At 43.1% G+C, this 288358-nt stretch overlaps 3 protein-coding genes and 1 non-coding gene across 8 annotated transcripts; 2 read left to right on the top strand and 2 right to left on the bottom strand.

Annotated features, from left to right (window-relative positions):
• Positions 1-22921: 22921 nt before the first annotated feature.
• On the bottom strand, positions 22922-22994 carry TRNAC-ACA. Its single transcript has one exon. It is a non-coding gene; the product is annotated as a tRNA-Cys (tRNA).
• Positions 22995-101598: 78604 nt separating this feature from the next.
• On the bottom strand, positions 101599-102261 carry LOC122700986 (60S ribosomal protein L17-like). The gene has a single exon (XM_043914010.1). The coding sequence runs from the start codon at positions 102201-102203 to the stop codon at positions 101649-101651; it is 555 nt and encodes a 184-aa protein (XP_043769945.1). The 5' UTR covers positions 102204-102261; the 3' UTR covers positions 101599-101648.
• Positions 102262-121010: 18749 nt separating this feature from the next.
• TRPC7 (transient receptor potential cation channel subfamily C member 7) lies at positions 121011-260942 on the top strand. 5 transcript variants are annotated; one of them, XM_043914005.1, is made up of 12 exons: positions 121011-121302; positions 129563-130340; positions 164475-164657; positions 197987-198151; positions 206666-206882; positions 219441-219674; positions 228423-228687; positions 244710-244905; positions 250200-250421; positions 251059-251139; positions 258039-258114; positions 260076-260942. In XM_043914005.1, coding segments are annotated over exons 1-12 (2589 nt in total). In that variant the 5' UTR covers positions 121011-121300; the 3' UTR covers positions 260246-260942. The 5 variants fall into 5 exon arrangements, with proteins under 5 accessions (XP_043769940.1, XP_043769943.1, XP_043769942.1 ...); XM_043914006.1 differs by having other exon boundaries at positions 121225-121302; positions 251062-251139; positions 260076-260909; XM_043914008.1 differs by lacking the exon at positions 164475-164657.
• Positions 260943-280972: 20030 nt separating this feature from the next.
• On the top strand, positions 280973-282557 carry SMIM32 (small integral membrane protein 32). Its single transcript, XM_043914003.1, has one exon. It carries the CDS (start codon positions 281536-281538, stop codon positions 281845-281847), a length of 312 nt encoding a protein of 103 aa, XP_043769938.1. The 5' UTR covers positions 280973-281535; the 3' UTR covers positions 281848-282557.
• The last annotated feature ends 5801 nt before the right edge of the window (positions 282558-288358 follow it).

Below are 288358 nucleotides of genomic sequence, written 5' to 3'. Positions count from 1 at the left end.
TTGGGACAAGTGGTCACTGCAGTTCTTGCTTTCAAGGAACTTAGATCACTGGGAAGACAGACATTAATTATACTATGACATAAGTCAATGTGTTTGCACAAAAGGAGGCGAGGAGTTTGAAGGAAATGAAGAGTGCTGCAGAAATCTTTAGGGAAGACGTCCCTGAAGAAATGATGCCTTAGCTGAGAAGACTGATCAGAAGGAGGTGAGAAGATGAAGAAGGATAAAGGTTGTTCCAGAGAAAGAGAAATGCGTGTTTTTGCAAAGGCTCTACAGTAAGAGAGTGCATCCTGAAAGAACATCTTAAGACTAGAACACAGAAAGGTAGGGAGGAGGTGGTATGAAATGAGGCCAATTAAATGAGTAAGGGCCATAGAATTTCCAGTCTTGCAGAATTCAAGTCCAGCTCTGCCACTTTCTACCAACATGACCAGGGCCTAACTAGTAAACCACTATTAAGTTCACTTTCCTTATCTATAAAACAGGAATAACAATACCTCAATGATGTTATGAGGAAGTCTAAATGAGATTATTACACATAAATATACATGAATACTCAATAATAATGACTCAGTAATTAACAGAATTACTAGAGGTTCTTTGTAACTGGTTTTCCTACTTCTTCTCTCTCCTCTACAATCAATCATGTGGTCATTGATCCTCCTAAAGCATTGCTAATCATATACCCACAGTGCTTAAAAAATAATAATCTTATCTCACTGTTTACAACAGGAATGGCAAGTAGGCTTAACCTCAAGAACCATTCCTAAGTAAATTACAGCATATTTCTGGGCTGAAGTTTCTGGACTCAGCAGTAAATATAACTAGAATTGACTGGCCATCTCTGCATGGGCACTGAACACAACATGCAGCAGCTATGCCTCTCCTCAGCACAGAACTCAAGCACTTCCTCGATCTACTTCTTTTCCATTTTTCAGTCTCCTCTCAACCACCTTCTGTCCTTTTTCCCAACTAAAAGTGTACCTCAAAAGATGTACAAACTTATCCAAGAACTATGTACCCCAAAATAACGTGTTACTCCTTGCACATACTGTAAGTACCCTTCATTCCACTGCACACTGGTTCACGTTTTCCTTTGCCTGGAATATTCTGTCCAACTCAGGGATCTCAATTATCACAAAATCCTTGTGTATCCTACTTGAGAAGTCTATGTCCCTGTTGTTCTAGGTCAGGCCCCTTGGATGTATGCTGTCAGAGAAACACACCCCTTCCCTTCAGAGACTATCTTAGTTTGAAGTCACAGAGTTGGCAATGTGTTTTAGTGGTCACCATCACTGTCCTTCTTCACACTCCTAGCTCACAAGAGGGAACCACGCCTGTATATGCCTTCTCACCCACTCCTGTGTCTCCAGCACTAAGCACCTAGTCTGCCATACGGGCCCAGTGCAATCTTGTTAAATGGGTAGATGGCCCCAAGGTACTTCCTTTCTCACACACCCTGTCGAAAGTTTCTTGCCAACCAATTCAGTATCAATGTCAAATCGGAGGTAAGAAAGGAAGGAAAAAGACGAGTGAAGTATGTATTTTAAATGCCAAGGATCTTTTAGTGGTTCTCACATTTCAGTGAGTAGCAATTGCTGTATATGGACCCTCCATGGCCCAAAGTCTTCCATTATCCTTGAAGAAAACATCTGTCTAAATTCCCCAAATCATCACTGGAATGCATGTGTTGAAATAATCCAGAGATGTAAAGAAAAAATTGAGATGTCTCTCCTTTTATCCTATTAGGCTTGTTTGATGTGCTCATTGGTTATATGCCAAAGACAGAGGTTTTGTCTTATTGTGACTGCTAAAGATCAAAATGATAATTCTAGTCTGTAGCCATTACTAATTCAGGATTTACATTGAGCTAATTTTAGGTAGTGTATGGAGTCTATTGGTATCACTAATACCTAGAGGTTTGATAAATTAAAATCTAGGAGAGAAGAGATATAGAACATACTCTCCTCAGGAGAATTCTAGTTCAGTTCCTGTGTCAGCTAATGAAAGAATCCGCCTGCCAATGCAGGAGAAGCAGGAGAGGCGGTTTCGATCTCTGAGTCGGGAAGATCCCCTGGAGAAGGAAATAGCAATCCACTCCAGTTTCCTGTCTGGAAAAGTCCATGGACAGAAGAGCCTGGCGGGCTACAGTCCGTGGGGTTTCAAACAGTTGGACACGACTAAGTGCACACATGGCATGGTAATGGCAAAATCCCTCTACCAATAAATCTTAGATTTTATTGACAATAGAGTTCTAGTTCTTAGCAGAGAAAAAGCAATTGAAATATTGGTGAGACTTTACTGGAAAGTGTACACTGAGAATTTTGCTATTTTATACACTTAGGGTCACCTTGATAATGACTTCTTCCAGTACTACATTTTGCATTATATGCAGGTTATTTTGAAACTGACAAGGAAATCAGAAAAGTTCCAGTCTAATAACATTTTTGTCTACAGATGAGAAAACCTGGAAGTAGTTAAATCAATGTGTGAGACACTGTAAAACAGCATTTTTGAAAGAGTGTTCCTTGGAGTCTAAGTTTTGCCAGGTGTTAATATTTGTTTTACAAAAGAGGGAGAAAAGAAAGTCACTGAATTTGTCTAGGAAATGCTGATTTAAGCAAAGTTCATCCAGTACCTACTACAGGAATTCTCAGAGTCTTTAATTTGTAGATGATGAAAAATCTCCAAAAGAGATAATACCCCAGTGTCACAATTAAAACCATTTTTTATAACTGTTTCTCAGAACGGTGGTTGTTGAAAAATGTTGGACAAGAAACGCTGCTCTATCCCAAGTGTAAGGGGACTATACCAGGAGAAAGCTGAGGACTGGAAAAGGGAAAGACAGCCAAATTAGTTGGGCCTCTGAACCGACTGACTAGCAAATCAAGACAAAAACAAAGAGTAAAATCATTGGCTAACCCAGCAGTCTGGGACCAGGAGTCAAATAAATACCTTTCCACATAGGGACTTGCACCACTTGCACTGGTTCCCCAAAAAGGACTCAGGATGGAACCCAGAGATCTGTGTAATAACAGGACTCCTTAATGTCCTTTTACATGGGATGTAAAATGGAGATCAGGAGCATTTGAGGTAAATTGCATTCTTGACTTAAATCAATTCTGCCTTCGGTTACAATTGGATAATCCTGCCGTAAACTGTTGTCTAATGTATCCGTGGGCTGTTAAACAGCAAGTGCCTTTCATTTCATAGGAAATGGCTTTTGACTGTATAAAGCAATCTTTGTGAAAGTTTGTACTTCTCTTAATGCTTGTGAAGTGCTTTGGGACAGAGGTCAGTACAAAATCTGAATTTATTACCACTATTAGCAACAGTGAAAGTATTATGAGGCCATTTATTCTGTGTTTGATACTGATAGCTGAAAAAAGCCAATTCTCCAATGTGGAATGAGAGCTCAGCCTCAAATTATAAACATTCATCTTCTCCATGTGTTCTAGCTTCCAGCTGCAGGTAGAAAGAGAGGACGGAGGCTTTTGTCAACTGAGCTCTAGAGCCTGGGCTTCCTACAGTTGAGAGCCACACCTCCCTAAGTGGGTGAAGCTATGGGATACAGAAATGGAGTTGCAGAACATATCCAAATCCAATGCTCATTCCAAACCATCAGAAGCAATTTTACTTTGGTACTCAGATTTTGTTTCTCTCCATATTTATTTTATTTGTCTTCACTAGAACAATTTTAACAAAGTTAGCTATAGGCTTTTACCAGAGTTCAGAGTAGAAAGACAAAATGTTATTCTACTGGCTCACTGGAAATTAGATTTTAAAAGTTCTATTCTTCAGATCTTTTGAGTCCAGGCTGGCCATGAACCATGCACCCTGACACTGCCTTTTCTTATGCATTCTTCAGCTTAAATTCTTCCTTTTTCTCCATGATGAAATGAATAATTTCCATTCAAATATTAGGTTGACCAAAAGTTCCTTTGGCTTCAAAGTGACAATAAAAGACATTTTTCATCCTCTTTCATTTTCACCAGAACTTTATCAAACAAGGTATTCATTTTGTTCCACTACGTTCTGTGATTTTTCAGGCAACTTCATATTTTATCTTCCCAAAATTTATCTTTTTGAGCAAAGAACTGTTCTAGGTACCTTTTACAGTCTTCCAGGGAATTGAAATTTTTTCCACTATAAGAATTTTTAAAGACTGAAATACATGGAAATCTGAAGGTGCAATGTATGGTGAATATGGTGGATGAATCAGAACTTCCCAGTCAAGCTATAACAGTTTTTGCCTGGTCATCAAAGAACATGTAGTCTTGTGTTATCCTCGTGGAAGATTATGTGTTTTCTGTTGACAAATTCTGGCTGTTTTTTTGTCAAGTGCTGCTTTTAATTGGTCTAATTGGGGGCAGTAGTAGTTGGAATTCTTTGATTTTCCAAAAGGAGCTCATAATAGAGGACTCCCTTTTGATCTCACCATATACACAAAATCAGCCTCTTTGGATGAAGACTGGACTTTGCTGTGGTTGGTGGTAGTTCATTTTGCTTATTCCATGAACTGTTTCATTCCTCATTATTGTACAGTATTCACTTTTCATCGCCCAACACAATATGTTTTAAAAGCAGAATGTTTTCATTATATTTCAGCATGCAGAAATAGTCAAGAAGGGTTTTTTTCTTCTAACTTCTGTGGAACCCAAACATCAAAGTGATTAACATAATCAAGCTGGTACAAATAATTTTCAGCACTTGATTTGGATATTTTGAGTATGTCAGCTATCTCCTGCATGGTTTAACATTGATTGTTCTCATTTAATGTCTCAATCTGATCATTATCAACTTTAACTGGTCTACTTGACCATTGAGCACTGTCCAGTTGGGAAATTTCTAGTACAGAACTTCTCAAACCACTTTTGACAGGTTTGAGCAGTCCCAGCACCATCTCCAGACACTGCACAATTCTTATTTTGTATTTCACTTGTATTTTTACCTTTCTTGAAATAATACATGATAATATGCCAAAAATGTTGCTTTTTATCTTCCATCTTCAATATGAAAATGGCTACACAAAAATTCACCAATTTTGATGTTTTTTAAAATGCACACTGATAAAACAGTTGTCACAATACAATCTAATAAAATTGTTTCAAATGAAATTAAGGACAACTAAGTACCACTAGATCTATCTTACAGAAAAAGCCAAACTAACTTTTCAGCCAATCCAATATGTGCCATTGAGGAGAAACAAAGAAAGACATGTCTTGCATAAAGGTTGACTTCTAGGTGTTGATGAAGAACCTGCCTGCCAAAGCAGGAGACACAAAGGGTGTGGGTTCGATCCCTGGGTTAGAAGATTCCCTGGAGTAGAAATGGCAAGCTACTCCAGTATTCTTGCCTGGAAAATTCCCTGGGCAGAGGAGCCTGGTGGGCTACCGTCCATGGGGTCACAAAGAGTTGGACATGACTGAGCATGCAGCCAATGTCTTGCATGAAAGTTGACTTCTAGCAGGCTTTAATAACTTATTTTGTTGAGCTTGTTAATTTTGTTGATAGGAATGGAAGTGTCATTTCAGAATATATTAGCAAACATTTTAATTCAAGTCTCAGTCCATGAAGTCTTATAGTTCTTCCCAGGTGTTATAAAGGGTTAAAGACGCATGCTTTCCTCAAAGTCCAGCTTGTATTAGCTATCTCAACAAAGTCACCATCGCTTACATGGCATTACAGTAAATTAGAGGAAGTAGAGTGAGGCTGGAGGGCTGTTCAGGAAGAGATGTTCTTAATTTGGGAGAAAACAGAACACATTAAAGTACTGCCAAGAAGATCAAGATATATCACATCGATGATACAGGGAAGAGCAGGAATAATTAACAGCAGATGGTTCCTGAGAAGATGGAAGAGAGGGAATGAAGAGTATAAGTAGAGTTGAGAGGAGGAGAGCAAAGAGGCTTGCAGATAAGGAGCCAGGAACTGCTCATCCATGCCTTCTGCTTTCTTTTTAAGATAACATCATCTGCTAAGAGTGTGAAGGGCACAGAAGGAAATTTAGACATCTTCTGCAAATGCAAGAACTGGATGAGCCAAGACAAGTCCACATTAAAGGCCTAGTTGAAACTATAACCATGAATTTATAATGGAACTAACTTGCCAGATGGTATGATTTCATGATTATTCAGATACCAATCTAGAGAAGACAAATGGATAAGTTAACGATCTCCAGCAGTATTCAGGATCAGGAAAGTTCAGATGAGGAATGTCAACTTGTGGATGTATGAGAAGTGAACCTAAGTGAAATGGAAAAGAGAGGAACAATCTCCTTTCTTGATCTTGAGAATCTGTCTCTGACTCCCCTCAGCAAGAGAGGTCTTGGTTCAGGAGTGCCAAAGCCAGAGTTCCACAATGAAGAATCCCAGACTCTACCTCCCTCTAGGTGTGGATACGAGGGGCAAAATGCCTATAGCTAACCACGCAGTAGGAGCTCAAAAAACAGCAACTGAATGAGTAACAAGTCTGTGATATTCTTTTTGAAAAAGCAACAGTAGACACTCAGAATCCTGTACATTATTTAGTGTGAGCAAGGGACTCTTTGTATTAGCATCATTTTACCTTTGCTGTAGTACTTCTCAAAGGAATCATGCTTTTCCCCCTTTGCTGGTAAAAATAAAAGGAAGGAAGAATAAAAGAAAGAATGGAAGTAGGAAAGGATGGAAGGAAGAAAAGAAGGAAGGGTGGGACAGAGGGGTAGGTGAGAAGGAAAGAGGAAGGAAAAGTGAGAAGGGGAAGGGAAAAGGAGAGAAAAAGAAAAGAAAAACAATTTCTGCATGTTTTGAAATACGTCTGAGAAAATGACTAATAAAATGGTTAAATCAATTCTTAAGTAATTCTAAGAACTCAAACTGTCCAGTCATTATAAGTTTGGATTCATGTTAAAGTCCTGTAAAGCTCTTGCTTGGCCTCATTACTTTTCTTTATGTACTCTATTTCTTGACAATATAGCTTTTCCCACATGGTAGCCTGTATTGTGCATTAGCTTTATTTTATGTGAATTTTAAAGATTTAGAGTCACAGGAGTTTGGAGGATAGAGAATGGTCCAAAAATGAAGGTGCATTAGATCATGTAAAGGATATTCATATTTTATTAATTATGGTTTGATATATTAGCACGTGATTTTTTTTTTACTGCCAGAGCAACTCCTTTGCCCTGGCCCTGTATTAGGTATAGAATATAATAGATAACCAGACATTTAAGTACTTAACTATAATTCCGAATGTTGCCATTTTAAAATACAAATGTGAGTATTTTTATTCTCCTGATTAAAAGGGCATTTTGTTTTCTTTGGCATGCCTTCCTTAGGAATTATTTTGAGTTATAGTGATGAGCAAATCAAGGGAAGCATTTTAAGAAGACACAGGATGCTCATTTTAAATGGGTTATAATTGCAGTAAAAAGACTTGGCTCCACTGGATGCGTTTTTCGTTTCCTTCATCATTAGAGCTGAGTTGAGATTCCGATGACATTAAAAAACCTTGAAGGATACATTGATTTTTTATTTCTTCAACTCAAATCTAAAGGCAGTTACACAACAGCCATGCATTTCTGCACTTACTATATTTTATTGATCTACAGTTGATTTACTAAGTTGATTTACAGGTATACTGTATACAGTATTTTATTTACAGGTTTACAGGTATACTAATAGTGATTCAGTTTATATATATATATATATATATATATAATATATACACACACACACCTGTACATATACAGTTGTATCTATACACACACATATTCTTTTTCATTATAGGTTACTACAAGATATTAAATATAATTCCCTGTGTTACAAGTGGGTCTTTGTTTTCTATTTTATATATAGTGAAGTCACTCAGTCATGTATGACTCTTTGTGATCCCATGGACTGCAGCCTACCACGCTCCTCCGTCCATGGGATTTTCCAGGCAAGAATACTGGAGTGGGTTGCCATTTCCTTCTCCAGAGGATCTTCCCGACCCAGGGATCAAACCCTGGTCTCCCGCATTGTAGGCAAATGCTTTACCAGTTGAGCCACCAGGGAAGCCTATTTTATATGCAGTAGTATGTATATGCTAATCCCAAACTTTGTTTATCCTTCCTCACCCTTTTCCTGTTGGTAACCCTAAGTTTGCTTTCTATGTGTGTGAATCTACTTCTATTTTGCAAATAAGTTCACTTGTATCACTTTTTTCTAGATTCCAAACATAAGTAACATCATATGATAATTGTCTTTGTCTGACTTTACTTAATATGATAATTTCTAGGTCCATCATGTTGCTACAAATGGCATCATTTCATTCTTCTTTACAGCTGAGTGAGAAAGCAAAGGAATTCCAGAAAAATATCTATTTCTATTTCATTGACTACGCTAAAGCCTTTGACTGTGTGGAAAATTCTCACAGAGATGGGAATATCAGACCACATGACCTGCCTCCTGAGAAATCTGTATGCATGTCAAGAAGCAACAGTGAGAACTGGACATGGAAAAACTACTTAACTGATGTACAGAGTATATCATGTGAAATGCCAGACTGGATGAATCACAAGCTTGAATCAAGATTGCAGGGAGAAATATTAATGACTGCAGATATGCAATTGATACCACTCTAATAGGGGAAAGTGAAGAGGAACTAAAGAGCCTCTTGATGAGGGTGAAAAAGAAGAGTGAAAAAGTTGGCTTAAAAGTCAACATGCCAAAAACTAAGGTCATGGCATCCAATCCCATCACTTCATAGCAAACAGATGGGGAGAAAGTAGAAACAATGACTTTTCTTGGGCTCCAAAATCACTGCAGATGGTGACAGCAGCCATGAAATTAAAAGATACTTGCTCCTTGGAAGGAAAGCTATGACAACCCTAGAAAGTGAAAGTTACTCAGTTGTGTCTGACTCTTTTGTGACCCCATGGACTACACAGTCCTGGAATTCTCCAGGCAAGAATACTGGAGTGGGTAGTCTTTCCCTTCTCCAGGGGTTGTGAAGATCAAACCCAGGTCTCCTACACTGCAGGCAGATTCTTTACCAGCTGAGCCACAAGATAAGTCCAAGCATACTGGAGTGGGTAGCCTATCCCTTCTCCAGTGAATCTTCCTGACCCAGGAATCGAACCAGAGTCTCCTGCATTGCAGGCAGATTCTTTACCAACTGGGCTATCAGGGAAGACCATGACAAACCTTGGCAGCATATTAAAAAGCAGAGATATCACTTTGTCGACAAAGGTCTGTTTGGTCAAAGCTATGGTTTTTCCAGTAGTCATGTACAGATGTGAGAGCTAGACCATAAAGAAGGTTGAATGCTAAAGAACTGATCTGCTGGAGTAGACTCTTGAGAGTCCCTTGGATAGCAAGGAGAACAAACCAGTCAATCCTAAAAGAAATCAACCCTGAATATTCATTGGAAGGACTGCTGCTGAAGCTCAAGCTCAAGCTTCAATACTTTGGCCACCTGATGCAAAGAGCCAACTCATTGGAAAAGATCCTGATGCTGGGGAAGATTGAAGGCAAAAGGAGAAGAGGGTGAAAGAGGATGAGATGGTTAGACAGCATCACTGACTCATTGGATATGAATTTGAGCAAACTTCAGGAGACAGTAAAGTACAGGGAAGCTTGGTGTACTGCAATCCATGGTGGTCACAAAAAGTCGGACACAACTTAGTGACTGAACAACAACAAATATTCATTATGGGCTTCCCAGATGGCTCAGTGGTAAAGAATCCACCTGCCAATGCAGGAGACACAGGAGATGTGGGTTATATCCCTGCATCAGGAAGATCCCCTGGAAGAGAAAATGGCAAACCCAGTCCAGTATTCTTGCCTGGAGAATCCCATGAACAGAGCAGCCTGGTGGGCTGCAGTCCATGGAGTTGCAAAGAGTCGGACATAACTGAACAGCTGAGCACAATGGTGCAATATTCCATTACATATATATATATACATATATACATATATATGTACATATATATACATATATATGTGTGTGTGTGCACATGTGTGTGTGTATGTATAATACTTATAGCTGAATAATATTACAGTAGGGCTTTCCCAGTGGCTCAGTGGTAAAGAATCTGCCTGCCAATGCAGCAGATGAGTGTTTGATCCCCAGGTCAGGAAGATCTCCTGGAGAAGGAAATGGCAACGCACTCCAGTACTGTTGCCTGACAAATCCCATGGACAGAGGAGCCTGGTGGGCTACAGTTCATGGGGTCGTAAGAGTGGGACACAACTTAGCAACTAAACAACATTCCATTCCATATATATGTATATATATGCATTGTCACATATTCTTTATTCATCTCTTGATGGACATTTAGGTTCCTTCTATGTCTTGGTTATTGTAAATATGGCTTCCATGAACACTGGGGTTCAAGTATCTTTTCAAGTTAGAGTTTTCTCCACATATATGCCTAGGAGTGGGATTGCTAATGATATGGTAGTTCTATTTTTACTTTTAAAGGACCTTCATACTGTTCTCTATGGTGGCTGTACCAATTCACATTTCCACCAACAGTGTAGGAAAGTTCCCCTTACTCCACACCCACTCCGGCATTTATTATTTGTAGACTTTGATGATGGTCATTCTGACAGGTGTGAGGTGATATTTCATGGCACTTTTGTTTGGCATTTGTCTGATAATTAGCAATATTGAGTACCTTTTCATATGCTTGTTGGCCATCTGCGTGTCTTCTTTAGAGAAATGTCTATTTAGCTTTTTTGCTCATTTTTTAATTAGATTGTTGTTGTTTTTTTATAGTAAGTTTTATGAGTTGTTCATATATTTGGAAATTGAATACCTTGTTGGTCACATCATTTGTAAATATTTTTTCCCATTCTGTAGGGTGTCTTTGTGTTTTACATATATGATAATATAAGGTAAGATGTTGGTTTTATGAGAGTTACTGGACTTTTACAATTTATTGTACTATAGTTTTTGTTTATTCTAGTGAGGTAGAATGTCCTGGTATTTGAGTGCTGAGTTTCATTGGTCCCAAATGTCACTTTTATTTTTTTCTGATTATAAAAGTTATACATGCCTGTGTATTCATCTTTTCACCAACAATAACTGTATATGTTTCGTAGAGAGGAACTAAACATAGTGATTGAGAGCAAAATTCAGGAGTCAGGCAAAAATGTGGCTACAATCATGCCCCTGTCATTTATTGGGGGAGTTATTTTAGACAAACAAGTAACTTTATCCTGCCAAGCTTCAGTTTCTTTATCTGAAAAAGTGGGCCAAAATACTTATCTCTTGGAATTATTGTGAAGCCTCAATTAAAGTGCTCAGCACATGCTGAGCACTGATGAGTACTCAATAAATGCCCTATCTTAGCAGGGGTGGGGAGGAGCTTAGAGGAGCTTTTCCCTTCCTTTACTAAGCTGTCTAAGAACAACTTGGCAGGTTCTCCTTTCTTGGCTTCCCCAAGTATCTGGGATTCTCAGCTGAAATAGCAGAGATGCATCTGTCTTCTCAGTTCTGCAGCTTAAACCTGATGAACTCTAGACATTAAGCCACCTTTTAGACATGAATAATCCCTAATTCATTTTCCTACTTGTTATTAAAAGAGCAAAATAAAATTAGCATTGACTAGACTGTGCCTGCTCTCCAATGTTACGCTGCTGATTTCAATCTTGATTCAATATATGGTCTCAGAAGTTCCCAATGTCACTAGAGCAAAGCTACTCCCTCCCCCATGCAAATAATATCTTGACAAGAACACAGTATCTTGATATGCAAAGTGTTTTTCAGTTTACAAAGCATTTTCACACTATTGTATCACAGCACCATGGAAAGCCATGTGAAACCCAAGTACTAGAACTAAACTGACTAGCTCAGGATCCCAGAGCTAATGAGTGGCAGAACCGGGCCCAATCTCAAGGCTTCCGAAAATAAGTTTTCTAATTTCTTATTCACTACATCTCTACTCTAGCCATTCAGACTCAGGTCGACATCTTGGCTAGCAGTTCTCAGATTGGGGTTTATATAGGGATCATCTAAGTAGTCTGGGAAAATGCAGTTACACAGGTCTAAGCTTCAGAGATTCAGGTTTACTAATTCGGGCATGAGGTCTGGGAATATGCAGGTTTCATCAGTTCCCAGTTAATTCTGATACGGTGGCACACCAGAAGAAACCTTGAATTCTTAGAACTCTGTTCTCTGTCTAAGCCATGACACCACTCCTCTGAGAATGCTCTCAGAGAAAACCAGACTATTCAATACCCTTCACAGATATAGAGACAACGTCAGTCAGCTTAGGCTAAGTTGTGCAACAATAACAAGATTCCCAGCATCACTGGCTTACAAAGTGAAGGCTGACTCACAATTATATCTCTGTGGACTGGCTGTGAATATACCACATTCCCCTTTCATTTGGGGACCAAGACTGACGAACAGTCCCTGTGGGATCATGATGTCACAGTGGAGGGAAAAGAGAGATGGCAGAATCTCATGATGGCTCTTTAAGTTTTTGCTGGGGAAGAATGTCGTATGTCATTTCTGCTTACATTTCACTGACCAAAGAAAATCAGATCCCCAAGCTTGCTGATAAGGACTCAGAAAGTAAACTCCTCCTTTAGAAACAGGCTGGGAGCTAATAGCTCTCGTGCTTATTTTCACAATAATATAATGAATGGGTCACAGGGACCTCATGTGAAGTGTTGAATAGGTCTAACTGCCCATTTTTCCTGGGCTAACTAAGATTCCTTCTTCAAACTAATTATCTGCTGACTAATCTTAATATTTTGCCACCCATAATGCCCTCCCACTTTTAATTTAACTATCCTCTTCAGGTATTATGTTCTACTTTATACTGTCTTATGGCTGAATACTTTTGATTATTTAAACATCTAAGGGTCTAAATTTCAAATTCTAAAGAAATTTATAGCATTGTTAATATTCTCCCATGTTAAGAAATGTGCTTCAATATATTTAAAGATAACTCCGGGTCAGACAGTGATCCTCTGTATCTGACAATGTCTATTTCTGCTTTTACAGCATACCAGTGGCTGCTGGCCACATGCTTCAATCAAAGGCAATTTTCCTCTCTCTGTTTAGCTCTGGTTCCCAGCCAGCAGAAAGAATAACTTTGAAGCTTTCCCATTTTTGTAATAAACAGGCACTTCAAATGCTAGTGTCCTGTTCACCATTATAATTCATCTTACATTTTTCCCTTTCCCAGCACCCTCCCAGGCAGATGATGGTTGGTTCACGATAAAGCTGAAGTGTCTGTTTTGTCCCTGGGTCTACAAAGAATGAACTTTGCCAGAGTAATCTTTCTTATTTTCTCTGCTGAGTAAATAGGTGTTGGATTATATATGACTCTAATACGTCTATAGAGAATATGATCACTAAAGCTAAGACTTACAAGGCATACCATTACATGCACTTCACTTCAAACCAACTGACACATTTTTTAAAAAGGCAGCTGACAAGGACTGTGTAAGAGTTTTCATGATAGGCTATATTTATTCACAATGTGATTTTCTGTCATGGGGGAACTGCAAATTTTTTACATGAAACTGTGGCTCTAACCTAATAAGATACATATAATCTTTGTAAAAACCACTGTAAAATGAAAGTGAGCTCTGAAATACAAATACATATTCCTTCTATCTCTTGTTTTTTCTTCTTTTCATCTCTCCTTTAAAAACTTAATAATATTTCCAATCATTTTATTAATGAGCTCTGATCCATCCAATCCATAAAGGTATACTGAATGTCTATTAGGTATCAGGCCCACTTCAGGACACCAGGAAGCATGTGACAAGCAAAACTCAGGTCCTAACCTCGTGGAAACTGCATTCTAATGAGTACACACATCATGTTTCATCCTGGTTTTTCTACCCATAATACACATTTATCTATAATATATTAAACAAACCTTTACTGCACACTTACTATGTGCCAGGCTCACTAGTTTGAAATGCTGGAGATAGAGCAGTGAATAAAACCAACAAAAATCTCTACATTCTTTGAGCCTGCATTTAGTGAGAGGAAATTGATAATGAAAATATGTCAGAGGTATGTAAGCACTATGGAGAAAAGTAAGAAAGGAGAGGAGAAATAAGGATTGCTAGGGAGTGCAATTTAAACAGCATGCCTGAAGTTGATGAGGAAGAGAATGATGCAAGTATCTTAGCTAAGAACAGTCCAGGGCAACATAACGGCAGGTGCAAGAGCCCTGAGGCAGGAGAAGAGCATTTTCAAAGGGCAGCAAGAAAGTTCTAATAAAGGTGAGAATATACATACATATAGCACAAACAGGTCTAGGCTGGCTTCTATTTGTGGAATAATAAACACTGAATCATCAACTGGAATAATGCAGCAATGGGCAGACAGCACAGGATCGAAGCTGAAAGGATCTTGCAATTATTCTTATCACCTAAAATAGATACATGATGATGATAAGAAGGTTAATAGAAATGACTGTGTGAAAGGTCTTCATAACCTGTCTCTGCATGAATAGCACCCTTCTAAAAAAACACATTGTATCCAGATGTTGACTACAAGATGAGTAAAAACATTTATCCATTTTAATCCAGATGTTTAAAGTATTTAGATAAAGAAAAACAAGCACTCTCTGGAGCCAATCTTATGTAGTCAGTATTGAATATAGTACAACGACTCCTCTCCCTTTTTTATTTCCTTTTTACAAAGGCTATAATTCTCAGGGAGCTCTATAATTTCCTAGGTGTCTTATCCTCAATTTATTCCTGTTTTTCTACATCTTTTGTAAAATAAAATAAACAGTTCTCTGGACCAACATCCTGAAAGAGAGTTGGTGGTATAGCAAATGTCAAAAAAAAACACCTAAATTTATATATTATAAAATCCTAAGTAAAATTTATGACCATGATAATTACTATGCATGATTATTTCAGTGCTGCAATTCTGCATCAGTATTGTGTGTTGGTTTATAATAAACAAAACAGTCGTTGTGATGCTGTCATTATTGTTAGTAGAGGTGGTGGTAAGAAGTCAAATTTTTTATTAAATAAACTCCTTCATACTTTCCTTTTAAAAAGCTCACCACTGGAAGGATGAGGGGAAGGCATGATTGGGAAGTTTGGGATGGACAGGTACACATTACTATATTTAAACTGGAAAACCAACAGGGACCTACCGTATAGCACAGGAAACTCTGCTAAATGTTATGTGGCAGCCTGGGTGGGAGGGGAGGTTGGGGGAGAATGGATACACGTATAGGTATGGCTGAGTCCCCCTGCTGCTCACCTGAAACCATCACAACTTTGTTAATTGGCTACGAAAAGTACAAGTGTCAGTCGTGTCTGAATCTTTGTGACTCCATAGACTGTAGCCCGCCAGGTTCTTCTGTCCATGGAATTCTCCAGATAAGCATACTCGAGTGAGTAGCCATTTCCTTCACCAGGGGATCTTCCTGACCCAGGGATCAAACCCAGGTATCTAGCATTGTAGGCAGATTCTTCACCATCTGAGCCATCAGGGAAGCCCCTCCCTAATACCAAATAAAAGTTTTAAAAAATAAAAAGTCCACAACTATTAAGCATTTTAGGACTGATGATTAGAGGTATACTGATAGTTCCTACAGTTTTATCAAAGTAACTAATAAAAATATTAGGAGACCACAAAGCATTGCTTGGAAAAAAAAGAAAAAAAAACTTGTGCCTTGAAAATGGACCAGAATTTGGATGTCAACACAGATACTTAGAAGCTGTTTAATGTTGGCAATTACTCAACTCCTCTGACCCTCTGTAAAAATGAGGAAAAACATTATACCTGTCCCACAGAGCTCTACAGAAGAAAAGGGAGTCTTACCTGTAAGATGCCCTACACAGTTCCTGTGCTCAATGGATGTGAGCTAATATTGTGAATAAATAACTTGGAGATATTTGCTCATTTACACAAGGGTCTGGTCAAAAGTCATATATGAGGGATATTACTTTTACATATATCTTTTTCTGGGTCATCTTGGATTTTTTTCTTTTGAGGGAGGAAAGGGGTCAGAGGGCAAGGAAATCCTTCTGGGTTTCATGAATAGGACATTGAGTACTGTATTAATTTCAACTTGGGCTGTTGATCATCAGAGGGAGCCACACTTTCCCAGACTTGGTTTTATCCTCCCAGTAGGAACACATATCCACTTTGTGAAAATGAGATTTGCCCTTTGTTAATAAAATTCCACTTTATCTCAAATCAGAATTCTAAAGTGTATTAGTTTTAAAATGGTTAAATCATTTCTTCAATAGTTTAAGTTCTTTTATACAGACAGCATGCGAGAGGAGAACCATTATTAAACACTCAAAAGGGGGAAAAAAAAAGTCTCTCAAAGCAGGACTGGCTGTTTAATAAATAATCCATTGAATTCTTGCAGCCCTTTCTTTCAGATAAAAAGCAGCAGCAAGGCCTGTTAAAGAAACCCATCATGGCAAAATCCACACCCGACAGAAAGTGTCTAACAGAGTGAGAGGCCAGCACACAGGGCTGGGAGCAGCTCATCTTCGCGGAGAGAACAAAGGTGTCTCTGGCAGTTAGAAGCGTGTTTGTCTGTTTAACTGTGCTTGAGGGGAAGTCTGGGGAAGCCGCAGTTTTTGGGGGTGCTATTGAGGTGCCCTTGCCCTAAGGCAGATGGCAGGAGCATATTAGTGAAGGGAAAAAATAATGATCAAATGAGCCAAGTTGGTATGGGATGATTTTAAATACATGATGGCACAATGGTGGCCTCATGATTTTTATTACCCAGCTGTTTTAATGTTTTACTTTTATCTGTTATATAGATATATTCCTGTATGCTGATATTGAGATAAGCCGCAATGGAAGTTAAGTTCTAAAACAAATTCCTCTCCTGGGGACCTTTGTTCATCTGGCAGCCAAGACTCTTACAAAGTAGGACAGTTCTCCCATTACAGAGTCTCTTGTCTCTACTTTCACATCTGCATCCTATGTTCTGGCCAGACTGACAAGTTTGTGGTCTCCAAATAAGACGTGTCCTCTGAGAGTTTAAGCAGCTGCTTCCCCCTCCTGGCTGGCCTCCTCCCCACCCACAAGCATCTTCTCTTGCCAGGTACATGTCTACATCAAGAGGCCTTCCTCACCTCCCCACAAAGAGTTCCTTGTTCCCTGCTTTCTCCCCTGGGTACCCAGTGCCACACTTTCCTCAGCGTGCAGAACCCTGTCAGCGCAATAACCGTAGCTATTTACTTATGTCTACCCACGAGACTGGAGATAGTCAACTCCCCGTGCCAAGATCCAGCATAACCTTGACACAGAGAGAGCCTCAGTCAATATGTAAATGAATTAATCAATCAATGAATACAAATTAATGTATAAAATCTATCTTCATAAAATAATATGAAGATTTGGGTTTGTCTTTATCCTTCCTTAAATTAGCATTAGCACCAGTGTTTTGTAGAGGTAAAGCTGTTGTAGGCAGTTTGGTCTGGGCAGTTAAGGATTTGTGATACCACTATCTTTTCCCATTCTCCCAAAAAATAGTCAGACAAAGTTAGAAGTTGCTATCAGGCAGGGGTCTATGGCAGTGAGGTCAAAGCCGACCCTCTCTTTTCTGAGTAGGTTTGAAAAAACTTATGAAATGGAACAGAATTCAATCTGGGGTAATTAAGTTGTCCCATTTTGTTCACTGGGGAAAAAATATGTATCCAAATCTTCAATAGATTGGCGTGAAAGTATTAGTTGCCCAGTCATGCCCAACTCTTTGTGACCCCATGGACTGTAGCCCCTCAGGCTCCTCTGTCCATGGAATTCTCCAGGCAAGAATACCTGAGTGGGTAATCATGCCATTCCCTTCTCCAGGGTATTTTTTCAACCCAAGGATCAAACCCAGGTCTCCTGCATCTCAGGCAGATTCTTAACCATCTGAGTCGCCCCCCCCACACACACACACACAGACATAGAATTTCAGATGTAGGACTGTTAATATAAATAACTTCAGGCCAAGAGTGAGAGTCTTGAAAAATGAAGGCTAAAGACATTCACATGGAGTTTGATATAATCCATCTGTAGTTCTCAAGCCACAGTCCCTGAGAGCACATGGAAGCTGGTGAGAAGACATGGGACACAGAGATGAGAGGCCAGCTCAGAAACACCCCAACAAGGTGTCCTGAAACTGGGAAAGCACCAACTGCTCTGGTGAAGTAGAGAGACTTCCTCAACACAGTCCTTCCTCACTCAGAGAAAAGTATTAGATAAGGGGCCAAGGTTAAAATGGCTGTAGGACCACCCTGTTTTTCAGCTTACCCCAAAAAACATGGTGGTCTTGGTATTTCACATAAAAATATCTATTCAATATCTGCCCCCAAATGCAAGCCCTGTGATGCCACCACCACGTGTTGCTCTCTGCCCAGGAGGGGCTGTCAGTCTAGTAAGGGGAAACCGACATGTGAACAAATTAATACAGTAATGTGTCCTGGAAAACAGAGAGGGTTCAGGTTGCCATGGGCCATTAAGGAAAACTCAGATACTTCATCAAGGTATCTTAGAGGGTCAGGAAAGAGTCCAAAGAGGAGACAGCTCCAGAATGAAGGTTTGAGAAGTGATGATGGTTGCTATGATACAGGGCTCGGGTAGGAGCAGAGTATGTTTAGGGGACTTCCTACAGTCAATGAGAATAGAGTACTGAGTGTGTGGGAAGAGCACTGTTGAGCTGGAGTAGGTAGGAGGCTGGGTGGGTAGGTGAGCCTGATATTTAAGGCTTCCATGTGCTGGATTGTGTGGTCTGGCCTCTAGCCTATAGGTGATGGCAGTCCCTTAAAGGATCAGAAAAGTGACAGGGCTCCGAAATGAAGGAATTTCTTTACTTTTTAACTCACATGTTATTCCTTGGCCCTCAGGCCCTTTTATAATAAGAATTTGAGTTAAGCAAGCACTCATGCTAAGCATCAGAAGCTTTCAACATCTATAACTCATTTCCATTCACCTGCTCCTGTCCTATCTAATCTGCTTGACACATGCTTTTAATTGAGATACTTGATTAGCTCAGCACCAAACCTGTCCCTTCCTCCACGATGGTATGGTCTCCCAATTGGTCATGGAACACTAGAGATTTATCTCCCTCCTTTTGCCTCAACACCTCATCACACAACTTAAAGACAACGTGGATTAAAACCTTGGCCTGATTTTCAAACCCTCACATTTCACTAACCCTGAGTCCCTCTTGCTCTATAATATACCATGCACCAGGCATTTTATCCTAAGTTGCACCTGCATCAGGGTTACCTGGCTCCGGCCCAGACCTCCTGGATAAAATGAACAGGAAGTAGGTCCTGGGACTCTGCATCACAGCAAGGCCCCTCGGACCTCTAATCTCACTCATGTATGTCACCAACTGACCTAGAGTTAGGCAAACTTACGGGAAAACTCGCCTCCTGAGTATTTTGAAAGCGACTGGCTCCACATGAAGGAAAAATGATTTAGGCACTTTCCGGAACTAGATGTTTACAGTTCTCTGAAATATGAAGTTCCTAAGCTGAAAACATAGTAACAGCTACAAAGGCCTGTGTTGTTTTGCCAAATTAAATGATCCTTTGGTGTCTCACATCTCCCTCCCTCACTACCCTCACTTCTGATGTTGAGGTTACTGACTTTACACCTCTTCTTGCCAATGTCAGTTTCTTTCACCTGAAGCCTTGCTTGAAAGTGTCAGGAAAACACGCTGGTCTCTATTTGCTCACTGCAAAAGTCACCTATTCAAGAGGCTGCTGTTAACTCAATCAGGTACCCTTAGCTCAGCTAGACAATAAATAACCCAGGTGGGCATTAAGGGGGTGCTTAGGAGCTAAGAAAGACGGGGAGAATAAAGAACCTGAATCTTGGGGAGATGGGCTGGAGTTCACTGAGAATGAGGAATGTGGGCAGATCCTGGGAGTTCACACAAAGAAGACACCCTGGCCAAGGGAGGATTGAGAGTATTGACCTTAAGACAGAATGTGGCATAATGGGAGTTAACAGCAAATTTAATATTGTGCAGTGTTCAAAGAAGCCTTTTTCTTTGTGGAATGAAAATGAAGCTATTTCACTGGATATAAAAAAAATGGCAATATTTCTGACTGTCCTTGTGTATTTTTAGCTGTCGAGATGAGATGACTATCTTATAACCATAGTTAATGCATGATTTTCAATGGTTCAGATTTTCCATGTTGCAGATTTGGGTGTGACATTTTGGGATCTCTTTGTGTTGAGGGAAGATAGATGTCTTTCTTTGTTAATGATTTAGAATAAATTTCATCTGAGTTCTAACAGATTTTGTTCTTTTCTAAAATGACAAAGGAGGAGGAAAAAAATAGGGTTAGATGGCATTTCAAAGCCATCTTGTCCAGTCCCCTTTCCCAAGTGGAGAAGGAAGTCGTTTGAGCCATTTCGGACACTAATTCGTTTGGACATAAATGCCATGACATTCAAACAGAACACCCACGTCTGGGCTGCTTCAGACACCCAAATACAAGAGGTGCTAAAATGAGGGACACATGGGGCTTTGGGCATAAAACATATGTCAAGTCAAGGCATAAATTTACTGGTTTATTGATTTTAAAGAGTTCATGCTCACTTCCAAGAACTGTGGTAAAAGGACACCGTTTTGTGATTCCAGCAGACTGATACAGTTTGGTACTGCATCTCCATACAGCACAATGTTGGAACACTGGGAATAATTTTGTTTTGCAATTCAAAAAAATGTATATGACAGATTTTTAAAGGCATTTTGGAAGGAGCAGATTTGTGTTAGATAAAAGGCACTCTCATAGTTTGCTTGTGGGAGGATAAATTGTACAAATTCATGACATTATACACTTTATGAGGATAGAAACTGCCTTGTTCACATGATTTTTCTCCAGTGTCTATTACTGCCTGAAAATTACAGGTGCTTAGAAATATTTGCTAAATACATACATAAATCAACGGGAGTTCGGCTGTAACTTTGGATCCACCATTTAGCCTTTAGAAAGCTAGCCTAAAGAAATAAACATGAATTAATAACATGAAATAAACATCAAAGATTCAGCTATGCAGAGTCTCACTGTGATGCTGTTAGTGATGTCCAAAAATGTGTGAGGGATAAATGTAAAAACTGGGGTGGGGGTGGAAGTAATGGTCCATCTGTGTAATACGATGCTAGCAAGGTTATTATAATGGTATTATATGAAAGTATCTAATGACAAAAAAGATGAAGTAGGTTGATAAAAGTAGATTACCAACTTTTAACAACTATATGATTTATCAACAATGACTATAGCATTTATCACAGGATCCTAGAATAGTTCCTCATTTTTGTTTATTCTCTACTTTCTATAAACATCATGAATATGTATATTTATAGCAATAAAATATTATTAAATGTATAATATAATTTAAAATCTTCCGCCTCTACTTCTCACCTCAAAACTGCACCATGATTCCTGAAATTAATACCTCCACTTATATATATCAGAGGTCATTAATCAGTTTCTTAGTATTGTTAATTTGTTTAGTTAAGAAAAAAATTCAGAGAAAGACTAAGCGTTTAAAAGGTACAAACGGACACATGTTTTAATATTTATTAAGAAATGGCACTTCTGAAGTCAAGTAAAAATTTTGGTGCCATTGGGAAACATAGTAATAAGCCAAAATTTAATCAAACAAAAGATCTGACTGTAATTCAGAGAGCTGAAGAAGGGAAGACTCTACTTTGTGTGGCATGTTCTAAGGGCATCTGCTGTGGTCAGCCAGGATCTGAAGTTCCTGCCTACAGGGGCATGATGCTTCTGGTGCGGAGATGTGGCTGCGAAGACCACCGTTAAGATGCCTGGTGACTATGTGGGAGGATCACTGTGCTCAGACCAATGAAACAGGTGGATCAGCACAGTGGCCTTGCTTTCTTATCAGATGGCATCAAGCTCACTGTCTTAGCGTGGAGCTACCCTGGTGGCTCAGACAGTGAAGAATCTGCCTGCAGTGAGGAAGACATGGGTTTGATCCCTGGCTCAGAAAGATCCCCTGGAAAAGGGAATGGCAACCTATTCCAATATTCTGGCCTGGGAAATCCCATTGACAGAGGAGCCTGGTGGGCTACAGTCCATGGGATCACGAAGAATTAGACATGACTGAATGACTAACACTCACTCACTGTAACAAAATGCCCACAGACTGGGTGCCTTAAATAACAAACACTTCTTTCTCACATTCTAGAGGCTTAAAAGCCCAAGGTTAAGGAACCGGCAGTTTCCATTGGTGGAGGCACCCTTCCTAAATTGTAGACAGTCACTTTCTCTCTGTGTGCTCACAGCTTTTGCTCATTGCATATAAAAGAAAAAGTTTTGGTGCCTCCTCTTCTTACTGTTGTTGTTCTTCAATTGTTAAGTCATGTCTGACTCTTTGAGACCCCTTGGACTACAGCACGCCAGGTTTCCCTGTCCTTCACTATCTCCCAGAGTTTGCTCAAACTCCTCTTGCTATTAGAGTACAAATCCCACCATGAAGGCTCCATCCTCATGACCTCATCCAATTCTATTTACCTTTCAAGGCCCAACCATCTAACACTGTCACACTAGGAGTCAGGACTTCAACTCATTCATTTGAGGGGGCACAAATATTCAGATCATAGCACTCACCCTTCCTTTTGCTACTTTCTAGTCAGTTGTAGTTGAAAATACAATGTTGAAGAAGGGATAATTTTGCACAATGGGCACAGAACAAAGTCTAGGGTATGGAGCACAGCAGAGAGCAGGGAAGGAAGGAAGGCACTGTCCGGGAAAAGTAGCAGGAGGTAGCTATACTGAGACCCTTGTCAGTGCCAAGCATGGCTTCTTGTATCATGTGTTCCAAATCTCACATTCTTTCTGAAGCGAAACTGCTCAGTCATTTCCGACTCTTTGCGACCCCATGGACTATAGCCTATCAGGCTGCTCCATCCATGGGATTTTCCAGGCTTGAGTACTGGAGTGGGTTGCCATCTCCTTCTCCAGGGATCTTCCCCACCCAGGGATCGAACCTGGGTCTCCCGCATTGTAGGCAGACGCTTTTACCATCTGAGCCACCAGGGAAGCCACATTCTCTCTAGGAGCTGTAATTACGGTTTATATGGTCCACATTTCCCCCACGAGGAAAACAGGGCTCAAACAGGCTACGTCCCACAGCTAAGATATAGGTGGAACTGACTGCAGAAACTAGAGCTGGCTGACTCTGAAGCTAGTGCTCTTTCCACTTAATGTAAATCGCTGGAACTGAATTTCTATGAGAGTGGGGATCTTTGTCTGACTTGCTACCAATGTATATCAAGCATTTAGCGCTATCCACATAGTGAGTGTTCAGAAAGTGTTTGCTGAATGAATGAGTAAATGAACTAATCAAGACAAAACTACAACTGGCATGCAAACATCAACAGTCTTACATCTTTCTTCTTGAGCTGAGTCTCCATAGAAGTTGCAGATTGAACCCATCAAAATTGGGTGACTGTGTCTTGGCTTGCCAAGAGTTCAGAAATGACAAAACATGCACATTATCAACACTGTTCACCAAAGTAATTAATGGCTAAAAGATGACCTGGCCAGGGGCTTCCCTGGTAGCTCAGCTGGTAAAGAATCCGCCTGCAATGTGGGAGATCTAGGTTCGATCCCTAGGTTGGGAAGATCCCCTGGAGAAGGGACCTGGCTAGGGAAGGATTCATTCTGGTTGGAGGGATGATTCCCACATGGCAGTCCTGACTCTGCAGGCTCTTTTGTTCTCCGGAGGCTGCCCATTCAGTCTCTCACTTGCCTTCCCTACAGCTGCCCACTGGGACAGGACTGCTGCCAAGCAGAGCAAAGTCCAGGGCAAGCTGCCATCACTGATGCAGCTGACCTTATGTCTTACTCCTTTGCAGCTGGCTTCCCACTTTTTATTTCAGCCTTGTCCTTGAATATGGTTCAAGTGAAAGTGGTTTAACATTTTAGTCAGTCCCTAATTCAGCACATTCTCAATTCAATTTAAACAATGCCAAACAGTATTTATAGTCATCTCACATAAGCAGCTCCTTGGAGCAACTTCATTGGAAATACTCCTCCATGCAATTTCTGTTAGAGACTTTAGGACTGTAGAAAAGACCAGAATTGACTGCATTCTCATAGATCGATGCTTCCATGTGTGTTGAGGACAAGGCTGGACCTCTGCCCCTGCATACGTTTGCATTGGGCACCTAGAATCAATACCCAGAGCAAATTTTCTTTATGTTGTTTGAATGCCAAAATACAACTCAACTGTGAACAAAGCATTTGAACCCTATAAGCTTCAATTTCTTATGCTGTCAATTAGGGCCAACATAACCTTATAAAATTCTTGAGAGTATTAAATGAAATAATGCAGTGCCTGGAGTTCTCTCATTACCGGATCCTGAGAGGACATGTGGCTTCCTCTGTTACACAGCATGAGGTGGCCCCTCAGGAATTAGTACCCAAGTCTTCCAACTCTGTGTTCATATGTTATCCTGGTGTGCTGTGTTAAATCACTTCATTCATGTCTGACTCCGTGTGACCCTATGAACTGTAGCCCACCAGGTTCCTCTGTCTATGGGATTTTCCAGGCAAGAATACTTGAGTGGGCTGCCATGCCCTCCTCCAGGGAATCTCCCCAACCTAGGGATCAAACCCGCAACACCCACATCTCCTGCATTGACAAGTGTATTCTTTACCACTCATGCCACCTGGGAAGCCCCTGTTATCCTGTTGCTCCTTCCCAATTTATGACAGGAAGTAGAGCACATTTTGTATCTTATCCTGGCAATTTTCAATCTAAAAAGCCAATCTAGTGTTTGGTTTTTTTTTTAAGAAAGAATAATATATAGATTATATTTAAAATAATTTTGTTCTTTGTTTTCAGAATGTTGAAACAGAGTTGGCCCTCTATAACCAGTTCAACCAACTGCAGATCCCAAAATATTTTAAAAAATATTCTAGGAAGCTCAAAAAATCAAAATCTGAATTTGCCATGCTCTGATAACTATTTACATAGTATTTACATTGTATTTACAACTATTTACATAGTATTTACATTGTATTAGCTAGATTGATTTGAAGTAAATGGAAGAATGTGCTTAAGTTATATGCAAATACTATGTCATTTTAATATGAGACTTGAGCATCCACAGATTTAGGCATCCTCAGGAGGTCCTAGAAACAACCCGTTGCAGATACAAAGGGACAACTGTACTTCAGTCTCCCCCCACTCCCATTTGTTAATCATGAGCCTGGAGTATAATTATTTTTGTGTTTTTCATGGAATAGTAACTTGTCCTTAAATCAGAAAGCAGCTGTATAGAACTTTTTATTTTTCTATAGGAAAAAAAAAGCTGTGATTTTTTTAAATTCAAAAAACTGATTCCTAAGCCTGATACTGAATTAGGGAAAATTTGCGCTGCCAGATATTTTAGCAATCCCTTTCATTTAGTCAAATTATTACTCTAATAGGCTCACAAGAAATGCCTAATAGGTAATAATAAAAAGAGTCCACTGTGGGCTATTCAGTTTTATTGGTGGTCAATTTCATTGCAGAATACCCAAATGAAGTGTCAAGTTACTTGACATTAGAAATCATCTTGGAAATTCAAGGAACAGAGGAACAGGGTAAGGATGAAAGGGACTGCTAAGGATGAACATCTGTGGAGCTCTCAACATTGCTCCGGGCTTTGCAACTGGGAAAGGTGTCCCCATTTCTAAAGGGTAATGTGTTACATAGTCAGCAAGCAGATAGTACTCTGAGGTTGGACAGGCCTGGCTGTGCTTCTAACTAGCCCTGTGACCTTGAGCCAATGAACATTTAAATGCCAGTTTTCACACTTCTGATGGGTATTATATTGGTAGTCTTACAGGGTTACTCTGATAATTAGATGAGATAATACATGATAAAACTTAGGGAATCTGTTAGCATATGTGCTCAGTTGCCCAGTCCTGTCCGACTGTTTGCAACCCCATGAATTATAGCCCACCAGGCTCCTCTGTCCATGGGATTTTCCAGGCAAGAACACTGGAGTGGGTTACCATTTCTTTCTCCAGTTAGCACGTGGCAAGTGCTTAAGAAATGCCATATATTTACTTATTTGCTGTCTGCTTGTTTGTTTGTTTAAATATCTGCTAAATACCAGGCTGATTACAAATCTAGCAGGCATATTCATGAAACACCTCCAATCATCCTGTCCATCCTTCCTGTTCCAGAGTCTGATCAAGGCAGACAGACTCTATGGAGTGCCACCTCTAGCATTTGAGAGATGTGGCACCAACTAGTTTCAATTCACTTTTTGCTGGTAACTTATTAGTTTCAGGCCTGGGGAAAGTCATTAAAAATCTGAATTTTGGGTTTCCTCATATGTGAAAATGAGGAAAGTCTCTGAGAGATATCATGAAGACCGATCAAAATAATACACATAAAGAACCAAGAACAGTGATAACAAAGTTTTGTCAAGCCCTCTTGTAACCTTTTGTTAGCATTATAATAAGAGTCACACCTGCATTATTTCTTTAATGTTTTAAACTACCAAATATCATACCCAGTTTACAGGAGAGGAAATGAATGCTCAGAAAAGTTAACTTCCATATCTGAGGTCACACAGCTCATAGGCACCAGAACTAGAAACTGAACCCACTCTCTTACCCCAAAGGCCAATGCACATTACCCCCTCCTTACACCACCTCTCCTGACCCCCTAAATAATATGGGTCACAGTATGATTCAGTGTCTAAAACAACAGATTCATGAGGCATTTGACTGATTCTCCGAATGGCATCCTCTATGAAATTTCTTCAGTCTGAAAGCAATATCAATCTTTGGACCAGGGGAGTGTGCATACCAGGACTTTCTCACCGAATCTTATCATAGTATTAAGTATAAAAGATGTGTCTGTCCCTTGTTCTGGGTATGTGAAGTGTATCATTATCATATTATATCTAACAACTAGTCTATTCTATACATGCTGGGAAAGGGTCTTCGGAACCTCTGGAACTGATTTCAAAATCAATGTAGCATCAGGATGCAACATACATCCCCCACCCCCAACACACACACACACACACACACACACACACAACAAGGAGTAGGGACTGGTTGAACTCATCAAAAATGGTATTTGTAGGAAACAAATACAATATACTGGAGTTCTGGAAATCAGCTAAATTTCCTGTAAAAATCCTTCAGCCTTTAGGATAAATAGTAAGTTGTAGGAAAATATAAAAGTAACATCCTTCTGCTGTGGAAAAATGTCATTACCTATTGCTAATGGTGAATGGGAAGAGCTTACATTACTTAAAAGATGTTCCCGTGTTCTTAACTTGCTTCAGTTTGGAGCCCAGCAGTGTCTATTTTAACCACAGGAGTTTCCCCCCCTCCCTTTTGTGCCCACTGGCAGGAAAAAGATGGAGTTCTTTGGAGAAATACTGTGCTGAAATCTTCTCAATACATTAAGCTGGATTGCTTTACTGAATCTTATAGCTCCATAAAACCTGAATTAAAAGTATGAGTACTACTTGCTCACTTCCTGATCCATCTTCCTGGAGAAGGGCAACATTCTTCCTGGTCGTTTCAAAACTCTCTTGTTTTGACAGCAACCTGATTTGGAAGCAGTGACTGCAAACAATCAGGAAGAACTGAACCTTGGTAGTTTTGGTCCAGCACCACAGCCATAACTTACTCAGGCAGCTGAGAATCCATCAAATGGAAGATTGCAGAAGGGTGGCCATTAATCCCCACAGGGTTTCCTTTTCCAAAATATTTTAGTCCTGGCATTAACATCTTGGTTCAGGATACTGTATGTGGCCAACTGGAATAACCAGACAAATCCCTGCAGGGTGGGTACACATTACCTACATTGATAACATACTGCTCCCGATAAAGATGGAGTGAAACCTTTACAAGTTTCTAAAGGTTACCAAGTAGAGGCCAGAAGCTGTATGTAATTTAACAAATATCTGATGAATATCTACTAGCTCTCATACACACCAGGGTCCTTGGCCTTCCCTAATCAATAGAAATTGACTAGAGGCCAGACGAGAAATTCAAGCAAGGCTTTATTGGGACCCCTGCTGTAGCAGGGGGCAGTGAGAACAAGCAGCAGGCTCCCATGCTCCCTCCCTGAGTCGGGGTGAGCTGGGGTGAGGCTAAGGGTATGTCCAGGGATGGCTTAGGTTATTCAGTGGTGTTACGTGTAGGAGGCACGTACAGTATCCTGCTTTTGCTCCCGGCTTTTCAGAAGTGGCAGTTGGGTTTTTTGACCTTTTTGTATCTTTTTCTCCAGAATCTGCCCTAACTGCACATGCATGCGACTATTTCTAGTCCCATATAGTAGGGGTCCCCAACCTCTGAGACCTAAAGCCTGATGATCTGAGGTGGAGTTGATGCAATAATAATAGAAATAAAGTGTACAGTAAATGTAATGTGCTTGAGTCATCCTGAAACCACCTCACACAACTCCAGTCTGTGGAAAAATTGTCTTCCATGAAACTGCTCCCTGATGCCAAAAAGGTTGAGGACCACTGACATAGAGTTTCTTTGCAGTTTGTAGCTCAAGGAGACATTTGTCCAGGTGCAAGCTTTACAACCCTGCCTGTCTCAGCTCCACATTACCTATTAGATATGTGAGCACTTGAGAAAGTTACCCAAACTTCCCAGTACTCAATTTTCTCATCTATAAGATGGAGAAAATAGAGTTCCTCATAAAGTTCTTCCACTTACGGCTTAAATGAGATAATCTACGTACATAAATTAATATTTGTAGGTGCTTAGAATAATGCTTGGCACATGGAAAATGCCACACAAATGACTGTTCATTAAATAAAATGCCTTGTCTAGTGACGTAGCAACTGAACAACAGTGCCTGACAGATAAAAAGCATTCAATAAATGCTTGATGCTATTCTTTTTTTTTTAATTGGAGCCTAATTACTTTACAATATTGTGGTGGTTTTTGCCAAACATTCACATGAATCAGCCATGGGTGTACATGTGTTCCCCATCTTGACACTCCCTCCCACCTCCCTCCCCATCCCATCTCTCAGGGTCATCCCAGTGCACCAGCCCAGAGCACCCTGTCTCACGCATCAAAACTGGACTGGCAATCTATTTCACATATGAAAACATACATGTTTCAATGCTATTCTCTCAAATCATCCCACCCTCGCCTTCTCCCAGAGTCAAAAAGTCTGCTATTCACATCTGTGTCTCTTTTGCTGTCTCGCATATAGGGTAATTGTTACCATCTTTCTAAATTCAATATATATGTGTTAATATACCGTATTGGTATTTTTCTTTCTGACTTACTTCTCTGTGTATAATAGGCTCCAGTTTCATCCACCTTATTAGAACTGATTGAAATGCATTTTTTTTAATAACCGAGTAATATTCCATTGTGTATGTGTACCACAGCTTTCTTATCCATTTGTCTGCCGATGGACATCTAGGTTGATTCCATGTTCTGGCTATTGTAAACAGCGCTGTGATGAACATTGGTGTACACATGTCTCTTTCAATTCTGGTTTCCTCAGTGTGTATGCCCAGCAGTGGAATTGCTGGGTCATATGGCAGTTCTATTTCCAGTTTTTTAAGGAATCTCCACACTGTTCTCCATAGTGGCTGTACTAGTTTGCATTCCCATCAACAGTGTAAGAGGGTTCATTTTTCTCTGCACCCTCTCCAGCATTTATTTTTTGTAGACTTTTTGATAGTAGCCATTCTGACCGGTGTGAGATGGTACCTCATTGTGGTTTTGATTTGCATTTCTCTGATAATGAATGATGTTCAGCATTTTTTCATGTGTTTGTTAGCCATCTATATGTCTTCTTTGGGGAAATGTCTGTTTAGTTCTTTGGCCCATTTTTTGATTGGGTCATTTGTTTTTCTGGAATTGAGCTGCAGGAGTTGCTTGTATATTTTTGAGATTAATTCTTTGTCAGTTGCTTCATTTACTATTATTTTCTCCCATTCTGAAGGCTGTCTTTTCACCTTGCTTATAGTTTCCTTTGTTGTGCAAAAGCTTTTAAGTTTCATTAGGTCCCATTTGTTTAGTTTTGCTTTTATTTCCAATATTCTGGGAGGTGGGTCATAGAGGATCCTGATATAATTTATGTCAGAGAGTGTTTTGCCTATGTTTTTCTCTAGGAGTTTTATAGTTTCTGGTCTTATATTTAGATCTTTAATCCATTTTGAGTTTATTTTTGTGTATGGTGTTAGAAAGTGTCCTAGTTTCATTCTTTCACAAGTGGTTGACCAGTTTTCCCAGCATCACTTGATAAAGAGATTGTCTTTTCTCCATTGTATATTCTTGCAAGAATATATATAAGGTATATATAAGAATATATATACTTTATATATAAGGTATACATAAGAATGTACCTTATCGTTTGTCAAAGATAAGGTGTCCATAGGTGCGTGGATTTATCTCTGGGCTTTCTATTTTGTTCCATTGATCTATGTTTCTGTCTTCGTATATCATTGTCATCATCATTGTCTCAGGCACTATGTTAGGCATAATGAGAAGAAACAAAAATGAAAAACATAGTGCTTCCACTTACAGAGCTTCCCGTTAGTGAGGGAGTAAAACATGCAACATATGAGAGTGCCTCCTGCTGGTCACTGACCTTGAAAGTAGAACCAGACCACGACAGTCCCTCCCCAATCCTGTCAGCCCCCAAAGAGAGTAAGCAGCTGTGACACAGTGACAGCACACCTCAAAGAACTAGACGCAGGAGCTGCTGTAACTTCCAGATTTATGGTGAAAGTGAAAGTCGCTCAGTCTGTCCAACTTTTTGCAAACCCATGGACTATACAGTCATGGAATTCTCTAGGCCAGAATACTGGTGTGTGTAGTCTTTCCCTTCTCCAGGGGATCTTCCCAATCCAGGGATCGAGTCCAAGTGTCCCGCATTGCAGGCATATTCTTTACCAGCTGAGCCACAAGGGAAGTGATAAAACAATGGTGATATGGTGATAACGGAAGTGCAAAACAATGGACGAGTAAGGGAAGAAAAGATTAATTCTGACTGTATCAGGAGATTCTTCAAGGAAGAGGTGGCATTTAAGAGAGTCTTTGAAAGATGACAAGAATCAAAACACATTGTCATGCTGCAATTTCTTTCTCTTGCTATGATGAAGTTATTGGCCCTGAATTTCAGTGGACCCCCTCCCCACTGAAAACAACTATAAAACTGGACAAAATCTATGAGGCAACTGTTTACAGACACTGACTGACAAGTAGCGAAATTCTGTGATCCATAAGGGAAGGAGAACTTAGGAGATGAGTTACATGACAGCCCTAATCATTTGCTTAGGAACAATATCCTGACTACGGCACAACTCCACTGAGCTGATGAGAAAGAGATCACAGTTTGGGCATACACAGATACTGAAATATGAAGAGCAGAGTCCACATACATGGGAATCGTGCAGAAGGGCCCCTAGGAACCCTTTCTGAGAGTCTTCCATAGGCTTCACCTGAAGACAACTCTGTGATTATATAAGGTAGACAAAATGAGGCTTACTGGTTGCTACAGAGTCAAAATCAGAGAAAAAGATAATAGCAGTCAAGCATGCTAGAGAACATTGGTCAAATCTAGCCTAAGAGGACAAAATTCATTAGCATCCCAGATATTCAGCTGAGACACGAGAAACACTGGGCCTAATAAGTAAAGACTGTATCCTAACATACAGTGTATTCTAAAGCTATCCTAACAAAGCCTGACACCAGGACCCAACGAGATCTATAAGGAAAAATAAAGTTTGGAGGCTTAGTCTCGTCAAGTGAGAGCAGCTAAGCAAACGTCTCAGGATTTTCACAGATCCATACTGAATAAATCATAAAATCAAGTCTACCACGTTGAAGGTGATCAACCAGTAAGAGAACTACCTAATGGAACAAAATTAACACTCCTCAAAGGAAGATAACACCCCAGAGTGGTTAAATGTATCATTACCCAAATTCAGCATGCCACCAAAATTTACACACCCAAGGCAGGCAGGTGGGTGAGGAAAAACAGGAATGTGCAACCCATACTAAATAAGAATCCATCAATAAAAAGCAGCTTGAGATGTTAGATTCCGCACACAAGGATATTAAAACACACATGATTGATATGCTTAGAGAATTAAATAAAAATGTTTAAATAATTAAAGAAATACTGTCTGAATAATATCAACTCCTGTTAGAAAACAAAATTCTTTCTTATCAGTTGGCATCAAGCACTGTTAAGAGAATCAAAAGATAAGCCACAAATTAGGAGAAAATATTTTCTTTTTCTTTTTTTTTTTTTCACAAATTAGGAGAAAATATTTTCAAAATATGTATCTGGCAAAGGACTTGTATTTCAAATATACCAAAGACTCTGAAAACTCAACAGTAAGAAAATACATAACCAAACTAATGGAATTCCCTGGCAGTCCAATGGTTAGGGATCTGCACTTTCACTGCCCAGGACATGGCAAGGGTATGGATTTGATCCATGGTAGGGGAATTAAGATTCCACAAGCCATGCATGTGGCATGGCCAAAAAAAAGAAAAGAAACAACCAAATGAAAAAGTAGGCAAAAATTAGAACACCAAAGATACACAAATAACAAATAAGCATAAGAAATTGCTAATATATTTAACATCATATGTCATTAGGGAACTGAATATTAAAACAGCAGTAAGATACCACTATACACTTACTAGAGTGGCAAAAATAAAATAAGAGTGGCACTTATTAGAGTGACAGAAATAAAATAAAAACTAAAATTTTTAAAACCTGACGATACTGATGGCTACTGAGGATACGGAGTAAAAAGAACTCTCATTCACTACCGGTGAGAAATGAAAGTGGCATAACACTTTAGAAAACAGCTTGGCAGTTACTTACAAAACTAACCATAATTACCACACAATCCAGCAATTATACTTCTAAGTATTTATGAAACTGATTTGGAAATTTACATCCACACAAAAGCTGCATATGAATGTTTTTAGTATCTTTATTTATAATCACTCCAAACTAGAAGCAACCAAAATGTCCTTCAATAGGTAGGGACATTTTCTTGTGAACAGGTAAACAAACTGACATATCCATACAATGGAATATTATTCAACAGTAAAAAGAAATGAGGGTAGCTCCCAGGTTCTCACAACTGGAGAGACTGTTTGGGAAACTAACAGTTGCCTGGAACAACTATTCTCTGTCCCACCCAAGCAAGGAAACTGAGACAGAATCTCACTATTGTGGCTTTTGGGCTCCCCTATGACAAGAAAGGCTGGTGAGAACTGGAAGTTGTGCAGCCCAGTGGCACTGAAGCAGAGGGACGCCAGCCTACAGGCTGTAGAGTAAAGCCAGTGGACTACAGGTCCATTGAGCAGGAAACCTGGGACATGAGTCCACTTAAGATAAGCAAAGAGCTATATCGGCTTTAGAGCTACTTCTCCCACTGAGCCCAGGAAGGGAAGCTAATTTCTAGTCCCACTCATTGCTGAAAATATCCTCCAGCCTGCCTGACCAAGGAACCAAACCAGAGCACACGGGAAGCTGCACAGCCCATGCAACAGCCCTGCTTACAGCGGCGTTTGAATGGAGAGCACAGCCCACGGCTTCCTTGAACTGCAGAGCAAAACCAGTGACCTCACCTGATCAGAGAATTCAGTGCACACTCTTGTCTGATTCAGATCCCCAAATGACAAGCTGTAGAAACCCTGGGTTCTGTTCCAATGGGGTGCCAAGGCAAGAAATCTAACTCATAGTCCTACCTACCAATGAATACAGTTTTCAGTTCTAACCATGTATTAAGTCTGACCAGAGAATCCACACAACCAAAAAATCCATCCTACAGCCTCACTTGGGAAGGGAATCATGCCAGAAATCCCATCCAATTGTTACCAGCCATGGCACACTCCCTACTATGCCCAATCTCAGAGCTGTTTCCTTGACCAAATATATACCATGACAGCAGGTCCTACCTGCACAAGGACTTACAGGAGACATGTCTGGAAACCCGAACTGAGTAGACTGATGAAGCTCTGTCTCTGCTAAAGCAAATCTGTAAAGCCTGAAAGAGGAAGAGAAAGCCAATTAGTCAAAGGTGCAGATACAAGAAACCATGGATCACAGGAAAACAGGTAAACATGACATAAAAAGAAAAAAAAAAAACCAATAAAGCTCTAAAGACTGATCACAAAAAAATGGAGACATATGAACTGTCATGGGTTTCCCTGGTAGCTCAGTTGGTAAAAAATCCAACTATAATGCAGGAGACCCAGGTTCAATCCCTGGATCAGGAATATCCCCCGGAGAAGGAAATGGCAACCAACACCAGTATTCTTGCCTCAGAAATCCCATGGACAGAGGCGCCTGGTGGGCTATAGTCCATGGGGCCACAAGAGTCAGACGTGACTTACCAGCTAAACCACCACCACCACATGAACTGCAGACAGCAAATTAAAAATAATCCTCTTAAAGAATTTAATGAATTACAAGAACACACAAACAACTAAACAAACTTTGGAAAATAATGCATAAACAACACCCAACATAGGAGCACCACAATATGTACGGCAAACACTAACGAATATGAAAGAGGAAATTAATAGTAACACAATAATAGTGGGAGACTTTAATACCCCACTCACAACTATGGATAGATCAACTAAACAGAAAATTAACAAGGAAACACAAACCTTAAATGACACAATGGACCAGCTAGACCTAATTGATATCTATAGGACATTTCACCCCAAAACAATCAACTTCACCTTTTTCTCAAGTGCACACGGAACCTTCTCCAGAATAGATCACATCCTGGGCCATAAATCTGGTCTTGGAAAATTCAAAAAAATTGAAATCATTCCAGTCATCTTTTCTGACCACAGTTCAGTAAGATTAGATCTCAATTACAGGGAAAAAATTGTTAAAAATTCAAACATATGGAGGCTAAATAACACGCTTCTGAATAACCAACAAATCATAGAAGAAATCAAAAAAGAAATCAAAATATGTATAGAAATGAATGAAAATGAAAACACAACAACCCAAAACCTATGGGACACTGTAAAAGCAGTGCTAAGGGGAAGGTTCATAGCATTACAGGCTTACATCAAGAAACAAGAAAAAAGCCAAATAAATAACCTAACTCTACACCTAAAGCAACTAGAGAAGGAAGAAATGAAGAACCCCAGGGTTAGCAGAAGGAAAGAAATCTCAAAAATCAGGGCAGAAATAAATGCAAAAGAAACTAAAGAGACCATAGCAAAAATCAACAAAGCTAAAAGCTGGTTTTTTGAAAAAATAAACAAAATTGACAAGCCATTAGCAAGACTCATTAAGAAACAAAGAGAGAAGAACCAAATTAACAAAATTAGAAATGAAAATGGAGAGATCACAACAGACAACACTGAAATACAAAGGATCATAAGAGACTACTACCAGCAGCTCTATGCCAATAAAATGGACAACTTGGATGAAATGGACAAATTCTTAGAAAAGTATAACTTTCCAAAACTGAACCAGGAAGAAATAGAAGATCTTAACAGACCCATCACAAGCAAGGAAATCGAAACTGTCATCAAAAATCTTCCAGCAAACAAAAGCCCAGGACCAGATGGCTTCACAGCTGAATTCTACCAAAAATTTAGAGAAGAGCTAACACCTACCTTACTCAAACTCTTCCAGAAAATTGCAGATGAAGGTAAGCTTCCAAACTCATTCTATGAGGCCACCATCACCCTAATTCCAAAACCAGACAAAGATGCCACAAAAAAAGAAAACTACAGGCCAATATCACTGATGAACATAGATGCAAAAATCCTTAACAAAATTCTAGCAAACAGAATCCAACAACATATTAAAAAAATCATACACCATGACCAAGTGGGCTTTATCCCAGGAATGCAAGGATTCTTTAATATCCGCAAATCAATCAATGTAATACACCACATTAACAAATTGAAAGATAAAAACCATATGATTATCTCAATAGATGCAGAGAAAGCCTTTGACAAAATTCAACACTCATTTATGATTAAAACTCTCCAAAAAGCAGGAATAGAAGGAACATACCTCAACATAATAAAAGCTATATATGACAAACCTACAGCAAGCATCACCCTCAATGGTGAAAAATTGAAAGCATTTCCCCTGAAATCAGGAACAAGACAAGGGTGCCCACTCTCACCACTGCTATTCAACATAGTGTTGGAAGTTTTGGCCACAGCAATCAGAGCAGAAAAAGAAGTAAAAGGAATCCAGATAGGAAAAGAAGAAGTGAAACTCTCGCTGTTTGCAGATGACATGATCCTCTACATAGAAAACCCTAAAGACTCTTCCAGAAAATTACTAGAGCTAATCAATGAATATAGTAAAGTTGCAGGATATAAAATTAACACACAGAAATCCCTTGCATTCCTATATACTAACAATGAAAAAACAGAAAGAGAAATTAAAGAAACAATACCATTCACCATTGCAACAAAAAGAATAAAATACTTAGGAGTATATCTACCTAAAGAAACAAAAGACCTATACATAGAAAACTATAAAACACTGATGAAAGAAATCAAAGAGGACACAAACAGATGGAGAAACATACCGTGTTCATGGATTGGAAGAATCAATATTGTCAAAATGGCTATTCTACCTAAAGCAATCTATAGATTCAATGCAATCCCTATCAAGCTACCAACGGTATTTTTCACAGAACTAGACCAAAGAATTTCACAATTTGTATGGAAATACAAAAAACCTCGAATAGCCAAAGTAATCTTGAGAAAGAGGAATGGAACTGGAGTAATCAACCTGCCTGACTTCAGACTCTACTACAAAGCCACAGTCATCAAGACAGTATGGTACTGGCACAAAGACAGAAATATAGATCAATGGAACAGAATAGAAAGCCCAGAGATAAATCCACGAACCTATGGACACCTTATCTTTGACAAAGGAGGCAAGGATATACAATGGAAAAAAGACAACCTCTTTAACAAGTGGTGCTGGGATAACTGGTCAACCACTTGTAAAAGAATGAAACTAGAACACTTTCTAACACCATACACAAAAATAAACTCAAAATGGATTAAAGATCTAAATGTAAGACCAGAAACTATAAAACTCCTAGAGGATAACATAGGCAAAACACTCTCCGACATAAATCACAGCAAGATCCTCTATGACCCACCTCCCAGAATATTGGAAATAAAAGCAAAAATAAACAAATGGGACCTAATGAAACTTAAAAGCTTTTGCACTACAAAGGAAACTATAAGTAAGGTGAAAAGACAGCCCTCAGATTGGGAGAAAATAATAGCAAGTGAAGAAACAGACAAAGGATTAATCTCAAAAATATACAAGCAACTCCTGCAGCTCAATTCCAGAAAAATAAATGACCCAATCAAAAAATGGGCCAAAGAACTAAACAGACATTTCTCCAAAGAAGACATACAGATGGCTAACAAACACATGAAAAGATGCTCAACATCACTCATTATCAGAGAAATGCAAATCAAAACCACAATGAGGTACCATTACACGCCAGTCAGGATGGCTGCTATCCAAAAGTCTACAAGCAATAAATGCTGGAGAGGGTGTGGAGAAAAGGGAACCCTCTTACACTGTTGGTGGGAATGCAAACTAGTACAGCCGCTATGGAAAACAGTGTGGAGATTTCTTAAAAAACTGGAAATAGAACTGCCATATGACCCAGCAATCCCACTTCTGGGCATACACACTGAGGAAACCAGATCTGAAAGAGACACATGCACCCCAGTGTTCATCGCAGCACTGTTTATAATAGCCAGGACATGGAAGCAACCTAGATGCCCATCAGCAGATGAATGGATAAGGAAGCTGTGGTACATATACACCATGGAATATTACTCAGCCGTTAAAAAGAATTCATTTGAACCAGTCCTAATGAGATGGATGAAACTGGAGCCCCTTATACAGAGTGAAGTAAGCCAGAAAGATAAAGAACATTACAGCATACTAACACATATATATGGAATTTAGAAAGATGGTAACGACAACCCTATATGCAAAACAGAAAAAGAGACACAGAAATACAGAACAGACTTTTGAACTCTGTGGGAGAAGGTGAGGGTGGGATGTTTCAAAAGAACAGCATCTATACTATCTATGGTGAAACAGATCACCAGCCCAGGTGGGATGCATGAGACAAGTGCTCTGGCCTGGTGCACTGGGAAGACCCAGAGGAATCGGGTGGAGAGGGAGGTGGGAGGGGGGATCGGGATGGGGAATACGTGTAAATCTATGGCTGATTCATATCAATGTATGACAAAAATAAATAAATAAATAAATTTTTTTAAAAAATGAAAATAATGCATAAACAAAACAAAATGTTCAACAATACAATAGAAACCATTAAAAAAAAAAAAAAAAACCGTAAGAGAAATCCTAGAGTTTAAAAATACAATAAATGAACTGAAGAATTCACTGAACTTTCAAAAGCAGACTCAACCACATAGAAGAAAGAATCAGTGACCTAGAAGATAGGACATTAGAAAGTACCCAGTCAGAAGAAAGAAGAGAATGAAAAAGAGTGAAGAAAGCCTACCAGATGCATGCAACACAATGAAAAGAAACAGTATCTACATTATGGGAATTACAGAAGAAGGAAAGAAAGAGAAAGGGACAAAAAGTATACGTAAAACAATAATGCCTGAAAACTTCCCAACCTGGAAAAAGACGTGAACATCCAGATCCATGAATAGAATATAAATAAAGAAGCTTAAATAAGTTAAACTTGACTAGGGCTACACCTATTATAAGGCATATTATAATAAAATAGTCAAAAGTGAAAGACAAAGAAAGATTTTTAAAGCAGCAAGAAAAAAACACAATTTTCATACATGGGAATACCTTGGGTTCCTCAAGAAAAACATTTCAAGCCAGGAGAGAATGGGATGACATATTCAAAAGCTTGAAAGAAAACAAGTGTCAACCAAGAATACTACACATGACAAAGCTGATCTTTAGAAATGAATGCAAAATACAGACTTCCCCAAACAAAAAATCTCAGGGAGTTCATAACCTCTAGACCTGCTTTATAAGATATACTTAAGAGATCTTTGAATAGAAGTAGAAAGACATTAATTAACGTCATACAAGCATAAAAAGGTAGTGTAAAACTTATGGTAATAGTAAATATGCAGCCAAAGTTAGATACTATAATTTAGTAATTGTGATACATAATTTGCCTACATCTCTAGTTTAAAAGATTTTTTTAAAAATGAACATAGGAAAAATAACCCTAACTACAATAATCTGTTATTAGTTACACAACATAAAAATATATAAAATTTAACAACAATTCCCTAAGATGTGAGGGGGAAGAGAAGTAAAAGTGTGAGATTTAGGAATTCTATTAAAATTTAAGTTGCTAACAGCTTAAAATAGGATGTTGTAATTTTTAGATATTTTATGTAAGCCTCATGGTAATCACAAGGGAAAAACCTATAGCAACTAAACAAAAGAACATGATAAAGAAGTTAGAACATAATGACACCAGAAGACATCAAAACAAGAAAAAACAGTGGGATAAAAATAAGGGAAAATGGATCTAAAAACAACCAGAAAATAATTTTTAAATGTCAATAGTAAGTCCTTAAAGAAAGAAAGAACGTGAAGTCACTCAGTCGTGTCCGACTCTTTGTCGATCCCATGGACTGTAGCCTACCAGGTTCCTCCCTCCATGGGATTCTCCAGGCAAGAGTACTGGAGTGGGTTGCCATTTCCTTCTCCAGGGGATCTTCCCAACTCAGGGATCGAACCAGGGTCTCCCACATTCCAGGCAGACACTTTAACCTCTGAGCCACCAGGAAAGCCCTTACCTATCAATAATACTTCAAATGTAAACAGATTAAATTCTCCAACCAAAAGGCAGGGAACAGCCAAATAAATTAAAAAAAAAAAATCAAGCTCTAACAATACATGGCCTACAAGAGACACACTTTAGCCTTAAAGACATACATTGATTGAAAGTGAAGGGATGGATAAAGTCATTTCAAGCAAATGGTAACAAGAACAATAAAAATGCAAGATATTTTGTCAATCTATCAGACAAAACAGACTTAAAAAATGGCAAAAAGAGACAAAGTAGATCATTATATAATGATGAAATGGTCAATCCATCAGAAGAGATTAACAACTATAAACATTTGTATGATCAATATCAAGCACCTAAATATAAAAGCAAAGTCTAATAGAACTAAAAGCACAAACAGTAATATAAAAATAATTGGGGACTTTAGTATCCTACTGTCAATAATGGATAGATCATCTAGACAGAGAATCAATAAGGAAATAGAAGACTGGACACCACTATAGCTCACAGGCACCGAAAAGACTCAGAGAATATTCCATCCACAACAGCAGTACACATATTCTTCTCAAGTGCACAAAGAACATATTCTATGACAGACAATATGTTAGGTCACAAAACTAGTCTTAGCAAATTAAAGACCGAAATAATACCAATTATCTTCTCTAACTACAGTGGCAGGAAATTAGAAATCAATAACAAGAGAAAAACTGGAAAAGTCCTGAACACATGGAAATCAAATAACAAACACAGTTCTGAACAACCAATGAATCAGAAAAGGGGTAGCGGCGGGGGGGGCGGGGGTGGGGGGGCGGGGTTAAAGTTTCCTGAGATAAATGTGAACAAAAACACAAGCCAGAACTTATAGGATGTAGTAAAAGCAGTTCTGAGAGAGAAATTCATAGCACTAAATGCCTACATTAAGAAGCAAGAAAGGCCCCAAACAAACAACACTACACATTAAGGAACTAGAAAAAGAAGAATAAACTGAGCCCAAAGCTAGCAGAAGAAAGGAAATAACAAAGATCAGAGCAGAAATGACTGAAATGGCGAACAAGGAAAAATAATAGAAAGGATTAATCAAACTGATAAGTTGGTTCTTTGACAAGATAAATAAAACTGATAAATCCATAGCTAACTAACCAAGAAAAAAAGAGAGAATCCAAATCAATAAAATTATAAATGAAATGTAGACATTACAGCTTATTCTACAGAAATACAAAGGATCATGAGACTACTACGAACACTACGTGTCAACAAACTGAAGAACTTGGGAAAAAAATTAGAAACGTACAACTTTCCACTACTGAAACACAAAAAAAAGAAAAGAAAAATCTGAATAGAATCATTACTAGTAAAGAGACTGAATTAGTAATCAAAAATTTCCCAACAAAGAAAAGCCCAGGACTTGAATGGTTTCACTGGTGAATTTTATCAAAGTTTAAAGAAAAATTAACTTTGCTTCTCAAACTCTTCCAAAAAATTGAAAAGAATGGAACATTACCAGTTCATTTTACAAGGCCAGTATCACCCAGATACCGAAATAAGAAAATGACACTACTAGAAAAGAAAACTAGACTAATATCCCTGAAGACTATAGATGTAAAAATTCTCAATAAAATACTACCAAACTCAATTCAGCAGCACATTAAAAGGATCATTCATAATGATCAGGTGTGATTTATGCCTGGTATGTAAGGATGGTTCAACATACATAAATCAATTCATATGAAACATTAAATTAATATATTAAAAGAAAAATCATATTATCATCTCAATAGATGCAGAAAAAGCATTCAACAGAATTCAACATACATTCATGATAAAAATTCTTAACATATTAAGGACAGAAGGAACACATGTCTACATAATAAAGGCCAGTGTATGATAAGCCCACAGCTAACATCATACTCAATAGTAAAAGGTTAAAAGATTTTCCTCTAATATAAGGAACAAGATCAGGGTGGCCCACTCTGCCACTCCTATTCAATGAAGAACTGGAGGTAATAGCTACAGCAATTAGACAAGAAAAATTATAAATTATCAGAATCAAAACAGAAGGAGAAAAATTGTCTCTATTTGCAGATGACATAATTTTATACATAGACAATCAAAGACTCAACCAAAAAAGCTGTTAGATACAAACAATCAATTCAGTAAGGTTGCAGGAAACAAAATTACCATACAAAAATCAACAGTGTTTCTATATACTAAGAATGTATTTTCTGAAAAATAAAGAAATTGATTCCAGTTAAAACAGCATCAAAAATAATAAAATGCTTAGAAACAAATTTAGCAAAGCACATAGTTAATGCTACTGTATGATATACATAAAAGTTGTTAAGAGTAAATTCTAGGAATTCTCTTCATAAGGAAAATTTTTTTTTCCTTTTTTCTTTCCTCATTCCTTTTCTTTTTATGGTATCTATATGAGATGACAGATGTTAACTAAAGTTATTTGGGCAATCATTTCATGATATATAAAAATCAAACCATCATGTTTTATGCCTTAAAATTATACTGTGATGTATGTCAATTGTCTCTCAATAAAACTGGAATAAAAGGAAATGAGTTATCAAGTTATGAGACGACATGGATGAATCGCTAAGGGAAAAGAGCCAGTTTTTAAAGAATTCCAATTATCTGACATTCTAGATCAGACAAAACTATAGAGATGGTAAACACATCAATGGTTACATCCAAGAGGAGGAAATAGGGTTAAATAGGTAAAGAAAAGAGATTACTTATGGTGGTGAAACTATTCTCTATGATACTGTTACACTGAATGCATGACATTTAACGTATTTGTCAAAACCCATAAAACATTTCAGCACAAAGTATGAACTTTAATACTCTAATTTCAAAAACTCATGTAGGAAACTGGCAGATTCCCAAGATGAAATGTTAGGAATGGATGAAATGTAGAATATGACAAAATAATTACATGTTTTACAAATGTATGTAACAACTTCACTGAATGGGTTAGGAGTGAATGGCACAGACCTCATTTAAGTAACCCTTAAATGAGTGAAATCTTTAAGCCTAAAGGCAAAAGAAAACTATACCTAAGTACTGTGTTCCAGTTGATAAAGTTGTTCCCCAGGGAGTTCAGGTTAGTAGTTATGAAACTGCTACACAACTGTCAGTCTCTCCCATCAGGAAGCTTCCATAAGCCTCTTATCCTTTTCCATCAGAGGGCAGAAAGAATGAAAACACCACCACAGAAAACTGATCAAACTGATCACATGAACCACAGCCTTGTCTAACTCAATGAAACTATGAGCCATGCCATCCATGTAGGGCCACCCATGATGGACATGGTGGAGAGTTCTGACAAAACGTGGTCCACTGGAGAAAGGAATGGCAAACCACTTCAGTATTCTTGCCTTGAGAACCCCATGAACAGTATAAAAAGGCAAAAAGATAGGACGTTGAAACATGAACTCCCCAGGTCAGTAGGTGCCCAATATGCTACTGGAGATCAGTGGAGAAACAACTTCAGAAAGAATGAAGAGATGGAGCCAAAGTGAAAACAATGCCTAGTTGTGGATGTGACTGGTGATGGAAGTAAAGACATTACTTTGCTGACAAAGGTCCATCTAGTCAAAGGTATGGTTTCTCCAATAGTCATGTATGGATGTGAGAGTTGGACTACAAAGAAAGCTGAGCACCAAAGAATTGATGCTTTTGAACTATGGTGTTGGAGAAGACTCTTGAGAGTCCCTTGGACTGCAAGGAGATCCAACCAGTCCATCCTAAAGGAAATCAGTCCGGAATATTCATTGGAAGGACTGATGCTGAAGATGAAACTCCAATACTTTGGCACCTGATGCAAAGAACTGACTCATTGGAAAAGACTCTGATGCTGGGGAAGATTGAAGGCAGGAGGAGAAGGGGACGACAGAGGATGAGATGGTTGGAGGGCATCACCAACTTGATGGACATGAGTTTGAGCAAGCTCCAGAAGTTGGTGATGGACAGGGAAGACTGGCGTGCTGCAGTCCATGGGGCCGCAAAGAGTCAGACACAACTGTGCAACTGAACTGACTGACTGACTGCTACACACGTATATTGGAACTGAAAATTAAGTAAATGGTTGGTGGAGTATGGGATAGAAGTTTCTGACTATTGGAAGTTACAGATACACAAGAAGAGTCTAGAACATTCCATGAAGTAATGAGTCAGAGTTGGAGGCATCAGCATGAACTCATGTTTGCCTTAAAGATGAGGCAAATCATGTAGAGATGGCTACATACAGAAATATTTATAGATATGTGTATATGCACGTTACTGTCCACACATATATTTTCTTGTTCTATTAGCTGAGAGGCCCTATGAACAACAGCATCTAGCAGCAATGAACACATCAAGCACCCAGATATCAGAATTTAATATTCTCCTTTTAAGAAACCAGTATTCCTTGAGGAAATGTTTGATTTTAGGTCTGAGGCAAGAAATACACAAAATGAGCCTTGATCATTTTGTAGCACCAGAACATAAGGAAGTACTTTAAAAAAAAAAAAAAAGTACACAATGAGAGAGGTATGTCAAAGGGATATGGGGGCCAAATGAAAGAGATCCCAAAGTCCAAGGCAGAATGAATCTGAGCAGCAAAATAAGTAAAATAGTATTGGATTATAACCTGAAGTTAAAATAGTATCTGTAAGTTCATACTGAAAAAAAGGGGTTAAAGAAATAAACATAATGAGACACAGATCTCTTGTGCAGTACAATTCCAAATAATTCACGTGGATACTTTATCCTGAAGAAGAGGGAGCAAAGATACCTACTCCTTAAGTATCAGCTACAATAGTGACTTCATTTCAAAGAGTACAATATGGAGATAGGAAAAAGTAATGACTTTACAGTAGAGAAATTTGACACACACCACACACACTACCCCAGCCAGTGAGCAAAGTCAACATCAACAGTGACAAATATGTTGATCATTGGTACACTTGGCAAAATGTGGTTTTCATGGCCATTTACCTCTGTGGTCTTTCTTCCAAGAACACACTACCCTAAACTAATCATGATAAAACATCAGAAAAATGTCCATTGAGGGACATTCTATAAACTACTTAACCAATACTCATCTAAACTGTCAAAGTCATTAAAAACAAAGCAAGTCTGAAAATTGTCACAGGCAAGATTAGTTAATGAGCTATGACTACTAAATATACTATGGTATCCCAGTTGGATCCTGGAACTAAGGAAAAATCAGGTAAACTAAGAAAATCTATTTATTAAGTAAACAGGCTTTACTCAATGATAATGAATCAAACTTATTTGTTAACTGTAACAAATTCATCCTACTAAGGTAAGATATTAATAAAAGAATAAATTGGGTGAGAGGTATATGGGAATTCTTTGTACTATCTTTGCTATACTTCTATTAATCTAAAATTATTCTAAAATAAGGTATTTTTTATAAATACAATATAATTTACAACAGCATCAAAACCATAATATTTTTTGGAGTTCAAGAAAAGATATATTAAGACTTTTAACCTAAAATTTAAAACTCGCTTCTGACAGAAACTGACCTATGCAATCAATATACTCCTAATAAAAATCTTGGAAGCCTTTTTAAAAATAGAAATTGCCAAGCTGATTCTAAAGTTTATATGCAAACTTAAAGAAACTAGGATTTCAAAAAACGGCAGAGAGGTCAGACTGAAACAATGCAGGTGGCTGACCTATTTCCTACAACCTCCCCAACATGCACCCCTACCTCAACAGGGTGAATGTTCCAGCATAACATGCTTCACATTACAAATCCATTTTAGAACAAAGGCTGCCATGACCAAGGGAAAAATATGGCCATGAAATGCTGAGGTAGCTCAAACCCTAAGCAGCATCTGAGCAGGAAAGAGATAGCCATTATTGCCTACTGCACAGGTGACGCATCAGAGGCACTCTGGATCTTTGACTTTGGTCAGCCAAAACAATCCATGCCCCAGCCCTTCCTAACCAGCCCCTCTGGGGTGAGGGTGCTGGTGCTGGGAGCAGGAACAACATATACTTAAAACTGAATCAGCTCAAATCCAACCCTAAGAACTTCTCCTCCAGTGACTTAGGACATAACCCCACCCCAAGGATGGCAGTGATAGCCAGTGAGCAGAGGGCAAGCCCCTGATAGTACATCCTATGGAAGATGTGACTTGTGTTCACATCAAATCCAGTTCTCCCGCCAAAGCCACCGGGCACACGCAGGCTGCAGAGAGATGCTCGCACATACCCTTCAAGACTTCCACAGGTAATTGTTTCATCTAATTTCATAGAAATAGAGAAAGATAAGCAAACTGAGAAGACAGAAGAATTCCTCTCAAATGAAGCAGCAAGAGAAAACCACCAAAAGTGAATAAAACAGAAGTAAGCAATTTATCAAAGAATTCAAGCCATTAGTAATAAGAATGCTAACTGAATTAAGAAAAAAATAGATAAACAACCTGAGAATTCTAACAATGAACTAGAAAATGTTAAAAAAAAAAAACCAGTCAGTTATGAAAAATACAATCACTGAAATTTGAATAAAACACACACTAGAAGGATAAGCAGCAGACTAGGCATAAGAAGGCAGCGTGAGTGATCTGGAAGATACTATACAGAAAATACCCAAAGAGAATAGCAAAAAAGAGAAACAAATTAAAAAGTAAGAAGAGTTTAAGATATCTTTGGAATAACATCAAGTATATGAACATTCACATAGGGCTTCCAGAAGGAGAAGGGGGAGAGGAAGGGGGCCAAAAAATGTATTTAATTAAATGACAGCTGAAAACTTCCCAAGCCTGAAGAAGAAAACAGGACATAGGAAGCACACAGGCTCCCAAACAAGATGAACCCAAACACAATCACACCAAGAGATGGTGTGATTATGATGATCTAATTACGATTAAAACAGCAGAAGTTGATGACAAAGATAGAATTCGAAAGTGTCATGTACGAGGGAACTCCCATAAGGCTATGAATTGATTATTCTGCATAAGCTTCACAGGCTAGAAGAGTCAAATGATATATTTAAAGTGCTAAAAGGGAAAAATCCTGAAACTTAGCATACTCAAAAAGATTATCATTTAGAATTGAAGGAAAGAGAAAAAAATTCTCAGAGAAGCCAAAAAAAAGTGTTCATCAATACTAAGCCAACCCAAAAAGACATGTTAGATGGACTTCTTTAAGTTGGAAAGAAAAGCCTATAAAAAGAAGTAAATATCTTTAAGAAACAAAATTCCACTAGTAAAGGCAAATATACAGTAAAGGCTGAGGACCAACCACTTGAATAAGCTAATATGATGATGATGATGATTAAAAAAAAAAAAAACAAAAAAAAACCCGTAATATCAAGAATAACTAAAATAATCAGTAAGGGTATAAGTATGAATATTTACCATCAAAAACAAAACATGTGGAACCATAAAAGACCCAAAACTGCCAAAGAAATCCTGAGGAAGAAGAACAAAGCAGGAGATATAATCCTCCCAGACTTTCCAGTTCAGTTCAGTTCAGTTGCTCAGGTGTGTCCGACTCTTTGCAACCCCATGAACTGCAGCACACCAGGCCTCCCTGTCCATCATCAACTCCTGGACTTCACCCAAATCCATGTCCATCAAGTTGGTGATGCCATCCAACCATCATCTCACCCTCTGTCATCCCCTTCTCCTCCTGCCCTCAATCTTTCCCAGCATCAGGGTCTTTTCAAATGAGTCAGTTCTTTGCATCAGGTGGCCAAAGTACTGGAGTCTCAGCTTCAACATCAGTCTTTCCAATGAACACCCAGGACTGATATCCTTTAGGATGGACTTGTTGGATCTCCTTGCAGTCCAAGGGACTCTCAAGAGTCTGCTTCAACACCACAGTTCAAAAGCATCAATTCTTCTGCGCTCAGCTTTCTTTACAGTCCAACTTTCACATCCATACATGACCACTGGAAAAACCATAGCCTTGACTAGACGGACCTTTGTGGGCAAAGTAATGTCTCTGCTTTTTAATATGCTGTCTAGGTTGGTCATTAACTTTCCTTCCAAGGAGTAAACGTCTTTTAATTTCATGGCTGCAATCACCATCTGTGGTGATTTTGGAGTCCAGAAAAATAAAGTCAGCCACTGTTTCCACTGTTTCCCCATCTATTTGCCATGAAGTGATGGGACCGGATGCCATGATCTTAGTTTTCCGAATGTTGAGCTTTAAGCCAACTTTTCTACTCTCCTCTTTCACTTTCATCAAGAGGCTCTTCAGTTCTTCTTCACTTTCTGCCATAAGGGTGGTGTCATCTGCATATCTGAGGTTATTGATATTTCTCCCAGCAAACTTGATTCCAGCTTGTGCTTCATCCAGGCCAGCATTTCTCATGATGTACTCTGCATATAAATTAAATAAGTAGGGTGACAATATACAGTCTTGACATACCCCTTTTCCTATTTGGAACCAGTCTGTTGTTCCATGTCCAGTTCTAACTGTTGCTTTCTAACCTGCATACAGGTTTCTCAAGAGGCAGGTCAGGTGGTCTGGAATTCCCATCTCTTTAAGAATTTTCCACAGTTTATTGTGATCCACACAGTCAAAGGCTTTGGCATAGTCAATAAAGCAGAAAGAGATGTTTTTCTGGAACTCCCTTGCTTTTTCGATGATCCAGCGGATGTTGGCAATTTGATCTCTGGTTCCTCTGCCTTTTCTAAAATCAGCTTGAACATCTGAAAGTTCACGGTTCACATATTGCTGAAGCCTGGCTTGGAGAATTTTGAGCATTACTTTACTAGCGTGTGAGATGAGTGCAACTGTGCGGTAGTTTGAGCATTCTTTGGGATTGCCTTTCTTTGGGATTGGAAGGAAAACTGACCTTTTCCAGTCCTGTGGCCACCGCTGAGTTTTCCAAATTTGCTGACATATTGAGTACAACACTTTCACAGCATCATCTTTCAGGATTTGAAACAGCTCAACTGGTATTCCATCACCTCCACTAGCTTTGTTCATAGTGATGCTTCCTAAGGCCCACTTGACTTCACATTCCAGTATGTCTAGCTCTCGGTGAGTGATTACACTATCGTGATTATCTGGGTCGTGAAGATCTTTTTTGTACAGTTCGTCTGTGTATTCTTGCCACCTCTTCTTAATATTTTCTGCTTCTGTTAGGTCCCTACCATTTCTGTCCTTTATTGATCCCATCTTTGCATGAAATGTTCCCTTGGTATCTCTAATTTTCTTGGAGAGATCTCTAATCTTTCCCATTCTATTGTTTTCTTCTATTTCTTTGCATTGATCGATGAGGAAGGCTTTCTTATCTCTCCTTGCTATTCTTTGGAACTCTGCATTCAAATGGGTATATCTTTCCTTTTCTCCTTTGCTTTTCACTTCCCTTCTTTTCACAGCTATTTGTAAGGCCTCCTCAGACAGCCATTTTGCTTTTTTGCAATTCTTTTTCTTGGGGATGGTCTTGTTTAATGTAACTCCCAGACTTTAGATAATACTATAAAGTTACAGTAAACAAAACAATGTGGTGCTGGCACAAAAACAAACACAAAGGTCAATGATACAGAATAGAGAGCCCAGAAATGAACCCACACACGTATGGTCAATTAATCTTCAACAATGGAGGCAAGAATATGCTGTGGAAAAACGACAGTCTCTTCAGCAAGTGGTGTTCAGAAAGTTGGACAGCCACATGTAAGCCAATGAAGTCAGAACACACCCTCACACCAACACAAAATAAACTCAAAACAGCTTGTGTGTGCGTTAGTCTCTTGGTCATGTCTGACTCTTTGTGGCCCCAAGGACTGTAGCCTGCCAGGCTCCTCTGTCCATGGAATTCTCCAGACAAGAATACTGGAGTGGGTTGCCATTTCTTTCTCCAGGGAATCTTCCCAACCCAGGGATCAAACTCAGGTCTCCTGCACTGCAGGCAGATGCTTTACTGTCTGAGCTACTAGGGAAGCTGGCTTAAAGACTTAAACATAAGACACACCACCACAAACTCCTAGAAGAGAATATAGGCAAAACATTTTCTGATATAAATTGTACCAACGTTTTCTTAGGTCAGCCTCCCAAGATAATAGAAATAAAAGCAAAAATAAACAAATATAAACTAACAAAACTTACAAACTTTTGTGCAGCAAAGGAAACCATAAACAAAATGAAAAGGCAATCTATGGATTGAGAGAAAAGATTTTCAAATGATGTGACTGAAAAGGGCTTAATTTCCAAAATGTACAAACGGCTTATACAACTCAACAGCAACAACAGAAGAGACATTCACCTCTCTACAAAGGACCCAACGTTGCTCCTTTTTAAGGCTGAGTAGTATTCCATTCTATATGTACCACATCTTCTTTGTCCATTCATCTGTCGATGGACATCTAGGTTGCTTCAATATCCTGGTTATTGTAAATAATGGTGCAATGAACTTTGGGGGTGCATGTGTCTTTTTGGATTATGGTTTTTCTCAAGGTACGTGCCCAGTAGTGAGATTGATGTTATATGGTAGTTCTATTGTTAGTTTTTTGAAGAACCTCTACTGAAAATTTGGCAGAAGACTTAAATATACATTTCTCCAAAGAAGACATACAGATGGCCAAGAAGCACATGAAAAGATGTTCAACATTACTAATTATTAGAGAAATGCAGATCAAAACTACAATGAGGTATCACCTCACACTGGTTAGAATGGCCATCATCAAAAAATGCACCAACAATAAATGCTGGAGAGGGTGTGGAGAAAAGGAAATGCTCTTGCGCTCTTGGTGGGAATGTAAGGCGATACAGCCACTATGGAGGACAGTATGGAGGTTCCTCAAAAAACTAAAAATAGAACTACCGTATAACACAAAAGTCCCACTACTGGGCTTACACTCTGAGAAAACCAAAATCCAAAAAGACATATGTACCCCAGTGTTCATTGCAGCACTATTTACAATAGCCAGGACGTAGAAGCAACTTAAATGTCCATCGGCAGATGAATGGACCAAGAGGATGTGGCACATACAAAGAATGGAATATTACTCAGCCATCAAAAGGAGCGATGCTGGGTCATTTGTAGAGATGTGGATGTCTGTCATACAGAGTGAAGTAAGTCAGAAGGAGAAAAACATATTGTATATTAACACATATACAGTGAGGTAGAAAAATGGTACAGATGAACCTATCTGCAGGGTAGGATTAGAGACAGAGACATAGAGGAGAGAGGGGAAGGGAGGTGGTGTAACTGGGAGATTGGGGTTGACACATACACACTACACATGTGAAATAGATAACTAGTAGGAAACTGCTGTATAGCTTAGCGAGTTCAGTTTGGTGCTCTGTGGTGACCTAGATAGGTTGGAGGGAGATTCAACAGGGAGGGGATATATGTATACATATAGCTGATTCACTTCATACAGCAGAAACTAATGCAACATTGTAAAGCAACAATATCCGACCCCCCCCACGGAAAAAAAAAAAAATTCAATGTATCAGAGTATAAAACTGTAAGTAGTGCCAGAGCTTTGTGATTGGTAGGAAGAAATATGCCTCTGAATGTTAGCTCACTCAAGTTTCCTATTACTACAGCACACCTGGCACGAGTTTCAAAACAATTCTTGTCCTCAAGTTCTTGGGAGTGACTGCCTTTCTGCAACATGTTGGTTAGGACGCTTTTGTTCATGACCATGCTGCTTCATCTTTTTTTTGAGTTAATTATAATTCGTGTGCACTTAACCTTGCGATTCATCTGTCTCCTACATCTCCAGGGCCAGATCTTTATCCTAATGAGATCCAATTGCAGAGCAAGCCACTCTATTTAGTGTCTATTGGCAGGCTGGACAAAAAGCTAAACCCTCATGTAGGGCATGTTTAACTACTCATAGGAAAATGAGAAGGACAGATTGGGCACTCACTGTCTGAATATTTAGTGAGGATGGAAATGTTGCAAGTTATCCCCCCACTGAGAGTTCAGAGAATGAAGACACAATCCAGGATTATTTTAGATGGGGAATGTGGTAATGACCTCACCTCCAAAATTCGAGTATTCATCCATCTAAGAAATAGTTACTGAGCCCAACAATATGCCAGGACCTATCCTGGTTGCTGTGGGGGCCTCTAGAGGAGGGGCCCTGAGGGATGATGAAGGGCCAGGAGAAGGCAGTTTGCATGCTCGCATCACAGCTCTCTGAGGGCACACCAAGTGCCACTTGTAGCTCTTGTGGAATGTAGCTCCAGCTGGGACTGCTGGGCAGATTAGAGTAGAGACCTGATGGGTGCTCCTGGCTCTCCGGGTGGGGGAAATTCTCAGCTCAGGGTTTCTGATGCATGTAGGAGTAGAGAGACCCTTCTGTTTTCAAAGGCCTTCAAGGGGGATGACCATTGATCTCCAAGGCTCCGATCTCCTGGACTCTCTGAAGAAACCCTTCCCCTGACCCTCTTTACCTGCAACAGCTCCCCTCCTTCCTCCCAGAGAGCCTTCTCTCTCTTCACTGCCTCTTAATCCATCCAGACCCAACTCAAACAGCACTTCCTCCATGAAGCATTTCTGATGCTTCATGAGCATAGGGATGGAGCATCCTCTATGCTCAGGAGTCTTGTATGTCATGGAGATGGTGGCACTATAGCTCAAAGAATGGGTAGTATTCTGAATTATGTCCACCAAATATATACAAGGATCAGTCAGTGTGAATTCTGGGAGGAGTGAACACGGTCACTCAGTTATTCATTCACTCAACATATATTATTGAACTCTATCTAGGTTCTCAGGGCTGAGACTTCAGTCGGGGGCCTTATTGACATGGTCCTGACCTACACATGACTACACAGGCAGACAAGGGAATAAGCACTGGTTCTTCTCACATGAACACACTTGCTTTCAGAAAACAGTGTTCTGCTGCATTGGCAACTGCAGCATCTGTGTCATCTTGACCTGCTTGTTCAATCTCAGGCAAAGAAGTGGGATTTAATAGTAGATTAATAGCAAGACACAACAGGATTTGCGTATGACAGAGAGAACCACAATTTCTATCCTATTTTTATATATTGATACAAAAAAAAAAAAGGCTTTTTCTTTTCTATTCTTGCTATAGGCTAGATAAGCGTCTTCTTAGAGATTGCAATATATCTCTGGAGCTAACAGCAGGATGTATATTTTTTTCTGGATTTCTTTCCATTTATTTCTCCACAGAAAAGAAATGTTTGTTTCCAAACAAAATGTTTGTTTACTGATCAGTTAGATAGCCCCTGGAAATACTGATGAGCTAGATTATTTTGACCAAGTTGATGATACAGCATTTATCACAAAGGAAAAAGAAGATTATTTGGATGTGGCTTCTCTTTAAGAAAATACAGAGAAAATCAAGAAAATACAGTGAAGGGATTTTCAGATTTTCATATCATTTTCCAGGGCTGTCGTCCCCCAAATTTGAGATGGTCTGACCTCAGCTTGATTTTGTTATAGCTGTTCTCAGCCTCCTGTTCAATGAGTTATGAGACTGCTTAATCTTCAATAAGTGAAGTAAATTTATTTTCTTGTTAGGAATGTGAGATGCTTTCTGGAATAATGAGTGGTTCCCTGGAGAGACAGAAAACGGCCAGAGATTCAGAGACTGTGAGTCCAAGAACATAGAAGCCAACCTTGCCAGCACTATGGAAGGAGAGAACAGGTTGGAGGTGGGAGGGTGAATTAGAGGTCACCAACCACAGTCCAGTGAAGGACAGGGCTCATATTGGAGAGGGACCCATCTGGAGACTCTCATCCTTTATTCATCAGACAAACACATTCTGAGAGGTTCTGGGGGCCATTGGCCCCAGTGGGGAATAAGAAAGACAAATAAGGATCTAGAGGATCGATAATGGGCCACGATCACAAGAGAAATGAGCTCTGAGGGGCGGGAGGAGTGCAGTGAATGACAGAAGGAATAGAGAATACTTGGATAAACCTCAAAGGGCAAGTGGAACAGAGCTAGGTGAGCAGGGTTAAAGGCATTGCACAGAGACAGGAAGCAGCATCCATGTGCAAAAACATGGGATAGGAATGGTTTATATTGCAAACTGCTGGTCACTCTGCCTGGCAGGGTGAGTGAGAACCGAAGGAGTATAGAGGATAAAGGAACCTAGGGGTACTTTTTAAACACTGTACTATGACCTTATTAGGAAAAAACCAACGTGCTCAGTCGTTATGTCTGACTCTTTGTGACTCCATTGACTGCCACCTGCCAAGTTCCTCTGTCCATGGAATTTTTCAGGCAAGAATACTGGACGAGGTTGCCATTTCCTACTCCAGGGAATCTTCCTGACTCAGGGATCAAACCTGTGTCTCCAGCATTGGCAGGCAGAGTCTTTATCACTGAACCACCTGGAAAAACCAACAACCCATTCTAGCCTTTCTGGATGAACCTGGAAAAGTTACTGTATCTCTCTGAACCTCAGTTCCCTCACCTGTAATGTGGGGATAACTGCAGCAGCCACTTCATAGGGTTGTAAATGCAAAGTCGTGAGCACCATGCTCACAGTCCTGCCCTCAGAGACCGTACATCCCAGTAAATGGCACATGGGGGCTCTCCTGGTGGCTCAGTGGTAAAGAATCTGCCTGCCAATGCAGGAGTCATGGGTTCGATCCCTGGGTCAGGAAGATCCCCTGGAGAAGGAAGTGGCAATCCACTCCAGTATTTTTGCCTGGAGAATACCATGGACAGAGGAGCTACAGTCCATAGGGTTGCATAGTCAGACACAACAACAACAACAAATTATACATCTCATCAATCAAGTGACTAGCACAGCTTACATTCTGAAAATATGGTAACTGTTCTCCCTCTTCAAAAAACTAAGCTAAATTAAAAACAAACAAAAACAACTTTTTTTCATATTCATCATCATTATCACATTTCAGCTTTCTGAACAATGTTCTTTCTACCAACTTGTATTTTCTGAGGGTTCAAAAGACAACTTTGTGCAAAAGCCAACCAGATTATTCCAGCATTCCCAAATCATGCCCCAGTGTAAAGATAGTGACTTATGTGACAATTCAGTGACAATTAGAAAGCACATTTACTTCTCTTTCAATTGGCAAATAAAAGACATCCCATGGGGAGAGACATGAATGACATAGAGACAAAACTAATTTTTACAAGGAAACTAACCTCAATAAATTAACAAGGAAATTAAATGGACTTGAAAGATCTTCCTGTGCTCCTGAGTTTTAAGGAAATAGCATGTCCATCTGATACTAACCGAAGTTGTAAATGAAACGTTAGCAAACCAAATCCAGCACTGAGTTTAAAGAGTGAAAACTGATGTCAGTGCCAGAATGACACCATATTAGGAAATGTATTAATATAACTAATCACATCAACATATGGAGCAATAAGAGGAAATGACTGTTTGGATGATACGGAGACAGTTTCCAAGGAGCGGTTAAGAGACAAGCTCTGACTGGAGTGGGTCCAAGAGTGAATTAGATGATGAAGTGGAGACACCAGTTCCAGAAGAGTGTTTCAAGGCATGCTAAGAACAAACACAGGAAAAAGAGAGATGGGATGGTAGCTTAAGACAAGGCCACAGAACAAAGGCTAATTATGTGTCCAGGAGTGGGGTGGGGTGTTGTCTTTTTAGGTGTCAAATATCAGAACACACTGGCAGCCTGCAAGAAAGGAGATAATGTAAAGGGAACATGTAAATATTAAGAAAGGAACAAAAAGAGGTCAACTATTTGACTATTGATGAGTTAGTTAGTTGCGTAAGTGGTTAAGAACTCATACTCTGGAGCCAGACTTACGGGTGTGAATCCTGTCCCCATCATTGACTAGCTATGTGATCTTGCACAAGTTACCTAACCTCTCTGTATCTCACCTATAAAACAATAATGGTGCCTTCAGCATAGAGTTACTATAAGAACTAACTGAATTAATATTTATAAAATGTTAGGGACTATGCCTGACGGTGTGTTAAATAAGATAAATAAAATCAACGTCTTCTACTTAGTATAGAATACTTAGTATATAAGTTTGGTAATAATAAACATAGAATAGATATTAAACATCTATATTATATTACATGCATTATTTATTTTTGACTGGGTATGTAAAAAAGCATGGAAACAAGGAATTCAGAGGATATTAGGCTATTAGTGGACCAGATGAGATCAAGAGTTGCTGATGTCATCTACATGCACCATTAACAAAATGATGCATCAGCCAGAAATCCCCAAATTCAATGTCGTGCCAGGATGACCTTGACCATTTTAACACAATGAGGAAGAAGTACAGGGGAGGAAGGAGGTACAGCAAAGGGCCCAGACAAGGAAAGAGACCAGGAGAACAGGGTTCAAAACAGAACTTCAGGCTTTGCTCTCTGTACTTCAGTATTACTTGAACCTAACACAACAAAGAGTGTGAATGTAATATTTGGGAATGTCAAAAAAAAATTTAAAGCATGAGATGCTACCATCAGAGGAAACTGAGTAAAAGGTACATGTAACCTATATGTATCTCAACCGAAATCTCAATCTAAAAAGAGAATAATAAGAAAGAATGTGGTTTAAATCTAATGCTACATTATTTTTTTCACTCTGAATCTAGTCACTACTGCAAAGGGGGCAGATTAGCATGTATTTTACATACAGAAATTAAAATTATGACAAAAGACGCATTTCTTTCTGCACATGTGGTGATGCACAAAGGGAAAGGCTGGCAGACTGGCCCTTTCCTCTCACAGTATCCTTCGCTTTGGGCTTTTCTTCATGGTCCCTGGTCTTTCCTAGTTTTACAGCTCAGAATCCTGGCATTTCCAGTGCACCAAGAAGAGGCCCAGCACATCTGCAAAAGAACCCATGAGGCCAGGACAGCCTTGGAACCAAGAACATGGGTTTTGTCAAAAGGCAGCCTTGGGTTCAAATCTCTGCTGTCACTGTGTGGCTTTGGCTGTTTCCTTAACTTCTTGCTTAACTTTCTTTCCTCCTCAGTAAGAGTTAGATCTTAATAGTACCACCTTATTTGGAAGATTAACTGTCATGGATAACACAGTGGATTGAACAAGGATAATAAACTGATGGCTACCTTCACCAAAACTAAAAATAATAGTTAAGAAACAAAAGAAGAATAATATGCAAGGCTTAAGAGAATAGAGCGTAGACAGAGAGGGAGTTATTAATAATATTTTTATTAAGTCAAATGCTGTGGAAGGAAACTAACAAACTGGACTAGACAGAGAGGAAAGTGGAACATAAAAGCATCTAGCCAGCCTTCCTTGTGAAATCAAAGTATCAAACAACTAGAAGAAATTTTAGCAATTCAGAGGTCTTTTTTTTTTTTTTTTTAATGTGGAACTAAGGCCTAAGAAGGGCAGTAATTTGTGCATGGAGACACAGCAGTTAGTGTCAGAGTCGGGACTAGATCTACTTTCTGACGCAAATCCTAATGCTTGGCCATTAGGTGTTTCCTCTTCCTTAATTTGATACCTAAGAGGGATTTTCCAATGTGCTGACCAAAGTCAGGATTTTCTCTTTTTCTGTTTGTGGTTTTAGGGATTTGAAGGAGGAAATGAGGAAGGAAAGTTATGACCAACCTAGATAGCATATTAAAAAGCAGAGACATAACTTTGCCAACAAAGGTCCGTCTAGTCAAGGCTATAGTTTTTCCAGTAGTCATGTATGGATGTGAGAGTTGGACCATAAAGAAAGCTGAGCACCGAAGAATTGATGCTTTTGAACTGTGGTGTTGGAGAAGACTCTTGAGAGTCCCTTGGACTGCAAGGAGATCCAACCAGTCCATCCTAAAGGAGATCAGTCCTGGATGTTCATTTGAAGGACTGATGTTGAAGCTGAAACTCCAGTACTTTGGCCACCTGATGTGAAGAGCTGACTCATTTGAAAAGACCCTGATTCTGGGAAAGATTGAGGGCAAGAGGAGAAGGGGACGACAGAGGATGAGATGGTTGGATGGCATCACCGACTCAATGGACATGGGTTTGGGTGGATTCCGGGAGTTGGTAATGGACAAGGAGGCCTGGCGTGCTGTGGTTCATGGGGTCGCAAAGAGTCGGACATGACTGAGCTTCTGAACTGAACTGAACTGAGATGGGAAGGAAGGAAGAAGTCATGGGAACCAGGAGAGGCATCAGGGTACCCTCTGTCTAAACAGAATTTTGCATTCTAGCTGTTTTGATTTTTCCAGAAAGTATCTGCAAAGACAGAGAAGCACTGCAGAAGACGTCTACACAAAGGAGGCTGCTCTTGATGTTCTGAAACTAGCAGAGGTTCAGAATTAATTTTTGCTGCTTCTCTGGTCCCAGGTGACAGCACTGCTGGAAGCCTGAATGAAGTTCAGCAAATTAATCTTGCATATTTTATGGGCTCTGAGTGCTGTATACACAGCATTCCTGATGTTGATTTCTGTCTCAGTCAGCTCAGGTTGTGGGGGGTGGGGGGGTTGTTTTATAATGATTTCAATTACAGATAACTGTTATACCGAGAATCATACATCAGCTACTGGTAAACCAGAATGTGATACTACACTAGCAGATGAAGGCCAAGGGCTGAACAGAACACACTTTTAACTTAAAGCTGATGATAAAACAGCTGTTTCCAGAGAAAGTTCTGTTCCTCCTGTGCTTTCCTGTTGGTCCCGTCCCCGCTCTGGATTTGGAATCATGCAGAAATGACAGCATTGCTGCCTTATGCCCCTTTCCAGCTTCCTTTTTGGGAACAAGCAGCATCTGAATACATCTCTTTGATGTGAAAAGATGAGTGGAGGGAAATGACCCAGCAATCCTGACACCCTCAAAATGAATCCCGTTTTGTATAGCATCCTGGGAAGATGCCTAAGTACCAACCCCAGAAACAACAGGGGGCGCTGTAGAGAGACAAAGGGTCATCAGGCATCCATCCAGGCTGCCTGAGTAATGAAGGCCTTTCACTGTCACACTGGGGCACCTGGAAGCCAGTCCTTGCCTGCTCAAGCCAGCAGTGTGTGTGTCGCCGAGGGCAGTGCTCTAAGCATACCAATTGGTGAGAGACCAGCATGCCCAGCGGACTGTGGTGCCACAGTGCTGCCGGGAGCACCACAGCTGCAGAGGATCAGGTGCGGGCCAAGCCTGACCTCTTATTGACCTATTCTCAACAGGTCTAGAGAAGACCGAGCCCTCCTCCAGGTCTCAGAGCCCTGGAGCCTCATCTTAGACAAGCAGCAGACATCAGCGCTCTCAGTTCAGTGATTAAATTTAGAAACCCATTATTTCTATTTCCTTACTCGTTCCTCACATTCGACTCTGAAAAGGCAAAATGTTTATGAACTTGTTCTTACAGTCACACCTTCCAGCTCTTACATTTCCCACAAAATCCTATCTTGAATAACACCATATGGTTGGGTTCTGTGTTACAAACTCACCCCACTAATGATGGTTTCCAGGAACGCAGAGAAGCACAGAGGCAGCCTCACGACACTCACGGATGTGTACATCTACACAGCACACATGCGCCCGCCTCCTGTCCACTTGCTTAGGTTTGACTCGGCACATCTCCGCCTAACAACTGTCAGTCTTCGTGGGTCTGGTCCTGCCCAGAGTTCAGGATTTGGGGGTCTTGGCATGAATCCCTCACACTAACGTGATTTTTAATTTTATGAAGAGAAGCACTGTGTTGTGGATATTTGTGGGGACCCCCACAGAAACCACCAAGCTTACATTCTCCACTGGCTTATGACTATAAAGCAAAGTTACCTAAAAAAAAACAAAACAAACAAACAAAAAACTCCAATTATTGCAACGTAAACTCCACTTAATGTAAGTCCCTCTGGCAAACTCCCAGCTATTTCTCCAACTCTTCCCTCTTCCTCTGAAACCTGCTGATCTGGTCAGACACAGCTGCCTCTTCCCCCTGGTCTGGGCCAGTGATCACCCCACCCTCCCAACTTCAGAGGCAGAGCACTGTGTTTTCTAGCTTCCCAAAGCACTGCTGTGATGTTAACAAGACAGGACAGGTTCACAGAAGCATAACTTCTTCCTGAAAGGCAACTCTGTTCTCCCTGAGCTGCTCACTGTAAGATGCATGGACTATGCCTATCCCAGCTGGTCCTTGCCTATCTCCAGCCTGTCCCAGGCGGCAGAGCCCAACTCATCGCCTTCAGTGGGAAGCTCCAAGCATCTTCACACCCATAACCTCCCCAACACTGTCTTCTCTCCTGACACCAAATTAAAGAAGTCCTTCCATGCTCTCACCTAACACCAGTGTCTTTCCTCCTCCAGAATTAATCTCTCAGGTTGACAATTTCTTCAGGAGGAAACCCGCAAGTATACCCTGGAAAAGAAAGTCAGAATAGTCATAGCCGGTATATTTGGCAACATACAGACTTTTACTGGGCTTCCCTGGTGACTCAGATGGTAAAGAATCTGCCTGCATTGCAGGAGACCCAGATTCAACCCCTGGGTCAGGAAGATTCCCCCAGAGAAGGGAACGGCAACCCACTCTAGTACTCCTGCCTGGAGAATACCATGGACAGAGAGGCCTGGCAGGCTACAGCCCATGGGGTCAGAAAGAGTCGGACATGACTGACTAAGCACGCACTTTACTAGATTAAATGACAGCGTGAGATGCACCAAGGGTCCCATGTGCCCTGTCCAAGCCTGATCCCAGACCTCTTCACCACTTTTCCTCACCAGAAGGAGAGGCATTGATGCCTGTGTCCCTGCCCCTGGTCTGGCTGGAGCTGTCCTTCCTCTGTGAGCAGATGTTGGAGTGAGAAGACTGTGTTTTCTAAGAAGAGGCATGAGCAGGCCACATCAAGAGCTAAGAGCAAAGTAAAATGAAATAAAATAGGTCTCTACCTCTTTGGGGACAAGACACACTGCCGGCTGCCTTCTGAGAACAAAGCACTTCCAATCTCAGTCTGCAGCCCTTCCGTTGAGCTCTCTGCTGCATGTGGGGCTTCCCCCAGGAAAATGAGGGGTTATTATTGCCCTACATCTGCATGACTGAAAGGGGCTCACCAAAGAGACAGTCCTCCAAGAAGGTCAGAGGTTCAGTTCCAAAACCAAACTGCAGCATTCATCCAGAAATGTTCAAACTGCCTTCAACTTCACAAATGGTAGAATTTCTAGCTTCCAAAAAAAGTTTAGTGACTGTCAGACTTCCTGCTGCCTTCAGATGACACTGTCAATGCTGTCACATAGAGATCCCAACATGGTTGTTTCTAGGTTCTTTAATTCAAATGGGTTGCTGGAAATGCAGCTAGGTGTTTAAAAAAAAAATGAGGTCACAAGATGGCAGGAACAGGTATTAAAGTGTAGTTTTTGGTAAATTGAAGTCTTTAAGTAAAAACAGTATAATAACTCTGATGGCCCAATTTGGTAATCATGTCATGACGTATGTAAGTCAAACATTATGCTGCATACTTGAAATTTACACAGTGCTATATGTCAATCATATCTCGATAAAACTAGGATAATAAAGAGAGAACAAACAGGATTCAGTGATGTTACAAATATTAGGAAGATGCTCGCTTAAAGACAGGGGAGAGTCAAATCTCATTATCAGGACCACACAACTCTGTGATTTGGGCCAAGAAGCAGCCTGTGACCTCCACTTCTCCCTCCCCTGGGTACCACCACACCCCCTGGGCAGTGCCACGTTACTACACATAGTTGTGGCCTCTGAGAATCCCCATGCCTTGCCCAGACCCGCCTGCCATTTCTAAGTGGCTGCCACCCTCTGAGTATTTCCTGGGGTGCTCAAAATGGCACAAGGGTTTATGGAGTCAGCAGGGCTCTCACAGGGGTCCAGAACAATGCCCCTTGGTCGCCTCCTTTAGACACATTTCTGGCTCACCACAGAACTTAGTCATTCATCAAACAGAGACCCGAACCCAGAGATGAACAAGGGAAAAAGCCTTTGACTTCTAAAGTCTGCCCTGCCTGGTTCCTTCTGCCTTCAGGGTGTGTTCTCTCTGTGAGGCTCCTCAGCCCCTCAGGAAGAGGGAATTTTAGCCAATTCACCTACCAATCTAGCAGCCATGTTGACGTGAGACTGACAGTCAGGGGACATTAAGCTCTCATGCTCCATGGACACATCTCATAAACAACACACCAGCATGGAGGATGGGGCTGCTGTGTTGGCCCCATGTGGTAATCTAAAATGTGTCAAGCTCAGTGATCCCCCCACTTGCTGTTAGTGACCATTTCTATATCTTCCCAACCCAGGGATCAAGTCTGCATCTCCTGCACTGCAGGCAAATTCCTTATTATCTGAGCCACCAGGGAAGCCCACTTCTATCTCAGAACATAACACATTGACACATGCTGGCTGAATGGGCTGTTTTTTTAATAGAGAAGTCCAGAACACTTGCAAGAGAGAGAGCTGACTGCTGGGTGTCCCTTCTGCCAAGAGTTAGCATGGCTTTCCTCAGGATCCTTTGGCCCAGAGATGGCGCCAGGAATCAAGTCTTTCTTCCCTTCTACTGACTCTCCGGGGGACTCTCACTTACTTGGTGGCTGCCTCAGGAAGAGATAAGTGAGACCCTACTCAGAGTGACCTCAGGACAATGAGCTCACAAACCCTGACCAAACTGGAACATGTCCATTCATTCAGAGATCTCTTGCATTTCTTAAGCCTCAGTGGTACCATATCACATGAAGTCCCAGCCTAAGGGAAATGGGAAAATAAGAAACACCACAGACAAATCCTCACAAACATATTTAAACATCAGAAAGACACCTTCAAGAGAAGCAAGCAACTTCCAGCACAGCCAGAATGTTCTCCTTCACACTAGAAGTAGCCACTGTCCTGGGCGTGTGGTTCCAGGCCCAGCTTCATCCAGTTCTTTGGTAAACCAAATCAATTTGAGTTTGAATTTAATTTGACCCCTTTCATTTATGGATTGAGGTGCCCTTCAACACCTCCCTGGGTTGACAAGGAAATGAGCTGATGAGGTATAATCTTTCAATTAAAAAAAGTACATATGGGAACATATGTTAGCTCTTTTAAATCAACAATCTCCATTGTGACGATGAAATGATCATTTCCTAGTTTTCCTTCAAACGCTCCATGAGGAAGCTACCAACAGGAGTGATAGGCTGTGAGGTTGGAAATCAGACCTGACACACAGCAAACACCCTCTTCTTTGCCTTTCTTGCCAATGTCACTACATTTATTGATGGCATAATTGGAAAGTTTGGCTTGGAGCCAAGTGTTGCCTTCTGAATGAAGGGCAGGGGGTGGAGGAGTCATAAAATGTTAATTGCAGCATGCAAGCTCAGGGCCACCTGCCCCCTGCTCCTGTGTTGTATCAATCACTGCAGCCTCCAGTCCAACCAACAGATGAGGCTTCCCTAGTAGACGTCCAGAAAAGGAATAATAAATGTTGACCTCCCCTGGTGCCAGCAGCTCCTGACTACATAATTAACATTTATAATATGGGCATGAAGTTATTTCCAAGCTCTGGAAACTCCATTTTCCAGACTGAGAAAATGAGTGCAGAATGAAGCAGTGGCCAGGATCCCCCAGCCAACAGTTCCACAAGGCAGACGCCCTGTCTGTCACTGAGGAATCCCCAGCCCGCTGCCCTGGCGCTGAGCAGAAGCACAGCGATTGTCTGGAGAGACTCCTTTCTGACCACAGACTCCACATCCCCCTCTCCTACACCCACTGACATGTGCAGGTGAACACAGAGACTCAGAAACACACATTTACACACACATGCATGCACACTCCCATACGTGCACATAGACATATTTCTGTTCATAACAAGGTTTGGAGCTAGAATTACCATTACTTCTTTTGTCGGTTTGATATTCCCTTTTGCTGGAAAATAAAGCTGTTTATACCAGTAGGGCCCTGCCCTGTTTCATTAAATTTCTCAGTTGCATCTCAAAAGTCATTGAGAGCTTTTCTAGGCCAATGTCTTCATTTTAAAGGTGGTGAAACTGAGGCCCAGATGGGGAGGGGGCTGCTTAAGTGAACGAGTGATGATCAGGAATGAATCTGGCCCTTTGTCTTCTAAGCTAAATGGTCCTGAGCTCCTCCTGGCTGTTACTTTACAGCCACCCCCAACCAAGACTAACTCTACAATGAAAGCGGCTGCCATTGAGTGTCCCCTTCCTGCCAGGCATGGGACTTCATGGGCCTTCGGCACACGTGAGCTCTAATCTCACTGTTGATACTTCAAGGTACATGATGATTATCATCTGCATCTTAGAACTGAAGGAATCAAAGTTCAGGGAGACAGAATATTCAATGCGACCACTGAAAGGAACAATATTCAATTATATTTGTCGGGTAGAATGGCAAGTTGATCATTTCCCCAGGCCTCCAAGCAGGTGAGTGGCCAAGCCAAGCTGTGCCCCTTGAGCCCTTTCCCCGGATGGTGGCTCCTCACCTGGCCTGAGAGCTGGCCATGCCTCCACCACCCACCTGCTGCTCCCGCTGGCCTTCATCGATGCTGCCCTCCACTCTACACACCGAGCCTCCATCACAGCTGCCCTCTGCCTCCTCTGATCTCAACTCTTTCTGCCTCGGGACTCTTCCTCTCTCATCAGACTTCTGACTATCCCTCTGATTCTTTTAACCCTTGGGCCCACGCTGGTCAGGACAGCTTCTCTCCTGGCTAAGTCTGTCCTGTTCCTCATTCGGAGCCTACTAAGCATTCATACCTCACATTTTTGCAGTTTGCTCGGAACACGGGCAGTGTCTTGGGCTTAAAAATATGCCCATGAGTGTTCTACTGCTGCTGCTTTCAAGAAGGAAAGCTTACCTTCCTTCCTCCTGAGCGTGGGCTGGACTTAGTGATTGGCTCCTCACAAAGAGAAGAGAAACGATGTGACGGCGTGCCACTTCGGAGATTAGATAGTGAGGGAAGACGTGCTGTGCGGAGTCGGAAGGAGATGGTGCCAGGGCAGTTTCTGGCCAACAGCTGTGTGAGCGAGCCTGGAAGAGGAACCTCCAGCCCCAGTCAAATTTCAGTGACTTCCGCCCTGGCCCACAGCATGATTCGAAAGATACCAAGCCAGAAGCACCCAGCTACATCGCTCCTGAATTCCTAACCCACAAAACCTGTGAGATAAACATTCATTGCTTTAAACCGCTAGTTTGAATAACTACAGAGGCCCTAAATGGGCTTTCTGATGGCTCAGATGGTAAAGAATCTGCCTGCAATGTGGGAGACCTGAGTTCAATCCCTGGGTTGGGAAGATCCCCTGGAGGAGGGCATGGCAACCCACTGCAGTATTCTTGCCTGGAGAATCCTCATGGACACAGCTGCCTGGAGGGCTACAGTCCATGGGGTCGCAAGAGTCAGACATGACTGAGTGACTAAGCACAGCACATAGGCCTTACCCAGCAGGAAGAGGCTCTTCCCACAATGACAATCAGATACAGCAGGTGGGCTACCTTATTTGTTTTCCTTAATTATTCTCCATGCTGCCTCCTTAACTGAAAACTGGCCTACATTTCTCCCTTCCCAGCGTCCTTCCTTGCCAGGTGCCCATTGATTCCAAGGTTTAAGTTAATGGGTATTTTCAGACTTACCATTGCTGTTAGTTCCATTTGCCTAAAAAGCAAACAAACTAATGAGAAGTAAAAGAAAAATAACAAAATCTCCATAGATTTGATGTACTTGTCTGACGTGAACATATGCTGTATGTTCATGCATATGAACATATGATGTATGCAGCTATTGTGTGCATGCTAAATCGCTTCAGTTGTGTCCAACTCTTTGTGACCCCATGGACTGAAGCTCACCAGGCTCCTCTATCCATGGTGCTCTCCAGGAAAGAATACTAGAGGGGGTTGCCATTTCCTTCTCCAGAGGATCTTCCTGACCCAGAGATCAAACCTGCATCTCCTGTGGCTCCTGAATTGTAGCGGATTCTTTACCACTAAGCCACCAGGGAAGTCCTATGCAGCTACAGAACCAAAGAAAACGTTCCATTGCTTTGTTCTTGGTCTCTAACTTTGAGCTACAAGAGGAGATTTTCCAGGCCAATGAAATGCAAACTGACAGTAAAAACATGTCAGAGAGGTGACAGAGACAAAAGACTTGAATGTCTGAAAATTGAGTCCAATCCTCAGGAGTTGTGCCCCTTGCCCCATGTGGACAATTTATTTGAAACATCTATACAGGGATAAAATCCTACAACAATAGACACAGAAAGCCTCTTTGGGTTATTTGGTGGCCATGGAATTTTACTGAATAGAAGTTGCTTTAATAAAGTGGACTTAGAAACTCTGTTGGGAATTCCAAGGCTTTTATCATGGGACTACTACTATGATAAGACAGAGTGAGTGCTCTTTAGGCCATGTACATGGTAGGAAGATGGACATGGTATTTTCTCTCTCATCCCCTTTGCTCCTCTTGTTTCATCCCCATGTCACATTCCCTTGTCTTGCTGTTAAGCCACTCCAGTCTTCTCAGAAGAATGAGGGACAGGTTTCATTACTCATGACAGGTCTATCACTGTGCAACCAAAGTGTTATCCTTTGCTTATTTGTGGCATGCTTAACAAGTCTTAAAATTGCCTAGGAACAATATCATTTCTAACCTTTGGAAATGGACAAGAAAATTAAGTTGAGCTTTCTAGCTATTTTACAAATAGCCCATAGCAAATAGCTTTGGTTATAGGCACCATCATTCCTCATCCATGCTCCATTAAATTCCCCACTCTGCCTGCCCCTGAGTGAACAGCCAATAATTATGTGCATCTTCAGGAAACCAGGACACCAGGTAGAAGCTGATCTGTTCACCTTCAGAATCACCAGGCTTAAGCCCCTTCTCATAATAGGGCTCCATTGAGAACACTGTCTGGATAGAAAGCTAAGCCTCTGCAGCGTGACAGAAACCAGGTCCTGGGCTACCTAGATGGAAGGCTGTCCCATAAAAGAGGTGACATCATCTAAATAAGACATGGCTAGAGGAGGTCATGTGGAGTGGATAAAAGCAAGCCTTAATTAGAGACAAAAATAAGCCTGCTGGGTTTGCTTTAGAAATTACAGATAAGGGAATTTCAAAATATAGGCTGTATGGACTTCCACTCACCAATTCCACTGACTAAATGGATTTCAGAAGCAGCCAACTGGAAACATAATCTATATTTCAAGAAAGCAAAATCAGGTTTCATCCGTCAAATTTGGTGATTTACTGTTTCCACACATGCTAAAGCATGAAAAAGAATAAAATAATTTGAGATCAAAACCTGAAAACAAACAGGTGGATGAAAACAAAAACAACTGGAACACTTCTCCTTGTCCCAAGCTCCAACAAACTCTAGGATCTAGTGGTGCAACTTCCATTTTGTTTCATCATCTATAAAACAAAGATATTAATAAAATATTAATAAAATCTTCTTCCTTATCAGATTATTGTGAAGATATTGTTTAATATAAAATCATATATTAGAACAATTCCTTGCACATAGGAAGCACTCAAAAAATATCAGCTATTGTTGTTGATGTTACTTATATCATCCCATTCTGTCTCTGCAAGCAAAGACACCGGGGAAAGCCATGCCATAGCATAGTGTTGCTTGGTGAGCAGGGGGTCTGCACACTCTGGAATGAATCCAATGCTTACTGTCATCAGCCAAGATGCATTGGCTGTATGTACCTATCCGCTTCTTCATTATATGGACGTTACAGCCTAACTGCCCAAGGGGTCACACTGGAGATTAGCAAAATCAACTGAACAACAGCAGAGATAAGTTTTCATTATTTCTTCTAATGATACTTTTTATTAATTTTTAACATTGTCCTTTTAAACAAACACATGATCCTACTTAATTATGTTTAAGGGCTACTTCAATGTAGATATGATTTCCATATCAATTACAGGCAGTGAACCTACTTTTTCTGAAATATCCTAACATATATACTGCAGATCAGGTCAAAGGTTCCTGGCTAGTGGTGGTTTAGTCGCTAAGTTGTGCCTGACTCTTTGCAACCCCATGGACTGTAGCCCACTAGGCTCCTCTGTCCATGGGATTCTCCAGGCAAGAATACTGGAGTGGGTTGCCATTTCCTTCTCCAGGCTAGTACTGTCAGAGATCTTTCCACGTGCACCATTAGGTATTCACAACAAAGCTTTGAGATAGGTACTAGGCTGACGAGGCCCAGCTAGATCCATTAACTTACCAGAGGACCAGAACTGGTAAGACAGAGAGTTGGGATGTATTTTTTGTTGTTGTTTTTTGAGTCGTAATTCAATCTAAATGCAGAAGCCCCTCTAGACATTTTAAGTAGAGGAATTAAATATAATGAGTTAAATTACAACATTGCTGGGAGAGCTGGAGGAGCAAAGAAGGGTTCGTGCTATGATCCAAAGATAAACTATAGGGAGTAACTGCCCCTCCACCCCCACACCCCCCCAGAGCACACCCTTTTTGGATCCATGGCCCTTAAACCTTGAGCTGCCAGTACAGCTAACTCAGCAGCTCACGACCTCCTCAGCCACTGGCTGACGCCACTGCTACCAGTTCTCGATAAAGAAGTCCATTTCTCCCTGCACGCACCTAAGTACTCAAGCATTCTCCCATTGGAAGAAAATAAAGGAGATCTTCACTGGAAAATGTCGCTTACTGACTTTTCGCCCCTATGGAACAGAAAAACAGGTTCCTATGAATAGAATTCAGGGGGCCCACAAACCTGGATGAGAGAAAATAAGTACCTTAACAGTTTCACTAATTTCTTACTGAAACGTAACATATCTTTCAACTGTGAGCACAGGTAACTATCCACAGAAAGAAACTGATAGTATGGTAATATATTTACCTATAGAACACACAGGCATATTTATATAACATTATGGTTGATGGAATTCCAGTTGAGCTATTTCAAATCCTAAAAGATGATGCTGTGAAAGTGCTGCACTCAATATGCCAGCAAATTTGGAAAACTCAGCAGTGGCCACGGGACTGGAAAAGGTCAGTTTTCATTCCAGTCCCAAAGAAGGCAATGCCAAAGAATGCTCAAACTACCACACAATTGCACTCATCTCACACGCTAGTAAAGTAATGCTCAAAATTCTCCAAGCCAGGCTTCAGCAATACATGAACCGTGAACTGTGAACTTTCAGATGTTCAAGCTAGTTTTAGAAAAGGCAGAGAAACAAGAGATCAAATTGCCAACATCTGCTGGATTATCAAAAAAGCAGGAGAGTTCCAGAAAAACATCCATTTCTGCTTTATTGACTATGCCAAAGGTTTTGACTGTGTGGATCACAATACACTGTGGGAAATTCTTAAAGAGATGGGAATACCAGACCATCTGACCTGCCTCTTGAGAAACCTGTATGCAGGTCAGGAAGCAACAGTTAGAACTGGACATGGAACAACAGACTGGTTCCAAATAGGAAAAGGGGTATGTCAAGGCTGTATATTGTTACCCTGTTTATTCAACTTATATGCAAAGTACATGAGGAAAAACGCTGGGCTGGATGAAGCACAAGCTGGAATCAAGGTTGCTGGGAGAAATATCAATAACCTCAGATATGCAGATGACACCACCCTTATGGTAGAAAGTGAAGAAGAACTAAAGAGCCTCTTAATAAAAGTGAAAGAGGAGAGTGAAAAAGTTGGCTTAAAGCTCAACATTCAGAAAACTAAGATCATGGCATCTGGTCCTATCACCTCATGGCAAATAGATGGAGAAACAGGGGAAACAGTGGAAACAGTGGCTGATTTTAGTTTTTTGGGCTCCAAACTCACTGTAGATGGTGACTGCAGCCATGAAATTAAAAGACACTTACTCCTTGGAAGGAAAGTTAATGACCAACCTAGACAGCATATTAAAAAGCAGAGACATAACTTTGCCAACAAAGGTCCATCTAGTCGAGGCTATGGTTTTTCCAGTGGTCATGTATGGATGTGAGAGTTGGACTATAAAGAAAGCTGAGCGCAGAAGAATTGATGCTTTTGAACTGTGGTGTTGGAGAAGACTCTTGAGAGTCCCTTGGACTGCAAGGAGATCCAACCAGTCCAACTTAAAGGAAATCAGTCCTGAGTGTTCATTGGAAGGACTGATGTTGAAGCTGAAACTCCAGTACTTTGGCCACCTGATGCAAAGAACTGACTCATTTGAAAAGACCCTGATGCTGGGAAAGATTGAAGGCAGGAGAAGGGGACGGCAGAGGATGAGATTGATGGATGGCATCACCAACTCAATGGACATGAGTTTGGGTAAACTCTGGGTGTTGGTGATGGACAGGGAGGCCTAGTGTGCTGCAGTCCATGGGGTCATAAAGAGTCAGACACGATTGAGTGACTGACATGAACTGATGAGCTGATATATTTCAATAGTGAATCCCATGTAGAAGTTAGTGGCTATTCAATTCATCCCTAGATCTCACTACTTAAAGCATTAATAAAGAAGTATATTATTACTATACCACAATTTATTATTTTATAGTTTTGCAGCCAATATAATTGGTTTACTATGAAATCTTATGTTTTTTTTATTTTAATCATTTAAAAATCAATGTTTGAAAAGAAGTTCATGGGCTTCACCAGATGATGAAGGGTTTGGAGTGCAGCAACATTATTTACCCATGGCCTAGAAGGACATAGCTGATTCCCAGCAGCACAGAGAATCTGAAATCTGAACCCCTATCTATCAGATTCCATCAACCCTGACTTAATCATCACACACTACTGGGCTTTGAGAGTAACAGTAATCCTTTTCTGTATGTGGAATACCATCAACAACCTGAAGGTTCCTGGGAATATTCTTGGCATTGATACAGCCTTGAGAATCCCCAGCAAACACTGGAGGAGTAGTTTTTTCATCCAAAAGACCAGTCTTTTCAGGGAGGGGAGTCATCTTTCATCATCTTTAAAGAATTTCACTCTATTTTCCCACACACATTGCCTTTTCAATTGCAAAAGGCATTTTCTGTTGACTTCATTAAGACATCTCAGAAATACAGAACTGACTCCTGTTTTCATCAGGCAGAGTACATGTACAAAAATTAAATGTTTGGTGTGCTTAGAGGGAGAGATAAAGATGCTATCTTAAGACTTTTTCCATGAAACATCCAAGTCAAAAGGCACCTGTGTGGTATTTTCTTTTCTGACAGGGCTTCCATCTGTGAGTATGGCTAAAAATATGAATGGCCTGTTTGTCCTCATGTATCTGATGACATAAATAGAAGAGACCTCATTTAACAGATAAACAGGCCAAAAGAAACACTGTGTCATGGTGAAGGGCTCAACTGTACAGTCAAAAGGACTTGGTTTGAACCCAATTTCTCATCCTATTTGTATAATAAACCCTGGTTAGAGTCACTTAATCACAGGTTCATCAACTATAAAGTGACAAGGGCCAGGTGTGGGGATTTACTTCTCAAGACATTTTCTTTTTTTTTAATAACAAATGAGATAAAGTATGAGCTGACTAGCATCCACAATGATTATTAACACAAAAGAGACAAGATTACTCAAGGTTGTAACATGAGATGGTACAGAGACAGGTCCAAGACCCAGGCTACTGGCTTTTTCCGCAGTGTTCCTTTATGCATGAAGACTTTTCTATCCTCGAGGACTTGGCTGTGCAGCTGGTGAACTGCATGGCATGTTTTTAGCTTATCCCTAGAGAAGAAAAGATGTAAAATCACCTTTTATGTTTATGGAACAAGCAGAGACCTCATAAGCAACCACTTGCTTCTTCCATCGCCAGAAAGCGGGAGAATAACAGCAGACCAGCTGAAGACAGACACGAGGGGAGTTTTAATCTCCTGTGTGTGTGTGTTCCATCACTTCAGTCCTGTCCGACTCTTTGTGAACCTATGGACTGTAGCCCACCAGGCTCCTCTATCCATAGGATTCTCCCAGGCAAGAATATTGGAGTGGGTTGCCATTTCCTTCTCCAGGGGATCTTCCTGACCTGGGGACCGAATTTGCACCTGCCTGCGTTTCCTGTATTGCAGGCAGATTCTTTACCCACTCAGCCACCTGCAAAGCCCCAAGTATTGGTTATTTGTATTAAAAAATAATAATAAAACATCTCTATGCACCTGACCTTAGTAATCAGATTTCTGGACTCTAGGCTCCCTCTGACAAACTGGCCCTTCTCTTTTCATATCTCCGGGATCCATTTGCAGCACCTGCTCAGCCAAGGCTTGTGCTCAAATCATAATCATCTTGGCAAACTCATTTCCAGGTGATTCAACAGAGATGTGAGAGGTGACGTGTTCACAAGTTGTCCTGTCACTCACCTGGGCTCCCTTTACCACGCCCTTGGCTGGTCCAGCTTAGAGAAGAGTACCTCCAACATAGTCCAGGGCCTCGGGGACTCACAGGACAGGGACAGACAGCACAGGCCGCAAACTGACAAACCCAGGCTTCTGGGGAGCATCGGGCAGGAGAGCTGATCTTCATGGAAGAGGGAGTTAGGGAGAGCTGCCTGGAGGGAGTCATGCTGAGGAGCGGCTCAGCAGGTGCAGAAAAGGATAAAAGCCAGACAAGGGAGACAGCCTACAGCAAAGCCCAGAGAGGCAGAGTGGGTTCGAGAAAAGAACGATTCTGTGAGATTCTGTGATTGGTGGACAGTCAGTAATCTTTTTTCTTAATACCCTGATACCAAGTAAAGAATTTGTTTATTCTACACTGAGATGGATCCAGTCTTTTTCAGAGTAGAAGAATTGCTTTTGCAGACTTCTAGCAGTGATGAGCACTCCACAGCTGCTGGGGTTTGTGTGAAACAGCAAGGGCCTTAAAAGAGACCCACCAGGCTGGGCCGGGCAGCAGGGTAGACTCTCTGTACACTTACCACCCAGTAAGAATGAATCAGGCAGGAAAAAGACAATATTCTCTCTGATATAGCCACCAAGATACTCCCCAGTAGAGGGTCTGACCAGAGGTGGGACTGAATTGCCCCCAGGCATTCCACTTACTCTCTGAAGTTCTTGATAGCCAAGGTCAAGAGAACAAGTCAGTATTAGGATCCAGTTTTTATTGATTCAGCCTAGTGTGTCAATCATTCCAGTTTTCCTGGGACTCAGGACTTCAGAACATGGGAAGAAAGATGATAGGAGGGTGCCAGATAAACCAGGAGGAGATGGTTACCCTAGTTCAACCTACGACAAGTGCACCTATTCTGTGCTGGGCTCCTAAGGGCTAAAAGTATGGAGATGGATAAAACACAGTTCCTGCCCTAATGAATTTCACAGCATAAGGGAAAAACAAATGGGCAACCAAAACAAGTCCTGGGCCCAAAGTGTAACCCTGTTTCATTAAGTGGCGAATTCAAAGAAATGAGTTTGATTAAAATTAAAACACAGTTCTAATTTCTACTCATGTCTCTCATCATATCACAGGAGATCCAGTTTACTATCCACACTCCTCTGTTTTGTTAATCCCCCTTTCATCTCATCTCATCTCCAAATTCCTCTAAACCTCAATGTAGCTGAGCCTCTGGGGCCATCCTTGTACCTAGCTCCCTCCCCAAGGTTTCCTGGCATCCCAAATGCAGGTGTCTTCTGCCTTCTCCCTTCCCTAAACATGTACACCATTTCCCAACTAGAAGTGGCTACTGGAACAAAGCTTTCTCCTGGGTCATTTCAGAAAGGCCAGAGACCCAATAACTCCATAACTGCAGTCTTCTTGGCCCAGAGAAGAGCAGAGAGATTGTTTTCTCATGTGACTGCTTTTCTTGCAAAAAATTCTCCACCTCATTTCACTCACATAAGCAGATCATTTCCAACTGCTCTGAAAAGGGCCGTGCGGAGGGCAATGTGTGTACAGGGAGGTGTGCATCCACAGAGGTGGGCATTACGCTCAAGAACAAAGCAGAAACTTGGTCGCTGGAACCAAATCAGGCTTGTCCTGCATATTGGGGCTTTCTTACTGTTTTGGACCCAGAGGAACTATGTGGGGGGGTGGGTGCAAGTATGGCAGGAGGTCAAGGCCGGGGGCAGGGCAGGGGGGTGGCAGTTGGAATGAGGCTTTAAGGCTGCATCCATCCAACTCACAAGCATATGAGGTTGAAAACAAAGTGAAATGCACAAACCAATCCCTTGGTCCTCTATTCTCTGATACACTTAAGAACAACAGCTTCTTAGAGGGGAATCAGGGGAATCAGGTCTGCACAGGGCCATCCATTTGGTCACTAGAAATGTGGGTTAATTCTGTCCCTGAAGGAACAGAACCTCACTATAGTGAGTGCTAGCAATATATTGTTTGGGTGGGGAAAGGGCATCATTATATTAATAGTTCATTAATAAATAGTTCAAGACTCTTTGTCATTGACCTTTATGGAACATCATAACTGTGAGGCTTCACAGACTGATATGGAGCCAAACTACCTGAGTTGGAATCCACAATTTGTGGGATTTTGAAAAAACTATTTCACCTCTCAATGCCTCAGTTTCTACCTCTGGAAAACAAAAACAATACTATTACCTACCTCATAAGAATACTCAATAAGATAATATCTGCAAAGTACTTAGAACAGTGCCTGGTACATAAGAAGCATCACATAAGAATTTGTTAAATTACTATCAATTTTAGTATTAATACCATTTAATTGGTACTTACTGTGTGCCAAGCGCTATTCTCACAATGATTCTCTCCAAAAGGCAGGCAGTTTAAAACGATCTCTTGTTTACAGCTAAGGAAACTGAAGCTCCAAAAGGAAAGTAACTCACCTAGATCACATGGTTGATAAGTGACAAAATCAGAAGCCAACTCCAGGTCTGCCTGGCTTTGAAGCCCATGCCCTGGGCTCTTTTGCCATCCTGATTCCCCAAACCAAGTTCTGGAGAACTATCCCTCCAAGAGGTTGTCTAAGATCTGTCTCCCCATCAAAGTCCCCCCAAAATCTGAGGCCGGGCCGGTGGAGTGTCAGGCAGGACTCTGCAGCCCTAACAATTAGCACATGCTCCTGGGATGGTGGGAGCTGCACCCCATTTCTGCTGGAACAGTCTGCTCCGCTCCAGCCTCTGGCTCAGAAGAGTGCCTCCCCAGGAAGCACTCCTGTCTTCAGTGCCAAGTGACTCAAAGAAAACCTGAGCTCCTGGAGCCTGCTCTCCTCTGGCCAGGCCTCCTTCCCTGGGAGAAGAACACCACCTTTGACTCTGAGGACAACTCAGAGAGGCTCAGGCAGGGCAGAGGACAAGGTGATCCCTCGACCTAATACCACAGCTGTGTCCACAGATCAGCAGTAAGAACAGTAACTATAAAAACATAACAACAAATGTAGCGGTTATCACACATGGAAATGTGAGCTAACTGAAGGGGTTATTGTGTGCAGGGAGCTATTTTGAACAACTGACCAACTGACACCCATCATCTCGTATACGTCTCACAATAACCCTAAAACATTATTAATACACCCTTCTTACAAATATGAAACTCAGACCCAGAAACAGAAAGTTATAATATTTGTCAAGGCCCTAGAGCTAGTGAGTAGCAAAGCAGGGGAGAGGACTCAGGTCATCTGATTCTAGAATCTATAAGTCTCCCTTCTCCTGCTCCAAAAGACCTGGCCAAGTTGAGGTGCTACAAGGCCATTTTCTCATTTAGTCTGTGGCTCTAACTTCTAAACAATATGTTTCGTTTCTTTGACCCACCACTGCCCCTGCCCCATGTCTTCTTGGCTGGTTTGAAACTGCCAAAGAATGCTTCAGAGCTCATCAGACTGAACTGTAGAGTGTCCAAGCAAATAATGTTTCGGACAGAATTGAGTTGAATGAATGAATCTGTTCCAAGGTGAGAAACGGTATCAAAGCTCCCCCTGGGGAACATCAGGCCAGTTGTGCAAGCTCAGCAGTCAGCTGGAATCCTTCTGTTCTGTGCCATGTCTGCCTTTCTTCCTCAGTGTCTGTGCATGTGTGTGTGCTCAGCTGTGTCTGACTCTGCAACCCCATAGACTGTAGCCCGCCAGGCTCCTCTTTCATGGGGCTCTCCAGGCAAGAATACAGGCGTGAGTTGCCATTTCCTCCTCCAGGGGACCTTCCTGACCCAGGGATCGAACCTGCATCTCTTGCGCCTCCTGCATTGGCAGGCGGATTCTTTACCACTGCGCCACCTGGAATCTGGCTATCGCCCACAAGGGCCTCATCAGGGCACTTGCCCCTGCCAGTGGTCCTGGGCTGAGAGGGATGATTCTAGCTTGCAACCTCTGTTTTCTCCCACACTACCATGGCCTATGTGGTAGACACCTTTGCTCTTCTGCTGGTCCACACTGACAGGGTTCTGCCCAGAGCTTTCCTGGCAGTACTGGACCACTCTGTAGCATGAGCATCTGACATTGGCCCCCTCAGCCTGGTATGTTTAGAAATGGACAGTTCGGCCCCGGGGTGATGGCCACAAACTGCTGTCAATGATAAGTCAAATCATTCTCCAAAACAAGGAGGAGCCTGCCAGGCATAGGAGCAGTCTTCACAAGCAGCTTCTCTTAAGACACAATCACTGAGGGACCTCCTTCTCTCCCCCCAGAGCCGGGACTCCAACTCCTTGCTTACTCTCCTGGAATGCCCCAAGGTTGGATGGCTTATGGTTAAGAACAAGAGATTTGAAACCAGATAAAACAAGTTCCAATTCCAGCGAGGCCATGTGCTGATCACATGACCTCAAACAAGTTGCTTTGCTTCTTGTTGCTCCTCTGAACCTTCATTTCTTCCCTTAGAAAATGGAGAAAATAGTATACCCTACTTCAAAGAGTTGCTGCAATGGTTGAGTGATTTAATGACCACAAAGAAACTAGCACAAGGCTGGAACAGAGTTAGCACTCAGAACTGACATCTGTCCACTTCATGCTGGTTGATAACTTCTTAAGGCACCCAGCTCCTCACGTGGGTTGGGAACTGGTAACTCTATATTTTCATTACTCACTGCCCCCTGGGCCTCCATGTGTGGGGCTACAGATCCTCAAGCTTCAAAACATCTACAAAAGACTCCTCCTCTTCTCTTCCCAAATTAGTGTAACCCATAAGACCTTCACCATTCCTGTCCCTGACACACAACGCTTTAACTCTCACTCCACAGGACAAATTACATTTTTCCAGAAAGAACATGGTTATGTTTCATGCTTCTCTACCTTTGTGTGGCTTTCTCCTTGGCCTGGAATACCTTTGCCTAGCTTCTTGGGCTAACTTATTCCTACTGCTTTTCATTCGAGCACCACTCTGTCTCTCTCTCTCTCTGAAAGTCTCCCCTGACTCTCCCTCCTTCCCATCCCAACCTGGGTTGGGTGAATTCTTATGAGCTTCCTTAGACCTTGTCCTTCTCCCATCATTGCCAGTATCACACTGAATCAGAATGGCCTGTGTGGCAGGTAAGTACCTCAATCTACAATCTAAATTGTGCGCGCACACACACACACACACACACACAAAACCCACCTTTCCTCTGTTGCCTGATAATTGAACTTAATTTCCTTTCAAGCTCCCAAATCTTAATCTCAGTCACATTGGGTAATATTGGCTAATTTTAGATTTTCTCAGGCAGTTTGGCCCCACTCCCAATCCCCACACTTCCCCAGCTTGAGTTTGGGCTCTGAGTGTCTCATATAGTGCTGAGGCACCCGTGGGATAGGGAGAGAGATGGGTGAGACATCTGCTCCTCAATTGCCATCATTACCTCGGCTGACATTAGTAACTCATGTTGGCATCTGCTGACGTGAAGCCCAAACCATCTCTGATCCTCTGTTATCATTCTATAGGGGTCTCAGCTCTGGCCCATGATCTGCCTCTCCAAATCCAGCATTACCGGATTGCTTCTGTGTCCCTCTGGGCACCAGGGAATCATTTTCCTGTTCTACATGCAATGCTGGGCCCTAAGAGGCTGTCTCAAGGCCACAGGCCCCATTTCCACTGCCCCTGTGCCCTTGAGTGTCAAGGAACAATGCAAGGAGTCCTGTCCTCTTCCCAGTCTCCACCAAGAAAATTAAGTGCAGATACCTTCCTTCCAGGTTGTCCCCAAACCCACCTGGATATATTGGCAGTTTTCTTACCCATCCTCCCTAGAACTCAACCCTCAGAGTCATGGACCCCATCTAAGGGAACGGTTTCCCATAGGTACCAGTATCCATTTCTACTGCATTCCTTTCCATTCTCTTTTAGACCAGAAAATATGGATCTTTAATAGAGCAGGGGGGAAAAAGTCCCAAACTGATTGGTTTTATATCTTCTAGCCTCTAAGTCTTTTCAAGGTGAAGGTTTTTGGAACCCCAAATTCCTAAGCTTTTGGAAGCCCCAAATCTTCCCTTTGAAACTACTGTCTATGCCTTGACGTTTCAAACAAATTTTGACACTCAAAAGCGACTTGATTGCTATCTTTCTGTGTTCTGATGTAAAAACCCTTCCTCGAGGCAAAGAATGCCTCAAGGTCTAATTTGAATAGGGAAGTGCCATAGGATCAAAAGAAAAAAAAAAAAATCCTTTCCGGAGGCAAAGAATGCCTCAAAGTCTAGTCTGAATAGGAAATGTGCCACAGGACTACCCCCCCCACCCCTCCCCCCGCAAAAAACTTACCAGACACAGTAGTAAATACATCAAAACAGCATCTCACTCCTCTTAATTTGTTCTATTGTACAGAAAATTGAGTGCTCTTTCTGAAAGCAATTATTCCATTTATTTCACTAATACTTAGCATGTGCTCAATAAATTTTAGTTGACTAAATAATATATCTATTTCTGTTCACAGTGTTTGGAATTTCAGAAAATAAACAACATACTGGACTATCAACTAAAGTGTGGGAAAGTGATGCAGAAGTAACAAAGCTCTTTTTAGCTGAATGGTAAAGCCAACTGAACAAATCATCTCGACTCTTCTGAGAGACACTTTTCCCCCAGCATTTCCTAAGCAGTTATATGATCAGACACTGTTAGATATTTTACATATATTATCTCATTTAACTCTATCTTGGGGCTTCCCCTGGAGAAGGGAATGGCAATCCACTCCAGTACTTTTGCCTGGAAAATCCCATGGACAGAGGAGCCTGGCAGTCTACAGTTTGTGTGGTCGCAAAGAGTCGGACACGACTAAGCGACTAAGACCGGGGCTTCCCAGATGACGCAGTGGTGAAGAATCGGCCTGTAATGCAGGAGACCCAAGAGACACAGGTTCATTCCCTGGGATTGGGAAGTTCCCCTTGAGTAGGAAATGGCAACCCACTCCAGTATTCTTGCCTGAGAAATCCCATGGACAGAGAAGCCTGGTGGGTTACAGTCCATGGGGCCACAAAGAATAGGCCACAACTGAGCATGCATGTGAGAGGAGGCACTCTTATCTTAGAAGTGAGAATGCGGGATCTTCTAGGCAGTAACACCTAGTGCTTGAGGCATAGTTTTTTTACAAAAATAGAAGGGCTCTTCTTCCCCACAGAATAGCCATCAAGCTCAAAGGCTTATCAGTCCAGGTATAGTGAGAGGGAGAACATAGGAAGTTACAGGAAATGAGTATCTTTCCTAGCATCTGTGGCTCTGACCTCATTAGATCTGCAAGTGAAAAATCAGGGAACATATTTATCATCTCATGTTTTGTATTACCACCCTCGTACGGAGATAAATTCATGGAAGTTAATACAGGGAAACTGCCAATAATTTCAGGAAGGCTCTTGGAAACCTCATATTGCCTTTGCCCTGAGGCTCATAATTTGACTTTCAATCAACGTAGCTGAAATACATGGCATGAAAATTTTATGGCGAAAGGAAAATGTGTGTGCCAGGAGGTAACCTCCTTTATGAGTTAATTATTTACTTTTAAAGGGAAAATATTGCAATGTAAATCACAGGTGCACTGTTGCTCAGAATCTGGCTGGAGTGTGGAGATGATTGTGCTCTCTGAAATCAAATGGGGTCATTTATTCAGATTCATCCTAAAGCGCCTGCTGTCCAGGGGTCCTGCCCAAGTGGAAACTAAGAAGGAGGCAATGTGGTGCAGGGAGATCACCACTCAACACAGACAAAAGGCTTGAGCTCAAGCTAGGACCCTCTTGCCTCACTTGCTAAGTCACTTATGACCTTGACCCTATTTCCTCCTCTTCTGGGGATAACAATATTGACTCTATAGCAAATGGTTTCAGGGAGGACCAAATTAGTTGATACAAGTGAAAGAACTTTGTAAAGCATCATGCCCTTGTGAAACAACAGAAGGTAACCTGGCTAACAGGTTTATGCTTCTCATCCCTCTTATAGAAATAAAGAGAATACAGAGAATAACACTGGCTGGCACTCCTACAGTGCTCACCATGTACAAGTGCCATTCTTTGTGATAGCTGATACTAACTTACTTAGCCCTCAAACAACTCACTGTGGTAGGTGCTACTATTGTTCCCATTTATAGATAAGGAAACAGAGTCAAGGAGAGGCTCAGTCACTGGTCTAGGAAAGTAAACTGTAACGCTGGGCTTCTGAGGAAGACCTACCTGGCTCTAGAATCTCTGCTATTAATACCCTTGGCAAGGATGTCCTCCAGGATTCCCAGGTGTCTCAGTGGTAAAGAATCTGCCTGCCAATGCAGAAGACAGAGATTCGATCCTTGGGTCAGAAAGATCCCCTGGAGGAGGACACGGCAACCCACTCCAGTATCCTTGCCTGGGAAATTCCATGGACCCAGGAGCCTGCCCATGGGGTCTACAGTCCATGGGGTCACGAAGACTCGGATGCGACTTAGTGACTGAGCATGAGCAAGCAAGTCTTCAGTCCACCTTCAAGCGTCCCCTCAGACATCTTTATCCTTTGATCCTACTGCAAAGCCATACTTCTCTGGGCCATAAAACAGCTAAAAGAAGTACATCTCTCCAGAACAGAGTCTGCCTTGGGATCTGGCGCTTCTTCCCCACTCAGTATTAATATTATATTATGTATCTTACAAAGATTAATTCCTGCTTTCTGGTCCTCCCTCTGCCCTCTAAGCTCACGCAGAGCGAGGTGAGCCCCTTCCGCATGGAAGCAGTTCAAATACTAAAGATAATCCTCGACTCTACCATAAATCTCTTCTAAAAGCTAAATGACTCTTCAATTCTTTATCCCTTTATGGAATAGTCATAGGAATTTTCCAGATGCTCACTGCCCACTTCTATATTCCTCTGATATTCTCCCCTAGAAACGGGCTATGACTGGACTTACAATCACAAGGGCAGTCTGTCCAGGACAGAGGTTAGGACTGCCATTTCCTATAGCCACAATCTTAGCCACTAAATCACCGTTAAAAATCATGCTTTATTTCTACATGCTGCTATATCCATCTGAACTCAGCTTCCCTCCAGCCTGGCATTTGAAAATATTAAGGTATGACAACTCTTTCTGCAGAGCACAACTTTCCTGACTGAGGAAGGCTCAGCCAACTCCCATCACCCAGAGACAGATTATTATGCCCTTAGATTACTCTGCTCCTGGATTATTCTTCTCATTCTCCTTCATAAATTCTTTTTTTCAACTTCTCTAGACATTCATTCATCCAACAAATATTTATGGAGAGTCAACCAAATAGCCAGTACTCCAGAAGCTGGGTCAGAACATATTAGGACTGTTTAGTAGTTCTGAACGAGGTAGAGACTCAGTACATCGTTTGGAAACCTTTAGGAAATCTGCATCGATCTGATTCATTCAGACTCTCTCTCTCTCTGCTGATACAAATATGATTCTACCTTGACTTAGAGTAAGTGTTCAATAAGCCCTTGGTAAATTGAATTAAAGGTTATAGAGGTGTGATGTACATATGTATGATGGTCCATGATGTGTCCAAGTGCCTGTTTCAAGGAAGACAAGATAGCAGTGTATCCACCTTACTTTGTAGGTTCTAACATTTACCTTAGGGCTTAGAGTCTTAGGGCTCTGCCGTGCTGAGCATTAACCCTTCAGTTTCTGGATTGGGAGAGATTTAGGAGATACCGGGTGACACACCAGGGCAAGCAGGGTGGCAGGGAAGCCCATGAAGGGCTTGGAGCAGTGGCTACATACTGGTAAATACAGAAGGAGTTCAATGTTATAACCCCAAGGATGGCAACACAAGTGTGGACCAGCTAAAACAAAAGCCTTACGTAGGCCAAGAAGTGCCAAGGCCCCTCTTCTGCAGGTAGTTTGGTTAATACAGCCCTCCTGGAAAAGAGGAGCCAAAATTGTATCCCTCCTGCCTGAAGGACTGGGGTCTAAAAAGCAATTGATACCCAGCAATGATTCCAACCAGGGAACAAAAGTACAGTTCTGCAAATTACATCCAATGGTCTGGCAGCCAGTGCTGGAAGATAAACAGCAGTCAAGAAATAGCAAGAGAAGCTGAGCATCAGAGGGAGCAGGAAAAGAGTACGTGAAGGTTCTGATACACATGGACACTCGTAAGGCAGGAACACAAAGTTTGCAGCTGTAAGTACCATAAGCCAGACCAACCGAAGAGGTGGTACTCTTTAAACTGAGAAAATGGAAAGAGAAGGGGGTTCCTCAAAAAATATCTACACAACTGCTGTTAGTCCAAAGGTCTGTGCCTGGTGCTGTGGGAGCTGAAACAGTGGCATTACCCATGTCTTTGTGGGGCTCCTGTGCATAGGGACCAAAGAGCCCTCTGCCCCAGCCTGAGGTGGGGGCACCCAGTGAGGCCAGGGACTGAGACAATGAGAAGCAGGAAGCTGAAGGGTGGGCTCCAGAGAGAACGGGCAGGAGAGACGACATGGGTGGACAGGCTCTCAGCAAGAATACAGTAAGTGGGGGAGGGAGCCTGTCCTGGCTAGGCCTCGGAGGTCCAGGCAAAGGAACAACCTTACAAGGAATTCACCAAGTAACGGGGGTAAAAGCCTCCTAAGCCAACCAAATAAGTCCCTACTTCCCAAACCTAGAGTTAAGACCCTTCATAATTGGCTCCAACTTACTGTACCGGCATCAACCCCCACAAAGTGGAATTGCCTGGAATGGGGAAATGAATAGCACATACTTCATGGGTGGTTATGAGGGGTAAGAAAGTTACTGTGTATGTGAAGCACTCAGCACGACGCGTGTTCCTGGTTACTGGCAAACATGATGATTCTTTCTACCACCACGTACAGTGCTGTCCAGTCACTCCAAGTCACGTTCCCATGAGATGTCTGCCATTTTCTCATTCCTCAAAACTACTGCATTGGCTAGGAGAGTCCTGATTTCCTCACCAAGTTTTGTAGGAATGAACTGAGATTAGAATCATTGTGTTTAGCTCAGTGTTGAATAAGAACTATACGTTCAATAAATGTTCACTGACATTATGTTATTGTTGTTGTTAATGATGTTTAATGTCCAGTTTAAAAAAATAAAGATTTCCTTTTCTGTTTGTTTCCAAACTAGCTTGCCCATTGCCGATTGAATAGGGAGTGTGCAATGCCTTTCCAAGTTCCTCATCAGCCTGTCTCGTGCACCACCAGTGGTTAAAACTTTCCCAGGCCCCACACTCCTCTTCAGTTCCTGCATGTTCTGTAAATTCCCTGTCAACTTCTGCCTTCCTCTTCTGAAGCCTCAGAGCATCTATTGTCAGGATAATTCACTTGGCAATTAGTCATTCTGCACCTTGTCACAGCTCCCTACTGCAGTTAAACCAATGATGCTGATCTGTCTTATCCCTTTCTGTTGGCTGTGTCCCCACCACGCCACCACCGTTTGGATGTTCCTGAAGCACCGAGTTCAGTATCTGGCACCTAAGAAGGAGTTCAGTGTATTCATTTGGAGAATGAGATGAGATATGGTAGTGACTTGAAGACTTGAGAGCAAAGTGCCTGTGAAACGTTCTGGGATGATTATAAAGAAATATGCAAAAAAGAGAATCAGCACTTGGGTTGATCAAAATGTCCACTTCAGGGGGTCCGTATGGACAGAGTCTAAGCAGCTGGTTCATGCCTATGTGTTGCTCATTTTCCAGGCTGCTCCCAAATGAAACTGAGTCCCAGTGAGCCCCTGTGAATTCACAGCACAGCTCCAAGAAACTGTTTGCTGGCCAAGGGAAGATGGCACCCTTGGGCCTGACTTACTCATCCTTTTGAAACTGGGGAGAAATGAACTCTTGCTTCATGCGTTGTGACCATCTCCCTTATCTGGAAGCCTATTCGTTAAGTAAGAACACTGAGCACCTAACGAAGTACAGACACTAACACAGGACCAAGAAGAATGAGTCACAGACCCTGGCCTGAAGGGGCTAAGGGACTGCAGGGAGGAAGTTCACACACGAACAACAGACTCTTGCTCAACCAGTACCAACTGCCAGAACCCACCTACGTCAGGTCCCAGAGTACAAGAGGGCAGAGAAAAGGCAGACAGTCCATGTGGACCTCCAGTCCACACTCCAACCAACAATCCCTTCCCCACCTCCAAGGCTCATTCCAGTACCAACTCCTGCTGTGGGTGTTTTCTGTATTTTCCAGTCACAGAAAACTGCTCCCCTCTCAGGATCATTCAACCCTTTTGGTCAAAACCTGTCACTTCCAAACTATCGCACGACATTCTGCATTGATGTTGTCAAAAATCCCAAGGTTTGCTTCCAGGTTCATAAGAGGCTGAAGTAAATGTGAGTCTGGGAGCACAACCAAAATACCCAATTTCAAATATTTATGTTCATCAAAGTGGCCACATTGATTGAATGTTGTGTTGTTGTTATTCAGTCACTATGTCATGTCCAACGCTCGGTAACTCTGTGGACTATGGTCCACCAGGCTCCTTTATCTTTGGGATCCCCCAGGCAACTGGAGTGGGTTGCTATCTTCTCCTTCAGAGGACCTTCCCAACCCAGGGATTGAACCCTCGTCTCCTGCATCTCCTGCACTAGCAGGCAGATTCTTCATCACTGAGCCACATGGGAAGCCTTTGATTGACTGTATAAATATATAAACATAAAATCAATCTGTATTAATAAAAAGATTTTATCCATTTTAAAATGTGTGTGATCCTGTTTCAAAATGAGTCCCACCACTGAAAACAAAACATAAGTTTGAAAAAGACAGCTTCCTATCATACATCTGGTAATTAACTCTTAATGCTCTAAAAAAATTTTTCTGGCATGGTTTTATTATACTTTCATTATGTGTTGACTGCATATTAATTATTAATTGTAGTGGGGTTTTTTTTCTAATGTTCTAGAAGTTGAGTTCAGTTCCAGAAGCAGCAGGGAGCTGAGGCTGGGCATTCTGTCATTCTGACAGAGGCAATCCAGCTCTCCTTGCCTTTTTCCAATTTGAAGACCTAGATTGTTCACTTTGAAGGAGTTTACACACAGAGGACAAGAAAGATGCTGATATCCTTCTCCAAGCTTTTACAGAGATGATGTCCATTTGCTCTGCTCCCCGAATCCATCCCAACAACTGATTCCAAAGGGGTCACTGATGTTCCACCTCTCCTGGCTAGTTAGGTCTTCTTAAGAAAACTGATGCTCCAGACCTCCTCCCCCTAAGGAGACTGCAGTATGTTGCCAGGTGTGTGGAGTCCCATTTGAGGACTGTTGGGATTTGTGGGCCATCTAGAGTTCTTTCAATGACAGACATCAAATGACCTGGGTTGCCATGATCTACTGTCATGAATATTTCAGATCACTTAGGGGAAATAGTCTAAGCAAGAGTTAAAATACTAGAGGGCAGTTTGGCATAGATGATAAGCACATTGTGGAATTCAACTATCATCCCAGGTTTCTCCACTGATCTTCTGTATGACCCTGGCAAAGTGACTTAACCTCCTTGAGCTTCAGTTTCTTCATTTTTTCTTTAAAAAGATAATATTAATACCTGCCTTTTACACATCTTGAGGAGAAGTAGGACAATAGGATTATATATATACACACATACATACATACATATATATAAAAGTGCTGAGAGTATCTGGCATTCAACAAATGTTAGCTGTTACTTTAATTAGTGAAGTTTATACATGATTTGCTTTTAAAAAGTTAAATGAACAAGGCCTCACTCTCACTGACCCACTTCTAAAATGCATTTTTGAATGACAAAGAAAGGCTGGAGGTGTAGTGAGGCTGTGGGAAACTGCGCACCATCTCAGGAATACCAAATACAGTGCCTTGCCCACATAAACATTCATCATGTGTTGGGGAGGATTCAGACATGCCTCTTTGCCTAAAGCCTAAGGCATCTTTTCTTAGGAATGAAATTCTCAAGGTTTAGTGGTGATTTTTCTTTCTTTTTAAAATGTAATAACTTGGGGATCATGTCTAGAGCCCAAAGATGTCAAGAAGACACAGGCATTGGAAGATCAGGGATATGGGTTCAGAGCCTAGTTTAACTGCAAATCATGTGACCATGGGCAAGTTACTTACACTCTATCTTTCTCTCTCTCTCTCTCTTTTGTAAAATGGAACAAAGAAAACATCCTCATGAGTTGACATAAGGATTGAGTTAAAATATGCAAAGCATGTGAGCTAGATATTTTCCCCTATGTGACAATAAGCAACATAACCCCTAAACATCAATTTCTTCATGAGTATATTGAGGATGAAAATAATCTCTCCAGATTGTTTTTTTACACTGTTATTGAGTCATAATTGACATACAGTAAAAACTGCATTTATTTCAAGTGTAATTATTTCAAGAGTCACAATAGTGTGTATCCATTGTTTGTTATTTTCATTGCTGAGTAATATTCCATTGGAGAGATAGAGCATAGTACCCTTATCCTTTTGCCTATTGATAGACATTTGGGTGGTTTCCATTTCTAGACTATTCCAAATAAAGTTATAAAGTTGTGACTTTCTCTAACAAGAGAACTTGCTTTGCTAACCAGTTAACGCTAGCCTCAGAGACTAGCTGAGAAGTGTTTCCTCCTCATCAATTTTCTCAAAAGAGTTCATGAAAAATTAGTACAACTTTTTTCCTTAAATGTTTGGTAGAATTCACCAGAAAGCCACCCAAGCACTAACTTTTCTTTATGAGAAAGTTTTTTAGTAAAAATTTAGTATCTTTTGTAGAATTATATAAGTTTATTGTTTCTTATTGAGTGAGTGGTGATATTTTGAGTCTTTTGAGAAATTTGTCCATTTCATTTAAGCTGTCAGGTTTAAAGGCATAAATTTGTTGATAACATTCCCATATTATCCTTTTAATAGCTGTAGAATCTGTAGTAATGTCATTTCTCTCATTCCAGATACCATTAATACATACCTTCTTTTCCTCTGATTAATCTGGCTACAGGCTTAATTCTATTGATTATTTCAAATACATGTATTTTATTTCATTTTGACTTCTCTTTCTTTTTTGTTTTCTATCAGTGATTTCTGCTTTGAACTTTATTACTTCCTTTCTTCTTCTTACTTTAATTTGCTCTTCTTTTTAGGTTTTAGTTTTTAAGAAGGTAGCTAAGATCACTGGTTTGAGTTTTCTTTTTTCTTATACAGATGTTTAGTGCTATAAATAGCACTAAACAAAATATTGTTTAGCAGCATCCCACGAATTCTCAGTGTGTTTTTTTTAATTAATTTCAAAACATTTTCAAATTTCTCTTTAAATTTCTTCTTTGATTCATGTTATTTGGAAGTATGTTATTCAGCATTCAACTATTTGATGATTTCCCATAGATCTTTATGTTACTGATTTATCATTTAATTTTATTATTATCAGAGATCATGTTGTAATCCTTCTAAATTTATTGAGACTTATTTTATGGCCCAGTAGTCTATCTCGGTAAATGTTATTTATGCATTTGAAAATAATGTGTATGCTATCAGTATTGAAAGAGCTATATAAATACCAATCAAATTAAGTTGGTTGATAGTGCTGTTCAAGATGACTGTCACTGAGGAATTTTCGCCTGTGTGTTCAAGTGGGAGTACTAAAATCTCTGTCAATAATTATGCTTTTATTCATTCTTCCTGCTGTTTTATCAGTTTTTGCCATGTGTTTTGAAGCTGTGTTGTTAGGCATAACATAAACATTTAGGATTATTGTGTCTTCTTGATGTATTGACCTACTTATCATTATGAAATTACCTTCTTTATCCTTTATCCATGGTAATATTCATTGCTTTGAAATACATTTTCCCTGATATTAATATTGCCATTCCAGCTTCCTTTGGACTACTAACATACATATTTTCCCATTCATTTAATCTATTTGTGTCTTTACATTTCTTGTAAGCAGTACATTACTGGACCCTGCTTTTTATTCAGTCTTACAGTCTTTGCTTTATTGCACTAGCTACATTTAATATGATAATTAATCCATTGGGTTTTAGTTAGTTATCTTGCTTTTTGATTTCTATTTGTCCTCTTTGTTCTTTATTTGCTTTTCTTCTTTTTCTGAATTTTTTGGATTATTTTTTCATAATATAGTCTTATTTCCTTTGTTGGCTTATTAGCTGTTAACTCTTGCTTTGCTGTTTTAGTGGTTTCTTTGGGGTTTACAGTACACATTTTTAACTTATCTCAGTTTATCTTCAAGTGATATTATACCACAAAAAAGTAACAGTGGAGAAAAAATTAGAGACTGGGTATAAGCAAATGAGGGGCTTTCCAGGTGGTGCTAGTGGTAAAGAATCCGCCTGCCAATGCAGGAGACTTAAGAGACACAGATTCGATTCCTGGGTCGGGAAGATCCCATGGAGGAGGGCATCGCAACCCACTCCAGTATTCTTTCCTGGAGAATTCCATGGACAGAGGAGCCTGGTGGGCTATGGTCCATAGGGTCGCAAAGATTGGGGCACAACTAAAGTGACCTAGCATGCACGCATGCATAGCGAAAGGAGGGAGTTTCAGCATTTGACACGCCAAATTTGGAATGAAATTTCAAATGAAAAGGAGTTTATTATGTCAATGATGTCTCAAAAATGCTTCCCTAAGAAAGACTAAACTTACATATTTCTCAAGTTAATGTGTTCTGTGATCTAGCCTTTTCCAAGAGTTTTAGATTTTAGACTGTATTTAAAAAATCTTAATGCAAATAGAAGAAGGGGGAGGAGGTGAAGGAAAAGTATAAAGGGGAGGAGAGGGCAGGGCAAATGTTCAAGCTTATGACTGCATTCTAACATCTTGATTTTACAGACTGTAAATTAAGAATATCTCTGCTGTCATTCCTGGTCTCCTTTCACAAGTCTACATTCAGCCATCTAGAAGAGCTGAAAATGGTTCTTCAAATGCACCAAGATACCTGATATAAGTAAAGGCTTTTGAAAAATGCCTTTATTGTGGTAAGTCATCATACAGGCTGGTGTGGAAATAACAGAGCTAAGTCTAAAAGAAATGGGAAATAATAATATTTCTAAATTGCAGGCTTTTTATGTACTTTTTGAGTAAGAGAAACAACCTTATAAATTAAAAAAAAAGAAAGAACTCTAAAAGGATTTCATGAAGAACATATTCCTGTCTGCTAGCAGACAAAACCGCTCAGCTTAGGCAAAGCAACACAATTTAGCAAGGCACTGAGTCCTTGGACAGGCAGAGTCAGTACAGATGGGTGATAGTGGCTTCTTGTGAAACTGTTAAGGCAGAGTAACCTCCTTCTAGGAAATCATAGAAATGTTTGAAATTCTTCACAAAATGTAAAATTCTTTCACAAAGTTCAGTGTCAAAGAAACCAAAGGAAATACCCAATGGTCAAAAATGAACAGTCAAAGCAGTAAGGGGAAGGTACTGTCATGGTGGATTAAGGGAGTGTGGGACCATACATAGGCTCCAGGGACTGGGAGCTGGGGTTTTAAGATCCCTTTAGGAATCTAGGGTCACATAGGACATAACCCCCTATTATAGGGTTACAGTATTCCATGGGACAGAGCTGTCACAGATTTAAAGAATTCCCGCTATCTAGTATTCTACTATATCATTACACCAAAATTTATTTGCTCATTCTCAATGACAGACATTTGGATAATTTCTGATTTTTATGAATACAGACATTGCTGCTATGAAAAGCCTTATGCAAGTTGCATGATGCACAAAAACAAGTCTTTTTAGGGTATATGCCAGGAGTGGAATTGTTGGATTATAAGATATGCTAAGTTCTTTACAAAATGTGATGTTTTCAATTGTTTTAATTTTTTACTAACTGATGGGTATAAAATGGTATTTATTGTGCCAGTAATTTGCAATTGTTTGATTACTAATAAGGTTGATCATCATTTTGTTTATTTATTTTTTTGGATGCTCTGGGTCTTGGTTGCTGCAAGTGGGCTTTCTCTAGATGCAGAGTGGGGGCTACTCTAGCTGCTGTGCACGGGTTCCTCTTTTGCAGCTCTTGGACTCAGTAGTTGGGATGTTTGGGTTTAACTGCCCCATGACATGTGGGATCTTCCTGGGTCAGGGATTGAACCCGTGTCCCCTACATTGGCAGGCTGACTTTAACCACTGGAACGCCAGGGAAGTCTGATCATCATTCCATATGTTTATTGGCCAGTTTAAGGCTCCTCTTCTGTGATATATCAGTTTATCTTTTGTCCATTTTCCTTCTGAGTTCTTGAGAAGAGTTATTCATATATTCTAGATATCAATTCTTTGTCAAGTACATATATGTAAATACTCTCTAATTTTGTTTATACTAGGTTTTGATGAACAAAAACATTAATTTTGCTTTTGCAAAGTGTAGTAATTTTACTTTTATAAACTATAGTAAAATGTAACAGTTTTTCCATTTAGTTTGGAAATGCTGCCACCTTTTAAGTCATTTTCTATTCTAAAGGCATAACACATTCTGCAATATTGTCTCCTAAAGTTATATGGTTTAAACTTTTATCTGTATTTGTTGTCATATTTTAGAAAGGAAATTGATTATATATTTTAGTATGTAAATGAGCCCAGTATCATTTATTGAAAACGTTATCCTTTCACCCACTGATTTGCAACTGCAGTTTATCTGAAAACAAAGATCTATTTCTGGATTTTCTATTCAGATTCATTGGCCTATTTTTATATCCATATACCAATAACTCACTAAATTACATTTATAGCTTTAAGATAAATCTCGATATCTGCTACGCCAATCCCCTCCACCATATTTTTTCCTTTGGGATGTTTCAGCTATTATTGCCTTTTTGCTGCTCTGTATAAACTTCAGAAATAACTGAAGCAAGCAAACACCCCACCACACACACAGACACACAAAGTCCTGTTATTATTTCTTAAAGTTTGTAAGGAAAGGTAAAGTAAGAAAATATTAACAGAAACATGCTATGACAGTAGTGATATCAAATTATACCAAGGCAAAATGCATCTTTAGGTATAAAACAGGATCTTACTTAATGGTGAAATTTAAAATTCACCAGGAAGAGGACAATCCAGATCCAGTATAAATGAACTACACGGCCTCAAAATGTAAAAGAAAACTAAACAGATTTAAGATGAGATATTGATCAAAGAATCACCATGGGTATTTCAACTCATCTCTCTTGGAAGCTGATAGATCAAGCAGGCAGACTTGAACAGCAAAATAAACAATATTGATCCAGCAGATGTACCCTACAAATAGAGTAGATGCTTTATTTTCAATTACATATGGATAATTCACAAAAATTGACCATGTTCTGAACCACAAAGGAAGTTTCTACCAAGCAATTGATACGGAATGGCAAATTCTCTAACTACAAGGCAACAACATTAAAAATCAATAGCAAAAGGACAACTTTGCAAAGTCCATACCTACAGCTCTCATAGGTTTTTCAGTTAGCCAAGCTCTTGGAAAGAGAGCCAGAAAGGAATGGTCTCTCCCATGAGATTAAAGAAAATGAGTTAACAATATAGACTATGAAATCAACCAGACCCCAGTGGGGATTCTAGCTCATCACCAGCACTGCAACCTCGAGCAAGTGATACAGCCTTACTGTCCTCCTATTTCCTGACAGTTAAAAGGGAAAGTGCCTTTCTCATAGGGTTGTATGAGGATTAAATGAGATAATACACAGCAATATGCATAAAGACTACAAAGAAATATCTCATGTTTGCAATGTTTTTAGGCTTTATTTTATATTGTTTAGTTATTATTGTTGGTATTATTAATTTATGAACATTCGCCTCTCAGCATCACAAAGTGAATTTCTCTTAGGTTTTCTGTCCTGGCACAGGTGCCCTTTTCCAAATCTGAACCACTGATTAAAGCTCAAGCACAGCATTACAGTAGAAGAGCCAACCAAAATAATTAGCTTCCAGTTTCTCACACTTGGTTTCTCTGGATGTTCATGGCTCCCAAGGAAACTTTTTCTAATTTCCCTATTTAAAACATCTGTAGCAATCATTCAGATTTGATACCTTTTACCCAACATACGGACTGATGATTTTTTCTCTCTATTGCCCTTGTTATTTCTTCGTTTAAACCCTTCAGGAGTCCTTTATGGATGAGTATGGAGCTGTGGAACACCCAAAATGCTGATGAACTACCAGCAAAGTGACTGGGATTAGAAATCCTGCTATGTCTCGTTTGGTCTCTTGGTGACCCTAAAGAAGTCTGTCTAACAGGGAAAGTTTTCCTTTGCCAGTGAGATGGTGAGCACTTCTGGAGAGCAAATGAATGACATTTTTAGCCACTGGTTGAGGTCATCAGCTCCTTCTGCCTGCCTCTGGCCCTCACAGCTGTACCCAGCTCCCAGTGGGCACTTGTGCTCCTTTCATATCATGCAATTAAAATAGAAAGAAAGAGAGGAAAGGAAGTGATTTACTGGAAAAAAGCTCAAGAAGATGTGGGAAGTGTCACAAATCAAGTCAGTAGAAGCATGGGGAAGAGAAAGGGCTCAGGGAACCTGAAAGGTGGGCACAGATCACTGGATCTGTTGCAGGACTTTTCCAGACATCTCTGACAATAATGACAAAGAAACATGGGTGATGATGAGAACAAAAACCCCAAAACAGATGTTATATGAGAGAACAGTTAAAACATAATGTACATGGTCATGGAATAAAATAATTTTCCTAGTGAAAAATCATTTCTGCAAAAATTTGGTGATATGGGAGAAAACTTATGATAAAATGATAAATAAGTAAATAATTGTGAGTGTACTAGAGTGTGATCATTATTTCCTTCTTTATTTTGTTCTGTACCTATCATATTTTATGTCATAAATATGTGCTACTTCTGTTGTCACAGGCTGAAGCCAACCTACGGAGGGTCGTGAATGCCAAAGTTAACGTTGGAATTGCCTCCAGTTCAGTCTCCTCCATGGGGCAATGGACTCAACGGGGAGAAAGAGTGGGCCTAATTTATCTTTTTATCCCAAGTACCTATTCATAGAAAAAGATCTGGGCTTGGAGGGTGCTCAGAGAATGTCTGTTCAAGAGAATGAATAAGAATATATGAGGAGCGAAGAGGAATTTGACATGGTGAACAATAAGGTTCATAGGTAAGAACATACTGAGAAGAGTAAACAATACATTAGAAAAGTACTACTAGTAGGATGTGACCAAAATGCACTTATTTTTTTCTCCCACTGTCCCTCTGATTTTCTCCTTATTGAAGTATAAGTGACATACAATAAACCACACATATTTTTTTTTTAATTTTTTTATTAGTTGGAGGCTAATTACTTCACAACATTTCAGTGGGTTTTGTCATACATTGATATGAATCAGCCATAGATTTACACTTATTCCCCATCCCGATCCCCCCTCCCATCTCCCTCTCCACCCGATTCCTCTGGGTCTTCCCAGTGCACCAGGCCCGAGCACTTGTCTCATGCATCCCACCTGGGCTGGTGATCTGTTTCACCATAGATAGTATACATGCTATTCTTTTGAAACATCCCACCCTCACCTTCTCCCACAGAGTTCAAAAGTCTGTTCTGTATTTCTGTGTCTCTTTTTCTGTTTTGCATATAGGGTTATCGTTACCATCTTTCTAAATTCCATCTATATGTGTTAGTATGCTGTAATGTTCTTTATCTTTCTGGCTTACTTCACTCTGTATAAGGGGCTCCAGTTTCATCCATCTCATTAGGACTGTAAACCACACATATTTAAATTGAACAATTTGACAAATTTTGATGTCTCTTCTCCCCCTTCTCCCTGCATTTAACCATCAGCAAAAGCAATATAATGAACACTTCAATTACTCCTAGTGGCTTCCCTGGGGCTCAGTCAGTAAAGAATCTGCCTGCAGGATTTGCAGGAGATGCAGGAAAAGCCGTTAGATCCCTGGGTCAGGAGGATCCCCTGGAGAAGGAAATGGCAACCCACTCCAGTATTCTTGCTTGGGAAATCCCACGGACAGAGGAGCCAGGCAAGTTACAGTCCATGGGGCTGCAAGAGCTGGAGATGACTTAGTGACTAAACCACCACCACCATCAATTACCCCTAAAAGTTTTCTCCGTATACCCCCTTTAAACAGGCTTTGAGATGAAAGGCTGTGTGTAGGATTATCCAAGAGTGCTCTTGGGAACAACACCTGTGCAGGAAGTGAGAATAGCAGGACTGGAGAGAGGAAAGAGCAGTGTTGAACTGAGATGTAGACACAAGAGAGGCTCCAACTCAGCCGACCCTAGTGGAGCATTTCAGGGTTGCCTCACAAGGGAGCCTGTCCTTTGTACCCCACTCCCACCAGTCATTGGATATGGACTTCTCCCCAAGGAGGAGCTTAATCTTGCCATCTCCCTTTGACCCAAGGCAATTCCTAGGGACAGACTCAGTCATGGGCCTCAGGAGGTGACATCCCAGGAGTCACAAGAGTAAGTACCTGCATCCTGAAGAGGGATCTGGGCGGAGCACCACAATACACACCTTCAATGGGTCAAGTAAGGGACACAAGGGTAGCCAGATGTGGACCCTGCCCTCATGGAATGGGAAAACGAATAGTTTCTTCTTCATAAGAGAGAATCAGTCCCGCCAAACCAAAGCTTCTGCCTGCACTGTGCCATGCACTACTCCAAGAACTGCACATTTATCAGAACCACTCCCATCATACCCTGGGACAGTAGATGAGGCAATTGAAGCACAGGCTAAGTAATCACCCAACATCACATAATTAGCAAGCTCAGAGCTAATAAGCAACACTCCAAATTGTGTGGTACTGTTTTACATTCTAAACTACTATATCCAACTGTCTCTCTGAGCTTGTATTTCCACTCAGGTTTTTTTAAATTATTATTATTATATTTTATATTGCATATCTTATCTTATAAAAGGTACTATTTTTACATGTTATGTTCAAAATGTGAAAATTGGCAGTTTGACATACACTGATTTCTACAAATCATTCAATGCCTGTATTAGAAATTTCCAAAGTAAGCAACATCTGCAAAATTATGTGATATTTTGTCACCGCATTAGGAAAGGCTATCATTATAGCTTGTAATCATTGAAGGAGTTGAAAACACCATCTTAGAATTAGTTTGATTCAAAGGAGTTATAACTATAAATAGATATATTTCCACACACTCCATAAGCAAGGAGAACTTGAAGGTCTGAGCACAGAGCCTCATGTCTTACGCCCCGGAAAATGGTAGTCTTTTACTGAACTGCCCTAATAGCTGAGAGGTATCAAGCTTGATCTATGTAGGTCTTTGATGAAACTCACTGCCTGTTACATCTGACAAGTTTCTATTAGAGAAGCAGAAGCAAAAGCAAAATGACAGATTAGATACATTAGAAGATGAATTGGGGATTTGACTTTATGTCAAATTTGGGAGAGCAAGTTAAAGAGCTGACATGAAACTATTCCACCCATTTCTTTGTGGTACTAGAGCCTAAATCTGCAGACACGACAATTAGAAAGAGAAGACAGATGGGAAATCTGGAAGCATGGAAAAGTTGGAAGCTATGAGGATGAGCAGAAAGGACTAGTGTCCCGTGTAGTCTCTCACTGCCTCCACGCTCCTACTGTGATGGTGGAGATGTCCTACAGGGGAACCTGGCATCCTTCATCAAAGAACCAATCATGTCTGGATCCAGGAGTTAGAGAAACATGAAGGCGGAAATGCAACAGGAGCTGGAGGTGAATCGGTAGATCAGCTGCAGCATACAACACGCAGCAGGCCGCACTCATGCCCTGCACTCACCTTCCAGGTACGAAGAACATGTCTGTTGTTTCACTTCCACCCACCAGGGCTCCTGTGGAATGCCTCACAGCGCCCAAATGATACAGAATTACTCAGGGATGGGAACTCTGGGGACTTTATTTATATCTAAATTGATGTAACAAATCTACCACACCTAATTTAGGGGGCAGATCTATCACACATTCCACCTGAGAAAATGTTACCATGGCTCTTCTCAACACAGTTATTAATATTACCATTATATAGGCAAAGAGTTTTTTTTTTCAAAGAAGTAGTGATAAGTTACTAAATATTCAATACTTGATGCTGTGGACTTATATCCGCTACCTTAGTTAACTCTTATGGTCAATTATTATATTCATTAGTCCTATTTTGCAAAGAAATGCAGTGAAGTTCAGAGAAATTATTAGGCTTACTCAAAGCTACACAGAATGTCACAAATTCTGTAACCCCTGACCATCTGCAATTCACTCTGCTACTCCTGTGGCACTAGTTGGAGAAAATCTTTTCAAATGCTGCCTTTTATGAACATCTGAGAAGAGTTAGACTCTTTAATGCACTGGTACACCCTACTTACTTCTTCCGAGTGGACTCTGAGAGACAGCCAGGGATATATAGAGAATCAGAACTGGAAGGGAGCCAAGAGATGACCCACGCCTGGGAAAAAGGAAGGGGAAGAGGAAAAAAGAGGATTAAAAGTTCAGGAAGAAAGCAAGAGAAGAGGATCACTGACTTCTAAAGGGAATCAGTTCAGTTCAGTTCAGTTGCTCAGTTGTGTTCGACTCTTTGCGACCCCATGAATCGCAGCATGCCACGCTTCCCTGTCCAACACCAACTCCTGGAGTTTACTCACACTCATGTCCATCGAGTCAGTGATGCCATCCAGCCATCTCATCCTCTGTTGTCCCCTTCTCCTCCTTCCCCCAATCCCTCCAAGCATCAGGGTCCTTTCCAATGAGTCAACTCTTCACATGAGGTGCCAAAGTATTGGAGTTTCAGCTTCAACATCAGTCCTTCCAAAGAACACCCAGGACAGATCTCCCCTAGGATGGACTGGTTGGATTTCCTTTCAGTCCAAGGGACTCTCAAGAGTCTTCTCCAACATCACAATTCAAAAGCATCAATTTTTTGGCGCTCAGCTTCCTTCATAGTCCAACTCTCACATCCATACACGACCACTGGAAAAACCACAGCCTTGACTAAACGGACCTTTGTTGGCAAAGTAATGTGTCTCTGCTTTTTAATATGCTATCTAGGTTGGTCATAACTTTCCTTCCAAGGAGTAAGCATCTTGTAATTTCATGGCTGCAATCACCATCTGCAGTGATTTTGGAGCCCAGAAAAATAAAGTCTGATGCTGTTTACACTGTTTCCCCATCTATTTCCCATGAAGTGATGGGACCAGATGCCATGATCTTAGTTTTCTGAATGTTGAGCTTTAAGCCAACTTTTTCACTCTCCTCTTTCACTTTCATCAAGAGGCGTTTTAGTTCCTCTTCACTTTCTGCCATAAGGGTGGTGTCATCTGCATATCTGAGGTTATTGATATTTCTCCCGGCAATCTTGATTCCAGCTTGTGCTTCTTCCAGACCAGCATTTCTCATGATGTACTCTGCATATAAATTAAATAAGCAGGGTGACAATATACAGCCTTGACGTACTCCTTTTCCTATTTGGAAGCAGTCTGTTGTTCCATGTCCAGGTCTAACTGTTGCTTCCTGACCTGCATATAGGTTTCTCAGGAGGCAGGTCAGGTGGTCTGGTATGCCCATCTCTTTCAGAATTTTCCACAGTTTATTGTGATCCACAGAGTCAAAGGCTCCTTATTGCCAAATTCAGACTTAAATTGAAGAAAGTAGGAAAAACCATTCAGGTATGACCTAAATCAAATCCCTTATGATTATACAGTGGAAGTGAGAAATATATTTAAGGGACTAGATCTGATAGACAGAGTGCCTGATAAACTATGGACGGAGGTTCGTGACATTGTACAGGAGACAGGGATCAAGACCATCCCCATGGAAAAGAAATGCAAAAAAGCAAAATGGCTGTCTGAGGAGGCCTTACAAATAGCTGTGAAAAGAAGAGAAGGGAAAAGCAAAGGAGAAAAGGAAAGATATTCCCATTTGAATGCAGAGTTCCAGAGAATAGCAAGGAGAGATAAGAAAGCCTTCCTCATTGATCAGTGCAAAGAAATAGAGGAAAACAATAGAATGGGAAAGAGTAGAGATCTCTTCAAGAAAATCAGAGAAACCAAGGGAACATTTCATGCAAAGATGGGTTCGATAAAGGACAGAAATGGTGGGGACCTAACAGAAGCAGAAGATATTAAGAAGAGGTGGCAGGAATACACAGAAGAACTGTACAAAAAAGATCTTCATGACCCAGATAATCACAATGGTGTGATCACTCACCTAGAGCCAGACATTCTCAAATGTGAGGTCAAGTGGTCCTTAGAAAGCATGACTACGAACAAAGCTAGTAGAGGTGATGGAATTTCAGTTGAGCTATTTCAAATCCTGAAAGATGATGCTGTGAAAGTGCTGCACTCAATATGTCAGCAAATTTGGAAAACTCAGCAGTGGCCACAGGACTGGAAAAGGTCAGTTTTCATTCCAATCCCAAAGAAAGGCAATCCCAAAGAATGCTCAAACTACCGCACAATTGTATTCATCTCACACGCTAGTAAAGTAATGCTCAAAATTCTCCAAGCCAGGCTTCAGCAATATGTGAACCGTGAACTTCCAGATGTTCAAGCTGGTTTTAGAAAAGGCAGAGGAACCAGAGACTAAATTGCCAACATCTGCTGGATCATCGAAAAAGCAATAGAGTTCCAGAAAAACATCTATTTCTGCTTTATTGACTATGCCAAAGCCTTTGACTGTGTGGATCACAATAAACGGTAAAGGGAATATCCTCCAGCAAACTAAGGTGGGAAGAAGCAAGAGAGCAGAGGAAGGAGAAGTACTCGTGCATTTTCAAAGGAAAAGCAGGACTTCTGTAGTGTCATGAGCAGGCCAAGGGAAAGTCAGCAATCTGAATACCAACTTGGGTAAGGATGGCCTTGCACTGCTCTCAGTCAGAACTCTGTAAATGTGCACTGTGTGTCTGACTGTGTAAATGTGCTCAGTCGTGTCCGACTCTTTGGGACCCCATGGACTGTAGCCTGCTGGGTTCCTCTCTCCATGGAGATTCTCCAGGCAAGAATACTGGAGTGGGTTGTCCTGCCCTTCTCCAGGGGATCTTCCCAACCCAGGAATGTAACCCAACTCTCCGGCATTGCAGGATTCTTTACTGAATGTGCACTTTCAGGACTCAAATGCCTTATTCCTTCAGCTTAACTAAACTTCAGACAGGCTTCCCTTTTCTTAGAGCATTTACTTTTGAAAATTTGTAATTGCAACCCTTTCTCTGCTTCTTTGAGATGTAAATCTTTTAAAAAGCCTCTTAACCAATTTTTACAACCCCGTACTAATTTTCCCAAGGACCTAGGAGCTATCCCTTTGAAATATAAACATCAAGGGAGACAGTTCTCTTATCTCCTAGTTTCTGGGGGAGGATGGGAATCTAACTTTCCATGGACATCCTGTTCCAAAGTGTAAAACTACTTCCTGCCATGAAGATACAAAAAGTTTACTTTTCCTTTCCATAAGGTCAGTTAACAAACAAGGGTGCCCTATGATCCTCTCCACCCACCATCCCAGTTCTTAAAAAACATTCCAACCCTTTGTTTCAGTGGAATATAACTCATTCGGTTTCAGCCTGTCTGTCTTACTGCAGTAACCTTGAATAAAGTCTCTTTTAACCTGCCTAATTTTTGCTTTGACAGTCATAAGCAAAGGATGGAATGGGCAGAATTTTAACTTTGATCTACCTAATGGTAGACCTGATTGCTCAGTTGGTAAAGAATCTGCCTGCAATGCAGGAGACCCAGGTTCGATTCCTGGGTTGGGAAGATCCGCTGGAGACGGGATAGGCTACCCACTCCAGTATTCTTGGGTTTCCCTTGTGGCTCAGATGGTAAAGAATCTGCCTTCAACGTGGAAGGCTTGGGTTCGATCCCTGGGTTGGGAAGATCCCCTGGAGAAGGGAGAGGCTGCCCACTCCAGTATTCTGGCCTGGAGAATTCCATGGGCTGTATAGTCCATGGGGTTGCAAAGAGTCAGACACAACTGAGCAACTTTCACTTTTACTTTCAGTGAGGAAAACACTTACTATGCTAAGGAAGATAATAGCATCAACCAAATACATAAAATGAGGAATTTAAGCACTTTGGATGTCAAAGTGAGAGAAAGACAGGGTAGAGCTTTAGAGCACAGGCTTTGGAGTTCATCAGACTCAAGCTTCAGCCCTTGAGCCACCTCTTACTGCTTTTATTATTCCTGCAACACTTGAAATATTATTTAATCTCATTTTTCTCTTTGGCACAGCAAAACAATGATGATAACAATAGGGCTGTTTGTGCTGAGAGCTAAATCAATGTACCTGAAGCTTTTTTGAATAGGATCTAACTAGAAATAAAGAAAAATTATCCTAATTATTTACACAGAGGGAGATTTTTTCCCCAAAGTTTTATTCAAATGAATAACCACAACCTCTACCTAGATTCACTATTTATACTTTGTGTGTGTGTGTGTGCATGTGTGTGAATGTGTGCACACACATACTCTATTTGAAAATAAGTTGCAGACATCATGCTTAAATACTTCACCCCTAAATACTTCAGCATCCAACTCTAGAGAATAAAAACATTCTCTTACATAACTGAAATGCATTATCACACCTAGAAAATTCAATAATAGCATGTTATTCAGTTCATATTTAAGTTTTTTCAACTATTTTCAAAATGTCTTTTTTTTGTTAAATTTTTGATCCAGGATCCATTCAAATTTATATACTACTCTATATTGTTTCAGAATTACAGGAAAACTATTGATTAGGCCAAAGCCTTTGGCTGTGTAGATCACAACAAACTGTGGAAATTCTTAAAGAGATGGGAATATCAGACTATCTTATCTGCCTCCTGAGAAATCTGTATTCAGGTCAAGAAGCAACAGTTAGAACTGGACATGAACAACAGACCTGTTCCAAATTGGGAAAGGAGTACGTCAAGGCTGTATATTGTCACTCTGCTTATTTAACTTATGTGCAGGGTACATCTTGTGAAATACAGGGCTGGATGAAGCGCAAGCTGAAATCAAGATTTCCAGGAGAAATAGCAATAACCTCAAATATGCATATGACACCACCCTTATAGCAGAAAGTGAAGAGGAACTAACGAGCCTCTTGATGAAAGTGAAAGAGGAGAGTGAAAAAGTTGGCTTAAAATTCAACATTCAAAATACGAAGATCATGGCATCCGGTCCCAACACTTCATGGCAAATAGATGGGGAAATAATGGAAACAGCAAGAGACTTTATTTTCTTAGGCTTCAAAATCACTGCAGATAGTGACTGTGACTGAAGCCATGAAATTAAAAGACGCTTGCTCCTTGGAAGAAAAGCTATGACCAGCCTAGACAGCATATTAAAAAGCAGAGACATTACTTTGCCAACAAAGGTCCATCTAGTCAAAGCTATGGTTTCTCCAGTAGTCATGTATGGATGTGAGAGTTGGCCATAAAGAAAGCTGAGAGCCGAAGAACTGATGCTTTTGAACTGTGGTGTTGGAGAAGACTCTTGAGAATCCCTTGGACTGCAAGGAGATCAAACCAGTCAATCCTAAAGGAAATCAGTCCTGAATATTCACTGGAAAGACTGATGCTGAAGCTGAAACTAGCCATCTGATGCAATGAACTTACTCATCTGAAAAGATCCTGATGCTGGGAAAGATTGAAGGCAGGAGGAGAAGGGGACGACAAAGGATGAGATGGTTGGATGGCATCACCGACTCAATGGACACGAGTTTGAACAAGCTCCGGGTGTTGGTGATGGAACAGAGAAGCCTAGCGTGCTGCAGTCCTTGGTGTCGCAAAAAGTCAGACACAACTGAGCAACTGAACTGATACTGTTTTGGTCTTTTATTTTATTTTATTTTATTTTTTGTGGTTAACACTTGAAATACATTTACTAATTAAGACAACCAACACTTTTACTTTTATTTGCATTCATTTTCTGCAGCACTTATTCCCGGGCCATACGTTTTTGTTTCTTCAGTTTCTTCTGGGATATCTTTTTCTTCTGTGCAACCTCCTCTTCTGGTTTAGGAACAATCTGTTCTTTTTCAGTAAGGATCATCTCAAAGTGGCAGGGAGAGCTCATGTAGGGGTTGGTCTGACCGTGAGCTCTGTAAGTCCTGCGCCGCATCTTGGGGGCTTTGTTGACTTGGATGTGCTCAATGACCAGAGAATCTACATCTAAGCCCTTAAGTTCAGCATTACTCTCTGCATTTTTGAGTATGTGTAGTAAAAATTCAGCACTCTTTTTGGGCCACCGACCCTGTGTCCAGCCCCCCTGTTTGGCCTGTGCACACCTACCAACTCCACCATTGTAATGACGGAACGGCACACATTGCTTCTTTAAAGTGACATCCTTCAGATACTTGGTGGCTTTTCGGATATGCATACCCTTTATGGCCTGGACAGTCTCACGAGTGTTCTTAAAGTGAACACGAAGATTTGAACCTCTTGATTTGCATGATTTTGTGGGGTTTTCTGGGTCGAGTGAATAGCACACCATTTTTAGGGGTCAGCTCAGGCCGCTTACTGGAAAAGGAAGAGCGGTGGCTCCTGGGAGAATTCATGAGAGCTCCGTTTTGGTCTTTTAAAATCTAGACAAGTCTGGATTTTTTTGTGTGTGAATTAGCTGCTTATTATAACATTAACTTTTGAAAAGACTCCAGGCAAGTTATTGGTAGAATAAACCAGATTCTAAATATGTCTATTATCTTCCTCATTTTAGATTCAAGTTTCTCAATAGCTGCAGAATATACATTCTTTTCAAGTACACATGGAACATTTGCCAAAGTCAAGTCATACGTGGGGGCCATAAAACAAGTCTCAAAAACGCCACAGGACTGAAATCTTATACAGGATGTCCTTTAACCACACTGGAATTAAATTAGAAATTAACAGCAAAAAGACCTATTTCAAAAGGTCTCTAATATCTTAAAATTAAGCAATACATCTAAATAATCCATAGGTCAAAATCAAAATTCTAAGAAAAAATGGAAAATATGCTGAATAACATTGAGTATACAACATCTCAAAATTTGTGGGATGCAGATAAGCACTGTGAAAGGGAAATCTGTAACTTTGAATACTTATGTCAGAAAATGAGAAAGGTCTCAGATCAGTAAGCTAAGGTACAAGTCAAACCTAGAGTCAATAGAAAGGATGAAATAATAAATATGAATAGACATTGATAAAATTAAAAGAGAAAATTAATAATCAAAAATTACTTGAGAAAATAAAATAAAATTGATAAGCATTTCCTAAGAGTGATAAAGAAAAAAGAGGGACTTTACAAATTACCAATATTATTAATAAGAAGTACATCACAGGAAAATCTACTAATGTTAACAGGATGAAAAGAGAATATTATAAAAAATTTTTCATCACTTAGATGAAATGGACAAACCTCAAAAAACACAACTTACCAAAACTGACCTCAGATTTAGATTAAATGTTTTTAGCAAATATACTACCTAAATGTTTTATATGTCTCAGTTCATTAGTTGAAGAGGCACATGATGTAAGTTTATTCCATTTTTAGAGATGCCAAGTTTGATTATTTGGTTAAGGTGTGAAACATCAGGTATGTCTATTATAAAATTATACTTTTCCTTTTACCCCAAATAATCTCTGTGCATATACTTTGAGACCACATAAATATCCTATTCCTCAAGCTCTCTAACCCAAGTTTCAGCATTCACTTATCATCTTAGTTTGAGTAATCAATAATTAATTGATACCAAATAACTGATTACACGGGAGTGAAAATGCTTATTTCCTAATAGTGTTAGCCCACCTACATTTATTCACTAGCATTCCTTTATTTAAATAAAAAAGCTTTTCTTTTCTCTTAGTTTCTCTCTTTATATTTCTCTCATTCTCTCTCTTGTCTCAACATGAGAAACTCAAGAATTCAGTGTACTCAACACAATATAATCACTTACCATGGCTCTTTTTAATGTGTAATTTGTCCCAAGCCAACTTTTGTACTTTTCTTTTTAGTGGATCTGTTAGTCTTTGTACACTTGTTTTTTGATACGAGATTTTTCAGGTTTACCTTTGAATTCCCTGCTCTGGGCCTGGAAATAGCCATTTCCCTAGGAAACACTTTAGTGGTGATTGATATTTAGAAATCCAGATCTAGGTGCCAACTGTACTCATTGCTACTAACACTGATTTGCTTAAATTCCTTTCAGCAAACAGAGCCAGGAACTGTACATACATGTCCATGTTATCTATCAAAATACATAATATATCATATAATGAGCTCAGATTGAGACTTCTCACTGAAATCCAACACTACATTATTTGTCCTCACTTATGAAAGTAAAAACTCTTCTTCCGCAAAACATCAATACATTTACTCAATTGCTCTATCCTATTATACACACAATACAATATCAGAATTATACCACCAAATACCACCACCAAGAACAAAGCTACTAAGCAAATGTCACCAGTTCTTGGTAGTCTTCGTTATATTTTATCTAGGGTATACAGTCAAAGCTCTGTGTTGAAGATACTTAATTCTTTCTCTGTATGATTATTATCAATCTGACATACAGTAGGTTATTTCATGCTTATATTCAAATGTAAGGTCTGCCTTTTCATATTTCATTTTTGAATATTTACAATTTTCACATGTTCAAAGTTGAAACCACATAAAAATGGTCTACTAAGAGAAATCGTACATTTATCCTTATACCCTCTGCACCATCCCAACACACTCTGCAACAACATACCATTTTCATTGATACCTGGTTGATATTTCATTTTGGAAGAATGAGGAATTTCCCCTTCTTTTTTATGTGACAGGTAGCCTATTATATGTACTCCATTATATGCTGGATTAATAGACAGCGTCTTTATTCCTCCTCTTTAGCTACATCATATACCATTGTCTGGAGCACTATGTTTAATTCAATCACTCTCCTTTGAGTGGTCATTTAGATTGACTTTTGCTACTACAACTTGTTCCTGAATGAAAACCTTACACATATGCATATTTGTGGAGGTGCTTCTTCAGGACAAATTTCCAAAACTGGAATTTCTGGTTCAAGAGGTAAATGCACATATAATTTTCTTAGATATCATCAAATCCCCTTGAGAAGGGTTGCTATTATTTTACATTCCCACCAGAAATGTATGAAAGTATCTGAGTTTCCATAGCCTTGACAAACATGTTATCTAGATTTTGAAATATCCTACCATTCTGATAAATGAGAAGTTGCATTTCAATAAAGATCTAATTTACATTTTATTTTGAGTAAAGTTGAATATATTTTCTCATATTTAAGGGCCATTTTATATTCTTGTGAACTGTTGAGGATTTTGTCCACTTTATATCACATTTTGTGGGGTTTTTTCCTTGATTTTTAAGAATTATTTGTTAGAGGAATGAGCCCTTTGACCATAGTCTTTTGATTTTTTTATTGGTCTTTTGGCTTTGCATGTGGTGTTTTACCATGCAAAAATTCTTTCATTGTTTATTATTAATTAATGGATATTATCAATCTTTTCTTTTATTGTTTCTAGATTTGGGACTTTAGTTTGAAAGTTTCTTCATGTCCAGATCAAGAGATAAATCATCTTTGTTTTCCTCTATTTTTATATGGATTCATTTTTCACATTTAGATCTGTGATCCATTTGAAATTTTTTCCGGCAATTGGTATGAGATAGAAGCAAATTTTTTTTCCAAATGACTGTTCAGTTGTCGCCAAACCATTTATTTTAGAAGTCCATATTTTTTAAAACAGAGGGAATCCAAGAATTATTTTATGAGTGATGGATGAGCTGAGAAGTCGAACAGGGGCAATGAAACAGCTCACAGATTGGTAACCACAGGAAACCACCATCAGCCCTGTGCTAAAATATCAAAGGGAAAAGGAAAGATTCCTGAAACCCAGGGTGTACAGCCTCCAAGCAAATAACAGAAATCACAGCAGTCTGTCCAGTGAGATCTGAGGCCCTCTGAGAGCTGCCCTTGCTGCCTAAGCATGAAGACAAGCGTAAAACACCCCTTTACTCCTGCCCTGCCATCTCCGACCAGTGGTTCTGATTGGCCAAACCCAGATGGACTTCAGTTAAATGGAGACTGGGAAATGCACCCTGCAGGTTTGGACCCCTCGTAAAATAAAACAGAGAGGCAAGAACTGCTCTGTGCAGTTCTCTGTGCAGTACAGTGCTGGCAAAGGGCCAGCACTATACTCAGTGAAAAATGTAAGAGTTCTTTATCTTTTCATTAAAGTAAATTCCCAGAAGATACCATATAATTTATTACCATTTCAGCAGTAAGAACAGCAAATAAATGTAAAGGCATTATGAGTCTAAAGGCAGACAGTAATATAGTCTTATTAGTTCAAACCATCTCTCCTAAAATTAATCTGAGTCCCGAGATTTTTATTACATATAATTGGCCCTTCATATCCTCTGGCACCACAATCACAGATTCAAACAACCAAGAATAGAAATACTCCAAAAGAAAATTCCAGAAAGATCCAAAAAGCAAAATTTGAATTTGTGGCATTCGGGTAACTATTTACAAGGACTCATATTGTACTTACAACTATTTACCCAGCATTTACATTGTATAAGTAATCTGGAGATGATTTAAAGTACATGGGAAGATATACATAGATCATATGCAAATACTTCAACATTTTATCTAAGGGACTTGAACATATGTGGATTTTGGTAACCATGGGTGACCTGGAACAAATTTCTTACAGATACCAAGGGAAAACTGCATGTGTTTTGAACAAAAAAAGATTGAGGAAATCAAGAGTGTGGGCATGGAACTAGAAAGACTTAAAAAATAGAAATAGTTCTATAGAAATAAGGAGCATCCAAGAAATAGAAAATGTGATAAATAAAGTAATAGCTGGAAGCAACTGAATAAAAAAGATTTAAATTTCATTTTAAAAGAATTAAAATTGAATTTAAAAAGAAAAATTATAAGCCAGATACAATGAACACAGGAGTTTAGATACTCAAAGGAGGCACAAATATATTTTTAATCATTTAAAATTTCTCTAGGGGCTATATTTTAATGTAATACTTTTAGAAATGTGAACTTTAATGAGTCTAACAATCTATTTTATACCTCAACAAACCCATTATACTATTTATACATCCTAATCTAGCAAAATCCAAATAGAACCCCAGTTTGGAAAGTCTGTTAGTTGCTGTAGAAAGAAATAGTCTGATTTTTTGAAGGAATGATTTATTCTCAGAATTAGTCCAATGAGACAAGATCACTTTCTTGTAAGAAAATCAGTAATGTATCTCTGTTCAATATCCCAGAAAAATCAAGGGCTCAAAATCAAACAGTTTGCTGATTTGCAATTCAGTTACTCAGGAAAGAATTCTCCAGCTGTAAGATTCTCTGTGTCCCTCACTGTGCAACTTATTTCTTCTCCTTTCTCTTCTCTTCTTTCCTCTCATCTCCTATTTGCCAGTGTCCTCCACTGCACTGAGGAACATCACCACTTTGGGGAAGGAGAATCAAAAGGGTAAACAAGTCAGCTCAAGCAAAAACACTCTGGGGCACAGGAGGATGAAATAAATAACAATAGTGTGTGAGGCAACATCAGTCATTGTGGTTCTGCACACTCCATCTCCAATGAAACTATCTTAATCCAACACCCTTATATAATTGGTTCCAATGACTAATACATGCTCACTGATTCAGAGCCTGAGGAGTATGAGTGACAAACAATAAACCTGCTTAGGATAATGTGATTGATTGTAATTCCATTTAAAATAAATTAACAAATGGTGATGCGCTATCAAGTTAACCATGCAGCACAATTATAATTGTTAAGGTTGTTCATTTCATTACATGGTGCCCTTTCTCAGGAAAAAAAAAAAAATGTTTTCTGCTCTTTGGATGAAGAATTGTTGCCCTTCACCTGATCTCATGGTTTCCCCTGGTTACTTGGCTTTTTATTTCACTCTGGCTTCTAGAAAACGTGGAATCTGTCTATAACCTATGGATAGGACTCAGGGAGATATCTGCATGTTAGCTTAAATCAAGCAGTTTATGTCCCTATTTTTATTATTGTCCTATTCTTTTTCAACTGTCCCTAATTTTGTTTCGTGGTTTATTTATCCCTGTAAGTCATCTGTTGTAGGTTCTCTAGAAACAGATCAGAGATAGTTATTTGGGGTCCAAGATGTTTCTTTGTAATCAATACTGGTGACAAGAAAAAGGAAGTAGGATTGGGCAGAGGGAAAAGACAGGCCTGATCAAATTTTGGCCAGCCTGGAAGGTTTCTGTGAAATCAGTACAGTCCTGGGCCATCCCACAATGGCTGGTATATTCCCCCCTCAATTAGTCAGAAATAGGGCCCGCTGCCCTCCACACGGATGGGGGCTCAGGCAAGGTGGGCTTCCAAGCCAAGGCAGACTCTGATGGAGCTGAGATTAAATGCTGATTCTAATCGTTTCAGCTGGCAGCAAGTCTTTCCTCAGTAGGGAAGCTGGTTTCCACCCTGACCTTTTTTCTACTCCAAAATCCTACTGCACACAGGTTCGAAGAGAAGCCCCTCCAGGGGTCTGGTGTACCTCTCTTCTTAAAAGAATCTTAGAAGAGAGATATTAGTGAGATAACTACAGTGCCGAAAGTAGAAGTGGTTCTCAGGGTCCCAACAGATACTCATTATTTTCCTCTTCCACTTAATTTTTTAGATTCTATTAAGCAGGGGGAGAAGGGGACGACAGAGGATGGATGGCATCACCAACTTAACGGACATGAATTTGAGCAAACCCTGAGAGATAGTGAAGGACAGGGAAGCCTGGCGTGCTGCAGTCCAGAGGGTGGCAAAGGGTTGGATACGACTTAGTGATTGAACAACAATAGCCGTTTGCCTAGGTGCTGACCTGTTAATATGCTTCAGACCTTCAGCCATAAAGACCCCACGCTCTTTGGCTGGGGTCACCGTACCAGCCTATTTACAGTCACAACTAGGCAAGGGAATACTAATACAGGCCCATGAGGACCAGTTCTGTTCCACCCATACTCCTCCCTACCTCCATTGTGCAAGAGCAGCCCTATCTCCTCCAAATGATCAACTACCCTACCAAGATTAGGAGTCTTCTTCTTGCTTTTGATGCCTAACACAAGAAACTCAAAGTGCCTAAGTGAAAACTAAAATTTATGATTCATTGGTGCTCTTCCTGTGTGCCTTAAGAAAGTATGCTCCTTGTGGAAAGCAAGACTTCTAACCCAGCAGAACCCAAAAGTGTAGGGAAAAGAAACACAATGACTCTCAGCAGGTCATTGAGAGTGGTGATACGTGAAGTCACGACTGTTTCAAACCCTGATTCCTGTGTTCGTGGAGTCTTCCTACTGGGGACATAACACCATATAAGGGTCATTGGTTCAAAGCATTGTAAAAGATGGCATCTACTCCTGTAGGGCATTCCCTCTGAGCTTCCGGTGATGTTTCGGGCTAGCAGTTTATGAGTAATGACATGGCCCGTGAATTTCATGGTCACAGACCCAATCATGAACCTTCTTTGCTAAAAAGGGAGTCCCTTGGTCTGAGGTTACACTACACAGGATTCCCATGCCAGTGAACCAGTTCAGTTCAGTTGCTCAGTCATGTCCGACTCTTTGCAACCCCGTGGACTGCAGCACGCCAGGCCTCCCTGTCCATCACCAACTCCCGGAGGTTACTCAAACTCAGTCAAACCCTCTATAAGCCCTTGGACAATAGTGCTGGCTGAGGCCCAATGAATAAGAAAGGCAAACTCATACCTAAATATATGTCCATTCCTGTGAGATGTGGAAATGAACCATTAATCCTACCAGAATAAAATGAGTTCAATGAAGACAATCTGCCAGCGATAGTATAGTTAGTCTTCTTGATTAATGGCTGTTCTCTGTTGCTGGCTTTCCCCAGTGACTCAGTGGGTAAAGAATCTGCCTGTCAATGCAGGAGATGCAAGAACATGGGTTCAATCCCTGTGTGAGGAAGAACCCCTGGAGAAGAAAATGGCAACCCGTTCCAGTATTCTTGACTGGAAAATTCCATGGGCAGAGGAGCCTGGTGGGCTACAGTCCACAGAATCACAGAGAGTCAGACACAGCTGAGTATATGAGCTAAGGATCACTGGTGTCATGGGGATCTGAGCTACATCATGCTCATGTATTTTGCTTGTATCTTCTGGTCCTGATATTACTCAACCCTAGATACACCACTTTCAGTTTTCAATGAATTGTTCCAGGACTCATCTGACTTTCTGACTTATGGATATGGTAGGGTCCAACACTAGAAGAGATGACTCATTGTAAAAGATCCTGATGCTGGGAAAGATTGAAGACAAAAGGAGAAGAGGGTGGCAGAGGATGAGATGGTTCGACAGCACCACCAATGCAATGGACCTGAGTTTAAGCAAACTCCAAGAGATAGTGAAGGACAGGGAAGCCTTGCATGCTTCAGTTCATGGGGTCTCAAAGAGCCAGACTCAACTTAGTGACTGAACAACAACATGATGGGCAGTTCGAGACATATAGTCAATTAGTTTGGTCAAATGACCCATCTCTGCCAGGACCCAGTAGCAAGCCAGAAGTTGTTTTTCAAATGGTACAAAAATTTCCACTGGAAATGGCAAGGCCATGCTCCAGAACCCCAAAGGCTTACATTATGATTGTCTCACTGGGGTTTAACACAAACCTATATATGACATCCTTCCCCATCAACTATAATCCCTAATCATATCTGGACTGCTAGAGTGTGTGCCCCAAGAGCAGGGCGACTTGCGCTGCAACCTGGTCCTACTGTAGAGTTTTTTTTCCTGCTCTGGGATGTACTCAAAGCTGTCAATATTTTATCCATCCTGGAGTACAGGTTATAGCAGAATCCTCTGAAACAGAATTTGCTGCCTCCAGAATCCAAAGAGGTTTAGAAGTCAATGTGCTTCTTTCTTTGGATAGAAGATTATAAGGCATAGTAACTTGTTTTACTTGAGAAGGGATGTATAAGATGTATCAGATGCTCTTGATTCCTGGACCCCTAAACATATTATAAACAAGGAAAACCCATAAATCTTCAAGTTTTCATCTTCAACTTTCTGGAGTAGATGTGTCTTACCAGGACCTCCAATGTGCTGACCACCTGTGGCTCATCTAGCCCAGTAAATATAATATCACCAACCCAATAAATCAATATAATGGTCTTCAGTATGCTTAGGCAGTCCAGATTACTTTGTTCTATGTTGTTATAAAGAGCAGGAAAGTTAATATAAATCCTTAAGCAAAACCTGACATATACTGTTGTCTCATCCAATGTAAATATCTGATCCTCTCTCATGATTTGGAATAGAAAACAATATATTTTCCAAAACACTGACAATGTATTTGAGGCCTATTAATCTACACCAATAAAGACACCATATCTAGTACAGTGGCTATGATTGGGATTATTATATGCTTGAACCTGCAGTAATCTACAGGTTATCACCCTCAGACCGTGGGTTTCTGCAGGTGCTAGGCTGACCAATTAAATGCAAGTATCTTGGGAGATATACCTCTGTATTTTTTAAATCCTAAGGAGTGCTATTAATCCCCACTACTTTTCTTCTCCAGGATGCCCTATTGCTTTTTTACGTTACTGTGTAGGAGGTATGAGGGATAGCCTCAACAGCCTTTCACTTGATCTTCCCCACCGTGACAGTTCTTACCCCACATAACTAGAACCCAATGAAGAGGTTACATCTGCCAAGTATGCCAAACTCACTTAATATTCCAGGACCAGAGAACTGGCCATCAGGTAGATTCATGGACACACTGGATCTCCTTTAAGCTCTATGCTGGCCAGCACTCCACTTATCAGCTAGTCATTGCACACCACCATTCTAACAAGTGGGCCACAACGAGGCTTTGGAGCCCTGGGTTCTAAAGTCAACTCAGACTCTGCATCTCAAAATGCCTGGACATTCCCCTTTCTCTTTTTCCTAGTGCAAAGCTGTTCAAGTAAATGACCATAGGATCCTTTGGGGAAGGACTAGAGAAATTATTATCATAAAGATCCTAGGTGTTCTTTCCCACTTTTTTAATCGGTGGTTTCCAGGTTTAAAAATGGGATCAGGTGCAGGAACTAGGCAAGATCATGACTTAAAAAAAAAAAAAGATTATATTTTTCAAAGCAGTTTTAGCAGTTCATAGTAAAACTGAGCAGTAAGTACAGAGTGTTCCCATATATCCCCTGTCCCTTCACATGTACCACGTTCCCAACAATCATCATGCCCAAAATGAGTGGTATATTTATTACAACTGATGAACCTACACTGGCACATCATTATCACTCAAAGTCTACAGCTTACATTAGGGTTCACTTTTAGTGTCGTATATTCTACGGGTTTTGACAAATGTATAATGACAAGTATCCATCATTATAGTATTATGAAGAATAGTTTTACTGCCCTAAAAATCTTCTGTACTCTGGCTATTCATCTCTCCCTCCCTGCTAACCCCTGGCAACCACTGATTTTTTTACTGTCAAAATAGCTTTGCCTTTCCAAGAACATCGTATCATTAGAATTATATGATATATAGACTTTCCAGATTGGCTTCTTTCATTAAGTACTATACTTTTAGGATCATGACTTTTTATTAAAGTAACAGACTCTCAGCCTACCAGTCATCCTTTCTTGATTTTTCTATAGGCACAAACTGAATAGTATCTCAGTTAGCTACCCATTTATTTTGTTCTTTATAGATACTGTTTCCTATTAAAATTTCTAAAATTCTATAGGTTATACTCTTGACTGACAATCCAGTTTTGCTGGTCATTACAATATTACAACAGTCTGGCTTAGGATGTTTAAGTAAACCTAACTCTTGTTTCAGGGATCTATTAAGACCACTGCTACTGAGCCAAGTTCTATAGTAACTATCCTACTGCTTTTGAACTGTGGTGCTAGGGAAGACTCTTGAGAGTTTCTTGGATAGCAAGGAGATCAAACCAGTCAAACCTAAAGGAAATCAACTCTGAATATTCACTAGAAGGACTGATGCTGAAGCTCCAATACTCTGATTACCTGATGCAATAAGCTGACTCATTGGCAAAGACCCTGAAGCTGGAAAAGATTGAAGGCAGAGGAGAAGGGTATGACAGAGGATGAGATGGATAGATGCCATCACTGACTCAATGGATATGAGTTTGAGGGAACTCCAGGAAATGGTGAAAGAGAGGGAAGCCTGGCACACTGTAGTCCATGGGCTCGCAAAGAGTCAGACATGACTTGGTGACTAAACAACAACTATTAACCCTGACCTACAGAGAAGAACCACGCTGAAAATTTTAGTAATACTGGAGCTCTCCTTAAAAAAGCATTTCTTATGCTCTTAGTATAAGATGTGTGCCCTAGGTCAGTTCAGTTCAGTTCAGTCGCTCAGTCATATCTGACTCTCTGTGACCCCATGGACTACAGCACGCCAGGCCTCCCTGTCCATTGTCAACTCCCAGAGTTTACTCAAATTCATGTCCATCCAGTTAGTGATGCCATCCAACCATCTCATCCTCTGTCGTCCCCTTCTCCTCCTGCCCTCAATCTTTCCCAGCATCAGGGTCTTTTCAGATGAGTCAGTTCTTTGCATCAGGTGGCCAAAGTACTGGAGTTTCAGCTTCAACATCAGTCCTTCCAATGAATATTCAGGACTGATTTCCTTTAGGATGGACTGGTTGGATCTCCTTGCAGTCCAAGGGACTCTCAAGAGTTTCTCCAACACCACAGTTCAAAAGCATCAATTCTTTGGCACTCGGCTTTCTTTATAGTCCAATTCTCACATCCATATATGAATATTGGAAAAAAAATAGCTTTGACTAGACGGACCTTTGTTGGCAAAGTAATGTCTCTGCTTTTTAATATGCTGTGTAGGTTGGTCATAGCTTTTCTTCCAAGGAGTAAGCATCTTTTAATTTCACAGCTACAGTCATCATCTGCAGTGATTTTGGAGTCCAAAAAAACAAAGTTTGTCACTGTTTCCATGGTTTCCCCATCTATTTGCCATGAAGTGATAGGACTGGATGCCATGATCTTAGCTTTCTGAATGTTGAGTTTTAGGCCAACTTTTTCACTCTCCTCTTTCATTTTCATCAAGAGGCTCTTTAGTTCTTCTTCGCTTTCTGCCATAAGGGTGGTGTCATCTGCATATCTGAGGTTATTGATATTTCTCCCTAACCCTAACCTAACCTAAGGTCCCATGAACTTAATCATCATGAGCCTTCTATGGAAACAGTAATTCCAGCATTGCCACATCTACAAGCTGTTTATCTCCCTTCTCCATCCTCTGCCCTGGAAATTCTCATTTCACCTTTGGGTATTGTGAGCCACTGCTTTTTCCATGTTTCCAGGGACCGGCCTGGCAGGTACTTCATACCATCTCCTGGATCCTCGCCAGAATGTTAAATTCTATAATTAAAGAGTCAATAAACTCTCTACTACCCAATTTTTATTTCAGTTCCCCTTGATCAAGCACCCTAACAAGGAAGTCCCACATTGTATCAGTTCATCACCACTAAACCAGCATTACAAGAAATGCTAAAAGGTCTTCTTCGAGTGGAAAATAAAAGGCCACAATTAGAAATAAGAATATATATAAGAGAAAACCTCACTGGTAAAAGCAAATATATAGAAAAGGCATGGATCCACCACTTAAAAAGTTAGATTAAAGGTAAAAACACAAAAGTAGAAAAATCAATTCTAGCTACAACAAGCAATTAAAGGATATTCAAAATAAAAAGATGTAAAATATTACATCAAAAACATAAAGAGAAGGAAGTAAAAATGTACTGCTTTTACAATGCCTTAAAATTTAAGTTACTATCAGTTTAAAATAGCAATATATACAAGTCTATAGATATGAAACACAAACCAAAAATTTATAACGGGTACACAAAAAATAAAGAGAAAGGCATCCAAACACAGCACTAAAGAATCCATCAGACAACAAAGGAAAAAATCAGGAGAAGATAGGAACAAAGAAGAATGACAAAATCAACCAGAAAACAGTTAACAAAATTGCAGTAAGAGCTTACCTATCAATAACTCCAAATGTTATTTAATTATCATAATAAATGGTTAACTCCTCCAATAAAAGACAGAGAGTAGCTGAATGAACAAAAAAGTAAGACCCATCTACATACCACCTACAAGAGACACTTCAGATATAAAAACAAAGAGACTAAAAGTAGAGGAACAAAAAAAGATACCCTATGTAAATAGAAAAGAAAACTAGAAATACTCATATCAGACAAAATAGACTTTAAAACAAAGACTGTAACAAAAGACAAAGAAGGGCATTACATAATGATATAGAGGTCAATCCAACAAGAGGATATAACATCTGTAAACACTTATGAACCCAGAGGAAAAGCATCTAAATATATAAAACAAATATTAATTGAAATACAAGGAGAAAGATAGCAATATAATAATTGTAGGGAACTTTAATATCCCTCTTACATCACTGAACAGATCATTCAGACAGAAAATCAACAAGGAAACACTGGCTTTAGATGACACATTAGATCAGATGAACTTAATAGACACATGTAGAACATTCATCATAAAGCAGCAGGACACACATTTTTTTCAAGTGCACATGGAAGTTTCATCATGAAACATCACATGATAAGCCACAAAATGATTCTCAATAAATTTAAGAAGAGTGAGATTACATCAAGCATATTTTTAGTCTATAGCAGCATGAAACTAGAAATCAACTACAAGAAGAAAACTAGAAAAAACACAAATGTGGAGACTGAACAACACATTATTGAACAGTCAATGGATCAATGAAGAAATCAAAGAGGAAATCAAGAAAATACTTTGAGACAAATGAAAATACAATTTTCCAAAATCTATAGTATGCAGGGAAAGCAGTTCTATGAGGGAAGTTCACAGTGGTAAAAGTTTACCTTAAGAAATAAGAAAACACTCACATAAACAATATAACTGTATGTTTTTTAAAAAAAATTAGAAAAGAACAAGCAAAAATGAAAGTTAGTACAAGGAAAGAAATAATAAAGATCAAAGCAGAAATAAATGGCATTGAGACTAAAAAACAACAGAAAAGATTAATGAAAGTAAGAGTTGATTCTTTGAAAAGATAAACAAAATCGACAAATCATAAGCCAGACTTACTAAGAATTAAGAGACAGAATTGGGACTCAGGTAGCCTTCAAGCCATGGTCAGGGAACTAGATCCCACAAGGTGCAATTAAGACCCAGTTCAGCCAAATCATTGAATTAATTAATCCTTTTTAAAAATAATTAAGAGAGACTAAATAAATTATATCAGAAATGAAAGAAGAGAAATTACAACTGACATCACAAAAATACAAAAAAAAAAAAAATCACATGAGGACATTATGAATGATTATATGCCAACAAATTATACAACCTAGATGAAACATATAAATTTCTAGAAATACATAATTTTCCATGAAGAAATGGAAATTCTGAATAGATGAATTACTAGCAACAAAATTGAATCAGTAATAAAAAAAAACTCACAAAAAATCCCTCCAGACAGCTCCACAGGTGAATATACCAATCATTTATACCAGAGTTAATACCTCTCTTTCTCAAGTTATTCCCCCAAAAAAAACTGGAGAAGGAGGAAGACCTCCAAATTCATCTCAAGAGATCAACATTACCCCAATAACAAAACCAGATAAAGACAACAACAACAACAAAAAAGAAAATTATAGGCCTATATACCTGATGAACATAAATGCAACAACTGTCAAAAATATTAGCATACCAAATTCAAAACTACATAAAAATAATTATAAACTATGACTAAGTGGAATTCATTCTAGGGCTTTAAGGATGGCTTAACATCCATAAACCAATCAACATAACATACCACATTAACAAAGAATAAAAATTATATGCTCATCTCAACAAATGCAGAAAAAGCACTTGACAAAATTCAACATTTGTGTATGATAAAAACCCAACAAAGTGGGTATAGAGGGAAATACCTCAACATAACAAAGGCAATATATGGCAAACTCACAACTAACATCATATTCAATGGTGAAAAGCTGAAAACTTTTCCCCTAAGTTCAGGAACAAAATAAGGATGCCCACTTTTACTACTTCTATTTAACAAAGTTTTGGAAGTCCTAGCCACAGCAGTTAGGCAAAACAAAAGAGATAAAAGTCATCCAAATTGGAAAGGAAGAAGTAAAATTGTCATTTCAGATAACACAATACTGTATATAGAAACCTCCAAAGACTCTAGGAAAACACTATAAGAACTAATAAATAAATTCAGTAAAGTTGCAGGATACAAAATATATAAAAATTTGTTGCATTTCTACAAACTAATAATGAACTATCAGAAAGAGAAATGAAGAAAACAATCCCATTTACAATTATATCAAAAAGAATAAAGTTCCTAGGAATAAAGTTAACCAAGGAGGCGAAAGACCTTTTCTCTGAAAACTATAAGACACTGAGGAAGGAAACTGAAACTAACACAAATAAATTGAAAAATATACCATATTCATGCATTGGAAGAATCAATATCATTAAAATGCCCATACTACCCAAAGCAAGCTACAGATAACAATGCAATCTCTATCAAAATAGCAATGGTGTTTTTCACAGAACTAGAACAAATAATCCCAAAATTTGTATGGAACCACAAAAGACTCCAAATAGCCACAGCAATCTGAGAAAGTATTACACTCCTAGACTTGAAATTATACTACAAAGTCACAGTAACCAAAAGAGTATAACATAGCACAAAAACAGATACAAAGATCAATGGAATAGAATAGAGACTCCAGAAATAAACTCATGCTCAAATGTTCAATTAGTCTACAACAGAGGCAATAATATGCAATGGGGAAAAGACAGTCTTTCCAATAAACGGTGTTGGAAAACTGGGCAGTAATTTCCAAATTAATGAAACTACCACTTTCTTACACCATATACAAAAGTGAACTCAAAATAGATTAATAACTTGAAAATAACGCCTGAAACCATAAAACTGCTAGAATAAAACACAGGCAATAACCTCTTTGGCATCAATCTTAGTAATATTTTTTGGATATGTCTCCTCAGACAAGGGCAGCAAAACTAAAAATAAACAGATAGAAGTACATCAAACCGAAAAACTTCTACAGAGTGAAAGAAACCACCAACAAAATGAAAAGGCAACCTACTAAATGGAAAGGATGCTCAACATCACTAGTCATCAGGGAAATGCAAATAAAAATCACCTCATACCTTCTAGGATAGATACTATCGAAAAGATAAGAAACATCAAATTTTAGTGAGGATGTCATGCACTGTTGGTCACAATGTAAGCTAGTGCAGTCATTATGGAAAGCAGTAGAGAGTTTCCTTAAAAAAAAAAAAACAACTAAAAATGAACTACCATATGGTTCAGCAAGTCCACTTCTGAGAATTTATCCAAAGAAAAACACTACTCCTATGTTCACTGTAGCACTATTTACAATAGTCAAGAATATGAAAGTATTCTGTCATCAATAAATGAAGATGACATATATGTGTGTGTGTGTCTATATATATATATATGTTGAGTATTTACTCAGCCATAAAAAAGAATGCAAACTTACCATTTGCAACAACATGAAGAGACCAACAAGTTATTAGGTGAAGTAAGTCAGAAAGAAAGACAAATACCATATGATTTCCCTTATGTGGAATTCAAAACAAAACAAAACAGACAAAACAGAAACAGACTCATAGATACAAACTGCTGATTGTCAAGAGAGGATGGGGATAGAGGAATGGGTGGAATGGGTGAAGAGGATTGAGAGATACAAACTTCTAGCTATAAAGTAAGTCACAGGGATATAATGCACAGCACAAGGAAAACAGTCAAGAACAATTTATCAGGTTTGTATGGTGATGAATGGTAACTGGACTTACTGTGGTGACCTTTTATATAAAAATACCAAATCACTATGTTGTACAGCTGAAACTACTATAATATTGTATGTTAATTATAACTCAAAAAAAAATTTTTTTTAAATAATGAAAGGTGACATAGGCTGAGCTCTGACTCTCTGCCAGGCAATGCTATAAGCACTTTATGTGAGATCTCTCATTTTATCTTCATTGTAACTCAGTGAGGGGCTGTTATTACTTCATTTTATAGGTGATAAAACTAAGTGACACATTGGGGAATAGAATACCTGGAACTGAAACACAAGTTTGACAAGAAGTGCTATGTAGTCTAATATGAGCCTAAGAAAAATCAAAGTTCAAGATGTTGTTCAGAAATCTATCATCTTCTGAACTTTTGCTGTGGATAGTAAGAATCTAATTATTTCTGCATTTTACATATTGGAATACTCTGGTATGTATGTAACTTTTTTCAGATTACAAGTATTTACCCATTGAACCAAATGTTGTGTATAATATCCTCCAGAAGTGATAAAAACTCCCAAATAATGTGGATACTGAAGGCTGAATTCTTCATACAACATCACCTGATCCTATCACTTTTGAAGAGCTGATTCTGACCTATCTTCAATTTATTTATCTATAAAATAATTAGCTCATTTCCTCCATATATATGGCTGTTGTATTGTTATTGGCACATTTCTTAAAATACAGTTTGTTCTTTTATGAACTCATCATGAGTGGAAACAACACAGTTCCTGTCAGAATTTCTCTTGGTTATTTATTAAAAACAGAATATAATAAGAATTCATCTCTATCATTATCTACTAAAAGCCAAAAACTAGTAGTCTTGAAAAAATATTCTAAAATTAAGACTATTTCATTCTGTATTGCTTCACTAATCATGATGATGAGGAGCCCAATCAAAGAGATATTATCAGTGTCACAGCTAATCTAACTCTGGGGTTGTGTAAGACACTTTTGTTGGCTTCACATATTTTTTCCCTACACTTCAGTGTAATACTAAATAGCTCTTAATTCATTAACACTTTATTCAAAATGAATTAAATGTATTTGTTGCTGATTTTAATTAAAAATAAAATTCCCTTGTCCTTCAAGACCGTAAAATTTTTAAAGATAAAATCTTAATGTTGAGGAAATTTCTTTTTAAAATAGTATTTCATTCAATAAACCACAATCATTAACAAGGAAGAGTTTGTGAAGAGGCTTATAGGAATCAAATTAGTTTCTTGTCAAGCTTTTTAGAGTTTTAACTAGATCATTACTTTAACTTCTCTGGAACAAGGAGGGAGGAAGAACATTCAAACTTACTATGCATCTCTTAAATGCACACATTTGGAAAAAAAAAGCATTGTTACCCATTTTCACCCACCATTTACAAATGAGAAGACTGAGATTCAGTGAGGTTAAATATTATGCTGAAAGTCACACAGTTAATAAGTGAATCAAAATTCCAGGGTCTTTTCCCACATACCATGTTATATGCAGAGAAAAAGCTAGTAGCACATTAATGAACCAATGTAACTGATTTGCATATAAACCTAGAATGACATTGTGCAAAATATATTAAAGCCAACACTTTAATCCTAAGTATTTAGACTGTTAGTTGTCAACCATGAGTTGGTTTCAAAGAATAAGTACTCTGATTTATTGTTCAGTGACCCAGGTAGATCCTGGGACTAATCCTGGTATTTCTTTTACACAGGTAATATTTCAGTTAAGGAGGTTTCTCCCCAATGAGGCCATCAAAATACCTTAGTGTTTAAGAATCATAGATCATTTGTTAACACAGCAACTGGTGACAGTGGGGACTGTGGGGAAATGGGTTTTGCATTAGGAATTTCCCTTCAAAAAGTGGAAAGCTACAAATGAAAGCTAACCCTTTTTAAGCATTTTTACTAGCATCAGACTTGATCTACATCACTGACCTCTTTCTGATACTAGACAATGCTGAAAGATCATGAAGCAAAAGGTTAAAGTTAGAGAATGCACTGCTCACAGAAGACAAAGTGGAGTGTGACCTTAAAGCTTATTCAACTAATTCTGTTATTCTTAAGGTTCCTCTAGTTTTAGTTTTCTTTTCAACTCCTTCCCTCTGTAAACACACATAGACACAACAGGTAGAAAACCAGTTCATTCCTCATTTTTCATTTAACAGATGAATATTCTGCTTCAGGAGCCAGAATCTGCTACCTTATATAATTGAGAGGGGTGTGTGTGTGCGTGTGTGTGTGTGTGTGTGTGAGTGTGTTATGCACTGCTCTGGAGCTTGAGTGGGGGCACGCAGAAATCCTAAGGAGCTGTGGTAGGAAGGCAGAGTTGCTACCTCCCTTTCAAAGCTATTGGGAGAGGGGGTGGGGACTGTAACAACCCATCACCACACCGCATGCCTGTCTCACACACGGATCCTTCTCCGTCATGTTCCCTGGGAAATTTCCCCCAGACTAGAAAAAGAACAGTAAAGCGGGTCTGCCACGGAAGGCGAGTTTTTACTATTGCAACACAAAGGACAGAGGAGTGCGCTTTCACATCCTCACAACTTCACTCACTCGACCAGCTTCATACTTCAGCACCACGGAGAGCGGCATCTATTCGGCTACCACCCATGGGGAGCCAGATTCCCGCGACTCAACACCGGATTCCGGTCATCTAGAGAAGGGACAAGCCTGCGTATTTCACCCTCAATGTAAGCAGCTATGATGATTCTTTCATAATGATTTTTCCAGTAGAGGTTGTTTTCTCGCTGAAATATGGAATTAAACTTTTATTTATTAGCCCGCTCCCTCTTGTGCATTGCTTGTGGTTTTAGATGTAAATCTGGATTTACAGTCTTTATTATTTGCTAGGTTAGTAGAGTTGTTGTTGTTTTTTTTTACTTTTCATTGAAAGTCTAAGTTTACAAAGCCTTTTAGAAATAGGCAACTCATCCTGGCATCCCAGTCTCTTTATGCTAGAGTACAGTTTTATTCCCAGAAGAGAGTATGTGTGTTGTCTCATCTCCTCCTACTTCACTACTGACAGTGTTTTAATTTGATATTTTTTGGTGGTTGTGGTTATCTTAATATAAATACAGGGGTAAGAGGAGAAAGAAGATACATTCTAATAAGCTGCCACTATTAAAGAACTATAGGTGAGAAGAAGGAGATTAGTATTATTCCCTTTTTTTGTTGAAAATGTGTGCTTTTGACATCCATCTAAATATAACAAATATGCTTTTAATAAAAGAGATGTAATCTGGCAGGGCTTTGACACAAGCTTTGAAACTGTGGAACTCAGCATCTCCCTCTTTAAGTCTGAAGTCGCATAATAAATTCACTTAAGTATGATTGAGTAGACATAACCAGGATGCTACTGCCATTAATTGTGATTTAAAGGCTTAATGGATTTAGGGTAGATTTGAAAGAGGCAATAATGATTGACCCTGTCTGGTGGCACTCAGTGAATTTTTGCCTCAGAATGCCACCTGCTGGTGGGTCCTATTTCCGAAGCACACATCAGATTTATGAATGAATTCACATTAAATCCAGAATATTCACTATGGATATGATTCAAACCCTCTATGATCTTTTAAACAATGCACTGATTCAATTATTTAACAATTTACCAAGGTTCTATGCCATGATTAGAAGTTTAAAAAAAATTATTTCTAAATACTCTTGCTCCTATGCTTAGGGGCATATAAACTAACTAACTCCTTTAAGCAGTAATTAACCCAGAAAAAATTCAAAACTATGTGAAGCCTCATTGAGACTAATTACACATGCATGGTATCCTGGATGAGAGGATTTCTTGCTTAGGAAAAGCAATCAACACTGCCCACTCCAAGATGAATATTCAGCATGTTACTTTTCTCAGCTTTGCATTTCATGATTTAAGGGCTTCTTCTTAATTTTGTGGTACTAGATGTTTATTTTAGACTCTTTCGTCACAGAGGTCAATAAACAATTAAAAGGTTATATACATATCTATTTTATTCCAAGACAAATCTTTGGAAGAAAAAAAGTACATAACTATTAGAACCTATTGTTTCAGCTCTACTTGGTGCGATACACAATGAGATAGCTATTTCACAACTCCCTAATTCCTAGTAGACCAATAAGGAAATAAAAAGAAAAATCAAAGAAGCATACACAAAGCACTAGTTATACTTGCACGGCTAATGTATAAGGTAGTTTGAAAATATTGAGAATAACTGCTTTTCTAAATGACGTCATTTGGTGAAAACTGCTGATAAAATCATTTACTAACATTCAAGAACACTGGATAATGTTTTCACTCCAAGATGCAATGGGAGAAAAAAAAATCCCACATTAGCTTAAGTGTTTAAAAAGTATATCTCAATATAATGTATTGTAATGATAGTTCAGCTGGTAAAGAATCCACCTGCAATGTGGGAGACCTGGGTTCGATCCCTGGGTTGAGAAGATCCCCTGGAGGAGGGAAAGCTTACCCACCCAGTATTCTGGCCTGGAGAATTCTATGGACTGTATAGTCCATGAGGTCGCAAAGAGTTGGACACAACTGAGCGACTTTCACTTTGTACTTTGTACACTACTGAGTAGTATAAGGATACTTTGCTTTTTTCCTATAGGACCTGAATTGCAAGGTATATGAATTCATTCTTTTGTGAATAAAAAAGATATTCATTATTTATTCATTCATGAATATACATTCATGGAGTAAATAGTGAATATCTTTTTTATTCAAAATATATGTGTTTTACAAATTATTTTCACTAGCTTAGGTAGGAATTTGCATGTTTTGGATCCAAAATTATTATAACTGTATTAAACTAAAATGTTAATATTATGCAATTATTACTAAGCACTGTAATTTATATATACTACCTCACTTCAACTTTAATAAAATAAAGAAGATGATACTTATAAACAAACTGCATGCTTTTGGAAATAAATTAAAAGTTTTAGGACTATTTTGAAGATGTGGGAATGCCTCAGTTACCCACAAGACTTAATATACCCTCTGATACTAGCAGTCTCACCTTTCAACTTCTGGGTCATTATTTATAGTGGAGCTAACTGGAAACCAGTTTTCCTTTGGAACTTATACTTTATTTTAAAAGCTGTCAGTTACAAATGAGAAATAGTAGTTAAAGGATTATGTAGCTCCTGTATTTACAAGGAAGAGGATACTAGTAAACATTAACACCTCTGTTTTATTGATCTTCCTTAATAACCAACCCAAATTCAAGAATTTAAGAATTAAGGTATTTGACCATGCATCATATATCAAGCATGAGGGGTACTGGGTGCCAGGTACATATACCATATAAACAAGTAATTCCCCTGCCCTCATGGGTCCTGCACTCTAGTGGGAAATTCTACAGTCTAAGGAAACAGGATAAAAAAAAAGCAGGAGTAAGACGGATGGCAGTGACATATCAGCTAAAAGCACATGCTTTGAAATCAGACAGATTAGACTCTTAACAAGAGTCTACACTCACAAGTTACATAGCCTCATGTCACAAGTTGTGTAGGCAAAAGTGGTTATTTTACCTGAGCTTCACTTTATCTTCTGTTAAATGGGAAGGACAATAGCAAGTATATCAGATAGTTTATGAGGATTTAAAGCAATAATTCATGTGAAGTTCTCAACATGGTGCCTGCAATGTCATTAATGTGTAATAGGTGTTAATCATTACAATTAGTCATTAAGGAAAATAGTCAACCTTATCATATGATTGGTGTGAATTTAAAGTTAGCACCATGTCTGGCACACAGCAAATGTATAATGTATGTTAAGTCGAGCTATTTTATAGTCATTTAGAAAAATAGTTAAGCTTTACATATTAGTGTAGAGTAAAACGTAAGCCAATATAATCATTTACTTAAGCGTACTGATATATAAAGTGCTCATCATTATTTTGATGGACATTTGTATAAGGCTTTATAGTATCCAGGGCATCTGAATCACATTTTTCATCATGACTTTCATCTTGAGGCCCATATAAGTTAAGATTTTAATACTTCTTTTCTATTGGTAAGAGAACTGAGGTTTAGGAGAAAACTTGAAATCACTTGACTATTTCATCACTGTTGCTTTGAAGTAAAACTCACAATATGTACACTTGAGAGGATGCACAGACCAGAGCCAGGTTTTCCTGGATGAATGACCTGACTCCAGGATATTGTTTGGTGCTACGTTTAATTGTGTAATGTTACAGACTGAATTGTTTTCAGGCTTGGATAATTTTTATAAAGACCTATGGTGCATGTAGCAATCTACAAAAATCTCTAAAAAGACATTTTGATTAAGTATGGCCTTTGCTTCATCAGTAATTAACCACAGTCCTTGTCTCCAAAAGGCTCTGTGGTCATGCTCTTTTGCAGTGGGACTTAGGGTGTGGAATTCATACTTTTTATGGATCACTGACATCTGGCTTCCTTCAGATTGGCTGAGGCATCTGTAAGAGTAGCTTGATAAAAATAGCAACCAAGGGATCAAGAGGGAGTTTAATAATCAGTCCTCTTTTCAAATATGGTTTTGTTTCCACTGAAATCCTCCTTCTCAATGACATCAAATGTCAAAGTATGCATTTATGGAAAATGAAAAAGATACACAGTATCTTAATTGAGGTGTTTGATGAATTTGATCACTTGTTATCTCAATAATATATGCAAATAAAAAGACATTTGCTTTCAAAGTTCATTTTTAAGAAAAATATTAAAGAAAGGGCAATCAAATGCTAACTGCATTTTAAAGAGAATCATTTTGCTCAGTTGACAAGATTCTGAGTCCAGCAGAGCAACACATCTGATTCATGAGTGTGAGCTTTGGCCACAAGCTATTGTGGATCAAATGACTTTATCTTTCTGACATACCATCTTTTGTGGATTCTTTCCAACCCATGTGAAAAATATGGCCAAAGCTTGATTATCTATAAGGTCAAGATTAAATGGCAAGGATCCAGTGGCTAAATATTTTCAGAGTTATATAAATGCTTAAATGGGGGAAATGAGGTTGGTAAAAGGGCTTCCCTGATGGCTCAGTGGGTAAAGAATTTGCCTATATAGGAGCCACAGCAGATGCAGGTTCAGTCCCTAGGTTGGGAAGATCCTCTGGAGAAGAAAATAGCAATCTACTCCAGTATTCTTGCCTGAAAAATCCCATGGACAGAGGATGTTCGTGGGCTACAATCCAAAGGGTCACAAATAGTCAGACATGACTGAACACGCAGGCACACACACACACAAATGGTTACAAACTTCAGTTACAAGATGAAAAAGGTCTGAATATCTAATATAAAAACATGGTAACTATAGCTGATAACACTGTATTATATAATCGAAATTTGCTGAGAATAGAATGTAAATGTTCTAACCAAAACATGTATACCAAATCACCTCAAAGTATACTTTAAATACCTTACAGTTTTATCAATTATACCTTAATAAAGCTGGAAAAAAAATAAAACAAATATTTTAAAAGACCATAAGTTGGAGCTAATAAGGACTCCCAATGAGGTTAAAAGGCCTCCATCAATATGAGAATCAATTCACGGAGCTCCAGGGTCTGCTATGAAAACCTTATGTTAAGAGCAATCTTATGGAGTAGCCTGTCCCACTATATGCCTGTCTGCAAACATGATTTGAAGGGCCATAACGTTTCATCAATGTCAGATTCTGTAAGAAGAGGAGCATAACTGACAATTCTTTGAGCATCCAAATGTATCTCAAAGCTGAGGGATTTAAGGATGGGAGAGGCTTGTTTATTTCTTACTACATCTGAGTGTCTGCTTTCAAGGTCATTCAGAAAAATGCATGTCAAATGAAGAGGACATTTTAACTTCTGATAAATTCTAGCCACACTTATTTTTTTTCCTTTGATAAAACATGATTATTATAGAAGCATTAGGGTTTATATAATGCACTACTCTTGTGCAGAAATTATGTGCCCTACAGTTTAGTCTTTTTGCTTCATCTACCTCAGGTTCTCCACCTAAAAATGAAAATGTTAATACCTTGATTTTTATGTTTGTTTGTTTAATGAGGGGGATTAACAAATGATGCTTTAACATTCTTTAGGTTTGTAGGCATCCACATGGATTCTGAATTTAGATTGGGTACTTCTGTTTTCCTTGTGAGATGTTTCTCTGCTCTGACCTGGTTCAGTACCATTATATTTCCTTTGAATTAATCTCTCTGTGGCTTGTTGCTGTGTAACAGTTGTGTATTCCTGGTACTCATGACTTTGGTGCCTGACCTATTCTCCCACCTGAGCAGACTTCTAACATAAAAGTGATGTGGAATCAAGCTCTAGCTCTGGTTCCTTCTAAGACAGTTACTGTCACATCTCTGACACACTGCTCAGGTGCTCCTGGGTGCGTTCTCGGGTTGAGTTGGGATGGCACATCCAGAGAGGTGCTCCGGAGAGGGGAGAAGCCTCCTCAGAGGACAGGCTGAGAAATCCCACAAGAAAGAGGTTTAGTCTTTTGTGGGCTTAACTCCCACCTGCGTGTGTGTCCCCAGATAACAGACCTTGAAACTGAATTCATATCATCTGAAATAAGGCCCTTTGGGGACACAACTGAAGTGACTGCTTAGCTTTCAACTCAGTTATTGCCTCTCCTTCTGAAAAACTTATAATAATAAATGCCTGTGCCTAATTTGTGAGTCCTTCTCTCTTATCTGAAGATCTCTTTTGTACTCCCAATATACAGTTAGCTTTGGCATCAATAAGCACCCTTTCTCCCTGGGATGATGGCACTGTTGAGAGAAATGAGCTAAGAAGGAGCTCATAAAGTTGAATTTTGAGAAACTTCTCCCCAGAAATCTTTTATCAATGTGCACTTTACAAGAGTGGATGGCAATTCAGAAAGATCTTCCTAAAGAAGCAAGGAGCACTCCATCAGGATTTATCATCCACAGTTGCCTTCTGAGGGAGCTGCCCATCACTATTCCTTTTACTTTTTTGCAGATAAAGAAGCTGTTCCACTGAACAGTTTAGCAGATTCTCCCAAGAAGTGTGACTCAGGCCTAAGCACGATCAGAGTACAGTCTGACCTCAAGTCTCTGCTTACCACCAGATTTGGGGCCCCCAAAAGAGCTAAAACTAGAGCATGTCAAAAGGTAAAATTAGCAGAAAACTAAATAGAGCCCAAATTTTTAAAAATCACAAGACTGAATGGCACTACATTTTTTTTTATCTCAAAACACTAAGTATAATTTAAAAGCCATCCTCTGTGATTATTTTTATCTTTTACAGATGACTTAAATGAAATACTGAGTACTCTTAATGCATCGAGACATGACCAATAACAAAAAGACAATTGGGAACATGGGAAATAGTTCAAAACCAATCCCCAAGTACGTCCTCTTTAGAACAGAAACTTTCTTATTGAAATGCAAACCATGCTAATATTATTTGAATAATATGAGTGGGAGAAGATGAAAAAATATGGGTAGGGCCAACTGGAGAATAGTTTGAGAGGTTCAGGTTTGTAGAGAGTTAGGGAACACCTGGTCTAGGCTCTCTATTTTACAGTTAAAGCATCTTGAACTGGGGACCTGCTCAAGCAGCCAAGGTGAACTAGAGATGGGATATCCAGCTATTATTTTCTCCAGTCTGCCATTTTAAAACCCTGACAAACTAAAGAGTAGGTAACTTGTTCAGAGTCATAAGGCTGGCAAAAGGTGGAGCCAGGATGCCTATTCATAACTTGAAAGCCTATCTCTCAGCCTCACTTGTCTCCAGATCATCATCCAAGTTAAGGATAATAATAGTACCTACATCATAGGGTTTATACAAAAATTCCACAGGCAGTATATATGAAGTATATAAACCTCTTAGTACAGTTCTTGGAGAAGGAAATGGCAACCCACTCCAGTGTTCTTGCCTGGAGAATCCCAGGGACGGAGGAGCCTGGTGGGCTGACATCTATGGGGTTGCACAGAGTCGGACACGACTGAAGTGACTTAGCAGCAGCAGCAGCAGCAGTACAGTTCCTGGCACATCAGAAGGGCTTAATAAATGTTGACTACTACTAATAGTATTGCATTAACGTCTACACTATGCCACCATGGGAAAGAACAACACGTTAGAAATAAACCCAGCATATAAATTGAGCTGCTTCTCCATCCATATAAAAACCCAGAAACTATAGCTGAATTTCCTCAGGCAGGCTGCATCAGTGGCATCAGTAAGCAGCAATGAGTCTAGGCCCACTCCATGCAACACCATGACCTTTGGTAGGTGCTCAGGCTTCATGGGGATGAGAAGAAGGCACATCCCAATATAGTACTGGGCTGAAACAGAGGTGTGGCCACGCCTGTGTGTTGCTGCAGTTTTGTCATGGCGCAGGAGCTCAGCTGGGGTAACACACCTGAAGCAAAGGCCTTAGTATCCATGGTGGCCATTGCTATGGCAGAACCCCTGAAGAAGTGGGCACACCAATAGGTGGAAGGGGACCAACATGGACTGAGTACTTTCTACAAGCATGCTACCGCACTTAATCCTGCTGTCGACTTTTTGGCACACACACAGTCATCCATGTTACATTGGTAAAAGCACAGAAATGCACTGCACTAAAGCACAGAGAAGTGAAGTGACATTCTCAATTTTGCTCAGATGGAAATAAAACCGTTGTTAGCCTGTTTCAGCCACATCATGACCCCACCCTCTCCACCTCCACCCTTAGCTTGCCCTGAACCCACATTTCAGCTCTTTAGACACTTCTCCACCGAAGGAGGATAGACTTCCGGGTGACTAAGCCAATACTCTTACATTAGTATAAGAACAGTTCAGGTTATTCAGTTTGTGTTCATCTCTGTGCTAAGACAATACTTTCTAATAACATTTCATAACTTCTCAAAATATTCCAATTATGACATTCTTTTTTCATCTCCAAGATGTTTGTTTGCTCTGCTCCCTGGGGAACCGTAGGATCCTAGGAGAGTAACTAGCATCTCTGCCTTGTCACCCCACAGGTTGGGGAGCAGCACCTTCAAAAACATGCAGCGCCGGCACACAACACTGAGGGAAAAGGGCCGCCGCCAGGCCATCAGGGGTCCTGCCTACATGTTTAACGAGAAGGGCACCAGCCTGACGCCGGAGGAGGAGCGCTTCCTGGACTCAGCCGAGTATGGCAACATCCCGGTGGTCAGGAAAATGCTGGAGGAGTCCAAGACCCTCAACTTCAACTGCGTGGACTACATGGGGCAGAACGCGCTGCAGCTGGCCGTGGGCAACGAGCACCTGGAGGTCACGGAGCTGCTGCTCAAGAAGGAGAACCTGGCGCGGGTGGGGGACGCGCTGCTGCTGGCCATCAGCAAGGGCTACGTGCGCATCGTGGAGGCCATCCTCAACCACCCAGCCTTCGCGCAGGGCCAGCGCCTGACGCTCAGCCCGCTGGAGCAGGAGCTGCGCGACGACGACTTCTACGCTTACGATGAGGACGGCACGCGCTTCTCCCACGACATCACACCCATCATCCTGGCAGCCCACTGCCAGGAGTACGAGATCGTGCACATCCTCCTGCTCAAGGGCGCCCGCATCGAGCGGCCCCACGACTACTTCTGCAAGTGCAACGAGTGCACCGAGAAGCAGCGGAAGGACTCCTTCAGCCACTCGCGCTCTCGCATGAACGCCTACAAGGGACTGGCAAGCGCTGCGTACTTGTCCCTGTCCAGCGAAGACCCAGTCCTCACCGCCCTGGAGCTCAGCAACGAGCTAGCCAGACTAGCCAACATTGAGACTGAATTCAAGGTAACTCTCCCACGTCCTACCCTGCCAGCAGATGGCCCGGTGGGCTCTTCCGGGTGTGTCCAGGAGCCACGTGGGCTGTCTTCCGATCTAACTCAGGGTCTTGCCTGTTCAGGCCCCTGGGAAGGAAGGGAACGTCCTCAACCTGTGGCAGATATAGGCCCAATGGAAAAGCAGCCCCATTAGGTGACATATTGACAAACACAAATCCATACAGTGAAGAGACATGCAGGGTGCAGGGAGGGTTACACTGTGGTTCTTGTGTAAATGCCCCAGCTTGGTCCCAGGCAGCTCGGAAAGGGAATGTCCACAATACTTTTCGTTGTTTCCTAGTCCAGGTCTTGGACTTCTCGATTGTCTCACCAAGTTTACATTTGTCAGTTTTCATTTGTCTTGTTCATATCTCTAACCCATCCTGGACTGTGTTGATCCTAGAGTCAATAGCAATAGCTTGCTGAATTGAAAAAGGCTTACAGTTATCTCAAAGGGCTGAGGAGGCAGTACACCAAAATGAAAGTGAAACTCTCTCTGTAAAGTTGGACTTGTCATCTCAGTAGGTGGGCCCTTGACAAGCCCCCTGAGAATACTTAGAACTACCAGGTCAGCCCAAGGGATGGAGACCCATCTCCAAAGTTCATTATTCAATAGTTGTCCTGCACTTTTACTGTCAATGGACACTCCTCCTGAAAGAGAAAACTGGGACCTAATTCTTTTAACAGTTTAGTAATAAATTAAGAGTGAATATTTAGTGGACACATACTATGTGCGAAGCACTAACTTCCTTACCTATATGATGTTGTTTAATCCCCTCAATGACCATTGGTATGGGTACCATTATTGTGCCCATTTTATATGAGGGCACAGAGGTAGAGACATATCATAAAGCAGATAAATGGTAAAACCATTGTTCTAATCTAGGTACTTAGACCCCAGAGCCAGCTTTTAGCCATTCTGGGAAGTTATGAGTCAAAGCCCTTGTTCATACATTGTGTTTCTCAGAGTTTCATTTGTTTCTACCTGAAAGATACCTTCCAATGCAGAGGTGTGACTGAAAGAGATTTCTCATCCTGTCATTCAGTCAGAGCCTATGGTGCCATGGAGCAAGCAGAAAAGTGCCACATGTGGGGCGGACGATGAAGCTGGCACAAGATGGCACTGGCAGGAAAAAAGTTCATTGTCCATACAGGATGTCAGTGCAAGAGCTGCCCCTGCCTGGGACGCAATTAGGTGGCCAAGGGTGGGTAACCTACTCACAGCAAAGGAGGCCCTATGGACCATGTTGTTAAGAGAGATCTCAAAAGAAACAGAACTGAGCTGGGCTTTAATGAACAGGAAGAACTGAGTCAGTGCTAAGAGACATACAGGCATTCAGAGGAGGAAAGTGGAGGTAAGGTCCAGAATGGCCCATAGCAGGCAGGGGACCGATGAGAAGCTCCATGTAATGACAATAAAGACTTCCTCTAGGGGCACACAGAGGGAAGGCTGAAGAGATGAGTGGGCATATCTCAGAGGGCTCTGTGTGTCAAGCTGAGCAGTTTGGATATTATCCTCTTAGAAATGGTGAGCCGCTGAAAGTTTGTGATTGGGAGACTGAAATGAAAGCTAGGGTTTTGGACGTTTACTTGACTGGTAGGTAACGTGAGTTAGAGGATCTGGGGTATGAGACACGGAGACTGAAGAGAAGGACAATTTAGTTGTGCATGCATGAGGCCAGTGAAGCCTTCTGTAGGAACGGGATCACTCACAGTCAGGCACAGAAGAACCAGGCCTACAGGAAGCTGCGGGGCACTGCAAATTATGAATAGATGAAAAATCCTGTAATTAAACTAATTTTACTCCATCTGTCCCATTATCTTGGATCCATCTACTGAACTGGAGCCACTTCCATAAATCCTGTAACATACATACCCTCATCTAGAGAGACTTGGTAGATGTAGATGTGGAAATTAACTGAAGAAGCTCCCAAGGAATGCAGTTATTGCCTCTCAAATCCTTGTTCCTGTACAATAAACCATCTACCAGCAATAAGGTCAGTGATGTCCCAAGGAAGCTTAGTGGAGTTTTGCTTGTTCCCTAGGCTTCAGACTAAGTTCACACAAGCATTTAAAAGAAATGGCTAAGACAATTAACTTAGATTTTTCTGCCCAAGAAAAAAAACAACTCAATTTTTGGGGTCAGATTATATGGATAATACCATAATTCTCTGCTTATCTGGAATCTGGGAGCATGCCAGCTTTACTAAATAAAATGATGCTAGACTAACACTTGGAAGTACATCTGAGCCATTTGTTTTCTTTACTAAAACCCAAAGTCTGGCATATTTTAGTATATTCAATATCTAAAACTGGAAGTTTGTTGAAAGCATCTACTATGATATTTTGATTTAACAAGTAAATTGTGAAAATCATGTACAATTAAGAACATGACTAACATGATGACAAATTTTCTCTACAATGCAATGAATAAGAGCAATCATAAATACATTTGATGGCTATTAACATCCCCCAAGTTACCTTTGTTTGAAATAATGTCTTTCAGATTGTCAACAAATGGTGCCTTATAAATTAACATAAGCGTTCCTTTAGAACTTTATTACTTATTCAGCTATCCTTGTATATGCATTCCTGACATCATGAATCCTCTCAGAGAAAAGAGCAGCTTATTAGTAAGAGGGAAATCAAATCACAAAAAAAGAAAAAAGAGCAACTGATGTGTTCTAAAATGCACTCTTCAGGAGTCTCTTCCGTTTTAGACGGACCATACACTGATGACTGAGGCCATGTGTTATGGAGATGACCCAAAGCCATCAACGGTTTGAAAAAGCTCTCAGGTTCTCACTGGAGATGTCATAAGTCATCCTCCAGATCCTCTAAAACACTCAGGAAGAGTCACTCTTCCTGACTAGAAAATAGCATGCATGAAAACCTGGATCTGGTTGCCCAAGCTATTGTTTCTAGAGTCTTTTTAATTTATCACCAGAAGAAAGTTTAGTCATTAGCAAGAAGTATAGCCAATGTCAAGGTCTCCAGTAAATTCTGGCTGGAGTCAGATGTCTGCCTGCAAGCCAATATTTTTAGTGTAGGAATTATGCACATATTTTCTTATATCTTTCTAATCTTCTTGGGTCTAGAAAGATACCAAAACTTGACATGGCCAGTGAGGCATTCCTAATGCCATGAATGGTGCCTAGTAATCTAGTAAGTTCAGTTCAGTCGCTCAGTCGTGTCCAACTCTTTGCGACCCCATGAATCGCAGCACGCCAGGCCTCCCTGTCCATCACCAACTCCCAGAGTTTACTCAAACTCATGCCCATCGAGTCAGTGATGCCATCCAACCATCTAATCCTCTGTCGTCCCCTTCTCCTCCTGCCCCCAATCCCTCCCAGCATCAGGGTCTAGTAAAGCACTCCATAAATATTTGAATAAAGGAAACCCTAAAAGGATAATCGTTTCACCAATGAAGCAAGTGATTACTTTTGTCAATGATTTAAACTCTTCCAACACCTATAGATTTCACAGAGGTATCTGATGGACCTGGAGAAATGGGGATGCTCTCAAGGCTCCAAGGTGGCTGAAAGGATAAAACTCAACACATTAAATAACCGAAGACCAATCCTAGGCTGTACCATCTGGTGTCAGTGACCACGAAACTCCTGGAGGGCAGAGAGTGTTTTCCTGGTTTTATCCACACAGTACAGAACATGTGGCATCTGGGAGGCACAACCCACAAATGACATTTTGGTTCACTGATTTATCTACATGGTAGGAGACAAACGAAGGGGAAATCTATCGCATGGGCTTTTCAGAGGTATTTCATCCTGATGGAAGTGCCTCTGTGTAGAGGTACCTGGATTAGCATGGAGTAGTAAGAGATTTGCCTATCTCAGCTGAGCTACAGCTTCTGCCACCAAGGTCTTTACACTGCTCTTGACTTAGCCTTGTTGGTTTTTTCCTGCTTGGATTATCACCCTAACAAAAATGCTCAGGGTCTCCTATATTATGCTGGTGTCTTTTCAGTCAAATTCATGGGCATTGTCTATATGAGTTGTTTATACACAGAGATGTTGTTTCAAACAGATTATAGATGTTCCCCTTTCTTCCAATTTAAGAGTCATGCCCACAGCAACATCTAGTGGGGATAGGAAGGGGATGAGGAAGCAAAATGCTACAAAGTGCTACAAGTAAAGAGCTATAAAGTGCTACAAATTTTATAGACCAACATCCTAGGTAATAGTGTAGAGGGATGTTTAGGGCTTTGGAAGGAAAGAGAAAGCAGAATGGGGACTAGAGATATTCCTCTTGTTTTCTCACCTTTTGCTTAAATTGGAAAAGTACTCAATGTTCACAAGTCAAGAAACTGTGGAAGCCCAACAAACACTTTACCCTAGGTATTTAAGATTTGGTCATCCTTCTCCAACTGAGAAGGCTTTTCAAGGCTGTAAACTTTGCTTCAGTGACAAGCAGTTTATTCTCAGAGACCACAGAGGAGAAGAGTAGGGGGACAAAAAAGCTAAAGCTGTAATTTCATCTTGCTTAAAGCATTGATGATTTTTCTGTTTGTTGATGGGTTGTTAACGACATGTATTATGAGAAATAGATAATGAATTATGTATCAATGTTTGTGTTGCCATTTTAAGACCCATAAAAAAAACTCTTCAGGCCTAAAATACCACAGATTAAAAATGCAAATAATGATAAATCAGACCAATTTGCTACCTGCTACGATCTCTAGTGAGATCCATTGTGGAAGGTAAAGATGTTGAGATGACAGTTTGCAATCTGCTTGCAAACCTATCGAAATGGAAGAGGGAAGAGGAGGGGAAGGAGTGAATTGATACTGTGGAACACATTTGGACCCTGGAGTCTGGAGCCAGGGAGCTGGAGTAAAGACCTACCCTAGATCTGAGGCAGTACCAAAAGGTGAACAAATCCACTGTCCCCAGCCTACGGTAGAACCTGTTTCTCATGTGCTTTGAATGTTTCTAATATTTTTAAATTTTATAGACCAACATCCTAGGGAAATACATTTCCTTGAAGCCTGAAAGCTTGGCTGGTAGTATAAACAAATTCCTGCTTAACAGGCAGAAAATGACTTGAAAATTGTTTCCTTTTCCTTTGGGAAAATATTTTTAAGCTGTGAAAGCTACAGGTCTTAAAAGCAAGTGGTTGTCATTGTTGTTGAAGAGCATCAGGCAGAAACCCCTCAAAGTGGTCACTTACATATCATCCAAAAGACCCTCAGGGATGTGACTGTGCCACCCCAGCCCTCTGCTTGAGCAGCTGAGGATGCGGAATGTAAGCAGAGAAGAGACAGATCACAGATGTCAGGTGGGGAACATCTATGGAACAGCCCCTCATACACACATGGAGGTAAAATGCGGTCTGAGCACATGTTGTTGGTCTCCATACCTGAGAGAAAGATCCAGGGATTGACTTATTTCAGGAGGAGAGGCAGATGATTCTGCCCATGTCATCTTTGTCTTTGTCTATTTTTTCTATCTAAGTGTTTGGAGGAGCACTTTCACCAGAGCATTCATTAATGAGTCATCACAGGAAAACGAACTAATTAATGTGTCCTTTAATGACAAGTTTCCATTGATCACAACTTTCCTCTTCTACTCATTATGCCAAGAGTATTAGCCTCTAAAATACAGGGAGACAGAGTCAGCAGGGTGACTGGTATTCATATGGGATACAGGAGGCCACTCTGCTAGATGAAGACAGGACAAGGACAGGGGACAGGCTTTGGGTGAACACCCAACACAGTCATGCTTCATTTACTTAAGGCTATGGAAGAAGAGCACAGAGCATGGCTCTGGAATCAGAATGCCCTGGGTTCCAGGTCAGAGTCGCCTCCTAGCAACCATACAATCTTGGGCATTTATTAGAAGTTAGTTAGTATTCATAATTTGAAAATGAGGGCGGGGGGAGGGAACAGGTATTAGGGAAGAATTACAACATATCCGAAATGAAATGTCTTCCCGATCCCAACACTTGTCCTTACCCTAATCTCTGTAAATGACATCTTGACTCATCCCATTATTAAGAGCTTTCAATGCCTCATCCCACTCAGCCTCCAGGAGTTCCTGGCATGTATCAGGTACTCAGTAAATATTAGTTCAGTAAACAAATAAATAGAGTCAGTGAGTGAACTAATGACTAATGACCTCCAACGGAGCTGGTGAAGATTAAATGAGATGAAGAATATAAAACTCTTTGCAGAGGACCTGACCCATAGTAAGTACATAATTTTCCCCACAGATGGCAGTGGGCAATCCCTCATTGTTCCTCAAAGCCCACTGGATTTTCAGCACTGCAACTTTTCTTCCCAATAAACACAACTTAAGCTTCAACACCTCCTCTATTCAGAGGGTCTTCCTGATTTCTGCTAAGCCTCCCTCCCCAAGCCCAGAGTACAAGCTGTCTGTGTGAGCTCTATGATTAAAAATAGGGAAAGAGAGTATCATCCAATTGGAAAAATGCAGACCACTGAAATTGAAGACGCCCGGCACGCTGCTAAAGTAATGCTGTGAAAAGAAGCAATGTGGGCAGAAAAGACAGAGGCTGCAAAGGAGGGGAAGAGAGGAAATGGGCAGGCAGAGCTCCTGCCAAGTACAGAAGACAGAGATTGTTTTTTGAAAAATATCTCTGTGGAAAAGATTCATCATTACACACACACGAAGAAAAAAAAAAACTGGGAAAAAATCATTTCCTATACAAGTGCAACTATCAGTCTGAAATATCAGAGATACAGAAAAAATGAAGGCAGTTCTTGGAGGATATCAGTCAATGAGCAGTAGCACAAATTGCATCAAAAGGAAATGATGAAAATGTAGGGCTTTTCTCTGAAAAAAAAAAAGTTAAATTCTGTATATAAATTAAACACGCTAGGGCAAAACCAATCAAGGGTGCTGCACACACCATCAACAGGGAGGCATGTGTTTTTCTACCAGCAAATTCACATGCAGATTAAATGTGAAAACTCTTATGTCAGGAGGGTGGATGAAAATAAGGCCTGTAGACCCACAGAATGGCAGAACTGGATAGACCCGAGTGACAGAGCTATCTGAAAATTCAGCATTCATGCAGCAAATACTTAATTAAGCCTCTAGTATGAGCCAGGCTCTGGGTTGGGTGCTGGGATGCAATGATGAAAAGATGAAGTTCCTGCCCTCAGGACCTCATAGTCTAGCAGAGGAGACAGGCATTCTTCATGTACTCACACAAACAGAGCTTTACAAATCATGCTGAGTGCTAAGCAGTAAAAGAGCAATTTGCAAAGCGTTGGCTTAGTGGGACAGCTGACTCTGTGTGCGGGTGTGCTCGTGCTTAAAGATTTCTCAGAGATGACAATATTTAAATGAAAATGGAGGGTACGGGAGAGATAAACAGACAGCAGGGAAGGGGGGAGATGGTTCCAGGCACAGCAACTGTACATGAAAAAGCCCAGAGCAGACAGGGAAAAGAGAGGCCTGTGGAGAGAACTCTGAGTAGCTGCCTATCACAGGGAGGAAACACAAGAGGTGGCAAGTGTACAGAGGTGCCAAAGAAACCCTTGGCCATGGCCTTCGCATTTGGCAGCCTTGGTAAGAAGCTGGACTTCAATTCACTGTAGGGTGAGTGGGGAGCTATGTGAACATTTCCACAGGTGAGTGAGTAACTCAGCTTGGGAAGAGCCATTTCGTACACTCTGCCTGGTGCACCAGTACGCCAAATGGCTTGGAGGGGACAAGACTGGAAGGGGTTGGACAACTGTGGCAGGAAGGGGCAGTCCTCCCAGGGAGGGGGTGAGGGGGGAGTGGCGGAGGGACCAGCACATCTCAGCCTGCAGGTGACTCACCGGAGCTGGACTGACAGCACGGTCGGAGAAGGTGATGGCTCCTGGCTGTTTCCAGGACTGTTTTCTTGCCTAGGAGCTCCCAGGAACTTCTTCTGTCCCTGGGACCTTTCTGCTCTCTGGAGAGACATGGGGAGGGGAGGAGAACACAGCCTGCTCTCCATTTCTCCTCCAAGGAGGCCTCCCCCGTCGTCTTCCACGGCTCTGGATGTTGGAATTACCAGGCCAGGAGGATGCCAGGCAGAGATGAGACCTCCCTGCAGATGAGAAACCTTCCCTGGCAAACTCCCAGTTCAGTCTAGGTGGATATATTAGTCTTTCAGGGCTGCAGAAACAAAGCACCACAAATGTGGTAACTTAAAAACAATGGAAATTTATTTTCTCACAGTGCTGGAGGCTAGAAGTCCAAAATCAAGGTGTTGGCAGGGTCCCTGCTCACTCTGAAAGCTCCAGGGTAGAACAGGTGCTTCCTTGGCAAACCTTGGCTGACAGACACGTCACTCCAACCTCTGTCTACGTGGTCACAGAGTGATTTCCCTGTGTGTTTCTGTGCCTCTTACCCTCTTCTTCTAAGGACATTTTTGTTGTTCAGTTGCTCAGTCGTGTCTGACTCTTTGCGACCCCATGGCCTTCAGCAAACCAGGCTTTCCTGTCCTTCATTATCTCCAATTTGCTCAAATTTATGTCCATTGAGTAAGTGATGCCATTCAACCATCTCATCCTCTGTTGCCCCCTTCTCTTCCCTTCAATCTTTCCCAGCATCAGGGTCTTTTCCAATGAGTTGGCTCTTCATGTTAAGGTGGCCAAAGTATCAGAGCTTCAGCTTCAGCATAAGTCCCTCCAATGAATATTCAGGATTGACTTCCCTTAGGATTTTCTAATAAAGACCAGTCATTTTATATTAAGAGCCCGTTCTATTCCAGTAGGACTTTAATTATAACTGCAAAATCTATTTCCAAATAAGATACCATTCTGAAGTTCTAGGAAGGACATGAACTTGGTGGATACACTACTCCACCCTATACCATGGGGCAGCACCAGGTTGAGAAACTGAGGAAGGCTGATACCAGGAACCCAGGCAGACCCACAGAGCAGGGCAAGATAAAAGGGCAGGGGTTAGTTATTCAGGAAAGCCAAAGACAGCCCTAAAACTAGAAGGTCATTCTGGAAGAAAGAAGAGAGACAACTGATGCTTTCTACTGACCCAGGCACAAGCTGAGATACAGATAGGAATTCTGTAACAGCGCGCGCGCGCATGTGTGTGTGTGTGTGTGTGTGTGTGTGTGTGTGTGTGTGTGTGTGTGTGTGTGTGTGTGTGTGTGTGTGTGTGTGTGTGTGTGTGTGTCCAGGAGAGACAGGGGGGTAAGAAGTGGGAGGCAGCTGACAGAAGTGTGTGTGTGTGTGTGTGTGTGTCCAGGAGAGACAGGGGGGTAAGAAGTGGGAGGTAGCTGACAGAAGTGTGTGTGTGTGTGTGTCCAGGAGAGACAGGGGGGTAAGAAGTGGGAGGCAACTGACAGAAGCAATTGGGGAAACAGTACTGGGGCATGACCTCTATCAAGTAGTAGAAAAACATTTTCAAGTGTTGCATTTGGGGATAATGAAAATAAAACAAATTGATTATAAATGTTCAGAAAATACAGAAAATTAGAGTGAACAAATAGGTCGAAATTCATTCTACCATCTAAGAGTAACTAATATTTTGGTATGTTTCCTCTCAGTACCTCTTCTATCCCCAAATAGAAAAACTGAATTAATGCTATGACTTAGTTGATGGATCCTAACCATCTTATTTTTGTCTCCCTTCATACTTTATCTTCATTTCTATCCTCCCCCATCCCCCCCAAAAAAATCACAGACTTCAATAATATTTAATGTACTTACAGCATTTCCCCATGTGATATCAACTGTTCCTAGAAAATGTTAGTGTCATGTGTTGGAAGGAAAACTTTTCCATTACCATCTTAGGTTGCAAATGGTTGGGTGGCCTGTGACTTGACTAACAAAAGACAGATTAACAGGAGAAAAGACGGGGTTTATTCATATGCACACAGAAGTGCAGGAAAGAAGTGGCTGGCTCCCTCAAGAGGTAAAGACAGGGGTTTATATACTAACCTAGCAAGAAAAGGAAGAGGAAGAAAGAGTTTTAAGGAAAAAGAGGACATTTAGGAAACACAAGGGTTTTAGGGAAACAAATGGAAGGCTTGAGAGTCTGTGATGTTTGTTCTCATGGGGAGGGGGGGGTCAGTCTCCTTTCTAGCTGTAATCCGTGCCCCCAAGTCCCCACTGAGGGAATTTATAGCAAGTGTATTTTGGGGAGGCTCTGCTTGTGTCAGCAAAAGAAGTTTAACTGCTGCTTGTTTGGATGTTTTTAACTTAAAATAATCTTCATGCCACTTTGATGATTTTGACAGTTGCTACACATAATCATGAAAACTAAATCTCTAAGCCCCACCACAGAATTCCTGTGAACCATTATATGGTAAGAATGAGCACCAGAAATTAAGGGCGGGCAGGGTGACTGAGCCCTGTCACAGGAGAGACAGACAGGCTTATGTAGGGGAGGAATTTTCTCTCCACCCTTCTGAGTTCATAGCTGAGACCCCTGTAAAAAAGATTAACAAAAGAAAAACAAACAGAAGTATAGAAGCATGTAATACTTCTTGTATATATGAGAATACCCAGGGGAAAAATGAGTAACTCTCTGAGGTGGCTTAATATTCAGGATTAAATACCATCTTAATAGGGAAAGGTACGAAGGATGGAGGGTGGAGGCCTTTTAGGAGACAGTAACTGATTTTCAGGAAACATGAATGGGCACTTACAACAGAGGAGAGGCATGATAGCTTGTGACAAAGCCTATCTGGATATATATAGTACCCCTTCTCCTGTGATAAGAGCCCATCTTCCTGGTTCAAGAAGCTCCAAGGGAAGGGATTTATGGCCATCAAGTTCCTTTTGGAGGATCTGTCTTGAGGCAGATAAGGGGCATTCAGACAAAGTCTCTTTCTACGTTTGCTTTCTTTTTTTTTTTTTTTTAAAGTGTATCATGCAAACACATGAGAGAACCCAGAGGTGAATAACGGGTGGTTAGGACTTGGACTTATATAACATCTTAACAAAAGAATAAATTTTTAGACACATGAAAAGACAACAAAAAAGAACTTTGATCTTCCAGGGAACTAAATTGTAGAAGGTAAATATATGGGGAACCGAACAGTAGCTTAGAGCTGGTTTGAACAAGGCTGTTGTGTGATTTTGCTGGTGCTGTCTCTGATGATTAACTTCTGTTTCCCTTGGTAAAGAGCAGAGGAGGGACATCTTTTACAAATTTATGTTCTGCTTTTGGCCAAATGGAGGAGGACAGAGGGTTTTTCTTGTACCTGTTTCTTCTTAATTGCCTTTAACTTGAAGATTTCTTGTGACAAAGTGGCATATTTCAGGGTGGCAGATTCTGTGACCTTTCAAGCCCATGAACTGTAGGAGCTGGCAAATATCACTGCAGCTCTGGATTCCAGGTAGAGTAGAAAAGAGAGAGAACTACATTTGATTGCAAATGGGAAAAAGTTTCCATCATTCAGAAATCTCACGTGGCATTGACGAACTGTGTTCCTCTCTCTCTCCTTTCTCATTTATAAACTGTGATTGGTACCTACCACAAGTGTTATACACTCAAATACAGTGTAGGGATTATAAACACTCTATAATAAACACTCTTTTAATATCTTGGCACAGGCTTCCTTTCAAAATGTGTATTACCCTAGCACCAGGAGGCCATGGACTTTGCTACCAGCTCTCAAGAAGACAGATTTAGTAGTATGGTACCATCTGTACTCCTGCCAGCCCTAGGAACCTGGAGAAGTTAGAATACAGGCTCTGGTCACTGCAGATGGAGAATGGTATAAGAGCCAGGAAAAATAAAGAAACAAAACTTGTATACCTAGTCCTAAAATTACAGCGATGTAAGAATGATTGAGGCTAAAATTTTCTAAATACTAATAATTCTCAAACAGATGAAGTCTCCCCAAATGCTTGGTAGCATGATTACATTTCATATTATGATGATCTTTCCACTTCCCACAACAGAAATTAATAACAATGACCTGTTTTTTCTGGGCTCCAGGGCAGGTTTGCTAATTACTGATGGATAGGTTAGTGCTTTGAAAATTAAGAGGGGTAATGATAAATTGAGCTTCCCAGGTGGCACAGTGGTAAAGAATCTGCCTGTCAATGCAGGAGACACAAGAGACACGGGTTCAGTTCCTGGGTCAGGAAGATATCCTGGAGGAGGGCATGGCAACCTGCTCCAGTATTCTCGCCTGGATAATCCCATGGACAGAGGAGCCTCACGGGCTATAGTCCATGGGGTCGCAAAGAGTCAAACGACTGAGCAACTGAGCACAAAGGGACACACACATGCTCAAATGCTACTTCTGTTTCTCTCTCCTCTTCCCCTTCTCTCTCTCTCTCTCTCACACACACACACACACACACATACACCATGGAAATATACTTCCTATTTACAATAATACAGCTGCTAGGACCTAGGGGAATCAGAACTCCTGTTTGCATTTTGTGGAAAAATACCACCTAATCTTATGCATGTGGAAAACCAGGGCTTTGCCTGGTAATAGCTCTCCAGCCTCTCCTATATATACTTTGAAAACAGTAGCCCAAGAATCTTTCTGATGACAAGTTCTCCTCTCTGGTGACTATTCATTTTGCTTAAAGTTTATAGTTAAAAGAATTCATCTAATACCTTCCCACAGCGCATCAGAAACTTGATGTTTTATGTGCTTAAACCTGATGTTTTAACATAAGCATGGAGATAAGCTCCAAGAAATTTGGGGGAAATATTTCGACTGAAACAAACTAGAAGCAAGAGTTTATTCCCCAAATAGTATCTCTTCTAGGATTACAAATGTAGAAACCAGACTTTATAAACACAAAGCTGGATCTTCACCTAAAGCAAATATGTGAGGAATGTGCTCATGGTAGTCAGATTTCAGAGACAACTTGAGGGAACCAAACAGCTTGGAGCCCCATGGTCATACTCTGCCCAGGAGGTGGCCTATGGCACAAGTGATTTGCTGCCATAAAAGACAGTCCTCTGGGACAATGGGGCCACTGAGTGAGGGCACCCAGGGTTCCCCCAGGAACTGACATGTGACCTTGGCTCAGTCAGCTTACTTTTCTGCAGTTCATCTTCCTCCCGCATAAAGCCAGGTACTTCTACTAACAGTCCCTTGTTGAGTCTCCACTTTTCCAGCTCCTTCTGCTTCTCATTCCTATAGAGCATTTTCATGAAGGACATCTAAGTTGATATTTAAGAGGAGATCATTATTCCCATTTTACAGATGAGGAAACAGACTGAGTGGTTAAATGATTTTCTGCTAATGGTGGTCTTCTTTCTACCGTGTGCCAGATACGGTACTAGGTACTAGGTCTACAAGTGTGGGAGAGAACCGAGCTCTGTCCTCAAAGCAATGGGAGAGACTGGAGTGCTGAGAGATAAATACAACGCAGTAGAGAAGGAGCAGCACACTATGGGATCACAAAGAAGAGGGCAGCAAACTGCCTGGTGATATGAGAGAAGGATTCTTGGAAGAGACGATATTCTGAAGTGGTTCTTGAAGGGTGAGTTTGGCAAATGAAGAAGATTTCGAAAGAACAGAGTAAGGCAGACAAACGAGCATGTACAGGGGCACAAAGAGCCCAGCGTGCTTGCTGGACAGTGGAGGCTGGAGTTACAGGAAAGGGGCTAATCTGTGAGAGGGATATTGAAATATGTGATAAAGATGCATGGATTTTACCCTGCAGCTTTTAAACCAAGGGGTTAGGGACTTGGCAACCAGGCAGAAGGAACTGTTGTTGGCAAACAGTCCAAGAGGAAGCTAATTCAAAAGTCTAGACAGTGAATTAAGATCTCATGAGTGTGAGTGTGGGCAATAGGGGGTCAGACAGTAGAGATTCTTTACATTAGAATCCAGAGATCTTGGTAACTAACTGACAAGGACAAAGATGAACCCAGGACTTCTAGCTCAGAAGGCTGAATGGATAGGGACTCTATTTCCTGAAGCAGAAAGCAAAAGATCAAGTTTGAATGTTTGTAAGACCCATATGTTCAGTTTGGGGCATGCAGAGTTTGAAGAGTCTGCGGGACTTACCAGTATAGATGAACACCTGGCAGGTGAAGATTTAAATCAGCTTCTTAGAATACAGGTTGGTGTAGGAGGTAAAAGCATATGGTCATCAGCACACAGGTAACAGTGGAAGTTGCAGAGATAAATGAAATCATGTCAAAGCCCCAGTGTCTCTCTCTCTTTTTTTTTTTTACATAACAACTTTAAGTCCTACTTTCAAGCTTTATTCAGTCATTCTTTGGATAAATCAGCCAAAAAACTAGAATCTTATTTTCTTGATTACATTTGAACTTATTTAAATGCAATCACTTACTAATCTTTTACTCATGCCCTACAGGACTTTTAGAAATTCAGTGCAGTTTTCTATACACAAGATAATGAGCCTTTAACAGGCAGGCTTGGCTCCAAGACCATCTCTTAGGGCCAAGTATACCCAACCTTGTTGCTCCTGGATCTGTTCCCTGGTAACCACACACCAGTACCCAGCTTCCTATAAATAAAATTCTCAAATCAGAGTAGATGCATGGTCATTGTATGCAATATTTATTATGTCTTACAATGTAGCATGCCCTGGACTGAGATATACAAATCAACTTCATTAGTCAAGTATGAAAATGTCAGAACTACAGAGAGCACTTTGATGGAGCTATTGGACTCTGAGAATAAAATGCAGTGGGTGCCCAAGCCTGAAACAGCGGAGTTCCTCAGAGATATCAGGAGATCCATCCTGGAGTTAGCTGTGAGCTGGTCTTAAGAAAGATATAAGTTCTTACAGGAAGAAAAGAGGGGCATAAGTCTAGGCTTGGGGACACAATGGACAAAGGTGCCAAGGTGAAGAGAATGGTGTATGCTCCTCTGATCACAGAAATCAAAAGTACTGATTTCCCTAATTTGGTTTGGGGGTTTTCCCTTTATAATTGGCAGGGCTCTACACTTTTTAATTGCTACTGTGTCATCTAGTCATTATCCCCTCTTAATCAATAGCATTTTTCAGCAATCACAAGCAATTTTAAAAAACTCACTTCTATACATATGCTATACTATAATTACTCTTTGAAAAAAAAGTTTCCTGAACATTTACTATTCTGAATCCATAATCAGGGGAGTCATGACATAATCCTCTGAAAGGGTATGTTATCTGGTGATGCCAATTCTTTATTAGTGTTTCTCTGAAATGCTTTCACAATATACAGTAAGCACAAATAAGATGCATATTTAAGGTCATATTTACTCTGAATCTCATTTCAGATCTTCTTTTAATGTGATCTTAAAATAAACAAAGTTATTAGATATCAAGTAGAGAAGACTGCAGTCCTGGCCAAGACAGCACCAAGGGTGGATACATACCTGTCTCCATCACTGAGATTTAAGTGTTTAGCTGATTCACCCAAAGGAAAACAGGCAGGTTGAAACATTACTCACTCAAACATTGTTTTGCTTACAAACAACACCCAGTTGTGGATGTGACTGGTAATGGAAGTAAAGTCTGATGCTGTAAAGAGCAATATTGCATAGGAACATGGAATGTTAGGTCCATGAATCAAGGCAAATCGGAATTTGTCAAACAGGAGATGGCAAGAGTGAATGTCGACATTTTAGGAATCAGCGAACTAAAATGAACTGGAATGCATAAATTTAACTCAGATGACCATTATATCTACTACTGTGGGCAAGAATCCCTTAGAAGAAATGGAGTAGCTAGCCATCATGATCAACGAAAGAGTCTGAAATGCAGTACTTGGATGCAATCTCAAAAATGACAGAAAGATCTCTGTTTGTTTCCAAGGCAAACCATTCAATATCATGGTAATCCAAGTCTATGCCCCGACCAGTAAAGCTGAAGAAGCTGAAGTTGAACAACACTATGATGACCTACAAGACCTTCTAGAACTAACATCCAAAAAAGATCTCCTTTTCATTATAGGGTACTGGAATACAAAAGTAGGGAGTCAAGAAATACCTGGGGTAACAGGCAAATTTGGCCTTGGAGTACAGAATGAAGCAGGGCAAAGGCTAATAGACTTTTACTAAGAGAATGCCCTGGTGATGGCAAACACCCTCTTCCAACAACAAAGGAAAAGATTCTACACATGGACATCACCAGATGGTCAACACAAAAATCAGACTGATTATATTCTTTGCAGCCAAAGATAGAAAAGCTCTATACACTCAGCAGAAACAAGGCTGGGAGTTGACTGTGGCTTAGATCATGAACTCCTTATTGCCAAATTCAGACTTAAATTGAAGAAAGTAGGGAAAACCACTAAACCATTCAGGTATGACCTAAATCAAATCTCTTATGATTATACAGTGAAAGTGACAAATAGATTCAAGGGATTAGATCTGATAGAGTGCCTGAAGAACTATGGATGGAGGTTCGTGACATTGTACAGGGAACAAGACCATCCCCAAGAAAAAGAAATGCAAAAAGGCAAAATGGTTGTCTGAAGAGGCCTTAATAAGTAGCTGTGAAAAGAAGAGAAGCGAAAGGCAAAGGAGAAAAGGAAAGATGTACCTATTTGAATGCAGAGTTCCAAAGAATAGCAAGGAGAGATAAGAAAGCCTTCCTCAGCGATCAGTGCAAAGAAATAGAGGAAAACAATAGAATGGGAAAGTCTAGAGATCTCTTCAAGAAAATTAAAGATACCAAGGGAACATTTCATGCAAAGATGGGCACAATTAAGGACAGAAATGGTATGGACCTAACAGAAGAAGAAGATATTAAGAAGAGACAGCAAGAATACACAGAAGAACTATACAAAAAAGATCTTCATGACCCAGATAATCAAGATGGTGTGATCATCAACCTGCAGCCAGACATCCTGAAATGTGAAGTCAAGTGGGCCTTAGGAAGCATCACTACCAACAAAGCTAGTGGAGGTGATGGAATTCCAGTTGAGCTATTTCAAATCCTGAAAGATGATGGTCTGAAAGTGCTGCACTCAATATGCCAGCAAATTTGGAAAACTCAGCAGTGGCCACAGGACTGGAACAGGTCAGTTTTCATTCCAATCCCAAAGAAAAGCAATGCCTAAAAATGCTCAAACTACTGCACAATTGCATTCATCTCACACGCTAGTAAAGTAATGCTCAAAATTCTCTAAGCCAGGCTTCAATAGTACATGAACCGTGAAGTTCCAGATGTTCAAGCTGGATTCAGAAAAGGCAGAGGAACCAGAGATCAAATTGCCAACATCTGTTGGATCATCGAAAAAGCAAGATAGTTTCAGAAAAATATCTACTTCTGCTTTATGGACTATGCCAAAGTCTCTGACTGTGTGAACCATAACAAACTCTGGAAAATTCTTAAAGAAATGGGAATACCAGACCACCTGACGTGCCTCCTGAGAAATCTGTACACAGGTCAGAAGGCAACGGTTAGAGCTGGACATGGAACAACAGACTGGTTCCAAATAGGAAAAGGAATATGTCAAGGTTGTATATTGTCACCCTACTATTTAACTTATATGCAGAGTACATCATGAGAAATGCTGGGCTGGATGCGGCACAAGCTGGAATCAAGACTGCTGGAAGAAATATCAATAACCTCAGATATGCAGATGACACCACCCTTATGGCAGAAAGTGAAAAAGAACTAAAGAGCCTCTTGATGAACATGGAAGAGGAGAGTGAAAAAGCTGGCTTAAAACTCAACATTCAGAAAACTAAGATCATGGCATCTGGTCCCATCACTTCATGGCAAAAAGATGGGGAAACAATGGAAACAGTGGCTGACTTTATTTGGGGGGCTCCCAAATCACTGCAGATGGGGACTGCAGCCATGAAATTAAATGACGCTTGCTCTTTAGAAGAAAAGCTATGACCAACCTAGACAGCATGTTAAAAAGTAGAGACATTACTTTGCCAACAAAGGTCCATCTAGTCAAAACTATGGTTTTTCTGGTGGTCATGAATGGATGTGTGAGTTAATGAGGGAGCTCGCTATGTGGATATATGAGAGAGGAGGTCTCCAGGTAGCGGGTCACCAGTACAAAGAGAGAGAAAAGTGCAAAGCAGAAGAAGGAGAGCATCTGGTGTTTTGAGGACGGAGGCCAGTCACTGGGGCAGAGTGGGTGAGGAGAACAGGAAGAGGTGAGACCAGAGGAACTGCAGGGGACAGGTGGTCAGAACCCTACCAGGCTTTTTTTCTGGTGAGATGGGGAGTCATTGGAGGGTTTCGGGAAGTGGAGTTGGCAGATTTGATGTGTGCTTGAAGAGGATCATGCTGGCTGTGGGGATGTGATGAATTGTAAGGGGAAAGAGAAGAAGCCTGAGGACCAAGTGAGAGGTGGTTCTAATTACCCAGGGGAGAGATGAAGGTGGCCTTGGACCAGAAAGATAAATGGTCAAGGTGGGGGAGAAATATAGAATTCTGGATATCTTTGGAAGATAGAGCTGAGAGAATTTATTGGTGGATATCAAGAAAAAGGGAAGGATGAATGAAGTTTTTGGTTCAAGCAACTGGAAAGATAGTTATTATGAGGTGAACACTGTGTAGGAGGAGTTCCTTGCTCAACTGGTGTTTCCTCCCCGCTTCCCCAGCTCCTTGAGATGAGCACACTTCCTTCCCCACTGATGACTGATGATGACTTTCTGATGCCAACGCACCTGCTGGTAACTTAGAGCACGGGGGACCCTCAGCTGCCTGAGCTCAGCTATCTTACTCCCAGCCTGCCCCTGGGACACACAGGGTACTGCCTCACACAGTTTTAGCACCTTTGCCTCTTACCAACAGGCCCTCCTCTCTCTCTCCATCTTCATCAGGAAAGACGCTGAACCTGCCCCTTCATGGTGGTGCTCATGGTTTCGGAGCACATGCCAGGGCAGTTGGTATTTTTGTCAGATGAGTACTTCTCAATGTTAGTATTATGGAATTTGGAGTCAGCCATACTCCCACCCCAGTATTCTTGCCTGGAGAATTCCATGGACAGAGAGAGGAGCCTAGTGGGCTACAGTCCATGGGGTCACAAAGAGTCACACATGACTGAGCGACTGACACTTTCACTACTTTTTTCAAACTCAGATTCAAATCACAGCTGCCACTGAAGTCTCTGGGCCTCAGTTCCCCTTTCTGTAAAGAGGAATGATAATTGTACCTACTTCCTTGGTTTGTCATGAGAATTCAATGAGCTAAATATGTAAAGCATTCAGCCCAGGGCCTGGCATATAGTAAGCATTCAGTAAAAATGATAAATAATAGTGGTAAAATCTGTACCAGTCACCTCCTTTAACACTGTCCCATCCTAGTGGGTACAAAGACCAACCAATCATGCTTAGGCCGACCTGACGTGGGGGCTGGGCTGGGATGCAGGGGAAAGGAGGGGCTGCTTCTGTGTGAGTGAACCACAGGGCTTCCTGAAGGGCCCTCTTCTCTTTCAACTCACACCTCCTGACTGATCACCTGAGTCGCAGCTTTGAGCAGTCATTCCACTATGGAGCCCTGACCTATGGTTGACAGGGTAATGTGTGAGAGCAAGAGAAAGGGAAAGGAGAAGGAGACAGAGTCAGGGAGGAGGGACCTGGGGCCTCAGGGAGGCCTGGAGCTGTGAGGTGTGGAGGTGGGGCAAGGCTCACACAGGCATGTCTGCCCTCCTGTGTCTGTTCCCTGTGGTCACAGCAGGAAAGAAACAAAAACAGAAAGCCTAGGAAAAGCTCTTCTGGGAGTTCAGTGAAAGAGAACCAACAGCACCTTTAATCTGAACGAGGATGCACAGAGAGTGTACATGAACTCCTTTCTGGATACATGAGAGCATTCATGTCTCTTCAATAATAAGTTACATAAAACATTGGAAATGTGCATAACTTATGCATGTACCCATCTGTGGTTGAAGTAGCTGACAGCCACCACAGTCCTCCTGCTGGTGAATGCTCTCTGCCCTCTGGACCTTTACCCTGCCATCCCTTCTTTCTGGAATGTCTGCATCCCTCCTAGCTTCTACTCATCCCCAGGGCTCATACCCCACCTCCTCTTGGAAGTCCCCCACATCTGCAGCTGGGCAGCACGTCTCAAGACCCAAGACCAGGTCCTTACCTGGTCACTTGTCATGCATGCTCTCTAGCAAGACCCTGAGTTCTTCAAAGACTGTATTTTATTTCAGTCTCCATCCCTAGTGCCTGGCACATAGTGAGTGCTCAAATATACCTGCTGAATTAGAGTAAAATACTCGAGTTGCTGTATGGAGGTGAGAGTTGGACCATAAAGAAGGCTGAGCCCCAAAGAATTGATGCTTTCAAATAGTGGTGCTGGGGAAGATTCTTGAGAGTCCCTTGGACAGCAAGGAGATCAAACCAGTCAATCCTAAAGGAAATCAACCCTGAATATTCATTGGAAGGACTGATGCTGAAGCTGAGGCTCCAATACTTTGGCCACCTAATGCGAAGAGCTGACTCACTGGAAAAGACCCTGTTGCTGGGAAAAAGACTGAGTGCAGAAGAAGGGGGCAACAGAGAATGGAATGGTTGGATGGCTCCACTGACTCAGTGGATGTGAGTTTGAGCAAACTCTGGGAGATAGTGAAGGACATGGAAGCCTAGAGTGCTGCAGTCTATGGGATTGCAAAGAGTCGGACACGACTGAGTGACTGAACAGCAACGCGAGTTGCTCATGTGTTTCCTTGAAAGACAGCCTCTGAATCAGAGGGTTGCCTTATCATCAGAGGGGACTTGTAAAATCAACAAGCAGAGCAATCCATTCCTTCTGGGACTTCACAATGTCATGGTGATGGCTTAAGGAGCCCCTTATGATGTCAGTACCTGCCAGTTAAGTAAACCCAAAATCAGGATGAAAACCAAAGTATCAACAAAGGCACTGTCAACACAGCCTGGCTAAGGAAAGTGGTGCAGTCATCTGCAGATACAGTTCAGCGCCCGGGGCCTACACCTGCTCTGTGAACCATCAAGGACTCTGGTCCAAACCCGGCCTAGCTTCCGTCCTGCTCCCTGCGCCTTCCACCTGAGGACTGACACGAGATGAAGCTGCAAGAGTGAAGCCATTGACGGGTGCCTCTGCTTTGTTAGAAGGGTGCTTGAAGGCCAAGATCCCAAAAGAGACAAATTGCCCATGTTTACACTCTCTGCTAAGCTACAAGCCACAGATGTCATAATATTGGCTAATACTCATCACATAAGGTGTTAAGCAACTTATATGGATTATCTTATTTAGTTTACGCCCTGTGTGTTCAGTTGCTCAGTCCTGTCCAACTCTGTGACCCCCTGAACCGTAGTCCACCAGGCTCCTCTGTCCTGGGATTTTCCAGGCAGGAATACTGGAGTGGGTTACCATTTATACTTGTCACATATCATATTGAGCAACTTATATGGATTACCTTATTTAGCTTTCTCCTTACCCATAAGGTTAAAAAAAAAAAAAAAAAGTATCATTCCCATTATACAGATTAAGCTAGAACACAGAGAAAGGTTAAGTTAAACACTCAACATACCATTGACTGCATACAGCAGAGCTGGGATCTGACCTCAGATACTCCGATTCTAGAGCCAGTGAAGCACTAACTACCCAGTCATCTCTCTCATGCAAAGACTCAACAGGCCTGTCCCAAGAAATTCTAAGATCACCAGTGGTTCATAAACAGTTATCTTTCCCAAATTCTTAAACACCTAGGACACAGATAACCCATTAGGAAATGCAGGGAGTAAGTCTGGGATGAACAAAGGAAGGCCTCCTGCCGAGAGCAGATGATAAAATCAAGTGGGCAGTGGGTGACCAGTGGCACAGTCTGAGTCACACCTTTGAGAGGCTCACTGGAGCAGGGAGCCAGCCTGACCCACCCAACCCTGAACCCTGAATTCTGAGGAACTCGAGGCTGTCTACATCCCCTGGGAAAGACAAGGCAACATATGCTGGTTCTCTGACTCACATACTGGACTTGACGGACTCATGTACCACCTTTCTTGGACCTGAGTTCCTAAGTGGAAATTAAATGCTGGAGGATATTTGCCTTTTACTAATATGATCTGCCAGAGCATGAGCTTATTTGCATGGTGACGGTTAATGAAACGATTAAGTGGTATGCATGGAAGCTAAAACATGGGTTGAAACTTTTCAATTTTCATCTGCAATAATGAGCACTAGGCTCAGGTTCTTACCCTGTATTTCACATCCATTAATTATTTCAGTGACTACAGTTACAATTAATAAAGACTCAGCCATGTGTGTTAAATCTTAACATTCCGTTTTCTCATCCGTCAGTTGAGTGGAGGGTGTGCAGAAGGTTGTGCTGGAGGGCAGGATGAGGCTCTGAAGTCCTTTCTTAGCAAAAAACGTACTGATGCAGACCTGTGTGCCCAACACCATGCCTTGTGCTTCACCTGCCTTACCTCACTAAACCCTCACAATGTAATCTCAGTAAGTGTTTTCATTCCCCTTATGTCGTCACTGCCTCGCAGGTCACCCCTCAGAACCTGAACCTGATTCTCCACAAGGCCCCTCGCATGCCCCATTCTGTCCTTGCACCCGGCTTCCTCATCTCCAGATACCCTCCCACTTCACTCTTCCAAAGTCATCGTCTGTCCTCAGCAAAATCCCGTGTCGCTGCCCCCTGCTCTTAGAGACGCCTCACCCTCTTGCTCTTCCTTAAGACCGGCTCTCCTAAGGACCCACTTCCCCTGCTGTCCTCTCAAGTGGGGCTGGCTTTGCTCCCCCAGTCCTCATGCCCCTGGGCTGAGAGAACTGGGGGAGGGAGCGCATCTCTCTCTTATTGTTCCTTACCACTCCCATACCTTTCTCCTTCTCTCCTCCTGGGAACACCGAGCTCTGAACCAGCTTTCATCAGATTACATCACCCATTATTCCACATCATTGGAGCTTGCAACACTGGGGCACTCCCTGCCATTTCTCCATGGTTTTAGTTCCTGCTGTTTAAATTCCCGATACTTTACACACAGACCATCATTTTAACACCTTGACTGAGTTTTATGAGCTGTCTCCTCCAGTGGTCTTACTTTAGTAAGCCTACACATCTCATGATCACTACACGTCTCATGATCAATAAATGCAAACTCTCCATAATCTGAGCATCACACATCACAGTCTCTGACTACTAGCTCAAATTTTTATATCTCCCTCAAATGTCCCAGCTCTGTCAATCTTCTGCCCACTCCCACGACTTCTAACTCACTAACCTAACCACCGTATTTTTTTATAGGCTTTATTTTTAGAGCAGTTTTAGGTTCACAGCAATATTTAACAGGAGGTACAGAGTGTTACCATATACCCCCTGCCCCCACACATGCATAGCCTCCCCCATCAGAATGGAGCACTTGTTACAACTGCTGAACCTGCACTGACACATCATTATCAGCCAAGTCCATACTTCAAATCAAGGCTCACTCCCGTCCTCATACATTTTGTGAATTTGGACAAATGTATAATGACAGATATCTACCGTTGTGGTATCATGCAGAGTAGTTTCACTGCCCTAAAAATCCTCTGCTCCACTATTCATCCTTCCCACTCCCCAACCCCTGGTAACTACGATTTTGTGTGTGTGTGTGTGTGTGTCCCAACTGGTAAAGAATCTGCCTGAAATGTGGGAGACCTAGGTTCAATCCCTGGATTGGAAAGATCCCCTGGAGAAGGGAATGGCTACCCACTCCAGTATTCTGGCCTGGGGAATTCCATGGACTGTATAGTCCATGGGGTCGCAAAGAGTCGGACACGACTGAGAGACTTTCACCTTCACTATCTCCCCAGTTTTACCTTTTCCAGAGTGTTATACAGTTGGAATCACACAGCATCTTGTGGCCTTTTCAGATTGGCTTCTTTCACTTAGTTACATGCATTTAAGGCTCCCCCATGTCTTTTCATGGCTTGATAGCTCATTTCTTTTTAGCACTGAATATTATCCCACTGTCTGGATGTACAAAAGTTTACTTATTCATTCATCTACTGAATGACATCTTGGTTGCTTCTAAGTTTGGGCATTTATAAATAAACATTCATATGCAAGTTTTTATGTAGACGTAGCTTTTGACTCCTTTGGGCAAATACCAAGGATCGTGATTGTTGTATCACGGTAAAAGTATGTTTCATTTTGTAAGAAATCATCAACTTTATATTTAAAATGGAAGTCCTGTCTCCCTTCATGCTAGCCACAATTCACGGACTATCATAATCTCCCCTGACTTCTTGTAGTTTTTGGCAAAAAATACAATCCTGGTAAAATCTAATTGTCCACCTACTCATGCTGGCATCCGGAGAGATGAATGTGGTTACAAAGAGTCAACCATACTAGCTGGGCTCATCTTAAAATAATTGTATTTATTTATTTCTGGCTGTGCTGGGTCTTCACTGCTGTGTGGGGCTTTTCGTGGTGAGCCAGGGCTATTCTCTAGTTATGGCACACGGGCTTCTCATTGAAATAGCTTCTCTTGTGGAGCACGGGCTCTAGAACATGCAGGCTTCAGTATTTGCGGCACGTGGGCTCATTAGTTGTAGTTTCCAGGCTCTGGAGCATAGTTTCAATAGTTGTGGCACATGGGCTAACTTGCTCTGTAGAATGTGGGATCTTCCCAGACCAGGGAACTAGCAGGTGGATTCTTTTACCACTGAGCCACCAGGGAAGTCCCTAGCTGGTCTCATTTTCAATTTCTAACCATGACTCTCAAATGGGCTTTTACTGTTCTTTAGCAATAATATCCTGTCTCCCTAATCTATTCACTCTTTAATTGACCTAAAGTCTATTTCAGACCTCCTCCCCTCAAACTTCCAGCACCTTCTCCCCAATTCTTACTCTCAGCTGGTAATTTTTCTATTTCACTAGAAAAAAAAAAATTGAAGCAATAGAAAGAATATGTCTACAGAGCCCAACACCAATGCATCCACCTACTACTACCCTCACCCACATATTTGACCTTCCCTCCCACTACAGATAAAATGAATGTGATTCAAGTTCATTCCTCTATTTATATGTTACACCCAATCTTCTGTCATATATGCTGTTGAATTAAGGGATTCATAAAACGATATACTGATATCATATATAATGATCAACATAATTATCTACTGGAAAATTCCCATCAACCTACAAAATATTGTGATTTCTCCCATAAGGAGAAGGAGGGAAAGAAGGGAGGAAAGGAGGAAGTCAAGGAGACAGGAAGGGAGGAACAGTGAAAGAAAAGAGGAAGCTTCTATTTTTACCCCACTTCTCATACCAGCTACTTTCTGTGCCCTCCTGTGTATCAACACTCCTCACAAGGGCTGTCTATAATAATACAGGTGGAGGGGGGGGCCTGCTTAGTCTCTCAGTCGTGGCCAACTCTCTGTGATCACACGGACTGTAGCCTGCCAGGCTCCTCTGTCCATGGGGAGTCTCCAGGCAAGCATACGGAAGTGGGTTGCCATGCCTTCCTCCAGGGTATCTTCCCAACCCAGGGATCAAACCCAGGTCTCCCGCATTGCAGGCAGATACTCTACCATCTGAGCCACCAGGGAAGCCCAAGAATACTGGAGTGGGTAGCCTATCCCTTCTCCGTGGGATCTTCCTGACCCAGGAATCGAACCAGGGTCTCCTGCATTGCAGGTGGATTCTTTACCAGCTGAGCTATTTGGGAAGCCCTAATAATACAGATGGAAGTCTTCAAATCTCTCTCTTTCCATTCCTTGATCCTCACCAGTTACACCCTTCACTCAAAACTGCTCCCATCAAGGAGACCAATGGCCTCCAAGTTGCTATATCCAATGATCAATTCTCCGTCCTCCTCTTATTATATTTGGAGAAAATAATACTACCAATTTTATAAGGTGATCATTTAATGAAATGCTAAAATGTTTAGGAAACTTTTACTGCAATCATATCTTAAAAACTCTCAGTCTAAATGTCAAAGGCAGAGAACCTCCCAGGTTTACAGCATGCACATGTTGATTTATCTCCATTTGTATTTCAGTTGGAGCTCTCAATAAACACTCCTTCCTCACAACTGGGTCTCTGACAGGAAGAGAGAGGGCCATGGATTCAAGACCCACACTCTTTTTTCATCTAAGGTCTCCATGGGGGAATGAGTGTTGATTATCCTGTATGATATGCATGTCTTCACAGCATCAATCTGAGAGATTCATTTAACTTTTGACCCATCAGAATAATGAGCTTCTCTCTGTCTCCTGATTTAAGTTTATCCATAACTTTGAAAAAGTTTGAGAGTTGGTGTTTTTAACCAAAGTCAAACAAAATAATAATTTCCTATAATTGGTGCTGTCAAAACAATAGCTTCAGCACCCAAAATTCAAGGTATCAGAATACCATATTACATCATTTTGGTTTGTCCTCCTCTATGTTAAAGCCAGCGATCCATCTCAATAATAAATGAGTTTGTGAAATTTATGGGCCAAAGGGAAAAGAAAAAAATTCTGGGCCAATAAAAAAAATCAAAGGATCTCTATTAATATCTCTGTTGAACAGAACACAAAAAATAATGGCAAATGAATTCTCTAAAAACTGTTCAGTACATTGACCAAATAAAACACTCTGAGCCAGTAATTTTGGATTGAAAGCTGGAAAAAACTTGCTGGTAATATTTTGTTCCTAGAAAGAAAACTTCTAAATCTTCAAACCAGTATAAGAGCATCTAATTGACCATCTTATTTGTCATATTAATAAATATACCTAAGCTACGGGTTCAAGAGTAAATAATCCATATTTGCAAACAACACCCTTGTCTATGTAGAAAATTCCAAAGAATCTACAAAGCATGACTTCAGCCAGGTCACAGGATATAAGGTTAACATATAAAAATGAATCATATTTCTATATACAATAATGAGTGAGTAGACATTATTTTAAAAATATTTCCAATAGCTAAAAAATTGAAATACTTATACATAAGTCTTACAAAACATATGTAGACTCTACAGGCTGAAAGTTATAAAACACTGATGCAAGAAATCAAATAAGATCTAAATAATGAAGAGATATACCATGTTCATGGTTTGGAAGATTCAATTAATTAATTGAATTAATTAATTAATTCAACACAATTAGGATGTCAGTTCTCCCCAAACTATCTATAGACTTAACATAATTCCAATAAAATTCATAGCTGAATTTCTTAAATACATGAACAAGCTTATTAAAAAATGAATATGAAAAAGAATGGCAAAGTTGGAGGATTCAAAGTACCTCATCTTAAGACTTAATATAAAGCTACAAAAACAAAGATAGTTGGTATTAGTGAAAAACAGATAAAGAGATCAAGGAAGCAGAAAAGAAAGCACAGAATTAAACCCATACGAATGTGGTTAACCATTCTTGACAGCTATACAAATCAACATCATGGAGTAAGAATAATATTTCAACAAATGAGGCTGGAACAAATGAAGATCCATGTCCTATAAAAGGAACCTTGACCTATGCCTTATACCTTATGTAAAAGTTAACACAAAATGGCTCATAGACCTAAATATAAAACCTCCAGATGTACAAGGCTCGGGTTTGGAAAAAGCAAAGGAACTGGAGATTAAACTGCCAACATTCATTGGATCATAGACAAAGCAAAGGAATTCCAGAAAAAAAAAAAATCTACTTCTGTGTCATTGACTATGCTGAAGTCTTTGACCACGTGGATCACAACAAACTGAAAAATTATGAAAGAGATGGCAATATCAGACCACCTTTCCTGTCTCCTGAGAAATTTATATGTGGGTCAAGAAAACAACAGGCACAATTGGACATGGAACAATTAACTGGTTCAAAATTGGGGAAGGAGTATGACAAGGCTGTATACTGTCACCCTGCTTGTTTAACTTACATGCAGAGTACATCACGTGAAATGCAGGGCGGGGTGAATCACAAGCTGGAATCAAGGTTGCCAGGAGAAATATCAACAACCTCAGATATGCAGATGATGCCACTCTAATGGCAGAAAGTGAAGAGGAACTAAAGAGCCTCTTGATGGGGATGAAAGAGGAGAGTGAAAAAGCTGCCTTTTAAACTCAGCATCCAAAAAACTAAGATCATGGCATCTAGTCCCATCACTTCATGGCAAATAGGAAGGGAAAAAATGGAAATAGTGAGATTTTATTTTCTTGGGCTCCAAAATCACTGTGGACACTGACTGCAGCCATGACATTAAAAGACACTTGCTCCTTAGAAGGAAAGCTATAACTAAGCTAAACAGCATATTAAAAAGCAAAGACATCACTTTGCCTACAAAGATCCATATAGTCAAAGCTATGGCTTTTCCAGTAGACGTGTACAGATGTGAAAGCTGGACAATAAAGAAGGCTGAACTTTGAAGAATGGATGTTTTTGAATTGTGGTATTAGAGAAAACTCTTGAGAGTCCCTTGGACAGCAAGGAGATCAAACCAGTCAATCCTAAAGGAAATCAACCCTAAATATTCACTGGAAAGACTGTTGCTGAAGTTGAAGCTAAAATACTTTGGCCACCTGATGCAAGGAGCTGACTCACTGGAAAAGACTCTGATGCTGGGAAAAATAGGCAAAAGAAGAAGGGGGCGGCAGAGGAGAGATGGTTAGATAGCATCACCAACTCCATGGACATGAATCTGAGCAAACTCCAGGGGGCAGTGGACAGAGGAGCCTGGTGTGCTGCTGTCCATGGGGTCACAAACAGTGGGACACTACTTAGTGACTAAACAATAACGACAATGAAGTTCAATGTATAGTTATCATATACTCAGCAATTCCACACCTATATATTTACCCTGAAGAACTAAAATTTTATCTTCATACAAGAACCTATACATTAATATTTACAGAAGCTTTATTTGTAACTGCCAAAAATGTGAACAACCAACTCCTTCATTGAGTGAACAGATAAACAAACTGATACATGCATGCAGTAGATCTGAGTTAAAAGAAATGAACTATTAATACACACAACACTCTGGATGAATCTCAAAGGAATTATACTGAGTGAGAGTAGCCAGTCTCTATAAAGATTATATACTGTATGATTCCACTTATATGACATTCTGGAAAAGGCAGGACTCTGGGGCCTCTTCGTCCCATGCCCAGCACAGCTACAGCTCATGGTCCCAAGAAACACTGCACTTGCAGCAGCTTCAAAACACTGAATCTGGACAAACTGTTGTGCTAACTCTTTGCCCATCCATGAGCTAAGAATGGCTGTCTCTTGTTTCTTTCTTTAAGAACAGACCTGAGTATGCCCCAGCAGGAGATTAAGTAATGAAGATGTGCATACAGCAGTTCACGGAAACAGATGGCAACGTCTACACTGATATAACCTACACCGCTGGCTTTTTGGGTATCATCAACATTGACAAGACTAGGGAGAATTTCCATCTGACTGTGACACCAAGGGTCACTTAGCTGGTTCACTGTATTACTCCTAGAGAAGCCAAATGTAAGTTGTACAAAATGAGAAAAAGCTTTATGGGTACAAAAAAAGATACCTCATTTGGTAAGCCATGATGGTGATACTATCCACAAGGTGAACATCATTCAGACTGGTTTGCGGACAGGCAAGACTACAGATTTAATCAAGTTTAATACTGTGAACCTGTGTGTGATAACTGGAGGTGTTACCCTGGGAAGGGTTGGTATAATCACCAGAGATGAAAAGAAGTTAAGAAATCCAGAGTATCTTTTTAACGTATGGATTATATGCAAGTGAGAGAAGAAGAATCAAAGGTTTCTTGAGCATTCTGTGTTCACCACTCCATAAGGCAATCTTGCTCCCAATTCAATAATTAAAAACCATAAAAAAGCAAGAGATTTTTTTTTGCAAAGATTCCTGCCCTCAAGAAGCTTATATTCTAATGAAATATATGGACAATAAATATAATAAATAACATGTATAGATGTCATAGAGTCATAAGTATTGTGAAGAAAACAAAACAAAAAGGAAAGGGTGAATGCAAATGGAAAAAAGTTACAATGTTTTTAAAAGATACTCAAGGAAGTCTTCTGAGAAAGTGACATTTGAGCAAAGACTTGAAGAAGTTGAGAAATCTGTTCTTGTAGATTACCTGGGGAGAGAGCATTATAAGAAGAGAATAGCCAGTACAAAGGTCTAGTCCATGTCCTTTGAAGTGTGTTTGAAGAACAGCGGGGTCAGGTGGCTTGAATAGACTGAGGGAGAGAGAGAACCACAGCAAATCAGTGAGAGAATGGAGAGGCTAGGCAATGTATGTCCTTACAGGGCGGTATAATAAGTCTACTTTTACTTCGAGGGGATGGAGCGCCGTGGGAGGGTTTGAGCAGACCAGTGCCATGAACTGACTGCTTTTTCTAAATATCTTTCTGACTGATGTATGGAAAATAGACCATAGAAGACCAGCACAGAATGAAGGAGGTCAGTCAAGAGTCTCTTGGTTAGTCTAAGCAAAAATTGATGGTTTAGATCAATATATATGTAGAAGGTATTGCTGGAGGAATCTGCTACTAAATTGTATGTCAGGTTTAAGAGGAAGGGAGGAACCAAGGATAAATTCAAGGTTTTTTTGTCCTGGACAACTGATAGGTTGGGAAATACTAGTAAGGCAGAGAAGACTAAGTCCAGAGTTAGTTTCATTGACTCTGAAGTGCCTATTTGGCATTCAAGTGGAAATACCAGATGACAATTGGCTATAAGACTCAAGTTCAGGAGAGAAGGCTGAGCTAAAGATATAAAATTTAAAGCCATCAGCATATAGATAGTATCTAATGATCTTAGATAGGATCACTAAGGCAATGAGTATAAAAAGACAGGAGAATTCAAAGGACTGGGCACATCTATAGGACATTCTAAAACTAAGACATCAGGGACATGAGAATTAACCAACAAAGATGCAAAAAGTACTCATTAAGGAAGAAAAATCACAGAACAGTATGTTATGCTGGAAGCCAAGTGAAGAATGTATATCAAGGAAGAGGAAGTGATCAGCTCTGTCAAAGCACCTAACAGGTCATGTAAGATGAGGACTGAGAACCAACCACTGGATTTAGCAACATGAAAGGCATGTGTGACCTTGACAAGAACAGTCTCAGTGGAAGCAATGGCTAGAGTGTGAAAGTTTTGCTGAACAGGGTAAGAAATATGTAAGGAGGGCAACTATGAGTGTACACAAGTCTCATGAGTTTTTCTACAAAATGGAACAGAAAACTGGAGTAGGAATTGGAGAGGGAAGTGGAGTCAAGAGGCGTTTCTTATTAAGAGAAGAGAACAGCAACATGTTTGCATACTAAGCCAGCAGAGAAAGGGAGAGATTAACAATGCAGGAAAGAGAAACGAAGAGCAGTACACGGGACTGATGTTGGGAGGAGGAGCTGGCCTTAAGACAGGAGCAGGGGCAGTTCACCCAGAGTAAGAGGGGAAAGAGTCCATGTATGAAAGAGATGTATGAAAGCAGACGATGGGGATGCTGTGAGCATGTGGAGCTCCTCTTCTGATGCGTTCTATTCTCCAAGTTAAAAGGGAACTAGGAGCGGGAGGAGGTTGGACAACAGGGTAGGAGAGGTCTGAAACGCTCGTTTGGGACAGGAGCACCGGGGACTCCTTGAGGTCGGAGGGGCTGAGTTTACAGCACGCCGACTCAGTGCGGGTGTGTGCTCTCCAGCCACGTTCACTGTGCAGAGGCGGGGGCAGAGCAGTGGAGAGTCAGACCCAACCAAAGTCAGGCTTTAATCCAGTGATGGGAACAAAACAAGAGGAGGGCAAGAGAACTGATGGGTGCAAGGATGATAGTAAAGATTACCCACAAAACGGGAGCTCTGCAAGGAGGGAGACAGGGACCTGGCGGGGGTGAACACGTGGTACGGGCAATGGCTTGCAGGTTTGGTGAAACCAAAGGATTACCAGAATTGGGGCTCCAGATGGAGAAAGCTGGACATATAGGGGGTAGTGGTCAGAGAGAAGGAGACCGAAAGTTGGGGGCATGGAGGAGCTTCAGTTATTGGGAATAACTAAGAGAATGAATGGTTGAGTTTGCACTGAGGATAACATCACTAAAGAAAATGTTATCATGGAAATGAGAGGGCAGGGTAATGGGAGGGACATCTTCTTCGATACTGAAACCACCAAGAACAGCAGCAGTTGGGTGAGTGACAGTGAGAGAGGAGGCAGAATCTTCAAGGAAAGCGAGAAAGTAATCAGAGAGATGAGTCAGTGACCAGTATAAGGAAAAGTGGGTTCAACCTGTTAATTTATCTCCCTGAGTCTCGGTTTTCTCACTCATGAGTTGGAAATACTGACAGGCCCTCTCACGTGAGTATTTTGTAAGGCCTGAGTAAGATGATGCAGGCAGAACACCTCTCACCCAGTGGACCTGGCAGACTTCAGTATGCCGGGATGTGGGATTACTTAAAAGGGCATCTGTGAAGTCTTGGGAATATGTCGCATCTCTCTGACCAAAGGTAAAAAGTGTGGCTGAAAGGCTCACTGAGCTCAGGGCTATCCCACTTTTCATAATCATCAAAATCCCCCAGATGTGCGCCCATGGCTCTCCCTCTCTGTGGGAGGCTGGGCCTGGCATGAGCCTCCAGTCTGCAGCTATCCACACCCATGTCATCTCCATCTTCCTGGCAGGCTGGTTTTGTCTCTTCCACCCACATGCAGGCACAAAGTGCACCGCCTTCCAGACAGTCTTAATTCAGAAGGCAAAAGCAAACTGTTTTGGCTGCCCTGGCACTTCTCCCTTTTTTTTTATGGCCCAGCTAGTAAAAAGCCCAGGGAAGTGAAAGTCTCTAATGTAATGGTACCTTCCATCCTGAACTGCACCGAACCCAGAAATGCACAGAGGCTCTGAGACGGCACAATCTCAGTTGCCCGTGACAGTCTGCTGGAGCAGTCATCTTTCTACCCAACATTTCCCAAACACCCTCCTTATCCCTAAATTATATATAAAAATGAAAAGCAGCCACTCTCGTAGGAAAACATTTTCTTGATCCTTTTCCTTTTCTTAGCTAACAGTCACTTGCTTCTTTCTCTAATACAAAAGGGCATTTTGATGCAACAGTGCTGCAAGGAGAAACAAATCATTAATTTAGAAAAATGGTGGTGTTCCTACAGTTTGCCAGGCTCCCATCTATTTGCTGAGGAATCCAGGGTCTGGAAAAGCAAAACCACACTCCTGTTTACCAACTACTATTTATCACTCTCAGGGCTTTTGACATTGAGTAACAGTGAAAGTGACATTTGGCTCTTGTGCTGCTTTCAAATAGACTCATTTCAACTAAGAAACCAATAAGAAACCCTATAGGGGAAAACATTTTTGGGGAGGAGTGGTTTGAGGGTGACATGAAACATTCTTCTGTCCAACATTTTGGATCATTATCTGGAATTGAAGCAGTGTGTTTTAGGGGAGAGAGAAATTGGCACGTCACAAGGAAAGGCAGTCAGCCTCTCAAGATAATTCAGAAAGGTGTGCCTCGGGAGGGGAAGAGAGAAACCCACAGGCAATTCATTAAACAAACAAAAAAAAAGAGGTCAATGTCTGAAAATGATTATTCAACAGGCAAGTAATTTAACTTGCCATGATTTGCTGTACAAAAGGATCTGTGCTAAGGAAAGGATAGTTAGATTTAAATTACATTTGATTTTTAAATTTATAAGCAGATTTTCCAGCACATTAAAACAAAGCACACCTGTGTACATTTTTTCCCTCCAAATTTAGTATATCAGCCATATCTTTCCAGCAAACTTCCTGCGTAGAACAGTTATCATCACAGATTGGTGGTAAATGAGTAAAGTGATATTCCCATCAGCCTTAAAAGTGCATCTCCTTATCACTCCTCCCTCAGATCAGGCAATGGTAATTGCTGCTTTCAAAGAACCCAGGGTGGGCTTTGGCAGGCATCAGAATCACTCAGAGAACAAGGTTAAAAGATTAACCTTTTAAGATTAAAAGACAGGTTAAAGACAACTTCCTGGGTCTCATCCCCAGGAATTCTGAGTCTGTAAGTCTGCAGTGGGGCCTGGGAATCACAGTTATAGCACATCCAAGGTACTCTGATGCAGGTGGCCATGGAACACAGCCTGACAAATCCTGGCTTAGAAAAGATGTCCTCTAGACTACTGTAGCAAGAGAAACGGCCCTGCCTTCTGGTTCCAGCACATTCCCTGGTTCCAGAGTGGTCTATTAAGCTCACACTTGGTGGACAGCTGCTGATCGACACTGCTGAGCTAGGCAAGCCCATCTGTGGGGTTCGGTGTGACACACCCCTGATTTCTCTTTATTCTGTTAGAACGATTACAGGAAGTTATCTATGCAATGCAAGGATTTTGTGGTGGGCGTGCTGGACCTATGCCGAGACACAGAAGAGGTGGAAGCGATTTTAAATGGTGATGTGAACTTCCAAGTCTGGTCCGACCACCACCGTCCAAGTCTGAGCCGGATCAAACTCGCCATTAAGTACGAAGTCAAGAAGGTAAGCTTCCCCACCTCTCCTGGCCTTTCTACCTCCAGGGTTGCTGGCCGACCTTTGTGCTCACACATATTTTGTTCCCACAAGAGGATGGAGACAATAGCAATTATCCGACTCACCTCTAGACAGGGGAACCTCCAGCCTTGCACGACTGCTCAGAGCTCCCTCCTCCACCCCCAGCCCACCAGGAGAGAGAGATGATGACAGTCATTCTATGAACAGGCTTCGAGCCTGGAGAATAAAAGAGGAGATGTTCAGCCTCCAAACTACTGGCGAGGACAGGGTTACAGTGAATGCTGCCATCAGCTAGCAGGCCAATTCTCAAGTTTTCATGAAAAAACATACCACTCAGTTCTTTCAACAGCACTTATTGAGCTTTCTCTGTGTGCCTGGGGACTTGTGTAGAAAACATCTTAGTGCAGAGGCTTTGTGAGATCCATGGTTCTGGGTGGCTTAGAGGAATTTCCCTCTCAAGGCTTATGAAAGGCTTTAATAGGAAGCATGATTAGACTTCCAAAAGAGTAAGTCCTACCTCCTCAATCAACCTCAAGGTGTCTTTAATGGCCACTGGCACCCAGGAGCCCTCACACCCACAGTGACTGGTCAGACTGAGGTCCTAAGGAGCAAGATTCAATTATAGTTCCACTCTGGATGTACTCTGGATTTTATAGAATCTGCTCTTATATTAGTTGGCATCATTCATCCTGATGAAAACTGCAGAGCTCCAAAGATCCATGTGCTTCAGTACCAACTGTGCTTTCCAAAGAAGCAAAATGGCTGATCGGTCTTTAAGGGTTGTTTTTTCCCATCTATTTTACAGGGTGACTACTGGGGGTATTCCCAATACCTCCAGATGGGCTTCTTGGCATTTTTCTTCTTGTCTGCTTATCTTAATTTGTGTGATGTGAACCATTCTTCAACAACAGTATATGGTATTCATCTAGAGAGAGCTTCTAAGTGTGATAAAAAAATCTTCCTATCCTTTTAAATTTAATAATAATAAAAAATTCTAGGAAAAATAGCTTTTTTCAAAGACTGTGAGTCCTGAAGATAAAATTGATAAGCCATGGGAAAGGTAGCCTTAGATAAATATTCAAAACCATAGAGCTATGGGAGGGGAGGAGTCAGGCTGCAGTTTCAGATAAGTACAATCCTACTGACCGAGTGTAGGGGGACTCATGTTTTAGCTTATCTCAAGAGCTCGCTGAGACTGTTCACCAAAGTACAGCAAGCAAGCGTTTCCTAAAGGTGCTGAGATATTCATGGTCTTGGAGTTCAGAGACACCCTGCTGTAGAGACTGCATGTTATGGTGGTAATAGGCTTAAGTTTCTAGCATTTCCTTTCTTTCCCAAGCCATGGTATTCTCCTGTCTTCTAGTACAGAGTGAAAGGGGAAGATGTATTTGACACCCCAAAGAAAAGAAGATGCTTGATATTTGTAGATTAGCATTCACAGTTTTGGCTCTTCACAAACAATCCCAACAGCCCAAGAAATGCAAGCATTCACCATATTTCTGAAACATAAATCCAAATCTCTTAGCAAACCAGTCACTGAGGGTGAATCCTTCAGCTAGTCCACAGTATGGCCACCACTTCAGAGCCTATAATATTCCTCCTCATTGTCAACTATCAAGTACAAAATCGTGCTGGTGATGACTGAGAAGAAAAAGTGAAACACTATAAATGTGAGAGTTTTGGTCAGAATAAAAAGGTTTTGTGAGGGAGATTATTTACTCTAGTGATATTAGGAGAGTCATAGAGGTCTCAAGAAATACCCATCATGAATGTCAAGAGTCTACTGCAATCCATAGGTAGGAAGACGATAAATGACCTGCATAAAACATCAACCTTGCTCCCTTCAAAAATCTCCGATAGGTAAATTCTCTCAAATCACATATGCCATCATGCTACATAGACAGACTCAGAGTTTTCCTTGACATTTATTCTGTCGTGAATTACCAGCAAAAATATCTAATATTTTAAAATCTTATTAATATTGTAATGAGATTTCATTTTTAATTTATGAACTTTAGCATGCTTGCATGGGCACGGTCTAACCCTGGGTCTTTCAATTATGAAACGACCAACACCAAGGCCTATTTACACCTGACATATATATGAGTCTTCAGGCTAGAATATAAAACCACAAAAAAAAAAAAAATCCTAGAACTTGCCATATATCAAAGCAAACCATTAATTCAGTGATTAAAACAAACTAGTTATTTTTGGCAGTTCCATGAGCTGCTAATAGGTCTGACTTTAAAAAAAAAAAAAAAAGGCTTTATGTCCAAATAAATTTAGAGACCTTGAGTTATGCAGAGTCAAAGAGATTTCTTTGCTTAAAGACATTATAGAGCCTTGATCATGCACTGCTACTCTAAAAGAAGAAGAGTACAATAGGTATTACTGGACCGCAATACTCTCTTTCTCATGGAGCTTCTGGTAAGACTAGTTTTCCATGTAACAGCCTCAATATTTATGAAATGCATAAATCTGAGTGAAATGGGTGCTGCTCTGTCGCTGGTACTGCACCCCAGATCACATCCTTCATCTGAATGTTTGCCTCTCCTCAGGCATCACCCTAATGTCTGGTCCTCTGGCTGCCTCGACCATAATGTCAGCTTCCATGAGATAAAGACAATTATCCCACTATGACACAAGGGACCACTTAGGAAAGAAGGATGAAGAGAGTGTCAGGAGATTTCTAGCATGATTCTTACATTTAATGGCCACACAGTCTTGGCTAAGTCCTTGAAGCTCTTTGGGCCTCATTCCCCTTCTGAAAAATAGGTGTATAAGCTTTTGCTTCACAGGATTTTCTCTGAACTTTCAAAGGAACTGATATGAGAAGAATTGCTCTGTAAACTGAAAAGGTCTCTACAGCTACTCAGGGAAGCATCATCGTTGTCATTCAGCGATGCTCACCCTTCTTTGGAGCTGGAGGGGTTCTTTTATCCCCAGAAACACTCTCTAGCTTGTCCTTTGTTATCTCCCCAACTCTTTGTGACCCCATGGACAGTAGCCTACCAGGCTCCTCTGTCCATGGGATTTTCCAGGCAAGAGTACTGGAGTGGTTTGTAATTTCCTTCTCCAGGGGATCTTACCGACCCAGGGATCAAACCCAGGTCTCCAGCATTGCAGGCAGATGCTTTACCGTCTGAACCACTAGGGAAGCCCATTCTATCTTCTAGAATGCTAGAAATGTCCCCCTGGGAAAGGACATCATCCCTATAACCTAAAACTCCTCTCCCAAAGACCAAAAGGCCTTGTGAGGATATGGTTGTTCTCCATGACTTCTGCCTTAATAGGGGGACTCAGCAACCCCACTGTGTTAGAAAGGCAGTGTTGGAGAAGTGGCTAAGTGGGTACCCTTATAGGTTAATCACTGTCCAACCACTCATTAATGGGGTCACTTAGGTTATGCAATATACATGTACAGTATACATACAGGCCTTCGTCTTCTCCCCCACAGTCAATCTGGCCGTCTCCTCCATTTCTATCTTTGACCCCAGGGAACTATGCATAAATGTCCTTCTTAAAGGCTGTCCTCTCCCCTTGCAGAGCAACTCTAAATAAATGCTTAGGGACTCTGAGCCTCACCAACTGGAAGGACCTAATCAGTCTCTGAATGCATTCAGGTTCACTTGGGCCCAGGCTACATCCATAAAGAAAGCCCATTGTCTGGAACATGGTCACTGCTGAGTGACTCATCACAGAGACTGAGATACAATCCTTAGTGCTCCTTTTAACATGTCCAACTGAAGACTCACATCTGGGTCCTTCATTCTTATTCCCCACCCATCTTTCCTCTTTATTGCTTCATTTCTAGACTTAGCAGGGATGCTATTTTCCTTACTTCCCCCTGTGTCATCTTTTCTTTCTTCCTGACTTCAGGTCTGCCTTGATGAAGATCAGGTAAATCTCTACTCACTCTAAGAACTTTGTAGGCATGGGTCTTCCAGGTTCAAAGTGCCCAAGGAGAGTAAGACAAGAGACCCAGAAGGTCCTACTATGCACAAGAGAGACCTTAACTCCACCTGTAGAAGAGATGCAGGCCTCCTTGGATATAATTAAGCAAAAGACTGCTACCAAAAAAAATAGAAACACATGAATATTTTGTCCAAAATTATATTAGTGTCATTGCAGAAAGCATGTCTATTATTAGGCAATATCACCAATAAGGGTGGTTCATTTAACCCGACAAGTTGTTTTAGCCCCAGTCTATGAGCCTTATAGACACTGATAAGCCTGCCAAGGATCCTAAGGAAAGGAAGACACAGTCTTGCCCTTAAGGAGCTATCAGTGCAGTGGGTAAGGTACAGATAGATATGCTATGACCATAAAAGTAACAGCCTCTGTACTCAGCTAGCTGAGCAAAGTACAGTTCATAGCAGTTACCTTTTTCAGACTTCCAGGTGGCCCTCAGTTCTAGGCTCTTGATACAAGGCTTGATTTGGAGGATGTAATCATGGTCCTTCCAACTTATGAGACCCACCCACTCTCCTCTAGAAGCAGCTCCACTCAGCTGAGCTTCCAGATCCCAGAACTTCAGAGGTACCCCCACCCCCGGACTCTGCCAAGCTCCTGGGTGATTCTTAGCCCAGAAATCACATAAAATAAAGACCTAGGATAGGACTATGGGAGACGGAGAAAGCCTCAGGTGGAACCCTCACTAGCCCCACTTAGTAACACTTTCCCTTTTGCTTCACATAGCACGCTATACTAAGGAAAAGTATCCCCTGATCTGCATTCACTGGCTCACTCATCATTTCATTAGCATCTACCGATGTCTACCACATCACCAGCTCTGTGTTCAGCACTAGAGACTGAGAAGCCCTAAATCTTTCCCTTGAGGGGTACATGGTAGCTATAGATAGAGATGTGTGAACAAAGGGTCACCATCCTGTCTGAGCAAGGTACACAGGATTAAGAAGGGGGGGCATGGGGGTCAGAGGAAGCAGTGACCAGCTCAGTCTGGATATCAGGAGAAGTTTCCCAGAAGTGGAAATGCTTGAGGTGGGGCTTAAAGGATGAGAGGTGCTAGATGGGATGGAAATTTAGGTAGAGAGAGGTTAAAGTTAAAAAGCCACAGACACCTAAGAAAGAGTGGCACATTTAGGAAAGAAACATGTTTATAGGAGGATGTGACTGAGGCTGTACTACTATGGGAACGGGACAAACTGGAAAGCTTGTCAGAAGCAGATCCTCGAGGGTATTACACACCATGCACAAGCTTGGCCCTTATCCTGCCAGCACTATCCTACAGAATTTTCTATGACGATGGAAATGTTTTGTTTCCTACTGTCTAATATGGTAGCCACTACCACATATGGCTACTTAGCACTTGAAATGTGGTTAAGGTAATTATGAAACAGAATTCTTAATTTTTCATTAATTAATTAAAATTTCAATAGGTAATTGTGACCAGTGGTTACCGAACTAGACAGTATGATGGTATATCCTCATTCACGCAGTCAACAAGCTTTCACTGAGTGACTATAAAGCATGCTGTGCTAATCACTGAGGATGTGGTATAGTGACTGAAACTGACATGAAGCTAACCATTGTGAGGAAGACAGGTATTAGTCAAAACAGCACAGTGAAAAATTGTAGTATTCCAACTGAAATAGTGTTACAAAACAGAAAAACATGACTTTACAACTTCTAAAGACAGATACAACCTAATTGGGGAAGTCAATAAAGACTTCTTGGAGGAACTCATGAGAAAAGTTAACCAGAGGTGGTGAGGGTATTTCTGGCAGAAAGAACACATTCAAAGCTGTTCAGAGCATGCACAAAGGCCCTGTGGTGAGAAGAAATACAGCATGTAAAAGGAACTGGAAGAATGTGAATGTGACAGACTAAGAGGCATGAGGAAGAACGGGGAGTGGGGTGAGTCTAGAAAGGCAGACAGGAACCAGACCAGGCAGAGGCTTGTAGACCATGCAAAAGGATTGTTTTTGTTCCTTTTTTAGGAATAATAGGAATCCATTGGAGGATATTAATCAAGGTGGTTGTAAAGATTAGGACAGAAAGCCTCTGAGAAATGCTGGAAGGCAAAAAGGGTAGGTGTGGATGCAACATAATTGTTGAGCAAAAGGGACAGACTATTAATCAAGGCAGGTGAAGTTATGCTGTGTTAACAAGCAAAACCAAAGCTGTATCAGCTGTCAACCAAAAAAAAAAAAAAAAAAGGTTTATTTATCACTCATCATTGGAGATCAAACCAGTCAATCCTAAAGGAAATCAACCCTGAATATTCATTGGAAGAACTGATGCTGAAGCTGAAACTCCAATACTTTGGCCACCTGATGCAAAGAATTGACTCACTGGAAAAGACCCTGATGCTGGGAAAGATTGAAGGCAGGAGGAGAAGGGAGTGACGGAGGATGAGATGGTGGGATGGCCTCACCGACTTGATGGACATGAGTTTGAGCAAGCTCCGAGAGTTCGTGATGGACAGGGAGACCTGGAGTGCTGCAGGCCACGGGGTCGCAGAGTCAGACACATTGAGTGACTGAACAACAACAATAATCACTCATACTATTTCCATCTTGCAACAGAATTCAGAGGAATTCACTCAGGAACCCAAAACGATAGAATAGCCACCACCTCAAATATTTCCACCCTGCCAAAGGGAAATCCAACCCTGGAGGGTCTCATATCAGCAATTAAACACTTCCACCTGGAAAGGACACACGGTGCTTCTGCTTACAACTCATAGACAATTAGTCACATAACCCACCCTGCCATAAGCAGGGCCAGAAAGCATTGAATAGTCCTGTCATGCATTTGAAAGGAGAGAAAAAAAAGGAGCTATTTGGTAAATAGCACTAATGACCACCAACAGGAAAAAAATTTGAGGAAATTCATATTAAGAGCATCTTCACCTCTGTAAATAGGAAGCAGAATCACCCTCTGAAGTAGAAGGCAGCCTGGGGAAAAAAAAAAAATCTTTTTAAGGTTTGGGAAGGGAATTCTCTGGTAGTCCAGTGGTTAAGACTTTGTCTTCCAATGCAGAGGGTGTGGGTTCAATCCCTGCTCGGGCAGCTAAAGATCTCATATGCCTCATAGCCAAAAAATCAAAAAACATAAAACAGAAGCAATACTGTAACGAATTCAATAAAGACTGAAAGAAATGGTCCACATTGAAAAAAATGTCTTCAGAAAAGTTTGGGGAAAATTCTGTAGGAGATGGGAGAGAGAGCTGAACAACAGAGCCAACAGTCTTGCCAACATTAGAGATTATAAATTCTTTGGCAACAGCCTGTGTTCTTTAAAAAAAAAAAAAATGAAAAATCTCTACAAAAAGATGGAAACATATAAAGTCAATGTCCTCCATGAACCTCAATTCCCTGCTGAGAACTTCAAGATTCTTTCATGGACATGGAGCCCAGAAGTACACAAAATGTGCCCAAAGGGCACAGCACACAGGTTCGCTCAGAGAACGCCAAGGTGGGAGGGGCAAGCTCAGAGGGGAGAGGCATGGGGGGGAACATCCCACCCACATCACCGCCCTGTCTAAAGTTGGGCCAAGGCCTCTAACAACAGCAGAAGTCCCTTTTGCTTCTTTCTTCAAAAATTCACCCTCTTGTGCATATTTTTTTACAGTCTTGTTGTAAGTTGGCCCATTATTCTACCTGGAAAAAAATCCCATGAGGAGATGACAGAAACTGTTGCGTAGCAATTTATAGTGGCCAGGAGTGTGCCTGCTTACATTCTCCACTTACTAAATAGGAGGCATTAGGAACTAAAAGGTACTTGATCAGCTGGCTGGCAGAAGCCCCGTGGATAAGGCCGATGCTCCTCCAACCCTCAAGAGCCTCCTGGCCTAAATCTGTGCTGGGAGAGACCATGAGGCCCAGCAGTAGATGCACAACTGGCTGAAACCCCTCCCCCTAGTGTGGTGACCACAGGCAGGGACACCAGAGAGGGCAGCTGACCTCTACTGAGGTTCAGAGCCATTTCTTCCGTCTGCAGAGAGCACAGGGAATGTGCGGACACCAGGGCTTTCTAAAGGACGTCTGAGAGGCCAATCAGACACTCAAATGCTCTGAGCAGACTTTCTCCCGCTGTGTTTTCCTGCTGAGGCATCATTGTGAACAGATGCTCAGAGTTAAGAAGACCAGAACTGTCACAAACACAGTCTGGCTGGTCAGACACCACCCCAGACTGTGCTGCAGGATGCCCAGGAGCTGTCAAACACTACTGGAATCCACTGGTATCGAAAACATCAATCAGCGTCCTCTCTGGGGATTCTTCTCAGAACTTTTGAGGTCCTAGCCTGGTCACACGGTGCAAAAACGACCAACGTCCATTCATCTCTCGGCTCATAGGGGTTATCTCTGGCCATGGAAAAGTAGTTTTGTTTTTCTCAAGCAGCAACCTTAAGAAGGACTAATGCAAGTACGTGTGTACCCCTTTTCTTCCTGGAAAAACTCTTGAGAGAAGAAAAATAAATGCTGTTGGGCAGCAGCTTACTGTTGTGGCTGGAAACCTGACCACATATGTGGGACCACAAATCCCAAGTCCTTCATTTACCAGACAGGTGGCCTTAGATATTTCATCTCTGGGGCTCAGTTTTCTATTCCATACAATGGGAACAAATAACAGTACCTATTAAATAATAATCTATGTTTATTAACCCATAATATAGCTTTATTTTGAGGGGGCCCCAAAATCACTGCAGATGGTGACTGCAGCCATGAAATTAAAAGACGCTTGCTCGAAAGAAAAGCTATGACAACCTAGACAGCATATTAAAAAGCAGAGACATTACTTTGTCAACAAAGCTCTTCTAGTCAAAATTATGCTTTTTCCAGTAGTCACGTATGGATATGAGAGTTGGACTATAAAGAAAGCTGAGTGCCAAAGAATTGATGCTTTTGAACTGTGGTGTTGGAGAAGACTCTTGAGAGTCCCTTGGACTGCAAGGAGAACAAACCAGTCAATCCTAAAGGAAATCAGTCCTAAATATTCATTGGAAGGACTGATACTGAAGCTAAAATTCCATTACTTTGGACACCTGATGCAAAGAACTGACTCACTGGAAAAGACCCTGATGCTGGGGAAGATTGAAGGCCGGTGGAGAAGGGGACAACAGAGGATGAGATGGCTGGATGGCATCACTGACTCAATGGACTTGAGTTCAAGCAAGCTCCAGGAGTTAGTAATGGACAGGGAAGCCTGGCATGCTGCAGTCCATGGGGTTGCAGGGTCAGACACGACTGAATGACTGAACTGAACTGAATATAGTTAGAACACAGTACATAATGTTAGCTAATAGAAACTATATGCCATGTTGTTCTTAAAAGCAGAACCTATCCATAGGACAAAACCAGTTTCTCTCAACCTCAGCACTATTGACATTTGGGGCCAGATGACTCTTCACCATGGGCACTGTCTTGTGCATTTCAGGATATTTAGCAACATCCCTGGCCTCTATCTTAGGTGCCAGTAGCACCCTCCTTGCAAGTTGTGTCAACCAAAAATGTCTCCAAGACATGGTCTCTAAAATCCCTGGGGGAAGGCGTGGAGACAAAATCATTCCCTGTTGAGAATCTCTGGGATGGTTTTGGGATCAAGGCTCTAACCCCTTCACTGTAAACCACTGAGGACAGGGACTGCAGTTCTCTGAGGACGCACGGCATCTATAGACCAAATAGATCAAAATCAAATGCAGTGTATCTCTCTGGAACAAACTAAGTTCTCCTACTTAGCTGCACAAAGGAACCACCTGGCTACTTTGTAAAAAACAGCAAAGTCAGTGCCCCAGCCACAGAGCTTCTAATCCAGTTCTCCTGGGTGGGAGCCCAGAGATTGTGTTTTTTGAAAGACTCTCTAATGATTCTAAATTTTGTAAAGACTGAGTTCCTGGTAGGTGGAACCTCTCCTCATTCATCTTGGTCTCTGAAGGCAGGAACTAGTCCTCCCTCTGCACATAATAATGTGCAGGCTCTGTGGTGAGCAGATGAATAGACAGATGGGAGTCAAGTGTGAACACACAGTCTTACTGCACTCCATACATCTGTAATTCCCCTGAGGACCAAAAATCCATACAACAGAATTCAGCTGATGTTCCAGGCTGGCCTGAGAATATGGGGCCCTCATCCCATTGCCTCCACTGCTCACCTGGGTCCCATCTGGGTTTGTAACTCTGGATAAGAGCTCTGACTCTGCAGAGAAGCCCTCACAATGGTTCATGGCCTGGCAGTCTCAGGGATGGAGATGAGTGGTGGGTGGCTTTAGGGTGGCCCCGCATGTCAGGGAGAGGCAGCGGGGCCTCTGTCCTCCATAGGGGAGCTCAGATCACTGAAGAGCTCCAGACTGGGTCTGAGGAGTGCTCCTCTGCTCCCCGGCCTGAGTTTCAGACCTGCCCCCACACCGTGCCTGGCTCAGCTTTGAGAGGAACAAGCAGAGCATGCAATGCGTCCTCTCTGCCCTTCCTCAGGCCTGCTGCTATCTCTCACACAGCTTTCTCTAGAGAGCAAATACTGCTGCACATTTGCAAAAGAGATTTCAGTTCCTCCAAGTCCACACAACCAGACAAGAAACTACTGTCTTTTTGGCTATTTTGCTGCCTTTTGTTCAGCTCTTTCAATGTATAAATATTTGCATGAAAGGATAATCCTGTTAAGCATTTTTCTTCTTCTCGGTGCCATGTAACCTTAGCTTGTGTGCCTTTCCTTATACCCATCATGAACTGCATCTGTGAAGGTATTCAGAAGCTGATTATTTATTACATTCTGATTTAGGGGCTAACAAGAAGAGAGGAATTTGAGGAGCACTCAAGGAAGGAATATAAATCCCCACTGCCTCCAAGAAATAGATGCAAACCAGATCCATTTACTAACCAGCTTGTCTTGTGGGAAGGACAAAAGCCATTTTCAAACTGTCACTTTTATCCCAGAGTCTAATAGATCTTAGAAATTAGTCATCGCCCCCCCTCCTCCAAGGACCTGTAACTAACTCGAGTAATCAAGCTAAAGACTAACTACACATTTTTGTCTCATCATTTCTGTACTAAATGCTCATATATGGATTCACAGTCTTAATGAGCATTTGATCTGTTATATATTCCTCCCATTATGTACCATAATGCATTACTCTTTTATTAACATACATCTGCCTAAGGTCACTTGCAAATTTCTTGATGGAAGGGGGTTTTGTGAGTATAATTGTGAATGAAAATCTTTGCTTAATAGAGATGCTTTGATTTATATACTCCAAGCCTTAGTCCTATCTTGTCTGGATTACTACAGCAGCCTCAGCTGACCACCTGCCTCTGCCCTCACCCTCCCCTTCTCCTCACCAACACACAGAAGCAACAGTCAGAGAACTTTCTAAAATAGATCTCATCAGTCCCCACTTAAATCTTCCATCTAAAAGTGAACAAGAAAGGCACAGTCCCTGCCTCCAAGGAGCTGTGAGTCTAACAGGCATCACTTCCAGAAGCAGAGCTGGAGACAAGGGTCCCTGTGCAAGTGAGTGAGAAGCCTGCAATGAAAGGCAGAAGGAGTCCACGGCAGGAGCAGCCAGGCTGAGGTATGGTCTCAGGGAAGCCTCCCTGAAGAGCACTACAGGCGTGCTGCCGTGTGAGTCCTCCTCTCATCAGTCACTCTCCAGCTCCATGCCTGCTCTTAGAGTAAATATCATTTGTTGTTTGTTTACTTGTTTACTGTCTACTTCCCTCACCACGGTAAGCTCGATGGTGGCAGCTCTCCACTGTATTCCTAGCCTGGAGCAGACCCAGGCAGGTAGAATATTCTCAAAAATATTTACTGAATAAGTGATTGACTGAGTTTTCCTCCAGTTTTTAGTTTTCTCAAATATAGCAAAATCCCATGTTTAAGGTGAGATACATTCCTAAAAGCTGTGTAGGAAATTCTCAGGATTCTCTTGAGAAATAAAATGAGATGAACAGGAAATGAGCCCATGATGACCTGTTACACATTAGGCATTATTTGTTTCATTCCTAAACTCCTACAACTATGGGCACAGAGTCCACGGCAACTCAACAGCATGATTAATGGCCTTATTTTATTTAAGAATGAAAAGAAAGAAAGGTCATTTAAATACAAAATACCATTGTTTGATTAGTACAGTTAGTAGTAATTTGGCCAGCAAGCTGCATCCTGAAGAAATTACAAATCAATTAATCTTTTTATACTTAGTATTCCATAATAAAACCACCCGATATATCATCATCTGACTGCTTTGCTTGCTCCCTCTCTGGTACGGTGTTAGCTCTTCCTGAACTCACAAGGCAGACTTGTGAGCCTGAAGGAGGGAATAATCATGTGACACCTATTATCAGCTAAATCTGTAGACATTAAAAAGCCAAGACCCCAGTCCCTGTCATCAGAAGCTTACATCCTCAAGGGCTCCACACTTCTGACTCCAGTCCTTTGTCTAATGAGAAAAGCAAAGATTCATTCAGGCCAAAAGTGTTGTGGGAAATCCTCACAGAGGCAGAGGAGGTAGATGCTTAGTCAGACCTTGGAAGGTGTGTCAGAGGGATTCCAGATGGAGAAAACAGTGGGGCAGAGGACAAAGCTGTGATAATGTCTACAGAATCAGAGGTGGTCGGGTAAGGGCACACGGGAAGAGAGGCTGTGGTAGAGGGGACCGAAGCGGGGGCTGGGCGGCAGGGGGAGGTTAGGAGTGGAAGGAAGTACAACCCACTGGGGAAGCAGGGCCACCTCTGATGGGCTGTGAAGAAGTCGTGCTTCATTCTGTAATGGGAAGGGGATCTTCGAGTTGTCTTCACAGTTTACCTTCACAATTTTACTTATTACACAAATAGCATTTTAACAATAAGAAGAATATTTAAAAGGAAAAGAATAGTCTACAGTTACATGCCCCATATATCAATTGCTTTTATTTGTTTACATCTTTCCCATTCTTTCCCAGAGTAGGCATGTATTTACATACTTATAGCTATAGGGTAAATAATCTTGTGATTGAATTTACCTAGCATTAGAAAATACATATTTTTCTATTTTTTATTTAATTATCATGTTTATGTCAGTATAAGATTGATATATCATTGTTTCAATCTTCCCTATTGGTAAACATTCACTTTTTATATATTTATATTTTACTATCATCTCCATATATATCACTTTCTTTCCTTCTTTTCTGTTATTTCTGAAAACTGGGTTTCTGACAGTGAGGCTATTGTGTCACAGATATTTGTGAAACCACACTGCAAAATTATTTTCCCGGAGGGCTACACCATTTTTCAATGCCAACAATATTCTACAGCTAAACTGGCTTCATCAACACTTTGCAAGCATTAAGTGTCATTAGGATTTTTCCTCTAAGAGATGTAAAGTACTATCTTATGCAAATTTTAAAATTCATTCCTCTGGTCACTAGGCAGATGAGCATTTTCTATGTGAATTCCCCCTGTGCACTCATTACACCACACCACCAATATCCTTTAGTATTTCCATACTGAACCCTTGAGCTTTTCTGCATTGATGTGGATGGCTCCTGTGCAATATAGAACTTTTTACACATTTGTGGCCAAGTCAGTGGTATGTCAGGACTGTAGGAAGCCTTGCTTCCATAAGACAGTTCGAGTAGCACGATGATGTTTATATGAGAACAAGGACTAGCTAAGATGCTTCTGGAGGAGTCCAGGGGCTCCAGGGGAGGTGATGAGGGCCTAAATATAACAAGGCAGTAGCTATGATCTATAAAGACAGAATCTGTACAACAGTTACTTTGGAGGTAAAAAACAGGACTTTGTAATCCATGGCACAAGCTCAGCCTAGAAGCTTCTGTGAGAGGCTGGCCTACCAAAGGATAAATTGCTTTACTCAGATTCTAAGTTGCCCTAACAGAGACTTCATTTAGGTGAGGGATGGAACTGGAGGCTATTCAGGAGCTTGGAGGACTCTGCAGAAGGATGGAATAGCTCAGAGCCAACATGGATGGAGGGAAGACTGGGCAGAGGACAAGGAAAGAAGAGCCAGGATACAGAAGGCAAGGAGAGAAGATACTCAGAAAGAAGGCACGTAGAACAGCTTAGAGACGCTCTCTCACATTGAGTGCTGGTCCTGTTCCCACTCACCATTTGCATGCTGCATCCTCACAGCAGTCTCAGTCATCTTTTTTGTATTTTAATGACGAAGGAAACAAGGCCCAGAGAGGGATAATAAGTCACTGAAAATTAGGCAACTGGTAAGCAGCAGGCAGGGAGTTCAACTTACACCCCTGGTCCCAAAGCCTGTGCTCTTAACTACCACAGTGTGCTGGGACCCGCAGGACTAAGACCAGCTCTCTTGGCCTAGGAGGCTGTGAGTGGGTTCCCCAAAGAGGAAGACAAGGGAGACAGTAAACCCAAAGAACTGGACACCCTTGCTCAAGTCCACATGCCATGTGCATGAAGGCAGAGCAGCACGAGACACTGGAGGAGGGGTCTGGCTATATAAGCTAACGTGGCCAAGCTCTTCAGGGATACTCACCCTCTTTCCGGATCCTCAGCTACCCCCTCCTATCCAGTTTCCTCAGATTATTTTCAGGGGATGCACAATAACACTTAATTTTCTGAGGAAGGACCCTCATTCAATGGACAAAAAGGAAATTTTTTAATGTTTACTCATTCAGAAGCTGCTTTTAGTGACCATCAGGCTGAAATTTAGTAAAATTAAGACCCATTAGGGAGGATTTATAAAAACAAAGTTCCAACAACCAAATCCATTAGCACTAGTTATAGGTCTTTAGCTGATAATAGACTACTGCCCAGAGAAAATTGACATGAGAGTGGGAGACCCATACATATACACATGTGTAATGTTCTATTATACTTGTATACTCATAAACAGTACACCTGTATCCTAAAGGATATGTTACATGGTTGTTAAAGACTTCTTCCTGAAATAACTTACTCCCTTTCAGATAAAGCACTGAAAACCAGACCTTTCCACATGACATGGAAAAAATATTTTGTGTGGGGTAGTAGTTAGAGTCATGAGCTGTGGCGTGAGACAGCTGGGGTGAGCCTGGGCAAATCACTTAAGCTTGTTTTTCCTTCATCTGTAAAGCACAGTAATAATACTTGCTTACAAATTTCCAGTACATAATAAGCATCAGATACATGTGGGCCACTAGCACATTACAAATGTTATCTTTCAGGAGTTACTCTGATCTATAGCAGGTACTAGTAGTGAGGAATTGGCTGCATATTACGTGGTTAGCAGGCAAGGCACAACTCACTCCAAGTTGTTATATATGATTACTAGAAAAAAAGTTATCTAACTATAATCTGTTCTGACAGAATTATTATTTTATTATATTATTAAAATGTTACATTATTATACATGTATGTATAAACAATGTTAAGCATGTAACTAGTAAAGAAGCACGTATAACTAGTATGAATTTGCTTCATGACTCTCTCATCTTAACTGCTACTTGGTACAGATGAAGCTCTGGAGTGAGAGTGCCTGAGCGCATCACGTCCCGGCTGTGTGATCTTAGACGAGTCACTTAGCCTCTCTCATGCCTGTTTCCTCATTTGAAAAAAAAAAAGAAAGTTAATCATTATATCTATATCATAGGATTACTGTGAATATTAATCATTTTTAAATGTTTGGTACATCATAAATGCTCAATAAATATTGGCTTTTATCATTTTTAAATTTTTCTAAAACATGTCAAATCTAAGCCAGTGTCTCCTACCAGGGCTTCCCAGGTGGCTCAGTGGTAAAGAATCCCCCTACCAATGAAAGAGATGCAGGAGACTGGTGTTCAATCTCTGCATTGGGAAGATCCCCTGGGGAAGGAAATGGCAACCCACTCCAGTATTCTCCCCTGGGAAATGCCATGAACAGAGGAGCCTGGTGGGCTACAGTCCATGGGGTCACAAAGAGTCGGACCCAACTTAGCAACTGAGCATGCACACACATCTCCTACCCAGGTTGCCAGGAGATCCTGCCTCAGTCAGTCCAGGGCATCCTCCCCTATGTCACATCACAGTCCTGAAGACCTGTATACCCAAAGAGGGCTCTTGGCCTGTGCCCTTCTTTGTGTGGACACCCCTGAAACCCCTAACGCCCACTGACCACCTCCATCTATCCACAAGCTGTGACTCAATCTTATTCATTCAATACTTTGTTTTTTGAGCATTGTATCCTGGATGCTATAGCCAGTACTGGGAATACAATAATAAAAACAAAACATACAAGAATCTCTGCCTTCATGGAGGTTCCAGTAAAGCAAGATTGCTAGGCCAGACTGGTGCCAGAACCCTCTCCTGAACTCCCATAAAGAAGCCCCTTGGCCTGGGTCAGTACGCATAGCACTCTGGTAGTCCCTATTTGGGGGTCCTTCTGCCTCCAGTGCAGACAGTTCATACAGACTCTGATATCTACACCCCACAGAAAATTCCCAAAGCCCACTCTCCTCTCCTGGACTCAGGAAGTATTTCTTCACCACCAGGTACCCTCCCCTCTGCTTCACTGGGCCTTGTTCTGAGAAAAAGGTCAGGATAGGAGCTTCAGAACCATTCCTAAAGCCCCCAGAAACTGTGAACTTCCTCCTGAGCCAGGACTACTTGGCTCTTCCAGAGCCTTGCTGGCCATATCCACAGAAGGTAGAAGGCAAACCACCACTCATTCTCCTGTGATGAGGCTTTAGCCAACAAAACAAGACAGGCTCCTCTCCCAGGCAGGTTAGTCAGTGGGACCCAGTGGTACAGAGGGGTTAAGGGAGAAGGTTCAGCCGGCAGCACCTGGGTTATAGAACCATCAGCGGGAAGGAAGACATAGAAGAGACTTGTGGGTCTGACAATCAAAAGAAATTCTGAGACAGCCATTTCAGTAGGGTTCAGGAGCCAGGCTTCAGATGGTCAGGGAGCCATGGGGAAGATCAAGAACAGAGGTGGGAGCCAGCTGAGATTAGATGGGATGCTTCTTCCTCAGAGAAGGATGGGAGTGTAGGATAAGCATCATGGCAGAGAAGAGTGAGAACAGGAGTGTAGGATGAGCATCAAGGCAGAGAAGAGTGAGGACCAAGGAGGGAGCTCTTGTCCAACAGCTCAGTGACCTGGGGATGAGATAGAGTGTTCGAGAATGATGGTGGATTCTGTAACCTCTTCTCTACCATCTCCCCAAGAGCAAGGAAGGGGCATTATTTGGCTCAAAAAGATGGATTTCTGCTCAGAACTGAGCTTCCCTCAGCTGAACAAGACGCCAGATCAGTGGCGCCCACTCTGCTTAGAAAGACATCACATTTCTTTCCATGTCTATCGGACTTCTGATAATCTGTTCTTGCCTACTTCACATCCTGCCTCTCTCCTCTTGGTTCACTGTGATCCAGCCCACTGGCAGTCTCATTCTTCCTGAAACACACCAAAGTTTTCTGTAACTGCCCTGACCAGAGACTTTCCTCTGCTTACCACTCAGTCCCTTCCTATCCTTTTACCCAAGTCTCTGGGCTCCCTTTCTAGACCCTCAGAGCTTAGGGCTAGTGTCTTTGCTATACATTTGACATTACAGTGACTCAAAGTTATTCAACTCTGGCATGGAAGAAATGTAAAAAGTCTCCTGCATAGCTCCAGATGGCTTTGTAAATTAAATTAAACCCACAACTGGCCCAGGAACTTTCCCCATCATAATTACATTATTGATCATTAACATTTGAAGAGGTTGCAAAATGAATCCTGGACACTGCAATAAATTATCATTGTCTACTGGGCAGGTTCCATGAATCAGGTGCCCCGGAGCCTTCTGAGACTGTCCGATGATGTAATTTAAATGATGTTGTTTTTGCTCTTTGGTAAATGAGAGGACAGCAGGGGCGGAAGTGGGGGCAAGTGCGTGTGTACATACAATCTACACTATAGGCGCCTGGCCCAAATATCTAATAGTGAAAGTCTATTACAACTCTCTCTAGCTCCCAAAGTACTCTGCTTTTCCAAGTCATTTTCAGTTTCCATCTTAGTATGATGCAAGACCCCTTCAGGAGCACCCATTTCCCATCACTCCCCAATGGTCCATTTACCCTGAGATGCCTACACCTCTCCTGACACACCAGGCACTAAGGCATCACTAATAATAATAACAACAACAGCAATATTTTGTTAAGTGCTTAATCTGTTCCCTTCACCATGTCAAGTGTTTTGAATACATTCATTCAGTTTAAACCATTAATACTGTCATCTCCATTTACATATGAAACAGATTCAGTTCAGAGGTAGAGTTGAGCTCTAAATCAAGATCTATCTAACCCTCAAGCCCAATCTCTTTGCTGCTACTTCTCCTCAGCATACCCTTCCTGACCCTCTCAGTGGCCTGGTTATGGCCTTCATGGCTCAGCTGAAGAATCACTCCTCCAGAAAGCCTTTTTTCATTATCCTTCCACATCCCCTCCTGGGTTGGGTGCCTCTTCTCTGCTATTTCACAGCATTAAGGGCTAACCCTGTCATGGCACTGATTGAACTACACTGAATCTCCTGCTAACCTGTTTCCCGATGTAGACATTGAGAGTCATGAGAACAACACTGATAGACATTATTTGCAAACTGTGTGTTTCTGGTATCTGGCTCAGTAGGTATTTTCTGGATGAATGAAAGGATGGATGAATGGATGAACATAAATTTATGTATACACAGATATAACCTTAAATAGATCATGATAATTTATGAGACTCAGTTTCCATTTCTGAAGAATATGAACATAGTTAAAGAGAGATTTTATTTATCAGAGGGTGATAAAAACCAGTGTGACCAAAATTAACTCAACCCATCAAGAAATTTTCTATATATCATGAGCCCCTGAATGACAAAGGAGACCACTGCCTCTTCAAATACCAAGCACATGTGTCGAGGGGACCTGTGCATTTGTTGCTGAATATTCATTCCTCTCACTAAGGGAACCTTTGCACTGATAACTGAATCAGTGACATCTAAGAACAGAGAGCCAGCAATCACCTGCCTAACCAGACTGTGCTTCTGCCAGAAATAAATGCTGCGTGTTTCCCAGTGTTTGGGGTGTGATGAATATTCACATTTTTGAGCAAAGTGAAAGCAGCAAGGCTGGAAGTCTTGGGTGACAGCAGGCACCCAGAGAAAAGAAACCAACACTGACCAATTATCTAGCAAAGGTATGTGCCAGGCTCTTTGTCTATGTATGAATGTCCTTTCAAGTATCAGAGGGTAGAAATAAGCAGATGACACATGAGATTAGGAGACACCCTTTAAAAGTTTAATGTATGCTCTAGATGGGAAAAATTATGGTGGTTGTTGGAGAGGGGGTGCTCATAATAGACACACCCTATTGTTTGCATAGGGCCCAGAACCATATGAAAAAGAACCTGAAGAATGTCTACACAGGGTTTAACTTTGTTAGTCAGGTTGGTGCTAGAAGGTGGAAGAGTAGAAGGAAATTTTTAAGGAAAGTCTGAAAGAAAACTTCCTAGAAGGGAGAAGTCTGGGCAAGACTGAATGTGAGGGATAAGCAGGAGATCAGGGCTCAGCAGATGGTGGTCCTTGGATCTCCCCTGGCCTCCCCAAAAGCCAAGATGAACTGTGTGTAGGGAGCAAAGAGTACTGGCTCAGGATTTAACACCTCTCTCCATCCAGCTTTCAGAAGGCTAATTCACAAAGTCAAATGGAGATGAAAAGAAATGTAACAAGTAATCCTCCACTTCTTTCTGAATGGCTCAGTGGGTAGACTCTGCCTGCAATGCAGGAGACACAAAAGATCCAGGTTCAACCCCTGGATGGGGAAGATCCCCTGGAGAAGGAAATGGCAACCCACTCAATTATTCTTGCCTGGTGAATTCTATGGATGGAGGAGCCTGGCAGGCTACAGTCCATGGGGTCGCAAAGAGTTGGACATGACTAAGCATAAACACAAATGAATGAAAGAATCCTCCACGTAAGAGTCATCAGAAGCAGAGTCATGCAGGCCTGAACCCCAAGAAGGAGAAACTACAGAATGGAAGGCATTACTGCACCTCAGGCATCATTTTTCAAAGGCTCTGTTGGGAGTGCTGACCTTAGAAAAGATGAAAAGAGACAGCCATTTCTGAGGTCAAAAGATGGAGATCTTTCTCTGCCGAGAAAGCAGATGCCTCACATGAGAAGGAGACATCCCAGGTCCCAAGAATTTAGCACCCACCACCCCGTGGGAGCCCAGCAGCAGAACTACAGGAGAAAGTCAGCCCCTGAGAGCAGAGCAGAGAACATAAGGACAGACTCACTCTTCAGAGGCATGGACCAGCCAGGAGGTGTCCATGCGAGCAGAACAAGAGCCCAGAGAGCTGCGGGTGGGGCAGCCAGAGCAGGCTCCAGAGGCCCAGGGCTGCGGTGCCTGTGCACTGGACCAGTCACCGAAGGATAGTTCAGAACACATTTAGTGACAGGTAGTGTGACCTGTGTAGAATACTTGAATCCAAGAGAAATACATAGGAAGAAGTGATCATAAAAAAAAAAAAAAAAATCCCTGCCATCCAGCTTGAAAGGGCTACAGATTGAGCTGTAGCTAAAGAAATGGGAATTAACAAGTTCCCCAAAGGTGAAGGCCTTGCCCATACCGCTCACTGTTGTGTTCTCCGTGTCTGAAAATGCTTGGTGCATAGATCAGTCAGCACTTACTATCTGTTTGGTGGGAATATGCAAGCACGCTTACTATTGCAGCTAGGTTTGCACTCACCAGCTGCCAAGATCTGGAACATGGGGGTTACAAACATGCTATTTCTAATTCTTGAACCAATGGCTATGTCATTATTTCAGCATTTCTCATTATCATCAAAATACTGGTAACCCAAACGTTCTGTAAGTGTCAAGAATTCAAAATTTCAAATTTAAAAAAGTGACAAAATCCTAAGTATGTTTCAAATATAAAACTACATACAAATAAAAGTATCAAGTAAAACAAATATATGGGCAAAATACATGTTACACATATATCAGCAATATATTCGTAGAAGAGAAATTAACTTTGAATGCTTATTTTTAAATAATTACATAAGAGTAAAATGCAAAGTGTGACTTTAAAAAGTAAAGTGTATCAAATAAATCACTGCAGAATTATATGTACATTTCTCTGCAAGAGAATCCTGGAAATTTGGAAATCAGACAATAAAGTTACAGATAAAAACTCAAGACATCTCCCTCTGATTCCTTCATCTGCAACTGACCTAATACTTTTGATAATTGGAGAAGAAAATCTTCTTGAAGAATGTAGGATCACTTCACCTTACCACTTACTACTAGCTCCATCAACCTAGGACTATAATTTTTTATTGGCTGAAAGCTGTGTTTTATATTTCAAGAAAGCAATCTAGTCTATATTTGCCTTCTTCTGCTTAGTTAAATATAAATGTTGATTTCCTATATCACTATCAATACCTTTGGATGATATTTCTCCTGGAATCAAGATTTCCAGGAAAAAGATCAATAACCTCAGATATGCAGATGACACCACTCTAAAGGCAAAGAGGAACTAAACAGCTTCTTGAAGATGAAAGAGGAGAGTGAAAAAGCTGACCTTAAAACTCAACATTCAAAAAACTAAGATCATGGCATCTGGTTCCATCACTTCAGGGAAAATAAATGGGGAAACAATGGAAACAGTGACAAACTTTATCTTCTTGGGCTCCAAAATCACATGACTGCAGCCATGAAATTAAAAAGACATTTGCTCCTTAGAAGGAAAACTATGACAAACCTAGACAGCATATTAAAAAAGAGACATCACTTTCCCTACAAAGGTCCATATAGTCAAAGCTATGGTTTTTCCAGTAGTCATATACAGATATGAGAGTTGGACCATAAAGAAGGCTGAGCACCAAAGAATTGATGCTTTCAAACTGTAGTGTTAGAGAAGACTCTTGAGAGTCCCTTGGACTGCAAAGATAAAAAGCCAGCCAATACTAAAGAAAATCAGCCCTGAATACTCATTGGAAAGATTGATTCTGAAGCTGAAGCTCCAATTCTTTGGCCACCTGATGAGAAGAGCTGACTCATTGGAAAAGACCTTGATGCTGGGAAAGACTGAGGTCAGGAGGAAAAGGGGGCTACATGAGATGGTTGGATGGTATCATCAACTCAATGGACATGAGTCTGAGCAAACTCTGGGAGATAGTAAAGGACAGGGAAGCCTGGCGTGCTGCAGTCCATGGGGTCACAAAAAGTCAGACACGACTGAGCGACTGAACAACCACCACCACCTTTGGATGTATGTTCTCCTATTTGATAAAATCTCTGAACTGAAGGTAGAATTATTCTTGCAAGAAAACTTTGTTTTTACAGACAATCGAACTTCTTTCTCTCATTAAGAACAATTAAAAAATATAGAGGGGAAAACTCTGTAAGTGAGCATACTTTTGATTTATTAAAAACTTTAATGCAAGACAGAACTCTTCAGACAGGGCTTAAGATTATAATGATTTACATGTCTGACTTTTATTACAGAAATACAATATTATACCAACACCAATAACAAAAAAACAGTATTGTGTATGTTAGTCGCTCAGTCATGTCTGACTCTTTGCAATCCCATGGACTGCAGCCCACCAGGCTCCGCTGTTCATGGAATTCTCCAGGCAAGAATACTGGAGTGGGTTGCCATTAAACCACTGAACCAAAACACAGGACTGTATTTTCTGAAGCCTTGAAAACTGCTTTGAGTTAGTCATGCTTATAAATGGAAAAACTGAGGTCTGAAAACTGAATCTACCCTGTCTTCAATAATCAGTGGTAAAACCAAGACTGGCAGCCAGGCAGGCTGACTTCAGAGCCTGTGTACACTCTGACCTTGCACCTAAGGGACAAGAGTAATGGGTCCAACTTGGGAATATTATGAAGATCCCAGGCTCAAAGAATTATCTGAAACTACAGCTTTTCCTAGTGAAGTGTCATCATCAGGTAAGATTTGGCAAGAGGACAAAGATCCTAGAAGGACCTTCAGCAAAGCAAGTTTTTGGCTGGAGTCTTTACATTTCAAGGCTGTAAATGTGGACTTGGGTGACCTCCACATTAACCTGTCCTTGCAGAGTGGTGACCAGGCAGCTGAGCCACAGCTGAATCAGTTGCTGCTACTCTTGTCTGCATGCAGGAGAGCGAGCCCAGGAGTTCATCTCTAACACGATGACTCGCTCCTTTTAGCAAGATGAAGTTGTCGAGGAAACTGGCTTCAAGCCTTTCCCATTTGCGTATGACTGATTTTTTCATCTCTACTGGGACTCTGCTATCCCACAGGCAGAAGCACAGAGAGATGAGAGTTTTGACAACTTGAATTGTGAGGTCCCCTGGCCTCTGTAAGCTTGGAGAAATTACTGTGGATCCTCATGCTTTGGCATGTCTGCCTGTTTGAAATCTACCTTGTGGAAATACAGGATACAGGAAATACAGGATACAGGAAATACAAGATAATTGTCTTTGGCTTCAAGTCCATACTCTGCAATAATCACCTTTGTGTTTATAGGCAAGTTACTTAATTTCCCTGTGTCTCATGCTGCCATATTTAAAATAGGGATATAACAATGTGTATTTCAAGGAATTGATGTGAGGGTTAAATAACATCGCAGTTGTTAAGCAAAGAGTCTGACAAAGAATAAATAATCAATAAACATTAGCTATTCTTTATAATAACAGAAATTACTATATTATATAAATATTTGCCAGATTGATGTGTTTGCAGTGGTAATGGCAGACCACTGAAATTAAACAATCCTCATTCAAAAAGGGAATCCTCACACCCTATTTTAGCCTCTCATTTCAATCTTCTCCAGCACAAGAAGGTACGAGGCTGGTTTAGTTTTCATCACCTCTCCCTGTCTGCCCTCTACTAAAGATGTGAAGACAGTTTAGTGTTCATCAGATCCTGAGTAAGAAAGGATGTGTTATATTTAGAAATCATTCTAGGATTATGAGTCAGAAAAAATGATGTAGCAGATCTTAGAGGCTTCAGAAGAGTACAATTTATCATTCAACATATGTTTACTGAGTACTGGCTATGTGCAAAACATAAGGCTGTATACTCCTGAGGACACAAAGGCAGGTTCCCTCAAAGAGCTTAAAAATAGCAGAAGAGCTCAGATGTAAACACAATAGTCCCGCTATTCACAACCTGACCCAAGACCATGACTGTCACCTGAGTGGGCTGTACAAGACCCAGGAGTCCAAGGTATCTCAGGGGGTTGAGGGACTTGGAAGCACTTAAAAGTGAAGATAAGGTTGGATGTTGAAGGTTGATTAGGAACTGAACCAGAGAGGAGCAAGATGTACCTCCTTGAAACAGGCAGGAGGGCAACATAGGCCGTGTCTGGGAACAGTACGCAGGACAGTTTGGCTGGAGGGGAGGGCTCAGGAATGTTAGTAGTTGAAGATAATCTAAGAAGGTTTGCTAGAAGCTGCTCCCATTTCTCTTTAGCCTACAGCATAGCCGTAAGTGGGGTGGAGACAGTCACTGCCCAGGTATGGAGAATGGCCTCTTTGTAACACTTGTGAAAGAGCAGAGGCCAGCATCTGGAGCCAGCTAGAAGTTCACTGAATCCACAACATAGCCAGACTAGAAACCAAGTCAGCTCATCGGGACCCTCTGGGCTCAGAGCTGTGGGAGTACTCCCAGGAGCACTGAAAAATCACAGTCAGCATTTATCTCCAGGAGGGCCAGCCAAGGCCCACTGCCACTGTGTTTGCACTCAAGAACTGGCTCATCCTGGGAAAAGCCCAAAATCATTCTTTCCCTGGCAAGAGAGATGGGGCTAAGTCAAGGTACTGCCCTGAGAACCTACCAACCTGGGGCATTTGTGTAAGTAATCTCTATTGATCCGGAAATTTCAAGGTCTGATTAATTTGAGGTTGAAGAATTTTTCATGTCCTGCTGTCCCTGGCAAACAGGAACAGAGAAATTATCTCTGGAAACAACAAGAAAGCTGCTCAACTGAAGGTATGATATCAAATCTCAGTAGGAGGCCAAGAGCCTTCAGAAGCACCCGTCTCCTCTTGCTGCCCTGCAAACTTCTCGAATCATCCAATCAGCAGCTGCCTGTCTGGACCCTCAGCTGTGGACGTGACTAAAAGGATGCCAGGGCTGACTGGGATAGCAGGTGCACAAGTGGAAGAAGAGGTAGGGGAAGCTGGAATCGAGCGAGAGACATCTGTTCATGCATCCAAAGGGAATCTCCCAGCAGTGAGCGGAGTGTTTAAAACACACTTGTTTGGTTAGCAAATGGAGAATTTTGAAGACAGTGCTGCAAAAAGTGAGGGGCCAGAGGCAGTGTGCAGAAGCAACACATATGAAACAAAGAGGCAAAACTCCCCTGAGCTGATTCCAATCCCCATCTGACTCCTTGGCTCAGTTCTTGGGCACCTCCTCCAGATAATGATGAGTTTTCTCCTGGTAAGATCTTTAAACTCCTAGTGCGGTTACCTTTGAGAATGAAGTTTCGTTGCTGTTGACAGTGCTCTCATCACTGTCTTCCAATCTCCTGGAACTTCTGTAGTGAAAATAACTTCAGTGGGGATGTGAACTCAGTCATCCATCGACTCATCGTGTCTCCTGGAGGGCAAGCAAACTTCCAGCCTCTTGTTCCCATGTGTCTCTTCCAGATGTGGTGACATGGCCAGAGGTGCTAGACTCTGCTGCACCACAGGGACCATGTGAGGAAGGCCGCTCTGGTCCTGCACATGGCACCAGTTTGCAGTCTGAACTTCTAGCTGCATACTCACTCATAAATAACACTGCCTGAACACTGAAGCAGTGAGTGCCATGAAGAGTCCAGAAGGGGCCTTCTCTCCAGGAGAGGATTATACAGGCATATCAACTATGATTAAAGAGACAGACCATGACTTACTTGAGAGGAGAGAACAAACAAGAGATTCTCACTTGAACAGGGCAAACTCATGGAAGAGATGGTTACTGAGCTGGACGAAACCTGGTTGTGTGGAGATGAGAAGGAAAGCACTCCAGCAAGCAGAGACACCTTGAGCAGAGCTCAGAGATGGTTGACTCTGGGAAGGCTCTGACAACAGCTTTGCCAGAGTTTGGCCAGAGACCGGAAATGGGAAGGAAAAGAGAAGAGGGAACCGCAGCTGAAAGTCAGGCTTTTAACTCTCTGACTCTCCCTTCATTTGCTCTGTTCTTCTTTTTCCTTCTCTTTCACTTGCTTCCTTTCTCCTCAGCCCAAGTGCCCTCCATCTAACCCTAACCCTCCATCCTTCCATCCAACCCAAACAATGCAAATGGAATGGGTGGGGGATTAGCATAGAGCGTCTACTGCTCTAGAGAAGAGAGTCAGAGGTCAATCGTCCTTTCCAAGAGGATGCAGCCCACTGCCTCAGGGTGAAAGGAGACACCCAGAACTCTGGCTGGAAAACTATATAAGCATTTCTTCAGCACATATGAAATCTGTAGGCTCACAGAGAGGCCCTTCTGCTTGGCAGATAGAATCTGACAGGGATTTGACCCAGAAAAGATGCAGGAAACTTCACTGGAGAAAGGCAGCATAAGGTGGTTAAGAAACGTTCACACTGGGGTCAGATCTGATAGTCACAGCACCGTCAGCTTTATAATGGGCATATTGAATTAAATGAGAGAAAGTTCTCAAGTGCTCAGCACAGGGCCTGATCCTTATGAGTGCTCAGTACATGTCTGCTTTTTATTGTTTTACTTGTGACAAAGAACTAAGACCAGGAAGGACTACAATCCAAGCCAGCCAAATAAAGAAAATTCCAGAGGGAGCTTACACATGAAAAGACCCCAAGGTTCTAGAATCAGACAGACCTGAGTTACAACTCTGACTACACCATTCTCCAGCTGTGGAACTGTGGGCAACCTGAACTGACCACATCTCAGTTTCCTCAACTGAAAGATGGGGTTGATAACACATCCTCACTTGTATATGAGGATATAGATAATACATCCATTTTGGGAGGGTTATTGTGAAGATTACAGATAACATAACCAAGGTTCCTTCATATACTAGGTCCTCAATTATTAACTGTAAAAACACTCAAGCTGTGATTTTAAAACATTTTACTGTCTAGTGCCCAAGCTTCAGTTCAGTTCAGTTTAGTTTAGTCACTCAGTCGTGTCTGACTCTTTGCGGCCCCATGCACTGCAGCACGCCAGGCTTCCCTGTCCATCAGCAACTCCTAGAGCTTGCTCAAACTCATGTCCACTGAGTCAGTGATGCCATCCAACCATCTCATCCTCTGTCATCATCCTTCTCCTCCTGCCTTCAATCTTTCCCAGCATCAAGGTCTTTTCCAATGAGTCAGTTCTTCACATCAGGTGGCCAAAGTATTGGAGTTTCAGCTTCAGCATCAGTCCTTCTACTGATAGTGCCCATGCTTAGAGGCTCTTTGAAAGAGGTATGACTTTTGAGGCTCCCTACCCAAAGCTCCAAGCCCCACACCTTTTCCTTCTCACTCTCCACCATCATTTAGAACTATCACAGATTATCCTCCTGTAGTGGCCATTGAAGAGCTGTGTGGCTAAATAAATAGGTTCAGTGAACATGGTGATGGTGTTGACTCCATACTAGAATGCTCCATGATTTAAAACTTAATAAACCAATGACAACTTCTGCTTTCTTTTTTATTGTAATCAAACATACTAAGTTTCCTCAGGAATGTTTAACTCTAAAATCACCATGATCACTCAAAACTCTGATGATGGGTAAACTCAGCAACGGTAAGAGCAAAGAGAACTACTGAAGGCCCTGGAGGGGGAGCAAAAGGGGTAGCAGGAACAGCAGGAACACCAATGCCCACCTTAAATCCAAAGCACCAGGCCATGTACTGAGTGCCCAACACACACTCTCCTCTCTCACGGACCACGAAGCTAGAAGCAATGAAGGGGCTTGCTCAGGGTCACACAACTAGAAAGTGTCGTATCTGGATTTGAACCAGGATGGTCCAACCTCAGAGCTTGAGCACGTAACCACTCTGCTAACTGCTTGCACAGAGAACAGAGTGAAGGTTAAGTTATCTATGTAGGCAAAGCAACTAGCTGTGCCACGGATGTGGGACTCTCGATAGTAGGTCTCATAGAAGGGAGAAATCCAGGAGAAGGCACACTGATGGGATGAGCGTTCCGTGTTTGCTTACTCACGGAAGGCCTCCTCTGAACTGCTGGTGTTCCCGCTAAGCCCTACTCCACTCACACGGTCACAGAGCCAAGAGCTCTCTGTGGACAAGGACTGCGAGTGCTCCTTATTCCCACTGCTGAACACAGCAGCTGCTAAGAGGTGGCAGTGGGCAGAAGTGTGCGGAAATGAATGAATGAATAGACGAGCCAACAAGCTAAACTAGTCAACAACCGACATTTCCACTTCTCTTCTTCCCTCCTCAATCTAGGGCTTGAGAACTTTGCCAAGACAAAAGTGGGACAGAGGAACATTAGCACCACTGGATCCACTCCTACTGTCTTTGTTGCTGTTCAGTTGCTCAGTCTTGTCCGACTCTTTGCAACCCCACGGACTGCAGCACACCAGGCTTCCCCGTCCAATGAGATGTCCACTCCTATGAGAAGATTCAAATAGGCAGTGGCAACACAGAGTTATTCTAATTCCATTTTACTGTCCACACTAAAAAAAGCCACTTGACTAGTATAGTACCTGTCTCTCTTTGCCTATGTAGACAGTTTCCAGGGCAGGGGGGTAAAAAGATTTCTATAAGGAAAGGCTAGTGATGAGCTAAGTGAAAAATCCTGATCACAGTCACATTGGACATCAGCCTTTGATGGTTTTTCTGTAGAAAATAAAGTCATTTTCTCTATATACAATGGATTTCATAAATTTTTTCTCTAGCTAAGTTATTCTTCAGCTTATCAAATCATGCATTGCCACATCTCATTATTCTGTAAATGAGACCTAGTGTCAGAAAACTCTGGGTTTAATGGATACGGAGATCACACAGCCTCAAAGCCTCTGGGCTCAAATGTAGCCCTTTTCCCCTACCCCTAAAAGAGGCAAATGCAAGATTTAACAGTCTTTAAGGTGGCATCACTGATGCAATGGACATGAACTTGGGCAAACTTTGTGAGATGGTGAGGGGCAGGGAGGCCTGGCATGCTGCAGTCCATGGTGGGGGTGAGTGTCAGCATGGAGCTGAACAGACCTGCCAGTGATCCTGAAGGCCCTCGTGGAGATCAGCTCATTTTCAGCTAACTGCCTGCATCAGCTAAACGGTGCTTTCATTGGAGGGTGAGGAGGGAGGCGTAGGCTAGAGAAGGAGTGGCCTCGCTCATCTGCTAAGCTACTTGGACCTTTCCAAAAGCAACAACACTTTAAGAAACTCCGCTGAAACCATGTGGAGAACAGAATGAAAATAGGAGGGTGGAGTAGAACCACAGCCAGAGAGGAGGAGAACAGAGAAACAAGAGGAGGAAGGATGGGAAAAAAAAAAATGGGAAATTTCAGAAAGGAGAATCATGGGCTTGATTTTATTTACTAAATACCACTACAGCACTTACTATTTGCCAAGTACTGTCCTTAACACTTTATAAATACTGACTCACTGAATCTTCATTATTAGCCTCATTTTACAGAAAAAAGAAACTAAACATGGAAAGCGTCAATGATCTAAGATCATGTGGTCAGTGTGTGGCAGGACATGAACTTGATCCCGGGCAGCCTTGCTCCAATCCACACACTTAAACACACCCCCATCAGGAAAGTCTGTTGTAATAGGAATACATGGCCCAAGGGTGTTAACATTCCATGAAACAGCCTGAAAAACACTCAACAGTTAGTTAAGGAATGTTGATAGTCTTCAACTAACTATTTATTCCTAAAATATCAGATATTTCCTTGTAAATTAATATAAAGCAGGGAAAAGAGTGAAGGGGATACTCTTCCTTCAGGCTATAAAAGAAAAATAACAATGAATGGATCAACTGAAAGCAAATTAAGAGCCAGGGTTTGGCCAATATGCCCAAGAGTTCCCATATGCCAGTACTGTATTCTCACTAGAAAGTCACCAGGGGCTGGGAGGAATAGGAAGTTTAGGTGAGATATTTACAGAAAACTAGCTTTGGGTATAAATATTATACTAAACATGAAGGCTGGTCAAACATGCCACCACAATAACTGGCTTGAGATGGACTCAAAAACCAGAAGCAACATGAATTCTAGTCCTTCCCGGCCTTCAGGTCCTGTTTCCCAGTCTCCTTTACCAGTACGGGGAATTCTGTGTCAGAGCTTCCCTCTACTTCTCTTTCCAGTTTAATTACTTAGCTCCCGACCTCAGCCCAGTTCTCTGAAACAACCCATCCCAGTCGTGGGTACGGTCTGACATATATTCTCTTGACAGGCTGCTCCACTCCACATAAGCCTACCTAAACATATTTTCGGTTCCAGGTCATTACTCCCTGTGAGGAAGAGTATGAATCACATAGATGGGAAAGCTGAGGTGGTCAAACCAGTTCTTCCCTTGAAGAACTTTCATAACTGCGTAGCATACTCTCAATCCAGAATGGTTGAGGGGCAGGAATGGCCTGGGCAATCCATCCTTTGAGCAATCCACCCTCTTGTGGGCCAACTGGCAAAGAAAGCTGGCCAAGACTACACTGATTTTCTGAGTTCCCATTCTATAGTATCTAGCTGTGGGCTTTTCTTCTCTGTTTCTCTCTGACGCTGCTTTTGAAAATTCTCCCCCTGCTGCCTTTGTTCCCTGGCTGAATGCTCTTCTGCTTAGGGTGTTCGTTGTGTCTTGATAGTGTGCTTCATGTTACTCTCATCTCCCTTGGATTAGGAACCTTTCTCTGTGCTTCAAAAGCACAGTGGGAAAAAATCTCTGATACGCACTGAATTATTTGTCATGAGGTTGTCTTCTAAGTCCTGCTACAAATACAGAAAAGTGCCCATGTAAAGATAAATAACAATTTGGGCTTTGGCTATCAGCTACCATCAGCTTTTTGGGAGCATTATGTTATAGAGTCTGTCTACAAATAAATAGCATGTTTGGAGCTAGGTTGCTTTATTATGGAGGAAGAAATGACACTGTGGAAATTAACAAAAGCCTAATCAGAGGAGAACAGAGTCTCAAGAAAGCCTCCCTTGTTTAAATTGGGTCCACTGTCCTCCTCTGCAGTAGGTGAGGGCGAGTGGGAATGGTTCCCACTTTGTCCTCTCTCAGAATTTCTCCCCTTCGTGCACTGCTGCCCAATCTGTTGTGCTGATTTGTCTGCAGGAGGCAGCAGAAGGTGCATGGAAGGGCCCTCCCGAGATAAAGACAGAGAGGCCCATGGTGGGGGTCAGGACGAGGGTCCTCCCAGAGCAGCCACGGTGCAGGGAGCCAGGGTGAGCCAAGCGATCCCCGCTACTTCACGGCACTGTGCACCGCTCCTGAGCAGGGCCACGTCAGCACCCAGAGAAGGTTAACTGCTGGAAAACAGAACTGACCCTCATGTCTGCAAGTCGACCTGTGATGGGACCGTGTTGTGACCAGGCTCTGAGAATTACCAAAACATGTGTAGGACGTTCTGTTGTTTGTTCCACTTTGTGGTGATCCAGCAAGGGCACAGGAAACCATAGCATGACCTGAGGGTTCCTACCTGGGTTGAGGAGAATCTGTTGCTCTGGTTGTTGAAGGGAAAAACCACAACGGTTGCAATGAATCTAATAATGCTACCTCCCAAAAAGCCTCATTTGCAGCTAATGATTGAGTAATAGTATCACCAGGGGCTGCTGCAGGGCCAAATAAAGCTTTGATAGCATCCTCACAAATCATTTGGCCGCTACTGTGAGTTCCCAGAAACTGGAAACAAGCAGTGGTTGCCATCTGCGTTGAGAATTTTTTAAATAGCTCTATTTTTATTGTTCTTATAATGAAAAGGGAATGTTTTGCATTTCCCAGAAATTGCTGTATATGCCCTCTTAATACCCAGTGAGGCAAACGGGATAAAAATTGGGACGTTATGATCCACTGAAAAGTCACTCTTTTTGAAAAATGTTCAGTCTATCTGCTCTGGTCTCAGCTCTAATGGCACATGGCTATCCTGATGGGGCCAAAGAGCAGGGCTGCCAAAAGCAAATACTGGCTCACCTTTGTCAAAGGGAGGAAATAAGTTAAGGAGCATAATTTTCTCAACTGTATACTTTATCCCCATAAATGTTACTTAAATGTTTCCTATTGCCAGTTTCTACTGGCCAAGACAGAATCAAATGAACAAATGGCCAAGTAGCACCAAATATTTGTAGGTAAAGGATATTTGGTTGCAGCAACTCAAGTCAACCTGCTGATACAAGCAGAAAAAGGAAGATGCTATATTTGAATCTACAGGTGTCTCGTGGACCAATTGGGCAAAGTGAAGCTGGGCCTCAGAGCGGGTAGGAACATCTTTCTAGACAACTTCATTCTTCCTTAACTGGCTTGTTTTGCTACTTAGTCCACACAGTGGAAGATAACTGCCCAGATTTCTCAAGGCCACACATTAACTCCTCAGTAAGTAAAAAGACTGCCTCTCTTGATCACAGGCTCAAATACACAGATGAGAAAACCCAATGGATCCAGTTTAAGTCTGGGTTTTACCCTTGGTCCAACATCTGTCAAGAGGGATAAGATCAACACAATACACAATGTCCACAAAAGTCCCATCTTGTAACCTGGCCATTAGGGCAAGGCAGTTCCAAGAGAAGGGAGGTGGCAGGGAGAAGCCACTGTGTGGGGACACAATGTGTCAGTGCTCCCACATGCCACAACAAGCAACATGGACCCAAGCCTAACACCACCGAAATCCAGGGAGAAACGCTGAGGAGGGTTAACATATCATCTGGAAACACACAAGGACTTTTTCTTAGACAACATAGGGAATGAGACAGCAACTTTTCTACAATATCTCATGTAATCTTACAGAACAAAGTGACAGACTCTGTTTTGCAGAGGACAATATTGAAGCTCAGAGAGGTTAAGTTGCTGGCCCAAGGCCACCTGGCTAGTAAATGGTAGAAGCAAAATTCAAAATCACGTTGACTCTAAAACCTCATTCAGGCTCCACCCAGTCCAACATGTTGACTCCCATATGAATTCTGCCCAGAGATAAGTCTCCTGGGATTGGAGACAAACATTTGCCCAGAAGCTGGGTATTGTTTTCTGTGCCTGAGACTTCTCAGGGACTTTGGTTTGCCAAGCCCTGATGCAGCCAGTCCTGTGAGAGCTCTGGCCACAGCACAAAGGCCCCAGCATCCCCAAGTCAGAGGGGCCCAGCAGGTACCTGACCCAGCTGCTCCCTCTCCAACACGCAGGCCACCCCCACCCCAGGAGAACCTGTCAGCCCTGAGCTACTCAAAGGCCATATACTGTTCAAGTGCTACCGATGCCATTTTCCTGTTTGCGTTTTCTTTTTGTTTTTGTTTTGTTTTTACAGTTCGTTGCTCATCCTAACTGTCAACAGCAATTGCTTACCATGTGGTATGAAAATCTCTCAGGCTTACGTCAACAGTCTATCGCTGTGAAATTCCTGGCTGTCTTTGGAGTCTCCCTAGGCCTCCCTTTTCTCGCCATAGCCTATTGGATTGCTCCGTGCAGCAAGGTACAGACTGCTTAAGGTGCATGTCTTTGCGGTTATTTCTTCTCTCTACTTAGCATAACCTGAAGTCCATTTTGTCCAAATATGCAGCTGATCATTTCCCACATTTGAAGAAAATAGCCCTGAGATACCCAACGAAAGTAGAAAACCACTTAAGAGGGAAAATGCTAAGGTTTGCTTTTTTAAATCATTTTCTTAAAAGCCAGAAGAGTGATAACATGGAAACTTTTATATGCATGAGACATAATCTTATCAATAACAGAATAGAGGGGGAATAAAGGCACTTTTCCTTTTCTAATTATGCAATGTCCTAAACACACCCTCAAAACCCATAGTAATAATAATTATAATAATGATGACAGGAATTAGTTCCATGGGGAATTTTATAAGCTAATGCAGTCAATAGAAGTGTCATCAATGAATGGATCCTCTTGTCAGATCCACCAAGAGAAAACTCATGCCAGGATGATGAGCCAGAGACTTTGGGTCTGCTAATGAGGCCGCCTAGCCAGGCAGACAATGAACTGACTGCCTTCAAGCAGGAGGGCTATCAGAGAATGGACAGCCAGCGCTTACTGAGTACTTTCTTTTTGCTAAGCCCCATTCATGGAACGCCTCTCACTTCACTCTCTCAATAAGGATGCATACACTTTACAAGCAGATTCAGAAAAGAGAAATGACTACTTGCTGAGAATCAAAGGCTTCTCATACTGGGGCACTGCAGACCCGCCTCAACACCTTCCTGTTTCCCAGCTTCCTTGTCTGGGTTCTGGCCCACATGGGCAGCTAATTAGGTCATGAGAAGGAAAACAGCCAAAGGAAAAAGGAGGAGAGCTGGAAAGGTGCCATGCTAGGTTCTTTGCTTCAGAAAGGGAGCTGTCTGGTTCCTGCCTGTAACCGAAGAAGTGAGACCTGCAGGTGCTAAGCTGCCACACCTCCTGTTCCACCATCCCTACAGCCCTTCTGATTCAAAGCCACAGAAGGCACCAGTGGTCACTCCAGCTTCCGGCAAGAGCGAGTGCCTATAAAGACGAATCATGCAGAAATTCTGAAATATGTTTCGTGGGTTACATGGTCATCAGAGGTTCCAAAGCTGCATTTACTCTGTGATTTATTACATAAAGAATTAAGCTTAAGTAATCAACATTCGGTAGAAATATGACTACAGGGAGATTAGTTCCACGGGGAATCTGGTCAGCTAATGCAGTTAATAAAAGTGTCATCAGTGAATGGATCCTCTTGTCAGCTCCACCAAGAGAAAACTCATGCCAGGAAGATGGGCCCAAGACTTCAGATCTGCTAATGAGGCTGCCTAAAAAGGGGGGGCAATGGAGTGACTGCCTTAGAGTAGGAGGGGTATAGAGAATGTAATCAGGACTCAGACTTCTTCTCCTGTAGAATAGTATTAAAAATAAAAGTCCTCATGCTGAGTATGTGTGGTGTCCAATCCTATATCTATTGAGGATTGTGTTTCTATGCCTGCGCCTCTACCATGGCACAGACTGCTAAATCAGTACTCCCCAAGTGATTCATACGGATGGGCAAACAATCTTTTCTGTCCTTTATCATGAGCTGGAAAAAGCACAGTGAATGAAAAAAGACTAGCCAGATTTAAAACTGGATCAGCGCTGGTCATTGATTTTAGGCACTTGTTTTCATATTGGTATTATCTAGTCTGTACTGCAAGTTAGATCACTGCTTTCATCTAGAGATGGATGGGGACTTTGCCTTTACATTCCCTAAACCCCCAACTAATTCTAGGACATCAGTCATTAAAATTACAGCCAAATACTGCCAACCCTGACTTTTGTCATAAAGCTACACGTGACAGTTTCCAGGGAACTAGGACTAAGCAACACCAGCAAACTGTCTTGCCTCGACCTACTTGGGGAAACATTCAGAAAGAGAAGATCTGCCAGCTGATGACTACATTTTTTACATTTTCAGTAGATCTGAGAAGAATCCTAGTCAATATCATGCAGATGTGATGCAAAAAAAAGGGGGGATGGTGGAAGTGAGAGAAATCCTGGATTTTCTGTGGATCCAGTAACCCAGTAAATTCAAGAGACAGATGTCACTATAGAACACAGGGGTCAGATTTATACTAGTCTTCTGGAATATTTTAGAAGTAATGATTACAGCAAAGTTTGGGCCCATGGCTGGAGCTTCCCCTCCTCTGTTCAGATACTTGTCTGATCAACATTTTGTGTTCCTGAAATGTCCAACAAGACAAAAAACAAAAACAGCACTTGAGATAAACATGAGGTTGCCATTAAGCCACTTGTGGTTTTTTGCACTTTCTGGGCTCCAACTCTGAGCTCAGTGTAGTGGAGGGTGTGTTCATAGCTAAGTGACAAGCATTATTCCACAGCATGAGATAATTTTTGGTGGCAATGCTCATTCCAAGGAAAGATTCCTCATTAGAGAACTTGTCAAACTCACTCTGAGGCAGCCAAAGGACAGATAAAACAGTCAAGATATTTTTAGTCTTTTCTTTCACCATTTAGAAAGAAGTCTTTCCAAGTTTGGCAGAGACATTACATTTCTGAGGATTACAAAGAAGTCACATCTTCTGTGTGAAGAAACCAGCCCTCTCTAAAGGCCCCTGGTCCCCCAGAGGAGCAGCATGGTGGGGACTCTGTTAAGGTGCTGGTGTCTCTCCACCCTTCGGGTCGTGCCTTTATATCAGTCCAGTAATTCTATAGAAAAGCCAGTCATTCTAGCAATTCTATGTGCTAAGAGCTTTACTATACCTCCCTCAAAGAAATTAGACCTTTGATGCTTTTGTAAATGTATTCATAAAACGTCACTGCTAAACCTCATCGATCTGCTAATGTCCATCCATGTCTAGCAAATGTTGAGATCTCTGTTTCCAACTTAATGGTGCATTTACTTCCCAATAGTTGCTGTCCAAATTTAACAACTATCAGGGGCCAAAATTTCTGAGCCTGCCAGAATAACCTCATCATATCTTTCCCATTGAATTCCCAAGGCTGTCCATTATATTTTTACATAAGCTTCTGAGGGCCCCTAAAAAGACAGCTGAGTCAGGAGATGAAACAGGTGAAGAGTGTCAACAGGAGTTGAGCTTACTAATATGGAGACTAGAGAGGGTAACCGAGTCACAGACGCGCACATGCGGTGATAACTGCGGGTCTGGAGCATGGCACTGGTTTGTCAGGGTCAACAAAGAGAACAGTGATTTTTTATCATTTCTCATTGTAATCTCAAAACCTGGGTGAGGTGAAGCAGCTCAGTGAAGGATCGGTGAGTTCTTGTTCACGTGGATGCTCTCAGGTAAATCGCTTCCCAGGGAGCTCTTTATCCTCTAAACAAGGGCTGCCGTGCCAAAGGGCTTTTCTGACTGATCGCACTGTTTTCCATCCTTTGATTTCCCATTCTGATTCATAATTTAGGTTGTGTGTCTGTTAAAATCTGAGAGCTGAAAAAATAACCATCATCCTCAAGGACTCAAATGGTCTCTCTGCAGCAGGTGGATGGGAGAAGTCGGCTTCGGGAGTGCTGAGGAACTGCACAAGTTCTAGTTATACAAGAACAAGAGGGGAAGCTGTCTGCCTCTGTTACCTGTTAACCCTTGTGGTCCAGCTGTCCTTATAAATTAGTCCCCACACTTGGGCAGCGAGAGCTGTAAACAACTTTAGACTCCTACCTGATATCTTTGCACTGTGCAATCTAACAGTTCATAACTCTTGCATATAACTCTAGAAATATTAAAATGTTAATCATTGCCCTAAACCTCCTTAGCCTCATCCCAAACAAAATCATCTAGTGAGAAAGGCATGAGAGACTGCAGCTTTTGAAGGCCCAGCCTTGCCAAAGCTGAAATGTCATCCAGACAGAGGACAGAGAGAGGACAATGCCTCCACAGGTCTTTGTATCCTCCCCATTTGTAGCTACCAGAGAGCTGAAAGTGACGTGACAGTCACTCAGATGTGTCCGACTCTTTGTGACCCCGTTGACTAATACAATCTGCGGAATTCTCCAGGCCAGAATACTGGAGTGACACACAATTAAATAAAAATCCTTACGCAATGTTTAAAGCATTGCCACAGAGGGGAAATCTGTGCCAGGAAATAGAGCATTTTCAGCTCTTCTGTTCCAATAGCTGCGGCCCTCAAATCCAGACAGAGGGGCCATCACATGTCACCCTGCTGGGAGAGGACTTACAAGTGCCAGAGGGCTGACCACCTCATCCTTAGCCAAGTCTGAGCCCTGCAAAATTCTCTTCCCATCTCTCCACCCATTTCCTACCAGGGTTTTGCTTGTTTCTGTCTCCACTAGAAAATCAGCCACTTTGAAGGGAAGACCCAACTCTGACAGCTTGTTTTAGCTCCATCACCTGCAGTGTCCAGCATCAACTTGTGCATAGACAGTTCCCCAAAAGGGCTCGTAGCATAAATACATAAGGGCGCTATAGTCCTTCTGTGAATCCTTGCACACAAGCTTTTCAAGAGTCAGTCGATTTTTTTTGTCTTTTTTTTTTTTTAGAGTCAGTTGATTTTAAGTTTCCCCTTAGGAGAACTGCCTAAGGCTCTCTGGTGTCACATACTGAGTATTTCCTATAGGCCAGTAGCTGTGATGCATTGCACATGTTAAATAATTCATTCCCTACATCAACCCTATGCAATAAGTACTATTTTATCCCCATCTTACAGGTGCATTCCCTGAGACACAAAGGGATTAAGAAACTTGCCAAAAACTATAGAGTTGTGATTGAAATCCAGGGTCTCTGCTGCAGAGACCTGGCCTGAGCCACTGTCCATGTACACATGCGCATCCCAGCATTCCCAATCACCCAGTTACATCGGCAGCATCACAGCCTTCAGTGCTGGATGTAAAGATCTTAGCTGCTGACTACTGACCTTTGAATGAATCTGATTCAGAGCTTTATAGTTAGCAGGGCTTTTCTAGAAGGGAGGAGTCAAAATCACCATGTGATTAACTACTCATTTCTCTTCTTTCCTTAGAAGCCCTACTTTTATAACCCACTATTTATTACTCAGCACCTCTTCAGCCCCCAGGACAAAGAGTTAGAATCATACAGTAATGTGAAAACACAATGATCAGAGACACCGTGCACTGAGTGAACATATACTCCCCACTTCAAAGAAAGAAGGTTCCTGAGCCCTGGGTTAGATATTTTTAAAAAAGAATTTTTGAGGGAGCATTCTGAGTAATCTGCCACAAACTTAGTCAAGGTCATTCAAAAATTTGAGAACCACTCCAGCCTTGTATGTTTCTTTTTGAAAATGCTTGATCCAAAGTCTGCCTCCATTCAGCTTTGCACAGCTTGTACACTAAGCCCTTGCTTGTGGCCACTGGCAGCAGGCAGAGAGTGAGGGTGGCACTTGATGAGAAGGACTGGGGGTTCTGAGTGAGAAGAGATGCTGGCAACATTCTCTGCATGCTCTCCTGCAGTCATGGCCTACCTCATGGCCTTGTGGCTGCGAGGTCCCCATTAAGTGCTTCCGCTTGTGGGCTAAGAGCCCAGTGCCACTAAACACAGAGGGGTGTCGACAAGTAAAAGCAGGTGCCCACCCTGAGGGCTGGAGAATGAAGTTCATTTGGAGCTAATTCAGGAGAACTACTCAGTTATTCTCATATTCATCTGTTTTCCAGAGTAAAAGAATAGCACCCAGAAAGTCTGGGCTGAGCCAGAGACTTAGTGCTTCAAGCTTGGGTTTCCTGATATGTTGTCAGCTCATCAGGGCCAAGTAATGATGCAGCTGCCTGAGCCCATGTTTCAAACTCACCAGGTGTGCTCTTCTAGCAGAGCACACCAAGGCCTAGGTCTTCTGAAGCCCTTCCATCTCTTTCTACACCTAACACTGTTATCTGACCCCTTTAATGACTCCAATACTAAGAGCAGCAGGTATATATTGGTTAACTTTTCTCCTTTCTTTTGGTTCACCTGGTGGTCTTATGAAAGGAGGAAATTTTTCCCAAGCATAATTTGCTTCAAAAAATTGAGACAAATAGGAAATGTCACCAAAAAAAGAAAAAGGAAATCACTGAAATGATTTGATCTCATCTGACCTTTATCAATGTTTACCGGTTAAAAAGATGCTTTCAAGACCAGAAGAAAAATAGGAAAAATGCATGAATTACTAACCTCGCTTTTCCTCCCTGTGGCTTAAATCAAGTGGGACTGAGTTCAGGGTAACCTTCCACAACACTGAAGGGCCTTATCAGGGATTTTCCTTATGGTCTGCAATAAATACAGTAACTCTGACAGGTGCATTTTCTGCCAGAAGACAACTATTGGAAGGAGGGCACAAAGAGAACATTAAATTTCTCAAAGCAGCTCCTGTGGGGAATCCCAGGGCCAGCAAGGGTGCACCTGCATGGCAGATCCTTGCAGTCAGGTACTTGCCTCGATAAGAAGATGGAGCAGTATCCCCATGTCCTCATCCAGGTAGTCACTGGGAGATGTTACTTAGAGCCCAGTGATTAAGGAGTCGGGAAACTTGGCTGGCAACCCTGTTAACAGCTGTGTCTATCTCCGTCTTCTCCACCTTTGTCTGGCATCTCTGGGACCCTGCTGGGACAGGCAGACCTGGTATCCCTTGCCCTCTCAACCCTTCCTCTCCCCACTCTGCAGTCATTCTCCAACTTCCCTCCCCTCTCTCCACGACCCCAGCCAGGACACAGTGACAGGAAACCACGCAGTGACTATGTAAGAATGTCTCCTGTCTACAGCAAAGTATCCCAGCTTGTTGGTTGGGAAATGGAATCCAAAATGCCAACTCAGTCAGATAAAATGCTGAAAAACTCAAAGTAGGTTTTTGACATCACATTCATAAGTCAACATGAAACATGGTTAGATTCCTTTTTTTTCACTGAATTTATATAAGGTATTTTATTTGTCCTTATACTGAATCTCTGCATCCTGAATTTAGTACATCTACCTATGTCTAAAAATTATCTACAATCCCTACCTTGTAAATAACAAGGTTAAACTTTACAGAGAAATGTCATGTGTAGGACGTTTGTGGGCCGCATGGTTTTTAGGTAAACCTCTTTGTCTACTTCTGAAGTTATTCTAGTGCCATATGACAATCTGATAATGCAGTTGATTCCAAACAAGTTCTTTCCAGCACAAGTAGGGATTTCCAATGTTCAGACTTAAAATGCAGTTTTTTAAAATTATTTTTTTAAAAAAACTATCATTTTTAATTTCAACAGATGGGTTCTGTAGCATTAGAATGTTACAGTAATAACTAGCACTGTTAAAGTGGATGATTATCACACTGAAGCATATTGAAAAACATTGTCAAGCTATCCGATTTATAAATGTTATGCTAAATATAGTCAGAGTTAGGGAAGTTTCACCAGGAGAAACCCTATAGTTGATCTTCTGCTGAACCAATACTCTATATGCTGGCTGACATTTCACTATGGGACTCCTGAATGACGCAGACCATGAACATTAACTGGTCACCGACTATAACTGAACATTTGCCCTGGAGAAGGAACTGTGTTCCAGAAAAGGTACCACTCTTTGCTCTTGTCTTATTAGTACCCCTGGCTGAGGGGTCAGATTAGGTGAGGGTGACAGCAGTGACCTGGAAGAGACCCAAGTGGATTCATTCACGAGAGCCAGCAAAGACCCCCTATGCAGCCCCCAAGTTACATCTCAGAGATCCAAGTGGCCTTTGCATGGCAATCCATGGATAAGAAGATGTGACCAATACCTGCTCCCTAACAAGGCATCTTTTGGATCACTTCAGGTTTACATGGAACTGCACAAATTAATCACATTCTCGGCCACAAAGAAAATCTCAGTAAGTTTTAGAGTAGTATAATAGAGGCTATGATCTGAACATACTGAAATAAAATTAGGATTTTTTAAAGCAAGCGGGGAAAGTCCTGTGTGTCTAAAATCTAAATAACCTCTGACTTAAAATGAAATAAAAAGGGCAATTATAAAATATTCATAACTGAGTATCAAGGAAAACACTACAAGTCAAAATGTACAGAACATAGCTAAAGCAGAACCTAATGCAAACTATATGGCTTTAAATAAATTTACCAGGATAGAAGAAATGCTGAAAATAAATCATCTCACCTAAAATCCAAGAAAATAGACCAAAGAGCAACAGAGCATATCCAAAGTGTAATTTAAAAAAAAAAATTCTGAACTCTATTGAAACAGATTTTTTTTTCTAGGTTCAAAAAGCATAAAATTCATATCCACGTGGTTGGGGGTAGCTATGCAGTCAGACTGTAACGTGATGTTACATCAGTGTGTTCCACTCCTTTCTCTTACCACTCCCATTGAATTTTCTGAACAGGAAAAATTAAAATCAGTAGAAAACAAATTCAGTCAAACAGCCTCTCACATAAAAACTATAGAAAATGTCTGGGTTTGGTGAGCAGCTTCTGTCCAAAATGAGGAATTCTCTGGTTCAACTTTCAGCAAAAGCCTTTTAAAGAGAGCCCTGTGCCTGCCTGAAGCTGCCAGATTAACGTGTCTTATATACATTTTGTTTCCAGCTAGGACGAACACTGAGGAGCCCTTTCATGAAATTTGTAGCCCATGCAGTTTCTTTCACAATCTTCTTGGGATTGTTAGTCGTGAACGCATCAGACCGCTTTGAAGGCGTGAAAACCCTGCCCAACGAAACCTTCACAGACTACCCAAAACAGATCTTCAGAGTGAAAACTACACAATTCTCCTGGACAGAAATGCTCATCATGAAGTGGGTCCTGGGTAAGCAAGTCACTGTCTTTTATTCTCTCCTCCTCTAGTTATATTAGGTAGGACCTTATTAAACTCTGACTTCAGAAGCTCTTTTTCTCTTGAATGCACTCTTGGCAGACAAAATGGTGAGGAGATGACCAGCATGGAAACCAAAGTCAACTTCTGTCTGTGCTGGTATAAAAGATGCACAGACCTGTAATATAAATCCCAATTTTGAAAGGACTTGTTTGGGGGGAATTTATTCCATACTTTTTATTATATATGTATTGAAAGTGACTATAAAGTGTCTGTGGGGGTGGGGGAGAACATGTGGGCTTACTCATTTAAATATAGTCTACTGAAAAAAAAAACAAAAAAAAAAAACAAAAATAAATAAATAAATATAGTCTACTAGAAGCCTAGTGGCTCAGATGGTAAAGAATCCACCTGCAATGCAGGAGACCTGGGTTCATTCCCTGAGTCAGAACGATCCCCTAGAGAAAGGAATGGCTACCCATTCCGGTATTCTTGCCTGGAGAATTCCACGGACAGAGGAGCCTGGTGGGTTACAGTCCATGGGGTCCCAAAGAGTCAGACATGACTGAGCAACTAACACTAGTAGCCTTAGGAAAAAAGTATAAGACTGCATAGTTTAAAAGATATTTTTTGTTACCACCGAATACATAGTAAAATACCAATAATATAAAAATCTAAAAAGTTAGGGGACTAACATGTTCTCATTATTTGTGTTAATGAACATAATGAAGCTGTGAAATTCCTCTTTATGGTGATATTTTGTGTTGCCAAGGTCTGCTACTAGAATTGCCAAGGAAATTATTCCCAGGTGTCTCAATGACTAGCCAAGAAAGGGTATCTCCTTTTCCCTAACTTCCAAGAACTATTACTAGTATAAATTAGCAAGATAAAATAAAACAGACAATGGCTAAAACTGTACATGGTCAAATGTGTTACAGATTTTTCTAACACTGAATTGATTGGTAAAAAAAAAAAAAATCAGACTTTGTAAGAAACAATGAAAAACTGCAAAAGTTACAACCAGTGATATTGTATATAACCAAAACTTGATCAATAAATTATAAGATTTACATCAAAAAGATTTGAACTTGATAAGAATGTTTTGAGTAAAACTAAACCAAAAAAAGACAAAAAAATGTATGCAATACCAAGATTTTGTCAATTAATTAAACTGTCCTAATAGTATTTGCCACCACCACTCCCCCGCCCGCCCCTAATTGCCTTTCTTAACAACAATTCAATATAGGCATAGCATTCGTCATGTTTATGTTCACAAACATTGAGTCAAAACGTATTCAGGGTCAAAGTGTCCATACTACCAATCAACAAATTCACAGAAGAAGAAATACTTGAAAAGACAGCCTAACACCTGCCCTGTGCTAATCACACGACTGCACAGTGCCACAGGTTCAACCCTTCTGGCCTAAGAGCACCACAAGAGCTGAACCACTGAAGAAGATCCCACAGACCCCCAAACTGAGACCAACTGGAAGTATGGCCTTTAAGCTGCATCTCTCAATCAGAACAAGGTAATGAGGAGAATGGTTTGACCCAAAGGGCAGAGGCAGGAAAGCATGCCATGCTTCCCAGGAGCTTTTAATCAACTGGCAAGTCTGCAACCAAAGGCTCACTTAGTGGAGTTGCCGGCACTCAGGTTGAAAAGGAACAGTAGAGCCTGTTGTAGAGTGAGTTCTGTGGCCTTCCACAGCTCCGTGTCTATCCCCATTCTCCCTAGTATAACGCCCCCACCTCCAATTTAACTAAGTTAAGCACTTTAACACTAGGTACTTTGCAATGGTCTGAATGTTCGTGTCCCTCCAAATTCATATGTTAAGACCCTAATTCCAATGTGATGGTATTAGAAGTGGGGCCACTGGGAGGTGCTTAGGTCATGAGCGTGGAGCCCTCATGAACAGGATTAGTGTCCTTTAAAAGAGACCCCAGAGCGTGCTCTTACCCTAACTCTTCCACGTGAGGATACAGCAAGCAATCTGCAACCTGAAACATTCTGGCACCACGATCTTGGACTTACAGCCTCCAGAACTGTGAGAAATAAATTTCTGTTCATAAGACACTTAGTCTGCACAACTTTGTTACAGCAACCCAAATTAAGACATCGTCTTCTTAAAAAAAAAAAAAAAAAAAAAAAAAAACTCATATGTTGAGTTAATGAATAAAACAAAGGATTTACAGCACCATTCACTCACTCATCTCATAACCCCACCTGGACAGCAGGTATAAGACTAGTAAGTGCAAGCATATTCCCCCTTAAGTGGGTATCCTATCATATGTTACCATGATTCTCCTACTAGGCCATGACGTCTTCCTGATTCCGTATTTCTCTTCCTGGGTATCAGGGCATTATCACAATAAGAGGGAAGCATCTCTAGCTACAGAGGTCCCAGCTTCCAGCTTCTACCCATCAAAGCAAAGCTGAGTTTTCAAGACTGTTACATCATTAGTATTATGAAGGGGAAGGCTTATTTTTCATTGACCTACTTTCTATTACATTTGAGACAAAAGAAAGATTCTAACTACTTTTTCTTACTAGATTATATTTTTCAAACTTTTATTGTAAATAATTTTAAGTATTGGAAATATCAAAAGAAGATTATAATAAACCCTTTGGGCCAATCTCGCATCTTCAACAATTAGCAAATCAAAGCTAATCTTTGCTTCATCCTACTTCCCTTCTCCCAACTCCGTAAAATTTTGAGCCAAATCCTAGATTTCATAAAATTTCATTTACAAACATATTGTGTGTATACTAAAAGAAAATTTCTCTTTCACTTTTTGCTAATCTTTATGTGCTGCAAGTTCACTGACATTTTTTCTGAATCATCTGTGATTTTGATCTTCAACCAGTGAATTTTTCATTTCAAATATTGTATTTTTCAACCCTTTAAGTTCCACTTGGTTCTCTCTTATAACTTTTATTTCCTTCTTTGTGGTGTTTGTGTTTTCCTTTAAATCCTTGAACATAATGTATGTATTTATAGTAAGAACTGTTATAAAGTCCTAATTTCATCATTTCTATCATTTTTGGGTTACTGACTAAACTTTCTCCGGGCATGGATCATTTTTTCCTATTATCTTGGTGAGTTAGTAATTTCTGATTGAATGATGGACACATCATATGCTATATTGTTTAGCATCTAGATTTTATTGTCTTCAAAGAGATATTTTGTTTTATTCTGACAGGTTGTTAAATTCTTACAGATGAGTTTGGTCCTCTTCAGACTTTCTCAGAGTGGATCTGGAGAAGCTTTACAATAGGATTGATTATCGCTGTACTAGAGACACACATCTGGGGTCACTACTAAATGGCCTCAATAATCAACAAAGGCTCTCAATTCTGACAGGGCAGAGCTCAAACATCTCTCCACTCTGGGTGAACAGTTTCTGAGCCTTAGAAATGATTCTCCTTACAGCTCTCTGGTGGTTGTTTGTATAGTTTTACTCTATGCATTCGTGACTTAATATTAAGGGAACATTCAAAAGGATTTTACTTATGTAATTTACTTATGTAAATTTCTGGACTAGTTTTGTTTGTGTTTGGTTTTAGGTTTTTGGTTCTGCATAGTACCTTTCTCTCTGGAACCCTGCATATAACATCTAACCACTTCAACCTTCCTGAACTCCAATCTCTGTCTCTTCAATTCATTGGGACGGCTGCTATGCTTCTAGGATCCCTCTCTACATCCTGCACATTGAAATGTGCCTCTAATTCAAAAAAAAAAAAAAAGACAGGGCTATCATGTGACTTATCTTTCTTGCTTCTCTTCACTAAGGATCACAGAGCTGTGCTATTTCCAACATCTGAAAATAGTTTCTTTTTTTCCCCAGTTTACTGCTTCACCATGACAGATAATAGAAATCGGGATTCTTTTTCTAAAACAGAGCTACAAACATAAAAGAAAATGCATAATCTATTTTCAAATACCCAGTCAGTATTCAAATTTCTTTGAGAAGATAAATTGAATAAATATCTGCCTAGCTTCCTTTCTCTCCTCCTTCAGGTCTCTGTTCACATTTTATCTTATCAGAGGAGTTGAGCTGGTAAGAGGAAGCTCTCTCACCTGCCCCCTTTGATGAGATGAAATGTGAACAGAGACCTGAAGGAAGAGAGAAAGCGGCCTTTGCAGGCATGTGGGTGAAAAGCATTCCAGAAAGACAGTTCAGTATGTGTTGAAGGCTTAGATTCAGGAGCAAGCTGGCGATGTCTGAGGAACAGCAAAGAAACTAGTGTGGCTGCAGCAGAATCAATAAGGGAGAGATGGCAGAGAAGTCACAAGGACAGGCAGGGCCAATCACACAAGGCCAAGGAGGCCATGGTGCAGAGCTGAGATGACTAAAAATGACTGGATGGTTCTGACCAGAGAAGTGACATCCCACAACTTCATTTTCTAGTGGATTGTAGGCTGCTGGGTAGAGAACAGATGATTCTGGGACAAGAGCAGAAACAGGGAAACCAGTTAGGAGGCCACTGCAGTAATTCAGGTGGAAAATGGCTGATTTTGAGGAGGCAGTAGAGTAGGTTATATTTTGGAGGTAAAATCAATAATAGTAATTGCTACTGGATTGTCTGTGGGATGTAAGAGAAAGAAGGTGGTCAAAGAAAATTCCAAGTGTTTTAGTTCAAGTAAGGTATAATAGATTTCCTCTAAGGCAGGAAGTGCAGCCATGAAATTAAGACTCTTGTTCCTTGGAAGAAAAGCTATGACAAACCAAGACAGCGTATTAAAAAGCAGAGACGTCACTTTGCTGACAAAGGTCTGGCAAGTCAAAGCTATGATTTTTCCAATAGTCATGTAAGGATGTGAGAGTTGGACCATAAAGAAGGCTGAGTGTGGAAGAATTGATGCTTTCAAACTGTGGTGCTGCATAAGACTCTTGAGAGTCCCTAGGACAGCAAGGAGATCAAACCAGTCAATCCTAAAAGAAATCAACCCTAAATATTCATTGGAAGGACTGATGCTGAAGTTGAAGTTCCCATACGTTGGTCACCTGATGCAAAGAGTTGACTGACTGGAAAAGAACCTGATGCTGGGAAAGATTGAGGGCAGGAGGAGAAGAGGGTGACAGAGGATGAGATGGTTGGATGGCATCTCAAGTCAATGGACATGAGTTTGAGTAAACTCTCGGAGATAGTGAAGGAAAGGGAAGCTGGCATGCTGCAGTCCATGGGGTCGCAAAGAGTCGGACACAACTGAGTGACTGAACAACAACTAATGCAGGAAAGACCAGGGAAGGAGCAGTTTGAAGAGAGACATGGAAATCAAGAGTTCAGTTGAGATTATCTATTAGATCTCCAAGTGGAAATGTCAAGTAGCAAACTGGATATACATGCTGAAGTTCAGAGAGGCTGGTGTGGGAAACATTATTTGGGCATGTCAGTCTATTAAAAGTAAATTATATGCAATACCTCAACTGTGAATGTGAACGGATGAAGCGAGAACCAAGCCCTCTGGCACAGTAGCAGTTAAAGGATGGGGAAACAAGAAGAATCTTATCCAGCAAAGGAGACTGAAGTAAGAGTGGTGTCCGAGAAGCCAACCAAGTCACTGTGTCAGGACCCACGGACTGATCACTTATGTAGAATGGTGCCAACAGATCAGGTGACAGGAGGCCTGAGGATTGACCACTGACTTCAGAAGCAAAGTTCCTGAGTAGCGAGAGGGGATGGGACCCAGCAGGCCAGTGGAGGGCTAGCCCTTAGCAGGAGTGCGGAAGCTTCCTCTACTGTACCAGGAGGAAGGTGGCATTGAGGGCAAGAGTAGGTAGCCTGCTAAGTGCAGTGGTAAATGCACTTGCACATGTAAGTTTTCTGTTAGCATTGTTTCCATTTTCTCAATTTTTTCCTCCACAAATCCATTCTAGTTGTTAAGCATTATATTATATACCAGACACTGTGCCAGATAACAGGGAAGCAGCTCTAAAAATAAGACGAATATTATCTTGACTCTAAATACTTCCTGGAGTTCTTTAATTATTCATTATTACTACTGCTACTAACAGCCTCAGAAAGACACTGAGCACGGCGTACACTGCTCTCTCCGGGCGGGCAGACCCTAAGGTCCACCATCTGATCTGACCTCTGCTCAGACTTGGAGAGGCTTGAACTGGCAGCAGGCCCTCACTGAAAAAGGCCTCAAACACTACTCCCAGGCGCTGCCAGGAGAAACACAGAAACACAACACATGGTTCTCTTCCCCCAAGACTCAGGAATGTGGTCCTTTGGACAGACTGGCTATACAAACACCCAAACCATGACTCCCTCTCGACCAGGGCTGGACAGGACTTTAGGACCCTAACAAGTTCAACTGGCTCCCACAGAGATGGAGAGGGGCTGATCACTAACAGCTGAGGGGCCTTGTCCAGGTGTCCCTGCTTCTGCCCTTATCACCCCCGTGCCTCGGCAGATGCTCAGCGCAGGAGCTAGAGATCCACTGAAAACGTCATCAGATTGTGTTCCTTGGCCTCCAGACTCTTTAATGCCATCCCATCTCCCCCAGTGTGAGAGCCACTGTCCCTGTAAAGGACTCAGCCCTCCACCTCTGTGCCCTCATCTCCCACCACCTCCCACCTCTCTTGCTCTCTCTTAGCCCCACCTGCCTCCTTGCTTCAAACTGTTTCTGCCTCAGAACCTTGACTTAGGCTGGTCCCTCTGCCTAAGGGTTTCCCCCAAGGGCAGTGCCATGGCTCACTTCCTCACCTCCTCCGGTCTGTGTTCAAAAGTATCCTTTTCTAAGTGAAGCCTTTTTTTAACTGACCTATTTAAAAATGCAAGGTCCTCCCCCACTCACTGCCCTCCTAGTCCCCTCTTTTCTTTTTCTACATGCTTTCCTTTGTTTCTTACCAGGCTCCTCTGTCCATGGGATTTTCCACACAAGAATACTGGAGTGGACTGGAGTGGGTTGCCATTTCCTTCTCCACGGTATCTTCCTGACCCAGGGATTGAATCTGTGTCTCTTGCATCTCCTGCATTGGCAGGCAGATTTTTTACCACTGTGCCACCTGGAAGCCCCAATTAATATTAGCATTTCTGTAATCAAACAAATTGTAGCTCTTTTCATTTTCTGTTAGCTCTCACTCCATGTGGATATCTGGTATTCCCAATTACCTCTTTCAATGGCCACATAACATGTCAATGATCTATTGCTTCTCCAAATCTCTACTGGGCATGTGGGTTGTTCTTCTTCTGCTGTACAATTCTATGGAAGGGTCAAACCCAATCAGAAATATATTCTTCCTGAACTCCAGGTGCTTTACTTGATTACCAGCAGAGTTTTGAGACACTTCTGGATTATAAATCCTGGAGATTTAAAGTAAGGGCAGAGCAGATGGAAGCCACAAGGAGATTAAGACTACATGCAAAGATAGAAGGAAAACCAGGGCACGGTATCAAGAAAGACATGAGAAGAGCATGACATAGGAAGGAGAGACGAATTTGCTAGTAGACATGTGTGTTCTCTAGAGCTGTAAGATGACCTGCTTTGGGAACGACCAAGTAAACCAGAAATCATAGACCCTCGGCCTGGAGAATCTCCGACATCAGTTTATACCATAGGAACATATCTTTCTTGCCTATCTCATTAGCAGTCATTAGCAGTCACTCTGGGGTAGAGGAAAGAGCTGATAATCCATCATGTGAGTTAGAGACTGTGGCTATACCAGTGCTCACCAGAGGACTATAACATCTGTGGTCTGCAGAAAGCCATGGAGCTTGGAGGGCAGGAAGCCTCTCCACTATGCATGTCCCTTCTCCATCTAGGAAGAGAATTATGTCATGAAGACTCTCTTGAGCCAACTCTTACAGAGAACCCGGCAGTGTTTTCTTAAACAGCCACCCCAGTTGAAAGCCCAATTGATGGAGATGTAAATGTCTAGCAAAGTAGGAAAACACACTTAAGGAGGAGAGGAGGAAAGAGCTTGAGACCGGTTATCAAGAGACCCAGGCCTGACTGTGTCCCCTCCTCCTTGGTGGCTCTGCCTCACTAAATTTCAGCTCTCACGTGTGTAAAATGTGAGGATCAAGTTGCTCCCTCGGCCCACCCACCACAGATTACAAACTCTCTGAGGGCAGTGCTAAGCCTTAGCTGCAGAATCATACATGTAAGTTTGACCAAGAATAAAACTGCCAAAGAAAATGAGCTGTATTTCTCACCTAAGTCATTCCTTTGATGGTTTCTTCATTGATTTAGGTAAGATTTCCAAACAGACTACTTCAACCAAACTGCCAAAATTTCTCCCAGCAAATCAGACCACATTACTGATCCATTTATCACCTTGAGGAGCTATCTGGCTGCTCAGGGTGACTATCTAGATATCGAGCTGCCTCGTCTCCCCCTCAAGGTCTGAAGGAGGGCGTTTCAGGATCTACTGGGCCTTCACTAACCTTCTCTGATGCCAATCTCTAGCCCCTTATCCCTACTAACCCTTAAGCCATACTGAGCCTCCTGCAGTTTCCTAGAATAGCCTGTTCTCCGTCATGGCCACAGCCTTTCAGCCCCTGCTCCTTCCCCCAGCTAACTCCTCATGTCAGGAGTCACCTACTTCAGTCAGTCAGAAGTATGTTATTACAGGCACTGTGCTGGGTCTCATGACTATAATACTGACTGCTCCTATCCCTGTGTGTCCACACACAGTCTCCTGGACATCCTTATTACAGCATCTGTCACCTTGTAGCACTACTGTTTGTAGACACACCTGTCTCCAGCACTAGACCGTGTTTGGGGGGAAGGGACAGCATCTTCTTGGCTGCTGTACCCCTAGAATGGTCCCTGGCACAAAGTCGGAGCTCAACACTGTCCATTAAGTGGTGAATGAGTTCCTGAACAGTGACAGTAAGTCTGCGCCTAGTAGAGAGCATGCGGGGGGCTGGGGAGGCGGGCGACAGTGCAGTGGAAAGAGGGTCCTGAACTCCCTGAGACTCTGGATAATTCACTTGTCATCTTTGTACATGAGTCTGTCCATCTGTAAAGTGGAGATAATTAGAGGAGGCACCTACCAGGCTGTAAGGAAGTTTTAGAGTTGGAAAAGGGCCTAGCACAGGGCCTGGCACCTAGAGGGTGCTTAACAATGATTAGCTACTAAAAGTCAGGGGAGAAGATGAGCTTTGTTAGAAAATTTTTGAATCTATTAATATCATCTCCTTGCCTGGAAAACAAGTGAACCTTAAATGAGCCTGAGACCCAGATCTGTTGCAAAGGACCTGCCATTGAGCTGGAGTTTGGATGTTAGGGCTTGAAGGTTGAGGGCTTCTTGGCATATTCTCCCACCTGTGAGTTAACAGAATGCCTGAGCCCCGACTCAATAGTCAGAAGGTAACCTAGAAGAACAGACAAGCCTCCCAGGAGGTGGTCTGGGAGTCCGGGGACAGTGTAGAGAAACCCTATGTAGAGGAAGGGGCTATGGGCATTTAAGGAGTTCACACAGTTAAGCCTCACAGGAATCTGAAGGGGGATTCCCTTCTGAAAAGCATCTGAGGCAGGGATCAGGGTGAACAGCCTTTTGAACTGTCAAGCCCCATCTCAGCAGCCTGCAGGCCTTACTTAGAACCTGCCTGAATGAAAAGCTACTCATTTCCCTCAAGGCTTCCCAGCATGTCCCAATCTGTTCCCCTGCCAGTCATCCCCATTAATTACCAGTGACCTTGCTCTCTGGGCTCCAGACATCCCTGAGTGAAGGGGTTGCCTGAAGGAGGCTCTAGTGCCCAACAGCCTTACCCTCTAAGCCCCTGGGCTCCATATACTCACCGGATTGACATGCTAGGGGCAGGAGTCCAGGGGGCTCAGCTTGGATATAAAATTCTGAACTACCCTCGTACCTTGGAAGCAGGAAACCTGATTTCAATCACTAAAGTACTTAATTTCACACATTTCTTTTTTCGTTAAGCATTCCTGTTGCTCAAACCCTTGGGCCCATGCTACTCTTACTCATGGCCTTGGAATAATTTAAATTAGTCTGGGTAAGTTAACATGTAAATCTGGGAAGACTGACGTGGGCGCTGGACCATGGAGGAAATGATTTGCAATCCCCAATGAGGTGCCTCTATGTTGGTCAGAAAAGTCAGTTTACTGTAAATAATTTGCATTTCAGATTTACAGAACTTTTAGTGCTGGAAATTACATCAAAATTTCAAGAAAATCAAGGAACTTATCCAAGGTCACACACCCAATAAGTGACCAAGGTAGAATTGAACCAAGGGCTTCCTGAATTAAGGTAATTGATAGCCTGTAATTCTCCTAGTGCTCAGCTAAAAGCAGTCCACCAAGACATCAGGAATTTTAATTATCAGGGGGAGGGGGCAGGTGCATAGAGGAAAGCAACAAACATTATTTTTTCCAGCCTGTAATGGTTTTTCCCGTAACACACTTTAAAAACCTATTTGAACAGGCACAGATGAAAGTACATTTCAGTGTTAGAGAAATTTTACTTCACTGAATTACCACAAAAATTTTCAAAGTGTAAGCTTTGGAAGTATGGCTTTGTGAAGATAAAAACCAGGGAACAACAAGGTGTGTGTGGTGGTGGGAGTCTTGTAAAAAGATTTTCAATGTTGTGGGACATTTCCTTTTGCAGAGATTCCAATTTGATACAAATATGCAGCTCTTAGAATCTGTTTCATTAAACAAAGCCACAACTTTTCTAAACAGCTGTGGGAGAGGCAGGAGGAATGGGAGAAGAGAGGTCATCCATATTTGATGCTCAGGAGCCACGAGGGTGCCAAGAGGCTGGCGGTGTTAACCTTTAGGGAACATGTGGTCAGTGAGCTGGAACTGTCTCACTAACCAACCAGTTAGTGATTCTTTTTACCACATTAACCTCCTAAGTAAGCAGGTGAAGTGTAACATGATATAGAATGGGCTAGTTCTGCATCAAATCTTTCCTATGTCTGAGTAGCTATAAACTCTTCGATGCTAATTAGAAAACATTCAAGAGTATTTTTCCTTCATTAAGTGTTAGCTGCTCAGTCATGTCCGACTGAATCTTTGTGATTCACACAGGCTGTAGAATACCAGGCTCCTCTGTCCATGGGATTTCCCAAGTAAGAATAGTGGAGTAGGTAGCCATTCTTGTCTCCAGGAGATCTTCCCAACCCAGGGATTGAACCCAGGTCTCCTGCATTGTAAGGCAGATTCTTTACCATCTGAGCCACCAGGGAAACCTTTTCCTTCATTAGCTGCTTTCAACCCAATTCTATTTCCTGGAGGAGCAAAGACCATAGTGGTCAAGAGCATGGACTCTTGGGCAAGACCTTCCAGACTCAAATTTCAGATCTCCTGCCTCCTGTCTGGAGAATATCCTCACTTTGGCTAAGAATATGTTAACTGTAAAACTGGGATAATAACAGAATGCACTTCATAGGGTTATTGCAAAGATTTGAGGGAGTTAATACATATATATAGAATATGACACAGTATGTATGTATGATAATAAATACGTGTATTATAAAATGTTTATTATCAAAATGTTACTGAGTGATTTATTTTTAATCATATAAACCAATTTACTTTTAATAATCAGTGAAGATAACGGTAGAGAAAAGCACTATTCAATACGAATATAAGGCAAGCCACATCATAAGCCACAATTTAATTTTAAATTTTCTGATAGCTACATTATAAAAGCTGAAATTAATAATAGATTTTATCTAACCCAATATATCTAAAATATTAGTATTTCAACATGTGATTGAAATTTTAAACTGTTGAAATATTTTACATTTTTTGTGTAAAGTCTTTGAAATTTGGCGTGTATTCTATACTTATATATGTAGCATCCCTCAATTTAACTGGCCGCATTTGGAGTGCTCAGTAGCCACATGTGACTGGTGGCTACCTTATTGAATAGTGCAGGTATACACACTGGAGTTATTAGTCTAGGCTACCTCATGAGACTGACTTGGAGGCGGGGTGGGCGAGCTAGCAACATCCTGTTGATTTCTACATTGCTTACTATGTAACAATGAAGACACAAGTCTTTAAAATCCAGTAAGTTATAAAAGAGTAAGGAAAAAACAAAACTAATAACCAAAACAAACAGTTGCAGGAGAGGCAGAAGGAACCTGAAACATTCACAGAAATACAAAGGAAAGCGAGCTAATGAGGGAATTAGGGGAACTGGGTTCTAGATCATAACTGGGAAAACCCTTTCCCATTCCCAGACGTCAGTTTCATTACACTTAGTTTAGAACTGTATGATTACTTATAACCTTCCAGTCCTTAAAATATACAAATGTCAGCCATTATACTTCTCATATATTACCTCCAGGAATCTATCAACAGATGAGAATTCTCTCCTCACACCTGGAGATAGATGATTTATCTGTAAGCAGGACAGGTGGCACGAGTTCTTGCAGCCTGAGAATTTCCTAAGTCTACATCTGCCTTTGAAAGCATATTTTTGTGCACTGCTGGCTCTCAACATTCCAAGCTCCAAAGAGCTTATTACATTTACACCTGCACCCTGGTTCCCTCCGTGGTCCCTATGGTCGCACACACCCTGAGAACTGAGAACAGTGAGCCTGACCTTCTCACTCTCCCGCAGGAATGATCTGGTCCGAATGCAAGGAAATCTGGGAGGAGGGGCCGCGGGAGTACGTGCTGCACCTGTGGAACCTCTTGGATTTCGGGATGCTGTCCATCTTTGTGGCCTCCTTCACCGCGAGGTTCATGGCGTTCCTGAAGGCCAGCGAGGCCCAGTTGTACGTGGACCAGCACGTGCAGGACGACACACTGCACAACGTCTCACTTCCGCCGGAAGTGGCCTACTTCACCTACGGTGAGTCGGGAGTTGCGGTAAAGATGAGTCTGCAGGTGTTCTGCGGCGCATTGATTGGCTTGTTTGCAGGGTGTGGCCAGGAGCTTGGGTGTTCCGCAGTTGGCTGTGGCCCACTTTGGTTTTTTCTAATGTCAAAGCAGACCCTCCTCACCATCTCCCAAGGAAGTCTGGTCCCTGCAATAAACTAGCAATAGAATGTGGAATTAATGACTATGAGAAATGTATCAATTTGTGTTGGAAAGGATGGATTTGTTTTGGAAAGACTCTTGGACCCTCCGTGGGATTCTTTTCTTTTTTTTTTTTTTTTTGGTTTTTTTTTTTTTTTTTTTTTTGAAGAAATCTCATTTTTTATGTGGATCCCGGAGTTTTTCCTACCTTACTGGATCCCTGTATTCTGTGCAAGAATAAGTCTTGCTTTCCCAGTTCAAAAATTATTTTCTCGTAATAAGTTATGTTCTTAGAAGGTGCCTTAGTTCTTTCAAATCACAAGGCCAATGTTAGGTACTAGATTGAATTTTTAGTAATAATAGTAAGAGTTATAGCATTTATCGAGGACCCACTTAGATGTGAGGAACTGTATAGACATTTTACACTATAAACTTCATTCCTTGCAACAGCCCCATGGAAAGGTTATTTTTGTTGTTCCTATTTTATTGATGAAGAAATAGGTTTTCATGGCATGGTTTATAATGTTCCCAGAAATACAGGATTGCCTTGGATAGCAAGGGATTCTTGTTCAACATGAAATGAAAACAATGCAGATTGGCATAGCCTTTATGTTCCCAGGCTTTGGAGTTAGAGAGACCTGGACTCAAATCCTATTTCTGTAGCTTACTGTAAGGACTTGTTTGCTTAATTTTTCTGACCCTCAATTTTCCTATATGTAAAAGTGGGATAATGCATATGTCAGAAAGTTTGTGTTGAGGGTTAAATAAGATAGTACACATGAAGAATTTTGCACTGTGTTCTGAAATATTAAATGCTCACTGATAGTTATTATCACTACTACCTCTGGGGTCATTTTCTTGCTCACTCATTATATCTTCTGTACTAAAGGAGAAAGATGAGTGGGGGAGAAGAAACAACAGATATCTGTTGTTACCAGTCAATTAGCTGGACATTACAGTGGCAGCCCCTACATCATGAAGGTTTGAGTGTCAAATGTCCCTGTTATATGAAAGCCACATGGTGCTTGTGATCACAGAATCTTCATGATCCAGTGCAGCAATGATCTGCAGAAGGGTGGCCCCTTAACATAAAAGTTGAGTTGTTGCCCATATTCAATGTAGATTGAGGTAGGCAGATTATGTTAAATATAAATGTGGGAACCCCCCCCCCAATTAAGAAATGGAGTCTTGTAGAATTACAAATCATCCCCTCTTCATTTGTTGGTTTAGCAAATCCAGACATTTTAAAAGCATGGGCTTGTATACTTTCTCTTCAGGGTTTGTTAAGGAAAGATGAGAGAATCTTGATACTGCATTGAATACTTTTCTTAGGGCTGTGATTCAAGCCACAGTATTGTTCACTCGTGACTTCTATTCCTTTTATGGATTGTATTAGAGTCGCACCCAGCCCAAAGCTTTGCACTTTATTGCCCTTGGCGTTGTGGTTCACCCTGTGCCCTTGAAATCTTTCTCATCTCAAAGGCTTGGTTTGTGCCCCAGTTATGGAGGCAGAGTGCCCTCTAGTGGTCATCTAAGCAGTGGTTCCTTCCAACTTACAGAGCACCAAGTAGGCAGGTGTTTTTCAGGTTGCAATTTTTTACCTAAAAACAGCTACAAGAGGAAGAAAATCCCTTTGTCTGAATTGTCAAAGTGCTATTTGCTTTTACAACCATCAAAACTCTTAAAAGCCAATCAAAGTTGAATCAGTTCAGTAAATTTGCTCAGTCGTGTTCAACTTTTTGTGACCCCATGGACTACAGCACACCAGGCCTCCCTGTCCATCACCAACTCCCAGAGTTTACTCAAACTCATGTCCACTGAGTCGGTGATCCCATCACCATTTCATCCTCTGTCATCCCCTTCTCCTCCCATCTTTAGTCTTTCCCAGCATCAGAGTCTTTTCAAATGAGTCAGTTCTTCGCATCAGGTGGCCAAAGTACTGCAGTTTTAGCTTCAGCATCAGTCCTTCCAATGAATATTCGGGACTGATTTCCTTTCGGATGGACTGGTTGGATCTCCTTGCTGTCCAAAGAACTCTCAAGAGTCTTCTCCAACACCACAGTTAAAAAGCATCAATTCTTTGGCACTCAGCTTCCTTTATAGTCCAACTCTCATGTCCATACATGACTACTGGAAAAACCATAGCTTTCACTAGATGGACCTTTAATGGCAATGTAATGTCTCTGCTTTTTAATATGCCATCTAGGATGGTCATAACTTTTCTTCCAAGGAGCAAGTGTCATAATTTCATGGCTGAAGTCATCATCTGCAGTGATTTTGGAGCCCCCCCCAAAATAAAAGTCTCTCATTGTTTCCATGGTTTCCCCATCTATTTGCCATGAAGTGATGGGACCAGATGCCATGATCTTAGTTTTCTGAATGTTGAGTTTTAAGCCAACTTTTTCACTCTCCTCTTTCACTTTCATCAAGAGGCTCTTTAGTTTGCTTTCTGCCATAAGGGTGATGGCATCTGCATATCTGAGGTCATTGATATTTCTCCCGGAAATCTTGATTCCAGCTTGTGCTTCATCCAGTCAAGCATTTCTTATGAAGTACTCTGCATATAAGTTAAATAAGCAGGGTGACAAGATACAGCCTTGACATACTCCTTTCCCAATTTGGAACCAGTCTGTTGTTCCATGTCCAATTCTAACTGTTGCTTCCTGACCTGCATACAGGTTTCTCAAGAGGCAGGTCGGGTGGTCTGGCATTCCAATCTCTTTCAGAATTTTCCACAGTTTATTGTGATCCACACAGTCAAAGGCTTTGGCATAGTCAATAAAGTAGATGTTTTTGAATACTTTTCACTAAAACTTCTGACTGGGTCACTAGGATCTGATAACAGCTATCTTAATAGATTATCTTACTTAATAGATTATCTTAATAGATAACAGCTATCTTAACAGGTTACAGGAGTAGCTTTTATTATTACAGCTGAGGTTTAAAATAATAAATTATAGGGAGAGATAAAAACAAAATTCCTTTTGGGGTCTGTTTGAAGAATCTGAGTCCTATTTTATGCTATCTAAATGTGCTATTTATATATGGAGAGGGCAACAGATGTATTGGAAAAATATCATTTGGCCCCCTACTTCTCTTTCTGAGTTATGACATCGATGAGGACACAAAGTCCATAAATTTATATATCTCCATTTATAATTTAGAATGCACTACATTAAACTCTGGCAAGTAGAGGCCTGGCTTCCCTTACTAAAAATCTCTTACCACCCTTTATTATTGTAATTGTTTAACAGAGTCTATGCAAATAAAGAACAAAACCCTTCCTCTTCCATCTCCCTTGGGGACCAAAAATCACTATGTAATATCCTTACTATTTGCATTTATCTGGCTCTGAAAAGGACCCCATACCCCAAATCCAATCTTTAGAATGGCAATAATAGTACCTACTCTACAGGGCTGTTGTGAAAATTACAGCTAATGTAAGTATAAGGGCTAATTTAGGTTTCTCTATGTTGCTCCATTTAAGTTTCACTTAGTATTTCTCAACAGGGACTCAATTGACTTGTTCAGCAGGGCAGTCCTCATGGCTGGTCTGTCTGGAACACTGCAGGATATTAGCATCCCAATAATACTCCTACTCAGTCACTGTGATGACCAGGGATGCCCCCCAACACATACCATCCTAGGAGGAAGGTGTCCCTTGAAAATCACTGTTTTGTGTCTTGACATGTAGTAGGCAGCTTATTAAAGAAAGCTGCTGCTCTCCGCACCATCAGAACTACAGTAGGAATACTGTACAGGTTTGCTCTGGTGTAGGAATACACGCAGGATGGTGTAGACCCTCACCAGTGACCACAAGCAGAATCTCCCCAGCACAGGACAGGTCTCAGGACTCTTGCCACAAGGAACAGGGATGCCATAGCAAGCCTGGATGACTGGTCACCACTTTTGGGTCCTTAGCTCCACCAAGGAGCAACTCCCAGACACACACTGTCTGGGAAACAAAACCCAGGAGCATCTTCTCAGGCAAGAACCTTCAGATTCCTGGCCCCTGTGTGTGCTGTCACTTCAGTCCTATCTGACTCTTTGTGATCCTATGGACTGTAGCACGCCAGGCTCCTCTGTCCATGGGGATTCTCCAGGCAAGAATACTGGAGTGGGTTGTCATGCACTCCTCCAGGGGATCTTCCCGACCCAGGGATCAAACCCACGTCTCCTGTGACTCCTGCATTGCAGGCAAATTCTTTACCCGCTGAGCCACCAGGGAAGCCCCTTCCTGGCCCCCATGTGAGCTCATTTGTTCTGATTTATGGCTAAACTTGTGGTTAGGATTTCATTCAATCATTTAACAAGTATTTATCAGCACCTGCTATATGCCAGACCCTTGTCCCCAAGGAGCCCCGGGTCGTCTGCAATTTGTTTTCCAGCTAAGCACTTTACATATATGATTTTATTTCATCCTCATAACAGTTCTGTAAAGTTGATGATATTATCCCCAGTTTGCAGATGGGGAAAATGAAGCTTACAAAGTCACTGGATAGCCTCTTCAATAAATGGTGCTGGGTAAACTGGACAGCTACATGTGAAAGAATGAAATTAGAACATTCTCTAACACTATACACAAAAATAAACTCAAAATGGATCAAAGACTTAAATGTAAGGCTGGATACCATAAAACCCTTAGAGGAAAACGGGCAGAACATTCTTTGACATAAATTATAGCAATATCTTTTTTTGATCCACCTCCTAGAGTAATGAAAATAAAAATATAAATAAGCAAATGGGACCCAATTCAACTTAAAAGCTTCTGCACAGCAAAGGGAACCATCAACAACATGAAAACACAACCCACAAAATGGGAGAAAATATTTGCAAATAATGCAAATGACAAGGGATTAATCTCCAAAATATACAAAAGCTCATGCAGCTCTATCTCATAATAACAACCCAATCAAAAACTGGGCAGAAGATCTAAGTGGACAGTTCTCCAGAGAAAAAATACAGATGGCCAAAAAGCACATGAAAAGATGCTCAACATCACTGATTATCAGAGAAATACAAATCAAAACCACAATGAGGTATTACCTCACACCAGTCAGAATTTTGTTGTTGTTCAGTCACTCAGTCATGTCCGACTCTTTGCGACCCCATGGACATCAGCATGCCAGGCTTCCCTGTCCTTCACCATCTCCCAGAGCCTGCTCAAACTCATGTCCATTGAGTCAGTGATGCCATCCAACCATCTCATCCTCTGTTGTCCCCTTCTCCTCCTGCCTTCAATATTTTCCAGCATCAGCATCTTTTCCAGTGAGTTGGGTCTTTGCATCAGATGGCCAAAGTATTGGAGTTTTAGCTTCAGCCTCAATCCTTCCAATGAATATTCAGGATTGATTTCCTTTAGGATTGACTGGTTTGATCTCCTTGCAGTCCAAGGGACTCTCAAGAGTCTTCTCCAGCACCACAGCTCAAAAGCATCAATTCTTTGGCACTCAGCTTTCTTTATGGTCCAACTCTCACATCCATACATGACTACTGGAAAACCATCGCTTTGACTAGATGGACCTCTGTTGGCAAAGTAATGTCTCTGCTTTATAATATGCTGTCTAGGTTGGTCATAGCTTTTCTTCCAAGGAGCAAGTGTCTTTTAATTTCATGGCTGCAGTCACCACCTGCAGTGATTTTGGAGCCCAAGAAAAAGTCTCTCACTGTTTCCATGGTTTCCCCATCTATTTGCCATGACCAGATGCCACGATCTTAGTTTTTTGAGTTTTAAGCTGGCTTAGTTTTAAGCCAGCTTTTTCACTCTCCTCTTTGACCTTCATCAAGAGGCTCTTTAGTTCCTCTTCACCTTCTACCATAAGGGTGGTGTCATCCTCATATCTGAGGTTATTGATATATATCTCCCTGCAATCTTGATTCCAGCTTATGCTTCATCCAGCCCAGCATTTCACATGATGTACTCTGCATATAAGTTAAATAAGCAAGGTGACAATGTATAGTCTTGACACACTCTTTTCCCAAATTGGAACCAGTCCATTGTTCCATGTCTGGTTCTAACTGTTCTTGGCCTGCATACAGGTCACTCAGGAGGCAGGTCAGGTGGTCTGGTACTCCTGTCTCTTTAAAATTTTCCAGTTTGTTGTCTGTGTTTGTTGTTATCCAGTTTGTTGTGATCCACACAGTCAAAGGCTTTAGCATAGTCAATGAAGCAAAATTAGATGTTTTTCTGGAATTCTCTTGCTTTTTCTATGATCCAATGAATGTTAGCCAGTTGATCTCTGGTTCCTGTGCCTTTCCTAAATTTAGCTTGAACATCTGGAAGTTCTTGGTTCCTGTACTGTTGAAACCTAGCTTGGAGAATTTTGAGCATTACTTTGCTAGCATGTGAAATGAGTGGGATTGTGTGGTAGTTTGAACATTCTTTGGCACTGCCTTTCTTTGGGATTGAAATGAAAACTGACCTTTCCCAATCAGAATGGCCATCATCAAAGGTCTGTAAACAACAAATGCTGGAGAGAGTATGAAAAAAAGGGAACCCACCTACACTGATAGTGGGAATATAAATTGGTATAATCACTAACTAGGAATAAAACTACCATATGATCCAACAATCCCACTACTGGGCATATACCCTGAAGAAACCATAATTGAAAAAGACACATGTACCCCAGTGTTCACTGCAGCACTATTTACAATAGCTAGGACATGGAAGCCACCTAAATGTCCATCAACAGATGAATGAATAAAGAATTTGTGGTAGACAGATACAATGGAATATTACTCAGCCATAAAAAGGAATGCATTTGAGTCAGTTCTAATGAAGTAGATGAACCTAGAGCCTATCATATGGAGTGAAGTCAGAAAAACAAATATTGGGGAGGGAGGCAGGAGGGAGGCGGGAGGGGGGATTGGGATGGGGAACACATGTAAATCCATGGCTGATTCATGTCAATGTATGGCAAAAACCACTACAATATTGTAAAGTAATTAGCTTTCAACTAATAAAAATAAATGGGGAAAAAAAACTTAAAAAAAAAAAGAAAAACAAATACGATATATTAATGCATACATAGGGAATCTAGAAAGATGGCACTGATGAACCTATTTTCAGGGCAGCAATATAGACACAGACACAGAGAACCGATTTGTGGACACAGTGGGGGAAGGAGAGAGTGGGACAAATTGTGAGAGTAGCATTGAAACATATACGTATCCATGTGCAAAATTAGATAGCCAGTGGAAACGTGCTATATGACACAGGGAGCTCAAGTCAGGCGCTCTGTGACAACCTAGAGCGGGGGATGGGGTGGGAGGTAGAGGGAGGTTTTCAAGAGGGAGGGGACATATGTATACCTATGACTGATTCATGCTGTTATATGGCAGAAACCAACACAATATTGTAATGCAATTATCCTCCAATTAAAAATAAATGTAATTTTTAAAAAATTAGAACTACCATATAATCCAGCAACCCCACTCCTGGTCACATACATGGAGAAAACCATAATTTGAAAAGATATATGCACCCCAATGTTCATTGCAGCACGATTCACAATAGCCATGACATGGAAGCAACGTAAATGTCCATTGACAGAGGAATGAATAAAGAAGTTGTGGTACATATACACAGTGGACTGTTACTGAGTCATAAAAAATGAAATAATGCCTTTTACTGCAGTACAGATGGATCTAGAGGTTATTACACTAAGTAAGTCTGAGAAAGACAAATATCATATAACACTCATATGTGGAATCTAATTTTTTTAAAGATACAAATCAACTTATTTACAAAATGGAAGCAGACTTACAGATATCAAATGCAAACTTATGGTTAACAAAGAGGAGAGGGACAGATCAGGAGCTTGGAATGAAAACACACACCACCATATATAAGGTAGATGATCTATAGGGACCTACTGCACAGCAGAGGGAACTCCATCCAATATTCTGTGATAACCTATATGAGAAAAGAATATTAAAAAAAAATGTGTATGACTGAATCACGTTGCTGGATACTTGAGACTAACACAACATTATAAATCAACTATACTCCAATAAAATTAAAATATTTTTAAAAAATTTTAAGTGACAATAAAAGATTTCACAGGAAAAAAAAAAATGTTAGCCACTGTCTAGAAAGGCTACTTTCAACCTCAGGCCTTCCTGACACCTAGGTCTGTGCTCCGCACCACCACCTTCTTGTGATGGGACAACCCCTGCTTATAGAGCTCAGACCCTGGGAAGGAAGACAGGAGAGCAAGCAGCCTGGTCAGGGCCATGACGGGAGCGTACACAGGCCACCATGGGAGCAGAGAGGGGCAGGGAGGCTGCCCAGAAGGCAGGGGGTGGGGGGGTGAAGGGGGGCACAGACGACGTCCCAAAAGAGCTGACACTAGAGCACGGTCTTGAAGGAAGGCTGGGATTGAAGTGAGGGGAGGGTGCTCTAGACAGATGAGCCAGCATATGCCAAGAGGGAGGGTGGCACCTTCAGTGTATTGGGATGAAAAACAAGGGCAGGCAGACAAGTGATGAGGTCAGAGGCCTCTACAGATGCCTAGCTGGTTTCTCTTCCAGAGCAGATCCTGTGGCCCAATGAGTCACCCAGCTTGTTTTCTTTCAGCCAGGGACAAGTGGTGGCCTTCAGACCCTCAGATCATATCAGAAGGGCTATACGCGATAGCTGTCGTGCTGAGCTTCTCTCGCATCGCATACATCCTGCCAGCCAATGAGAGTTTTGGGCCTCTGCAGATCTCCCTGGGGAGAACCGTGAAAGATATCTTCAAGTTCATGGTCATTTTCATCATGGTATTTGTGGCCTTCATGATTGGGATGTTCAATCTGTACTCCTACTACCGAGGTGCAAAGTACAACCCAGCGTTTACAACGTGAGTATCCCAGAGCCCTCTCCTGAGGAGCACCCCGGCTCCCCAGGCATCCTTGGCAGCCTCTTGCAGGTGGTTCCTTGCAGGAGACTCAGGTTTCCTTGGCATTTCTAAAGGTTAAAGGCGACTTTAGTCGAGGGTGGTTTCAAGTTCAGGTTCTGGTGTTGGAAGAACAGAAGAGCTACATTAAACCTTCACTTAAATCTTACATGCTATGTGGCCATGAGCATGTTCCTTAACTTCTTTGAGTCTTAGTTTCCTCATCTTTAAAATTAGGCAACTAATAATACCTGCTTAATAGGGATAGTGTGAGGATTCAATAAGGTGATTTAGCTGCCACATAGTAAAATAAATGGAATTATTACTATTACAATTAGCTTAATCTGTGTTACCTAGAAAGCAAAGCCCTGGGCGAGTCTTGCATGCCAACATTTCATTGGAGAGGAGAAGTTGCAATCCAAATGAAATAAGATAGAAGGAAAAAAGAAAATGGCATGTAGGAGGAGGGAAAGCACATACATGTTGCTGATCAGGCACCATCTACCAAGACCCACAACTTGGTCATGACAGACTTCTACAGTGAGACACACAGTCCTGAACTGCAGAATAGCCCATCAGGATAGAATTAGAGAATTTATCAGCCACATCTTTCCCACCTGCATTCTCTCATTAGTCAAATTCACTCAACAGGACATCTACGTACCTAACACTTCCAGGTTAGCCCCTGGGGAAACCATATCCGCACAAGTCTGCCTGTGGGCACAGCTCAGCAGCTCTCCATGCCTGGCTGGGCAGACCAGCGTTGTATACAGGCAGCGAGCGAGTTCTGCAGCATCACATGCCTCAGCAGCACAGAAGGCCCTGGAAGGGGAGGCAAGAGGAGGTGGAGTGACCTGAGACAAGGTACTTGTCAAGCCAACTAACCTCGGGGACCAGAAGGAGCTGCTGCAGGCAGAGTGAGCAAAGCCTTGGCCTCCCCCCACCCCAACCCCTCCCCGGGGTGGGGACAGAGCTCACCAAGTCCATGTCCACAAAGACCTGGAGCTCCTACCCCCGGGGGATGCTGGGTGGTCTCCTGGAGGACCCTCGGTAGCACTGAGCCATAGTCTAGTAGAAGAATCTGGCAAATCTGAGTTTACATCCTGGCGTGGGCATTTAGTAGCCAATAACCTTAAGACAGGTCACTAGATTGGTCTGAGCCTCTGTGTCCTCACTGGCAAAATGGAAATAAGGCTCATAAAAACCTCATAATAAGGTTGATAAATACCTTCATGAATAAACGAAGCGGTTCTATAAAGTGCCTGAAGCCCAGAAGCATTTCCAGTCCAGGCCCTGCCCCAGGCTCACCTCGTCCCAGAATTGCTCCCAGCCTTCAAGGCTTCCATCCAGAGTCTGGACGGAAGGACAGTCAGGTCTTCAGCCACAAGCACGGCAGCTGGGACCAACAGGGCTAAACTCTTGCTGACACGGGTCCCCAAGAAGCCCCAAGGGGGCTGGAAGTTTTTTCTAACCAGTGACAAGGGTGGAGCCACACTGTGCAGACTCCCTGAGCAGGTCCCACCTTGCAGTAGGACCTCCACTTGACCCTTCTCCCAGAGAAATCACCCTTCAAGGGAAGGTCCATGACTTGAAGAACCCAGACCGAGTGCAATGGGCCCCATGCCCCTCAGCTCTGAATCGTAGACTGCACTGCTGAGCTCAAGTGGAACTGCCTAGAAGGGTGGGCCTCTGGAGCTACTGAAGCACAGAAGCTGTTACTGTCTGAGGCAAAGAATCAGTGTGTGTTCACAGAGAGCCAGGGCCTGGCCCAGTGCTAAGAAAGGTACCCGAGGGTGGCTGGCTGTGTGTCTCAGCCCACCGCACCCCCGGCTCAGACAGGCTAGGTTTCAGTCTGACAGTCTGAGCTCTTCTCTACTGGTTCTGTGGTCCTGGGCAAGTGCTTCATTTCCCCACCCAACCCCGGCCCCAGGGCATTCATGTCCCCAGCTCTGAAATGACAACATCAAGATGGCCATCTTCACAGGATTATTGTAAGGATCCAAAACGAAGAAATTGAATATAGTGCTTGGCATAAAATGAGCCTTCAGTCAGTGATAATAGTGGAGATGGTGGATAAGGAGGAAGAGGGCGTGGATTGAGCTACAAGAAAGGACACCTGGGTACTGACTGTTCCTAGGACCCTTTCTGGACAGGGACCTCGCCTACCAGCTATTCACCAGATCAGGTCAAATGTATTAGTGAGTCAGGTGGACTATTTTATAGCACTCCAACACTATGTGATGAGCTGTTGAAGGGGTGAAATAAGCTTGAATCACCCAAAAGCAAATTTTGCTCTGGATCTGCTAGAGGCAAAGCTAACTGTATGCACCCAGGGTGGGATGCACTGTTTACTGACATCAAGTCAAGACGTCAGTCTTGACACAAGGGCTCTGACCCTCTGTGGTCAGGCCCTGATGTTCTTCCTGTGTTTTCAGTCTAGGATGACGCCTTGTACACAGCATTGCTCACTAAATCCTTCATAAACAAGCATGAGGGAACCCACAGGAGAAAGCAAAGACAAATTCAGAGCAGTAGAGTAAGCAATCAACAGGGAACGTGAGCATGAGGACCTCTGTCTCCTTTCTCCTGCCCTGGGTGTTCTGTGCAATCCCCCTTTGCTCCCCCTACAAGGAAGCTGTACTGTTAGCTCACAGTTCCTCCAAAAGTCAGCACCATGACACCTGGGACATGAACAAGGTCATAACTTAACAGTAGGGTTGTGAGTGAAAGTTGCTTGGTCATGTCCAACTCTTTGAGACCCCATGGACTCTACAGTCCATGGAATTCTCCAGGCCAGAATACTGGAGTGGGTAGCTTTTTCCTTCTCCAGGGGATCTTCCCAATCCAGGAATCAAACCAGGGTCTCCTGCATTGCAGGTGGATTCTTTACCAGCTGAGCCACCAGGGAAGCCCAAGAATACTGGAGTGGGTAGCCTATCCCTTCTCTAGAGGATCTTCCCGACCCAGGGATCAAACCAGGGTCTCCTGCGTTGCAGGCGGATTCTTTACCAACTGAGCTACCAGGGAAGGTGCAAGAGTAGGGCTGATGGGGCGACGATTCTCAGCTGGACACACACAGCCAATCTAGGGAGGAGTCTTTGGCATTGGGAAGAGTCATGGGGAAAGGTGAAAGCAGCAGGAGGGGCCAAAGCGCTTGGTTTGTCCCAGGTGCTGGGAACTGAGTAGAGACTCTGTAGACATGAGAGACCCAAGCAGAAAGGATCCAGGCCCTCCAGGATGGGCAAGGGAGAGAAAAAGGCATGGCAGCGGCAAGCATGGTAAAGAAAGGACAGGATATTTATCGCCTTGGCAGCCCCTGAAAGGGGATGTGAAACTGTGAATAGGATTTGATTGAACAGGGAAACAGTCAATAGAGCAGTGAAGTAGAGAGGAAAGAATGGATCTTTGTAAATGTCATCTCTTACCTTTTGACTGCTCTCTGGAGCATATCACTCCCTCCCAACCCGAGATCTTCTTGATATGCAAAGAGCCACATGAGGATAAAGGATTCTCATGATTTAGGGGACTCAGAGCTACTCTGAGTGCCTGCAAGACTAACAATAAAGTTGAATGACTCCCTTGGTGAATGCTTCATAGCAGCCTGTACCCAGGCCACTCTGCCCAGCTCAGAATCCTCCCTTTGGCCCACCCCCAGGGGCCCTCTGTCTGTGGACTTTAGAGCGTTAGGGTAGGATGGATCCTCTCATCTGTTTTCATAGTCAGAAGACTAAACCCCACAGAAGGGAAATTTGGGCTGGAGCACACTACAGGCACCCTACCCCTATCTTTGCCCCGGTAACCCCACCCCAGCCATGTTCAAGGACAGCTTGGGTCCCTAAGGGCTGTTCAGGAGTCCACTTTGGAAGTCAGCCATAGGAACCAACAGAGCACTCTCCCATAAGCTATCCGTTCACCTCGGGGTGAGGGCCCAGGCCAGCTCATAAGAGCCAGTCCCACTGAGTTACATGTACACGCTTATGTGCTCAGTCATGTCCAACTCTTGATGACCCCATGGACTATAGTCCACCAGGCTCCTCTGTCCATGGGATTCTCCAGGCAAGAATACTGGAGAGGGTAGCCATTTCCTTCTCCATGGGATCTTCCCAAACCTGGGACCAAACCCAGATCTCCTGCATTTCAGGCACATTCTTTACTGTCTGAGCCACCAGCAAAGCCCTTGTTGAACCAAGTGAGAGTCACTGAGAGAATTTCAAGCCCTCTGCAGTCAGAATAGGTAGCCATTCCCAGCAGAGAGCATGGTCAGCAGTCAAATCCTAGGAGCAGTTCCCAACTTTCCTGCTTCCTTTCCCTTCAGAACTAAAGGTCTGCTTACATTTCACAGTGGCTTCAGTGTCAGGAGCTGGCATTCAGGGAGGTGTAAGAACAGGGGCGTGTGTGCACAGGCCACGGGGTAGTGGGCTGGGCTTGTCTGCCCATGACAGACAGGTACCTCTGGCAGCTCACTGTCTCTGAGTCATTTCTGTTAGATACTGCAGACGGCCAGAGGGGAGGAGGAGAAGGTGTGCTTTATGCTCTCAGAGTATGAAACCTAAGTCCTGAGACAAAGATAAGGGTAAGGAAGTGGAAGTGAAATCGCCTGAAAATGCACTTTCTTTCAAAAAGTCTTAAAGTTCTCAATTCCAGCTATTAGAGATTGTGTTCTTATTGGGAACATATCTTTGATGTTATCATGAAAATTAGTAGACACATAAGATTTGCTTTCTGGAGTTTTCTTTTGCAGCCCCCTTTGTTGGAATGCACATATTCCATAAGGCAAAGCTTTTCTGCTTAGAGATCATATGGAGACCTTGGGGTCCAGCACTCTAGTTACAGTGTTGGAAAAAGAGACAAAAATCCTTGGCTCACTAGTGACATACAGCTTGGTGAGAATGCCAAGGGAAGGGGTGGGTTTCCCTATACTCCAACTGGTGACTGTGGTAGGACAGGTACCCAAAGAAGAATAGAAGGAGCTGGGGGCAACGAGGGGTCCCAGAGCAGGGAAGTGAAGGGCTCTCTGACATGACTCAGGATGGGCTCCTGGTCTTCTCTTTGGGTGAACTTGGCCTCCCCCACTTAGTTTTGATTGGAGATTAAATGTAGGCCCTGACCCTCAAAAGGGATCCCAGCCAATCTTTTCTGCAGGCTGTCGTGGAGTCAACTTCATAGCAAAGCTGGGTTGAGACATTTCTAATTAAAAAATACCTCTCTTAAGGTTATTCTGTTTCTGAGGAATCGTTTTAACAAAAGGAACTTCAGCAGTGCTGGGCAAAATTAGAAGCTTCTGTTTTCTCTGACAGTCATGGAAAGTTTCCATACTCTATGTACAGAAGCTCATATGCACACCAGAGGCAGAAGGCACCGAGTCAGCTCCAGCCACCTCAGCGGGGCTGCAGGAAAGCCAGCTCCTCCCTCCAGCCAGCCAGGAGGTAAGCCCTGGGGCTGAGGAAGAGGCTCCCTGAGACTCTGCCCACACATACCGCACCCCAGGGCCACCGCACCACCCTGCGGCTGAACAGCTCATAACAGACACATGATCTGCCTTCTCATTTAATCCACACAACAATGGAATAACACCGACACCACTACCAGGAAACTGAGGCTCAGTGAGATACTGGACTTTCCCAGGACCACAGAACCAAGAAGAGGGTTTGGACCCAAATCTGCATGGCTTCAGGCCTGTCCTCCACCTTTTGACCTAAAATTCCCCCACTCCCACACCAGGGCCTGTGCTCCAAGGTAGAAGCTAAGTGTGTTTAAAAGTTGGGTCACTTTGCTATGACACTGAATACTAAAGACTGGCATATTAAATTCAGGTTTTGATTGTCCTCAGGAGCTTGATGATTCTACATATCTCCACTCTCAATAAGCAGCCTGTGATTGTCCCTGGGTAAAGCATGTTTCTATTCCAAACTGTGCTCATTCATTTGACAAATGTTATGGAGCAGCTACTCCATGCCAAGTTCTATGTTTGGCCCTGAGGTTATAAAGATTAATAATACAATCTTCCCATCCTTGAGGAACTCATAGACAAGTAGGGAATTTCAACAAAGGGTGGGGGCATCAGTTATTTACACCACATGATCAAAGGGTACTCAAGAAGCCCAGTGAGGAGGAAGCACTGAAATCTGCCTGGCAGGGTGAGGGAAGGCTTCATGGAGGGGGGTGACCCTAAACAGAGGATTGTGGAGGCCTGTTTGAGGTAAAGGAGCTGAGCACTTTTTTTAAGTGGAGAAAGCAGCTGCCTCATTCCCCTGATTTGGATTTGTTCAGATGTTTCAGTACCTCATAATATATGAGAATTTTCTTAACAATAGCAAAAGCCACTTCCAGTGGCAAGGTCTGGGGAAAGGACAACAAATAGCATGTCCAGCCACAAAAGGTAGCAAGAAGAAGCCCCTGAAGCAGCCCAAGAAACAGGCCAAGGGGATGGGTGAGATAAGGCATTTATGCAGAAACAGAAAGAGAAGCAGAAGAAACTCTAGAAACTAAAGACAAAGACTGAGGGGAGAGCCCCATGGTCAAGGAGCAATTAAGAAATCTGCCCAAAGGTAAGCTCTTCCCCGTGCCTGAGACAATGGTGATCTCTATTCCTTTCCTGTTTAAACATCTGGATCCCCTGCCATAACATCTGTTGCAGCCTATAGTTAGAATGCTAAGTGTTATCTTAGAGCCTGTGGTACATTGAAGAGTAAACTTTGTGGGAGGGGGGATCGGGATGGGGAATACGTGTAAATCTATGGCTGATTCATATCAATGTATGACAAAACCCACTGAAATGTTGTGAAGTAATTAGCCTCCAACTAATAAAAAAATAAAAAAATAAAAAATAAATAAAAAAAAGAAAAGAAAGTAGGCAAGTAGGTGACAGTTTGGGGAAATGGTGGAAAATTCAATCAGATAATCCAGCAGGAGCTAGACTGTGATGGTCTTTAGAAGTAAGTCCCAATAGGGTGTTAGCGTCTCTAAGGCCTTTTTAAAAAGAGGAAGCTGGTTTTATCTGCTTCCAGCAAGAGACTGTGACAATAGTGTAAAGGGTGGGTTGGAAGGCAGAGAAAGGGCCTGAGCTTGGTGCTGGGGGTTTTATAACGAGCAGAAATACTCATGGAACTTGCAGACTGGTTGGGAATGTGTTAGTTGCTCAGTCATGTCCGACTCTTTGCAACCCCATGGACTGTAGCCCACCAGGCTCCTCCATCCATGGGGTTTTCCAGGCAAGATACTGGAGTGGGTTGCCACTTTCTTCTCCAAAGTTAGTCGCAGAATCGTGTCCGACTCTGCGACCCCATGGACTGTAGCCCACCAGGCTCCTTCTCCAAAGGAGGTTTTATAATGAGCAGAAACACTCATGGAACTTGCAGACTGGTTGGGAAGACCGATATTAGTCAAACGGTCATAGGAATAAGGGCATATCTGCAACGGAGCAAATGTTCTGGAAGAAATGCAGCTCTGAAGGAAGCCGATGGATGCATAAAGAGGCCGTGGCAGGAACCACAATATGAGAGGACGCAAGTCCGCGCTAAGGGGTGGCAGCCAGGACGGAGAACAGGCAATGGAGAAGGAGGTTAGAGTGGATGAGTCATGGCGGCTGCCTGCATGTCAGGGTGTGTGAGTGGGGTGAAAGGAGGATGTTCTCGGGTTCTGATGTTGATTAGGCCCTAGAAGGATGTAGAAAGAGAATCAAGAGGGTATCATGGGGAAGAGGGTAAGTTTCCAGTGCCTGGAGAAAGGAATAGGGGCTTTGTTTGGCCTTTCCCAGAACCCACACCCAGCAGAGCTGAAGTCAGACACTCCAAACTATCTTCCAGAAGCATGCATGAAGTGGTCCATGCATGGACCACTAAAGGACTGGAGGAGCAATGGGGGCCTTGAGGAGGGCCCATCCTCAGTACCAAGGGACAAGCAGAGACCTGCTGAAGGGGTGAAAAGGGCTCTTGAGCTATAAGTGTCATATTGTGCTTTGTAAACAGAAGAGCCTGAGACTTCCCTGACCCGAGGAAGGGAGGAAAAGGAGATGGTCGGGTGAGCCATATAGACCCAGAAACATTCAGAAGGGAGTGATGAGCCAGAGGGGCCTCCTGAGAGCAAAGGGCCACATCTGCAAGAAGGGCCTGCCAGTAGAGGAGGACCTGCTGGGCAGCTGAGGTTGAATGGCATTGTCTGCCCTCATGCAACTCACTGTAACCAGCAGCCAGTCAGGAGAAATCAGAACAGCATCATGGGACCGTGGCCTCTGCCATGTTCCTTGTACCGAGCATGCTGAGTGAGTTTGCAGGTGGGAACGTGGAGTGGGGTCAGCTCCTGGGCTCTATGGAGGAGAGGTTTTCCCAGGGTGCCAGGTCTATGTTGCAATATGGGCATCCCCAGTATGGAAGTGTTATCATTCTGTATCATATTTGAAAGTTATCATCTCATCTTTCATCTTATACATTCAAGTTAGGCTTAAGGGTTTGGGGGGAATGAGAGAGCTCATTGTACCCATTTTCATAGGGGAAACTAGCCCAGAGAGATTGAAGACTTGATGGAGGAGATGGCAGTGGTCAATGCTGGGGCTCAGGTCAGACTCAGAAAGGCTGGGCATCTGGGAATAACCTTTATGTGTCAAAAGAATTAATAATTTGGGCCTAATATAACTTATCTTCACATAATCCTCCAAGAAGTGATAAAAATATATATCTTTCCCTGAGCTTTAGAAGAATGATTATACCTATTATTCTATTATATTCTATTATATTCTATATATTCTATATTATTCTATTCTATTATACCTATGACAGCAGACATTCTGCTATCGTATAATGTTTACTTATACCCTCTCCTCATGTTTATTCATGACATGAATTCTTAAAGCCTGCTACGTTTGAGCTTCTGGAACAGGCCAAGAGCCTGCAAAGTTGTGAGGAAAAAGACTTGACGGAACACAGGAAATGTGCTTTTTTGGATGACGCCTTCAGAGCGTATTTGCGGGCACTCCTCTGTCTTATTCTCAGACTGACTTGCAACATCTTAAACAAGGAAATTTCAACCTTTTATTCACCAAAATGCAACTCTAAGATGGAAATAAGGTGTACCTGTCATTCTTCAAAGTGACAGAGTGACAGAAAACTGGACTGTCCAGGGCTCTCTCTAGAATATTAACAGAAAAACAGCTAGCTATGAGGTGAGTCTGAGGCAAGCTGGCTAAGACAAATCACAGCATGCCTCGGTTTCCCAGCTTCAATCATTCATTGATGAAAGATGTCTCCTGAGACCCCACTGTGAGATGTCTCCTGAGACCCCCCTGTTCTGGGCATTGGTGGAAGAGCCATGTGCAAGTCATGACCACCTGCAGGTCACAATGCTCTGTGAATGGGAAAAGAGGGAAAATGATGTTGATGGTGATAAAACATAAACAAAAAGACAAATGAGAACATTTTTGGCCATGCCACATGGCATGTGGGACCTTTGTCCCCCAAGCAGGGATCAAATCCATACCTCTTGCATCGGAAGGGCAGAGACTTAACCACTGGAGTGCCAGAGAAGTCCCAGAACATTTTAAATTAAGTGCAAAGAGCTAGGAAGGAAGTAGAAACATCATGAAAGTGAAAGTGTTAGTCCCTCAGTTGTGTCTTATGACCCCATGGACTATAGCCTGCCAGGCTCCTCTGTCCATGGGATTCTCCAGGCAAGAATACTGGAGTGGGTAGCCATTTCCTTTTCCATGGGATCTTCCCTGACAGGGATTGAGCCCAGGTCTCCTGCATTGCAGGCAGATTCTTTATCATCTGAGGTAATAATCAGGAAAGGACCTCCTTCAGACATGATCAGGTGACATTTCAGGTGACATGTCGTTCAGACATGATCAGGCTGACCTGACCAGGTGACAATTAAGGTTACAGTTTAAGGGCTGAGAAGAATGAGGGGGACAGCCATGTGGGGAGGAAGGGGAAGGGCGATCCTGGCAGGGGGACAAGGACACAGGACCCTGAGTGAGGGGCGAGCCAGCATGAGGTCAGGGGAGCCCCAGCTGGGTGACTAGTTGTTAGCCTATGGGAAGCTGTTAAGGAAAAGAGACAGGATCTGATTCATAATTTCAAAGGATTATTCTGAGAATTGATTGTAGGGTACAAGAGTCAACGTGATGCTGGAGCCTTTGCAGCTAAGGGTTGGGGGAGAGGGGGGACCATGCTAACAGTAGCCACATTTATTGCATATTTGTTTATGTGCCAAGCAGTATTTTGTTCACCTCACAAGCATTCCATTAACTCATTTAATCCTCACCACAACCCTATGCTGCTGCTGCTAAGTCACTTCAGTCGTGTCCAACTCTGTGCAGCCCCATAGACGGCAGCCCACCAGGCTCCTCTGTCCCTGGGATTCTCCAGGCAAGAATACTGGAGTGGGTTGCCATTGCCTTCTCCACAACCCTATGAGGTAGAGATTGTTTTCCCATTCTGAAGCTAGAAAAAATGAGGCACAGAGAGGCTACATTATTTAGCCAAAAGCTCACAGTCAGACACAGAACCTGCACTCTGACTGCTTCACCAGAGCCTCCCTACAACACTGGGATCAGGAGCAGGAAATCGGAATGTGCAGTGGGGACTCATTCATTCAAAGGACCCTGAGTTTATTGAGTACCTTCATTGTACCAAGTTCTGTACTAGGTCTGGGACTTTAAGGAAGAAGGAAACACAGCTCTGCCCTCAAGGGGCAACCAGGCTCCCAGGGAGAGAGGTGGGCCCTCAGCATGAGTCAACCCAGGCTCTGTGCACCCCAGTTCCTCAGCCCTGATTCTGGGGCCAGACTCCTCAACTACTGGGCCATCTAAATCACTCCTCATTCAGGGCCCAGGATAAACCAAGAGATGAATCAGAGGGCATGGCAGGGGTGCAGTCCAGACTTCCTCAGGCACTGAACTCTCCTGCCCTGACCACCCTCAAGCCTGGTGCAAGAGCTTGTCTTTGGAGAGGCATAGCCCTCGTGTGGTGTCTTTCTGGATTCCAAGCACCTCACAGCCCCCACTGGGAGGCAGGTGAGTATTGTTCCTGCTTCAGCAGAACTCTAGCTCAAGGCCAGCTATTGTCTTCCAACTTGAGAAACAGCCTTTCAGGAGTTGAAACTCCTGCTTAATTTGAAGTTGCTTTTAATCCCATGGACAGAGGAGCCTAGCGGGCTACAGTCCATAGGGTCACACAGAGTTGAACACAGATGAAGTGACTTAGCATGCACGCATGCATGCACGTGCAGACTTGGGTAGGTAGCCAAACTGAACTGTTTGGGGTTGGGGAACAGAGTTCCATGACACTGGGGGGAAAGGCCTTGTGGTATTCTGAAGCAGCAGTGATTTCCATAACAATCACCCCAAATCTTCGCCTTGTTTGTTCTCTGAGGCCCTGACACAACTGCCTCTTCAGGCAACCTATTATTAAATTCCTATTATCCAGGCGAGACAGCCTGGTAGAGAGCGGATTATCTCCTCCCTGCCTTCTGCATGACAAGTCAGCCCCAACCTTCCCCCACACACACCCCGCCCAGTAAGAGGGGGAATCAGGGTCTACTCAATATCACCCCCAGGCACTCTTCCCCTCTGACTTCGTTAGAAGCACTTTTTATGCTAGGGTGACCTATTGATGAAACCTCAGCCCCTTCTACAGCAAGGCAGGAGTCAAACAATCAAAGACAGCACAGGGTGGAGAAATCAGAAGGAGCATTTGCATGAAATCAAGGGTTGGTGATGATCTTCGCAGACAGCAAGTAAAATGAACCTTGTTCAGAAAAGTCAATATGCTGCTGGATTAACTCCATTCAGCCGTGTGTGGAAGCCCCTGAGGGTTGATGGACTTGTACGTGTTGTTCCTGTGTAGGGCAAGGTGGCCAAAGTATCCTTGCCCACAGCCTTGTAGCACTTGCTCACACCAGGGGGCTTGCTTTAGCCTGGAACCTCCACAAAACAAACCAGTTCTGTGCATCATGCATCCCGCTCTGTAGGGTGGCTGGCAAGTAAGCAGAGTTCAGTGAATGTTCAGCAAATAAACACATGGATAAAAATAATAGATACCATTTATTGGACCCTTACTATACACTTTATGTGGGTTGTTCCATTTAATCTTACAGCAACTTAATAATATAGCATCACTATCCCTTTCATAGCACAGGAAACTGAGGCTCAAGCAGGTTTTGTAACATGCTCAAGTTCTTACAGGCAGTGCATAACAGGGCTGGGATTTGAAGCCAGGCATGCATCTTTGCTTTCTTACTCCTCCAGCCATCTCTATGAAGAGTCCCATGACTGACCCAACTGCAGGAAACTGTGGCAAGCTTGGTAAATAGCCAGGGTGGGTGGGAGCAAATAAAGAACCAGCAGCTCCCACCCCTATCAGTAAAGAACCTCAAATTTAGCCTAGAGACCAGCCATCTGAGAGTGGGGGCTTTTTGTGAAAGGAGTGGCCTCATGGTGAATATCAACTAAATCAACCACAAGATACTTTCTTCTTGAAAGACAGCCCCAGATCTCTGCAGTGACTGGTCTTCTGCCCCATGCCCTGTACCCCATAGCTTCTGAAAATTACGAGTGATGATTGGTACATGACTCAGAGAGTATCATAACCGCACATGACATTGGGGCTAGCTCCAATGCCCAAGATCTTGGGGCCTTCTCTCTAAGAATATATTATTATGGGTTTCCAAGGTCAAGGTAACACAGGGCAGGGAGGACAAGTTTCATTTATTGCCTACTACATAGTAAACCAGAAGATGCCACTAACCTGATCTATTAAGTTACTTGTGGAGCTGTTGTCACCACAAAAAGCATCAAGTTTTCATGGAAGATTGTGTCCCCCATTTATTTTTCAGCAACGATGTCTGTCATTTCATATCAATTTATAAGAGCTCTTTATGTCAGAAAGACATCAGCCGTTGTCATATGTGCTGCAAATCCTTTCCTCAGTCTTTTGCCTTATAATTTTACTTAATATGTTTTCAACATGTACAAGTCAAGCTTTATGTTTGCATGCCTTTCCATCTTTCCCTTTTTAGTTTCTTAAACTTCTCCCAGACCAAGATTATATAAATATTAATATCTTATTCTGGCTTTTTGACTATGTAATTTTTAAACATTAAATGGCTCAGTTCCACTTAGAATTTAGTTATATGTATGGACAACATATTGTATTGCTTACCATTTACCACTTAACCCAGCTAATTGGGCATAAACTCAGCCCATAAGATCCCGTCTGAGAAACAACAACAGCAAAAACAGTCTATCCAGTTAGCCCACCAAATGTTCACATCACAGGCCATGAGTACAAATAAAAGACTCAAGAGACCCCAGTAATGAATCTAGCCATTATAGATGATTGAGACAATGGGCCCAGCTTTTCCTTAATGGAAATCCTTGCTACTGCAACACCTTCTGCTCCATGATGAGAGGAAGCAAGGGCTACAGACACTCTCTAAAGAGCTTAGAAGAATTTGTTAAAAATGCATCGTTTGGCTAAGATCCCTTCCTGCCCAGCCCAACGTTGAGGCTTACTGCTTTGGAGGGGCGCATTTCCACTCCGGCAGTCCCATTGAGTCTAGGCCACTTATAATTAGATTCTCCTGGAGGTCATGGCCAAGTTCAAGTCCAGAGGCAACTTCTAAAGCTGTAGAATAGAAATGAAACTGGTGTAAAGACTTTCTGACAGCCAGACAACAAATTGAACAGATCAGCATTCTAAGCCTTGGGGGTGGGGGGTGAGGTGTTAGAGAAAGGACCAAGGCAGAGGTTTAGGGATCTGTAAATATTCTTCTGTTACTGGAACACATACTGCTTAGTGGGCAATCTCTTCCTCCTCCGGATTATTAACATAGAATGCCTAAGTGAAGGTACCAGGGGTAAATCACAGCTTAGTAACAAAATTCACAGCAAGAAGCAAATGAGAACAAAATGCATGCTGAATCTAGGCCATTTTCCCAATCAAAATGCATAAGGTTTTCCCCAGATGTGTTCCAGAATGGCCTGCTCCATTTATGACAGCCAAAGGTTGGTGGGGTTTTCAAGGTAAGAAAGGGAAAATTAATTTCTGTAAAGTGTCTCAGTTAAACGTATCATACTCAGTTAAACGTATCATACTCAGTTAAACGTATCATCCATTTCTTCAGTTGTTCCCGGTAAGTGCATTACCCTGGACCAGTACCTGTCTGCCCAGCCCCACTCCCTTGGAGAACATGTCCTCTGGTTTCCACCAGACCCTGTTAGGCAGGGACCAAATGTCAGAGAAATCACATCCTGCCATCTCCTTCCATTTTGATTTGTGGCTCATTCAGTGGTTTTAGATTCTCTCTTCCACTGTTCCCTTCCACGAGGGTGATCACCGAAAGATTGCTTCTTAATGGAAGGCAACACCTGCGGTGAATCATGCCCACACACTGAACGGCATCTTTTTCACAGAAAACGGATGCTGCATCTCATGTGAGGAGAATTAGCATCAGACGCTGGAGCTCTAACATGAGCCCTCAATACCCAGTCATTATTGATGAACCCCTAAACTCCTTCTTACTAAAACCAAGTTAAGTTAAATATTCCAAACTCACAGATTTCAAAGAAACCAGAAACAGATAATGGCAACAAAAACTCAGTTCAGTGTTCAGGCTTCAGACTCTGGGATTCACGGGGAATGAGCAAACAGCTGGCTAGACACACCAACATGTACACCCACACACCCAGCCACACACACACACTTTCACACACAAACATACACACACACAGGAAAGCTGAAAATTCATGCAAGTCAGTGTTGGATTTTTAGCCCAAGTGACGAATACTAGTATTTTTGTACATCTTGTCAAATAAATACCAATCCTCTAAAAAATGCTGTTTTTTTCCCCAAGACCTAGCTAATCCTGGCCATTTGTGGGTGAGTGCTAAAAGTCTGAAATGTTAAAGAGAAAAAAGAAAGTGCTTTCTCATAATAGTACCCAAAATCTGGATGCAAACTAAAATACCTGCACTTAACCCTTCAGATATCACACACATGCATTCTCTAAAGCACCCAACCAAAACCCAGCTTTTAAATTGAATTACATGTCACAAACCTGATATAGGGTCAGACCACAAAGTATAGACTATGAAATGGGCTTGAACCCTACTCTTAAAACCAAGGTATTTTGGTAACTTGGTTATCTCAGAAGCATCAAAGAGCAGTGTCCTAAAAGCCAGCTCTCCCCTGGGCTGCTCACAGCACAAGCAGCCTCCTGAGCTGCAGGAGGAGGTTTAGGCCGTTAGCTGGTGAATCTGATCAATATGGACACACCAGACTCATAACTCTCATTCCTGAAAACTCATCCCTAGATTAGAGCACCCAATATATGAGGCTGGCCTCATTACCCAGAGCCAGGGTCAAGGTAAAGCTTAGTAGTTTGAAGGCCCTACTTTTGAAAATCTCAGGCCTGGATTCGTACCCACACTTGCCAGCTGAGTGCTCCTGGGAAAGGCAGGGAAAGCTCTTGGAATCACTCCTTCCATCTGTCAAATGGAGGTAATAAGCCAGCCCATTGAAGAGGTGGTCATGAGGCTTAAGAGTGACAGTAACCAGCAAGCCCCAGTCACCAGTGATGCTGGCTCCATTCACAAACACCATCCTCTTTCCTGTGGGGCTGGATAGTTTGAGAAGAGACACTCAAGAGGCTATTGAAGGAAGAGTGTGCTTTCTGAGGCTAATAACCTACAAGGACAAACATTTGCCCTGGTAGTTAATTTTAAGTGTTAAAGTAATTGCAACAAGATAAGAACCTGCTGCTGTAGCCAAGAGCCCCAATAAAAGGATTGAACGGGAAAGAAGAGCCTGCCCTTTACTGTGTCCTTTCAGTTTTCTTAGGGACCTGAATATCTCATGGTTTGAGAATCAGGCACCAGCCAGCAGCCCCAGCCCCACTCCAGAGTAACCACTGATGTCTGGATGGTGGCAACTCTTCTGTGAAAGTTGTCAGTTGATGCAAACTGCCTAAGAGGACAGTCTGTTTCCTTCCAGGGTTGAAGAAAGCTTCAAAACCTTATTTTGGTCCATCTTTGGCTTGTCAGAAGTGATCTCGGTGGTGCTGAAATATGACCACAAATTCATCGAGAACATCGGCTACGTTCTCTACGGCGTTTATAATGTCACCATGGTGGTCGTGCTGCTCAATATGCTAATAGCCATGATCAACAACTCGTATCAGGAAATTGAGGTAAGACCAGTTAATTGAAAATGCTCTCTCCCCCTGGGTTTAATCTGTATCCCTGTTTGAGGGATGATGAGGGTAATGATGTTAGAAACCCATGTGTTATTAAATGTGAAGCCAGGGCAAACAACAGGCATTCTTCCTGGATTGCTCCAAGCAGCACTTCCAGTCAACCAGCCACAAGGCATGGCTGCACTACATCTGTAATGGCCCAACGAGGGCAGAAGAGTCGGGGTCATTAATCTTTGCTCTTTTACACATACCCCCTCAGGAGAGCACGCAGGTGACCCATGGCAAATCGGAATGACTATTTATTTCTACCCACATTCACTTCTGCCTCTCCTATGTTACTTATTAAGTACCTACTATATGCTGAGCCTGTGCTTGGCCCTGGTGATACAGAGATGACCAAGACATGATCTCTGCCCTTGAAGAGGTTTCCACTCGGTACAGTCAGGAAAAACGTACACACCAACCACCACACGACCGTGCAGCGGGGCCAGTGCACCCAGAGAAGTCCTAGCAGGTGTAGGAGGTACAGGGCAGAGAGTGAGCGACTGTGTGGGGAGGAAGCTTGCAGAGGCCATTCAAAGACTGATTTTGCTAGACAGACAAAGGCATCAAAAGTATATCGGGAGGCAATTTATCAAAATCTAAAATGCATGAACCGTGAGCTATTGATTGCAGCCTTGTTTGGAACAGCAACAAATGAAAAACAAACTAACTGAGCATTAATAGGAATCTAATTAAGTAGATTATGATGCGTCTGAACCACGGGATACTGTGCAGCTTTTATAAAGGATGAGGACATGCTCTATATTCTGATGTAGAAAGACCTCCAATTATAATGGCAAGTAGAAAAAAGTCAAGCTTCAGAACAATGTATATATTGAACTCTCTTTACGTAGAAAGGCAGAAGGAAAACATATTCCTTTTTGATTGTAAAATCATTTGAAAAAGATAAATAAGCTGAAAGTGTGCACAAGAAGGGGAGTACTTTTGAGAGGTGGGGGTTGGAGGACAGGATAGCTGTAAACGCTTTTTCCTTAAACCTTTTCATGCTTAAAATCATATCACTGTTTACCTATTAAAAGTTCAATGAATAAACTCAACATTAAAACAAAATAAAATGCACTGATGCTTTTGATACAACAATTCCATGCAGAAATATGATTTTGCATAGATGTTCATTAAAAGAAAACCTTGGAAATAGCCCATCAACTTGTTTAAATAAACTGAGATAGCACAGACGTTAAAACACTGTTTATAAACAATATGACTTTTTTTGTGCTGACAGAGCAAATCTCTGTGATATTGTGAAATGAGAAAAACGCAAGCTGTAGAAAAATATCCCTGGGCAAATATCATTTACATAATAATACAAATATGCCTATGCAGAAAGCAAAGGTAGGAAATGGTACCCTTTGAGGAAGGGAGTGAAACAAGAAAGGAGTTTTCAAGGGGGACTTTCACATTTGCTTGGTATACCTCGGTACTTAAATCTCTTATAAGAAACAATTATTCATGTATAGAAAATAATTGATTGTCATGTATTAGTTTGCTAGGGCTCCCACAACAAAATATCACAGACTGGGTCGCTTAAATAACACAAAGTTATTCCCTCATAGCCCTGGAGGCTAGAAGGTCCAGGTCAAAGCTACTGGCTTGGTTTCTTCTGAGGCCTCTCTTCAGCTTTCAGATGACTGCCTTCCTGCTACGTCCTCAGGGCCTTTCCTCCATGCGTCTCTTCTACTTATGATGACACCAGTCATGATGGATTGGGACGCCACCATTACAGTGTCATTTAACCTTAATTACCTCTTTAAAGACTCCCTTTCCAAATACAATCACATTCTAAGATACTGGTGCTTAGGGCTTCAACATATGGATCTTAGGGGGAAGCTTTGGTCCATAAACCTCCTCCAAAAAACAATATTCTATACAGTAGGAACAGCATGTACCAAGGCAGAGAGGGTCAAACAATGTGGTATACTTGACATTAGGCTTCCCAGGTGGCACAGTGGTAAAGAATTTTGCCTGTCAATGTAGGGGATGCAAGAGATGCAGGTTTGATCCTGGGGTCAGGAAGATCCCCTGGAGCAGGAAATGGCAACCCACTCCACTATTCTTGCCTGGGAAATCCCGTGGACAGAAGAGCCTGGCGGGCTACGGTCCTTGGGGTTGCACAGAGTCAGACACGACTGAGCATGCCTGTAATACTTGGCTCCGCGCTCAAGAGTGTAGACTGAACAAGGAAAAAAGACAAGAGGAGAGAGGAAGAGGTGAACCTGCGTGAAGCCTTAGTCTTAGCCCCCAGCTCTAACACCCCGGCCACCTACAGGAAAAGGCAGCACTGCATCAGCAGACAAACAACATATATACATAAATGTTTTACACACTTGGTCACCTATGTGGATAATGAGCTGTTGCTAACTAACCTTCTTGGGCCTCAGCTTCCCCACGTGTCAGAAATCCCAGATGGTGCCTGGCATACGTGGGTCTCTAGAGCACCCGCCCCAGGTTTCTGCCCCATCCTGTGGAGCACATGGTGTGTTGGTCCAAATGAACATGGCATGGGAAGTCACGTGACTGGCAAGGGGGATACCCACTAGTTCGGGACAGGAGTGAGCAAGCCCATGGCTCGTGATGTCAAGTTATCCACCATAGGGTGGCGCCAGGAGACAGAGAGAGTGGACTGCAACCCACCCTCCCACTGGGCACTGGGCTTCTCCTTGTGGGGTGGGGGCGCACAGTCCCCACCCGCTCACCGCTGACTCCTGTGCAAGGACACTGAGGACTGCAGCCGGGATGTGCCCGGGGTGTTCGTGGTCACACTGAACTTTGGTGGAGTAAACCCCTGTAAATCTGTAAATCCCTGCAGGAGAACTTATTTTTTCAATAGCTCTTGAGCATCTACATCTGAATCCACAGACGCGCCTGCCTCTGAGCCTGCTTCCACCCCCTCCATGGCCCTCCAGTGGGCAGACACGCCTTCCCCCCCTGAGCAGCGCCTCCCATGTCCCTGGGCCCCCAGCTCTCCCCTCCTCAGGAGCAGCCCTCCCTGCCTGCATCCTCACCCTCGCTTTCTCTATCTAATCCTTCCTGTCAGCATCTAAATGCATCTCTTGATCTTGAAAATAAAAAAAGTAACTACAAACAATCCTCCCTCCACCTCACTTTGCAGCTCTCAACCTCTTTCTCTCCTGCTCTTTATTGCCCACAAACAGCTGTTTATGCTTCTCACTGCGTCTCCACTAATTAACTGCTATTCTTCTCCACCCCAGCACACCCACACTTGACCTGGTTGAGAACTCCTCACCCTTTGGATCTCAGCATAAACACTAGCCTTTGGGGCAGCCCTTCCTGACTCCCAGGGGCAGACCCCCCCCCCCAGCATCTCCCCCAGCTGTCAGCCCAGATCTAGATACGAAGAGCTGATGAGTTAACACACTCATGTCACTGGCCAGGCTCTGTGTCCCAGGAGGTCATGTTTGCCAAACCCAGTGCTTCCCTAGCACAGGCCAGGCATACAGTAGGTGAACTGTAGGTCGGCACATAGGAGGAGGTTGGCTGAGTGACTAAAGGTTGAACACCAGGCACTGGGTTAAGCTATGGAGACACAAATAATATTTACTGAGAGTTTACTAAGTATTAATATCCAACATTGTTTTTCATGCATTGAATTCATGCATTCTTTAATTCCCATAACAGCCTGTGAAGTAGGTGTTACTGTCCTCATTTTATAGATGAGGAAATTGAGGCCCAGAGCAGTGAAGTCTCCTGCTATGGGGACACAGCTAGTAAGGAACAGAGGCAGGATTTGAACCCAGGCAGGCTTGGGAGCCTGTGCTCCCACCACCATATCACCCTTCCTCTCAGGTCGGGAGTCCCACCTACACCTCTCTGTCGTATGGCAGAGATCAGAAATGATCCTGCCCTCACAGAGCTTCCGGTCTAAAAGGCCTGTTCAGCATGTCCGCGTAGACCAGGCCAGGGGCTGATGGGGTCTCAGCAAAAGCAGACAAATTGGTCAAGCTCGCTGGTGGTGACCTTAATGCTCTCCTGGCATGCCAGCAGCCTCAGGTGGGACCTGGCTAGGCTCACAACCCCTTGAAGTGTACCCACTGCTCACGGAACACGTAATCAATGCCAACCCCAGGGCCATGGGAGGCCGGCAATGTGATCACCCTGAGCAGAGGAGGAAGCCCAAGGCTACTACCTACATAACACAGCCGGTAACTGTCCAGGTGATCCCAAACCCCTAGCCTCAGGCTGGCCTCTTAGGACAGGGGCCCATGGAGCCAGGCCACCTATAGAGAACACACCCCCGCTAGCTCTCAGGGGGCCCACTCAGCATTCTGGCATTGACACCAAGTCCGAAGTAGCAGATCTGGGCTTTAAGTCTACCGCCACCACCAGGGATGAGCAGACTGCCTCTTGCCAGCTACATTCAGGTTTGCCCTTGAATTACATACGCTAGCTGTTGTTGTTCAGCCTCTAAGTCATGTCTGACTCTTCATGACCCCATGGACTGCAGCACACCAGGCCTCCCTGTCCCTCACTATCTCCTGGAGTCTGCCCAAGTTCTAGTCCATTGAATCAGTGATGCCATCCAACCATCTCATCCTCTGTTGCCCCCTTCTTTCACCTTCAGTCTTTCCCAGCATCAAGTTCTTTTCCAGTGAGTCGGCTGCTTGCATCAAGTAGCCAAAGTACTGAAGCTTCAGCTTCATCATCAGTTCTTCCAATGAGTATTCAGGGTTGATTTCCATTAGGATTGACTGGTTTCATCTCCTTGCTGTCCAAAGGACTCTCAAGAGTCCTCTCCAGCACCATAGTTCAAAAGCATCAATTCTTCGGCTCTCTAGACCTATGCTAGACCTCTTAACATTGTTGGCAGCACTCTAATCCACTTTCTAGTAGGAAATACACAGTGATATCTAATATGGTAGCCACAAAACCACATGTACTGAGCACTCGAAACGTGGCCAGTCCAAACTGAGATGTGCTGTGAGTATAGATCACATGCCAATTTTGAAGACTTGGTATGTAAAGAAAATATAAACTATCTCATGAATCATTTCTCTAATGATTTCATGCTGAAATGATAACATTTTGGGTCTACTGCATTAAGTAAAATACATCACTGAAATTAATTTCATTTGTTTCATTTTACTTTTTATAATATGACTCCTAGAACATTTAAATGCCCCCACGGGGTCCACCTCTGTGGCTGATGGGGTGGGTCTGCTGGAGGGCGCTGCCTCTGATGGTGTGCTGTTGTTTTCCTCGCCCTGCAGGAAGATGCAGACGTGGAGTGGAAGTTTGCCCGAGCGAAGCTCTGGCTGTCTTATTTTGATGAAGGAAGAACTCTACCTGCTCCTTTTAATCTAGTGCCAAGTCCTAAATCATTTTATTATCTCATAATGAGAATCAAGATGTGCCTCATAAAACTCTGCAAATCTAAGGCCAAAAGCTGTGAAAATGACCTTGAAATGGGCATGCTGAATTCTAAATTCAGGGTAAGTAGCGTGGGGCTGGAGGGGCTGGAGGGGCAGCAGATGGGGGAGAGGGGAGCTGTGTGTCTTTGATTCACAGGATGCCCCTGAAACCAGGCAAGTCAGGAGCTCCGAGGAGGGACCCCGTGCTTTTCAGTCAGCTGGCACTTCAGCACAGCTGCAGCACCAGCAGGGGCCGCTAACCGGCCTCAGGGCCCCTCTGCCTGTTGGACTGGGCTGGGACCCCAGGGAGAGACTCCTTAGTGGACTCGAAAGCAGATAGCTCTCCCCAGAAAGTAGCTGGATTGTCCTTTGGGACACCTGGGAAGGGAGGCTCCCAGTCCATTATCTCCCCCTCCTGGAGATCCTCAATTGTTAGCATATTAAAAATCCCTGGGCAGTCACTCTAACTGAGTGCTCTGCAAACAAAGCTGACCAAACAGTAATTCTGTAACCCACGGACAACCTGCAGAGCCAGAGGCCCCAGGAAATATGTTCCAGGAAGCCAAGCCACAGTGGATACAGGGACCTCCTGGGGGGTCCTCATTTTAGAGGTAGCCCCCTATGCAGGTGCTATTTGAGTCTTACCGTGTAGGTATGTATTAAGTATTATGTAATATGTATCACATACTATGTATATTGGTGTTTTTTTTTTCCCCAGAAGACTCGATACCAGGCTGGCATGAGGAATTCTGAAAGCCTGACAGCAAATAACACTTACAGCAAGCCCACCAGATACCAGGTAAGCACCCCTTTCCCAGGTACAGGCAGAAGTGGACTCCATTAAGACACCAGTATCGTCAAAGGGCTGAGTCATTCCCCCTAGAACACAGCTTCATTCCTTCCTGCAGTCAACATTTATTTATATGCCAGGCACCGTGCTGCTTCCTAAGGATACAGACAAGGTTCCTATCTCAGTGGCACTTCCAGACATAGAGGGAGAGACACTATGGATCAGTAAACATGCAATTAAACATGTAACTTCAAATTGATCAAAGTGCCAAGATGGAAAAACTCAGGTGCAAAAATGGAGAAAACCAGGGAGCCCCTGCTTCCACGTGGTTAGAAGTTGCGTCTTTAAGGAGAGGACAGCTAGCTAAGACCCCATAGATGAGAAAGAGGCAACCACAGGGGGCCTTTCAGGCAGAGGAAAAGCGCAAGCCAAGGCCAGAGGGGAGAGGCCTGGCAGGTCGAGAGCCAAGCTGCTGGAGCTCAACGAGCAGTGGGGGAGGGGAAGGTGATGAGGTCAGAGTTCAAATCTGGACCAAAGCAAGGTCAGGGTGTGGGTTTTACTCTGAGGTATCTAGGAAGGCAGTGAGAGGAGTTTAACTTGGGGGAGGGAGAAGATGATACAATTTTATTTATGCTTTAAGAAGACTACCTATCTGCTATAATGAGAAGAGACCAGTGGGGACAAGAGTGGAAGCAAGGAGACCAGGGAGGAAGATATGGTCCAGGCACAAGAGATTGGTGACTTGAAATGTAAGAAGGGTGATGGAGAAAGGCTGACTGGCTTAGTATACATTCTGGATGGATTGCCAAAGGGACAGGATGCAAACCAATAGGCATGGGGTAGGGAGATGCAGGCACCGCGGCGGCTCCCAGGTGGGCATCGATGTCTTCAGTAGGCACTTGACCTTAGACTGCCAGCCTGCACACGGTCATTATAAAAATTAGGAGGTCTTTTATGCCTGCAGATCTCGCTTTGCTTTAGAAATTAATGCAATCTCTGTATCAGTTTGAATCAGTCAGTGATAAATGGTCACTACAGGTTATTGATTATAAAAGTGCAGGCCATCCTCTTCCTGCTTTCCCACCCCTGATGACCAGAGGTTTTATCCACACTGACCATTTCCTATCAGATCTAAATCTGACGCTGTCCTGAGTCTTCCTTGGGGCCAAGGTGATATGTCCCTGGTGCCAGCATCCCCCGAGGGAGCCATTACAGACTCAGCATCTTCCAGACCCAGATCTCTAATTGAATCTCCATCCGTATTTCAGAAGATAACTCTGCAGTTAGGAGGAGTTAAGTGTACAATTAAGAAATGGCTCATCCCTCGTAGTACTTATAGTTTTATCGGATGACATGGGCTAAAAAATTGGCAAAGGGCAAATCTTGTATTGATTTAATTGTGTGCTAAATTGGACCTGCCCAGCGTGATCAGCTTTGAGTTTATTTTATAGGACAAATCCTTCAGTCAGGGAAAGGATTTATATTTATTTGCTTCTTAGAGAGAAGTAGAGATTATCTGTGCCATGGAAAAGATAGAAAACCATAATGGGTTAGGGGCAGATGTCTCCTGGGTTTTGAGCACAATCAGCAGCTGCAATCAAGGAAGACAGCTGCTGTGGTCAATGTCCTACAGCCAGATGAATCCTTTGTGAAGGGAACCATGCTCCACGGTGGTCTTGAGCAATCCCTATTCTGTCTTCCATCGTTACTGGCCGAGTCCCTGCAACCTTGTCTCCCCCAGAGCTTCCTGCTGCGATGATACGGATTGGATTAGCCTGTTTGCAGCTTCAGGCTAACTGACAGTCTGGGAAAGCAGGTCCACCCTCTACCTTTCGAATCCATCAAGAAAAGCCTGGGGCAACTTACTCAGATCGTTGTCACCCAAAAGAAGACAGAGAAACTGGAAGACAGAAAAACTGGGCCCGTGGGCATCAGAGGGAGTGGGCTGAGAGGAGAGCAGACGGAGCATTTGTACATTTGCACTTTGCTCAGCCCTTCAAGGTCAGGTCTGGGCATCTTCCTGCGCCAACATCTGCTCAAATAGGAGTAAACCTTGAGCCAGCACAGGCGGACAGCTGGGAGCAGGCTAGACATGAGAGCACGTATAATCTCACACATGCCTGTGAGACAGGCAGGACCTGTAACCCCACTGGACACACAAGGGACCTCAGTCACCCGGCGGGTTAAAGTGAGGTCTGTCTGCACCGCGCCACACAGCCCGGCAGGAGACCCTTGGCGCTCTTTGTAGCGTCACACCCAGGCCTCCCTGGAACCTGCCCTGTCTCTGTCTGACAGGCCCGGGGAAGAGGTCTGTCTGAGCCTGGGGGAAGGAAGTGAGGAACAGAAGGCGCTTTTGCTATCACAGGGCAGCAACCATCACAGAAGGAAGGACTGGGCAGGGATCTAAAAATGGCTCAGCCTTTTTCTTGAGCCCACTGGTGGCCTTCCACGCTGCACTGCTTTCCTCCCAAAGCATCTTTCAAAAATGCCAAGAAATTGTGAGAAGCCCAATTCACTCCCTTTTTCGCACCATGCAGGCTGCACCCAGAGCCTCCTTCTCATGGAGCACATATGCTATCAGCCTCTCACTGTCGAGGTGCTGAGACATTCTGGAGCAATCCCAACAAGATAAAAGCCCTATTGTTGATATGCATGTTAGTTGTTAAGCTTGTTTCCCTTGTGTCTCTAGTGGATCTGCTTGGTTGCTCAAACTTAGAATGTTGTCGTTCAGCCGCTCAGTTGTGTCTGACTCTTTGCAACCCCATGGACTGCAGCACCCCAGGCTTCCCTGTCCTTCACCATCTCCCAGAGCTTGCTCAAACTCATGTCCATTGAGTCAGTGATGCCACCCAACCATCTCATCCTCTGTTGTTCCCTTCTCCTTCTGCCTTCAATCTTTCCCAGCATCGGGGTCTTTTCTAAAGAATTGGCTCTTTGCATCAGGTGGCCAAAGCATTGGAGCTTCTTCAGCATCAGTCCTTCTAATGAGTAGTCAGAATTGATTTCCTTTAGGATTGACTGGTTTGATCTCCTTGCAGTCCAAGATGTTGGGTGTTTAAGCTTCCCAACACTTCAGCTTTTCAGGGTTCTCCATTATAAGGGAAGACAGTTCCTCCAGATCTCAGAGGTTCTCTGTGCTTTGCTTTTCTTAGGCTTCCAGGGGTCTGAATTGTTATTTTTTGCAAAATTGGTTCCTTGTTTTTGTAATTTTTTTTTCCCAATCTGGGTTCTGTGGACCTGAGACCAAACAATGGAACAAAACCATGATGCCAGCAAAATGGCCAAAATGTGTTTCCTATCATAGCTACACTTGACCTGATGAACATGTATCCCCCTGTTGGGGTATGTACACTTCATATCCTCACTCTCTGAGGGTGCATCTCCTTCAGGGGCAAAGCAAATAAACCGTGTCCCAACCAAACTGTAAAATCCAGGCATAGTCCATCACTGAAATAATTCTTTATGATGCAATCCCTTCCCCTAAAACCCAGTGGGCATCCTCCTTCTTGCTTTCTCAATGACCTTTTCTGCAGAGATCAAAGCCAACAGGTTAGACAGCTTGCCAATGCTGATTTCTTCTCTCCTGGGGTCTCCTAAACCCCAGTTTAACACATGACTTGTCCTGTGATCCATTTTGTCCACTTTCTTCCAAATGTTCCTCAATTCCTCTGCTCCTGGGCAGCAGCATTACTTCTCCTCTCTGGCTGCTGCTGGGCTTGACACCTTCTGCGTGCATGTCCTCTTCCTTGTCTCTGTCCTCAGCTTCCCTGGCTGCACCGAGCGGTCCCTCCCACTCCCTGGACACCAGCAGTGGCCACCTGGCTCTCGGACTCTGGGCCAGAGAACTGTGTGCCTCTCTTCTGGGACATGGGCCTCGATGTCACAAGCATTCTTTTCCACTAGGTACCTCAGTATTAGTTATTTTGCCTGAATAAGATCACTAGATATAGTCATCTCCAGTCCTTGCTAAGTGCATCAGGGCAGAGCAGGTCAAGCTGGCATCGACAGGGACATATTAGTGTGGGGAAGGTTTATTATCTCTGCGAAGTGAAAACTCCTCGGAAGGTAAGCAGGAGGGAGCAGAAACTCATGCCAGAGGACCATGCTTTTCCCCCACATAGTGAAAGAGGGGAGGCTTCTGATGTCCATCTTTTCTGCAGACAAAGATCCTCTGTAGCAGCCATGTTAAAGAGAACTTTGGGCATTTTTCTAACCATTTCAGACTTCCTGGGGATGAGACTGCTGCAGATCCCAGGTTGTCTAACACACATATGCCAGAGGGGAGGCTAGGTCCTCATCAGGGCATGAAGTCTCTTAGCACCTGAAAGGCGGTCACACTGGTGTCCCCGAAGGTGCCTGTCACTCCTGGAGTGAACTGGGCAGCAGAGGAAGGTTAAAGGGTCCGGGCATGTCTGCCATGCTCATGTAATCCTGCTTCCACGTTAAACCTCTAACATCCTCGTCTGTAATGAGAGGCTTAGAAGCAAACCCTTGCTGCTCTCCCCATGGAGATGCAGGTCTGCAGAAACCACAGTTCAGATCAAGTCTGCCAGGGTTCATGCCTGGGCCGTGGGCATTCAGGACGATGCTTTACCAGTCACTCTCTTCTGCGGGATAGTGATCCATTCTCTGAAAACTAGCTGAGGCCTCTTCTTGCTCAAAAGACTCTGTGCCTTGTTAAAGGATAAACTGGCACCGAGAAGTGGTCCAAACCCCATGAGACCAATGGGAGCCTGTCTCCTGCATCTCACCTCTGAAACCATTATGTATTTAGTCTTTTCCTGAAGCTTGAACAAAGCCCCAACTTTGGTTTCCATTTTTGTAAATCCCAGATCTGCCACTTCCCAGCTGTATGAGCTTGGAGAAGTCACCTCTCTCTCTGAGCATCGTGACCTCCTCTGTACAGAGATGACAACCCCCGTCTCCTCTGGTTTCTGGGAGGGTTCCATGAGGTCATTTTGTCAAGGAGGCCAACACAGCTTCTGGACTGTAGGAGACTCAATACATTTGTATTTATAGTAAATACATACTATGAAATTTTTAAATGATCAGCTTAATCACGTTGCACTAAAACAGTGTGCACATGAAGCCAGGAAGTTGGTTACCATCATAGCTATGAACGCGTTCCACTCAGCTCCATCCCAGAAAAGGGAGCTCTTCACTTCCATCTCTGGCTTATAATCTTACATTGTAAATAAATAGTCTTTTTAACTGACAGATTCAGAAATGGATGGGTCTCAAGTTTTTGAGGTTTTTTCTTTAAAATGACAACAAACTTTAACTATGGATAGATCCCCTGGTCTTGTGTAAGCCTGAAAGTCTGCAGTAGAATATTTCCAAATTCCTTATTCAGTAAGAGTGTTAGATACTTGGGTGTCTGGTTTGTTGGTTTTATCCCCCCATGAGAACTTGGCTCAGGACAAAGTTTATTTTGTTTCTGTTGCTCCAATTCAAAGTGAAAAGAGCATCACTGACTCCCACGAAAGGCATAGATTCTTAAAACTCAGGTAACCTGCCTCATTGACTACAAGAGTGTCAGTGAGCAATCTGGCATTGCAGTTGATCCACCATCAGGGCAAGACCCAGGCCTCTCAGAGAAGGAGCAGCATGAAGGCAACTCATTACATAAATGTGCAGCCTGAAATTAGAAGCTGACTCAAACCACAGCGCCCAGCAGACCTCCAGTGGGGGGCTAGGAGGGGCCCCCATGAGCTCTCAGAGCTCAGTGGGAACAGCCTTTCCTGGGGCCGAGTGAACCATGGCATCACAGCTAGAGATGCCCCCTTGGCGAGGTCACTACCTTTAAAGGCCCTGTAGGAGCCACCAGTTGGTGATAATATTAATGCATTCAATCCCCCAGCTCTCTGCATCCTGGAAGCTCACTTCTCTTTTACTTGCAAGCAGCTTTGTCCTGAGCCCATGTCAGAGAGGACTTAACCACCTGCTTGACCTCACACAGCAAAGCTGAGGACAGAATGCAGGGCCCTTCAACCTAGCAAGTGCCAGCTCTATCCCCTCAGTCCTCAGGGTGAGCAGGTAAGCGGAAGGGATACTGAGGAGCTGGGAATCCCCCTCTGCGGTGCTGCTGGGCTCCTACAGATTCAGACGGCTCGGCCACAAGAATATTTTTAAATCCTGCAATTCCGCAGTAACCCTGGAACGACTAGCTGGCAGAATCCAAAGTTCACCTCCTGCGGTCTTTCTTACACTTGGCTCTATTCTTGGTGGCTCTTCAGTGTTTGTTCCTGCCTCCTTTGCTGAAAGGATCTGGTATCTGCATAATAAGTAGGACCTCCAGTGTGACTCCCGACTGTTGGGCAGGCGGTGAGATTTCAGGGAAGCGGGATCTTGGCAAAACCTCCCAAGGCTCGGCTGTATCTGTCTCTGCCTCTGGTAGGAATTTTCCAAAGTACAGTGGACTGGTCCTCCATGCCTGTTCCTGACTATGGGCTCAGTGAACCTCTTCTCCTGCATAGCAGCTCCATGGGAGACAGTTCTACCTGGGCTGGCCTGCTAGGACTTTCTTACTCCCCCAGTTTGCATCGGTTGTTGAAATCAGGCCCAGAGAAGAGGGCATGATGGGCTAAGGTCACAAGGGGCAGGGGAGAGTCAGGCTGAGGACCCTCAAACAGTGCACGTGGATCTCAGGTGTTTCTGTCTCTCTTCGTGGCTGGACCTCCTGCCACTGCGAGTATCCCGTTCTTACATTCGGGCTCAGGTGCTACTGAATCCAGAGAGACTGGAACCTCCCCATTAGTCAGGTCACTCCTCAAGAGCGAGGCATCAGGCAAGGGAGGGTCCCCAACTCTGCCAGGCACTCCGCAGGAGGGAGAAGTCACGCCTACAGGATGCAAGCTGCTTCTGTGCTTGGCTGGGCTGTTTGATCCCTCCCTGTGCTCATGTTTCAGAAAATCATGAAACGGCTCATAAAAAGATACGTCCTGAAGGCCCAGGTGGACAGAGAAAATGATGAAGTCAATGAAGGTAAGCGACTGGATCTGCTTCCTGGAGGACGGAAGCCAGATGTGGTCTCACCGAGCCTGCAAAGTCAAGGTATCGGCGGCAGGGCTCAGTCCCTGGCTGGAGACCCTGGAGAGCCTCACTGGAGGTGTTGGCAGAATAATGCAGGGGAACACAGTTGCAGGACTGGGGTCTCTGTTCCCTGGCTGGTCGCCAGCTGGGGCTGCCCTTAGCTCTGACCACAGAGCCCTCCACCTCAGCACCAGCACCAGGACGTGGAGCCCTAATCACAGAATGGTTCTGCCTCCCCAGTCACGGCTGACACAAGTCACCTCCTGTCCCTTGAGCTCAGAACAGCCCTGAGCTCCTCATCCCCAGAGCACACCGACAGGCAGACCTAGACAGCCCCGGTTCTGGCTGGCTCCATCCTATCTCACATCCTGGCTCTCAGAAGCTACCAACCAGCAGTTTCTCAAAGAATTCCTTCCACCCCCTCAGAAGTGCTTGCTATAAAAGCGGATCCAGAGCTCCCCCGCCCCCAGGCCTAATAAATCAGCATGGCCTGGGCGTCTGCCTGTGATACAAGTACTAGGCATTCTAGTACCAGGCATTCATTCTGACGCACGCTGAAGTTTGCCAACTACATTATTTTCACTGTTTGGGTTATTTTCCAGTCTATTTTAAGCAGCTACTCTTAAGTGAAAAGCGAATTACCATACACCAGGTAATTAATCTTCATGAGACACCTGGGACAAATATTTGCTACCTTCCAAGACTGAAGGTACCAAGTCTTTCCCTCGCCAGGGTCCCAGGGGCCTCTGGAAGGAGCCTAGTCATTTAGTGACCCTCTGCTTCATCCTGGGACATCACTGTGCAGCCTCAAGATCAGCAATGACCGAACAACCCCTGGGCTGACACTGTCTAGGAGCTGAGCAGCAGCCCATGTGTCCACCCTACTGTTGGGTCTCAAATAAAACACAGCCGGGTACCATGGCAGCCAGCCCTCTGAAGTGTGTAACGTGACTGACAGGAATGTAACTGATTAGAGAAGGTGGGGCTGTCCAGGTTTCATGCCATGGGGATCACAGCATGAAACTAGGGCTTAGTGAAGCCCCCATGAAAACAAGAGCTGTATGCCTTTGTCAAAACTGGCCAGACTATAGCTTTAAGACTTCTGCATCTTCTGTGTGTCAGGCATACTTGGAAAATAGGTATGGCTAATGTGTCCCCCGGCAGTGGACTCCCACTTGAGTCAAGAGTTAAGTCCAGTATCTCCCAAACCAGGCAAGAACCTTTCAACCCCACTTTGTGGTGAATGAGAAGATTCCCACAGCCCAGGCCCATGTGGACCTTTAACCACATGGCTCACTGTGGAAATGAGTGGAAAACCCTACCTAGTGGCCCCGCGCCATAGAAGGAGGTGGCGGCAGGCCTGCCGTGGTGCTCCAGTGAGGCATGCTGCTTGCATGATCTGGGCAGACCCTGGTGCTGCGAGGCTGCCTGGCTCCATAGCCATGGCCACTGATCAGCCGAGCTGATTCCCTCAGATGCCTGGGAGTTCCTCCTCCCTGCAAATAATGATGACAAGACAAAACATGAAGCATGATGAGAAAGAAATGTTAAAATTAACAAGGGTGCCGCTCAGAGTCTTAAAATCTGCCTTTAATGGCTCCAAGACCAACGTTCTATCATGATAAAATAGGTGCAAGCAGTTCACCCTGATCTTGATTCCTCTGTCTACCTCAAACCCTTCAGGGAGAGCTTGACCAGGAATGGGAGAAGGGTCTTCAGCGGACAAATATGTCCTTTAGTGGGAGGAACTGGGTGGGATTTAGGTCGAAACAGACCTCCCGTCGCCTCACCTCCACCCTGGAGGGCTGGATCAGTAGCCTGACATTCTGCTGGAAGAAGGCAAGCCTCAACTGCCTCTAGGGTGAGCCCCTTCTGCAGGCTCATACTCACCGAAATCTCCTCTGTCCTTGCAGGCGAACTGAAGGAAATCAAGCAAGATATCTCCAGCCTGCGCTACGAGCTCCTTGAAGAGAAATCTCAAGCTACCGGAGAGCTGGCCGACCTCATCCAACAACTCAGTGAGAAGTTTGGGAAGAACTTAAACAAAGACCACCTGCGGGTGAACAAGGGCAAAGACATTTAGCAGCCTGCATCCATCGGTACCTGTGACTTCTACCAGCATTCCAAGGCCAGGTGGGATGCCCTGGCCACCAGCCCTGGTGGGGAGGGGTCCTGGCCCACTCCTCTAGGACTCTAAGGGGACCCACTGGCTCCGTCCTGACCAGCCTTGCTGGCATCTGCAGCCCAGTGGCCTGCCTGGACCCAGAATGATCGTGAATCTAGGCTGTTGGGTGAGAAACTCGACCACAGGAGGAATGGAGGAAGTGGCCCCCTGACACGTGGGGACACCTTCAGTCCAGTCATAGGGGCATATGTCCCAATGGCCAGCGCAGGAAAAGGCCATCTCGGATGCACGCTCGTGCCCTCCCACCGCACACAGACCGCCGTGCTGTCTGCGTGCAAGAAGACAAACCACCTCACCCCACACACCCCTGCTCACTCCCTCCCCTGACCCACACACCCAGAAGAACCGGGCGGTGACCTGTGATCTATTCTTAAGTGCCAGATGAGAACACAGATAGCCTACTAGCAAAATAGTTCTATTTGTTTATATTAAAAAAAAAAAAAGTTTAAAAATCCTAAATCAAAAATTGTACTGTAGGTAGCACTGTTCAGAGAACAACAACAAAATCCAAATGATGTATTTTTACCTTTATGAAAATTATCTTGTATTTACTATTTTTACCTGAAATGGAAAGAAATAAAATTACCTCATAATAGCCCGGGGAGACTCTGGGGATGCACTGCCCTCCCGCTGTCTGGCGTCCTCTCTGGAGGCGGCCTTGGGCGTCCACAGAGCGGGGCTGCCCTGGAGAGAGAATGAGCAGGTGAGAGGGGGGCAATCCCAGGGGAGTCATGCAGCCAGGAACCCCACCACCAAGCATCTCTTCCTGTCCCCAGACCTAGTGACCTCCAAGCTCGCCGAGGTCAGGAAGGAGACAAAGGAAATGATGAGGAAAGTGGAACAATCTCCCCCACCCCACCTCTCACCCTCTCCCCTTGAGTGGCAGGGGAGGGGATCTGGGTGAAAGGAGCCCAAATCTTTCTAAAGGGACCTGATGTGTGAGTAAAGACAGTAGCCACCAGAGGGCGCCCCGGTCCTGAGCAACGCCCAGTCTGAGCTGGCTGGAGAAGATGCCGCTGGGGGGGAAGAATCACTAATAACACCAGCTGGTTGTATTGAGTGAGCACTTGCTGAGTACCAGGCATTGTGCTGAGGACTCTGCAGGCATCCGTCCACTGAACCCTCACAACAACCCTATGAAGAGGAAGAGGATCAAGGTCTCAAATTCAGATGCCTTGCAGATACCCAGGGTGTGTGTATACGTGTGTGACTATGAATGTTTCCTATATGTATACGTATGAGGGGCTTGTGTTCTGTGATATGCAGTATATCTTCAGAGATAAACTGTTTACTTATTCCTGCTCTAAAAACAATGCAGACCAAATGGTGTGATAGAGAGAACTGAAATAGTTCCAGCATTGAGGTGTCAGGGAGAGGCTGTGACAAGCCAGACATCCACAGCCTACCTCAAGTGGGAGTGGACACCCAGCCCAGCTAATTGTTGCCATAAGGAATAACAGGCCCAGTTTTGCTAAATCGTCCCCATTTCTAAGGGGCTGGGGGGTGGGGGAAGAGAAAGGTTACATTTGTTGCGCCTTGGCAGCCAACATGGGTGACTAGAGAAGCTGTCCTGAAATGTGACTCCAACCCAGGCCTTCCAGGCAAGAAAACCCTCAGCAAGAGGATACACAGGCACCCAACAGGGACCAGGGTTATCTGTGTGTGCAGGGGCCCTTACAGACATAAACTCCGCTCCAGGAGTTTTCTACCTGGGGGCCATGTGAGGTCTGTGAATGGACTTCAAAGAATCTGCCAGTCCTGAAGTTCCCATCAAATCAGGAGCTTGTCTTTGTGATGTGTGTCGTTATGGAGAGAATACCTGAGGTTTTTCTCAAATGCTCATCCCTAGCCCTCAAGGCCTGCAGATGAGGACTGAATCCCTTCAGTAGAATTTCCCAAGTCCCCAGACAAGTACCAAGGATGGGGCATGTGTGTGTCCAGAGGAGGATACATAAATTACTCTTCCCACAAAGCACATCAGCCTCCCAACTGCGGGTACAAATGACCAACACTTTCAGGGACGATTTCCTTTCAGATACTGCACAGATTGACTTCAAAATGCTAATCAACATTTTAAGATGCATTATGCAATTTCCCTATCTGCCTTCTACCAGCAACAGCCAGCAACCCCGTTTTCAAATCCTGGGATGCCCTTTTCCTATCAAACCTAAGTCTCCAATGTGCCCCTTCGGGAGATAAAAGGAAAACAAGCCCCACTGAGTAATTGAAAACTGGGAAGGAAAACTAGCAGCACCCGTTAGGCTTTGGCTGCCACGTCTGGGGGTGATGGTAATCCAGGAACGGATTTGTGGCTGCCAGAGGAGAGATTCAATGGACCCAACTGATTCGTAGGGGCGAGGGGTGGGGGAAGGCCATCTCTTACATGGAAGGCTGTTGGGGAGGCCTGGGAACCAAGGGCTGGCGGAGCCATCAACCCGGAGCCAGGTGCAGGCGTGCAGTGGTTTTCCAGGCACTGACAACTTCCCTCACTTTCCCCCAGTTCCTTGGCTCCTATGGAGCTAACCAGGCAGGAGAAGCAGCTCTTGGAAAAATGAAACAGGAGGCAGAAGAATGGAGTCTGAGAAGGGCACAGGGACAGAGAGGAGAAGAAAGAAACCAAAAGCCCCTAGACTCACCCTTCCCAAAGTGCCCGACCCGTCCCCGTGCAGCCCGCTGCACTTCTGTCAGTTGTGACTTCAGATTTCTGTGACTTTAGTGTATGCTTGTAACCTGAGCATGTGGGGCTCGGGAGACGTAGCCCTGTCCAGGCTTCCGGGTAACCAGTGGTTAAGCAGCAAGTTCTCCAGCAACTTGTCACCATCTGATGGTTGCTAGTAGGACGTGACAGATCCTAGTAACATTTCCTGGGCAAAAACCCGCAATTAGTGTCCAAAGCTATTCCTGAAGGACAAGAGCTCACACACTTGAGAAAGCACAGCCGGCCCCCTCTGCCCATCACAGAGCATCTCCCCCCGTCCCACTGAGGCCCCGGAGATGAAAAACTGGCCAGTAGAGCTCAGACCCGGGGAGACTCCCTAACACGGGTGTGACTCTGCAGAAGTTGCTCCCAGCAGCCCCGGGCTTGGGGAGCCCCTGACAAGACACCTTCAGGTCTGCTTGCCTGGGGGAGGCTGAGACACCTTGTCCCACTCGGTGTCTGGTTAAAAATAAGCAGCAGCCCCAGAGCCTGTCACTCCTCAAAGTGTTCATTAATGCTTATGTAAAGGGTAGAGCTCAGGCTCCTGGAGGCTGACAGGAGTTCTGATTCCACTGGGGCAGGGAGGCCACGCCCCATTCTATGTTTATCCCATCTTGTCCCCTCATCCCTTGAAGGGTGAACTAGTAGAGGGAAGGGACTCTAGGAGGAGCACCCGGATGTCAATCAGCCCAGGCTGCTTAACCAAAGAGCAAAGCCCCTTCCACCCTCCCTGCAGACACAGCAAGCTCCCCAGGTCCCCCACCTCCTCCCTGCCTGGGAGCAGAGGCTGCCTCGCTGGCTCTTCCTGGAGAAATGCCCCAGCTTTCTCCCTCAGCTTCCCCACCACAGTCAAGCCACAGGGATGGCCCATGACCTGCATTTTAGGGAGAAAATGACAGGAGAAAAAAAAAAGAAAGGTGTCCAGGGCTTGGGCTCCCAAAGGCCTGAGTCTTTAAAGAAAAGAGAGGATTGAAGGAAGAATAAAAAATTTGAAAGAAGTGGTATTTGAGGAGTCAGGACTCTTCCTCATCCAGAAGGGTCGTGAGAGGGACGGAGGGGAGGGTCTGAGAGCTGAGAGGCTGAGGCAGCTTGGCCCTGTCTGTGGAGGACAAGTTGGCTGTAGAGATGGGATTACAGCTGGAAGGCCATGCCCTTGCCCACCTGCCCCACCTGGGCATCCAGGGAGGCAGGAGGAGGAGGGGCAAGGACGGGGCTCCCCTGGGCAAGCAAGACAGGGAGGAGGGCACTCTCACTATAGTATGATTAAAAAGTGTGGATTCCACAGCCTCAGAGCATCTGCATCAGGTATAACTGGACCCAGCAGCCCATCAGCTGTGCCCGCTGACAGGCGAGGCCGTGGTCCCATGGCACTGATCCTACACACCCCCAGGCCAATGGCCTGCCTATCCCTGCAGTGCACTGGAGAAGCAGAAGGCCAAAGAAGCCCTCATATATCCAAAGACAAGCATGCCAGGACCCATTCAGGCGTCTGGGTGCAGACTCAGCACTCACAGTACACGCAGCTTCTAACTGAGCCCCTTCCACATAACCACCTCCAGGGCCCCATGTGCTGGCGGGTAAGGGTGAGGAAGGGGGGCAGGCAGATGCATGGCAGGGGAGGGCAGGGTCGTGCAGGCTTCGTACTGGCTGTGACCCCCTCTTTGGCTGGAAGCAGATCTCACCCTAACCTCAACCCAACCCACCAGAGGACCCTGTGCCCCTGAATCCAACACAGCCCCGAGCAAGGCAATCACACTCCTGCCCTGAGATGGCTATCCATGTGCAGCCCCGAGCAGGGCGATCACACGCCTGCCTTGACACTGATATCCGTGTGCAGCCCCGAGCAGGCAATCACATGCCTGCCTTGACACTGGTATCCATGTGCAGCCCCGAGCAGGGCGATCACACACCTGCCCTGAGATGGCTATCCGTGTGCAGCCCCGAGCAGGGCGATCACACGCCTGCCTTGACACTGGTATCCGTGTGCACCCTAGGAAGGAGAGCTCCTTTTTCCCAGTAAGGTTGCTGAACAGGAGAATGTGAATCTGGGACTCCGGTAGACACTTCTCCCCCCACACAGAGACAGGCTGTCTGCCGGCGAGGTCAGAGATGAGAAATTAAGGAGATGGAAGAAGTAGAGGTCAGAAGGAGCTGGGAGAGAAGAGAAAAAAAGAGGGAAGGGAGGAGAGGAAAGGTGGAGAGCGGAGCTATGCCACATTCTAGCCCTGATGCCCTCTTCCTGTAGCTTTTCCTACACCTGGGGGCCTGTTCCAGGAGCCTTCTCAGCTTTGTGCATGGGTGGTTAGCTGCTCAGTCATGTCCAACTCTCTGCGACTTTATGGACTGTAACCCTCCACGCTCCTCTGTCCATGAGATTCTCTGTGGAAGAATACTGGAGTGGGTTGCCATTTCCTACCCCCGGGGCTCTTCCCGACCCAGGGATCCAAACTGGGTCTCTTGCATTACAGGTGGACACTTTACCACCTGAGCCCTTTGGTGCCATATAAAGTCCCATTTTTGTTGAGGCCAGTTTGCATTGGGTTTCTGGGTGTTATTTACATCCTCAGAATCCTGATAAACACAGAAAGAACTCTATGATGTAGTTGTCCCACCCTCCCCCCAGGGCTGTTTTGCAATTCTGCAGTTAGAGGAGCAAGGGCCAGAAACTACCAGGATTGTTCCTCTTGAGACTCTGTGACGCTCTGGACAGTGGGTGATGGCATCAGGCTGGCTAAACTCTTCAAGAGTGAAACCCCAAGACGCTGGATCTACTGGCTGCTCTGGTGGCCAGGAGATGGGTGCAACTCGGGACTGGGAGAGGACCCATTTCTCTGCTCTGCCCAGGCTTTGCTCTGGAAGGATCCAGAATTGATACCCTGGGCACTTCTGTGGTGGACAGTGGCCCCAGTGGGGCACCTCTCAACAGCTTTGCCAGAAGTGCATAGTGGGGAGGCCAAGCGGGGAGGGCAAAGCAGAAAGGGAGACAAGGGAGAAGAGACGGTGACTACAGTTATCACCCTTGTCTGGGAGGCAGTTACCACTCAGACCCGCAAATAACCAGCAAACAGTTTGAGGATGACCAATTTGTAGCTGACGAGGTTCCTGCTGTAAATAGGAAATGTAGCTTTATTTGTAGGTACAGGCTGGTGAAGTGGACACTCGAGTGACATAGGCATCAATACCACTGAATATTGGACGTGGGGGACCGGCCCTGCTTGCGGCGAGCTTAGATCATGGAGAGTAGCATGAAGCCCAGCATCTGTACCGGTGAGAGGTTTTGGACTGGTGGTGCCGGGGGAGCAGTGGCCACCCCAGACCCCAGCTGGGTCAGTCTCCTTGAGGGAGGAAGTAACTCCTGATCATTTCAGTGAGAGAACAGAGCAGAGCCGCAGGGTTTCATTCTCAGCTCAAATCAATCACAAGACAGCCACTCCAGCAAAGTAGAGTCTCTGGCGGCTCCCCAGCCTGCCAAACTAAATTAGAAGCCCCCAAGGCCTGTGCAGCCTGGCTGAAGGTGAATATTCTGGGGGAAACACACACACACACACACACACACACACACACACACACACACACCTAGTTGCTTTTTCAGATGCGTCTTCACGTAAAGGCGCTCCCAGCATCATCACTGTCACCAGCACCGTGAACAGAATTTGCATTTGGGGCCTCGGCAAAGGCCCTGGGTCTGGGGGCCAGAGTGTCTTGTGACGACCCCCTCCACTTCTGAGCCTCCAGGTCCCCGGGCACCAGCTCAGAGCTGAACGACTCCCACTGTGCTGAGGCTGCAAGGGGAAGGCTGGTACGGATCAGTATTCTAGTCACTCTGGACACATCCTCAGTTTTTCTCCCAAAGGGTAGAAATGCCATTTTGCTGATTCTTAAAGACCTTCCCTCTGTCCTCTCCCTGCATACATATGACATGAAAGAGTCAGCCTGAGGTGAAACAGAAGGGACCTCTTCCAGAAAACAGAGCTGCTGGTTTAAGACAAAAGCACAGAAAATGAGGAAACCAAGGGAGCACTCAGCCCCTACACAGCCCCGGTACGCGTCTACCCACAGGGTTCCAGACGCCTACAACTCTGAAGTGACCCAAGGCATGACAAGACCTCCACTGGTCATCCCTGGCACCCACCACTCAGTCAGAGACATGACGAGAGGTATCTGGAGGGGAGAATGGTCTGGGCCCAAGCCCCTAGTACTCTGGCCAGAGGAGGCAGAGGCAGAGCCCCACACATACTGCCACATGGGTCCCCTGGCGATGGAGACCTGAGGCAACCCAAGCAGATGTGGAGAGCGACCGTGTCTGTGGTTCCATCTTCATGGCACCTGGGAACCTGTGCTGGGCTCCCACAGGCCCCTCTGGAGGCTACACCCAGAAAGAGGCCACGTGTGTGAAGCTGCGCTACTGCAGCGGGGAAGGTTCCGAGACACTGCTTACCTGCCAGGCCTCTGAAGCTCCTCCCTGCAGGCTGTGGTCGCCCGGGGACAGAAGATACCGTTGACACAGACCACAGGAGCGGGAGTCCGTAACCTCCCCCAAGTCACACCCCAGGCCTCCAAGCCCAGCAGCCCTGATGCCGGTGGAAAGAGGGCAGGTGAACCCAGGCCTGGCTGCTGCCCTGCTCCACCACGTATTGGGGTAACCTCCCAAGAAAGAAAGTGAGGTTGTGGAGAATGAGCAATCAGGGCCCCCAGGACATACGCCTCTGGGGACGCCTGCCTTTGCTTACCCACCTCCCGTGTGGACGCCAGGCTTGGTCCTGTGACTCGGGGCAGCCAGTTCCACACCAGCCGTGGCTCCATAAGCCCGTGCTCACGGGTTTGCCCTCGCAGAGAAGCTCAGCTGCACAGCTCAGAAGCCCAGAGAAAAAGAGGCCTCTGGGCCTCTCCACTGGGGTCAAGCGCTCAGCTGGAGGGGAGGGGGTCTGCCCCGGGGAGCAGAACCGCCCAGCTGAAGCCTGTCAACCACAGAATCACGGGAAACAATAAAGTGTTGCCTTACGACTGAGTTTTGAGATGGCGTCTCACCCAAGCAACAGATAACTCAGAGGTACTGCAGCCTGGACCCCTCACCAGAGGAGAGGAACCGTACCCATCCATCTCAAGAGGATGACTTACTCCTGGGGCCTCAGTCAACCGCCCAAGAATGAAAGTCAGCAGGTGTTAATGAAGCCACAGCAAGGATTCCCAACTACCAGGATTACTTTTGCCCCTCCTGGGATGAAATCCTGTTTCTATCCACCAATAGAAAACCTAGAAAACAGCCCTGGCCATCTTGTGGAAGGATGCAGGCTTTGCTGAACAAGCTGAATGCAGCCACTCAACAAAGCCAAGCCTTCAGCTGGGAGCAGTTAAGTAGATTTGTGAGATTTTTAATAAGTGTGGTGGCCTGTGCAGAGGAAATGTCACAAGGCAGTCAGTGAATCATTGCCTAGTGGGCATAGATAACTCTGCCTTTGATTCCCAATCTTATAGCTCTCAGAGCACTTTCACATCCCTGATCTCACTTAATTAAAACAACAATCCAGCCAGGTGGGCAGGGCAGGATTTGTTACCCTATTTGTTTAGAAAGAGCTTATGTAATGCAAGGGCCCCCTTGAGTGGAAGTTTAACCGCAGGGGGCCCCGAGCCCAGTGAATGGGACTGGGTACAGAGTGGGTGCCCATGAACACAGGTGAATGGGAGGGGTGCCCTTCAGCTGGACAACACGTGTAGAAGCCCTGTCCTTGGAGGCAGCCTGGGGTGGGAAGGACACAATTTGCAGGGCATTTCTCAGTGCAGTTCTAGGACCCGCGCCTCAGCATCCCCCAGGATACTCGCTGATAATGTAGATGGACAGACAGGGAGTGGAGCCTAGGAATCTGTATTTTAAGATGCTCCTGGGTGACTCTGATGGCCGAGTGTGAAGGACACTGTCACAGAAGTCCCCTTGCCAGACAACATGGTTATCAAGTTACCTGAATGATGGGCAGTAGGAATGGGGCCGGGACACATGATCCAGTGCTCTTGCTAGCTCTCTGGTCTGCACCAAGGAGGCGGGACTGATCCAGCTTTGGAAGATGTGTAAGATTTGGACATGTAGAGAAGACGGGGGATAAAACATTGCAGGCACTAAGAAACAGAGTAGGGATGAGGAGCTCAACACCACTCTATCTTCTGCTGCATAACCATTATTAAACAGCATTATTACAAAGTGAAAACTCAATCAAGGGACCAGAAACACTGACAAGGGATGGAGTAATAACCTTCTCCAGGGATGGCCTCGTTTGGATTTGGTCTCCAGTTTCCTGGAAGTGAGGAAATGTCATGTTTGCACAGGGCCACAGGCAGGGTCCCTTCCCCTTCTGTCCTGGGACGTCAGGGTCCACCTGGTATAAGAGAGCAGAACTCTGAGCTCACAACCTGCCCCAGTGAGGACAGCAAGCTTCCTGGATGTCCTGGCATTGGACCACCTGGGAGGGACGCCTCATCGTGCCATGTCTGCCATCCCTATGTAGGCAGTTTCTGCCAACAGAGGACAGGGAGAAAGCTCCAAGCTCCCACCAGGCTGAGCAAGTCAGCTGGGGGGTGGGCATTCCTCTTCCTACCACAACTAATGATGGGCAGGAAGGAAGAGAGGGGAAGGACACAGGGCTGAGATCCATCTTTTATTTTTATCACCCTTTCTGACTCTTCGTGATAGAATCTGAGCCACTTCCGTTGTGTATCAGGAGGCAATGTGATGTTTAAGTGCACTTGTAATTAGACCCAGGTAATTCGCTCTTTAATAATCAGCATGTTTCGCCCTCCAGCTCACTAAGCCACCCCCTCTCCTGCCTCCGTTCTATTTTCATCCACGCCCCCTCCCAGGTGGGGATGCCTTAACCGGCCCCACTGGCTTGTCATCATCTCCCTTTCTCTTGAAGTGGCCTGATTGGCCTGCGTGGGCCTTTTCTGCCTGCAGTTTCAGAGTGAGACTCTGAGCAAGGGCTTGGAGGGGCCTGAGGAGCAGATTTTGGGACAGAGTGCTACTTGGGAGCTTGGACAGTGCAGAGGCCCAGCCCACACTGTCTGGCTCAGCAGAGCTCAGCCTGAACCTGCCTAGGGGATGGAGAGACAGTCTCTCCAAGGCAGAAAAATGTGGAGAGCATCTCTCCCCCCACATCCCTGGCTGCTACCCTCTTAAATGGTTGCAGAGAGGACGGAAAAGTGTCCTTGGTGGTGATATCATCAGTGTCATCATGACTCTAGGACTCCCGACTAGAACCACTGCCTTCCTAGACTCCAGCCCCATCTTCAGCCAGTGTCTACCAGGCCCAGGCAAGGAGGGGAGGTCAGAGGGGTGGAAGTAAGCATGATGGATGAGGCACTTAAGGAATGAGAACCCCAGAGAAGAGAGAGAGGGAAAAAAGCAAGTTAGTGTTTTCAAAAAAATTATTATTCTCATTTAAAAAGCAAACACGGTCACTGGAGAAATTTTCAAAGCTGCAGCACTCAAAAAGAGGAAAATGAAAATTGCCCTTAGTCCTACCATGCAGAGATCATTATTAGGAAGTATTTACTTATGATTTTCTTTGCATAGTCTATCATTCTTAATCCACAAACTCAAGTGGGTTAGAATGTCATGCTATTTTCCCATTAGTTGATCTCTGTGAGGTTCTGTTCCCTGAAGTGACAGAAGTCTCAGTCCTGAGTCCCCACACCTACGGTCCTGGCGCTCAGTTCTGCAGCTGAAGGTGGGTGGTCCTCTGTCCACCGCCACTGTTCTCTCTGCTTCTGAAAGGTCAGTCCTGCAAGTCCCTGCTCCACAGACCCTCATTCCCATCCAAAAGCCGGCCTCAGATACCTCCTGCCACTCTCGTGGCCTTCTCGGAGCACGGGCACGCAAGCCCTCCTTCAGTCTCCAAACCACTGCGGAGCCGGAGGAAGCGAGCTGTGCCCCACACTCCACCCCCGGCTCCTCCACAGCGTGCTAAGGTGAGCTCTCAGGAGCCATTCTGCTGCCTCGCTCCCGGTGGGGCTGGGGAGCCGTCCACATCCTGGGGCCTCTGCCTCTTCCCTAGAGCTCTACCTAAGAAAGCTATCTGGTCTCTCCCTCTTCTCCCCAAAACTATCTGGGTTTCTGTCCTCTGTTCCAAAGCAGAGTGGCCCCGTGCCCCCTCCCAGGGACCCACCAAACATCTAAGCACCTCATCTCCCCACCAGCTCTGCTCGCCTCACCTCTGACCAGACCCTGCCCCAAGATCAAGGAGATCTCTCAATTTCAGGGATGGGGAAATCTGCCTTTGCACAGGAATACCCCATATGGCAGAGCAGTGTGTGTGTATGTGTGTGTGGCCTGCTGTGGGTGAGGGCTCTCTCAGAGGCTAAAATCTGCCCTTGCCCTGCCAAGAAGAAAGACACCTCTTTACAGTTCACCCAAAGGCACCATGCGTGCTGGCCACAGCCTTCCCCTTCCTCATCATGTCTTACTCCAAACCTAACCAGGCCTCGACTTCTGAAACCCAAAAGCCGATCATTTGACTCCTTTGTTAAATCTGTCATCCACTCCCTGAGGCAGTTCATGTTGGACAGTCTGACTGCCATCTGCCTCACAAGGATCACCGGTGTCAGGACACGCAGGGGGGCGCCTTGGTCAGCGCTTGAGGACATCTCTCTCTCTCTCTCTCACACACACACACACACACACACACACAAACACACATGCGCGTGCACCCCCACACACACTCCCAGCTCCAAAGGCTAGATTCAGATCTCTGGGGTTGAGGCCAGGACCTGCATTTTTAAAGCTCCCAGGTGATTCAGAAGGGTTTGGGGAGAAGGGGTACCATGAGGAGAAACAGAGTGGGTCTCTCGAGAACACCACCGCACAGCTCAGCAACGCTTATGGGCGGCGCGGGACACTGCCAGTCTTGCCTGGGCGGATGAACTCGAGACCCAGCCAGGCTGGACGGGGGACTGGCGTATCTCAAGTGCCCTTAACACTCCCATGCATCTTCCTGTTTTCTCTCTTTGGTTCCAGTTGAAAAAACCCACTCAACACTGTATCTTGGGGGGTGTCATTTTCAAAGGCTTTCTCAAAGAGGGGCCAGATGATGCCCAGTCATCCAGCCCACGTCTCCCATCTCGCAGAGAGCCCGCAGGCTGCCTCCTTAGGGAGTGGTGGGAGAAGCCCCTTCCCCAGCAGCACTGGGGTATAGGGACCACACATGACTCCCTAGGAGAAACCCTCCCAGATGGAGACCCCCTAACTTCTGACCTGGGAGCCTGAGCCCCAGGGAAGGAACAGGTCAAATTTCTTGTGCCTCAGCATCAAATGGCAATGCTAATGTAGTTTCTAATTTAGGTTTTAAAATGCCACTTAAAGGACAGCGTCAGTTCTCTCACTTAAAACTTTTTTTTAAAATAATCACATTTCCTCATGAATCAGGCCATGGACATATTCATCCCTCCCTCGCCGTCAAGGACATTCTCTCAGATTTCTTCCTGACCAATGTGCTGTTTCTTCAGGCAGGGGCCCTTTCTCTGGCCTGACCCCACATCCTTGGTTCCTTCTGCCCATAGTCTCTGACCAGAATCTTGGACAAGATGACACCGCCCAGAGGTGGAAGGACAGGGGAGAAATGAAAGCCATCTCCCACATCCCCAGGGTCCTGCCTGAGGGGCAGCTGTAGAACGGGAGTGACTGGCGGTAGGGAGGGACTTTTCCAAAATTAAGATAACTGGGATCCCCAGGACTTTCATGAGAGAGAAACCTAGTTGTTTTTTTTGTTTTGTTTTGTTAAAACTTTGGAAGAAAAAAATGAAAACATAATTATCTTTTATGGAAATTAGGAATAATCTTTTAGAAATAATTTTCTAATTATTTCTGATAGAGTACTCTTCAAAATTGTGTAAACCTGGATTTTCTGCCTCATTCTAGTCAGGGATGGAAAAAGTTGTCAGAGGATGTCTCTCCTTTCCCACCTCCCGTCAGCTTAGGAAGTGGCTTCAGGATCTGTGTCCATGAAGACAGGGTCTGTGGGAAGCCCGGACCAGCTGCCAGGGTCCCGCCACCATGGAAGAGTCTCCTCTAGAAGAGAACCAGGTCTGCAGCCTGGCCCTTGAGATGGGAGGGTAGTAGGGAGGCATGCCTGTCCATGCAGAGCTGGGACTCAACCCCTGAGAGGACAGTCAGCCCCTCAGTGCCCACCTGGGACCCCAGCTCTGGAGCAGAATCTGGAGGCACAGTGAGCTGAAGCTCCCCAGCCCCAGCCCAGCCTCCCTGCAGGTTGCCCAGGAGGCTTACTCTGGGGCAGCCGAGAAAAGGATATACTGATGATAGGAGTTGGAGACATGCCTCCCTGCAGGCCCCAAACCCAGAGTTTCTTGCTGACTCAGACCAAGTCTTTCTAGCTAGTGCTGCCCTCGGCCATGGGTGGGGTTACGATCACCTGAGCCATCCCTTATGCCTTCCAGGCAAAGGCTCAGCCACACCTGAACCCTAAGGTTATGCCTAATGACCCTTCCCAGTTCTTCTTAGTGGTAAATCCCCTGCCCCTACTGTTGCCCACACCCTATACCAGGTATCTGAGACAGAGTTGGAAGCAGGACCAGCCTTCAGCTCACAGATCTGGGTCTGTGAACAAGCAGAGACCCCTTCCCACCCTCTCAAATGTGCTGCAGCCAAAATAGGCATCTAGCTCATCAAGACCCCCAGCTGTGCCACAACTTCTGGTCAGGCCCTCATCTGAGCCTTAAAGGGCTTTGGGTAGGAAAAATAATAGAGTCTGGCAATCAAGAATGTTCTAGAGCAACCAGTCAGACCGAAAGGAGGAACTTGCCCATGACATGCTGATGTCTGGATGTTCCAACCTGTCGACATCAATGTCATGTCAAACCCCTGGGAGGGGCTGGGAGAAGAGTGAAATTCTAAATTGTTACTGTTTGCCAACTGGTTTTATTCCAGGATGACTTTCACTGTCTCCTTTACCCTTGTCTGTATTTTCTCAGTAATGCCCAAATACTACTTTTACAACCAGAATAAAAATTAAGGGGAAAAAAAAAAAAATTAAGGGGAATGAGTTTTATTTCAAAAAGCTCAGTAGGAGCCACTGTACGTCACTGACTCAGGCAAGATCTAAGGATAACGGGTCGCCTCTGGCAAGGGACACATTCAGGATGGCTTCAGCTGGGTTTACCATGAGGCTATGAAGCTTAAGCTTCAGGCCCCCGCCCAGCTCATGCTGACCTGTTGTGTGTTTATAAAGTTTGCAAAAGCGACAGCTAAGACTATTGTTTTCCCCTCCAAATTCCCCAGTTACATTTTTCCTCGGGTGGTGTGGTGCTGAAGAAACCATGGAAATTTGGGTGATCCAGCCAAGAGGAGGCTGAATTAGAAATACATTTCCTCCAAGTGTTAGCGCATGTAACTAAGGGGTTGCCAGTTACTTTGGAAGCAAGGTACTGTCAGCCCTCTCCACTGGGGATCTCAGGAACACTCCCACTGCCTCAGCTCACTGGAGTCTAGACCCAAAGGTGCAGGATCAGAGGGGGGACCCTGTATGGAGCTGTCACCCCACACCAGGTACCAAGGAATGTGAGAATGGAAGGGTATGGCCCCAGAAGCCAGTCTGGATTGTTTTCTTGTATTTTTAGATCTTGGTCAGCTTTTTAAAATTTCTTTTGATTCAGTTTCTCATTCTAAATAAATATTTACTTTAAAATCTAATTTTGTGCTGTTGTTCTCAGAGAGGGCCCCTAAGATGTAACAGTTGCAGGCTCCACAAAACCTGGATCTGCCCTTAAGGATGGACCACAGAGGATAGCATGGGGTAGTAGGAACTCCTGTGGAAACTAGACAGAGACAACTGTTGTCCAATGACAACTAGAGAGAAAAGATCCTGCCACAATAGGCTGCCCAGGACATGCATAAACTGATACCAAAAACCACACGAAGCACTGGCTTCAAGGGGGTCTGGCTGCGACCCTGGGCTCTGACCTTGGCCCAGACTCGGAGGGTGTAACTCTCATCCTTGGAAGACTGAACCTGAGACACCCATCAGAGCCATCAGAAAACAGCTGGAGGCTGCCTGGTCTCACCCACCCAGGAGAAAGCCCGGAGGGAAAGAGTTAGCTAGGGCTGGGGGTTAGGCAGGGGTCTTCCAAGGAGAGATGAGTCTGGTCTGGACTTCAACCCTGGCAGCTGCCCCTTCCTCCAGGCCTCAGGAGCCCTGTGTAAAGGGTCACCAGCCCCAGCTCCAGCCCCAGACAGATGACCCTTTTACCATCCTCTGAGCCCAGCGCTGCACACACATCTGCACACATCTTGCCTGATGGGGCTCTTCTGACAATGCCCACCACCACCACCGCCCCACTGGCCTGGATGAGACATTTTTAGTTAGAGGTACTTCTTACCAAGTCCTTCCTTCCCCCTCTCCTCTTAGAGGTGTCAGACCTGCACTGATACCTAAAGCTCTTCCAGCAACTCCAGCTCCCATGCCTTTTCTCCATCACAGGCATTTCTACCCATAAATCTCTTGAACATGCTTCTCAGAGGATCCGAACTGACCCAGGACCAAAATCAATGTTTCTTCTTGCCATCATCAGAATAATTAAAGGTGATTACAAGACAGTAATTTTTGCATCGTGTGATTCAATGCTGTTTAATACCACACCCCTGTGCTATCTAACATAATCCTGCATCCCACATGACGAGTGTGTCCTAAACCTTCCTGACCGAGTTCGTTTGCCCTGGCCTCACCAAGTTCCAGACCCTTCCATGAAGTAGTTCTCCAACGTGCCACAGGTGGGGTGGGTTGGGGTGCCTCTTCATTAACTGAACATACACCCACCCAGCCTTGCTGCCTGTCACAACTTCTTGGCCCCAGTGTCCCTCCAAGTGTAACCTCACAGGCCAAGTACCCCATGCCATGATACCGGAACAGGGACCACGGGACCCCACCAGCCCAGGTGTCCCTGAGTCTGGTTACTGATTTCAAACAACAGTCTTGTCCCTCTCGGCATATGCTGGCTCCAACTTGGCTTCAGCCTGCTTCCCATCCTTGACCAGAGCAGTGGTCTTTCCTTAGCATGCAGTGACCCAACTGGTGACTCCACCCAACACCCGGCTAGGCCAGGCAGCAGCAGGAGTTCAGTTTCACCTTCAGGCAAACCCCTGACCTTCCCAGAGGAGTCTAGGTGATGGGGCCCCAGGGATGGCAACATGTCCCAGTAACCTACAAGTCTTATGTCACTGGAACCCGCTTGGCTGGAGGCTACCCAGGGACCCAGAAAGGCAGGTGAGGTCATATGTCACTGAGACCAAAGAGAAGGATGTTGAGGCACCAACCAGTGCTGCTGCCGCTAAGTCGCTTCGTCATGTCCGACTCTGTGTGACCCCAGAGATGGCAGCCCACCAGGCTCCCCCGTCCCTGGGATTCTCCAGGCAAGAACACTGGAGTGGTTTGTCATTTCCTTCTCCAATGCATGAAAGTGAAAAGTGAAAGTGAAGTCACTCAGTCATGTCCGACTCCTAGCGACCGCATGGACTGCAGCCTACCAGGCTCCTCCATCCATGGGATTTTCCAGGCAAGAGTACTGGAGTGGGGAGCCAGTGCCTTCTCCGACTAACCAGTGAGACTGTCCAAAAAACATCCAGAGAAATCCCACCACCAGTCAAAGACAGCACCCCCAGCCTGCACGTCAGGTCCCTGGCAGCCCAGGGATTGCTTCACTGACTCTGCATCCCACCCTCTGATCCTGAGAGACCGGCAGGCCCGTGGGACCAGAGGACAGAGGTAGAGATGCCCTTTTCTGGGATCCGATCCCTTCAGTGAGCTCTCTCCTTCCAGAGTCATCTCTCCCTCATTCCCCATCCTTCCTCCAGTTTTCCCGCTCCACAAACCAGACTGCAAGCCCTCACAAGGCCTGACCTGACCATTCTCCAAGCCCACTGCTGCCTGTTTCCATTGGGAAAAATCACTTCATTTCAGAGCTTGGGCTTGGCCTACTTGTTATTTAGTTCCTAAAATGGACGTTCTAAAAAGCAACCTCAGTTACCAACCACAACAGTTGCCAAAGTCATCTCAAAAACAAAACCAAAACAGCAAAACCAAACGTTGCCGGGGTGATAGTTAGAATTAGAGGTCTGTGAGCAACAGCTTCACCAGCATTCACGGAGGATGCGGAGGCCAGTCCACAGCAGTTGAATACACGCAGTAATTCACAGGGAGACCCACGCCGGCAGCAATGAACTCCAACTTCAGACGGCAACATTTCAGCCTTGATCTTCACCCCAGCCTCTTGGTGATGCTGAGTGCTTTAATAATAATTCCCCTAGCAAGAGGAAGAAAAAAAGACAGCTTCACCAGGCACAGAGCGCCGGAGAGGCACAGTTTATGAAATCCTGGGGCTGCAATGCTTGCAGGCTCCCCAGTTTCCATTAAACAGCTAGCAAATAGCCCCAGCGCGGCAGGAAAGGCACCATCGCCTCTTGGTCTCTTGGCAGACAGGCCAGCGGGGAGGGAGCCTGTGTCCCTCAGTGACCACATAATGGGGAAGAGGTCCTGCCGGGGTCCCAGCCCTGCGACCTCTGCCTGTCAAAGCCTACTTCCGAGCCCCTTCGTAATCTTTCCCGACTTAGATGTATGGGTACACACAAAGCTCCCTAATGGAAGGTCACTCTGGCCTGTGTAAAAAGCTGTGTAAACTTCACCTCTGCATTTACTCAGCACCAGTCTTGTTTCATTTCCTGCTGGGGAATATTCAGGGAACCTGACCGCCCTCCCAGGGCTCTGAACAACTTTCCAAAAAGAAACAGTGCCCACTTTTGGACCAAAGGACCCCCCTCCCCACCCAAAAGGGCAAAAGACCTCCTCCAACTTTACCAAAAGGAAAGGCAGTTTGACCATACTCTCTTTGCTAAGTTTCTCAGTAGAAAAAGCAGCTTAAGACTGAGTGGGGACTTCCCTGGGGACTCAGCTGTAAAGAATCTGCCTGTCAGTGCAGGAGACATGGGTTTGATTCCTGAGATGGGAAGATCCCACATGCCACAGAACAACAAAGCCCTCCACCACAACTACTACCTAGCCTGTGCTCTAGAGCCTGGGAGCAGCGACTACTGAGGCCGAGTGCTGCAACCACTGAAGCGCAGGCGACCAGAGAAGCCACCGCGGTGAGAAGCCTGTACACCACAACTAGAGGGTTGTTCCAACTCTCTGCAACTAGAGAAAAACCCGTGCAGCAGTGAAGACCCAGCACAGCCAAAAATAAATAAATACAATTATTAAAACAAAATGAGTACAGACTCTAAGTCCATTAAAAAAAAAAAAAAACTGAGTGGATGAGCTCAAGCTGCCAAGTCTGAGGCTCCTTGGCGCCCAGACCCAGCCATGTGACCTTGGAAGGTGACACCGCTTCTCGAGGTTGCAGCCTGCTCCTTGGAGAAATGGAGGTGCTAGCATGTCCATCTCACAGGTTGCTGTGAGGAGCAAGTGCTTGGCCTGGGGAAAGAGGAGGTCTGTGAACCATGGCTGCTGGGACTGGTCTAAATCGGAGGTGGCCCGGTTCAGTGTGTGGACACAGAAGCCCACTGTCCAGTTTCAAGTCCCAGCTCCTCCAATCACAGGCTGCAAGGCCTTGCATGTGTTACTTCTGCAAAATGCAATATGATGATGAAAAGCCTCAGCTCTGAGGACAAATGAGCATTTCTAGAGATTTCTCGGCTCCTACCATAAGCAATGGAGCCGTGGGGACTCTCTATCCACACCAAACCCTCTTGCAGACACCCCCTGCTCTGTGCTCACTTCCTGGGGGAACACAGCACTACTTCAGAGCCAGAAATCACCCACCATAAACCCTTATTTTATAGTCCAAAACCAGAGGCCTGTCCCTGATTCTGCTGAGGCCCTCCCAACTAAGCCACCCAGCCTTCCCACCACTGCCTAGTGTCTTACCTGACCTTGGGGGCAGAGCAGAGAGGAAGCGGGGTCAGCAGGGCCACCATGATTCCCCAAACACATGAAGGAAATTCCAGGCCAAACCACAAATTGAGGCTACAAAGCAAAAACATTTCGATGTTTTCCTTCATTGTATATATTTCAGATGGGCACAATCTTTAATGAAAAAGAATTTATTAATATTCAACTAAAAATAATTTTGTTATACCTTAAAAAGCAAACAAAGAACCCAGGGACTTACCGACAGCGGGGGCTTCACCTGGATAAACCCCTCTCCGTTAATCCACACGCTGACTCTCCCCGTGGCTGACAGTGGCCCTGAGGAGGCTTGTCCAGGTTTCACATAAGGTCCCTAGGATCCTGCTAGCCGAATAGAATGCTGTCTCAAATAGCTCAGGCCTTCAGAGAAAGGGACTCTGCCCCTCTCCTGAGTAGCCCACATCCACGGCTGCTGCACACTGTTATGTGGAGGCTGCCCTGTGCTAACATGAATAAAGTCTTGCCCCTCTCAGAGCCAGCTTTCCCATCTGGAAAATGAGAAGTTGGGCTAAGCAGAAGCCAGACACAGCAGCTTAAAGTCCTATGCCCTTGGAGTACTCTGGGCAGTGCCCCAGGACCGTAATGGGCAGATGGGGTCATGCTGAGTCCTGCCAGTTCCCACTCCTCCCCACACCACACACAATCCCCCTCTGCGCCCAGGGAAGCACCCCACAGGCCCGTCTATGCAACTATAGGCAAACACTGAAGAGGGGCTCTGGAGAGGTCCTGCATCTCACAGAGCAAGCAGTCAGACTCTGTAGGGTCAGGGCTTAGGCTCACAAATTTTCATGTTAGGCAAACAGCTTGCAGAGGTGTTTCTCCTTGGGCTGAGCTGGGCTTTAAGGGAATGAGTGCTGGCCAAGGGCAGCCTTGCACACCTTACTAGTCCTTGTTAATTAAGCCTGTGGGCAGGTGTGAGGTGCAGTTGGGGAGAGGGGAATAATAAACTCATCTTCCCACAGGTTCCTGCAGCCCGCACTCACCAAGCTCTCCCACATCCTGTACCCCTTGATGGGGGAAGAAGGTATGGGGGAGACAGAGCTGTGCCCTGGCTCACCCTGTGGGGGTCTCAGAGCTGGGGTCCAGGTGAGAAGTGAGGTGCCTGGGTGCGAAAGCGAAGGAAGCACCATCACCCCTGACCGGTGAGGGAGTGCCTCCTTCAGAATCTTGGGGGCAAGTGCTTCCTTCCGTTCCGCGCCAGACCATGACAGCCCAGGGCAGTCAGTGCTTCTGAAGAACCCAGGGGCCATGGTGGCTGGTGATGGTTCCCATTCTAATCTGGGAGGCTTGGAAAACTTCCAAAGGAGGTGAAGACTGTGGACTTCTGGAAAGGGGACACCCCCTTGGTCCTGCTGACCCCTCACCTCTGTCCTGGCCAGCAAGCGTTTGCCAGGGCTGCTACAGGCAGGTGGGCCACATCTCCCTCCGGCCCTTTGTGTCAGAGCACTGCAGCTCAGGTGCGCTGAAAAGGTGAGCTCACAGGTGCCCTCCACTGCGGAGGAGCGGGTCCCCAGGAAGCAGCCTGAGCTCCTCTGGGAGCCCTCTGCCCTTGCGCTCAGCCTCGTGGCCCTCCCAGAACTACTCAGTCTTGGGGCTCGGAGCCAGCCGGGCTGTGCCTGGAGGGAGAATGTCCAGGAAAAGGACGAGAGCAGGTATCGACGCCTGGCTGAGCCTGGTCTCCGAATCGGTTTGCTGTCCATCTTGTCTCTGTTTTGCGTGGCTCTGTTCGCAGGTCTGTAATCGGCTCTTCATCCATCTGTCTTTCCGCGACCCTGTGTTTTTCCTCCCTCCTCCCTTCCTGCGTGTCCCTCCTTCCGTGAGTGATGTGAGGCCGGGCCGGGGCAGGCGCAGCCCTGTCCTCTCCCGCTCTCATTGGTTCGCAGCCGCTCCCCGGGGACAATCGCCACCAGTCCCGCCCCCCACCGCCCGGGACCGGAGCTCGCGGGGCCGCCTCGGAGCTCAGTCTCCTGCTCTCGACTGGAGCGCAGCAGCTGGAGCCAGCGGGGACAGGCTCGCCGCACACCAGGTGTCTCTGCGGGGACTCAAGGCTGCAGAACTGCTCTGAGACTCGGCAGCGGGAGGCCGCGGGGGACTCCCGGACTGAGCCCTCGGTGCACTGGTGTCTGGAGGTGCAGAGCAGGAACCCCGCGCTGCGGCCGCACGCACCACTCACCTCGCCCCGCCGCCGCCGCCGTAGCCCAGGGGTGTCCTGGAGCCCGGAGCTCACCGGAGCTGGGGTCTAAACTGAAAGGACGGCCGTAAACCCAGGTGACCGATTCAGGACCGTGGGTGGCGACGGTGACAGACCTGAAAAGTCCGGGGATCGCGGGTGCCGAGCCGTCCAGCTCTGAGCGCTGGGGTCCACCACCCCGCGGAGAGGGCAACTGAGTGGGGCGGCGAGGAAGCAGTCCAGGGCTTCGCAGTCCCGGCGGTCCCGCAGGCACCTGGCTTGCGGTCGGTCGCGCGTAGAGGAGCGGGCAGGGCGCACCATGGAAGCGAAGTGAGGCGGCCGGGGGTCGGCAGCCCCGCGGGCCATGTACGGCGACGTGTTCAACACCACGGGCAGCCCCGAGGCGGCGGTAGGCGGCGCCCTGGCGCTGGCAGCCACGGTCAAGGCGGAGGGCGCTTTGCCGCTGGAGCTGGCCACCGCGCGCGGGATGCGGGACGGGGCGGCCGCCAAGCCCGACCTGCCCACCTACCTGCTGCTCTTCTTCCTGCTGCTGCTGTCCGTGGCGCTCGTCATCCTCTTCATCGGCTGCCAGCTGCGCCACTCGGCCTTCGCCGCTCTGCCCCACGACCGCTCTCTGCGGGACGCGCGCGCGCCCTGGAAGATGCGGCCGGTGTAGCTGCACCGGGTCTCGGTCTCGCCACCAGCAGTAGGTATGAACTGGGCAGGGTGCGCCTGATGCCCCTGGGAACACTGCACTTTGACCCCCACCCCCCACCCTTCCCGCCCTCGAGCAGCACCGTGTGCATCAAGGGAGTCGGAGGCGTTAGGAGGCTGCAGAGGGTCCCCATCCCCCTGGTCTCGGGGAACTGTGCTGCTGCCCTGGTGGAGGTTTTCTCCCTTGGGCAGCGGGACCAGCCGGGGTGCCTTCCTGAAGACAGCGCATCCGCCGGGACCAGGAAGCCTTCCTCGCCGCCAGCTGACTTCCTTACTTTGCCCAAGGGGCAGGCAAGAGGAGTGTGCAGCTAGCCGAGCGCAGCTAGGTTCGAGCTGCCTGTCCGGACTCCTTGGCCCTGTGGCCGTCTTCTTGCGGCTACTACCGCCTCTCCCACTCTTTGGCACTGGAGAGTCCCACTAGGATCCGAGTGTGAACTCCGCTGGACTTAGGAATGATGGCTCTCCGAGGCTTCGTCCCTGGGGTGGGAAGTGAGGGGACTCAGAGTTTAAATGGGTCCCGCCCGGGTTCGAGGACCCAGTTTTCTTTGCCCGCAGGCAGGAAGGGGAAGCTGATCTAGAGGTGGGGTCCCACCTGCAGCACTCTGTGGTCAGGGTGTCCTGGGTCAACAGGGGCCGCATTTCTACAATAAAACCTCACGGAATTAGACCCAGTACTGAGGATGCTCTGGTCATTGGTTGCGCCACTTGGGAAAGGGGCATAAAAGGGGAGCCTGAGCAGGCTGACCTAAGCACAGCCCTCCTCCCACCTCCAAGTGGCCCAGGTCAGTTTTAACGGACATTTGCTCCTCTCCAGCTTCACCTTGAGAAGGCAATGGCACCCCACTCCAGTACCCTTGCCTGGAAAATCCCATGGATGGAGGAGCCTGGTAGGCTGCAGTCCATGGGGTCGCTAAGAGTCGGACACGACTGAGCGACTTCAGTTTCATTTTTCACTTTCATGCATTGGAGAAGGAAATGGCAACCCACTCCAGTGTTCTTCCCTGGAGAATCCCAGGGACGGGGGAGCCTGGTGGGCTGCCATCTCTGGGGTCGCACAGAGTCGGACACAACTAAAGTGACTTACAGCAGCAGCAGCTTCACCTTTCCCCAGAGTCAATCAGTTGTTTTCAGAGCCGACCTCAGAGAAGAATTGCTGCCTCATCTGCTGAAAAACAAAACAAAACAATTCCCTGTAACAGGGCTCTATGGAGACCTTCCCTGTGGGGCAGTCGTTCCCACGAGGCGTCCACTCTATGGCTCTCAGAGGCTCTCTGGGCCTAAGCCCTTCCAGGAGTCATTTCTGGACCAGAACCAACTTGTGAAGCAGGGGCCTGAGGGTCAGGTGATGGGGGCAGCTGTAGACAAGAGGCCAGCTCTGGAGAACACGGCAGAAAAGCAATGGATGAATAAGCCCAGCTTGGAGGAGCTGATTTCAAAGAACCTGGGAGGAATAGAAAGAATTGTAATAACCTTGACCATTTTCAAAGTTAACCTAATTCTAGGGAGTCTCTTTGTGGCAGCTTAAAATAGTTTCAGAAGTTACCTAGCTCATTAGGGCACTAGAGCTTAGAGAAGGTTTGACTAAAAGGAGATTTGGTAGATTATTTAATCAAGTAGTTCCAAGCCATGTAGGGGTCACTCAGATTTTGAGACTCTGAAGAATGCTAAGGATGCTTGGCTGGCGAATGCATATGGGCACACAATTCTACAAACATTTTGTGAGGGTTGTCGGACACTGAAGCTTATGTAAGGATCTAAGCTGAGGCTTAGAAAAGACTTATTAGAGCTCCAGGCTTAGGCCAGAGCTCCCTACCACCATTTCTCCTCCTTCATCACTCCCAAGGAAGGATCCTTGGAAGTGCCCAAGATTCTTCCTGCTCCTATCCCATGAAGCAGCAGAGATGAGCATCTGACAGTTCATCTTGGGCTTGACTTCCGTATCTTAGAGAGCTAATACCAACCAAGCCCTAATGGAGCTAATTCTACAATAGCCTCATACAACAGTTTGGTTTTTGGAAATGCAGCTAAACCTTTCTAACTTACAGTAATGGTAACTCAGCTAATCTGTGTGACCCTTGGCTATGGAGAAGACTAAATGGAATAAATATTAAGGAGGGTATGAGAGCCCTGACTGGCATAATGGAATCACACACTGCTGATACGGGGGACCCTTCAGCTTTAATCTGGGGGCTGAGGGGATAGGAGACTAACACAGAGGCAGCCTAGTGTATTCCTCCTCTACATCTCCCCATGGAGAGATCTCAAGGCAGCATGCAGAGTGATCAGCTCTGGAGTCTGTCTGGCCTTAAATCCCAGTTCTACTGCTCACTGACTGTGTGACACTGCAAATTACTTAATCTGTACTGGTCTGTTTCCTCAACTGTGAAAAGGGATTATATCACCTAGCCCTACAGGGTTGAATGTCAAATGACATAACCAGTGTTAACATGCTAGCACTCAAGTGTTAGTTGTATTGTAAATGAGCCTAAGGCTTGAGGCAGCACTGCCTAAGGGAGAAGCTGACTCACAAAAGATGCCAGGGTTAGGGGCACTGTCAGCTGGCTTAGAGGCGGCCTGAAGTTCCTGGACCAGAATCAGTTGAAGCCAGAGTGATCCAGGAGGCTATGGGGATGCCTTAATAAAATACTGTCCCAAGGCATCAAGAAGTTAAAGCTGAAAAATGCTAAGATGGAGACAATTTGGAAGCCATCTTTCTGATGTATCTACAGGGTTGAATAGATACTTCTGGAAGAAAGCCCTAAATAATTGGACCTATGTAGAGCTGGAATCTAGAAATCAAGCAGGATCAGTAAGAGGAACTGGACTTGAGTTCTGCTTTTTGCCAGCACTGGGACCCTAAATAATTTCATACCTATCTCGAGGCTAGTGTTTGCCTATTTGGGCAGTAATGGGTCCTTTGTCATGGGGAACCTAACCCTAGATTCTCCCCTGGAAAGGATGTGGCTGAGTTCATGTCTTTCTTCTGCTGATATGCAAGTTAAGTGGACTATAATGTGGTAATTGAACATGTAGATGGTATCAGGAAGGCTGGTCTATATACACACATCCTCCTGCCCTTTGTTCTTCCACCAAGCCCATGATGCCTTTGACCTATCTTTGGAGAACTGGGCCTGGCAGGGTGAAAAGAGGAATGAGATTCATGACACAGGTGTTTGGGCAGCTGTGCCATAACCAGTCACTGGGAGCAGGCAAGAGGGTTAAGAACACATCTCTGATGGGGGGTAAGAGGGTGGGTAGGATGGAAATTAGGGAAAGTGGTTGCAGATGTCAGGAGCTAGGGTGAAGCAGCATAAATGTAAGAATCCTGGAGCCAAGTAACCTGACCTTGACCATCCGCTCTATGCCACAATCATGCTTCTGGATTTCTGAAAACCTGCTTCCTCATCTGTAAAACGGAGATGATAATAGTACCTGGCTCATGGGATTTTCAACATTGTGGGAGACACTGCAGGTAAAGTGTTCAGCTCATGTTTAATATGTAGTAGGTGGTCTTAATGTGAGCTACCGTTATCATTAACCAGGATGACCAGTTCAGAAGTGTTTGCAACAGCAAAAATAGAAACTGCTTTCCCTCATGACTAACTACCTTTTCAGATAAATTACATCTTCCTCCAGTTTTCTCCATCTCAGTAAACTGCGCCATCATCTGGTTGCCTGAAGTAAAATGCACACTGACACTCATTCCTGACCCCAAACTCTTCTTCATCTTCCCATATGTAATCCATCACCTCCTAGACACCACTCTACTCCATCTACTCCCCAGCCATCTCCACCAATATCGCCTGAATACAAAGTCTAGCCTTCACTTGCCTCTGTCCAATCAATGCACACATCTGATCCCAGTATCTGCCTCCAGCCCCAGCTTCCACCCCAATAGTGTCTCCCTGTTCTCGGGATTAAAAAAAGATGCAGCCTCTTCTGATCCCCATCCACCTCTCCAGCCTCAATTCTTCACACTTCTCTTGTACTCCATGCTTGAGATATAGTGGCCTTTCAATCCTTAGGGCCTCTCTGCCTAAGGTGTTTGTCTCCCTTCCCTCGTCCAGCTAATGCCTTCCTATCCATCAGGTCTGAATACCTCTTCCTCAAAATGGATTTGCCTGAGTTCTCAAAGGAGATCAGCCATCCGTTATATTCATCCACAGCCCCTGATCAACTCCCTTGTCAGAGCTATTAAATAACTGTTTAATTCATGGCCTAAATTCTCTCCCCCTACTAACATATAAGCTGGATGTCAGGGACAACATCTGCCTGCTCACGGCTGCCTTCCCAATGCCCAGCACAGTGTTAAGCACAAAACAGACACTGAATAAGTATTTGTTGAATGGAATATAACAGAGACAGAGCTAGGTAAATTTGCCTGTAGGTTCTTCATCCGAACAGTTCACCTTTGATTTTCTGCCGTAAACTAAACTTGTATTAGATGAAATATTGAGTTGAACTCTCCTTATTGATCGGTTCTCCAAGTGGCCCATTTCCTGGAGGTGGTAATCCACAAAGTTGTTAGCAACTGACATTTCTTGTCTCCATCTGTGTAACACCTCAGTTATTATTGTAGCTCCTGCAGAGACTAAAGAACATGCAATTTAAAAGTTTGTACCTTTAGCTATTTCTGCTTGAATTACTCCTTCTCCTGCAGGGAATCTGAGATCTTTACCATATCATTCATATGCTTCCTGAATTGCCTTGACTAAGAATCAACTAAATAACAACTAAGTCACTACCCCTGACTCCCTCACCTCTTCTTGGACTTTGATCAAAGATTTCCTTCTTAATGAGATCTTCTCTGGTTTCTGGATCAAAACCATCAGCCACCTTCCTTCTCCCACCCCTGACATTTCTTATCTTCCTTTCCTACTTTTTCTCCTTAGAACTTACCACTATCCTATATTTATCTCATTATGTGTCTGTATCAACCACAATGAAGATGCTTGAATGTATTTTTATGTAGTTTGTCCTCAGTCTGACATCTAATAGACCCTCAAATATTAGTTGAACAAATGAACAATCTTGATACTTCTCAGGACCAGAGAAAATCCAGGTATTCAGAAAAACAAGAACAGTCTAAAGTTCTTCTTGATTCTCCATTTCTGCCCCTCCTGCACCCTCTAAAGCTGATCAAATAACCCTAACTAGATAGAGACTGAAACCACTGAACTATGTTATAGTTTCGCTTTCCGTGAGAACAGGAATGACTCCTTGTGACAGCTCTGCTGCTTAGCATAAAGCCTGACTTGCAGTGAGCACAAAATAAAGGTCTGGTGAGACTAAGTGAAGGAGCAAGTAAGGATTAGCCAGGTTACATCCTGCACTGTTACAACAAAGAATACTCCCCATATCCATCCAATGTCTTTTTCACATAACCTTCCAAGAGTAGCACAATTCTATCACCCTCACCCCTTGGCTCCCATGTCCACTTTGATATGACTCTAGTTCCTACCATCCTATCTACATTCTAGCCACAGGGAAGGGGGAAAGGGCGAGTGTTCCTCTGTGGGGCATTATGCCAATATGACATGTATGATTTCTGCTCATATGCTAATAGTCAGAACTTAGCTGCATGACCATCTACAGCTGAAAGGGAGCTGGGGAACATGGTAAGCAGCTGGACAGAGGTGTTCAATGATTAAGGAGAGAGAAAAGGGGTATGGTAAACTTCTAGCAGTTCATTAAACAGACAGTAAAAGGAAAGCACCTTTCTTTTCACATGAAGATCCCCTTCGCAGGCTTGCGTTTATACATAACGAGTTTGTGTTTGCATTCATTACCTTTGCCTTTACTGCCATCAATTTGGCCTAAACAAATTCTGTAAAATTCACAGAATGTTATGTAAAGAGAAGACAATCAAGGAACATTTACTATTAATCTTAACTAATGTTTGCACAGTGCTTCAAACCCTCCTCTGTCCCCCACCCCCACCCCCCTCCAGAATCACACATGCACTCTCCTCAGCAAAATTAATCTTTTATTCTGAAGTACAAACACAGATCACTATGTTCTGTCTCTCAAAGGCACTGCTTGGGGGTGCCCCACCTGAAAGCAATTACAGGCCTGACCTTTAGGTCCAACAGTTAGGGGTGATATTATAGACTCTAAACCAGGGCACTAAAATCAAACTACAGGGTTCTTAACACTGCCACCCTATAAAATTATGAACTAAAAAGTATACTTTTCTTGTTGTTTTCTCCTGTCAAATACATCAAGGAAACTGTGCCCTTTCGATTCTCTGGGAAAATATTAAATGTCAACATGTTAAAGCCCCAAGTTGACTGTTAATTTTGTAGGTTCTCTAAGCAACAATACAGGAACCTGATAACTTTGGGGCAAAGGTCCAAAAGCTCAAAGAGAAAGAACAGATAGGAGTGTTCTTAGTTGAGCTTCCCCCTTTCTTCTCTTATGAGGTGTGTAATAAAGAGATCTAATAAAGTGCTGAGCTCCAGTCCATTCAATTA

Source organism: Cervus elaphus, chromosome 9 (assembly GCF_910594005.1).
Source record: "Cervus elaphus chromosome 9, mCerEla1.1, whole genome shotgun sequence".
In the NCBI taxonomy this organism is placed as follows: Eukaryota; Metazoa; Chordata; class Mammalia; order Artiodactyla; family Cervidae; genus Cervus; species Cervus elaphus.
The sequence above is the reverse complement of the archived record's forward strand: the minus strand, read 5'-3'. Positions and strand labels throughout refer to the sequence as shown.

Bases quoted from the DNA above. Each gene is read 5' to 3' on its own strand.
- LOC122700986 (XM_043914010.1), bottom strand. From the start codon at position 102,203: ATGGTGTGCTATTCACTCGACCCAGAAAACCCCACAAAATCATGCAAA.
- TRPC7 (XM_043914005.1), top strand. The intron at 164,658-197,986 runs GTAAGCTTCCCC...TTGTTTTTACAG, and splicing joins TTAAGTACGAAGTCAAGAAG to TTCGTTGCTCATCCTAACTG. The intron at 219,675-228,422 runs GTGAGTCGGGAG...GTTTTCTTTCAG, and splicing joins AGTGGCCTACTTCACCTACG to CCAGGGACAAGTGGTGGCCT.
- SMIM32 (XM_043914003.1), top strand. From the start codon at position 281,536: ATGTACGGCGACGTGTTCAACACCACGGGCAGCCCCGAGGCGGCGGTA.